The 211,643-nt window shown below is 41.6% G+C and overlaps 8 protein-coding genes across 23 annotated transcripts; 4 read left to right on the top strand and 4 right to left on the bottom strand.

Moving 5' to 3' along the window:
* Positions 1 to 17,804: 17,804 nt before the first annotated feature.
* Positions 17,805 to 19,488, bottom strand: LOC147311273 (uncharacterized). Its single transcript, XM_086265635.1, has 3 exons — positions 19,399 to 19,488; positions 18,226 to 18,985; positions 17,805 to 17,899 (listed from the first exon to the last, which is right to left on the bottom strand). The coding sequence occupies exons 1-3, from the start codon at positions 19,486 to 19,488 to the stop codon at positions 17,805 to 17,807; spliced, it is 945 nt and encodes a 314-aa protein (XP_086121761.1).
* Positions 19,489 to 29,471: 9,983 nt separating this feature from the next.
* klf5b (Kruppel like factor 5b) lies at positions 29,472 to 33,930 on the top strand. Its single transcript, XM_086267304.1, has 4 exons — positions 29,472 to 29,806; positions 30,629 to 31,559; positions 31,676 to 31,735; positions 32,086 to 33,930. Exons 1-4 carry the CDS (start codon positions 29,627 to 29,629, stop codon positions 32,262 to 32,264), a joined length of 1,350 nt encoding a protein of 449 aa, XP_086123430.1. The 5' UTR covers positions 29,472 to 29,626; the 3' UTR covers positions 32,265 to 33,930.
* Positions 33,931 to 35,177: 1,247 nt separating this feature from the next.
* klf12b (Kruppel like factor 12b) lies at positions 35,178 to 74,704 on the bottom strand. Of its 3 annotated transcripts, none has more exons than XM_086266574.1 (6): positions 74,553 to 74,704; positions 58,205 to 58,287; positions 51,706 to 52,243; positions 47,413 to 47,548; positions 41,045 to 41,202; positions 35,178 to 39,461 (listed from the first exon to the last, which is right to left on the bottom strand). In XM_086266574.1, the coding sequence occupies exons 2-6, from the start codon at positions 58,268 to 58,270 to the stop codon at positions 39,280 to 39,282; spliced, it is 1,080 nt and encodes a 359-aa protein (XP_086122700.1). In that variant the 5' UTR covers positions 58,271 to 58,287; positions 74,553 to 74,704; the 3' UTR covers positions 35,178 to 39,279. The 3 variants fall into 3 exon arrangements, with proteins under 3 accessions (XP_086122700.1, XP_086122698.1, XP_086122699.1); XM_086266572.1 differs by lacking the exon at positions 74,553 to 74,704 and adding an exon at positions 68,132 to 68,151; XM_086266573.1 differs by lacking the exon at positions 74,553 to 74,704 and adding an exon at positions 74,273 to 74,542 and having other exon boundaries at positions 35,179 to 39,461.
* Positions 74,705 to 103,411: 28,707 nt separating this feature from the next.
* On the bottom strand, positions 103,412 to 131,562 carry tbc1d4 (TBC1 domain family, member 4). 3 transcript variants are annotated; one of them, XM_086267946.1, is made up of 23 exons: positions 130,198 to 131,562; positions 123,797 to 123,925; positions 123,475 to 123,706; positions 122,169 to 122,413; positions 121,019 to 121,108; positions 120,605 to 120,709; positions 120,370 to 120,502; positions 120,153 to 120,244; positions 119,951 to 120,061; positions 119,100 to 119,222; positions 118,521 to 118,580; positions 115,642 to 115,856; positions 115,013 to 115,174; positions 113,340 to 113,497; positions 112,429 to 112,635; positions 110,878 to 111,039; positions 110,569 to 110,727; positions 109,420 to 109,520; positions 109,159 to 109,302; positions 108,109 to 108,268; positions 107,784 to 107,953; positions 107,159 to 107,335; positions 103,412 to 106,527 (listed from the first exon to the last, which is right to left on the bottom strand). In XM_086267946.1, the coding sequence occupies exons 1-23, from the start codon at positions 130,582 to 130,584 to the stop codon at positions 106,297 to 106,299; spliced, it is 3,753 nt and encodes a 1,250-aa protein (XP_086124072.1). In that variant the 5' UTR covers positions 130,585 to 131,562; the 3' UTR covers positions 103,412 to 106,296. The 3 variants fall into 3 exon arrangements, with proteins under 3 accessions (XP_086124072.1, XP_086124071.1, XP_086124073.1); XM_086267945.1 differs by having other exon boundaries at positions 115,642 to 115,859; positions 130,198 to 131,561; XM_086267947.1 differs by lacking the exon at positions 115,013 to 115,174 and having other exon boundaries at positions 115,642 to 115,859; positions 130,198 to 131,555.
* Positions 131,563 to 134,020: 2,458 nt separating this feature from the next.
* On the bottom strand, positions 134,021 to 136,755 carry commd6 (COMM domain containing 6). Its single transcript, XM_086267581.1, has 7 exons — positions 136,487 to 136,755; positions 135,795 to 135,853; positions 135,273 to 135,338; positions 135,083 to 135,159; positions 134,733 to 134,901; positions 134,468 to 134,620; positions 134,021 to 134,377 (listed from the first exon to the last, which is right to left on the bottom strand). Exons 1-7 carry the CDS (start codon positions 136,509 to 136,511, stop codon positions 134,327 to 134,329), a joined length of 600 nt encoding a protein of 199 aa, XP_086123707.1. The 5' UTR covers positions 136,512 to 136,755; the 3' UTR covers positions 134,021 to 134,326.
* A 2,575-nt stretch (positions 136,756 to 139,330) lies between these two features.
* On the top strand, positions 139,331 to 145,136 carry uchl3 (ubiquitin carboxyl-terminal esterase L3 (ubiquitin thiolesterase)). 2 transcript variants are annotated; one of them, XM_086267228.1, is made up of 9 exons: positions 139,331 to 139,477; positions 139,657 to 139,668; positions 140,863 to 140,991; positions 141,096 to 141,249; positions 143,478 to 143,563; positions 143,845 to 143,892; positions 143,992 to 144,067; positions 144,227 to 144,285; positions 144,371 to 145,136. In XM_086267228.1, the coding sequence occupies exons 1-9, from the start codon at positions 139,436 to 139,438 to the stop codon at positions 144,458 to 144,460; spliced, it is 696 nt and encodes a 231-aa protein (XP_086123354.1). In that variant the 5' UTR covers positions 139,331 to 139,435; the 3' UTR covers positions 144,461 to 145,136. The 2 variants fall into 2 exon arrangements, with proteins under 2 accessions (XP_086123354.1, XP_086123355.1); XM_086267229.1 differs by lacking the exon at positions 139,657 to 139,668.
* Positions 145,137 to 146,254: 1,118 nt separating this feature from the next.
* lmo7a (LIM domain 7a) lies at positions 146,255 to 196,392 on the top strand. 11 transcript variants are annotated; one of them, XM_086265522.1, is made up of 32 exons: positions 146,257 to 146,673; positions 146,802 to 146,977; positions 155,949 to 156,019; positions 158,237 to 158,306; positions 164,126 to 164,232; positions 171,730 to 171,760; positions 172,678 to 172,791; positions 173,703 to 173,922; positions 174,495 to 174,744; positions 179,007 to 179,030; positions 179,692 to 179,806; positions 180,656 to 180,795; positions 181,261 to 181,942; positions 182,358 to 182,609; positions 182,969 to 183,083; positions 184,123 to 184,284; positions 185,079 to 185,263; positions 185,379 to 185,442; positions 186,707 to 186,763; positions 187,027 to 187,068; positions 187,840 to 187,868; positions 188,368 to 188,472; positions 190,151 to 190,237; positions 190,693 to 191,018; positions 191,236 to 191,292; positions 192,866 to 192,921; positions 193,061 to 193,219; positions 193,641 to 193,824; positions 193,992 to 194,327; positions 194,999 to 195,107; positions 195,519 to 195,621; positions 195,711 to 196,392. In XM_086265522.1, the coding sequence occupies exons 2-32, from the start codon at positions 146,906 to 146,908 to the stop codon at positions 195,731 to 195,733; spliced, it is 4,347 nt and encodes a 1,448-aa protein (XP_086121648.1). In that variant the 5' UTR covers positions 146,257 to 146,673; positions 146,802 to 146,905; the 3' UTR covers positions 195,734 to 196,392. The 11 variants fall into 11 exon arrangements, with proteins under 11 accessions (XP_086121651.1, XP_086121659.1, XP_086121649.1 ...); XM_086265528.1 differs by having other exon boundaries at positions 185,163 to 185,263; XM_086265525.1 differs by lacking the exon at positions 194,999 to 195,107 and having other exon boundaries at positions 146,255 to 146,673.
* Positions 175,338 to 178,996, top strand: LOC147311280 (LIM domain only protein 7-like). Its single transcript, XM_086265534.1, has 3 exons — positions 175,338 to 176,059; positions 176,311 to 176,457; positions 176,944 to 178,996. Exons 1-3 carry the CDS (start codon positions 175,761 to 175,763, stop codon positions 177,737 to 177,739), a joined length of 1,242 nt encoding a protein of 413 aa, XP_086121660.1. The 5' UTR covers positions 175,338 to 175,760; the 3' UTR covers positions 177,740 to 178,996.
* Positions 196,393 to 211,643: the final 15,251 nt, after the last annotated feature.

The following is a 211,643-nucleotide window of genomic DNA, read 5'->3' on the forward strand; positions in this document are numbered from 1 at the left end:
AGTGGAGGCTTCATGAAGGAAGGTGCTACTACTGCTGGTAGTATCCCAGTCTGACACAAAGACACCACACAACAGTGACCTCTACAGGAATAGAAGAAATCAAGTGAATTCCAGTTCATGCTTACTTGTACTACTGTAACATTAGCCCCAAAATGATCACATTAAACATTGCACTCACCTGATTGTGTTCTACAAAAGCACAATCTTTGTTTCTAATAGAGTACAGAATTATATTTGTTTTATTACAAATACCAACAACTAAGAGCAATAGTAGTTTCTAGAAATTTGCATTTATGGCACAACTAAGAAGTTAGATTATTGTTGCTTATTGGCCACTGGATCCCTGTGGATGAGCCAGGACCAAGGCAAGTAAGAGTAAAGGTGTAACGCAAACAGGTGAGTTTACTGCATATTAACAATTAATGGCCTCCCGAATTCCAATCCCTCTTCTTTTAGCCCAAAACAAAGAACGGTGCCGATCAGTGTCTTTGGTAGCGTAGAGGAAGAACGGGTGGGTGCCAAGCCACACAGACCTCAGCCAAGTGCAGGATCACAGAGGAGGAATGAATGATGCTCAGATAAGGGGCAAAGTAAAGAGGGCAGACCAAACAGGAAAACTAAGACGGGAGAATGTGTGGGGCGTTGCCTGCCTGAGCAGGGAAATGTGTTGATATGAATACATGGCATTCCTTTTTTGATTCTTGGTGTATTGTATAATCTGGTGTTTTTTGGGGGGGTTTACTGCAGTAATGACTGGAAATATTCCAATTTAGCATGTATCACCAGGGTGTAAACGGTATAATAAGGCGTCATTATATGACAAAAGTGCAACCCTCTAACTCTAACTTAGCAGAAATATGTAACTTATTTAGTAGAAGCTCTTTTAGTGCAATAATTCCTTTTGCAGAGTTGCTTAGCAGAAGCGCATACTCTGATTAGAAAGAAATGAACTATCACTAAGGAACAACACATCTGAGAAAAAAAAAACGGTCCGTGGGGGTTAAATATGCAGCTCTTGAGCTAAAGTACTCATGGCACAATTGGAGACCTAAAAAATGCTAAATTAGTAGTTGAGACCAGGCAGAGAATGGAAAAAAGAAACACATAGGCTAATCTGCCTCTTTTCCCACACAAGGGACCGGGAGAACACAGGCTATGTTGTACCTCCCTTTTCTTCTTACCCGAGTTCTCCTTTATGTATTCAAATTCACTTCAGCAGCATAAAATTCTCCCAAGAGACAGCATTGTCCTCCTGTTTGTCCCTTGGGCTTCCCATCTCTTAGTAACATCTCTTCACTCCTTACAATTTATCCCTACATCTATCAGACAGACTTTTTTTCACAGTACCCTCTTTTTAAATAGTTCAATGCAATTTAAGGAAAATTAATCAAAATGCCTTTAAAAAAAAGGCATTTTTAAATACTTAATACAAATTATTCTAGTTTTTTTCCTTCTTTCTTTATTAGTAGGACAGTCAGAAACAAGAGCTCTGAATCAGCCTTTCACTGGGTTTAACCCCTGAATAATAATCTCGGTTGTGTTATTATGTGTGAAAACAAAGGGTACACACATTTTCCCTCTCTCTGTGTCTCGCTGCATTCAGGAAACTTAGAATGGCAAATTTTACACTGATGGCTGAGTTGCAATTGCAGTTACAAATGTATGAACACTAAACTTTCATAATAACGCGGTCCAAATGTTTCAAAAGGCACGTAGGTCTGCTCTAGTGAACTTGAATGTGTGGTCCTTGGTGCATAAAGTAAGCATAAGGCCAGCTCTATAGCAATGAGGCTTTACTGAATGAAAAAAAAGAGGGGGGGGGAAGCCAGAGGCGTCAGAGTTAATACATTAACGAAGGGGACGACGAACAGACAAGAAATACAAAGAAGTGAAAGGACGACTGATTAGCGTGGAAGTGAAATAATGCTTATTATGGCTTATATTTTCCGCACTCAAGCGATGATCCAAATATAAGTTGGTGAATCTGGAGCCTCGGCGTGGAAGAATATCACGAGCAGTTGCGCCAGGGGCTTTTACTCCGAGAATAAAATCATCACACTTTAGTGGGAGTGTTTCTATCACATTCTAAGTATCACAATATTGTGATATCTATTCACTGCTGGCATGATGCAAATGGGCTCAATGACATGCTTGCCTCTACAAAACTCTCCCACAGGGTTCTAATAAAACAGTACAATTTCCCACTCTCCACTCTCCCTCAGAAATGTAGCAGTCTGCAGCCCTGTGATCTGCCACAGACAAAATGAGACGCAGCAGCTACAACAGAACTGAGACGCAGCCAGAGTATTCCCTGCGCTCCTTGAATAGATAATGCTTTCCTTCACATTCCTTTATTCTTTCAAAAAGAATGCATCAGAGGCCAAATATTAATTCTTCTCGTCATATGGAGGAGCTACACAAGTAGCATACTAGGATGGGCTTTTGAATGATTAAGGGAACACATAAAGGGTTTCTTGTGGCGCTTTGAACTTTCTGCAGAGTTCTGAGCACTCGCAACTTATTCCCCACTCTGCAGGAGACTTGATGTTAAAAGACAACATTAATGAAAGCTCTGTAACAGGTAGAGACAGAGGGATTAATGCAATCTAAACACAGCAAGCCTCTCAGAACTGGCTCTGGCTAGCAGGTGAACGAGGAAACACTTTTCCTCACTTTCCCCCTTTCCTCTCACCATGAATCTCCTTTAAAGAAATGCCAATAGATCTGATTGCCTAATTCACTATTCCCTCCCTTCCTCCCCAGGCCCATAAAGATGCACGTGTGGGGGAATCACTTCAAGGAATGACATTGACTGGGGAAGTGCTGACTTGCACCGCTGTTTGTCTTTTGATGTGAGAGATCAAATCAATGTACACGCCTGTCTCCGAGCAATGTGCAGGCAGATTAGCATTAGCCCGAAGGTGCCTGCTTACACTCAATCATTAGCGTTTACGTGCAACTCTCTAAATAATCAGGATGTACTCAGTGACGTTGTAGGTGCAAAAATAGAAAGAGAAGAAAACATTTGAAGACATTTGAGATGAAGGGTAGTGTGAGGCTGTCATAATGACACCTACCTAAGCCACAGACTCTGCTTGACACTGGCATTTATTATTGGTGTGAGCTGTGTTATTTGTCACTGGTCTGGTGTGCAATGGTGCTTTCACATGGAAAATGCCACAATGAGATCTCCTGAGTGCTTAAGTCAGATGGATTGAATGCTCTTGAGCGCTGATAAAGGTTGATTTTAGGTTCTGCCAACATTATTGTGGGCACACTAATGCAGAATAATTATCATATTTTTTGCTGTCAAAAGCCAGGACGACGACATATTTAATGCTCTAAAGTGTGCCTTCGCGTCACAGGCGAGAAATGAATTCAGATTTGAGTACGCTCAGGTTCATGTGTTTGTATACTTTCTCAAAAATGCTAATCCTAAATGTCCTGTCACCGTTAAAGCCTCGGTCCTCAAACAATCACTGTGGAGGGGAAAAAAACTATTAAGGGGTGCAACTTTGAGATTAAAAAAGGCACGAAGATCTTGGCAGTGCGTTTCTGCCACATTTGAATTCATAATGTTTGCCTGTAACTTCATGCTAATGATCAAAGTTGGGGGTGGGGGGGTGGGATTCTCCTGAGTGCAAGTTATGAAGATGAGATGAGGAGAGAGAGGGGGAAAGGGAGAGGGAGAGAGAAACTGCTTTGCTGCCCTGCTTTGAACACTTTTACACTTTCCAACAAGCTTTGTTTTTTAATTGGCTGAAATTAATCTTAGGGATGTAGATGCCTGATTTGCATTCATTAAAACCCAACCAAAAGAAGTCATGCTTAATTCCAATCAAATTTGCTTAATTATGCATGGCGAGATATTCCCAAATGAGCTGTGGATTTTTGTTAGACCCTTTTTTTGGTTTCCTATAGCAAATAAAATGTAATGAAGCTGTCTTTTTGTGTTTTACTGAATGTTGAGGAGCGTGTGAGGAGCACCTTGAGCCCGAGCTAGAAAACAATATTACTGCTAAAGTAATTATAAGAATCTGCATTTTTCATTGTTAATTGTGGATGTCAGCGTCATTAATTTTAATTTACGACAGGCAATAAAATTAAGAATACTTTGTGCTGATGTTTTAAATCATGCCTATGAAAGGGACACATAATGCAACTTAAATCTCAAGTAGATATTGATTGGGGTGGATGGTCTTTTCTATGAATCTTAAATAGGCAGATGCTGGGAATCTGCTTGAGACTTCACTTTTACGAGTTAACTCCGGCACCAGATAGCAGGAGTGCAATACAATTAAAGTGTCAGTTTAGGCACACACACTTGTGCGCACATTCACACACACTTAATCAGCTAACCGCCTGTCGAACCCTCATAAAGGAGTGAATGTAACAACGCGGTCTTAACATGAACTTCTCGAAATAGAACTCCACCGCGCTACCTTTTCTTTAATCCAGCAGTCGTATTAATGCAGCTGTTGGACGATCTCTGACTGTTTGTACAGACGGATTGAAAGCAGGGAGAAGGAGTTCGAGGTGTGGTACTATAGCGGGGTCTATGGGGGATGACATTATGTGTTTCTGCTCCAACACTTGATTTATAGCTTCATTTGGGCCGTGCTTGTACGAAAAACATCCTGCTGCTGCAGGAGCTTTAGTGCATTGTAGTCTGAAAACAAAGGAAGAATAAAATTGATCTTTCTGGACACACACAAAATCAATGAATGGCTATTTCCTGTTCCGTGGCATGTTAGTCCAACTGACTTGCTCAATCCTTGAACTTTCCTTGTGTCCTCATCGCGGGAGAGGAAAGGTCTTCAGAGTTCAGTGGAAACATAAGATGATGTCATTTCAGATTGGCCTTGGATTGGAGGGTTTTTTGTTTTTACCTCTCTACAGCCGCCCTAAAGAGAAAATATCGAAAGCTTATCGTATCTTTTAAAGTTCAAGGTAGACAGAGTTTTTGGTTTTTAAAGAGTTAAATAACACTCATGTTGCCATCACGACCACAAAGGAAAAACATAATAAAAATCTTGAAATGTGTGGGCTCTTTTTTCTTTTTTTTAAATTCCACATGTTTACCTATTGTTCTAGAGGATGTGTTTGTACCTGTTGCACAATGCTTTCTGTTCTCCAACAAGGTGATTGTGTTTCCAACACAAAAAGACTCTACAGTGATGTTCAATTGTTCTCTTTGGGGCTGGCTGTTAGCCAGCAGCTCCTTCATGACACATGGAGTTGGTACTATCAGCTCCCCTCTCCTCTTCCTGCCTGCTTTCCTGCCGGTGACTGAGGCAAGTCACTCTAATGCAACAATGATGGTGATTTCACTCTGCTTATCGAAGCGAGTAAGTACTTAAGCAGCTGCTTGTACTTTGATCCAATTTACTTCCTGAATGTGTGCTTCCTCATGCACAGTAAACAGGCCTGCCTAAGTTGTCATTAGTTCAAAGTCAAGGTAAATAGTTCACATGATTATTGTTTGCTCTTTTTTGCTCTCCTTTGTACAGTAACTCTGTTAACAGAAGTGAGCTAACGTGAGCCCTCTAAATATGGGGGATATTTCAGGTATCGGTTTTTATCTTGCAGCATTGCCTCTAATTCAATACTGCTGGCGGAACTCTGGAGGTTGAATGGGAAAGCCATAAGCTGAATACCGCAACCTTTAACATCATTGTGTGCTTGAATCATCCCCAAGGACAGGACAGATAAAAGATGATCAGTAAGAAAATTGATAGCACTGATTTAATAAACATCCTCAAAATGATCTCTGTGACCTGCAGGGAGTGCGGCAGTCACTCGTACTTCGCCTGGGTTAAAGAATCAAGTGCGATGATTCATTTGAGTGACTGAGGTAGTTGAGTTTGATGGATCATTCCTAAAAGCATCATTGCTAATCTTCAGCTCCTCTTTTTTAGGTTATTCACAGATCAGTGAGTTTTCCGGCTAATCCTGGACCTGACGCTGCTCTTGTCTGTGTACATGGTATTCATCATACTCTGACAGGGAGAGTCCTTCAGACGACAAATAACCTTCAGAGAGAGGAGGCAGGCAAGCAGTAGGTGTGCAGTTATTTTGGATACATTTCACAGTGGAGTAGGAAAGCTGCATGGGGAGATGTATGGTGTCCTTGTTGGGCGCGAAGAGATGGACCCCTCTCCGTTTCCTAGCATAATCATTCTGAGCCTCAGCCATGCCTTCGACAACTCAATCAGACAGCCCTCTACCTGTAAAGTGGCTGGGTTGATTTGATTGCCATTTTTATTGGATCCTGGTCACATAAATCAAACCAATGGGGACGGCTGTACAGACGTGACCACTCGTCATTCGCTAGTAGCCTTGGAAACATTGTTTCGGGGACCGCGTGGCTGTCATCGGAGGTAAATCAGGGTTCTGAAGTTTCTTTCCTCCAACACAGGAGCATGGAGTTAAATCATCTTGAAAATTGATGTCACTGTGCCCAAGTGTTTTCACCTATCCCTTAGATAGAGTCCCATCAAGTGGTGACAATGTCAGCACTTTCACCTTTCTCGCACAAAAAAAAAAAAAAGGATGTTTCCTGTCCTCGGGCCTACGGGCATGCTGTGGCTGATAAGAACCCTTAAAGTTTTCACCGTTTTAATCATAGGTCTTCATCCGTTTATTAAAGACGTAGCTTTAAAACAAAGACGAGCAATCAGACCAGCTACATCACTCTATTTGTAATGTATCCTGTGTTATATGAAGTAGGCCGCTGTTTCAGGAGGTAAACTCAGAGACCTTGTCTTTAAAAGTTAATACATTGTTCATCGCTAAGCACTGTCTGGTGAGCATTTTGATTCAGTGCGAAATGATTAAGTCTAACATGTCCACCAGCGCTTACAGTGGGAACATATTAGATTAAATACAGGTAGCTAATTTCCTCCTCTGCATGGGTGAGTGGGAGTATGAATGAAAGTGATGTAAAATTAATTTAGACCTCTAAAATTTTGATCACGCCGCGGCTATTTTGGTTCTCATGATGACAAGTAATAGGACGTTGTTGCTTTCTAACCTCACAATATTACCATGTTTGCCTATAGGGCTTTCAGGATCAATTTCATTCAGCATAAATATCACTTGATCTGTAAAACAAATTAGAAATAATAAAAGCCATAAAAATGCACCCAAGCTCTATTGAGATGTCCCTCCTAGCCATGTGTCAAGACTGAAGACATTAATGATACACGGAGGAGAGAAAATTACCATCTAGGATACGTCCAAACCAGTAAACTGGTAAACAAGCTGGCCGTTAGGAGTGGGGATGATTTGAATCAACAAGGGTGAACAGATATGGATACTCGGCGCATTAGTGTTAATAGGAATAGATTATGGAGGGATTTCGTGGAGTGACCTTCAGTGCACTAATTGAAATAGTATTCCGAGTCAGCAGTGGAGTAATCAACTTAAACACAGAATCATAAATCATCATGAATAGCGCTGTCACAACCAAGCCATTAGCCTCATGTTTTTTCCCCAGCAACCTCATGAAAATATCTGCCACACCGATCCGTAGGTTAATAGGAACAGAAATGGCATTTAGAGTCTATTTGGATCAAATGTACTGAGAGCTTGAAAGTAGAACTTTGCTAATTTGCAGGTAATGTGAATTGATGTAGTAAGGCTTGAAGATAGTTCAGACGACGAGTCAACACGATAACAACGTAAGGGGAAAACTCGTCTGCGGAAAAAAACGCAAGAACTCGATAAAGCCTTTTTCCCAACTCTAGTCCTCTCCGTACGTGACCGAGGGAGCCAGCGGTGACTAGATATGTTATCAGGCGGGGGTTAGGTAATCGTGCTGGCTGTGTGTGACCTTTGTCTTCTCGTATTAATTATGTCTGACTGAAACACAATAAATTGCAGGACCTTGCAGCTACACTTGCTCTCTCGAAGGATCTGCAGAGAGCGACCTGGGCAATCATTGCGCAATTCACAGCAAAACAAAATGACTGAGTGTAACGCTGCAAGTTTTTCAGAAGCTACTCTTTGATCTAATCCATATTATTGTAGTTTATTAATATTATCGCTTAATGCCATATTTCAAGTATTGATACACAGTGCTTTGTCAAAGTTTACAACATCTATATTAACATCAACAAGTGTTCTCGCAGTAAATAGCTTTTTAATTGCAACTAAAGTGAACGAATTAGATACTAAACAGTCGCTTAGCGTCAGTAAAACGTCTTTCACACAACAATACCCAGCAAACTTGTCAGAAATGCTGATAAGAGGGCCGATCCTGAGCGCTTACACTGCATTAATCAAATAGCAGGTCTAATTAAAAGCGCTTTAAACAAAGCTTTTTTTCTAAATGTTGCTCAGGTATGGCAATAATTTTTGATCAGCCAAGCCTGGAAGACAAATAATTAGAACTGCCACAGCGGCCTGATGAGTGATGTCAGCATCTCCGAGTGACCTTCCCCTGCTAATTAATTTTCATTCCAGGGAAAAAAGACCCCGTTGTTGCACATTATTAATTGAGTTCATGAAAAGATGCACCTGATTAATTTTTGTTGATAATACTTGTCATTCTGGCCGCCGTTCGTAATCATTTTATGGGTTTTCATCTTAGTGTTTTTCAAAGTTGATCTAAGTCATCTTTACTGGAGATTAATTTGTCCAAAGTAGAGCTGCCCTGTCCCAAAAGACAGCAGGGCCTCAGTGCGTCTCACTTAGATGCCCAGCAAGCACATGCATTTGTTTATTTTTAATTCCCTATACTAAAAATCATTGTAAAAGTAAAAACAGCTAATCTTATTTTTCTGTATTTACTGTATTAAATACATCGTCTATGAAGACAGTTATTCACATTTACTGCCCTTAACAAAAACTGCATCTTAACCAGTCTGCACCTTTACAAATGGATGGCTGTCAGCTGAATATTTTATATTATCTACATTTTTTCCATTAAAGATTCTGGGTATTACAGTATTATAAGCCATAAAAATTAACCGGAAGACAACAGATATATTAACCTTTCTTCAAAGCTTCAGGAAAAGATGCACATTTTAACACCTTAACTTGCGAACACGTAAAGTGTGTTTAATGTGGTACTTACAGTGTTGCTTACTATAGGTGAAGTCTTAAAGTATGATTTTGTTTTATCTGATAGAAGTGCTGTATTTTGACATCTCAAAAAATCCTAAACCCTACAAAATCAAAGCATGCTCTCCCTTTTACACATAAATTTATATGTATATGCTGTAAGCTTTGCATTCGCTGTATTTTTACACTAATATATGTAGATTTTTTTTTACATATTCAGATAACAATCACAAGCATGTCCATCCTAGGAAACGGTAAAGACAAAAAGAAGAAAAACAGCAGGGAAAATGGAATGGCTGCATATAAATGAATGACTTTCCGTTAACACATGCAAAGATTGTCCATGATCCAATCTACATTTACATTCAGACCAAATCAGTAGCCACTATGATTAAAGAGCTGGAAGTCCTTAGGTTGTAAATCATTACGGTAGTAAGAACGTGACACGATAATTTGGTTTCTGTCATAATTACAATTCTATAGTAAATTTACCAATACCGTAATAATCTACCGTAGTTGTCCCTTTATCATGCAAGTGCAATGAAAAAACTACCATTAACTGCTCAACAATCATTTTGGCTGTTATCACCGTCTATAACTTTAATGTTCAGAAACCTTCCCTCAGCCCCAAATTCTGATGTTCTGAAGGAGCTGATAGTGTCACTGCTGGCAGTGGAAAAAGAAACATCCAATAAAGCATGATGAGTTACAAGGATGGATTAACAGAACTTTGACACAGTCTCAACAAAAGTGTTATATATTTTAGCAACTCTTAGAGTATATATAACAACTTTATTGTTAGAATGATGTTTCAGCTTTTTGCCCTTATCAAGGTCACTTTGACAGAAAAGTCAAACGAACGTATCTCATGATGGTCAAACCCAGCTCAAGTCAACTATCAGTGAGTGAACAATCCAATGCTTGGTAAACCCAGTGACAGAAAGAACCTACATCATGGGTGACCCTGCCTAAAACTTTAATCATTTTAGATTTATAATATCCAGTAGCTAGGATCAAGTTTGGCAGTCAGTGTTCCAAATCTTCAGATTAGTGAATGTGGTCATAAGCTTCACTTTTATCTAGTATACGTGCAACACGGTAGACAAAGGACGTTTTTTGTCTGCACTGTTTTCCAACAAGGAGTGGTCACTGCAAAACAGGGCTGGGTATTTCTAAAGCTCTCCTCAACCGTTATATGTGGTTGGGTTAAAGGCAACATCAGTGATTTCAGCTAATCACTTTTAATGGTTGAGTAAAATCCAGAGTAAATAAAGAGCACCCCACGCCAAATTTTCCAATTCTTTATGTTGGTTGGTCACATTAGTACCAGCAACTATATCAGATGCCAAAAACTGAGCAACTGGCACCGTAACGTTATTGAAACTGTAGTGCAAATATGCCTTAAATGAATGAACGTGGAACTCACTTGGTCCTTTCTATTGCGAAGTAACATGTTTTTGAAACTTGGAAGTGTGGTGGTAAAAAACCTTAAGTCATTTGTTTGTTGGTGCAGCAGGTGCTCATATTTGAATTAGCCTGTGCTGACGTATTAATAGTTAACCTGGCTACCTAGCAAGGATGTTTAATCCCTTACCAGTCGAAGGCTCATGCCATTTAATTAAACTTTTCCAAATGAACAGAATTTATTCAAGAAATCATATTTGACCATATAGAACATATAAACTGTATTTGCCACCAGAAAGGATTAAAAGACTAGTTTAAGTAACACCTAAATATTTGCATTTGTATTTGCATTATTGCTTTCAGTTTCCTGAGTTTTATACAATATACTATGAGAGGCAGCGCCTTCATCTCATCCTCCAATAGATGCTCCTACTTTACTTTTAAGTTGAGGTTTTTGATAAAGCATATGGGTAGGGCTGGATGAAGAGAACCCAAACCATCCCACAGGTATTCTGCTGAAGGTTTAGGCTGCCAGGGGGAGCTTGCATGATGTACTGAGCACTTCTCCTCGTCGCCCCACTTTTCACTACAGATTTGTTTGTTGCTACTGCTGCATGTCTTTAACTTGACTTATTTTCCCAAAATGTATGTTTTGTTCTGTCGAGGTTCAAGGTTTTTTCCTGTGTTCTCTTCCCCTCACCACCAAAAAGGCTGCCCACCCCGATCCTTGTTCTCTTTGTGCTTTCCTCCTGGTGACTACAGTGGAAATGATATTTAGATCAAGTCTAATAAGTAACAACTGAGCTCCAAACAGATCATTTACAACAGTAAAATAATCTTTATATAGTTATATTTAATGAGTAATAGTAATTTAAATAATCTGTGACCATTCTCCTGTAGTGAGTTGTTTTTTTTAACTTCAGTAACATCTACTGTAATAGATTACTTTGCAGCGTTTTAATATTTTAGTGATTTTTTTTGTGATTTTTTAAAATTATTTAAAATTTTAGTTATTAGAATTGTGTATTCAGTGGGTTTTCCCTGATCAATAAAATCATCATCTTTATAAGTTGTTGGTGCTAAGCTTCTACTGCACCACTGCAGTGTGTCCCCCTGGGCTACGTTTAGCTGTAGTACTGTGGTGCTAACATGAAAAGTAAAAAAGAGGGTCAAGCTGGCCAGTTAGCAGATGGGCTCATTTACTAATGATTCTATGCATGAGGAGAAATAAACGTAATTTGTCATGTTTCTACTTCCTTAAATAAAACGCTGAAATATGCATTGCAGGTTGTTTTTTTGTTTTTTTCTTCAATCTTCTTCTTCTTAATGGAAAAAACCTTTACAGCCACAAAAGCCTGCTATTGTTTGATAAGCTGAAAATGTAGAGTGGTGTCTGAAACTCCATTTAGATTTAATAATACCCAAACCATTCTTGTTAATGAAAAACTGTAATTTATCTGAAGAGGCTCCGAGTCATCTTTGAAATGCAAGATGTCACCGAGCTGAGAGAAATGCAGTTTTTAATGGATACATCGACGCTGCCGCAGTATTGTTCATGACAGTCGAAAATGATGTGAATACAGTTGCACGTCATTGTTGGGAAACTATTAATAGATTTGTAATTACGGTTGGTAAATTGTTGATTATTTTTTTCCTCTGTGGTATTTGATATGCTCAGCACAAAGAAGAGATGAATTAAGACTAATAAACAGGTCTCACGATTCTGTCTCTAATTGGAGGATCATTATATCTCTTCCAGAGAGATGCCCACAGCTAAAGCCTTTAACGGCACTATTTCAAACAGGACACAAAGGCCTTAATGAATACTCCTGTGACTTCACAGTGTCTTTCACAAAGGGACACACATACTGTATGCTGTTTTTATCTTATACAAAGTTTCCTGTAATTGTTGGATTGAGGTGCTAGATCAACCCCGCTTCCCTTGGAAATAACAATAATTACACTGAGGTCATATCTTAGGTTAAAGAGCTAATTGATCCTTTAAAAACATGCGAGAGACTTAAGATAGCAGTGGAATGACACTACATTTTCTTCTGTATGAAACCTGCACCTGCTCGCTCTGTGTGTCTAAATGTGATGGATTCTGGAAAAATATAACCGATATTGTTGTAGTGCAGAGTTAACTGTTTTACATTGTCCTAACATGCATACTTATGCATTACCATTACAATACAATAATGAAAATACATAGAGAAAATGTAATGCATGCTCAGGGAATGTGTTTAAATCTCTGGGTGCCATTTGCTCCCATCAGTGTAGCTGATAGAGTCATTAGAGAGCTGCTGCAGCTCGGCTCTGGGGTCTCTCTCCTGTAAATGGCTCTGTTGGATGGGTGAACAACCTTCACATGGTTCCGTGGCCTCAGAGCACTTCACTAAAGCTAATAGGTCATAGCTGTAGAGATGGGTGACAAAAGCATGAGAGTTAACAACGGATAATGTGAGAATGGATTGCATTTATCTGGCGCTTTTCTCTGTTTCACAATTCAGTGTTTTACATTGCATCGAGCGAGCTTTAAGTGTAAGTCACGTTGTTTTTCCTCTGACTGCAATGACAGCAAGGTTTGGGAGTTTTGACATTACACATATGACCTCCATGCTAATGGAGGAGCTTCTTCTTTATCTATTAGTGACTAACGTGATCACCCTTGGACGGCTGAAAAACCAAAAGTGCTGAAATCGTCTAAATGATGAGCTGAAGGATCTGTGGGTTTTTGCATATCACACCTCCTCTATGGCTTTAAGAAAAAGGGTGAAAGAGGTCAGCTCAATATGCATATAATTTGGGGTTACATTTGAAGTTTAGGTTTTAAGCTTCTTGATGAAAGACAGCTATGAATAAATGTAATCTTTTCTCTCACATTTGGTCATTTGCTGAGAGGTTGGAAAAAAGCCTTTGTGCGCTCTTTGGCTAATAATATTCCTTATTGCCATTCCTTTACATTCATTGTCCTGCTGAAAAACCCTGTTTAAATGAAAATAGTCAAACATGATTAAAATTACTGATCTACGTTATCCAACTAAATAAAAATCAATATTGTTACTGTCACATTTTATGCACTCGGTTTGTCACGGATGGATGAACAGAAAAGTTTAGGCCACACCGAGGAGGAACTTATTTGTTGAGCAAGGGAAAAAACAACAAGACGAGGGCAGACTGTCAAAGGATCGAAAGCCATTCATCTGCTCACCTGTTCAAGGTGTGCTTGGTTGATGTCCTCCTCTTTGGTGGGAAACATATGTCCACAGCAGCTGTGCCACCATGAATAGGCGGTGACTGTGTGCTAGCTAACTGCATTCCTGGGAATCAGGCCAAGTCTGAGTGGAGTAAGCTGTCCCATTTTTGATGCGAACATTCCACCTGATTTACACATCTCTTTTCCTACAAAACTAGCAACCATCTACACAAGCCAGGACAGCACCTGACCAAAAATAGTGAATTGTGTGACATTTCTTCGTGCAAATAGATATAACATTAAGAAATTATGAAAACACCTTCATCAATTTAACGAAACAAGCACACAAGCAGAAAGAGTAACACATTTTTTTAAAAATGGATCTACTACTACAACATCTAGTACTACAACTTTTACTAGACGGTAATGGAAACATTTACATGTGAAAGAAACCCCAGCTGGGATATGGTGTGTTTGGTGACTTAGAAGATGCGCTACCAATATAGGTAAACTTATTTCTGTTGTCACTAGCAGCAAATCCTAGTAACTGATTTCAATGTGTGTATTTAGCAAAGTTTTTGACTGTTTACTTGTGTTGTATTTGAAGGACATTGTCTTTGCATGCTTTTTAAGTTGCAGTACATTCTCAGATGAAAAGCTATTAGAAGTGCTTTGAACATCTGTGTTACTGAATCTTGGCAGTGAAACTGCAATGATACACAATACTGTTTTGATATAGATGGTAGGGGTGCAACAATACTCGTATCGATATTGAACCGTTCGATACAGTGCTTTCGGTTCGGTACGCATATGTATCGAACAATACATTTATTTATTTTATCAACTTTTCTTCTGACGATGCTGTCTGTGTTGAGCGCTCAGTGAATCTGAGTTTGACTACTCCGCCTAGGCTGCACTGTTGACTGCAGATCCACTGAGCGCAGCGCAAGCTAGCGAGACAGAAGCTAAGCTCGTTGCAACATGGCAACTGCCTCAACGCTACCCGAAATTGAACCTCCCCCACCCTCATTCAGATCTGGCGTTTGGAACTATCTTGGTTTTCTTGTGAAGCATGACCCTGATGGTCATGGACAAAAGTAAAACAGTATGTCGGATGTGCCACGCAATGCTCAATTGGTGGGAACTAGTGCGTTAGCGCAGTTAGCTTGATAACGTGTTGATGCCGTCCAGCCCCGCGCACAGGGCGATCTGCGGTAACTCGTTAACGGAGATTTGCCGCGTTATGGGGTTAATGTCATTTTAACGAGATTAACGCTGACAGCACTTGTGGGAACACAACGAATATGACTACACATTTACACCAACATCATCCTAGTGCAAAGACAAGTGGAAGCAGACAAAAACAACAAGCATGCATGCTACAAACTTTACCCGAGTCATTTAGACAGCCGTTAGCACATGATTCTCCTTATGGGGACCTGATATGTTTAATGTGCTGCTGAGAATATAGCCCAGAAGAAGCGTATAGTATAGCTTTTATTTTGGAAAGAGCCATTTCTCTGTAATAAACTCTCTTTTCCAAAGATGAGCGATTCCTCGATCAGATAGATTTTTTTTAATTATTATTATTTTGTTGTTTCAGCAACATTAAATTTTAAAACTGTACTTTTGAGTTAAAATATATATTTATAATTTTAATAAATGACAAATTAAAAAGGCATGAACATTTTTTGTATCAAAAAAATATCGAACCGTGACACCAAAATGTCGAACCGAACCGTGAATTTTGTGTATCGTTAGACCCCTAATAGATGGTGTAGGCTTACCTTGGTTCAGACCTTTGAATCTGTACATCGCGGTATTTGATGGACCTGTATTTTCTCAATTGAAAACTAAAAGGCTCAGTGAAGTCTGTGGCAGGACAACACTTATCAAATCAGAACTACTAGTGAATCTACCACCATCGTAATGCAGTTAAAGATTAAGCAGGCTCTATGCCATTAGCCATTTGTGAAGTCTCCATTTTAAGATTTGCGCAATTATTATGTCATCTTGTAAGTGCTATATTTGGATGATGAGGCAAAAGGCTAAGTTATCCACTAAAGCTAGCAAGTTTGATTAGCAAGGTGCTTTCATAGACTTTGTGGGGGGATTGCAAAAATACAAATACAGAATTCTAATAATGAACTCACCAAATCTTTTGCACAGATTTTTGGACAGGCTCTTTGTACAGTTAATCCATTTTAATTAGCCCGGTTGGCAAGCAATGCAACCTTGTCCCTAATAATATATAACTTTAAGCCTTAATAAAAACTAACATTAGTGAGTTGTGCAGTGGTCTGCATTGTCACCTCACACCAAGAAGATCCTGGGTTCGAATCCACCAGCCAACTGAGGATCTTCTTCATGAAGTTTGTGTGTGTGCAAGGGTTCCCTCTGTGTACTCCGGTTTCCTCCAACTGTCCAAATACAAGCAGTTAGTTGGGTTAGGTTAACTAAATTGGCCATAGGTCTCTGTGTTAGCCCTTCGATATACCGGTGAACTGTCAGGGGTGTACTCATGAGAGCTGACTCCAGCTCCTCCTTCCACTGAATTGGATAAGCTGTCATGGTCCTGGGTCGGTGACCCAGCGCTTTTAGTTATCATTTTCTAGTTTATGATGATGATTATTATTGTTTGAGTTCTGTGTGTTATATTTGGTCTGCCTTTGAGTCTGTGTCTCTGTCTATGGTGTCACCCCATCTGTTTGTGAATCTGTCTGTTTAGTTCAATGTCTTGTCTGGTTCCATGTGTCTGAGTTTCCTGTTTTATTGTGAAGGTCTGTGTCGTATGTGAGTGTGCTCAGTTTACGTTTCCCCTGTCTCGTCAGCTGTGATTTCTCCCAGGTGTGTTCCCCTCCTGTCTCTCATCCCTTGATTACTGCCATCTGTGTATTTAAGCCCTGTGTTTCTCTGTGTCAGTGTCGTGTCGTACCCTCAACTAGCTGTGTGTTCTGCTTCTATGTTCCTAGTGTTTGGTCTCCTGCTCCAGTTTAGTGTTTCTTTCCAGTGTTTCAGTCCTTGGTTCCTCTCTTCTGACTTTTGGTTTTCTTTTGGTGAGTTTAGTTTGTACGAGGTTTTTCCCAGCAATAAAGCTGCGCCTTAAGTTTCACTTCCGTGTCTGAGTTCTGCATTTTGGGTCCACCACTCCTGCTTGCCTGCCACACAGCGATTCAGAACAGAACGACACGACCAGTATGGATCCAGCAGACTCACTGAGGAAGCGCAGCGCAGCCTTTGACGGGACCCGGCTAGCGCTTGGAGGGCCTCCGTGCTGCCGTTCCTCACTAGCTGCTTACCCTTCGGTCCACTCACCTGCTTCTTCCCCCCGGATGCCCCGGTCTCACAGAAAACGCTCCCGCCGGTCCCGGGAGGATTACTATGAGACCGCGAGCAACCAGCTTACACCAGCTCAAGCTTTCTACAAGATGTTAGGGATCATTATAGTGCCACCCGACTCACCCAGCATTTCCACATCACAGCAGGAGCAGCCACAGCCGAGTCATTCCTTGTCACATTCTGCCAGCGCTGCTCCCTCTTCTACTTGGAAGCGGCGAACGTGCCGCCAGCACTCACGGCTCCGGCAGGAGCCTGGGACTCTTCTCGACCAACCGCCTAGGGTGAGTGACAAAGTCCCCCTTCATTCGCCTTCTGTGTCGAGGGATAAACGTACCGTTTCCCCCAAGGCCGCTAACGTCAGCTTCATGAACTCTAGAACTTCTGTTCCTCCTGTTCCAGAAAATGACAGAATTCATTTTGAGAGCGATCGTTTCCACTTTGGTTCAAAAGACTGTGCTTCTGATGCTCCTTTGGACCCAGGAGTTAAGACTGTTTCATCTGGAACTGTTTATTCTGGGGCTATGTCAGCTCAGTTAGCCGCCCGGCCCGAAGCTCGGCTAGCCGCCCGGCCCGAAGCTCGGCTAGCCGCCCGGCCCGAAGCTCAGTCGCCACCTCCACCACATTCAGCCTCGCTTCCCATAGCACAGTCACATCCACAGCCTGACTTACTACAAACCTTATTTCAATCCTTAGCCCAGTCAATAGCTCAGTTGGTAGAGGAATCATCAGCCTTATCGTCAGCTCGGTTTCCAACTTCACAACCATCATTTTCCCGACCTTTTCTTCAGTTGCCCTCAGCTCAGCCACCTATACAGCCATCATCTTCACCTACACCTCCGGTACAGCAAGCTATGTCTATCCAACCCTTACAGAACTGTTCCACAACCTCGAATCCTAATCAGAGAGACAAACCAAACAATATTGTTATCAGTCCTCAAAAGCTGGCCAGTTCTGAGACTGAGATTCACTCCAGGGCCTCCCCAGAGGCTGGGTTTCAGCCCCCAGCAGACTCTGGACCCCTGGCGGTTAAGAAGCCAGCTGAGGACCGCACCCGGCCGTTGCTGCCTGAGCAGACTCAATGCTCTGTGCAGCTGCAGTCTGCCATGTGTTTGCCAGAGGCCCGTGTGCCTGGTTCTGTTCTGTCCCTGCCGGAGGCCCGTGTGCCTGGTTCTGTTTTGTCCCTGCCAGGGGCCCGTGTGCCTGCTGGTTCCGATCTGTGCCTGCCAGAGGCCCGTGTGCCTGGTTCCGATCTGTCCCTGCCAGAGGCCCGTGTGCCTGCTGGTTCCGATCTGTGCCTGCCAGAGGCCCGTGTGCCTGGTTCTGTTCTGTCCCTGCCAGGGGCCCGTGTGCCTGCTGGTTCCGATCTGTGCCTTCCAGGGGCCCCTGTGCCCACTGGTCCTGAGACTGTTTTCGCTGGAGGGCCCGAGGAGCCCGTCCAGCCTCCTGCTTTGCCAGCTGGGGGGCCCGAGGAGCCCGTCCAGCGACCTTCTTCGTCAGCTGGGGGGCCCGAGGAGCCCGTCCAGCCACCAGCTGCTCCACCAGCAGCCTCATCCACACCCGCAGCAGCAGCCGCATCCACAGTTTCATCCACACTGCCTGCTGCAGCGCCTCCGTCTCCGGCTTCCACGCCGCCGCCAGCTGCAGCCTCTGTGTCTCCACCCACGCCAGCTGCAGCCTCTGTGTCTCCACCCACGCCAGCTGCAGCCTCTGTGTCTCCACCCACGCCAGCTGCAGCCTCTGTGTCTCCACCCACGCCAGCGGCAGCCTCTGTGTCTCCACCCACGCCGTCGCCGGGTCCAGCTTTAGGTCCACCCACGCCGTCGCCTGGTCCAGCTTCAGCATCCTCTTCAGCATCTCCTGGTCCAGCCCCCGCATCAGCTCCAGCATCGCCTGCAGTGGCCTCCTCTTCAGCGTCACCAGTTTCGTTTGGCCCAGCCTCGGCCTCGGCCTCTGCCTCGTCTGGTCCACCCTCCGCCTCGCCTGGTGCCGCAGGGATCACGCCACCTTCAGGTCCCAAACTACCGCCTCAACATCATCGAGCGTTTGTCAGGCCTCTTGTTGGGCATCGTCACCACCGTGGCCGCCCTCCGGACTTCTGTTGCCACCCCCGCCTTCTGCGTGGACAACCTCCTACACGCCGCCACTGCCTTCCGTGTGGTCAGCCCCCGGACCTGCACCCGCGCCGCCGTTGCCGTCCGCACGGTCGGCCCCCGGAACTGCACCCGCGCCGCCGTTGCCGTCCGCACGGTCGGCCCCCGGAACTGCACCCGCGCCGCCGTTGCCGTCCGCACGGTCGGCCCCCGGAACTGCACCCGCGCCGCCGTTGCCGTCCGCACGGTCGGCCCCCGGAACTGTTTCCACGCCACTGCCTACTGCGTGGCCGGCCTCCGGACCTGCCCCACTGCCGCTGCCATTCGCATGGTCGGCCTCCGGAACTGAACTGTTTTGGCCTCCTGTGCTGTTGGCCCCCTGAACTTGGCCATCTGGGCCTTTTTGGACTCTGTCCCTCCGTCCTGGGCCCCCTCCGCCTGCCCTGGTCGGGTGCTTTTCTTTTTTGGTTTTGGTCCGTTTTTGTGTTTCTGCTGGGCTGTCTGGAGCCAGCCCTTGAGGGGGGGGTACTGTCATGGTCCTGGGTCGGTGACCCAGCGCTTTTAGTTATCATTTTCTAGTTTATGATGATGATTATTATTGTTTGAGTTCTGTGTGTTATATTTGGTCTGCCTTTGAGTCTGTGTCTCTGTCTATGGTGTCACCCCATCTGTTTGTGAATCTGTCTGTTTAGTTCAATATCTTGTCTGGTTCCATGTGTCTGAGTTTCCTGTTTTATTGTGAAGGTCTGTGTCGTATGTGAGTGTGCTCAGTTTACGTTTCCCCTGTCTCGTCAGCTGTGATTTCTCCCAGGTGTGTTCCCCTCCTGTCTCTCATCCCTTGATTACTGCCATCTGTGTATTTAAGCCCTGTGTTTCTCTGTGTCAGTGTCGTGTCGTACCCTCAACTAGCTGTGTGTTCTGCTTCTATGTTCCTAGTGTTTGGTCTCCTGCTCCAGTTTAGTGTTTCTTTCCAGTGTTTCAGTCCTTGGTTCCTCTCTTCTGACTTTTGGTTTTCTTTTGGTGAGTTTAGTTTGTACGAGGTTTTTCCCAGCAATAAAGCTGCGCCTTAAGTTTCACTTCCGTGTCTGAGTTCTGCATTTTGGGTCCACCACTCCTGCTTGCCTGCCACACAGCGATTCATGACATAAGCAGAAGAAAACATTTGGATGAAGTTATAAAAAAGTCAGTTGTAATTTTTTCTACAGAAACCGTAGCCAGCTTTTCTTCCATGGTGTAAACATCTTTAGAAACAACAACGTACATGTAACATATACACATAGTCAACAACATACTCACAAAGTATACGTTAATGTCAACAACACACATGTAATGTACACCTAAATTCAACAATGTATGTTTATAGTGTTGATCATTATAGTAAGATACATTAATGAAAAAAGAATAGCTAAAATACATACCTCCTGCTCAACAGTTATTAACATTTAGCTCTGCACAACATGCAACATCACCATGCTAAATGCTAACGAATAAATTCATCTTAAATGTTAATTAATGGTTAGCACCATCTTTGTTTCTCATATTAGCATGCTCGCATTTCCTAATTTGCAACATGTATGGTACAGATTTAAAAATGAAAATATATGTTTGATAGTAGTTGAGCATAAATTAAATAGCTGGACAACTTTAAATTGTTAATGCTTTTAGATAATCCTCTGGGGCACTCCAGCGTGTATTCCATATAATAACCGCCCACGCTTAAACAGCTGAATAACAACAGATTTCCATGAAACACATGAAATTGTATTCAAGAAATTAAACAATAAATATGACCCTCAAGTTGGTGTTAACGAAATGTCTCTGGGTGTCGAATAGTTTCTCAGTGAATGTAATCACTATTTTTAAATATGACACTCACTCTACTTACAATAAACTGAAGCACCTGTAATAATTATTTGGAAACTTGCACAAGTAAACAGAGCCTGTGAGGGCAATTTAAATGTAAACATTAAAAGGCTGTTGCTAAATGGAAATGTCGTTTCTGTTTGCCCTGATGTCTGATCAAAAACAAACAATAGACATCTGCAATATTTCGCTGTCCTATCACCAACCTCCATCCTATGAGGAAAAAGGTCAACAGAAGAGCTCCAAATGGGATGGTGATCCCAAAATAACAATCCCAACAAACGCCCCCCCTCCTCTCTTAAACACAATCACACAATCAAAGCCCTACTGCCTTTCCTTCATTGTTTAATTTCTGCTGGCTATCTTAGATATCTCTGCGGCTGTTCTTATCTTTGACCTTCAGCTTGTTGCTTTGTCGTCACCCCCTTACATGCGCACCCTCCACCCACCTACCTGCTCCCACCCCCACGCCAGTGTGCTGCGACCTTCAGAGGGGTGTCATTACTCCCTGACCCATTTGACGATTCCCTCATGTGGAATGTGCATATGCCGAATCGCTGTGGATCTGCACAGTATGGGGTGAGGTGAAGTACTTACAGAAATATGACTTGACACGCTTTATCAAATGGGGAAAGATGAAGACGAAACAGCTGCTGGTGCTGTCGTAAGCAATCTGGCCGTGATTGAATAAAAGTGTCAGGAAAAGGGCTGCTTGATGGTCTTTTGTTCTCCCCCATCCAGCTTGATGTTAGTTTGAGCTGTCAGGAGGGAATCACAGCTGGGTGATTTATCAATACTTGGAGTGACCTTGTAGCCACACTGCTATGTGTGTGTGGGTGTTTGTGCAAAGGCTTGTATCTGTGTGTGGCTCTCCCAGATTAAAAAAGACACAAAGTGGAATATTTTCAAAATAGTTGGCACACATAGACAAAGACTTGGCTTGACTTGGAACAAAATTCTCTCTTCTCTTAAACATAGTAAGTGGATTGTTCTGCCAACACGATAAGGGTATTTTTCTCGACATCAGAGCACTCAAAGCAGCACCGGGAAATGTTTAGGAGAAGTGTGTCTCTTTTAACTAACTTTCACAATTTTTTTTTTCTAAAATCGCTTTACTATTTTTCCCCCTGACCTGTCCACACGAGCTCTTCTCCTCACTACTTTCTTTGAGATGTACTTGGACAGCCTGTTTTCACAGCAGCCACTGACTGTCTCTGTTGTGATTAAGCAGATGTTTTATTGCAGACTGGAACAGTCATTACTGCCATAAACCCATCTGTGGAATTGCTTTTTATGCAAATTTGCAAAGCATCTGCATAAATAAAGTTCTAATTAATACCTTTCTGCAAACCTCTGCGCTCTTTGATTCCTAAGTGTTCTTAATTGTGTACAAGCAGGTAGAAAGTACAAATCAATGCTCACAACATGAGAAGATTTTGTTCTTCATTTACATTATGTGTGTGTGTGTGGGTGGGAGGGTGTGTGTGTGTGTGTGTGTGTGTGTGTGTGTGTGTGGGTGGGAGGGTGGGTGGGTGGGTGGGGGTGATTATTTAATTTATTTATTTAGGTAATTCAGATGATAGAGGTAAGAGCAAATAACTAATGACTGTCGCTATAATTGGCAATAGTTTGCAGACTTATAGATTTTTGAAAACACGCTGCTCAGCTGTTAGTTAAACATAAAGCGTGCATTCATACACAATTATATTTTTGATAACCCAACATAGTTAATTATTGACAAATTGTTAATTAAGAGCGAGCTGTAAGCAATTTCAATCAGGGAAAACATTTATGTAAAGTTGCATTGAGTAGCGTTTTTAGCTCCTGTTGTAGGTTACAAGGGAAATAAAACAAAATCTGCTGCTACCGGTTGATTGGGAACTACTGAAGAGTAAAGTTTCCCTGAGAACATTAAGGCTGCTTTATAGATCCCTTTGTTGTGAGGGTGCCAATGGAAGCTCATTAATTTCCCCAGGTTTTTAATGGGGAGTGTTGAACATGTGGCAAGAGTTGTCTTGGTGGGACTCTTATGGCTTGCACTTATGCTGCTGGAAGGAAGCTATTTGTTAATTGTAACAGTGTCCTTTGCTAAGTAATCGAGCCCATTTTATTGTACAACCCAATTTACTTAAGCTGTGTTGACAATTTGTCATTCAATTCATATCAGTCACTTCTCTTCTTTCATGCCCTGTTTTGCAACTTATTAGCCGTGATTTTATTTGCACCTGCAAACATTACCCTCTCCTTGTCATCTCATCTCTGTCCAGTACATATCACCTTTAAAACTAACCTTGTGCAACTCCACCTTGGGTTTGGGTATGGACGTTCTATAATAATACAGCATAATAAAGCACAGTAAAAGGTACAAAGGCATTTAGATTAAACCCCCCCAGTATCTCTGAAATCACAAGACGAAAGGAAGTGTTGTGGATGAAGAAGGACTTTGTTTAATGATTAAAGGCGGCATCTGAGGCATGAGCGAGAAGGAGGAGGAGCTGTCAGCGAGGTCAGGAGACAAATGACAAATGGTTTTGAAAAAAAAAACATGTTGGGATAGAGGCAAGATCCTCAGCTTCAACTTTAACTTTTATTTTGAAGTGTTTAAAGAACAGCACTGTTTTAAAGCAAAAGGACTTTCCCACTTGCACGTTAAAGTGTGTAAAGTAAAGCCTGTGTGCTAACCTTCAGCCAAATGCATCAAAACTCACTGTATGACATTTCATCATTCAGCCACTGACAATCCTAAACACATGGCCAAAGCAACCAAAGTGCCCCACACAGACAATTTATTGATGAGAATAAATGCTGTGTAACCGTCTAACTATGCTGTGATCCATGTTTGATATTTACTAATGCTAGCACAAACAGTACTAAACATTTGAAATGGGGTATAAATACCAAATTAGAGACTATAGAAGTTGAAGCTTTTGTACAGAAGTCGGTATCATTTACGTAATTAACATGCAGCCTGGGAGCCAGATCAACACGGCCCACTGGGTGGCTTGGCAAAGTTCGAAAATTTGGAACAAAATGCTTCACATCTGTAGTTTTTTCAATAAAATATGTCAGCCCGGTGACGCCTTTATACACAAGAGTGAAAATGTATTGTCAAAAGGGAAATTAAATGTCATCATCGTGACAGCTGGCTTCAAAGTCATAAAGAGTAACATGCTATTGTTGTTTAGGTCCAAGAACTCTGGAGGTGTTGTACTTTTGCAGAGCCGTTGTAAATTATAATCCACATACCATAAGAGACACAGCACCGAAGCACCTCAGTGTGTTCTTCAGTCTGTTTTGTGCAATTAATAAATGTGAACACTTTTAAAATGTGCTTGTTCTTCTTTAAACTTAGATTTAAGTTTAAAATAAGTCCGTGACACACACAAACACAAAAGTGATAGAGGGAAAGCTTTCTTCGACAATGCAGTGCCAGTTTCTTGCACAGCAAAAAATACAAACATACGCGCTGCTACTCTGTTTCTCTCATCAGCTAGTGAGATCTAGCAACTTTTAGCATAATGAATTTAGCAGGGATGCCTTCTCTACACAGCCCATCAGTCCTACCATCTAGGAGATTAAATTATGTCTGTAAGCATTAAAGCTTTGATGCTGTATTTGGGCCGCATGCATGCATCCATTTGCAAAATTCTATATAACAAAATTAAAAACATGGACACCTATGGAAAATGGCTTGGCACTAGCACTTAAACCCAACCACTCCAAACAGTCTGCTGACTAATGCATTTCTAATCATTTCTGTGATCAATGTTAGCTACTGTGCAATAAGATTAATCAGCCATATGCAAAGCTAGGATCACCTTGAACAAGGCACGACGAAAGAGAGGAGAAAAAAAGGAGATAAAAGGGCTGAAAGAAAGTGTCCTGCTGTTATGTATGATAAGCACACCGTACAGAAATAAAGCGCACCTGCATTATTCACGTTTTCCATGGCGTTGGTTGTGTGTGTGTGTGTGTGTGTGTCAGTGTGTGTTTCATCGGCATTACACCATTGTGCTTCCCTCAGCTGTGCTTTGGCATCTGTGCATGGCCATCTCATTGCTGAATAGCTGCCTGATTATTCCAAATCTAAGGGAATATTCAAACAAGGCCGATAATGCATTCTTCCATATGATTCTCCAGAGCTGGGACAGCTGTTCAGCAGCTTTCAGTGCCATGTTCAGAAAGGGACAGATTTCTCTGCTCAATTAATAGGCCCCCATTAAAAATCCAGGAAGAAGTTTGACAAATGAAGCAGAGACTGAGTTTGTCTTAGAAAGATAGCTACAAAATAACTATCTCGCATAACTGATAAATAGCACACACTTTGAGCGAAATGATTGGGAAATTAATGTTTAACTTACAAATCAATGGCTGCGCTGAATCACTGTGGCCAGACGAGGCTGACGGATTGAAATTTGCCTGTGGAAGCACACAAAGCCTGCACTATACGGAGAGGAGTGTCGTTTACATTTCTAGACAATAACTGTCAGTAACTTTGTCACTGTGCAGTCATCGAAATTAAACAGATTACAACCAGGTCAATTTCACGAAGCGGTCGTGATAAAAAGCAACATGATAAAACTTTAATGACAAGAAGTGGTCGGCTGTACCCAGACAGGAGGAATTACTGGAGATCACTGTCTCTTTGTTCACTTCACTTTAGCCACACGGTGATATGAGAACACAGAGCGCTGCTGCTGCTGCTGTGCCGCCGCCACTGCCTCGTAACGTTTCAACTGGCAGATGAATTCTTTCAGTCTGGCTTCGCCCTCTCCCTTTCTCCCTCACTCTCCCAAGAACAACGAGGAGGTTGTCTGTCCAAGGGCACACCTGTAAGGTGCAGACCCTCGACAGGCTTACCTCAGTGGCCTCTCCTGCTGTACTCAAAAGGCAATTATTCCTCTCAGAAGATAGAGCACTGTCAACTTCAAACAGAGGACATTCTTTAGGCAGATTAGGCGAAAATTATGTTTTATTATTTGGGCCCTGAAGAATGAATTGGACTCTATTTGGCCGTCTTTGTGGTGAAATCTAAGACAGTTTAAATGGCAGAGGTATGTTTGGAGTCAAGGTAATACTCTGGTGTCTTTATGAAAGGGCAACAGAGAGGATCAGATTAGAAACTGAACAGCGAGAGTCTTTCAGTGCGGCTGTGCTATCATCTCTGTCTTCTTGTCCGTGCCTGTAGAGAGGTTAAATTAAATGGCTGTAATAAATGTTTTGGTCTTGCTGATGTGGTATGGCTGGCTATCAAACAGAAACACTGTGGAGAAATGGCATGGTGGAAGATCAGAGAGAGGAACAAATGGAGGGTGGGAGAACTATGTCAGCACATTACCAACATTAGAAACGGACTTGTTTTCACTTAAACCTCAATTATAATGGTGGCTCCAGAAACAATTATATTGATGAATGCTTTCTTAGTTACTGTAATTAAATTATTCCATTTAATTAACGAATTTTATTGAATTTCTCCCTAGAGGACGGCATTAGCCTCATCTGCTGTTTTACAAACAGGAGTACTCTAATGTTGTGTGCTATGGAAATGATTACTAATGCCTAATGAAACTGTGTCAGATCAGATAAATGCTGTGCACAGTCAACAAGCCAAGCTTGTAACACAGCCAAACTTGAGACAAAACAATAAAGCCAAAGAAAAAATTATTGATTGTATTTTTTCAAGGGCAGGCTTTGTAAAGCTGACATCAAATGAATTATAATGCAGAGTGCCTGCTTCATGTTTTAAAGACTATATAGAAAGTCAAAGAGAATTTGCATTAAGCAGGTTTTAAAAACATAATTGTCCTTGCACCAGTTCAGTCAAGTCAAGCTTTTAATTTACAATGAAAATAACCAGTGATTTAAAATTAACTTTACGTGTCTAGTTAAAAAACCACCCAGATTTAAAAAAGAAAGAAAGAAAAGGTCTTGCTTTAAAAAATTAGTAGCACTAAATTAAAGTGTGGATTTACTGCATAAAATGTCAACCCACTGCCCATTACACTCGTGTGTGTGTGTGTGTGTGTGTGTGTGGGGTGGGGGGGGGATTATACACTATATAAAACTACGTAGAAAGCACACAAACTCTGATGGTTCTGCAGTACAAAGCTACACTATGTAAATGCACAAATGAGGAAAAAAGATATCCAACTGCAGCTGACCATTGCCCTCTGGTGGGTGTGAAAAGCACCTGCTTGAAGATGACTAAATATAGAGGGTAACTTAGATTTGTTTGTATTTCTTGTGTTGCAAATTTCACAAGAGCTCAGATTATTCAAGACAAGAAACAAGCACAAATAAACACAATTTATACCAGTTACACAAAAACAAACCAGCTAATTTATTTCTTATTAAGCTGTTTCGTTTCAAAGGAATAAAAAGAAAGAAAGCACGAAAACGTTAATCCAACAGTAGTAATGTGATGCATGTGTTTATTGTCCGATCCCATTTTGGCTTGGCCATATTAGTCCATGTGAAAGGAGACAGGAGTTGTGATGCTGTAAGCACATACCGTGCATTCTCTGTCCTCCGCTGTGCAGTTGTTGGGCATATTGTGAGGTTTTAATACGAGGGATATGGCGGAGGGCTCGGCTCACATTCACTGTACAGGAAGAGCCAAGAATGACAGTTGCTCCTCTTGCAGCTGAGACATCCATGGATTTATATTGCACTTTTAAAGGTCAGCACATGACAGGCAATCAGTCAGCTCCCAATTGGATGATCAGCAGTCATTTGAATATGTTTCTAAAAAAACTTTTCTCATTATTAAAAAATCTGAAATTGCAAGCATTTTCTTGGGGGTGACTCATCCTGATGTAGGTAAGAGTTTAAAAGCCACCCTTAATATTATGATCACACCATCTTATAAAATATACATAGAAAAAAATCTTTGATAATGGTTATCTTAAAATGCAAAAGGTAAGATGATTTCTTAAAAGAAAAAAAAAAGACTTTGCTGTAAGTTAAGAGAAAGCCATAAGATGAAAAAGCAGAGGCAATTTAGAAAACCATAAAGATTTTAAAAGAAATCTCTAATAATTGTGAAATAAAGTGCAAGAGTCAATATGACTTTTGTGTAATATTAAATAAAATTGCTGCATACATTAGAAACATGTTTTCCTCGTATATTTTGGCTTTCAAATATGACCATATGTAACCCGAGCGATTCTCATATTTAAAGCATGTTCAGTCAAGCCTGCAATGGGTGTAGTTACAACATTTTAATAAGAGGACTCAAACTGCCTGAAGGTGAAAGTGGATGGGAGTGGCAATAAATGTCACATTAAAAGAAATCCTAACACACACTGAGGTTTCATATATATATATGTGTGTGTGTGTGTGTGTGTGTGTGTGTGTGTGTGTGTGTGTGTGTGTACATATATATATATATGTGTTTGTGCCAAATTGTGGCACACCCTTATTTCCAGTTCAAGCATGCTCCCGTGGAACCATCATAGGTAGCATAATATACACAGTGTATTATGACGGGTGTGTGTGGGGTGGTCGACAAGTCAATTCTGTTTTGTTAAGCTGAGTTATAAAGCTGCTGTCACTGATCTCGAGTGGGCTGAAGGCTGTAATCTCCTTTATTTCTGGGCCAAATCCAAGAAAATACAGTAAAGAACAAAAGCAAGTTCCTCCAGGGTCACATTTCCAAGTCTTTAGAGTGCAAAATGAATACAGGACTGGAAGTTTAGCAGGGATTGCCGCAGGACGAAGTTCAAACACCTGCAGGTTAAAGTACAGTACAGTTAATCGGTGCTAAAACGCACAATGGCGTACGCTGCATTTGATTGAAATGCTGAGCTATTTTGATGGAAACATGCGTAGCCTGTATATGCGCGCAGGCTTCGTCGCTGGCTCAGGAATGTTGGCATCAAGTATGCAGTCCTGACAGACAGCTGCACTGCAGTGGCGTTTTTAACATGCCACACCAGGACACAAGCCTGCAGGATCCTCTGTCTCTGAACAAAATCAGAGAGTGCGTGAAGAAATTAGAGCGAAACTACTGGCGAAGCGAGACGCAGAGAACTCACCAGTTTGACTCTATCTGTGGGGATGTTAGAGTTAAAAAGATTGCTGAATTTCCTTTGAAATTTGAGAGAGAAAAGAAAACCATGTGTATAATAAAATATTTCCCCTCAGAAGTCTGTGTCCAGTTTGAAAAACTTGCAGCTTTTATAAAAGCGTAAGAAGCAAAGCATTCTTTTTAAGTATGACCCTGCGGGGTTCTGCACCGACTCCATCAACGAGTCACTGACTCACTTTACTCTAATGTCTGCGAACTGCGCCTGTAAACCGCTCCTTCATGCTCACAAACACTTGACACCTTATTCTCTCGCAAGTGACTCTTTAATCACTAATCCCCAAGAGTTTTGGCGTTATTTCCACCCTCTGCCATTTCACCCCATCACACAACCACAGTATTCATTACACTAGGTGTATCGCGATCGGCTGGTTGCCCTGTTTATTTTGTACATGTTCAGCCCCGCCCTGCAGACGCGCTGATATCACGCAGTTGCGTAATTTGACAAGCCAGCGCAAAATAGGGAGAATGAGCGTTTGACAGCTGCCGTTTTCCTGCTACAGATTTCTTCGAAACAAAAGAACACTTATGCTGCATTCATTCGCTAAAGATTTCGGATAGTTGCCCAGAATCTCTGCTTGCATGGCCGCTGCCGTGAGGAATAATAATGTTTGGGTTGCTCCGCGGCAGGACGCGCAGTTCCTCCAGAAAACCTCCGCACCATTGACATCCGACGGTCTTAGAGGTGAAGATCATGGACAAGTGCTCTGTAACACGAGGGATGCCATCCCGGGAACTTCCTCCTTCCACGATTACAATTTGGTAGGGGCTCGTATTATTATTATTATTTTCTTTCCCCGTCTGCCTCTCAGCATCACAGGCTTTACTGGTGTCAGCAGGTTTAACGCAGGATTACAGTGTGTTGCTGATCAAAGCAAAAAAAAAAAAAAGAAAGAAAAAAAGGCTGTTTTCATTTAAAGATGTGACCCACGATACTGAAGGAAGGCCCGTGTAATTACAGCTAAATCCTGGGCTTTTAACCTCTGCATCGATGCTGCTATTTACTAACTGTTAAGAGGGGGAATTGCAAACAGGACATGGCTGGGATGTGACGCGTTGCTCCCGCTCCTGAAACAACTCCTGAGGAAGATGCATTGCCGTGCAGAGCAACTGCATGTTCTAATTTCAGCCATGTATTCTGAAACAGCTTAGCCTGGAGTGTTTTAGAAGGGCGTCTGCTGCTTGTAGGGAGGGGGTGGTGGGGGCGTCTTTGATGTGGATGGGTGCACACGAGTAGGCCCCAGCATGCATCCCAGATTAATTTACGTCAGTTACTTTTGTTATTGTCAGACTTCTAGTACCTTAAATGGGCAATAATGGGAAGTTCTGAATGTCTCTGATTTTTCATTAACTCTTGCCCAATTAATATTTCTCCAAGTCCAAAGAAATAATGATATAAACAGATGAGTGCATGATGAGTGCTGACCTTGATAAATCTGAATGAAAAATGTCCTAAAACTAAGCAATTAGTGAGCTTGAATCAATTGCACAACACTTGTATTTCCTATTCTGCTGTCTTTACATCCACAGTAACAATCTTGCTACGACTCACCTGATCATTTTCCTCTGTTTTGCCTCTCCCAGGGTAAATCCGAGATGGACAGCTATTTGTGTTCACAACCACAGGATGTAGTAAATTCCAAAATGATGTGCAGAGACAGCACCCTGGCTCTAGAGCCACCTTTCACTGAGGACTTTGCCTCCCCTTACAGCGTCAGCATGAGTTTGCTCCTTCCCGATGTCACATATCTGCACCCAGGCCTTTGCAGGACTGTCAGACAGATCAAAACCGAGCCAACAAACTCTCTGATGCATCCCGCGTGCCAGGGGAGCGGAGTATCGCCAGCAGTCTCTGAATACCCAGGGTTTTTTTGCGCAGCTGACACTGCAAGTGGTAACTTCGTCATCAAGCAGGAAGTGCCAGATTTCCAGGACGTTCCCCTATTTCAGCTTTTGAACTCTGATCTGGAACAGCTCATTCACAGCTCGCAGGTGAACCCCATCCCCATAGCCCCGTTAAGCATTCCCACTGGGAATGTTCATGCTGGCCCAGTCCCGAATTCTACGAAACCTGCGAGCAGCTTGCAGAACGAATGTTTTTCATTTAATCGACGCGTGGGCCATCAGCCAGGATCAACCTATCTGCCACCTTCTCCGCCAAACTCTGAGCCCTCAAGTCCAGACAGGGGCAAAGGAGTCCTTCACAACCTCTCCCCACCTCCATCCTACGAAGCCAGCATCGCCTCTAAGTTAAATTTTGAGACCCACAATTCCATTGACCTTGGACAGACACCCAGCATAGCTCCAATCCAAAACCAAGATCAAATTTCCACGTCTGGATTCATCCAAAGTTCAGGTTCTGGACCAGTACAGCGTTCAAGCCTGACACCAGTTCAAACAACGTCGGGTATTGGCCCGCTGTCCCCGGTGTTGGCTCAGTCGGCTCCAGTTAAGTACAATCGAAGGAATAATCCTGATCTGGAGAGACGGCGGATTCACCACTGTGACGTCCCAGGTTAAGAATTCTGTTCAGTCTCCATAACAACAATTAATTTGAGTTTAAATTTTGTCAACATTAAAAAAGATATAAAATGCAAGTACTTAATGTGCTCTGTCTGTTTGTTTTTACAGGCTGTCAGAAAGTATACACAAAGTCATCTCACTTAAAGGCTCATCTGCGGACGCACACAGGTAAAATGTTCTGAGTTGCACTTCTTATTTTTGGATGAAATTGGTGACGTTGCCAGGCAGAAAAATTGCACTTGGCTTGCAGATGCATTCTGTCTGCTGACAGACCTGGCCCACATCTCACTGCTGTCAAATCACATAAACCCGCAGCTCTCATAAAGAGAGCAGGGACGACGACAGGACATGGTGTGATTTATGACTCACAGTTGTGGCTTAGTGTGAGTTTGTTTTTTTTAATTGGATGGAGTAGTTTGGTTTTTTTTCTTGCATAACATTAAATATTGAAGGAATTCAAATATATTTAAATATATAATGACTGGCTACCTTTATTCTTCAACTTCTTCCCGATGAAGGTGAGAAGCCGTACCACTGTTCCTGGGAGGGATGTGAGTGGCGCTTCGCCCGCTCTGATGAGCTGACACGCCATTACAGGAAACACACCGGGGCAAAGCCTTTTCAGTGTGGAGTGTGTAACCGCTGTTTCTCCCGCTCTGACCACCTGGCCCTGCACATGAAGAGACACCAGAGCTAGAAACCTCTTCCTATAAAAACATCAATCTTCCTTTCCTGTTTTTTGTTTTGTTTTGTTTTTTTTGGACAAAATACCATCATATGCATATCAGCAAATAAACATGTTAAAAACTGTGAAACTTATTTCACTCACTCCAAAAGGGGCAGATAATCTTAGCAGTGCTGGCCCACAAATACGAATAATAATAATGTAAAAAAGATCAAATATTATGGTTGCCTTATTTTTTTTCCACACAAATGCCTCAGTTTAGGGGATGTTTGCATAGGTATTAGTAAAAAGAACAAAAAAAAAACAACATAATGTAATAACGTAACTATAATGTATCTTTTTTAAGATTTTATTTTAATTCTACACAAAAACATTTTGAAATTTAAATTTTATATTTAGGTGTTTTCATTGTACACATCATATCACTCACGTGTCGTAGGGGCATTTATTTAGTATGCTGCAAACTGCTACACTGTAAGTGCAGATATCTATGTATGCTATTAGCCGGAGGGAGGACGATGTTGTTGCAGCTAGTAGGTCAAAGGGTTGGTTGTGCATTTGTGTAATATAGAAAGTAAAAGCACTTAAGTTAAAGTTGCAGGAAAGCAAGTTGCAGAGTTTTCTGAAGCGGTAGCAGGAAGAATAAACATTGAGGGGGTGATGGGCATTGTTTGTGAGCCATGTGGTGATTGCATTGCTTACAACATGAGGACACTTGGTATGAGATATTAAGCGTTGAATGACCAGCACGCTGAATGATCTTTATCTGTGCTCTGACACTGTAACATACACATGGTCCTTACAGAGAGGGTTGTCTTTTTTTTTTTCTAAGTGCAGCAGATGAATCCAAATGTTGCATCTTGATTTTAGGATTTCTGTGAACACTTTCCACTACTGTGGTGTTTAAATTTCAGCGAGATCTCATTTTATATTAGGAATTCGAAGTGCTGAAACAATTTACAATATCTTTGGGAACATTTATTTTCTCTCTCCTGTTCGTTGTCATCGTGGAGAAATCAAAACATGCGGGTGAGCCTAATTTGACACTTAATGTTTTCAGTGTGAACATCTATGAAAGTTGATGGTTTCTTTGACTTCTCTCCAAATATCAAACACCTTTTTGAAAGTGCCTTTAACTGCTTAGTTGTTGCTGTTTTTTTTGAATGAATGAATGAATGAAAAACGAAGCTGCCCCTGCCTGTTAAAACCATCGACTATGTTCCTCTTAATTTCCACAATGTAACATTAATAGAAATCTCTATTACCTGACCAAATTTGAATATGGCTTAGCAAAAACTAATTTTAAAGTTTCTGTTATTTAAGATGTATATATTTTGTATCTGCTGTTTTAAAATAAAAATAAAAAAGAACCATGTATTTCTTTTGGATTGTATTACAGTTTAAAATTTTCCTTTTTTAAAATAAATTAGGTTTGTTTATTTTTGTTTTACAAAGTACAAAAAGGATTAGATTACGCCGCTACAGTCGACGCTGTTACGAGTTTATCCAGCCAAGAAAGAAGCGCAGCGAATTATTGCAATACTGTTGAATAAATAAATATGCACAAAGGTCAGAGGTTTGTGTCAAAGCTGAAACATTAACATGTAGCCTAAACTGATCAAATGTCCAGTGGAGCTGTGTGTCCCTCACGGTGCAAATAAAGATGTTTTGTGTTGAATATTAACTTTTGAAATGTCTGATAATTTATTCACAACATTTAAAAGGTTTACTCTAGCCATATGTCTCCATGCTAAATCTGGAGAAAACGCTGGCTAATGCTAATCTTTTGTTGCTTGCAGAGCGGGAATATTGCACGTTATTATATAATTTTACACCACAGCTTTTGCTTTCAGTGAACCTTGCTGGTATTGAATAAGAAATAGCACAAAAACAGGCATGGCAATGTTGATCGGTTTTTGCTTTAGAAATTCTGCTTTTTATGCAAAATAGGAGGGAAAAAGATTAAAGGTGGCTCATTGACACCATTATTTTTTAAGTTACAAGCTGAAAATACAGATAGTTTTAGAAGGATAATAAAAAGAACTCATGTAGTACCTTTGTAGTCTGTCTAACTTTCCCAAGGACACTTGCCAGCTGGAGGAGCCAGTTTTTCTGGAATTTGCTAATTAGTCCAGACCACACCCCGATTCATGACTTTCCTTTTTAACAATCTGGTGTAATCAAAACAAAACAAGTCATTTTCTTGGTTTCTCTTGGAAGGTGTCCCTAACATGAGTCATAGCAAAGCTTTTGCAAAAAGTACCAGGAGAACCTGTAAAAGCCACAGAAGGTGTCTGAGCTTGTCCTGGGTGCAGAGGAACTCCTGAACTCTTCTGAGGATTATTTACTAGTGTAAGTCCCCCCCCCCCCCCCCCCCCCAGCCCTCCTCCCAGTGCTTTACATTACTTACGGTACAGTAAAGCCCACATAACTCAGACTCTAGTGAGTGATAAATCATTCAGGTGAGATCCTGCACAGTAAAATGCTTAGTGGAGTGGGAATTGATTGTAATCATCTCAATCCGTTGCTGCCTGACAGAAACATTCATCCAGACCTCGTTATAATAGAGCAGAGGACAGGAAGTACAGGGTGCATTCTTTTAGCTGAAACCTTTTCTCAGAAAAGGCTTGTTTGAGAATACCAGGTCTTAAAATACTACTCTTTGTTGATACTACATAAGAACAACAAAGCATGTGATATTACACCGAGGTACACAATGTTTTAGTTGGACGATTCAAAACGTCTTTTTCCGCTTCCAGTAGCGGTCCGATGAACTTTGCGTACAGACCACTGTACTGTTGTTCAGCTACGTCTTCCCTAATAGCGAGATTAGTTTTCCGAATGCCAGCGAATGGGAGTTCTCGGATGTCTAAGTGACACCGAAACCACATTCCACCCATCTCAGTCATAGATAGCAACTGGCTCCGTCCCAGTCTGTTACATACAAAATGCAACTTTATTAACCTTCATGCCTCCATTCATATTAATATACATGTATATGTTTGAACTTATTTTAATTTCACAGCTCCATCCATATGAAAAATACAGAGAAAAAGGCAAAAACACTGACTGGATACTTAAACAACTCTCGGAGAAAAGGAAACAAAAAAAAGTGTAACAGGAGAAAAAAAAAAGAGTACATCTGTTGTTGAAGTTTTGAAAAATATCAGGATTAAAAATTTCTGTTACAGATGTGGAATTCCATGAGCAGAATCTCCCTTTTTGAAGCGATGTTGAGCAATATCACATTTTTCTTTACGGTAAGAATGAAAAGATCTGAATATATTTACACTACACTCACTTTACATAAATACAGGAACAACGATTACTGTACGTAATATCAGCAAACTTGAAACAAAGGCATTGGCTTCACTACCTAAATTTTCAAAACCAGGAAAATCAAAAGCAGATGTTATACAGAAAGTAAAATATATATTGAACTGACAGAAACTGCAAGATAAGTATTCATTAAGAGAGGTGTGACTGCTGGAATCCCAGTCACAGGATTTTTTTTCCTTTCTTTTTTTTTTTCTTTTTTCCTGTGAGTATGATTCCTCATCATCTTCCATGGAATCACTATGTTGAATTGATGTGTTGAAGCTGAAACACCAAGAGACCTTTGTAACTCGGTTTTGTTACCCTTAGAGGAAGTGACTTATTGCAAGCAAAGTAATAATGTGTGCTATAAACAGCCTGTGAAAGTGTTATGGGAAGATGCTGCATTGTACACAATGGTATAAGGCTCAGTGCGAAAAGAAAGTTCAACATTAGAGGTCCGACTTGCATAATGTTGTCTGTGCTTCTTTTTTTTCCCCCAGAATTCGTGGTTTTCTCGTTTGAAATTTATTAATCCAAGCACGCGTGCTGAAATCGAAGCTCTGCACAGAGCAGCTGATATTACAAGTTTGTGATATGAGGCACTATTCATTATTATTATTGCATAACTTTGACCCTGGTTACCGTAACAAAATTATGCTTTAAAATATGAGGAAAGAGATGCTGAAGGGAAATACAATACACCCTGTCCTATGGAGACACCATCTTCAAGTCAAATTGAGATTTTCAGAAATTGGTGTATTAAGGCATGCAACGTCATATACTGAATACAGGAGTACATGTGTCGCTGATATGTGCTTGATCGGTAGAATTTCTTGTCGGGTATAGCAAAATAGCAACACAGGGAATTGTGTACCTTAATACTGTGTATAAATAATTGGTCGATTCTAGCAAACACTGGTTCAGCCTTGGGAACTGAAAAAAAATGATTTGATCATGAATGTGTTTAACCACAAACCAAAGAGAAAATAAAAAGCAAACTGTTCTATAACATCACATATGATCATTTACATGATGAATACCATTAGCCCCATTTCACTGTATATCAAATTAGATAAATTACAGTCTCTGAAAAAAGACTTTACATGTATAAATGTATTTCCTGCATCTACTAATCAAAAGCCCTATTTTTCCAATGTATGTACAGGCTGTAGAACTTTGTAATAAGTTTTATCTTCACTATCACATATATTACAACATTTCAAAATGTCCTTTGTACAGAAGAGAAAGATTTATATGCAAATGAAGACGTGCCCCTCAATCATAAAAACGCTCTAATACATTATAAGGATGATAAAATACGATGATGATTATTCGCTTATAAATTGACATCTGAAATAAAATCATTTGAATATCATACGAAACAAACAAACAAGGTGCTGATATGGTTTTGCCAAAATGCTAATACAACTGGGCATAATGTCGTGCACAAACAATACAGATAAATAATGACAACATGCGTTCTCCAACAAACCGAGAAGGGCGTCGCACGCTTCCGTGCGGAAATTGCTTCCTGGATTTGGCTGTTTTACTGAAAGTGAGAATGTGGAATCCAAGTTTGTGCATTAGCGTGCAAGTGTATGGATTTCAAGGTACCGTAATCGAAAAGGTTAACATTTTTCTTTTTTACTGGCCTAGGTCCAATAGATGCATTTGGCAGCATTATCGAATAACATTGGTTGGCCTGATATTTTATGTCCGAAGCTTTTACGTAGCATAAAGAGCGCTGGAAATACTTGCAAAAATGTCCGTTATTAGGTCTATAAAAATATATTTTTAATTGAATTTCCTGATTAAGGTTAAGTGATGCTTTCCAATAAATATATCTCTGCCGGAAACTGCTTCTAAAAGGTACTCCTGCTGTGAATACAAACACACACACAGAAAAAAAGAACGGAAAAAAACAGTGTGCATGTATTTGTGTATGCATGTGTGCAATTCCTGCATTTTTCTGCTTTTTACATGACCAAATCTCAGGTAAATCAGACATAAATCATAACTTATATCTGGTCTGAGGCGATTTCAAGTGACTTTGTTTGTGTTTGAGACAAACAACAGGAATAGAAATGATAAATGTGGAGACAATCACCAGCTGGGAGACATCAGATTAGAAACCAGTCAGTAACGGAGGGAGTTGCGGTACAGAGCGTGAGGAGGTGGCCAAGCTGGGAACTTCTCCTCGGATATTGACATCAGCAAACAGAACAAAGAGGAGGTTTAATGTTCCTTCCCATCACTTTGTTCAGAATGTATTGCTCTTCTGTATTGTACACCAGGTGCCACACTATCCCTGTAACACTTCAGCTGGTGTCAGTGTCATTTTATGGACAAGTGCTGCGGTGCTGTGCAAAACCACAACACAAATTCCTTTTTTTTTCTGTTAAACCCAGCTGAAATGACTTTTTCTTTTTAAAAAATGAGAAATGTCAGGACACAATAAAAGTCTGTAAGGTGCCTCTATTTTTTCACATACTGGAAATCTCCTCTGATTGTTCAGTTCACTGTACATGAGGGGTTGTATTTTCTGAGTCAAACATAAGCAATAAGCAGGCATTAAAAAAGAAGCAAAACCCAATAAACAAAACATTTTTATACTGAAGTATATTTATCCTTTAAGATTGCACTTTACTGATTGCTAATCACAGCTCAAAATCCACCAGATTTTTTTTTTCCTTTTTCTAATAAATGCTTTGAAGAGGCTCAACATAAACATAAAGAACAGCACTGATGAGATTTGGAGTTGTCCGGCCATGTGAGTGGATCATCAATGGTGTGTGCTGGTGCGATGATATGCAAGTCCTATTTCCATTTATGAAAACAGGCATTGAATGACTGAAAAAGTGGAGGTGCTGATGAGGTTGATCTTTTCGGGTTGTGGGCATTTGAGTCTATCTTGATTACAGTTTGCAGGCGATGAGAGAGGTGAAAGTCCAACCTTCTTTTAGCTTCTACAAGGGATGCCTCAGATCTAAGAGCAGAAGCCAACAGGAAAATGAAACCACTTATGATTAAATGGTGCCCCCTGCTGGTCATAAATCAGACTCACACAGGGGGGCGTGGTGAAAAAACACTACCTGTAACTTCAACTACCGGTACATCCAAGTCCGTTCCCGTGATCCAGTCGAGGCCAAACTTCTTCCTGCTCACACAGGAAATCCATTCCTTACAACGGGGTCTTTCACATTATGAATGCTGGAAAAGCAGCCGTTTGGAACAATAATGAAAAGAAAGACACCAAAACAAAAAAAGACACAGTTGCAATTGCATTATACTTTTTTTTGTCCAAATAAAGAGTTAATCTTAAAAATCAAAGTGAAACATTTACGAACAGTGCTGTAAAAGACAGTTCCCTATTATACTCCAAGCAAAGACAAAAAAGATCCTGCCGTCTCTTCGTTCCAAACCAAAGAGGATCCAGAAGTGACCCTGTTTTGTGCTCCTCAAGCTCTGTGCACCTTCATCCATCAGTCTTCTCTGTCTCCGTCTTCTCTCCTTATGAAGGATGAGGGCATGTGTGCGTCTGTGTCTGTGCGTGGGTGTGAGTGTGATAGTGTGTGTGTGTGTGTGCGCGTCCAGGCCGGCTGAAAACATTCACAGGGAGATCCCGCTCCCCTGGCTGCCTGTGTATGCATGTGAGTGTGTGTCTTTTCGTTGACCTCTCCATCTCTCTCTTTATCGCGCTCCGTCTGATTCACACCAGCATGTGTCTCCGTCGGTGCAGGGCCAAGTGGTCAGATCTGGAGAAGCTGCGGTCACAGTCTGCACACTTGAAGGGCTTCACCCCTGTGTGTTTCCTGTAATGCCTCGTCAGCTCATCAGAGCGGGCGAACTTCCAGGTGCAACCGTCCCAGGTACACTTGTATGGCTTTTCACCTGGAAAGGAAGTCAGAAAACACAGTCCATGTTCAGTCGCATTTCCGGCAAATTAATTAGGAAAATCTGCACTTGATGAGTGATAATCCATGAATTACTGCTAACCTAATGTCCACTTTGGTAGTGCACGTTTCAAGAATCTATATAACTCACTAAAATGGTATGGATGTCTGATGAGATATTATTGAAAATATTTAAACACAAAAAAATTACAGGAACATATAAGTCACGCATCAGATTTCGACAGGGAAATATTCAATTTGAAAGTCTTCACTGAAAGACTGTGGAAGCACAAAATGATGCAAAAGCCTGGATTCAAAGTCACGGCAAAAAAGAAACATGAATTTGATCAAGTGTTATCTTAATATTCTGAGCAGTCTATACTGTTGGACCTCAAACTGGCTTTAAAGTCTATATGATTTCCAGTGAATAAACAGCAAATTGCTGTATATTGGCTAAACAACTGATATGCTATATTCTATAACAGGCCAGGAGCCGACACCTTTGCTACCCATAAGTCAAAATTTAGGGTTATTATCTGAAAAATTTCAAATCTCAAAAAGTTGCCTTTCTAACTCAAACCTCTGAGAAAAATCACTCAAAATTTAGAAAATAACTTGAAATTTCCAAGTAATTAAATTGAAATTTGGAGAGAATAACCTCAAATTTTGACTTTAGATGGCAAAATGTGTCTTTTTTTTTTCCATAGAAACCTTGTCAAATACAAAAAAGGTCTAATTGTGGACTGAGGTCAGAGACCTTTTACAGGGAAAAGCATTTTCCATTATCCTAACAGCTTAATGTTCACTGCTTGTCAGCTAGTGCGCTGGCTGAAAAGTCAGGCTTTGCAGCAGCCTGAGAGAAATGACTGATTTTATAATGTGAGGTGTCACAATCATCAAAGATCTACACGGTTGGGGTAATGAACGCAACATGCTTATTTCATTTGCATAAATGGTCTCCATATGTGTATATGCACTTAATCATGATATGCCACAGTTCTTTTCTTTTACGACTCTACTGCGAGGCCAATTCTTTAAATAATGCTTGACCATTAAAAAAAGTGTGCAGAGTAGTAACGTTCTTCTCAATGTGTGAACAGAATAATGTATAATTTCTTGTGTGGTGCTATAACGTTGTGCCAGGGAGCCATACAATTTACAATCAGTATACACCTTTTACTTAAAGCAGACTCTGAGGCTTGAAGTGATTTAAGGAAGCTATAACTTCAGTGTCCGTCCACAACAACGGGAGATCGTTTCAGTAGGAACGGCTGTAATTGTTTTAGCACTTTTCATGAAATAAATCATGTTAAGGACAATTCAGCCTTCTCAAAAAGTAATTAAAATGTTCCAAGATGCCGTATGCTGTCTTGTCTTACTGCGTTCATGAGACAGATAAGAATAAGTTTAGCTGCTCAACGCTCTTCTTCTGTGAGTCAAGACTCTAAAGTGGTTTTCAGCAGTAACTTTCTCAAAATGTGAAATGCCACCTCACTTAGACTTAAACAAATAGCATTTAACAGCATCAAAATAAAATAACAGCATTTCACAACAACTGTTCTCACACGTAGATTTACTGACCTGTATGCGTCCTCCGGTGTGCTTTTAAATGCGAGCTTTTGGTGTACACCTTATTGCACCCCTCAAAGTCACATCTGTGGATTCTTCTCTTTTTGGAATCCGGTGACTCCGACCTCCGAGGACGCCGTATGCTGTCGATACTGAACGGGGACATGGAACTGCAAGGAGGACAAAAAGTAGCAACAGATAACATTATTAGAGTCTGATGATGTCTTTGTCTTCTTCCGTGATAAAGAGCAGTTGTTGAAAGTTTTGAAGAATAAGTCAGTCATTTTAATTAAAGTTTGCAGTGCATTTCAATTCAAAACCTGCTGAAGAATATTGCAGTGTTTATTTAACTTGCATTATTGCACCATTTACCATTTCAGTTTCAGTTTTCAGTTTTATTTGTCATATGCAAGTTAGCACAGGGTCAACATTGCAATGAAATGTGTTTGACGAGCAGCAGTCACTCAGCAGCATGGTACAGTAGAAGAAAATATAATAAAATATAATAAAATAAAATAATAAAAAAAATAGAAAAATAGTAAAGAGCAAAATATTAGAGAGACGTGGTAAAAGATAAAAGATGACTAAATATATATGTATCTATAAATATAAATATATGTACACTAGTGATTAAATAAGAAAATCTTGAAAAGAAATATGACGGGAGGGCAGATGGGATATTGCACAGGAATGAGCAGCAGAAAATTACAGTATTGCACTTTTTAAATATAAATATTAATAACAATAAAGTGGCGTGACCAGTGCAGATTAAACAGAGTACTTGTGAAGCTGCAAGGTAGCTTCTGAGTGCGTCCTGTGGAGTGTGTGTGTTTAAGTGTTGTGGTTGAGGTGTCGTATGGCTTGGTGATAAAAACTGTTTTTAAGTCTTGTAGTCCGAGCAGGCAGACTCCTGTAACGTCTGCCAGATGGTAACAAGGAGAACAGCTGATGATGATTTGCAATAAAAGGTTTAAGTTTTTGTTTTATGCAACCAAAAGAACATAAAACATAACCGTCATACCGGCTGTAATGTCACTAGTTATTGTGTTAAGAGAGGAAAAGGTGTGTAGATAAAAGACAGACTGGTATTTACAGAGTGCTTTTGTGTGCTTAGTGAGAGCTCACTACGCATTTACACTGGAAGCACACAGTGCACAAAGACGTTCATACAGCACTTTGCTTTATGCGCTTGATCTAGAGCTCACAGTCACACAATTTGAGGTTCATCTTACCCAAAGACATTTCAACATGTCAGACTCTAGGAGTCAAACCACCAGTCTTCTGATTTGTGGATGATTTTGATGCCCTCAATAAGTACAACCATTTTATCTCTTTCTTGTAAAAAGTAGTGCGTTTCTAAACGGAATCAACATATATGTATTTTTGAAATGCAAAAAAAAAGACAGTATACAGTGAATATTGAAAGATAGACACGTTGAAGGTGGCAGAGCAGCAGCTTTGCCAGCAGGTGGCAGTGCAACTCTACTTAAGTACCTCTGAAAAAGTATGTAAGGTAAGAGGGCTGATATTCGTATGGTTCCAATACTATTGTTAAAGCAAAAGTGGTGAGATGAAGAAGTTTTTATCTTTTTTAAAATCTCTGTGTGAGTGATTTATGTACTCATTGCATTTTGGCATTTCCTCTCCAACAAGCAGTCAGTATCACCATCTACTGTATTTGTCATTGTGAAGCAATGCTGCAAAGTGTGTGCCTGTGTCAGTGAGCATGTGTGTGCGGTTTCACATGCATGTCTGACTTGCCAGTGTTTGTGAGCGCAGTTGCAGAGTACAGTCATCATATCTGTAGTTAATCTGAATGTACTGTCATCTTTGTGTTCTGAAGGCAGCGCTGCACACAAGCACACAACCCAGAGAGAAATCCAGAAGGCAGCAAGAGGCGGTCAGAAGTTCATGCCTCGCCCATGATTGTTGACTGTGCAACAGTGAGCACCTTTTTACACAACACATGACTCGTGCACGCAGCCGGCAAACTGGCGAGAAAAACTGAGATACGATATTGAGCGAAAACAAGAACATCTCTGTTTTGTAAAGAGGGGAGGAGTGATATATTTGGGATATATTTAACAGGGTTCTCTGCTTATGCTGTGAGGCTCGGAAACAGGTAAAAGGGTGAAGTGGGTACAATTAAAGCAGAGTAGCGGGAGGAGGAACTGCTAAAATCATGTCAGAGGAACAGGGGCTGCCAGACAGGCCCTCCAGTGAACTGTCTCCACCGCACACAACCCACTTCCTGTCTCTCTGTCTTACACCAAAGCACAGTCAAATGCAGATACAGTATACACGCACAACAAAGATAAACACATAGCTATACGCAGGCTATATAAATACACTGAAACAGAAGCGCACGAATGCATACAGATCACCTGTTACTCTTGGCTTACTGCCAAACTGAAGCTGTACAGGAAATGAGCACACGGGTCAGATATGAAGTGAACTCCATTTCCCCTCTCATTTCTCTCTCTCTCTCTCTCACTCTCTAAGCTCAGGGAATATCGCACTGTAACGTGATGACAAAACAAATGAAGAATTTAAGACGAAGAGTTAAACTCCTTTTCTCAAAATGATTGATGAGTTTCCCGCATCACATATAATCTAGATGAAAATTTAGAGGGCCGTTTAGAGTCAGAGGTGCTGTAGAACTCTGCGTGTGTGTCTGCCCGGGAAAGTAAAGAGAAGAGCCAGTGGAAACACTCTGAGCTCAGACCATCGAGCAGATGAGGCGGATGTTTACATTCTGACTTCATCCATGAAGTGACTTCATGATTATGATATAATTTAGGAAGGTCTGAGTACAACAGCTTCTAAAACAAAGAACAAGCAACCATCATAAATTATTTCACCGAATACAACGCTGCTGCGTTTCAAGAGCTGAGTGACAGATTGGTGTAATCAGTAGTGGGAGTATTTATAGACGTTTTGTGCATCTGCAAAAAAAAAAAAAAAAAAAAAAATTAAGTGAGAAATGTTCCAGTTCTCAAAGAAGAACGCCCATTGCTCACCACCGCTCACCAGTGACATAAAGGTAAACAGTGGAAAACTTCTAATCCCACTTAAATGACATTTTAATGATTCAAGTGAGGAAATTGGGTCACAACAAAAAAGCCAGTGAGCAGAATTCAGTGCATAATTGAAAAATAGCAATAGAAGTTAAAGGCTTAAAGAGAACTGAATATGAAATACTGTGACAGAGTTATTACTAGACCTACTGATTTAAGCTCCTGCTACACACTCACAATGAATACACGTACAGTCATGCGATTTGCCTGATTATTACTATTATATAATATATGACTATTTTGATAATCTGATAGATGTCAATTAAGAGCATTTAACAAGAAAAAAAGTGGCAGGAATTCGGTGCTTTTCAACGATAGCGTTGTAAACGCACAAGAAGTCTTCACTTTTACTACCTCATTATAGATGCACAAATTAATTTTTCTCATTTTTAAAAATCTAATAATAATCCCAAATGCAAGAAAGCACACAAAATGTATCTCTTTGGATCTTTCATGCTTATAATGTAGTTCTTGTGTGACCGCGAATTGGTTATATTTTCTCATTAGAGCCCAGAGGAAAACTCACTCTGCCTTGAACCCATAATGCTTGTATGAATGTGTCTGTTTGTGTCTCCCGAAGTAGCAGAAAGAAATGGGAAGTACAGCTGAGAATAATTTCAAACAGCGCTAACCTCTGTTTTTGTTCCTTTGTTTCCCCGTTTTTGGTTTTTTTTTTTTCCCATCATCATCCACTGGGCTCTACACATACGACAGAAAGACGGGGAGCATGGGGAATGAGTGTGTGTCACCTGCATTAGGGATTTCCCACAATACAAGCACAATACATATTTCTAACTCCTCACCCGCAGCGGGGTCACAACACCGGCTTGAGCACAGCAACAGCACGACCTGCTTCAAGGCACTGGTGGAATTATCAAGAAAACAGGAAAGGGAGTGCTCAAGTTTGTGTATGTGTGCGCTGGAACACTGCCCACCGGGCATTCCTGTACCTGTCCGAGGATACTACCCCTCACCTCGCCCACATCTCCTCCCTCCACCTGCTCTCTGGCCCCCCAGGTCCTTGGGGACCTGCCAGACTTCAACAGAGACAACCCTCCCAACACAAGCCCCTGCCCCCAGCCTCACACACCTCTCCTCTCTGTCTTCCTCTCTTTCACTCGCACTCTTCCACAATAGCCTATCCTCTGATCCCCAGGGAAACGCATGAATATGGAGGAGGCTGACCAAGTAGCACATGATACACACAAACTCGCTCTCTACCCAACTCTCCTTTCACTCATTTATTTATATATGGATACCTATTGGAGGCTGCAGGCACTCCCGTCCTCCGCCCTTACACCTCACCTCTCTGATGCTCTCTGGGTGACTGTTTGTGTAAATGTGGCTGCCAAATTATGTAAAGCTGCTCTTTCCACAAGCGCGGCATACACATTTAAATGAAAAGAAACGCAATATAGCGACGCAGTGGACTGATATGTTTATAAGTCGGCTTCTGTTGCGGTGCAGATGTCCATCGAGTGCATGTGCTATGTCAACACACAACGCACATTCTTCCTCTCTGCGGCCAAACCGGCGTGTAACTCAAGAAGACTACAGACTGCTTTGTTTTTCACAGACAAACATGCAAGTCTGTGTTCCTGTTGACAATGGATGACCTCCTTCTGGAACCAGCTGTTCTGTCCACTGTGCAGAAAACACGTGCATGCATACAGTACAAAACACGCACACACACACCGGAGGATTAATACTTACAGAAGTGCACACATACTTTTTTTTCACACTAACACACACGCACGCACAGTCACAGTCACATACACAGCGTGCACACAGGAGTTTCCACACAGCACAGTCTGCACTTTGCACACAGAGAAGTGAGTGTGTGGGCAGGCCCTGGCAGGGCAATGCTAACCCTGGCTGGTGATTTATCGCCATAGTGAAAGCTTGGGCTTTGAAAGGTTGTGTCCTGCCAACCTCTGTTCTCCTCTGACCACCCGGTGCCCACGTGTGGCACTCAGGGGCACGCCTGTCCCTTTCAATAACCTGCATCGAAACCTGAGTCCTCTGGTGCGTGTGTGCTTGTGTGTGTCTGAAGCACAGCAACCTATACTTGTACCCCTGAACCACAGCTTTACTATTATGTGCTGTACTTTGGAACTACAATAAAAGATTTAGGTTAATTACAGTAGATGGTCACACAGCCAATGGATGACAAACAAACAATACAACATCTAGTACACAATGTCAAACCTGCCAGCTAGAACATTACAAAACACAGTGAGTGCCAGCAGCCTTGTTAATGTCGCTACGGCATTAGCAGGATTCTCAAGGAGTCCTGGAATACTTTCCTTACAGTTAGTCTAAATAAAAGTCTGATGGGTATTAACTTGAGTCTACCCAGGCTGGCAATTATGACTGTTCTGGGTTTATGAGCAGCAGCGCAACAAGGACAGGGCCGAGCCAAATGCTTCTCTGCATCTGATTTCCTCCCTCTGATAAGAATTCTATACGCTGTCGTCAACTTTTCATTTCAACACAGATGGACTGGCACGGCAGGAGTTGATGTCTGTAGGCCGAACAGGGCATAAAGTATGTCTGAGCCATATGCATACAGGCATATAGATGCACGCCCACGCAGACACATCCAAAGAGTGGAAGAGCGGTTACAAAACCACACGGAAATGCACAATGCTAAGGATTACAATGGATCTGATAATGACGCCCTCCTCCAGGGAGTCACAAAAACATATTAGTACTCTGTGCTCTGTCTATTCAGAAATTCAAGACTGCAACATCACTGGCTTGGATGACTAAAGGGATTTTTTTTTTTCAATTTTACCATATTAAATCCATTGAAGATGATTAAATTTTCAAAATAAAAGCCTCTAATAAATGCGTGCACACATGATAAGATGTTATATTATAAAACATATTTACGTGTATTAAGTTTCATGCATTATTTCTGTGAGCTGTTTTTTTTCCCCTTTATGCAATGCAGAGTGCTACTTATTTTAATAAAGAGCTCTGCTGTGCTGTCATTATTAACTATTTGGCTCAGTAATAAAGCAAAGTAACAGTAGTTCGCATAAATTTGCTTTCCCCAGCACTAACAATAATGCACCAGTGGAACAAACTGAAACTTTCATGTAACCAAATTTAACACCGGTCACTGGTAAAGAACGCAAAAACCAAAGCCACATACTTCTGAGCATCTTGTTGTCATAACTCCGACCCAACTCATGGCAGAGATCCACATTTGATTTATGGCTTTAAAGTTAGCGAAGAAAAAAAAGTCAGCGCCAGGATTTCCGGCGTGTGTTCAAGAAAAAAAATGAATATACTCACTCTTGTACAGCACGGGCTATAGACAGCGCGGTAGAGCCGGTCTCATTAACACTGTCCAAGGTCACGTTTGGCAGGTCATCGTCATCGCTGTCACTTTTGATCTGCCTTGGCGACAGGCCGTTGGGGTCTATGTGTGCTGTGAGGATGGGACACAGACATGGGAGACAGACACATGAAACTGGAGCTGGCGCTGTAAACTTATAAGGCATATCACATTGTGCGTCTTTCTAATTATAATGAAGTAACTCCTTTATATACAATTTCATCCGAATAACCCCAAAAGTATTCTTTTGTGTGCCATTATTTAGCATACTGTATGCAGTAGCTGAGCGTGAGTTGAGATGGCCTCAGTACTTGCCAGTATTTTCTCTCAGGAGCTGTCAATCAAACAAAACATTTAACTGGAGGACAGAACAGTCGACCGTGACTCTGTACCCAGAGGTTGCGTACTTACAGAGTAGCATGCGAAAAGGACACACGTGTGCACATAATCTCTATCTGCCTCCAACCACAAAGATAAGACTACAGGGTGGAGCACTGTTTAGCTGTTGTTGCCTGTGAGCAGCGTGTGAAAACATTCGCGCATTTGTTACTGTTTCCAACTTAAAAGAACATGTGCACGCATGAGAGCAACTGTGAGCATCTGGTCCTCTATACAGTATGCACACCTGAAATAGAATCTTATTCATCATAGCGACGAACCTGTACACAACACCTGAAGAGATCAGCTGCTAATTTCTTCAACCTCGAAAATTAACAAGCAAACTGTATATGTGGGTGCTTGTTTCCTTTTGGACAACATGGACCAAAACCATGAAAAACAAGGAAAAAAAGACCACAATGCTGTTGAACCATGACCCTCTGAGCCAGTGAGCTCAGTGGTTTCTGTCTCTTGAGCTACGCAGTAAGGTTACATCTATTCCACAAGCTGTGAAAACTTGTCCCTTGGACAGCTCATCAGATATGCTGCCAGAGCCTGGAGTCATTCTGTCCATTCTTTCTCTTTCAGCCGACAGATGCGGCGAAAATCCCGGATAACACAATAAATTAATATCAGAAGAAAAAACAAAGACATGCTGTAGATGGAGAATTAGCAGCAGGGCATTCTAATACAGCACTTAAAAAATGTACACTGTTAACGGTTCTGTAAAGGCTATTCTTGCTTAAAATCACCGGAAACACTGAATATACGGAGACATACAGTATTTTCCACTGAGGTCTACAACATCCCCATCTACTGTAAGCCAGGGTGCTTTTATAAGCTATCAGGACTTCACCTTCTCTGCCCTCTCAGCTGAGACTGTGGCCATAATGGCCCATAATAATGGTCTAGAGTTAGGAGCAGACATGGTGTTATTACTGGAGGGGTGGGTTGGACACAGAAATAATGCTGTAACTCAGTTGGAGCTTTTGCTTTTAAAGGTTTCTGCTGTTGTTGTAGACTAAGACATGCAGAGTGGTCACCAGCTCGCCGAACCCTATGGAAAACCTGTAATTAGCTAGAAATACATCGCGTTTTGGAAATGGGGATTGGAGGGTGGGGGTATTTTGAACTAGGGACACAAAGGAGGAGTGGTGGAGAGGTGGGCAGAGCAGCGGATTTCTTCCTTTCTCTCCTGTTGTTTCCAGTCAAGCCCTGTTTCCATGGCAACCTCCTACCGGAGACAGGGAGACAGCAGTGAAAGAAAGGGTACCCGCCTTCTCTGAAAGAGGATGGCCAACCTGTGTATGTATGTGAAAAGCGAGTGAGTGTGCACCTCATATCTACGCTGAGAACTTTAATAATCGCATTAAAGTTTTCTTGGTGGGGGGTGGGAGGGGGGCTGGATTTAGTTCGGGATTTGCCTAATGTCAACAACTTATTTGTTTAACCACCGGCCAGTAGTGACACTTGAAATTCCAGATAAGGCAGGAACAAAAAAACTCTCTCTATATATAGATGGATAGACAGATATAGATATTTTTCCTATTGCTTTAATTCATTTTTGATTTGGCTTTGATGGTGGAATGTTGGATTTTGTAGACATCATATTAAATGCAATAAATAGCCAAATGTTCTGGTTCTCAACCGTTTGCACTCTCATTAAAAGTAACTGCGTCCACCACACCCAGCACTCATTCACCCCGTTTCCTTTGTGCTGGGTGCGTTCAGAGCCGGGCACTGCTGATGTTGCTCTGTGTATGTGTGTGTGGATGCGTCTGCTTGAGTGCCACCCATCTTCAATATCCATCCACACCCTATTATGCAAGTCTTGTTTTTCCCTATCCTTCCTTCTTTTCCTCTCTCCTCTCCCTGGGAACTGACATCTAGCATTTTAAAAAGCAAAAAAAAACAACAACCAAAAAAAAACGGCCATCTCTGAGGACCACCCCACCCAGCCGGCCGAGTGTCTGTTTGAGCACATGCTCTAATTACATATCATTGCTTGTTTGCTTGTACGTACTGTACATGCACGGGTGTGAGCCTTAATGTGTCTATTCCTTCTGCAGGGAGTGAAAAGAAGCAACCTTTTTTTACAACCAACAGTTGCCCTGTGTACAGCTCAGACTTGGACAGAAACACCTACTGTAGGGTCTCATCCAGTGGTTGGCAGTAAAACCACACCCAGAGAGAAAACCAACAACACATCCAAGGCAAGGCCGGAGAGGTCTAACTCTCAGACTACCCCAGACTTCTGCTTCTTGACAGAGGGAAAGCTACCTGCACTGGAGGCTGTTAAACACAAACAAGGCGTTCAAGCTCTAAGCCTTATCTTCCCTCTGAAGGGGCAACATTTTTGCCCGAGAGGCCATTCTGAAAGCATGGACATGACAGTCTGCCTTCTCAGCAATGTGTTGACTAAAGACAGAGCAGAACACCTGCCAGATAACAAACCACACAGCTTATCACTGAGCTTTCCCCCTCTAACATTTCAAAATCCTCAGTGCTAAATGTCAGTTTGTGCCATCCCTTATATCTGACCCAGGTGCAGCCAAAAAAACTTCTGTAATTGTTCCCAGAGAAAGCTGCGAGCGGTTTCTCTATTCATACACCTCTTAGTAAGAATACATTGAAGCTTATTATGATTATAACCTATTTTAAGTGAGTTAACGGATTTAAAAGTAATATTTCTCAAAAGGTAGCGCCTAAGAACAGGTACCAGCACTTTCAAACTCTTAAATGTCCTATTAGAGGTTTCACCCAATCTGGATTAGTATCTAGGTCACATGGTTGAGGTGAGTGGTCATCCTTCAGTCAGGCTGATCAGGAATCATGATGGCCACCAGTGGTGAAACACGCCAACAAGGTGGTAAGCCATTACATTTTTAAATACAATTGTAATTTTCAATAAAACAAAAACGTGATTTCCTAATTAAAACTCACTGGTGTAGAAGAAAAATTGACCTTAAAAAGTACGCAATTCAATTCAGAAACTTTTGAAATATATGTATCCCTGAGATACATTTTAATCTGAAAAACGTGGTAATACTAGCTCCAAACACAGAAATTGCATTATGAAAGTATTGCTTTATCTTTTCCTGCAGGGCATCGCAGGTAGCTCATTTTGTAGGAAAGAAAGAAAGTGATTAGATTGATCCACGCAAGCCTTTCAGACTTTGAGCTCAGTGATAAAGGCGTTGAGAGATAGTTGCAGTGGTTTACACATTTGCCATAGATGTGAAAAGACCCCCAGTTTGAGATCGGGAGGAGTCACAGGCTGGCGTACTCCTAGGGCCGGTTCCAATCACAGATAATCGAGAGGGTTGCGTCAGGAAAGGCGTCTGGTGTAAAATCGGTGCCAATTCAAACAAGTGAATCTATTCGCTGTCGTGACCCCTTGGGAAATAAGGGAGCAGCTCAAAGTCCCCCCCCCCCCTCAAGATATAGCTCTACTGCAGAGGTAGAGGATAGAAGTCCAAAAACCCTCAGTGGATTTAGGTTGTGGTAAGCCTACACAGTATTTGTAATGTAATGGCCAGGAGAAGCTAGAATATGTAACTTCTCTTTATTGAATCTAACATTAAAATGTTTATCATTTTGACTTTGTTACACCATAGGGCAACATTTCCTTATAAGTACGTCTTAGAACATGCAAAATACACCAAAACAAGATGTGGGGCTAGAGTTTCACAGGGGCCCAGGCTGCTCAGTAAATATAAATGTAATAAAAAAGGCAGCAGTTCAAAACCTGAATCATAGTTGAACTTTTTGCAGTGTATCTTATTAAAATAATGACAGAGCTTTAATAGAAATCCCAACAGAACAAAGTTAGCTGTATAAATATAGAGCAAATTCAGCGAGCAGGGTCTCACCTTTGCCCTGGCTTTTGGCCTCATCCAGCAGAGGTAGCATGATGGCATTGTTGAGGCTGGAGGGTGATCGAACGGCAGTGGTGTACATGAGGGGCAGTGACTGTACCACAACTGGGATGCGGTGAACATGGCTGGCGAGCTTCCCGGCTCCCTGCAGGCTCAGAGGGCTGGATGGAGGCGGAGGCACAGAGTGCAGGATGTGCAAATATGGCTGACCTCTCACCCCAGTTCCCGGGGCAACCAGAGGGCCCGATGTGAGCACCGACGAGGCTGAGGTGATAACAGATGGAGAGGAGGAGGAGGAGGATGACGACGATAACGAAGACGGGGAGAAGGCGGATCTGAGGGGGGATGACGATGAAATCGTGGTGGCGGATGAAGAGGAGGGGCGGGGTTTGTTGATGGACAGGTCGACGGGCTCGGTCTGCGTGTGGAAGTGCAGGTCGTGGGCGAGCAGGTCTTCGGGAGGTTCCGGTTTAACTCTGCTGAGGAAAAAGGGGACGCCGTCCATCGCAGTGTAAGGGCGCACTTTGGGTGACTGTGGGCGTAAGAGAGACAGTGATGTTTCAGTTTAATGCCACAAAATACATTAACCTCAAAAGACAGAGTGTTTCTATGGCTGAAATCCAAGTTCTAATAGTTTTTGTGGAAATATTTGTTATGAAACACAAATACAGAGCAAAATATTCATTTAAGAGTTCAACTTCTCCCGTGAAGCTCTTCAACTGGCATGATGTCACGCACAGAAATGCACGAGTAAAGATAACGTCTCTAAAACTCGCCTCCTTTCGCTCCCTCGTTCTCTTCTCCTGCCCTGGGTTGCACTCTCTCTTTTTCTCCTGTTTTCCATGACTCCCACACAAACGCAGCTCTCTTGGCTCCCCTTGTCTCTCTCTTAAATCTCCTTTGTGACGGTGAAAAAACATCATATGGGCTCAATTTCCTGACCGTCTCTCTCCGTCTCTCAGAAATGGGCCTCCTAAGGCCAATGCTGGTGGCTTAGCGTATCCCTCAACACATCTTTCACTTAACACCAAGCAGACTGTAACACAACCTCTCCATCTGTCTGCACACGTTTCAGGAACCTGTTTACTTGGAAAAGATAATAGAGAACACACACGGTAGAAAATGTGACGCTCACCCTGCTACTATTTGCTTCTTAGGGCTCCCAAACTTTGGCCCCTTTACTTGATATCGCGGTCTTTGTTCTAATGTCAGATTAGCCGAGTTGCATGTGATGCGGCTGATCTCGGCTCACTCTGCTCAACGTGGGTGCTGCAAAGTGTGGTAAGCAGTGTTGATCCTCACAGTGGAGCCTTTCAGAGGCTGAGTCACAGTTAGTGCCATCAGGGAGCGAGCACGTCCAGGATTTTTTTTTTTTAAATAATCAAACAGGAAAAGCTCATTAAAATTAAATGGAAAAAAAATCACTCCAATAGCAGCTGCAGGAGAAATGAAAAAATGTTCTCTAATGTGGGTTTTCATGCTCACTTTTGTTTTCAGAGACTCGCATTTCTTTTTCCTTATGTAATGCTGACTGAGAGTCGATCTGCGGTGAATTACGAATTTTTCTGAGTGGTGTGTATGGGTGTTCTTTTATGTAGTAGCTTACTATTTTTACTCCAGACTTGTATACTTGTTTTCAGCCTACAGGAAGTGTTACAACCCCATGAATCAAACAACAACAAAAAAAAACTTCACGCAGCGTAACTCCTCTTCAGTTGGAAAACAAACCATGCCCCATGAAAAATGCTTTCTGATGAACTCTGAACCTCAGTGGGGTTCAGCTCAGAGTCACTGGTGTCGTGTCAAGATCCACAGTAAAATATGGTCTGGGTCATTACCCACCACCGATTTCAGGCATGAGCCTTCACAGCATTTCGTTTGTGTTATTCTTCAGGGGTATTGCTTCAAAAAAAAAAGCTCAATCATGCTGTTTATTAAGAAAATGGAAGACATGATCAGTTCTAGTGTACTGTGATAAAGATAACATCACATCTCCTTCAATTTTGTCAGTACTATTCAAACAGAGACACTTCCCTAAAGGGGCTGACGAATCGTTATAAAGTTCTCCTCTTTTAAAAGTTATTCTCAAAGAACGAGAGCGACCTACAGGCACATATAGAATATTTAGAGATTCTAAAGCAAATATCAGTAAAGGCTTCAGTAGAAGCAACTTAGATCGTTGCGAATCCACAGTGGCATAAGGCTGCCAGCACAGCGACAATGAGAGCGTCATACAGGTTCCCTTCTACCTTTTCTGTTACGATCGAACTTGTGGGCCTCATCGCAAAGAGGAAGATGAAACCAAAGTTTACAAATAAGGTTTTGGTTTTTTGGTTAAAGAATTATGGTGCAGTGATGAAGTGCAAAAAAGAGTAAGAAGATAAGAGAAGCTATGAGAGAGCCACAAACTCTATCAGCAAGAACAGCGATCAGTATCCGGCTGTGCATGTTTGAGACAATAAAGCCCGTGCACCACTGAGAGACTCCGACACTGTGGGGATGTTAGGGCAGCGCACAACAACTTTTTTGATACTATTTGAGTATTCAACTGTTAGATTTGCAGCTAATTAAAGAGCCACTGGTGTGAAAGCATAAACCAAACCAAACGGCTGATGATGTACATGTACAATAACAATAAAGAGATTTTCTATTTTATTCTATTCTAAAACACGTTTTTGGTACTTAGAGGCAAAGAAACGGAATACACTTGTATTCTTAAACATGCTTCAGGCTACATTTATACGCACAGATGGATACATAAACCTATCATTTTTATACAAACAACCTCAAGTGAGACGGATGACGCTTGCATTGCTTTGCTTAATAAAAGTTACACTCTGTTGAGTCTCCATGCTAGCAATGTCTAGATTTAAACAAGCACGTCCCTCCTTTAGGTTATTCAAATTCACATTTTATATTTTTCGTTTGGTTGTTTGATTTTTTTATGGTTGAGTGTCTGCTATCTAGTGGCTATATCAAGAATTTACCAAGACAAAATTATCTAAATAAATTTCACACGGAGTTAAACATTAACCGTCATCTCTACTTTGTCTTGCATCAGTCTGACGTAGCCTTTCTTGGCTGAGCCTCGGGCTACCATCTAGCTGCTTTTGCACATGGTCTCTCTGTGTTTCCATTTTTGTGTATAGAAAGCGAGTGTCACAGTCTGCCCGGAGCTATACCGCCTGTCGGCTTTGAAGCCGTTAGATTCACCGAGGCTAATCTCAGTGTTTTGAAAACAGTGTCTTTCTTAGTAAGTGTGTGTAGCCCACTCCTAAAATCATGTAGTATTAGCAGGTCTTCTTGAAGTATCTCATGTGGTAAAGTGCAGAATGAATAATGTTATGAATAAAACAGATATGCTGCCCCAGTCCTAAATGTTGATTGTTTAGGACAATCAATGAAATGGAATTTTTCTGGCAATATCTTCCCAAGTGCTTTTTTAAAAGAGCAAAGAGTTTTCAACATAGCATTTCTAAACATACTAGTTTTCTTTGGAAAACAGAAATTGTTTCTATTTGTCACAAGAAATATTTCAGAAAAACAAAAGAAATTGGTTTAGACTATTGACGCTCACAAAGTAGAAGACCCATATAAAAAGTTATCACAACATTTCCTGGTGTTAAGAACAGAAATCAAAAGAAATTGAAAGAGTCACAGAGTACAGAAGAAGCCTGGTCGAAGTAAGAAGTTAAAGATTTCAAAGCCTCTGAAAGAAAACTAGTGAGAGTTGGTGTGTAAAGACTCCAGAACGACTACCGAGGCACCAGTGAATGACTTAACCCATTTGGGAGAACAATAACTAGAAGCAGGCACAACAATGGACTGTGCAGGTCTAATGAGATGAAACTAGAGTGCTTTGGCTACTTTCAACATGGCAATGACCCAAAACATACGGTGAAGAGCTACCTCCAGAAGACCAACGTGAGCATTATTGACTGGCCTGTGCAAAACCCTGACTTGAATTCTACTGAAAATCTGTGTGATGAACTGAAGACCAATGTCCATGCCAGAAGATAATCACATAACAGGCTGGGATTGCTCAGGAAACATCAGAGAAGTTTGTTGAAAACGACAACCAACGACTGCAGGCTGTTAACCAGCAAAAAAACAGTACACACGGTTGACTATTGACGTCAGAGGAGCTAATCATTTTGACCGGGTAGTTTGGCATTGCGTTGAATGTAAGCATCCAAAATAGGGCTAGGCTGTTTGGACAAGCTGTGTTAAAAATTCCTTTCTCTGTTTAACAGTACTTTGGAAATACTTCTGAACTAAAACTAAATTTTCATAGGGAGGTCTAATAATTCTGTCTGCATTTGTGTATGTTTGTAATGACAGTGCACTTGGAAAGTGTCCTATAAACAAAGACTAGTTGGCGCTCTAGCAATGACATTTCCTTTTTAAATAAAATACATATACACTGTTTCTTAAAAAAAACTTTACTTATCTGTTAATTTATTTATAAAGTAGTTAAAAGTAACTTAATGTACTAAATGGTAAGTGAGCAAATTGCACTACAATAAATGATCATATGGCACAAACTCAGTTTACAGCAAGACATCAAACATGCCACTTACAGAAAAGTATACTTGCAACACTATTACAAGCCTATAAAAGTAAATCTACTGCTTTTTTTAGTCCATTGGTATTATACCTTTTGTTTCCATTCATTTGTGAGTGCTGCCGTAATGTTGAGAAGTAAGAACTCTATTTAAAATTCTCTCGTCAAAATATTAGAACGGTCTATACATAAACAAAACATGCAGAAACGAAAGTTCTGCCTTTTTTTCTTCTTCAAACACAACTCAACAGAAATGGAAAACTTAAGCCACCCCTACTCTCACTTTGACAGATACAAACCCACACATGCTTACAAACCTGACACACATACAGCAAGAGCCGCTCAACCTGCCTGCCTGCCTCCGTCCTCATGCCATTGTCTTTATTAGGGGATAATGGTTAGCGGGGCAGATTTTCCAGCCCCTTGCAGGCGAATTGTCTAACGAGGCAGACCATTTCCAGCAAGCCCTTGGCCCCACGCCACCCAAATGAAGACCACATTTCTGCAGCAGCCTAAACTGTCTGTCTGCCTCTGCCATCTAAAGGGAAGCTCGGTCTGTTAGGGCAAGATTGGATCTTAGTGCACTTCAAAGCTGTGTGGGCTGCAGTGCTCACATCCTGTCTGTGACTGACATCATTACAAGGAGAATGATTTCAAACCCAAGGTATGAGGTAGCAGCGCAAGAGCCTAGCTCTCAAACCCTTAAGCCGCAGCTGAGGAAAGGACACCCAGAAAGTAACCACCTGCTCCCTCTATGCCAATTCCTTAGATGTGGAGATTCAATTCTTATCAACACAAACCACCTCCACAGCCAAACAATTCTCTGCAAGGCCTCCGAGATAACCTGACGGGTTATCAGCAGCCCGTATTTTTCTCATCCATCACAGGTTAATGCTCCCAGATTCATCTCAACAGAAACTATTCCGTTATCCCACAAAGTGATCTTGGTGATTTATTAGAGAGCTAAAAATGTTATTGATAGGTTATGAATGGAAATCAATAATAAGTGAATTCTAATTCATCACGGTTACAAATATTAAGTGGTCTGCGCCCACTACACACACAGCTATGCCAGCAACACAGAGCCCTTGTAACCTAGCAACAGCTTCACCATAACAAGACCACTTTATTTCTAGGTACGTCAGACCAGAGAGCACTGATACTGTATGTGGGCCATGAAAAGCTTACGCGAGGTGCCTCTGTTATACATAACATGATCAATACATTTAAATGAACTCATGAAAGTAAATTGTTCTATGTAGCCGATCGGGTAAACAAAGTTATTACAGATTTGCTGGTGGAATTTTTAAACTGCGCTCACATGGGCTTGTAGTGACAAGCTCTTACTCTGTGTAGAAACACCACGGAGGTGACATGGAGCTCTGTGAGAGAGCAGAGGCATGCAAAGGATACAACAAAGCAGCAGATGAAGCCGTAATAGTGTGTGCAGAGAAGGAGTGTGGCATGCTGTGTTGTTTGTCTGCCTGTATTAATGTGTGCATGTGTTTTTGTGAGAAACCCCAGAGGGAGGATAAAGGAAAATTGAGAGATGTCAAGAAGCAGGAACAGGCAGAGATAGATAAGATTTAGTTTCCCATGCAACCCTCCTCCTCCTCAGAGTAGTGACGAGGCTACATCTGCACAGGCCTCACCCACCCGTCCAGCCAGCCAGCGTGGACTCCGCTGGCTCCAGTCACCTCCCTAAAAGACCCCCAGTGCATTCCTGCTCCAGCTGTGGCTCTCTTCCTCTTGGTTCTTCTCTTCTCTTTTCTTACTACCATGCTCTCCAACCACTCCTCTAAGCCCCCACTCAGTCACTCACTTGCTTAGGCCTGGGAGTGATTATCAGCCCATTGCCGGGAGGAGGAAAGAAGGAAAGGAAAGCAGGAAAAAAAAAAGGAATTGTCTGGAAAACAACTGCTCTCTTACCCCTTGTTCCGATTCCAGGGGCTCGGCTTTGACTCGGACTGCAGGCATTCCGTCAAGCATTAACATCCTGTTTCTTAGCCTGCCTGTGAAGGAACACAGAGGAGGTGTAAGACGGGTGTTTTAGCATGACTAAGCAGGTCCCACACTCACTTATTCACACATGGACATCTACAATGTTGTCCTCACACCCACTGAGAAATAAACACATTTTAAATAGACATGACTTCATGTTTCAGAATCATCAGAAGCTGACACACAAACACACACACACACAAAAAGACGCACACAAACTGTGAGTCCCTCTTCTTTATAATAAAGATTTTCGAATTGCCTGGTGGGCTGCAGTGGGGCTAATAACACTTAATAATACTGAAAGAAATCCTCTTAAGACTTCAATGGAATACAAACACATGCTTCATATACAGTTAATCAACAGCAAAGGCATGAACACAACCCGTCTTCAGAGTTTTCCTCTTTAGCCACTTATATAGAGAAAACAATGAGCGCCGTTTGAAGTTGTGGCACTTCTAAAGGTGTAATGTAATATTCATTAATTCACATTATTATTTGAAGTATTTCTTAAGATCCACGCATCCCTCTGCCTCTGAGCACGGTGCGTCTGTAAAGTGGGCAGCAGTGCCCGTCTCCTCAGCTCCGCACTGTGGCTTTAAGAGCGATACTCAGATGGAGCCAATGACAACAATGCATGTTCCGTATCCCTCAGCTTGGGCCCGACCTGAGGTAACCCTCCCTCTTATTATTTTAGCAGCAGTACATGGAGGAATGCAAGCAAGGCAAATAGACCCTAAACATCTCTATTACTCTCCACTGCTGGCACCAGCAGCGGGGTTTGCGGCCCAGTCCTCATAGTCAGCAGCACCACGGCAATCATGACCATTCTAATTCTGAGGAATAAAAGCTGAGGCGGTAATGAATGACATACATTATCTCTGTTTACCTTATGTCCTGGCCATCTAACCACACTAAACATATTGCATATCACACAAAATCCCCGTGGCCTGCTCAATTACTAAACGTTTGGGTTTTGTTTTTGTTTTTTACTCACCAAAGTATCCACTCAAGACAGCTATCGGAAAACATTTCTTATGCAAAAATTGTTTCAGCAAAACTGTTTAATGCCAAGTATTGTTCCTCTACCTCTCAGAGTCTCAAGCGAAAGGCTAATCCTGACTGTGTTTGTGAGTTGAGTGTGTGAGGGAGGCAGAGAAAGAGGGAGGATTTACTCCCTCAATCTGCAACCCCCCAGATCTCGCCTCACAGGTCTAAGTCCCTCAGGTACCCTGGCTGTGCTGCTATTGTATTGTTGTCCAGGATGTCCTTCGGCTTCAGGTCTTGGTAGGCCCAGATAGCGTTGCCATGGTAACGACTGGGCGGGTGGAGCTGCAGCCTCGGTCCAGCCTCAAGCCATGTGTTGAGGAGGAAAAGAAGAGAGGAGTGCACTAAGAGAGGCAGAAAGTGAGGTTTTGTTTTCCCCGGGATGACCACCGTTATGGCAAATGCACTTTCTCCTCATTCACGAGAAAAAAAAAGAAAAAAAAAACCCAAACCTCTCCAGACAGAGACACTTAAGATAAAACTTTATTTTCCTGAGGGGTTTGCTATTCTTACATCAAAAAGTTGTTGTTTTTTCCTTTTCTATTCATTTTTCTTCACTGTGCTAAATGCTCACTCTATTGCTGATGGAAAAGCAAAACAATTAGAACTTCTTGAAAGTAGCAATCTTTTCCCCGTGTGCCTAAAGTCCATTTAATCCAGTGGGTTTGTGAGCAGTACCTAATGAACTGGCCTGCAGAGGGATATTCATAGGAAATCAATGGTCTCTGCTTTCCTTTGCTTGTGATGATAATGACCAAAGAGCTAACGGCAGTCGGGGAGCCCTAACACTGAGTAATGAGATAACTGAGGGGTGTTGAGGAGTTCGTGTCGCACTCCTTTGACTGAAGTCAAATGTCAATCGCTTTTGTTCCCACAAAAGAATTGTTTCTAACAGCTAGTGCTTGAAGATCAAAAAAAAAAAATCAAAAAGATTAAAGATAAGAACAAAGACTGAGTTGAAACTGAAAAGAATTTGTTGGTGGTGATAAACCAATGCCTATCCAGTATCACTAAATTTGCTCTGCTGGCAGCAGGCTCAGGCAACTAGCAGTGCACTGTCCATCAGCGGTATGAGGCACTGTGTGTGGGAGATGGAGAGAAGGAGGGGTGGGGGGGTTAGAAGGAAACAGGGTAGATTAAGATCACCTTTCCATTTGCTGCTCTCTGAAATGAAATGGCCATCCCAGGTGTGTGGGGGAGTTGGATGGAGAGAGGAGGGCAGTGGAGTGTTGAGGCATCTCATTTCTCCCTCCTACAAGCCCTCCTGTCCCCACCACAATCCCTCGGTAAAAAAAAAAAGAAGGTAAAGGGAGCAGGTGAAGATTGATGTCAGTTCTAGCAGAAGAAATACTCCAAGTATACCTATTTGTGAATTTTCTGCTGTCTTTGTTTTATTGTTTGAATTTATTTGCGTGCCTGTTAATGCGTTTAACTGAATGAAGTGAAACTCCGACTGCACATCAACATCCATGACCTGAGGTTCACCATCTCCTAGTTCCCTGTTGACGGCTATTGACTGTGTACTCACTGAGGCAACAGCAAGAAGCTTGCGGGCTGCCTTAAAAAAAGTGTTAAAAATTAGAATAGACAAACTTCTCTAGAAGACATCAGACATTGTGAGACCAAATGTTGACCTCATGCGCTCGTTTACATGCACATTTCCTCACTGCATACAGAATCAAAAAAATCAAAAGGAAAGCATATCAAATTAAAAACCACTGTGCCAGAAACAGCTCTGTGGCTTACTCTTGTCTTTTAGCTTTACACCTGTGCTACTAGCACGCTGCCAACACTGTGAATGAAATAATTTTATTTATGAACTGTTCAGTGTTAATTAATGGAGTTTAACAAGGAAGTACTTGACTGGCTAAAAAAAATTATATAAAAAAAAAAGATGCATGTCGGTTGGTGGTGAACAACACTGTGACTTTGTGCAAGTGCTTGATACTGTCTCTGGGTGTTCACTCTAAGAGCACGGAAAAACATTTCTAATTTTTTTGTTGTTCAAGTAAAAGTTGAGGCTTAAACAAGCTAATGAAACCAGATTTAGTATCTAGCTGTGTGCACCATCTTTGCTTCCCTTCTCATCTTTTTCCTCTCATGTGGACATACTAGCACACACACACACACACACACAAATGCCACACACCCTGTAACACACTGCAACAGACGGGCCCCGCCAATGCTTTGTTCCCATGTCGAACGCCCAGAGCAACTGGGTGCATCTGTGTCACAGAGGCTGGACCTGCTGCCACGGGCTGGGATGGAAGAGGGATGGAAAAGGGTGAGAGGAAGGGAAGGGGTAATGAATAATTGGGGGGATTGGGGGGAGGGGATGGGGGGGTTACATGAGGATGGATTCAGGAAGGTGATAGGAAGAGATGGCGGGGGGGGGGGGGGTTGAAGAGCGCAGAGTTACTGGCAAAAGCAGTGGTTAGGAAAGCAATCACGGGGAGTTGAAGGGGTTGGAGGGGGTTGTTTAGCGGGGAGGAGGAAGGGAGGGAATCAGAGAAGGGAGAGAGGGGAGAGAGGGGATATGGACATGAGCCAAGGCCCGGTCGAGCGCAAAGCACACGGTGCAAGAATGCCAACAGACCCCCCCTCCCATCCAGTCCTCTACCAAAGGGAGGAGAGAAAGAAAAAAGGGAGAACAAGAAAGCAAAGCAAGAAATGCATTTAAAAATGTAAACAAATGCTTAACTAGTTCTATGGATAAAAGGGACAGAGCTGTAGTTGATGCGAAATAAGCATTTCCTGTGTTTTGCCCAGGCTGTCTGTTGCTGGCCTCTTCGCTGCAGCTCACTTCCCTGTTCTGTGCCCCTGGACACCCCAATGTGACACATTGGCCTGATAACCAACCTACGACTGTTAGCTCACTTGCACACTGCAGCACTTCCTCTCTTTCAAGTCAGCCAGTGCACAGAGGTTTTTGAAAACTAGTAAAGAAATACTGTAGCAATTTCTCAATAAAGAAGGTGAAATGAGGGGAAAAAACTTGCTTGACAAAGAGCTTTGGATGAGTGATACTTTTGCAGACACTGGGACATAAAGCTACTGATTTTTTTTTGCTAGCAGAGTAGACGGATCAGCCGAATCACAGCTGATTTTCAATCTCAGCCTGCTTCATGTTAAGCTGCATCTGTGCATGACCTCATCTTGTTGAACTAATTCTGGTCTTGAGAGCTACGTGCATAGTTCCTTGCTGAGTTAGTACTCGAAGAGTAACTGCGCCCAGGAAAATTATGGCATTTTATGCGGTCAAGGGCTCAACATTTGAATCTTAAACCCAATCCAGTCAGTGGTGCCCTACAAAGCTAAACACCACATAAATAATGCAATTCAAACAGGACCACTTTAGTCAGAGAACTTCTTATTTTCATTTGCAGATGACTAAGTTATACTTGGCTGCTTGGCTCTGCTCTCAGGCCTCCCCAGCAAAAGCCTTGAAGAGCACACCTCAATCCCATGCTCTTCCACATGCATAGATAGAAAACCCAAGCACTCTCAAAGGAAGAACAGCAGCACAGGCGTCAGTGACACCAGATATGATGCTGAGAAGTCAGATAAATCCATAGAGCTATTTGGGGAATGTATATAAAGAAAATCTTAGCTGTGTTAACTCATATTCATATCTGACAACAAATTGCATGGCTGGTAAAACATACAACTGACATGTCTACTTGGAACCTGGGTTTTCTCCAGGATGTCAAATGATAATTTGTGTGGGAATTAAGTGGAGTTTAAGGGATTCAGACACACAGCATCAGCTTATCCTCCATATTGCCTTCTGTGCCTGCTGGCGACTGTAAAAGACCGTAAAAAAGCACCTGATGCATTGATTTTTGCTGGGAGTGGGGGGCAGTCAACTCATTCCTGCTTGCTACAATATAGCTGTTGATGACCAAAATGACCCTGAAGCCACCGGAAAATGTTCCCGTGCTCCTGATTGGTAGTCTGCCGCTGTTTGTCACAGTGCGCAGCGGTCAAAGTTCAAATTAGTTGAACTCTCAGCGCGCTGCGGGTGAGCCACATCGTTGCTTTGGCCAGCATGCCAACAAGCCATCGGCGCAGTAACAAACCAGTGGTGCGCAGCGCAAACCATTTTAAAGTATGGATTTCACAGCGTCAATGTTCCATCATGTTTGAAAAACCGATTATGTTGATAGATATGAAAAAAACTCCCTTCAGAGCCACAGAAGGGACATAAAGATTACAAACAAATAAGGCAAATAACTGTTTTCAATACGATGAGTTGACGTTTGAAATTAGCAGAGTTCCCCTTTAAGGTCTCTCATGAAAATGAGATTAAGGTACTTCCTATCTAAATAAAATCCCTTCACCAGACAGGAAAAGAGAAACACCGTCAGTGTTGATGGTGTTTGTTGATTGTCCAAGGTATGTATGTGTGTTTAGGGTTCACGCCTGGATGTACTGTTTTGGACATGTTTTTGTTTTTTAAATCATTCCTGGCACTCTGTGAATGGTCTCAGAATTTCCATTTCAGAAGACGTATTTTCCTTGGCAAGAGCAGCAAGTGAAGTCTTTTGGATGCTTCTGGGACATTTTTGAACGGGGCTCAAGAGAGCAGAGAGCTACTACCTCCTTGCTCATAAAAGCGTGGACTTCTCCGACTGCAGACAAGCACAATGGCAATAAACTACAGCTTATACACCCTACCCTGTTTAAAAAAGAGAGAGAGAGGGGGGAAAAAAGTTCCCTTTAGGGTTAAAACCCCCTCAAAGATGCACTCAACTGATGCCTTTTACCTCAAAACACCCCGCCCATTTCCTCTTCGAATAAATCAGTTCCACAGAGGAAAAACACAGCTTGCTTTATGTACACAGTTATTAATAGACAGAACACACTCATCATGTGTTGGATGATTTATTTCTGGCACATATTGTGAAACTTGGGGAACTTATCAGCTCCTTATCAATTTAAAGGAAAAACTCAGAGACAGGATGAATACATAATGATTTTAGAAATAAAAGGTAAATGGGCACATTAAGGTTGTCAGCAGCAACAAAACAGAGCGATTACAGAGGTGTCACCTAATGGCTAATCCTTGTATGATTATTCTTGAAATTAAGAGTAAAAACGATATCACTGAGATGCTGCCTATCAAAAAAAAAATGATGTGTATTAAAAAAAAATTTCATAAAACCGAATACCAAATAAAGCCATGTGACAAATTGGGTCCAGGGTGCACCCTGCCTCTCGCCCCATGGCACCTGGGATAGGGTCCAGCCCCCACAAAACACTGAATTGGATTTTGGATGGTTGGATGCACGGATGTGTGGAAAATCAAATACAGAGTAGCCTGAGACAGCTCCAGAGATAGACACCCAAAGCATCTGAACAGGTTGACTGCGCCTAGCAAAGGATGAGTATTGATTTCATTGATCCAAGTGTCATAATGGTTACACCCAGCTTCAAGAAAAGCTCCAATTTGAAATTCCCCATAAAAGTCGTCGTGTTCCAAATTAAATTTAAAAAGAAAAACCTGCGCTCTGGCGACTTTGTGCGGTGTAAAGTTAAAGAAGCAACAGCAGTACCCGTGATATAAATCATTTGAAGACTTCAAATTAAATTCTTAGAAATCAGTGTAATGACGTCTGAAATTATGGAAACACTGCCATGTGTGAGAGAGAGCCACAGAGCAGTGAACTCATAGTGTTCCTCCCTGAGCCAGGCAGCTCAGCACCTGAGAGGAAACCGGCTCCATTTATAGAGTGGATGCCCATGTAAATACACAAACAACACACAGACACAGAGTCACACACTAGTAAGGCCCACGGAAGTTCCCATATTCTGGTGAATTGCCCTTGGGTCCTTGCTATTTCTGCCAGGGGCAGGGGGATCCTGTGTCAGTAATCCTGTCATGATGAGGGGGATGAGGTCGCCGGATGCAGCTCAAGTACGCTGCCTTCACCAGCACACACGCACACAGGCAGAATAATTTGTAACGACCACGACATACAGCAAGTCAGTTATGAGTGTGGTTACAATAACAAATCTGCGGTTCACAATAAAATTTCCTCAAGGTAATGAGAAGATGTCGCAGACCGGCACTGACACATGCTTTATTTAATCAAGTGAAACTTATCAAATTAAACCAAAGAGTCGACAGACCAAAGCAAGTTGCACAAGTAATAACACTTTAGCCAGATATTTCCCTAGTGCCTCTTGTTTAATGAGTCAAATGGTCAAAATATGGTTACAACAGGGCAAAAGGGAAATCTTTTATCTTTTTTTTTTTCAGTGACTTTTTTCATTGTGAAAGATCCCCACCTCCACCATTACCACCTCCGTCCCTTCTAGGTCTTGTGAAACTGTGGGAAATGAAGAAGCTGTTTATTCTGAGAGGAAACACTCAAAGCGAAAAGAAGAGTCGGTCGCTGTCTGGTTTGTCTGTGTCTCTGTCTGTGTCTCAAATGCACTTCTTATAAAGCTGACTTCCTGAGCCCCTTTTCTGATCTACAATCTGGCTCGCAGACACTCACAAACCTCGTGACCTCTGCCTGCACCCACCGTGAACCATATTTATCTTAGATTCAGAGGCAGACACGCATGCACATAAACTCTGCAGCTCTGCCCATGAAAGAAGAATATGGATGCCCATTCAACACAAACAGCCACCCACACACACCTACAGTGTATGCACACACAAGCCGTGCACAAATACACACACACTCCTCCACATTGCTCCAGAGAGAGGTAAACAGAAGAGTCTGACATCCTCTTGCATCATGTGCCTCAAATGCAGCAGAGAAACAGCTAAACAAGCTGTGACCGTGACAGCGCTAAAGTGAGGTGGCATTACTCAAGCAAGCTCCGACTCCCAAGTCAAAGCAATTTGTGACACCATTCTAGACTATTTATGTCCAATTGAAGGTCATTTTGATGAAATCGTGAGAAAGAATAAGTTAAATGTTCAGTATGAAAGCTGGATCGAGTTTGGTGCTAAGGAAACCACAAATAGACACCACAAAACAGCTCCTGAAGAGATAGTTTACTATGAGGTCTTCTTGCTTCAGCATAATCTGCTGACCTCTCAGAAACACCGTACACATGCATACACACTCACTCACCTCAGTAAATGCAGCACGGTCAGTGGCTGTGCATCTAAAATAGCCTCTGACACAAAAACCTCACTTGTACCAAAGGAGGGGGAGGTGGAGCCAAGCAAACCAGGGTAAACGTGTGGAGCACTTGGCTTAGCCTTTCAGGAAGATACTCTAATATTCTGTGTATGTTTATACCACCATACGGCTAAACTGTACACGAGAGTGAGATACTGTGAGGCTGGTTGACTGCAGTGGATCAATATAAGATGCACTCGGTGCCTCTGTACCAGTCTCTTATTTACTTTCAGTTCACAGGTCCTTGGTTGAGGTGACCACACTGCGGTACTTACTAATCATCTCGAAAAGGCCGAACAGCATCGCGGGCACATTTCTGTACAGCATTCACCGTGAATAAAAAATGAAAAACCGGTGAATATATTTTTATTGATGCTTTACAGTGGGAGGCCGCCATAGAAGGGAAATATAAAGCGTTCTCAGTGTTGTAAAGGTGTTAAGCAAGTGAACCTTGTGGTATTTTGCCATTTCTCAGCGCTCGTGAAGAAGTTATAGCTGCTTTCAACATGTTGAAAATGAGTGTAAGGGTGAAACCCTGCTCTAATTTCCCACACTGAACTAATGGATTAGTTCAGTACCCTCACAAAAAAGCAACAAAAAAAATCCTTTCCATCAACTCTACCACCACTAACCACCCACATGTTTACCACCCCCACCCGCTCTCACCTGCCCGAAGGGATGCCAGCACACTCGACCCTAATGGCGAATTCTTTGTGTAGGCTACTGTCTCTTATCCCCTAGGCTCTGGTAGCGTATGTGTGTGTACTTGTGTTCCAACATGTATGTCTGAATGTGATTCCCCTTCCCCCAACATATGCACTGTGTACATACTGCTCCCAATGGCCTGTCTTCCGAATGCATCACAGCACACGTGCATTCTCAAAAAGATCGACCTAGATGTTGTACAATAACTGTACAATGCAAGCATGCCAAGGCACCAATACAGTGACTCATCTACTACTGTATCTACTGTAAACAACTCATGTAGAAATAATATCATCTCAAACAGTGAAACACACACTCTTATTTTTTTTTCACTTGTCTTCCTTTGCCCTTTTTTCTCACTCGCCATCTCTTACATCCAAACAGCGGCCTGCATGCAGGCATATATGCGAGCGCACGGGCAATTTTCTCGTGGCTTTTTTTTAATAGCCTTTGCAGAGTCCTCCTGATGCAGCTTCACAAAGTGTCGCAACTATCTAACCCTACTTTTTGCTGACACAACCAAATCCACCCCAATGCACAGCACATGGAAATTGACAATAACGGACCAAGCAAAACATTCCAACACACTGACACTTATTACATCAAATGCGCGCAGCTATTTTCGCTCACCGAGTTTTTCCCCTTGGTTTGACCCATTCCAGCTCTCCAATAACACTCAATAAAAGCCAGCAGCTGTGTTTACCTCTATTACTCATCTACTCACGCCTTCACTTCGATTACTGCTCCTCTCTTTTTAAGCCGACGCTGTGCCATGTTGATACCTGGCTGAAGCAGCTAATTGAGTAGAGCTATGGCCTGTAGTAGGAGCCTAAATTCAGCTGTGTAGAAATGCCACAGCCCTCCAAATGGATTCCACATGCTGTTTACATAATTTCGTTTCCTAACAGTTGACCTACAGTACAACTGGAAACAAAGTTCACAGTGATCCACGCAGCATCCTTACACAGGTCTGTAGAAACCATCTGCATGGAGGATAGAGAGAAGCAACTCCCAAAAGATTCTGTGAAGGGGAAAGTCTCAGAAATGATCCAAAACAGACTGAAAATGCTGACTTTGAATACTCTCCCATCCTTCTTTCTTGGCTTCCTTCCTTTTCTTCTCTCCTCCTTTAACCAGCCATATTTGGCTAAAATCAATCGCACGCTAGTTTGAAAGAGGAAACGTCATCGCCTATAGACGGGCCTTCCACTGACATACCTTTCTATCCTAGCCATGGAAACATGTCGAGCGACCTCAAATCAGAGTCTGGGGGCAAGCTCTGCAACATGAGTCACTTCCAGTAAGCAGTGAGTGTGCTGCTCTAGCGATTGTGTCATTACTCAAAAGGAAAAAAGAAAAAAAAAACTTGGATCAATACACCGGTCAGACATCATTTGAAAAAATCTGCCTGTCTTAATACGTTTTTTGCTCTATCAAAATAAAAACTTGGTTCCCCACGATAGCTTTAACAATAGGAGACTCCTTATAAGTATACAACCAGGGATGAGGTTAACAATGCTTAAAATGATCTTGGACAAGCTGGAATCTTTCATGTTAGATTGTAGAGCCTTCTGATTTTTTTTCTTCACTATTTATACTATCAACCTCAGAGTCCCTGGCTGTTGCACAATACTTTCCGTGCTTTCTCTCTCCCTCTCTCTCTCTCACCCCTCTCTTTCTGCTCACTAAACACACATGCTCTTGCACTCTGTGTACACCCTTAACTTAATTTGGTAAACAAACGGGGGCTGGACACTCGGGTCGAAGGTTGAATCCACAAGAGAATGTGCAAAGGGAAAGAACATTTTGTCATTTCTAGGATTATGAAATACCAGTATAGGGACTTCAGCTCACTAACATCACCTACAGATGTTTCTTTTTGTTTTTTAATGTCGCTCACAGTAAGTTCACGACAGCCACCGCTGGATGAACGACGAAGCGACACAACGATTCCTTTCTCTTTCCTTTAATTGAATCAGCTTTTGCGTTTTCTTTTTTGGCTCACATGATAGTTTGATGTAAGAAGGTGCCAACATATCCTGGATTGAGAGCTCGAGAGATGAGAAGCAATTTTCGGAAACTGGATCTGTATGTTATATATTGGGTCCATACTCTAACCTCTCTAATTTTCCTCTCACCCTGGCCTTGGATTACAGTAGAGACCCACATTAATCCAGCCATATAGTGCGCTGCAGTCTATCTGCAATCAGTGCTGATACACTCCATAACACCCACTTGGATCAATGAGCAGTCAGTCAATATGGCAGCAGTTAACCCAGTTTATTAGCCCTAATGCAGGAAATTTCATCTTCTTAAATACAAATTTGAGCCTATGTGTTGTTAGCATGAACAAACCAGAGCAAAGCACATCTTCCTGAAAGATTTGATCTGTCAACAAGCAGCCAATTTGTGCGTCCTGATACGTGGCTGACAGAGGTTGCCTTTAAAGGGGGGAATCCTGCGGAGCAATTAAATATCCTGGGCAGAGCGGTGTTGATGGACAGATAGAGTCTATCCGTTGGTGATTGGCTTTTTAATTGAGTCCCCCCCACCTGTACCGATCCTTATCGTAAGCCTTTGGACCATGTCTTGGGGTGGGGGTTGAGCTACTGAAGGAATCAGATTGGCAGCACCAGCTTTATACAGTTGTGGAGGAAAACAGCAAGACGTGTGAGAGATCAAATCGTTCATGTCAATGTTGGCATAGTCGGTGTGCTCTCAAGATTTGCATTCTATTTGTGACAGCAGCGGTGGGTTTCAGGGGTTGGGTGCGCTCAAAAGCAGGCACAGGTATGCTAAAGAATACCATTTATAAATGCAAATGTTTAACCTGACATGTTGAGCATTTTAATCAGCTGCCTCTCCAGTGTTTCTTTCACCTACCACAATTGGATGGGCTCCAACTGTAGTAGTGACACATGCAGCAGTCTCCAAATACTGCAGGTCTCAGTAAAAGTGGCTCTCCAACTTACAGTGGATCTCCAGATCTCCCCATACCAATATGGGCAGCTGCCATCCAAGATGATGCCCGGGATGAGAGCAAAGCAGCTGAATAATTTTGCCAGCACAGCAGTAAACCAGCAAAGCATGACACAGGAAGGATGGGGCTAGGTGGTTAGTAACAACTGAACCTTTAAAATAAGAGCGAGATGATTGTCCACTTGCACAATAATGATGTATATCGTCCTTTCAGACAGACGATAAGAATCACAAAAATGCTAAAATGAGTCATGAGACATTAAAATATCTGTACAGCCTGCCGATATCTATGTAAAGTCTATTTGTGGGAAAACCTGATGCTTCAAGCAAAAAACTAGAAAATAAAAAAATAAGGAAACACCCCAAAACAAAATAAGTCAATTTTCAGAGCATTCTGCGAGTTGCAAGAGTTATGCTTGCTGTCCTTCAGAAGCAAATGTCAAAGATGAATAAAAAAAAGTACATACAGCGATGGGTGGATGGATGATTAAAGTAAATTTGAACACCGAAGACAAGTGTCAGTTCCCAGTTTTTTAACGGACAGCCACTGCCATCATTGTTCTTGAACTCTTAGTTATTACTATAAACAGGGCATTGAAGAGACACCAATATATCCACTGTAATCATTTTTCCAGCTAGTTTCATGGAGAACCAGGGGGTCTCCAGATCATAGACTGGACAGAATTACAGTCCTTGCTTTTTGCCTGCTGGGGTCTCCAGTCCATCAAAGGTCTAACAAAAAGACCCTAACAGCCTTTCACACTCACGCTCACCTGTACAACCGACTTTGAAATCAACACTTATATCAAGCATCTTTTTGGACTGTGGGAAGATACAGAGCATCTGGAGAAAACCCATGAAGTCACAGACAGAATACGCAAGATCGAGACAGAAAGGACACCGACAGGTTCAAGCCCAAACTTTCTTGCTGTGACGCAAAAGTGCTAAACAGTCATTTTGAACCCAAACCATGACCTTTTACTAACCCACTCATTTTTTCTAGCTAAACATACATCCTCACAGTAAGCCACAAACAGCAACATCCTTTCGATACTGCTGTCAAACCAGCTAGTGCAGGTTGCATGTTGCTTTAGGGTAAACATTAAAAATATATACACTAACTGGTCAACATTTCTTTTTCTTCTTCTTTTTTTGTTACTGCTATCTGAATGTCTGGATTAAGTCACAAGGAACACTGACCTGTTTATCATGTAAAGTGACCTTTACATGATAAACATTCAGACAGGTCATTTAACTCTTCTGTTATCATCCAAATGTACTACAGTTCATTTGAACTGTTCTCAGTTCACCGCATTATTATATGCTACACTGAAGTGAGTAGTGTTGTCAGTGAAGTTAATACTTTAGCAGTCAATGAAGTCATTTTTACAGAAATACAGGCTCTGACTGTGTTTCAGCAAGAAGATGGTCTTGATTAAGACAATATATCACATGCACTGTGCAGGCTTCCCTTACATGCAGGCAGCAGTAGCATGATCAAATACAGAATGTACAAAGGCTTCTAGCATCAGCAGCAAAGTGGGCATGTGATGAAGACTTCGGGACCTGGACTGCAAAGTCTCTGTTTTCCTCAGTCCACACTAAAACACAGTGCTTGAATTTTCTACACTGCTTCATAATCCAGGCGTACTGTGAACGCTGGGTAAAGACACAGCAAAAGTTATGCATTTTAAAATGTTAACCAGTTATTGTGGCCATTGCCTCAGGGATTATCCAGCTTAAAGACTTTCTGTTGAAGACCTGTTCATACATACACTGAACCCCCTAATTATAGCTACATTATCTAGCGCTTACAATGGCACTCTGACCACAGATGTGGTTCAGTGCTACAGTAATTAACCTTAAAGAGTTTATTTTCAAATTTCTTTCCAGATCATAAATACTGTTATCACAAATAAGCCTTCAGATCCGTGACATTCCAGACTTACGTGATTTGGATGATCAAGACGTGCAGATGTTTGTGTGCTGTAAAGAGACACTTTCAGGCATCTAATGTGATTCCTTGCCGTGTACACACAGTGTCGAAAGTCTGCTCTACATGTCTGATATCAGCCTGCTTATTCGTGCACAGGCAGAAGGCCTTATTGTACATGGATTTAAGCGATACTTTAAATGGGCACTAATCTCCCTCGCTCAACACCAAGGAGCTGCAGAGCTGCAGGGGGTCTCATCCTCACACATCCACACACACACATATATATGCCCACACCTTCCCTTCCTCTTTCTTTCAGATATGTATATATATATATATATATATATATATATATATATATATATATATATATATATATATATATATATATATATATATATATATATATATATATATATATATATATATATGTGTGTGTGTGTGTGTGTGGATAGCGTAGTGTGTGTGTGTGTGTGTGTGTGTGTGGATAGCGTAGTGGTTAGACTACACGCCTTTGGAACCCAGGATCGCAAGTTCGATTCCTGCCTTGGGCGTCTGTATCCAGTAAGGGTCCTAAGGCTAGACCCCCTATGCTAAGCGAGCCTACCGCAGACATGAGCGAGACAGATAAATATGAAGGCATGCCGGCTCGGACGTCGCCCGGATCAACAAGGTCCGCGTCAGGTGTTGAGGAACCAGGGCACCCTGACGAAAAGTGGGCTACTGGAACAAGAAGGCATCGGTGGGCAAGAGACGAAAACAGGGCGTTGTTGGAATGCTACTACGCAAGTAACCCCGGCGGCAGGGGCTACATGAATAGGATGCTAGGCGAGTTGCTCCAGCAGATCGGAGATCTCTGTCCAGAAGAGCGCAGTCCTGGGAACAGCTAAGATACTGCGCAAGGACCCTCAAGCTCCCAGGCCTCTGGTAGAGGACCTGAGCTTGAAGGATAAACCGCCCGCAGGGGCGTGCTGGGTGTTTTTTTATGGACAGAGAGAGACCCCGGACGCATAGTTAAAGGCAAGGTAGGGCCTCTCCACATCGCTAGGGTAAAGTCACACAGGTCAGTGCTTAGTTTCCACATCAAACCCAAGAGCAGAGGCCAGAGTCTCTACCACCCCCATCCCCACCACCACCTTTCTCTCTCCTTCCCTCCCACTCTCTCCACACACATACTCCCCCCTCCTCCTCGTCCTCCCCCTCTCTGGATGTACAAATGCCTTTGCTGTCAGCTCTGCCCTGGTCCCCTGTAATTGAAAATAACAGCCAAGGGCCAGCCCCCGGCCACTCTCTCCAGCCTGGTGGCTCTCTGCCCCTGTGACAGCCACCCATCAATACCAATGACTATTACCCTGGAAGTGAGAGCGCTGGCGATGACATCCAAGACACCACCCCTGCAACACTCCCACACACACACACACACACACACACACACACTCATATATACACACACCCGAGTGTCCTTCCTCCGCTATCCAACCCTCCCAATGTTTAACCCATTCCTAACAGCCTCGTTCCTCTGTTTCTAAGCTGCTACAGTAGACAAACAAGCCCGTCTCTCTCTTTCACACACAGACACACACACACACACACACACCATAACGCTGCACACAAATGCACACCCACACGCACACAACTCTCTTAAGACATGCACGAAACTCTGACAAGCAGCAAACTTTTTTTTCCACTGAGAAGTGCCGAGAGTTTTTGCAGCGCAGTCACACTCACATCCCCCACTAAGACATTCAGTCAGTGTTATTCTACAACACTCCTTCACTGATAAGCAGATATGTTTGAAGTTGCATTGGACTTGTGAGAGATAAGAGACTTGAAACACAGGAGGTGCCTGCGCTGCAAAAGTGTGGATGCTGCCCATGTCCCCGGTTGTCCCGAGTATATAAAAATCAGCTCTCTTTTTTTTTTGGCCTCTTTTATGACAGCTTATTAATTGACACTGACAATAAAGAGTTGTCCAGTCAGCTACATGCGGGATCTCTTGTCTCCCCCCCCACTACCTTCTCTACTGTCAAACACCAAACACAATACTATAGGTGATCTGAGTTGTCATTTGCTTTGACAGAGCAATGACAGCTGGACGAAACGCATTGAACACAAGCACAAAGCCCAGCAACGTGACAAATGAAGCACATAGCAGCAGCCAGCAGAGGAACAGGACAAGAAAATTGCACAGACCTTGTCAGAAGCTGCAGAGCCGTGGAGACTAGGAGACTGTTTTCCTTTCTACAGTCCTCTCTGTCTCGTCTCCTCCTCTCCTCTTCTCTCCTCTCACTCTGCGCGTATGTACGTGTGTATGTGTGTGAGTGAGTGTGTGTGCGATAATGTGTGTGAGTGTGAGTGAGTGTATGTGAGTGAGCAGCTCCCTCCCCTTCTGCCTCTCAGCTGCTCGGCTCAGGCAGTTCTCAGGAAATGAATGAGAGCGCACAGAGAACTGTTGTACTTGCAAATGACTTACCCCGAGTCACATGATCCGCTAAATGTAGGGTGGGCCGGTGGGTGGAGGCTTCATAAGCAAAAGGGAAGACAATATACTCTAAGCTTTAACAGCATGCATCGAATTACATGGGGCCCCTCAGGGGAGGTTTCCGACGCGTCCGCTCTAAACCAGTCCAAACTCCCTCCAGTGCACACCTCCCGGAGCGCAGCGGAGAGTCCTGGGCTGGGGTGAGCACCGGAGCACCTCCCCGTTTAAAGGGGACGGAAACGAAGGGGGTAACAGTGCATTAGTTCAACTTGTTTTATTCGCAATGCATCAGTTTGGGTTGTGATAATTAAAAGGACAAAGTTTTTACACGCGCGTCTAGTAATTACACCCACGGATACAGTAATTATAAATACAAATGAACCGATGTGGTCAGTGAACCGATTTGTGAATAGAAAAACGAACTAGTGAACATTTAGTTTAATTTTAAATCTCATCCAAGAGCAAGGAAAAACAGCAAAATCACATGAGAATTTTTCGTTCTTCTCTGATTCAGTGACGATCAGTGTCTCAAGGGAATAACTGGCAGATTAATACATGAACACGAACATTTATTGATGCAAAAATGACTTAAATCCTTAATCTTCATAAATCAGAATTGTGACTGAAAAAATATTGCAGTGTAGAATACTTTGCTTCTCATCATTAAAGCATATGTCCTATTATTTATTTATTTTTATTGTACTTACTACTTATACTTACTGCATTTATTGCACTTATTAGCATAATAAAGCCTAAAAATCTATTTTAAAAAGTCAAATAAATGCATATATATATATATATATATATATATATATATATATATATATATATATATATATATATATATATATGTGTGTGTGTGTGTGTGTGTGTGTGTGTGTGTGTGTGTGTGTGTGTGTGTAGAGAGAGAGATCAGTGCTTTGAATGATCACCGGTATTGATTACTTCCACTATTTATTCATTAACAGTTTAATGTCATGAAATAGTAATTAATGCTTAATTAATGCTACCCTTGTTGTGCATCCATATATATATATATTCGCTTATTAAAATAATCTAAATAAATAAATAAATGAAGTGACCATCCAGATTATTAACGATAATTTTCTTGTTGATTCGAGTATCACTTTATCAAATCAATGTTCCACTTTAACCAACTGAATTCATAAAATCTCTCAAGACATGTGCACGCACAGTGTAAGACTGTTTTAAAGCACCCCTGTTTCCCTCGTCTTTTGGGGATTATACTATCTGCAAGTAAAACACAAAAGGCATTTCTGCCCTCGCTTAAAGTGAAAAGATTTGGATAACATGCAGGAATATAATAAGCAGCTAAGCCACTGTAACCACGTCAGTTTTGCTCTTGGTATAACTGAGCTTAATGAAAGGTATCTCTGTGGTATGAGCGGCTGATGCTCATACCCCTCAGACCCACTCCCCTGAGAGCTCTAATTAAGGTAAAGGAAGCAGACTCATCTGCATGGCTGATGGCGCTCATGCCACTTTACATGGTGCCAGCTTTATCGTGGAGCTGACTGAAAGAGCCAGAGATGATAAAGAACGAGAGAGAGAGCGTTGAAAAAAAGACTCTTTACTTTAGTACAGTGATCCAACTGCAACCCACTTAATATTCATTCTGTTTCACTTCAGATACTGTATGTCCTCTGTTTGCAATCAATGGAGGATAAAATGGCTGGATGGATATGAGAGGATGGAATGAAATGGATGGAGAGAAAGAAAGACTGGACTAATAAGGTTGAGTAGGCTGGATAAAGGGATGGCCTGGGTGTGCTATATGGGTGAATTCTGTGGCTGTCTCCTATTGGAGGGGTTGGTTGAATGAATAAAGAGAGATGGGACGGTGTGGCACTGACGTAAAATGTAGCCGTATATAATCTCAGGCTGCAGACCTGCTCTTCTTAGCTCTGCAATGACTTTTTCCATCAGTTGTACAAGTGCTTTATATGTTCTTATCCAGAGATAATACAGCCTATTGAAATCATGGTTAAACCTGTTGGGGTTGATGCTATTTTTACTTAAAGTACCCTAATGATTATAAGTGACTTACAATGTATTTAGTGTTGTCAAAAAGCATAGCTACATATCAATTATGCAATTCTCTAGTCTAGTTACATACTTTCTGACATTCAAAGTATAAGCATGCGAAAACATGCATGTATGGTGAAAACATTAAGTATTGTGTCTTTTTCTGGATAACAGCAATGACACGCTGTTATCCAGAAACCCAACTGGGAAATTATCAAGTTTAAAGATACGGTTGTATTTAAGGTCAATGCAACAAGTGTTGCAAAACACAACTAAAATCCCTCTAGTGTTAGACTATCTCATTACCTGTCACACATTCAATGACCTTGTGCCATGTTTTACGACAGACTAATGGCTGTTCATCTTCTTGATTACACTGACACATGAGAATGGTCAGCTACAGATTCATGTGACGTTGCCAATCTCAGAGATAAATTTATGTGATGAGCGAGCTGGCTATTAGGTGCTTTGAAGGCCCTCCGTGTGTGATGGAACACTAATGTAACATCAGCCGTAAGGCCCGGCGATGATCCTTATAATGACGTCCCGAGGAGCTATTTCAAATGAAATCCTTGCTCTGTAACTGCTGCCCCAGGAGTCCTGGCATGTGTTGAAGGAAAGACGGCAGAGTGGAGCGCACACAGGCGCTCCGAAGGAAGAGGAAGGAGGTGGAGTGTGGATGGAAGAGAGGAAGAGCAAGGGGAGAGAGGATGATGGGAGATGGTCTGAGGGACGCTTGCGGGGAGGGGGTGGGATGAATCAGGCACGCAAAGGGAGGTGTGCGAAGGGGGCCTGGCGCTTGATTCGGGAATCTCAGTTCCATCGTGGTGCCCCAGCAGAGCTTGTTAAACACCTGAGACGCGAAAAGCTCTCCCAAGGCTACGCCAGCTCTAGACAGGTTGCTAACGTGTCACCCTCGGGTGGGATCAGTTCAAAGAAGGCGTGGGTGTCTGGGGGATCATTTATGCAGCATAATAAGCAGTAAGACATCAAGAAGAACATTATGATTGCACTCCTCTCCCTTGCATCATCTGACCCAATCTCATCAAATTATTGTAACACCATTCATCATTTAGTCACACACTACAAAATGTCTACACTGAGGGGGCGGGCGATCTCAGCGTGCAGAGGAAGCCTGGAAAAAAAAAAATCTGTGCGTGTTGTGAAATGCTACAAGTGAGGGATGTGATGCTCTCCTCCTGTTCTCCCTGGCTAAACTTTAGACTCTGGACTCAAAAGATCAGTCGTGTCAGATGAAGAAATAGGGAGCAAAGAAGCTAAAGTCAACCTGTTACAGCGCAGTAAAGCGGGAAGGAATGGGGAAGGGGATGAGGGTTGCTGAGAGGATAATAATAAATACTACAAAGCCACAAAGACACATTCCTTTCACTTACTTTCGTTTCTTTTCCTTTTGACTCAGAGAACACTGTAAAATATAACTTCTACCCCATTTTAAAATATTTCACCGTGGATTTGAAAAGCATAATGAACACAGGCACAAATAAGAAATATGTGATAAAAAAGAGTAATTGTGAGAAGACTCCGAGTAGAAGAATCAGCTTGAAACCTTGAAACTGGAATGGTCAAAAATACATATTCATGCTGTCAGACAGCCACGGTTTGTAAGTGCTCACCTCTGGAGCCTGTCTTTATCCCCTGCAGACCCACGCTGTTCCCACTGTGAATACTCAACACAAATGGGCTACACAAAATGACAAGCGCTTTCTCTCAGCTTCACGAATCAAGGTTTTCTCTCCTCCAAAATGAAATTGAAGCAGTACATTGGGCCGGCCTATTTGTCTGCTTGCCACAGTACTCGCACAGTGTTGTCAATTTTGACAAAAGTTTGGCGACTGATGCATGTGTGATGAAAAATATTCATATTTGAGTATGGTACTGTTAATCTACATTACACAATAGCTTGTACACATGTTAGAACAGCAGAGAAAATACTGCATTTCACACCTGCACACAACCTTGTTCTCAATTCAACCACAGTAGCATTTCACAGTATGGAGCTGTGCTAACTGCTCCCTTGCTAGATCTGTAAAATAACATGCATTATTGTTTCTTGCAGTATACTGTGAGAATATAGAAACATTAAAACCTTTAACCTAAAATAATACATGTTAGAGTCAGCTGTGTTCAGTAATTGGATTTTTTTTTTTGGTTGTGACAATAGCAATAAAAACATTAATGGATATGTCAATAACATATTTGTCATTTAATGCACAGCAGCTGCTTGTATACATCAAAACATTGATAAATATAGGGATTGTTATCCCTTTGTCACCAATGCATGTGTTTGATGTATTTCATTCATAAGTTTGCATGCTATCTATCACATATGACACATTTATTTATCACACATTCTTAACATTTTATTAGGAAAATGCAAAATAGGTGCATAGGGATTGTTTTAAACATCTGCAAACACAGATGAAAATGTAGTATATGAGGAGAAATTAGGGTTTGTACAGTTCAAGATTTGTTTGTCATACAAGATTTTGTATGACTGCTGTCATTCTTCAACACAGCTTGAACTCGAGCTTTCTTGTTATTTCTTAAAGTAGTCTTCAGGAATAGTTCTCCAGGCTTATTAAAGGACATTCAAAGCACTCCTTTGGATGTTGGCTGCTTTTTTGTTCTGTTCTCTGTCAAGATGATCCCACACTGCTTAAATAATGTCGAGGTCCAGGCTCTGGGGAGCCCAATGCATGACTGATAATGTTCCAGTGTGTGCATTTTCTGTCCAGGTATGCTTTTACTACATTGGCAGCACGTTTGGTATCATTGCTGTGCTGTAAAAATGAAGCCATTGCCAATCAGATATATTCCAGATGGTATTGCATGGTTAATCAAAATCTGACGCTACATTTCTGCTTTCATAATTTTGAAAAGATCTCCATCACCGCTGGCTGAAATGTAGCCCCAAATCATAAAGTGTAGAGACTCACTGTTATACAGTTCCCTTGACTTCCTATTGCCAGTCATTTCAACCCAAAGTTTCAGATTTGCATAAATAACCTGTTGCCACTGATTTTCTGTCCGGTTCATGTGTGAAGAACACAAATGGGTTCTGCTGTAGATTGTTTTAGGCCTCCCATTTCTTCTTTTAGCACCTTTTATCCAGTTTCCTCAACTTTCTGAAGGATACACTGCACACCGTTCTGAAATATGCCAAGTTTTTGGCTAATGGCCTTTTGGGAATTACCTTGTTATTGCAAAAATACTATTTTATGCCTGTCAAATTGTGTTATGTTTGGCATTTTTAATCGATTTAACTTAAGAAATGGGAAAAAATGATGTGTTTTTCTGACAGGCTGCTGGTAATAAAGTGCCCAAAGACACAATTTAAAATAAAAATGATCAGGTACAAGGACTAGACTGAAAATGTCATGCCCAAAACACTTTGAAAGACCTTCAGAAAGCCTGGAGAACAATAAGAAGACAAGAAAATCCAGCTCATTGGAAGAAAATTATAAATATATGAAGGGTGGCTCAAGACTTTAGCACAATATTCTATATGATATAGAATGTTAACCTGTCCCTTTCTGCAACCTGATGCAGTCCCAACAAACCAGACATGTTTGAATTATTGTTATAAAAAAAACAACAACAACCAAAAAAGGCTGTTTGGGGCATTTTTAAGTTGTCTTCTCTGTATTTTAGCTATAAGAGGTTTTTCAAAGCCCCAGTGTAATTTCTCTGACTTGTTTCAAAAGATTGCTGAATTTAAACACAGAAGGATGCCAACTAAGAGGTTAGATATGGGAGTGGATGCAGTGCGTATAACTCGAGAGTATGTACAGTACTGTGCATAAGTGCGTGGCCAAGGTTTATGCCTGCACTGGGAACTCCACCCCCAAGCTCTTAAATGCATTGATCCAGGAGCTTGATTGCAATCACTGATGAAGAGTGTTATAAGGAGTAAATTATCGTGCGTTCATGTGCATCTATTGTTAGCTAGTTAATAAGTTCATTCAAAGCATGTTCAACTGCATGTTCTGGGACAATGGTTTGCTTTTTATTTTGTCAGAAAAGATACACAAGAAACCAGAAATGATTCCAAATAAGGCCCACAACTGGAAAATAATAAGTACCATTCATTTCAGTATTTGCTATTGCAGCAAGTGGAAAGGATCCTGCAAGCATGGTAAAGAAGGTAAGATAGTGTTACAGAAAGGAAGAGTAAGGAGAAAATGAGTACCAGTGACAAACCAAAAACAAAAAGGACAATAAACCAGAAATACAAGGAAAATGACAGTGAAAATGATAAATCCAGAAGAAAGGTAACAGAGAAACAGAGTGTTAGGACATCTGCTTGCTCAAGGGCCTCACTTGGTCTGGGTCTTATGCATGTGTGTGTGTTTTTCCAGGCGACCGTACACCTGCACAGACTGAGTGGGCTGGCTCAGTGGGCTGGCGTGGAGCTCCGTGGATCCCCCTCCAGGCCAGTTCTCTGTCAGGCCCTGCCAAGGTCAGCTGCCTGCCAGTGGGTGGGTGGGGGTGGCAGTGGCAGGGGGCAGGGAGGGGGAAGCTTCATCAGCATGGCCACCGGGGTTTCAGAACACTGTGTCTAATAGCAACCGCAATGCTTGCACACACAAGCACCCCTAGAATGAACTTTAACACCAATACAAGCAGATCCTGAGGAACACACGAGCACGAGTTGATAGGAACACATTCAAGGAAGTAGAAGAGATTTTTTTTACCCTGCAAATAAGATAAAACAAAAGAAACTATAGCTACAAAAACAAGGAAATAGTTTAGATTCGTTGACAAAGTAACTATATCTACTGAACTTAAGAGAATGAAAGGTTTGCTAGGAAAGTAACAAGGAGACCTGTGTGTTTTAAAACAGCAAGCTCTGTATTATGTCCATTCCACAGCTATCACTTACCTGGATCGTCTTACTGGGTGGCTAGAACCAGGGTGGAGTCTGTGATACTCAAGCCATCCTGAATACCTGACTCACTGATGCACAAATAAGAAGTTCAGCAAGTAATATAATGAAAAAATATACACTGTTGAAAACTTACAGCACTAACCCTGGTAAAAAGTTATCAACTAAGTATTGAAAAATATCTTTACATTACTATAAAAATGATTGGACTATATTAGATGATGCATTTTTCAAACAAAGCAATAAAAAGAAAGAAAGAAAGAAACCAGGACTGATTGATTTATTTTGATCATCAGAATCTGTCCCACATGACTTGGGGAAAGCTATTCACAGAGTGCTCATTACACCCACTTGCAATTGACAATCACCTGACAACCAAACCTATGTCTTTAAACTGTGGAAGAAAGCTGCAGTGCCAAGATCAAGGCCACACAGGCAAAAGGGAATCACAGTCATGATAACAGCGTAGACACACAGTCCTAGATACCGCTCTAGCAACACTGGTTGTGAAGAAAAAATGCATATTCCCAGACTCATTGGCAAGTGGTTGGTGACAGTTGCTGGGAAAATGATTATTAAAACCCAGGTCATTGATCAGTCTCTAAGGGTGTAGAGACCTAGAGACTGGTCAATGACCCTGTGGGAAAAATGTTTACTCCCTGACCACTTGGCAAAAAAAACTTATTGCCATTGCTTTTGTTGCTGGCAGATTGCCAGCCTTACTTTGCACTCCAACTTCTCTGCAAACATTCGCCACACTGCTTTTAATATAAGATGGGGAACCAGCTAGGAGAAGTTAATGGTACAACTATAGTCACAATTCAAACTTACTTATTAAACATACTTTTAAAGTAAAAGTTTCACCTTTTAAACTCTGTTGGTTACAGCGCTGAGGCACAATTTTGATTCCCAGTTTGCATTTCACAACTGCTTTGCTAGTACTTAGGGAGTGTTTCCAGAAAAGTCTGGGCCTTGAACGCTAGTTAAATCCAATTCAGTTCAAATGAAATCAAATCACAACAACAGAAAAAAAGTAATGATCCTGTATAATACAGAGAAAACAGAGAAAATCCCAACAACCAGATGACCCCCTATGAGGAAGTGCTTTGGCGACAGTGGGAAAGAAAAACACGAAGAAACCTTCTGCAAAACCAGCCTCAGTGGGTGATTGCCATGTGCAGCGACTGGTTGGGGTTCAGGGGAGAAAGATAGGATAGAGACACACTGTGGAAGAGAGCCAGAGACTAATAATAACTAATGATTCAATGGTGTACAAACACATAGTGAGTGAGAAAGATGAGTGAAGAGGAAACACTCAGTGGATCGTAGGAAGCCCCCAGCAGCCTAGACCTATTGCAGTGTAACTCAGGGAAGATTCAGGGTCACATGATGTGATGTGATGAAAAGGATTTTAAATTCAATTATGGAATTAACAGGGAACCTGTTAAGAGAAGTTAATATGGGAGAATATGGTCACAATTAAAAAGTTATTTTTCCCTTTTTTTTGGACTGATGTACCTTTACACAGGTCACTGCAAATTTTTACAGGAAAAAATGTGGCAATTTGTTACAGTGTAATTAACATCAAATGCATCAGTGGAAGGGTTAAATGCATTACTTCGGCACTTTACTAGACTTGTAAAGTGAGTTTTAAGTAGAAGACAGATGAAAGATTAGCCTCATCATAGAGCAGTGGAGACACCTACGTTGTATGGAAGCACTGAAGCAGTTGTTCACTGCCACTCTTCCACATCCCCCCACTGCTGTCAACCCTGTCATCAACACTGGTGCGTGTGTATGTAACTAGCTGGGGCTGATCAGCCACCAGAGCCCTCAGTATTGCTCTTTTGTTGCTCTTTTTCCAGCCAGCAGCCCTCTGATTTTGACGAGACCTTGTGCTGTTCCCCCTTTGGCAGCTGGACCCCCACTCCACCCCCCCACCACAGACATCCCCCACCTCACCTCCTTACACCCATCACCTCCGTCCCCCCTCACCTTCTTCCCCTCTCCTCCCTCCCAGGGTTTGGATAGAGAGGGAACAGCCAGTGCTCTCCAAACACAAGGACAGAAGCTGCCAGCAGGTAGCCATGGCAACAGTTTCTCTCTCACCCGCCACTTCCCCGCTCGGTAAAAGGGAGTGTGGAGAATCGCAGGGCCCCTCTCTCTCCTCTCTGCGCTCTCTCACAGCCCAAATTAGACGGGTCACAGTGTTTTTCTGGCACCCGTTTAAATAATCATAGAGAAGGATGTGCATAGAGAGAGAGGGTGGAAGAAAGAGAGGTGAGGCGGGGGCACGCCAAGGAAGTAGAATGGGGGTGTTAATCAAAAAGAGGCAGATTGCTGCACAACAAATGATTTCTTTTTTCCAGACATAAGACTGTGGTGGGTGTAGACAAGGATGCTTGAGATATTTGCAAGCCATGGTACAGAACCTACCTTGCTAATGCAAGTGCACGCGAGGAGGCTCGAGTTGTAATAATTTCAATTGCAGCTTCGTGGTGAGAGGATGTAAATGTCAGGGAGACAAATCAGTTCCTCGTTACGAGCTTTATGTTTATGTGATTTCAAAGGTTCATTTCCAGATGCGTCTCTGTAACTTGTAGTTTAGCACCTAAAACATTAGAACAGAGTGCATGAGCAGATTTGATCATACATCCCTCTTGGCAGGTATACTATACTGCAGGTCTTACATATTTTTTATGTAACACCTAGAAGGACATGCATCAAGCTAATATAAAACTCTCGGTGTCCTTCTGAAAGTTTATGTACCTACTAAGAGGTGCTGATATTAAGAACAAGGAATTGTATGATGGAAAAGCCAGAAATGTTTTCCTTTCATGAGCTGCTGCCACGGGTCTGCCCTGGCTTAATAGCATGCTGGCTTTTGAAAATAATTCAACCCTGCTTATTTTCTACTTGATTTACTCTGTGCAAGCCTCCCCTCATCAGGCCATGGTTTTGATATTAAGCCAAAATAAATCAGTTTCCCTTTTCAGCGATATGTTGAGCTTGCACTAACAGCAGAGAGAAGAATTTTTGAATGCAGCCACAGGATTACATCATAGTCAAACAATGTCTATTTTTACCTCAGCTAAGGTTTTTCTTACTTCCAGGAATTTCCAAAACAGGAGAAATCTGAAAGCTCACTGCAAAATTGAATTAAGCTGCAATCATAAAAAGGGGGTCAAAACGGGGAATTAGGCGTACCCTTTAAAGTAAACTCTGGGTTTCAAAGGTGTGTTTTGGGGAATAATACAGTGATGATACATACTAACAACAGCAAGACAATAACCTGAAATTTATCCTGGTCACAGTGGTACTTTGTTTGGTTTACATTACATCATTTCAAAAGTTGCCTAACCAGTGGAAATTATGCTAGTCTAACAACATACGGCCTCCTGCTTAATTTATGTGTCCACACCAGCACTAGTAGAAGAGGTCACTGACATGATGTTCAGGTTCAGCCACGAATCTCTTGTCCATAAAACAAAGTCATGTCTTCTGTGTGTGTGTGGCCGTGAATGTGTGCACATTCATAAGCTTGCTTGACTTCTCCGCATTGACACCAGATGGCCCTTCCCATCATGGCCAATGGAGGAATTCAGCTGGCAAGACCCCTTCTTGTTCATGGTCAGTGTGTGTGTGTGTGTGTGTGTGTGTCCCTGAGCCCCTCCTTTCCTACCGCACACTGACCTATTTGTATTCTGGGCAGAGCAGATGAGGCTCCAGGCCCACTGCCCTGCTCCCCTCTAGCCCGTCCCCTCGGGAGGGCATCTGTGGGTCTGCGCTGGGCAGATAGGGCAAGCCCATCATGGCAGCACTTTAAAGACCACCTCACTGGTCCGCAGAGAGGCAATGTGTTTGGATTTCAGTGTTGGTCCCTCCGTGCTTGAATGCTGAGAAGTATCTCCTTCCATTTCTTTGTCTGAGACGGTCTCGTTTTGCGACCATAGTTCAGATGACAAAAGAAATCTCCCGACTCCACCGCAAAAACTCTGAAAATCCACAGTCAAGTGGTAGCTCACAGTGACAAGTAATTGTATAGAAATGCATCTGTCACAACCTAGATCTTTTCTGCAATGCATTTGAAAAATAAACCAATAATTGAGAGACAGTGAGCGCTGTTAAGACTCTCCATCTCACACTGATTAGTCACTCAAAAGGGGCACATCTCCATCCTCTCTGAGATCATGTGTGGTCAACCCATATGTGTTGTATGAGTGTGTATTTCTGTTTGTGTGTGTGTATTTCAATTCAAACTTAGACGAGCTCATTTAAAATCACCCAAGCGTATCTGACAGACCCCTATTTTTAACCCCCACCTCCTCTCCACATCCATTCACCCTATAAACATTATTTGTTGATTTGCAGCTACGCACATATACTCAGAAGCTCACATGGAAAAAGAGCGTGTGTTTACGTGTGTGTGTGGGAGTGTCTCTGTGAAAACACGCGCGCGCACTCGCACACAGCCATAAAGGAATGCAGAGCGGTATAATCACAGCATCATCAGCTCTGTCCTCTGAGAGAGCGGGCCAATAATGCCCCTCTAATTGAATAACTTATCCACAGCTATTTCCCAGGGGGCCGAGCTGCAAGGCACTGTCGCCGAGAGAGGGGGCAGATGGTGCTGAACGGAGCAAATCAGCATCCTCCAAGTACTACAGTGTAAGGTGGAGTTAGGCAAACGCACATTGTCACTCGGCATAGCGCGACCGCTCTCAGAGGCGGCAACTTTTTTTTGCCCTTTTAATTTTAGATTTCCAGAAAATGAACTGACGTCGACTGCTGCACGAACAACTATTGTATCTGATAATTACCCAAGCTATGAAGCACATAAATTTATTAAAGCACACTGCTATGGCTTTGCTTCCTTTTTTATTCCATTGCTGAATCTTACTGTGTTTGTCGATGAGAACAGGGCTCCCTCTTCTTATGGGATGCTGAAAAGCTCGCTACATCTCCAAGCTTGGGGGTGAGGATAATTCCCCCTAAGACCTCCCAAATTCTGGCTCCTTGTTCAACCACCCTTGGGCTCTCTACAGGGGGTAACTATACATTCTGTTTCCTTTTCTCCCATCAGACGCCATGCCTCCCTGGGAGAGAACACACACACATGCTGCACACAATACTTTCCAAGTAGCATTGTTGCCTCTATCACTGCCCCCCACTCCCAGTGATACTCTGTCACTGTGGGAAGAAAACATATCTTCAGGCTCATGGGAGAGCACTGTTGTTCATACAGTACTAACCTCGTAGTAAGTACAGTAAAAACAATGCCACATGTTAACGCCACAGTTGTGCTCAACTGAAATCTCGCATCGTGATGATTTCATTATTTCTTTTTCTCAGCTCACTTGCTGAAACCCTCTCTGTACCTCATCAGCACGCATGATATCTACCCAGGTCAATACCTTTATACCCACAAGCATAGTTGAAGTCAATGGAATTTTTATTAGGAAACAATAATGGGGGTGGGTGACTTGGTGCGAGGTAGAGAAAGAGAGAAAGCGAGGTGTAGGGAGAGGTAGTACATTGATTTACCCTTCATAGTTCGTTGCACTACATTTACCCAGCAGAGTGCTCAAATTAGTGCCCTCCAGCTCTCTCCCAATTAGTTTCCACAGAGACGAGGTGTAAAGCCAGTCACTGGCCTCATTACCTCTCCTCTCCTCCCCTCGCGCTTCCCCCCCTCTGACTAAACCTTCCTCCAACTCTTTCTGTTTCCCCCTGTCTCTCTCTCTCCACTTCAGCCTCTCTCATCTCCTCCACTTTTTTTTCAGTTTCAGTCCTCGCTCCCCAGCCTTTATTTGTGCGCGCTCTGTCTGTCTCTCCATTTCAACATTTGTGTGTATTTTCCTCTTGTTCAAAGTGTGGAGCAGACTGCGGCGACCGTATTCAATCTCTAGGAACATGGTGTGGGGCTGGCTGAGAGACTCAAATACCTGATGAAGAATAGAGGATGTGTCTCTTTTGTCGCCGTGATTCTGTGAAGCTACCTAGTTCAGCACAGTCAAGGATACTGCATGAATATCCCTGCTAATTCACTGTAGAGATCCTTTCAGCCGCTCTTTTATTTTTATTCAGACCTTTACTGAAACATACACTTAAACATATTAACCATCTGTGGTCAAAAAATAAGCATGCAAATGGTTTTATTGAGTTATGTATTTGCCATTTGTGTCCTCACATCCACTTTATTTTCTTGGCTTTAACAGTTTTTTTTCTCCTTTTCAAAATAACAGCAGAATAATTCAGAATAATTTTTTAAACTTTGACAGTCTGTCTGAGCAGAGTATTTTCTCATCTGTGATGTCTTTACTCTGTTGGATATTTGTGGGTCTCTTCCATAGATGGATTATGTAGAATGGGCAACTAGGGTCAAAGATCTCCACTGGCCCCAAATTCCTTGGGATTTGTGTGTCTAATAATTACATACTGTTATTTGATTTGATACTAGAAGTGTTAATTGAAAGTTATTCCCTGTGTTTTGCAGCTCCTTCATATCTAAATCATTGCTACTTTTGTATGCTAGTTTTTCTGAGGTAGATAAAAGTCACAGACTGGGGGCTTTCTGTGTTTGCATATTGTTTTCATATGCACCAGCATCCTCCCACAGTCCAAAGACATGTATGGTGTTAGGTTAACTGGTCATTCTAAATGGATGTGTTAGTGACCTGTCCAGGATGTACCCCGACTCTCACCCTGTGACATCAGGAAAGTGTCCTGCCCAACTATGACCCTGAATTGCAAATAAGGAAAAGAGGATAGATAGACGGATGGGTTTCCTTTTGAAAGATATCTTGTCTGTGGGGTTTGCAATAGCACTACAACATGTGACATTTGACCCTCAATTATGCAGTCTATTGTGATGGCCTCACCGAGAGGCCTCACTTTATTCAGAGGTTCAAACCTGATTTTATTGTAGGGTCTAGGTTGAAAATTGAAAGCAGTCAGACGTTTTTATATGAAAATTTAGACTGAATCAGTTCTCTCACTAATACAATAGAAGGAGCACTCGTGGTAGATCTTTAGCCTTAGAACAGAAACATTTTTCTTGCAGAAAAGCAAACACCTTTTCTTGTACGATCACACCCCCAGCAATATCTCCTCACCTCCCTGCCTCCTCCTGTGTAGAAACCCAGGGAGAATCTGGGTGAGGTGTCAAGATAGCGTACTCCCTGCAAACAAAGCCACCCTGTCCACCCCAGATCCAGATGTTCCTTATTGATTCCCCTGTGGATTTGGCTGAATGTAACCGCTCTGTAATTTCTCTTTCTCTGCCTCTCTCTCTGTTTCGCTCTCACTTCCACTGTCTGCATATGTGTTACTCTCCGCTAATGTGGTCATGCATGGCAGGTCAAAGGCTGAAGTGTTGTTGCTCCTCTTGAGTTTACACTGCAACAACCAGCAGTGCGGGACTTGTAACGCACACACATCCACACATGTGCAATAACACTAAGTGCAATAATCTTTTCTGGCATCGTTGTATTTTTACTCAGTTGTATATAGCATTCGTATTCTATTTTTATCTTATTGTATATTTTTATTCTATTTTATTCTACTGTATATAGTATATTATTTTATTCTATTCTGTACAGCTGTGTACTGTATTTATTCTTATTGTATTCTAATTTTTGCGTCATAACTTTTGCACTGTCCACTTCCTGCTGTGACAAAACAAATTTCCCACGTGTGGGACTAATAAAGGTTATCTTATCTTATCTTATCTCTCATTCTGTCTCTCCTGCCCGCTATCTGCTCCTCTCCAGCCCCTCTCGGCTGTTTCTGGTTAATAATGCAGCATGCCTCGCTGTCTGATGTTGCATTGGGTTGCTGTGGCACCACGGAGAGGCTGTCTACCTTTCTGGGAGACGCTGCAACTGGTTGCCAAGGAGTTGGTTTCAGGGAGGAGGTGAGCAAGAAGAGGGAGTGTAAAGCAAAGGTCTGGCAGAGAGACAGAGTAAGAGAAAACGGCAAAAACAAAGAGAGTGAGAGGAAACAGACCAGGAGGGTGAGAAGAGAGTTGGGGGTGTGCGGAAAGCAAACCAAGCAAGTCCAGCCATAGCTCGTATGATTTCACGCCGTACAAATCTTCCTCGTAATGATAAAAACAGACAAAGCAGGTGAAATATTACTGAGAGCAGGTTTAGTGTAAGAGACAGCATAGCAGTGGTGTACTGTGGGTTGTGCAGATTTATTGTGTGGATTATACGGATGATATATTTTGTTTTAAACGACTGAAATAAATGCTCCTTGAATCACCAAAGGATGTGTTCAGGTTTACACTTTAACTTTCTTTGTAAATTCCTGTGCTTTCTTGTAAGAAAATAAATACCATAAAGCGATAAGATATGCAGTTTGCGGGTTGCATTGTGGGTGGAACATGTCATTCATGGGCTCCACAGTGATTATTTATGTCATTACATGGCGCAGACGTGGCTCCTGAAGGAACTGATGGATTGAGCTGCTTGTCGGTGTTTCAGTTAAAGGTATTTCCCTGCAACCACCAGGTTTATAGGGATGTGCGCGCACATATTCACATACACAGATCCACCATAACTGCTTAAGATGTAAGTAAAAGCTGACTCTCCGCCTTCAAGCCTCAGCACAATATTTTTTGCGGTACTTAATCTGATTCTGTAGCAAGGGTAACGCAGGCAGGGTTGTGTCAGAGATGTCTCTTTTTACCAGTGAGATGCTCCTACATCAATGGGATTGTCTTTATCTGCCTGCTTGCAGCTTGGGCTCAGATTCTGCCCTCTATATACGGGTGCTGGGTTGTGGGAGGCATGTGGGCGAAGGTGCGTGGCATCCGGCCTAATGCACAGCCTGGAGAGAAATACTAACACTTCATATTCACTGTGACTTCAACACCGCCACAGTTGAGGCTCTCACATTTGGATAGAGATTTTCAGTGAATGAGTCACAGGTTTGAAAGATATTCCATGGGACATGGTCTTCTAATTTAGTTGTGGTGTAAAATGAAAAAGCCGATTGCAGGCATCCATGTTGTGTTGTCAGCCACTCAAATGAATAGTGCGCTTAGTGTCATCTGTCTTAATATAAAAACACAGTTTATAAAAGTCTTGCCACAAAGCGCTCCTCCTCAGACCTCAGGGTTTGCCTTGTGTTTGACTCAGGATATTCCCCGCTGCACCGCATTCCACTGCTGTTCCGTTATTCTGGACAGGGTCCCTGCCTCTTCCTGCCAAAACCCTCCCATAAACACACATCCAACCCTGAAGTCCTCACTCTGCAGGGGGCATTCCAGAAGTGTTAGTTTTCCGAGCCGTCCTCCGTTTTTTGAAGACATACACGTACGTCTGCAGACACACCGTACTGGCACCTTGCCCTAAAAATAGGACAGACAAGACTCACTACTTTAGGACTCCTACCAAACATACAACAGGACTCATTGACTAACTGCAGTTGAGTCCATTTTATACACTTTCCAGCTATATCATTCCAGTAGTAGCTAATGCTAGCTAGTGACCCACATGGGACTCACAGAAGTGACACTTGCTTTCTTGAGTGGAGTTCCATTATCATTATGCCAGTTTTTTTGGCACACTGAAGTCTGACAAAAACTTTGCAAAGTTAAATGGACACCAGCCTCTTTTAAGGCACGAAAAACCAGAAACATATGCTGTGTCTCTTCAGATTGGAAAAACGCTTCCAAACTCCGTGATAACCGAAAGTCTCCTTATTATTCGTAATCTGGTTACAATAATAGCTCCTAAAGAGTGCAGGCATCCCACGTTCAGGATGCATCTTTTTTTTCTTTCTTTTTATAAAATAAAGGGATGCGGTTCTTAAGCAACTAGTGGGGTTGTTTACATGCTGAAATACCCATTTGACTTGCTATGCAAGGAAGGCCAGCTACAATTGAAAAGTCAGTGGACTGCAGCAAAATATTTCCCTTAACATAGCCACGCAATATCTGGGCTTTTTCAAGGCTTTCAGGAAAGTCAGTTAAAATAGGAGTTAGGTCTGTCTCCTTGGAGACATACAAACACACATATACACAGTTTACACTATCTTATTTGATTTTGAGCCCCTGATTTTTTGTTTGTTATTTTGACTTCATTGTCGGTAAAAGCAAAAAGACAAAAGAAAAAAAAAAGTGTATATTGCATCCTGTTTTCTTTCCTAATCACTTTTCCTTAACCTCGTGCCAACGAGGCAAGATGTGAAGGAAAATTTATACAACAGCAGCAGTGGTCAGATGATGTGACCACACCCAGACACAACTACTGAATACTGATGGATTCAAAACAGGTCTGCTGTTGTACTGAAGATGGTCCACAAAACGTGCATCATAGATACATCTTCCTTCTTTAGTCTTACTGTTTTGTTCCATGCAGACTATAAAACCTGTTAAAAGTGTCACTTCATTACAGAGGTTGGAATTTTAAAAGGAATATACGCTGGTGAAACAAAATGGTTGTAATGAGAATAATTGCCTACCCTCCTGTATGACTCATATTTTCTCTTTCTGCTAAAGAGATGATCCCATTTAAGACTTGATTTCATTTAGGCTTTTAGCATCTGAGATTGTAAAGTAAAAATACTTCATGACAATTCACAAAAGCCTTCAATTCAGCAATGTTCAAAATGTGAAAATAGCTGACTCTCAGCTCTGAAGATATCACTTTCACTTGATCATTTTAATATAGCTTGAATCCTTTTGGCTTCTGCACACATTGTAAAATAACATACAGTGATGTGAAAAAGAAAGTACACATCAAGCAGCAATAAGTCAAAGTGATCAGTATGAGGTGTTTATGCTGATATGCTGAGTTTGGTTTTAATTAAATGTGGTGCTGTGTGTTACAGCCAAAGACCCTCACTTTGCTCTCATCTGGCCAAATTTTAGTGGGATTGTTTGTTTCTAATTAAGTTTTGGGGATTTTTTAGATTAAGTTTAACAAACCGAAGCCATGCTGCCATGTTCTTTTTAGAGAGAAGAGACTTTCTGCTGGTAAACCTCCAAACAAGCTACATTTGTTCAGTCTACTTCTAATTGCACTGTTGAAAACTTTAACATTTAACTTGCTAGCTGACCTTGGGATGAATTTGCTGGGTGGTCCACTCCTGGGAAGATTATGGTATTGTTTCAACACACCTGAATGCTCTAGACCAACAAACAGCCAAAACTTCTGCTTTTAAAGCATTTAGGCTGCTTTTAGGTGAGTAGTCACAATGTGGGATTATTCAATATATCTTCTGAGGATAAGAGAAGAACCACTAAATCATGTCTCTGTAGCATTACGTAGGAAATCACTTTAACACTTCATGTCATTTCTCTCAGTTACACACGTTTCTAATCTAAGGATGCCTTGTGTGGTTTTATATTGAGAAAGAGAATTTCAGCACAGTGTTTGTCTTTGGACTGTGATGAACACATGTGATGAAATGTTGAGCTCGCTGTCAAAAATTAAGATGTTCCCCCCCAAAAAAGAAAAAGTCTGTGTGCATTCCATTAACGATGGCAAGGATTCAATTACATCAACATGCGTCTTTAATTCGTATTTTGGTTCCACAAATTTTTGGATGATTTGAAAGATTCCAACATCAGATTTACTGACAGCTGGTGTTTCATCTGTCACTCGACTTCATAAATGAAGCCTCTGTGCAGCTACAATGTACACAACTTCGACTGAGAACACTTGTAAAATAGCTTTTGGTTCTCTTTTTCATCAAAAGATGGAGATGTTGAGTGGAAACATTTCTGCACTTCTTGTTTCTGTCTCATGTTTCTTTGCTAGTTTTACACAGTCAGCTATCATTCCCCATGAGGTAATTGGAGTTATTCCAGCATGTGTTGCTTGGCCTTATCAGTAGCACACATTTAAAATACTTGGTGTCTTTTATCAGTTGACACAGCAAGAATGAATTACTTGTTGTCTATTTCCATTTATAGTCTCTCATGAACTCAGAGCTGATTTGATTTTTACTAATGACAAGAAACAATTTTTTTAAAAGGTGTATAAAGAAGTTAAGAGTAAAAAGTTTTAACTCATACGTCGTCTTAGCACTTTTCCCCTCAAATCTGTACCAGTGCATACACTATGGTGGCTAGTGTGTGTTCACACCAAGTCTTGAGGTGTTCCTATGTGAACTCTGCACATCAATTATTCAGTTCGATCACCTAGCCTACTTACTGTCTCCATCTTACCATTGCTCCATGTTGTAGAAGGACCTTCTTTGCTTGTATAGCCAGTCGGGGGGCGGGGGAAAGGGGGGGCAGCCCTGTAGATAGCCTGACTGGAGCCAGAAGAGGCCTGGAACAGGAGTGTTCATTAAAGTCGCCCCAAGAGCACAGGCAGAGGAGAGGATAACAAGACCCTAGGGTGGCTGGTGTGGGCCCTCACTCCTCAAAACCAATAAATGTATTCCCCTTCATCCAGACAAATCCAAAGTCTACTGTGTCAGCAAAAATATACACACACATCCACCTTTGCTGGACGACTGATTCCTTGTATTTTATATATATAAGTTTTTTTTCCTTTTTTCCCTTTTTTACAATTTGGAATATTTAATATAGAAAAACTTTCCTAGCCATTATTTTTAATGTGGTTACTTTTACAATAACATGTTAATCAGCAACTTGTGTGATGAGAGATGAGAACACTTGTTACTGTATGGCAGATTTTTGCAGGGGAGCCAAAGAAGTGATCAGATGTGCTTTAAAAACAGTGTCTATACTAATCCAAAAGATTGATTTTTCGTTCTGTTTGTTTATACTTGTAAATTTACACTGGAATCCAGGCCTTGTGATGTGATGGCAACTTGTCCAGGTTATCTAGACCTTTGGCTACATGTCAGCTTGGATGGGCTCCAGCCCCAGTGTCTGGATAAAATGGATGGATGGTTGGATAAATGGGAAAATAAAATATAAAATATTTTCTTATAGTTTAATAGAAGTGATCATTCAAGTTTGAATGATAAGTGCACAACTGATGGCTACCAGCTGGAGTCAACAGCAGTATAACTGAGAAACCCATTGGCCAGTCTACTGACTATGTGCTTCTGGGTCCAATTGCTAATTTTATGTGCTTCAGGTGCAGCCAACAGATATCTAGGCCAAGCCTTCCTGTTCAGTCCCCTGGCCAATCTTTAAAATTTAAACCAATCTAATAAAAGTGAAATCATCGTCAGACCATAGCCAGTGGTTCAAGGTTGTATGCTGTCAAAAGCAATTCCTCTATTGACAGTCAACCTGCATGCAACCAAAGTCTGCTGAAAAGTGACGGAAACCAGACAACCTTCCATACTGGAATTGTTTTCCCTTTGGTGCAGACGATGAATTTTCATATGTAGAGATTTGTTAATGGAGATTATGAGCAAGAGTGCCAAATCACTTCTTGGTAAGCACCAGTTGCCAAGCAACCAACAAATACTTCAGAAAGTTACTGGTCCTGTGAAAACTGAGGAGCTGGTTGGTGAATGTGGCTACCTTTGGAAGAGCCATGCCCTTTGTTTCTCCTCTTTTTCCCATCTTTATGCTGACTTATGCTAAATGATGCTCGGGAGCTCTAGCTACATATTTATGTACTGGTGAGAAAGTAGGATATTTGTGAGGATATTTTTCTTTGTAAATAAGTTTTGTTTTCTTTTTAAATTTAAAAAAAAAAGTATTTTGTCAACACTCTTGGTACTGGTCATTGCACCATGTCCAAACACTACAGTATGATGGGTAAAATGTGATAGATGAACTAAGACTGACACTAATGGTGTGTTATTATATGTCCTCAGAACAGACCCAGTTTTCCCCCATTCTAGTTTGCATATATTTGGTGCAAAAACAAGGAAACCAAAATGATCTGATGAGGAGAGATAGCTAAATATGTTTTTCAACCCAGTTGCTGACTGCTGGCTATTGATTAACTCTCACCCTTGTGGGTATTGGCCAGAGGTGGAGAGAAGCATTTAAAAGCGCAGCACACTGAATTTCTCCTGAGGTAGCCTGCTCTGACTGACATTATGTGTCTCTGGAGTCTAACTGCACAGAGCTGTTGTTCTCCCTTGTTTGCCTGGCTGGCCTGTTGGACCCCATACCACGGCTTTCCAGAAAGACCCCCAAGCGATCTTGCATTCAGACAGGCTGAGCAGCAAGCTGAAATTAAAGCTGTTTCGCTGTGGTTAGTTAAATAGTTGGACAGTGAGAGCATTGGGTGGCCCTGAGTCAAGGCTGAGGCTGTCTGGGCTAGTGAGTGGAAATATCAAAAAAGGATAAAGCACTGGGGAAGGGAGAAGGGAACATCCAAACTAAATGAGTAGAGGAAACTATTAAGGCGACCTGTTTAAAAGGATCCTGGGATTTTAGAGTCGGAAAGCTACAAAGTACATGTGGATGTGTTCTGTAACACTGAAAATCTATTACATTTACTGTCACTGTTCAGTGCCTGCCGTTGTTGCTGCACAGTGGTAAGGAATGCATTACATAAGATGATAAGATACTCACTCAGTAAGGCAAACACAAAGAACGTTCAATGGTCATCTAAAAGTGAACAGAGACGAGAGACTGAAAGCAGGAAATATACTTCCAGTCCCATTTTCTACAGTGTGAATATGAAACCAGAATTCATCAGCCAAAACATGTAATTGCAGTTTTTTCCAGTAACTGTGATTAGTTAGTCATAACACAACTTAAAGTGCTGACCATGTTGTAGTCTGGGTGTTAGATGGCTTACAGCTGGACCCTGGCAACAGAGTTGGAGGTGTTTGTTGAATTATGTAACCGTTCAGTATAAATCTAGGCTAAGGAGCAAGGGGCGGATCCACAAGGTTTTTCTACCCCCCATGAACTTCTGGGTTTGACCACAAGTCCAGCCCACATTCTTGAGCCTCTGCTTGCTGCTTTTTGTGAAACATGAAAAAGAGGAGGGAAAAAAAGGATCAAACCACTTCGACCTTGTCAGCAGCGAGTTTCCTGACAGATGATTTTGTCCTCGGGCTCCAGGTCTGTCATCCAGAACACATGCTCAAAGTATCGTGTGTGATCATAATCACAATACTGCTTTGGCCTTTATTTTCTATTTTTATGCTTGTTGGATGACATACAAAAGAAACATTTTTCCTAATGTTTCCAGGCTACGGTGAATCGGCCATATATAATGACTGGAATGGAAGAGAGAAAATTCCTCAGCCAAGTTCCTTTAAATCCACAGGGGTTCATACAGCGTATGGATCAGTCCTCCAAGAGTAGCAGGAGCCAAGACATCTGTGTGACTAGTAGAGACTGATCCCTTCCTACTAGAACACTGGGAATAGGAAAACCAGGGTTATCTGGTCACATTGCATATCATGGGTGTATTATTTGTGCACAATTGCCTCACTGCCATCCAAGTGCTCTGTGTCAAATTCACAATGCAGTATGAATAATGTAACCCAATTAGCATGTACCGATACGTGCACGCGCTGTATTTGGGAGATGGAACTTATTGTGAACTAGCATTTACAATCATATCTGGAACTGTGCAGGAATAGAAGCACATAGTGACAGTGAATCTTTTTGCCTACACTAATCTACTCTGTGTGGAGTTTCTCATTATCCACTCTCCACAGTGTTCCTGTTCAGTGGGGTCTCTGTGCCCAGTCAAGAGTGCCACTCGCCTGAGGGTAAAAGGATGATGATGGGGATGACAAGAGGAGCGGGGTTTTACTGTTTCTCTGCATTATGTTTTACACATGCAATAATGTTGTAAAAGAAGAAGATAATTTCATCATGATCCACCATGCTTGTGGGGTGAGCAAATCAAAGATTTTTGCAGTGGTGGACAGCCGTCTGGAGACACATTATATTCACTGTAAAACGGTGACATCCAGCAGCACTGTGTTACTCTAGTGCGGCTCTTACTTCTGAGTCGCACCAGAGTTTGTGGGCACACGAGGAGGTTTATTTGATATTTTTTGTATTTCAAGTATGTTTTGATGAGTCGGTATGAAGGAGGAGCTGTCTAAAGAGGTGACCATATGCTTGATCAGAGCTGTTATATAGGACTGAAGTCAGGTGTGATCAGTTGTGTTACATTTATCTGCATTAGAAATATGGGTATCTAAATTTAGAATTTAAGAGCTCAGTGTTTGCTCCCAATTGATTCCTAATATATTAAGTTTCAAAAAACAGTAGGAGATTTTATAATTTCCTGTTTAGAGATTTACATTTAAAAAAAAACAGCATCAGTTGGTGCCAGCCTTCCTGCCACCTGTTAAATCTACAACAAACTGCACTACAAGTGGAGTAGAGTAAATATTTAGCATCTACAGTTTAGGCATAAAGTGCATGTATGCATGACCAGCCTGTGTTTGTCCATCCAGGGGCACACAGGAATGAAAGCGTGTGTTCTCACATGTGTGACCTCCTGTGTCCTAGAATGTTGCTTCCACCCAACCACACCCACTCTCTCTCTCCCTCTCACTCACACACACACATGCATGCACGCACGCACACGTACTCCAACCTAGACAGGCCAGGTTGCCAGAGCTACACAAACTCCCACCCATTAGCGGCAGGATTCCAGGATAACCATGGCAACCAGTCTCTCACCCCCGAGGAGACGAGCAGTAGAACTGAAAGGCTCCATTCAATTTCCACATCCCAGTACAGCACACACAAAAGGACACACATGCACTCTTTTTCACACACCAACACACACTCACCGACAGGCACACTCGCACACATTCGCGCAGACACACAGACATGGACACGTCCAACGCAACCCACTTGCTCTAACAGCCTCGCAGTCACTCCAGCCTTCCCTGCCTGCCTCCACTGGGGTGAGTGGGAGCTTGTTAGAGAGACCGCACACTACATCCTCTCACCCACGGTCCTCAACTGCACATACACAGCGCACGAGTGAAACATTAATTACACCTCACTCATGGTGATTAGACACACTGTTAGAGGAAGATGACAGACTTTATTGTATGCACAATGATGATCTTTCTCTACCCCGGAGGCTTAAAACATCTTATCAAGAACTGTACTAGGTTATATCATCTGAGTGCATCCGGCATGTGCGTTCCTGCCCCCACCCTCCTGCCCCATGCTGTTATGTCACACGGCAAAATACAAGGAGGTGAGAATGGTATCGTGTTGAGTAATTTTTGTTGACACCTCTCGGAAACACGTAAAATTAAAGTTATATGAGAGGGGAAAGTGTTATATGATAAGAGACAGAAGTGCTTTCAGTTTACAGGCTAATAAGGATGTAGCCTCCATTCCACTTGAATGAGAGCAGCATGCTCCCCAAGTCTTCTCAAACAGTGCTCCCTGGGTTTAACCCAGAGAAAAGAGAAAAGGTTAATGACACACACTGGGAAATCAACCTCTAAGCATCTCAGATAGCATGAGAGAAAGTGATAGTGAGGTATAGGTGGAAAAGAATTGGTAGAAATCGGCAGTGTGAGATGATAAGCTCCTGAGAGAGAGAGAAAATGAAGACATGAGAAGGCAGAAAGAGACAGTCACAGAAATATAAATGACTGACAAAACAGCTCCAAAACACAGGGTGTTGATTATCTCCTGTTCACATTAGAGCCCACACAGACCATTAGATGTGAGCCCAGCCTGAATCAATTTGAAAATTATCTATTCAAGAAAATCTTGAGTGGCAACCACACAGCACTCAGCCTTTAACCAACACAATGCAGGTTGTTTTCTGTCATCTTCGAGGGAGAAAGCGGGGAGGTGAGGATGTGTGAGAGGGCTGCAGCGTCTTGTTAGGATGGACGGACAGGTGGGAAGACTGGCAGAGATGGGGTTAGGAAATATTCCGAAAGGGTGTGGTGGTGGTGGTGGTGGTGGTGGTGGTGTTGTTTTAGAAACAACGTAGGAGAGAAGGAGAAAGGTCTGGAACAAGGGAGGGAGATGGAGGAAGAGTGAAGCAAGGCTGGCACTAATGACGGGTGCGCCCAGGGCCACACGAGTACAGCTGTCTCCCCTCCCAACTTCAGCGATGTCAGATCGGCATAATAAAAAACCCAGTGTGTGGGTCTGAGCTAGCAGCAACAGCTGGGTGGCTTAGTGTAAGAAAATAACAGCGAGCAAGGGAGAAAAGAACAGCGATAGCAAATCATCTATGTGTTGAACTTGTCGACTTTCTTGAACAATTCCCAGGCAAGCGTAGTTTAGAAAGGCGCTTCTTGTGAACACTTCATTGTTATTGGCAGCCTCTTCTTGGACAACCCTCTCTGCTTTGATTGGGCTTCCAAAGGATGATGTCAGAAAGTGTCCAGAGTGCTCTGAGTCACACATGCGAACACCCTACCCACCACCTCGTCTCTTTGTTTGTGCCCTTTGTGGCCTCGCGAAGAGGATGTTCTTATAAACACAACATGATGTCAGGCACGCTTCTCCATTCCTCGTGTCACACCCAGTCCCTTATCGCTGATGCCGTACGCCCAGGTCTTACAGGGCTTAACCCAGAACACAGGAAGCTCAAGGATCGCCTCTGCAGAACTTGATCCTCGCATATTATCTGCTCTTTTATTTGATGGACCAACATGTAGGAGGATATCTGCCTGTCTGACTCACTCCTTGTCTGTCTGACCACCCCCACCTTCTTGCCTGCCTGCAGTCTCATTGTGTCTCTCGCTGTCTATTTCTCCTCCTCTCTTGCTTGTGTTTGTCTTAATCATTGCTGGGGTGATGTGGGCCAGGCACAGCCACTGGATAATGTGATTAGAAGGGGCTCAGGCACAAAGTCTCTCCTCTGATCATTTCAGTCACCTGGGACTTAAGTCCCATTTGTTGTGTGGAAAAGAGCCCTACTGAAATCTTCAGACGTGTTACTTATGGTACGTGAGCTTCACGTTGTTGTTAGCCTTGTTTTCTAAATGTTTGTGGGTTCAGAGCAACGGCCAAAAGGGAATAAGGGAGTGGGCATGGGCTAGGCCTGCATGTCTGTTGCAGTTTAAAGTGCTCGTATGTGTGTGTGTACATACATATAAATCTGTGATTGCCTTGCGTCCGAGGATGCTGCGTGTGTTTTTCAGGCCTCCAGAGGCTCCACAGATGAATGAACCATTGGATCAGGTAAGCCAGGCGTTATTCCCCCAGCATGTGCTGCAGTTGGCCATAGGGATTTTTTGATAGTGTGTCTACCAGGCCGAGAGAAAGTAAGGAGAGGAAGAGTGGCTCTTGTCAGAAAAAAAGATGAAAAGGGTTTAGATATGACAAGCGTGTCATTAATCGCAAGATTCTCCTGGCAGTATTTGTGTATCTACCTGCACTCAGTGGAAGGAACCAAAGGAATGGAATGGACTAGCCAAGGGAATAAGAGCGTGTGTGTGTGTGTGTGTGTGTGTGTGTGTGTGTGTGTGTGTGTGTGTGTGTGTGTGTGTGTGTGTGTGTGTGTGTTTAGTTCTGTGTTTCTGCTGCAGCTTCATTATTGCCCTATTCACTATTCCGTCTGTCGTTCCTGGCCGGGTACCATCACCCCCTCTGGCAGCTACATCCATGACAGGTACAGAGGGAGAGAAAGCACTCTGTATGAAGCAAATCTGTCACAGTGCTAACTAAAACATGTCATTGTGGTAGTGCTGTGTGTCTAGGTGCACTCATGTGCATGCCTGTACAATGTGGATAGCTGATTGGAATTCAGGTTGTTATATGGAAGGGTTTATTTCATAGCTTTAGAGAAGGAAGGAGCTTTCAAAGAGTCGGAACAGCCGGTGTGTCTGCAAAGTGGGGAAATCGGGGGAAAGATGGGGAGAGGAATCAAGGCACAGCTGAACTATGAAACACTGCGAAATGTGTTCACGTCTGTGAGTCTGTGTGTGTTCCTGTTCTCTAGGGAGCCAACTCCTCTCTCTGGACTTGACTGAGCCCACCTGAGTCTCTCTCCCACCCCTCCAGCTGTTTCTCTCCATACCCCCAAAATCTTCCCCCGTCATTCCCAATCTCTATCCTCCAAATTTACTAGTTCCCAGTCTGTATCAACAATTCCTGTGCCACTCAAGCAAGCTTTTTAACAGCACTCCTGCAGTGTTGTAAAGTTTGTTTGTTTTGTATTTTTTTTTTTTTTTTTTTGCCTGACTGTGATTTGAATGGGATATTGATGTGATTTATGGATAACCATGCAGCAAAGTTAAAGTTGAGCTTCAGCATAGATATTTTATGACTGTTCTACTTTGCACCAATGACTCTTGCTCCATGTTTTCTACAGAAACAGCTCCAGCTTTTAGACTGCGCCACAAGCAGAGCAGTAAATTCCCATATAAGGCAGAAGGACCCTTTCTAACCTCCTTCCTCCACCTCCTCCACTCTCTTATACCCCTTCACTCCTTCAATGCATCTAGCTCATACTGTCTTTTCATTTTCACCCCCTTTTCCTGTGATCGTTTTCTACTGCTATTCGAACGCACACTCAAATGTCTTCTAGAGGGCTAGAACAATAGTTCTGTGTCGTATGGTTGTTTTGTTTCGAGTACCAACCACTTGTGATTTTTTGCATCAGCCGTACATTGCAATAACTACCTGCCTGAGCATCTGCATTGCTGGATATTTTTTCCCATAGGCTCTACAGTACAGCAGAAATTACACCAAAGCTGCAGATCAAGCCTCACAAATCCAATGGGAGGGATGAGGAGAGTGGGAAGCAGAGTGGGAGGTAGAGATGGATTGAAGGATGAAGATAGTGAAGACAGAGAGAGAGAGAAAACACAAATAGAGCTGATAAGACCTTCAGCAGAGGAAGTGTCATTCTGGGCCAATCCCCTGTGGACTCCCAGTATCCCTCTCTTCGCCTGCTGCAGGATGTGTCCTCGTGTGGGAATACACAAGGAATGTGGCCCCTTTTGTTTAGTGTGTGATAGGCTCCTGGTTGGCGGTCATTTGTGTGTCTTATGTGTGACAAGCTCCAGGCTTGGCAGAGGCTGATCAGAGCAACACTCCACAGTCCTTTCTGGGTAAGACCCTCCTAGGAAAACAATGACTGGTCCTTGTGGCTGCTATCTTTCAAAGCCCCTCCTTGGCTCATAGAGCACTTGCTCCCTGTGGGTTTTATTCATAAACTACGCATTAGACAAAGAGCTAAGAAGGCGTCTACATCAGTGGTTACCAGCATTTTATCTGTTACATGAACTCCAGTGTCCCATCGCTCCAGTTCCAAACATGTTTATTGGAAGTGATTTGGAACTAGTCTTTCAGAAACATTTCGGCAAACATTTTTATGCTAGTTACGTAAAAATAAAGTCGGAAAACTTAGTACAGCCCATGATTCAGTAGCTTGGAAAATCACATTAAGCAGCAATAACTTGCAGTGTCTCACATCATCGCGGAGGAATTTTGGACGACTCTTCTTTACAACATTGCGTCAGTTCATTGAGGGTTGCTAGCATTTGTTTACGCCCAGCCCTCTTAGGATCACATCACAACATTGTCAAATCAGTGACTGCACGGTGCACTGGTGCTGTGGCTGCAAAACAAGCTCAAGTCATCGCGACTCCACCACCGTGCTTGAGGAGTTTGTGCTGACATGCTGTTTTGTTTTCACAAAACATGGTGCTGTACATCATGGAAAAACATCTCCACTTTGATCTCATCTGCCCGAACATCGTACCAGAAGCCTTGTGGTTTGTTCAGATGCAACTTTGTAAACCTAAGTTGTACTGCCATGTTCTTTATTTCTAAGAGTAGAAATGTTCAAAAGCATTCCAAACAATTGTAATTGTACCATCATGAACTTTAACATTCAACATCAACTGAGGTTTCGAGAATCTCTGATAAAGCTTTGAGCACTGCACAAGGAAAGCATTTATATTCAACTATATTTATAGACCTTCACATTGCTAATAATCGATAAGGGGTATTGATTATAAGCATCTGGCTATGTCTTTCCCTTTTACTTTGTTTTTCAGTTCCATAAAACTGTATTTCATAACACACAGAGGCTTCCCCGAGGCTAATTAGTACACAGACCCATTTCTCCAATTTAAGCCAACATGTTGTAGAGTTGCTAACCTGTACCTGGTTGGTACTCAGTAATTTAAAATAAATGGGTTTAATCAAACCAGCTTAGTATACAAAACAGATATCTCCAATTCATTCAATGTTCGCCTGCATTAAAAATGTTTCTCATTTCATTCACTACACTATAGCTAATTCAGAAATGCACACTAGGTTGAACGTTTCTTTGCAGGACCACAATTTCAGTGTGGATTGTTCACCCCACTGCAGAACTGTAGTTCTCTTCGCCCAAGGCGTTAACAAAAGAACAACTCCTGAAAGGTCTTTAAATAGATTCTCTAAAACTGTCGAAGCTTACCTTGGCCTTTTACGCAATAATACACACAAAGACATTTGGGCTCCAGGCTACATCCTACACTCGGATTGCTAAAGGAACATGATTTCTTTATGAGAGCTTACTGGGCAAGAAAGAGATTCGGACATGAGTAGACAGAAAAAAAGAAGAAGAAAAAAAAGGCAAGGTGAGGTTTATTGAAGAATTCATGACAGTTTCTTTGCCTCTCGGTAGCCCTCGTGTTGACAGTCTTTTGTTAAAACACAGTGATGCACACATTATTGTAGAAGTCAAGACTCAGCACCTGAATGTGCTTTACATTAGATATCAAAAAGAAGCTTTTATCATAACTCTGAATAAAAGAAACAAAGGCCATCTTTGGCACAAAAAATGAACATGATGGGGAAAAAATGCATCTTTTTTGTGTTTTTAAATTACCAATATTTGGTAACTGTTGGAGTTCTTGTCATAGTAAAAACCAAAAGATTGCAAACAGATGTCACTTCATTTTGATTGAATGAATTTGCTTTTGGAAAACAATCACATCTTTGGTTCGGTGACCTATTTCTAAGATTCACAAATTCTGTAGTTAAGCAAAACACAGGCAAAAAGAGGCAGGGGAGTGGTGAAGAATGGATGTTTAACAATTTGTTGTTTGATATGTTTTCCTTTCTTAACTATTTAGAAAATCCCTGCTGTAAAGATGTGGCCATTTCTCCATAAAGTATGAAACGTTTGGCCTGAATTTGAACAAAATCGCATCAATTACAAGACAAATTCCCACCCTGACCGAGACGATCGGGCTCGATTCGTCAGCCTTGCGTGGAACAGCTGCTGTGCTCTGGGTAAAGGATCCCTAACATCAACACACTGCATTGTCTGCCACAGAACATGCCCACATGTACTGACATTTAAAAATAAAAAGTGAAACAGACAAATGTGTCATCGCAACTTGTCACCAAGGACGGAAAGAGTGATAGACACTGTTAGTGGGTACTTTTCCCCCCTCCCTTTGATAGACATCACCTTGGTTTAAACGGAAGGGCGTTTTCTCAAAGTGAAGTCAAGCCCAAGACTGCTTTGCTTTCAATCAGAACCAGTGATGGTGAGTCAGACACAGGGGTGGGCTAAAACAAAACTGAAAAGGGAGCCAGGGACACTCGCTGAACTCATAAAACTGTCTGTCCTTACAGCCAGGCAGTTCACATCACAGTGTGTGTTTGTGTGTGCCTATATACTGTATATATTACCCTGTATTAGGAGAGACTCCCTACCAGTGAATAGAACACTCAAGTGTCTTCAAGTTTTCTCCTATACTGCTGCTCTGCTCACCTAAACACTTGAGTTTTAACGCAAACATGCTGACGTGTGACAACCAGCAAAGCAACTGCCACTGTGTGTTAGATCTACAGGACTAGCTACCTGCATTCAACTGTTACACACAAAACAAAAGAGAAAAAAAAATCGCATACAGACTTTTTTCTTCTCTGAGAGAACCATGTGATGTACATTCAGATCACTCCTCCACCTTGGTCTGTTGTTCGGCGCCCGGGGAGTGTGAACTCTGTCTCAGTGTCTGATCTTTGTGCTAAAAGAAGGCGACACCGCGGTCAGTCACACAGGAAACTGAAAAGGCAGACAACCACACATCCTGCCTGAGCTTTGGAAGAAACACTTCCTCCTTAAAAGTAGCAAGTGCAAGTACTAAAGCTCTCTCACGTGAAGGCAGTGAGGCGATGCCAAGAGATAAACATGATACTATATACGTATCCGCAGAAGTTTAAAGCCTAATATGGCAGATGTGTGCTCAGATGTCTCTGTAGGTGGGCGAGGTGGGGAACGACACATTTTCACCGTGATCTTTGGAGAGAAATTACATTCACAAAAATTTCAAGTGAATTAAACAGAAGTAACAAAGCAACATCAATAGCCTGAGGCTGCGCGTCCATCGCAGACACAAGTTTGAAGATATCAAAAACAACGCGATCTTCACTCCAAGATCAAAGACACTGGTAATGGCTATAAGTTGACCCTGAGGTCCAAAAGATTATTTGCCAATAGGCACCTTCTGTTCACTACTTTTGTAGTGTTGCTGAGAATGAAGGTAGTGCTCAAAGAACAAAAAAAACATTGCAGGAGCAGATCCGTTTCTCACTCTCACCAAAAAAATCTCAGAAGTGAAGGATGGTGTGCATCTTGATCTCACCTTCAAACTGGCAGTGAAATGGATGAGACGAACAGTGGCTCCAATGCACTATGGGAACGGTCTGTTTGCTAATACAGATGAAACTCTCCTCCCACTACGCTATTATCTTCTGACGAATGTCACATAGATATTTCCCTATACAGTCTGCGCGTCTCCACTTCAGACAAAACACATTTAGAAAGAAAGAAAAAATAGTGTACAGCTCTTGTACAGCATTACAACAATGCGGTGGAACTCAGCAGCTTTCCACAAAACAGTCTTCATTTGTTCATTTTGGTATCTGCCTGTGCGTCTGGCCCACAGCAGCCGGCACCCTGGTTGCCATCAGGGCTTTTTGGCTGCTGTTTTGGCTTTCCCGTTGGGCCCTGTTTTGATCTGGGTCATCTCTACATCTGTCAAGGCGTCAGGAGGAAGGCACGAGCGCATGCGTTCAATGGTTCTCTGGTAAGCTGCCCTCTCCTGCTCCAGAGAGCGAATCATGTGCTTCATTTTGCTCTCCCGAGAAAGGAAGTTCTCCATGCTCGTCTCCAGAGTCTGAATCTTTTGCCGCGCAGCCTGGAGGACACAAACATTGTATGTTAGAGCACACAGAGTACAATGTATAGACTAACATTTAAACAGGAGGTGAAACTAATACAGGTTACAAAATACAGTTACAAAATCTCAGAACTAAACTAAAAGTCTAAAAAGGAAGAATTTGTAACTTGTAGTCACACGATAGCACGTGACCTTTTTAAAAGTGCAAATCAAATATGATTTTATTTCTTACAGAATCACAAGCACTTGTTAAATGTTGTACGAGCAGATTTCCAACACCATAGGTGTGACTCAGACGAGACAGATGGGACAGTAAATAAATATTTCTTTAACGTGTATTTATATGAAGACCATCAGGTGTGACTTTACTGGTTCTACTTTAAACATTAGTGAAGCGATATCTGCAGAGCATGCAGCATTTAGTCCCTTTGTCTTACAAACACTGGTACTGTGTTTTTAACTTGTGTTTTAGTGCCATCTATAGGTAGTTTTAGGTACTACTACTGGCTTCAAAATTGTCTCCACACAGTGACACTGGGTTAAAATGTTTACCTCAATTATATCATAGTCACGTCAAAATTAAGTAACACCCGGCAGGGGAGTGGGTGGGGCTGGGGTCTCATAGAGGTTTGAACCTTCACTTCCTTACCTGAAGTTTTTCCAGCAGCTCCATATTTTGCTTCTTCAACTGCGCATTTGTCTTCTCCAGCTTGTCAAGGCGCTCAGAGTCATCAAGCAGTGGTCCAGATTCTAACATCTCATCTTGTAGAACGTGGTACTCCACTTCGTATGCTTGCAGCTGCTTTGAGATGTCCATCTCCATTACCTGGCCATCAACAGACAGATAGATGCCACTGAAAGACAGCTCGTTATCGTACAACACTCTGGTACCAAAACATTAAGGTCAATGGAAATGCACCTGCATGGAGTGTTCATCAACAAATAGCCACAAAAAGACCAAAGTGATCTTACAAACAGCTTCAAATCACGTGGGCACCTTTCTGAGGTAAAAGCATATTCTGAAGCTTTACTGACACAGGCCAAGAGACTGGTCATCGACCCCCTGGCAATCACAAGTCGCTAGGGAACAAAGTGCATTCTTCGACACCAACCATGAATTTCAGTTATTTAGTGGTTGATGGATGTTGTAAGGATTTGAGCTTTGAGCTTTCACTAGTATCAAATTTGGGCCAGGATGCACTTCCAAGTGTTACTGTTTGTTTAATAATCTGGCACTGTAAAAAAAAAAAAAAAAAAAAGGGCAGTTTGTGTACCTTAGCAATGGTCTGCTCCATCTGTGTGTGGCTGAGGGTGGGGAGTGTCGTTTTCAGATAGTCCACAATGCTCTCAAAGCTGTCACACTCAACTATCTCCCCCTCATGGCTGCCCAGCAGACAGAGGGCCACTTTAAAAATCACCTCAGACCCCTCGACAAACACAAAATCTGAAAAACAGGCAATACATAAACCAGTAGTGATTTACGATGTTTTTCCTCGAGCTGTAGGGCTTAGCAGACAATTCAATTATCATATCCAATTTTGCATGTGAGCAAACAAACCATTAATCTAAAAAGAAAAAGTAAAAAAGATATGTATATACCAAAGATCCGGGACACAAAGCCGAGTGGGAATTGCGAGGCAAAGAGCGTGAGGAACCACGGCGCGGCGTAGAGGCTCGGGCAGATCTCGTGCTCCTCAAAGTGGTTGTACAGCTCACGGTGATAGTCGTGCAACAGCCTGGTGAGCTGGTACATCTGAATCTGCACACACACATAAACACAGAAGCAGGTCAAAACATGCTGCGTCAAACTGGTATGTCAGGACTTGTTAACAGAATGTCACAGAGCAATCCAGGAATCACAAGCTGGCAAGCCAACTTTTATCCAAACACAGAGCCCTTTAAGTATTATTATTTCATAGACTTGCTCAGACATGCGTCACGGCCAGACATTTGATGATCTGTGCTCTTTAACAGCACGTTAGTCAAAAGTACAACCAATAGAAAAAGGAAGCAGAAGTTAGCTCAGGCTAAAATTAGACAGTTATCAAGTTTTACAATTTCCTGACAGTTAAAAAGAAAGCAAGTAATACCTTTAGCTCCCTCAAACTGAGCCACTGTGCAGAGAAAACAGACGAAACTCCTCCTGACTTTAAAAACTTTGGATTAAAAGTGTAAACCCTGCAGGGAAGAGAGACCTGGCTCAGCAGTTACCTGAAGCGGATTAAATATTACCACGCCTGCTGATGCTGTAACTGCAGCGAGGTCAGATGATGTTTAACAGATACAGAGCAGGAGTGGTTTGACTAAGAGGTGGAGACACTTAACTGCTGTTTGCTCTTGGTAGCTAATAAAACCCACACAAGGGTTCATGCAGCAGTAAGTAACAGCTAAAAGTGAATGTTTACAGCATTATAGCAGTTATGCAGTAACAAGCATTTGTTACTGTATAACTGTTTCGAATAGATTGGAATTTGTTTAAACTGAACGCCACCTTTGGCAATGGACATTTGCATGTGTAATTGTGCACAGCATTGTCTTTAAGGTCAGCGGTGGCACTGGAGCTTAACATTTGCAAATATTCCTGCAATACATAATGAACACAAACACTGGACATTGTGACAGAATAAGTTGTTCATTCCACCCACTGACCTGCAGAGAGACCATGTCGGGTCTGTACTGCCGCCTTATGCCGAGGTCATACATGAGAAACTTCAGCATGTCAAAGGCCTGCTCTTCACCCATGTGGAGGAGCAGAACTCCAGCCACAAAGCTGATACCCTGGCAGTAGCCAACCTGTGCAGCACAAGAATTTTTAAAAAAAATGTTTAAAAAGGGGGTTATTGCAAATTTCACAACAATCATTACAGTACAGGCCTTAAAGTGAGCCACTGTGGGGATTACAGTATGTACCTCTGTATCCAGCAGAGAGTAAGCTTTCAGGAGGTTGTAAAGGGAGAGCTGTCCAGCGCCAAGCTGGGCTGAGAAGTACTGGTGGGTGGGGAAGGTCCGGCCTAATCAGAGAGAGATAGTGAGAGTAAATGTGAGAAAAATAACCAGGAATTGTTGTTTTCTGGTTAACACATTAAACTACGAGCAACAATACTGAAGTGACAGCTCTGAAAACAGTCGCCTTTGCTGAAGGACCAGCTGAGGCCATCTTCAGATTTCCGGCCTTCCTCAACATATATAATCATAAACAGATACAGCGTGTGTCATGTGAAAAAGAAAGTTTCTCTGTGAATTCCTGTCGAAAACTAAGCATAACCTTACTGTTCCCATTGGAATTCAGAGGTTCTGTAGCAGCCAGAAGCTAATTAATATATATATCAGATGTTTATATCAGTTTGCTGGTCTGGAGCTTTCAGGTGTGTGTTAACACAATACCACAATCTTCCCAGGAGTGGACGTACCAGCAAATTCACCAAAAGGTCAGACTATATAATGTTCAAAGAAGCTGTAAAACACCTGAGAGCTTAATCTCAAATCTTACAGGCCTCAGTTAGCATGTTAAATGCTCGAGTTCATTACAATCAGAAAAAGAATGAAGTATTGCAGCTTGTTTTGAAAGGTTTCCCAGACTTCTGCAGTCCTTTGTCCTTTGGCCATAATGCACAGCACCACATTTGGCAAAAACCAAACACAGCATATCAGCACAATATGCTGTGAGGGGTGATGATTTGGGATCGTTTTTTAGCCACAGGACCTGGGCACCTTGCAGCCAAACAAAGTATTCTACAGTCAAATGTGAGGTCAAAACTGAGCCATGCAACAGGGCGATGATCACAAGCACACAGTCAAATCTAGATCTTACACCAGATTTTTCATAAACAAATGCCTGAAAACCCCAATGAAGTGAAGCAATGTTGCAAAGAAAAGTAGGCCAAAATACCTCCACCCTAATGTGAAAGACTGACAAACGTATACATGTTAAAGGAGAGTCTACAAACTGAATCATGGGGTGTACTTTCTTTTTCACATAGACACAGAAACCTTTCTACATGCATAGATTGTATCTGTATCTTCGATGAAATTCGTGGGTTTTTGTGGTCCTGTGCACACCTAAATCGACCAGAATGGCATGCTGCTGTGCGGTGAGCTGCTTGAGGAGGTCATGGTAGTGGGTATCCAGGGCTAGCTGACGTGGCGGGAGTCTGTGACGCAGCCGGTGCTGATGGGAAAGAAGCAACCAGACTTCCCCGCGTCTGCTCTTTGGAACTCCTGCACACAAAAAACCACAACAGAAATAAAAGAAACAATGTTAACTTACAATGTTTTTTGTCCTGTGGGGAGTTTCAGATTTATTTATAGCGCTGTTTACATGCCACTGGTGATACGGTTTTCTTTTTTTCTTTTTTTAGTGCCTCTCACCTTGGCAGAGGGCACGATACATTTCTTCCTTGTCTTGTGGGACCGTTGTTCTGCCCGGGGCTGTCAGTTTTCTCTCCCACAAAGCCTGTGCATCTTTGGAGCACTCGCTCACTTCTTGGTAGTTGAGCTTCATCTTGCGGATGTGCAGCTCATCTCGGCTCGCTGCAACAGAATGTATATGAATATATATATAAATATCAGTATAAAAAGCGACCGACTCATATTTAATACATTAAAGTCCATTAAAGACTCAGTTTTCAGAAAGAAACAAAAAATGAGACTAAAGGCCAACAACTTCGAAATAAGCCCCTATAACTTTGGATTTGTAGCAAAGAATAATGACAATTAAAAGATTTCATGTTCCAGAGAAAGCGTGGATACAAAGCATCGCGGCTTCAACCTTTAATCACTGGATAACATGGAAACCCTTTTCACATAAACGCAAGCCACAATGGGCATGGAGAAACTTACAACAGCATAATGGGAGCACAAAAAATAACAGAAATCATAAAGTATGATCACCATGCACGCAAAAAAAAAAGCTGAATCGAATGGTACAATAACCAGCCACCAGACGCATGCAAAAACATCTGCTTTTATTTTTATCCCAAATTCTCCTTTTATGTTGCTTACCTTCTATTAAACAGTTATTCACAGTTAGGTCCTCAGACCAGCATTGATGTCATAGTAGCAAACAAAGGGAAAGAGATGTGTTGGTGTTCAGAATATAAAAGCGACACATAGTACTTCTCCTGTCTGTCACTGGAAGCAACATATTTATTAGGTCCATGGTTTGATCTGGGCATTTACAAAATATTATGATCTTAGGTCTTTTCTTTAGCATTTTAAAGGGTAACTTCATTAATCATTCATTTATAATAAGATAGCTGTTCCCAATCGCCAAAAATAAAGCCCCAAAAGCCCCCAAAATAACCCACTTGATGTCATTTTTTAGCCATTTGTTTCCTTGGGTTTGCAAAGCTGCATCTGGACAATCCACTGTAGCACTACTGGTGCTATTATTTCAGTCTTTTTATAAAGGAAAATTGCAAGACTTCATTGTAAGCTACACTACCGCTTCTACATAAGTTTGTCTATCTGAAAGTGCTGCAAAACCAAAACTAAATGTAGCTTTGCTCAAGTGTCCCAAAACCAGTATGGCGTTACCAGACTTCTGAAAATAAACAAAAAATGAAAGAGCTTAACGAGCTGCTAACCTCAGCTCCTTTATCTCTGTCCATGATCATAAAGCTTCAGTTGGGAATGACAAGACTTTAAAGATTGGAGTACGGGGTAAGGGTTGAGTGTAAAGTTTAGATGACAGGTGAAGTAAAGAGACAGGAGTTTAAATTATTACTGTAATAAATATCTTCCTAGCTTAATATAACTTAACAATGATATCCAAGCTTTCAAGTTATAGATACTAACAGTTACTGAGGGGAAAAAAATACTTATATACACTTTGAAGTCTTTTGCGGTAATATCAATATCAGTCATAGTACCAGGCTCCACTCAAGTTCACTATACTTAGAATTAACTAGTTAGACTCACCTTCAAGTCTCTGATTCTCCTTCTCCATACGCAGCAGGAGGATCTGTTGGTGGATAGCTGTCCTCCAGAGAGCCCGGTAGTCAGCTGCCGTCCTCTTTGACTTCCTCTCTGACCCAGGGTCGCCTGCCTGGGGCAGCAGCTGACCCAAAGGGTCCAGAGATGAGGCACGAGGAGAGAGAGGCAACAGCTCCCTGTTTTCGGAGTCGTCTGAAACACAACATCCAACACATGGTAAATATAGAAAATATATTGTTAAGTCAAAACTTTTGGGACAATGAATGCTAGAAAATAAAGATGGGCTTTCTGCAGTGATAGTTCACAGATTGTTAGCACTCAGCTCTGCAGCTGCACACAGGCATTCAGACTGCTCTAGCTTCTGATCTGCTTTGGTTTTACAGTGTATTAACAGTCTCACTGCTCCCATCAATGCAGCAAAAAACACAGCAGGGAGCTCCAATAAACCCAGACCAATTTTAACTGAACAAAAGGACAAAAAAAAAACAGAATCACTTCTTAGAGACAGATGTTTGACTGTCAACATTGGAGACAAAACTCAAGAAAGCAGTCAAAAAAATGAAACTGTTTTTTCTGGCTTCAGTCAGAAAATATTCTAACTATATATGACTAAATCAGTCGTAAATAAAAATCATGATACAATTTTGCAATGCTGCTTGGTCAAAAACCTTGTTAGAGACTTATTCATGGGGGAAAACAATGGTACAAAGCTACTTGTTCTCCCTTTGCTCTTTTTCAACCCTCAGTCTTTGCATATAAGCCTGGAATTTAAAAATCTGTTTGAGGTACTGTCATTTCTTAGAAGAAGATTCGATCTGCCTTCTAGTAGATCTGTGGATTATACAAAGCTTTTACATTGTGTTTCTTGAACTCTTACAAGGATCGAGTTGCCAGACCTGTGTGCGGCATGGATGCAGATGGCTTGTTCATTGGCGATGCGACTCTAAGAAAGATCTTCTGTCTCCAGGAGACCCTGCGTGGGCTCAGAGGGAGACCCCCGCTGAACGAGTCACTGCTACAGCCAGACAGAGTCCTCTTCCTGCCTTCGCCATTGCTACGAGAGAAAACAGCAGCGTCAGTGACACCTGATAAACGAGTCAGGTGTCAGCTTACACAGACTCTCTTTTCAGCACACTTTTACAAATGCAGACACACAAACATAAGCACACATACACACAATGGTGGTAAAATAATACAAGCTCTCTGGACTGATAAAAAAATAGCCAAGATGAAACTTCAACATACTGCGCCAGCCACTAACTCCTTCCCATTGTAAATGTTAATAAAGTAGCAAAGTCAGCATGTAAAAGAGAAACATCGGCCACAGCTGAGGTGCATGCACGTGTGTTCATCTGCTGAAAAAGAAGTTGGTTTAGTAAGTGGAAATGAAAAATCAGAACTGAAAAACTTCCCCACCTCGTAGCAAATGTTTTCCTTCCAACTCAGGAAATAAATGCCAGTAAAAGCTGACCGTGATGAACATTGTTGCAAGCTTGGCTGGTGCTGCTGAACTGAATACCGAACGTCCCATTTCTCATCCATGTCAACAGAGGTTTTCTACACAAGCGCACAATTACCAGCCTTGCAAGAGCAAAAGTGGGTTGTGAAAATTTAAGCAAATTTTAATTCAGTTCCTTTGAAAGTGCAGATTGCATTCTTTAGTCTGCACAAGAACAGAGCTTTTTCGCTTCTCGCTCAGTGTCGCTTAAACAGCTGGCGAGCTTGTTTAGCACACAAGAGCCCGTCGGATCACGTGGGCAGTGAAAAACAGGAAGTGACCTTGGATTGAAACAAATGGCACTGAGAAAACAATTGTTCTACACATATAACACTGTCTCTTTAACAGATTAAAACTCTTCCCCTGACCTACTACCTCTTGCTATGTTTTCATGCTCGCCAAGTCCCTAAGGGGCAAAGTTGTCATACAGTGCAATCAACAAAGCAAACTAGGCTGCGAGCACGTTGGAGTATTTAGATCAAGTGTCTCCAGTGCTGTGTCATTTAAACTTCTCATTCATCATCATTGTAAGCTGTGCTCAAAAACTTGCTCCTACTGCTGCACCATCAGGTATCAAACACACTATATTTGCTTATTTGTGAAGCTAACCATTAATAGCAACTGCTGAACATAAACGTATCAGGGAATCTTATTAGCATGACGAGTTAGAGTAGCAACTCTTGCACCAGTCAGGAAGGATGAAGGTTAAAGCTGTGAGACACAGTTATTAAAGCAAAAAGCTTGCAATGCACATGCAAATGCAACAAGGGAGGGATGCATCAGCATCCCCTGCTGAGAGAAACAGGAAGAGGATGGCTCCAGCTGCATACATGGTGTGGAAAAAAATGAAAAAGAATTTTATCCTAAGACAAATTTGCTTTGGATATACAGAAAAAGAGATACAGGGCAATAAAGCTGGGTGTTAAAAAGGTGTTGACAGCCAATGGGAATACTGCTACTGCCAGCAAAGAACAGCCTGTCCCTCCCACCCATCTCATTCCTGATGAAGTCCCCGGTATGGGGTGCATTTCAGTCTAAGCAAGGGGGGTTGCCTGAGCACCCCCCTCTCACCTCTTGAGGCTCCCACTGTCTGGAAGGGAGTTCAGGGAACCCAGTGAGCCCTGGTAAAAGCTTTTCAGGAAAGTGGGAGCAGTGAAGGAGGAGGGGAGGCTGAAGGTGGAGGAGGAGGACTCACTCTCTGAAACACTGCGTGTTCTTGAAACAGCCACGGGACTGGGCGGGCCAAACATGAAATGCCCACAAATAAAGAAAAACATTACACAAAACAAAGAGCTTTCGGTCCAAGCACAGAAATGAATAAGGGAAAAAAAAACAAGTGGGGAGCTTATGAGGGATCAAAACAGTGACAGGAAACTTGTGATGCTATTGTTCGAGGACAGCGGGGCAGAAGGTGAAGAGATTATAGACTGATCAAAGTGCTGCAAATAGATTACAATGTCTGTGCACACACACTGTTGACGCGATTAAAAGAAAAGCAACCAGTTCTAATGATTAAGTTAGCATTAGCCATATCTTCAAACAAAACACAAAAGCTCAATCCAGCAAAGGCGGAAAGGGAGGGGATCTGTATAACTGCAAAAAGGAACAAATTATTAACTCCTGCAAATATCACCAAACAGATGCAGAACCCTTCTTTAAAACTGCAGAGGGTGATTAACTGTAAACTAGCTTATATTTACCTGCTTTGCAGCAACTCTGAGTTAACGGATTGCTGCCTGCGAAGCAGAGTCTGTTTGTTCTGTATTGGCAATTGGCCGTCGAAGGAGATGCGTTTTTTCACAGGTGGATGGCTGAAGGTGTGAGCGCGCCGACGAAACTGAAAGCCAGCTTCCGGGTCTTCGTCCGGGAAGGCAGGAGGGGAACCTGGGGGGGAGTGACCAGGAGATTCCTCATCCTGCTGAAGAGGACAGAATGTGTAAGGCGGGAAGCAGTCAGTCATATTTATGACTTCACTGTTTTCCAGTGATGCATATTTAATGACATTTTTTATGAATGGCTTAAATTTCTGTGGATCATACAATCAAACAAAAAGTCAGTGACAGAAGGCAAAAGTCAAAAAGTGAAAAATCAGTCCATGTTTCACTGGAAGTTAAACCACACGACACAGCTCACAGCCAAGTTAAACACTCAATCGCACACTCACCTATTCAACCCACAGCAAGCCTCAGTCCATGGTTCAACTTTATACTCCACGCTATCACTCCGTGCTGCCTCATGTCTGGTGGCACAACTCCCACATCTATTGTATTCTAATGGCCAGTGTCCTGTGACTCACAACATCACACACCATTGGAGGGGAGGACCTCGGTGACACGCAACTGTACACGAAAGCCCTCCTATCTCCTTCCATCATGCTTTTAGAGACCTCCCTATTTAAGATCAGGGTTAGGTCATGCTGCTGCTTTCAATGCGCTCTTTTTTTTTTTAATGTAGCTGATGACATTAAAAAATTGAGGGCTACAACTGATGACATTATAGACTGGAAAGAGGTCTGTTTGCAAATCACGCTAGACGATGATGTCATCTAACAACCTGATGCTGTTGTTAATTTTAGGAAAAACTGATGATAGAATTTTACTCAAATCAGAGACTTTTGCAGTAATCTCTCTTACGTCAGGGTCGAGAAGACAAATCCAGGCCACACGTGGCTCAGCAGATGCGTAACTGGACATCCTGAGTGGGATTTCCTTTTCACGAGCTCATCACATCCTGACAGAATCCCCACGAGACTACTTACTCATTTAATCCCAATCAAAGCAACTTTTTCCGGACTTTTTAAAGACATCTCAATGACAGAAACCTTTACTTGAACCTCATAAATTAAAATGATATATGTCACTCCATGATAAATGATCGCTTACATTTGTTAAAACCTGCAATAGCCAGTGTGGCTAATCATAGATAAAAGAAAGAGAAATAATAGCTTAATAAATTCCCAGACACTTGGAGCTGCCATTTGAAGACTGGTATTAATAATTGTCCTTACTTGGCGGTTAGTATTCTCAATAAATCTGATATGACAGTATTAACACATCCGGTGAAAAAAGTCACACATCTGCTACAAGGAGAGAGTATTTCATACTTTTGCGGCCTCAGTAAAACAAGTAACACTTCTTTTCTGTAGTTTTAACCCTTTAAAGTCTGTTTGCAGGTCTCCAGCAGGTTTGTGACTGTAGAGGCCGTTGTAATAATACCAAATTAAAATCATGATACAACACCAAATATTGCCTTTCAAGCTTATTAGAATTGTACAGTCTCTGTTTTTGCCTTATATGCTGTACTTTCATTGTATGTTTCACTGAATCACTATGGTGATTTCCCATTTTCCTAAAAAAATATGAAAAATGAAGGACGGCTCGAGACATTTGCACAATATTCTACAGCATGTGCTTTATGATGTGTTATATAACAATACAGTGGTTCCTCGTTTATCACGGGAGTTGCGTTCTAAAAATAGCCCGTGATAAGTGAAATCCACAAAGTAGCCAACGTTATTTTTTTTACAATTATTATAGATGTTTTAAGGCTGTAAAACCCCTCACTACACACTTTATACACTTTTCTCAGACAGGCATGAACATTTTCACACTAATCTCTCTTGTTTAAACACTCTCCAAGTTCTAACCTTCGTAGAAAATTAAGTCCAGTATTATAGAATGAAACCAAAGTGCAAAATGTTTTGTCAACATATTTGTGTTTGTTGATCAGAAAACTTACAAACATACAGTGCAGCACTTCAGAGTCACACTGCTAGCGATTGAAGATTTATGTAAATTTGACAAGCTGGACGCATTCTGTACTGTACAGAAGACACGGCACGAGATTGATTGACAATGGTCTATAGCCAATCAGGATGCAGAACACAATGCACGGTAAAAAACAAAAAACAAACAAAACAAAAAAAAACCATGCAAAAAATCCAGCATCCCTGTGCTGCATCGGCATTTTAGTTACAAATGCGTTTGCTGCATTTCAAAGAAACCTCTTTAATTAATTCTAAGTATAGAATTATAAAATAATTGCTACACCAGCCACAACTTTATGTTGGGTTTGGTTTAGCCTAACCTAGCCTTTAGATTGTAAATTGGGTGCCTGGCACTCAATTGGTTAATTTGCTTGTTTACTTGTTCAACGTAGCAGCGTACTGCTAAACCCATCATGACTGATGAGGAGTCAGAGGGACCATATCACGCTCTCACTCCACATTTTGCACAGCAGTAACCACAAGGGAGCCAACAACCTTAAACGGCTCACTAGCATCTCTGTACACACGTTCCCTCTTGTACTGTTCTGCCTTTTTGTCAGTGCAAGCTTGATCACAAAACTATGTGGGGAAAAACGCAGCACAAAATCGTTTCTCCTCATGCGAAGAGGACTGTTGGCAGATCCACCTACTGACACTGATGAAAGTGAAAGTATTCTTATCGACCTGCCCCTTTCCCGAGGACACAGTTGGAATATAGCATGCTTTTAGATGCCACGGGGTAAGAGTGAGAAGTCTCAGAGTCCCCCGACTGAAGCTCTGGGAATTCTCATGTTCATCCTCAAGGACACTTACTCTTTCAAAACTGCTCATGCTTCCCATGCTTCCCAAGCGGCCGCGCATTCGACTGGCGCCCTGGTGACAGAGATGATTGTACAAAAGTTATAAAAACACAAGTGGGTAAATTTTAAAAAATAAATAAATAAATTTTAAAAAAGTAAAAACACTCTTTTTTTTCTTTTACACAATTGTTTCTGACAAAAAGAAACAGCGATTAGATTAAGAGTGAAGCAGAAAGAAACAAAGGGAAAATGTTTCCTTGCTGCCTAACAGCATTATTGTTCAGCTAAGTCTCTAAGATAATAACAGATGGCAGCAGAGTTCTCCTGGACGCCTCTGCTAAGGAATTATTCTGCTGTCTCACTGGCAGATATGGGTCAATCCAAATCCCTGTGATGACAGTGACACAGAAACAGAAACCTAGAAGACTAGTAAGAGGTAAACATCATGGCGGCTCTACTTTCTGTCCGTTGCGGAGACATAAAAGACAGGGATAAACTGGGGGAAATAAGTAAATGGTTATAATAATATAACGGCAGGAAATGGGGAAGATAAGGCAGTGGCAGAAAAGGAAACATGTTTAAAAAGACCCACCCTTGCAAAGATATTCTCCAGAGAGCTAGTGAGGGATGAACGCGCTTTATTCTTAAAAATGTCGAGCTTGAAGCGACTGCCGGTGGCTGTGCCATCTCCTGCTGCTGAGCTGTTTGCTGCATTCTGTTAGACAGCAAAAGAAAAAGATTTAATTAACAAGACTTCAATGAATTTAATTATAAACCAAAACAGGTTCACTGTACGAATACAGTTGCAGATCCTGTGATAAAGCCTGCAAGAAACAGCCAATAGCTGCTAACTGCTTTAAAAGAAGTGGTGCTGCTGCTGGAGACTGCGCTATGATTGATAATATTTAGCATGCAGATCGCTCAGGGTATATCATTCCAAAGCAATTATCCACAATCCTCTCATACTTTAAATGTCGTGTTTCCCCTCTCAGCAACTCACAGAACGTAAACAGCGGTTCATTGTAGGTCTCAGGGAGAGGGACATCTACATCTATACAAAGCAACAAGCTTTACATTTAAGACAGCAGCTAAGGAGTTCTTTTACCATCAATATTTCTACACAATCCCTTTATCAACACAAAGTCCAAAACAAAACCTTAGGATACGGTCTGAGAAATTCAAATTTTATGCCATTTCATGCAAGCGATTTTCAGAACCATCAGGGGTCTGAATTGACGTTTCTCAGATTTCATGTTAAGGACCACTAGAAACATTTTAAGGATCCAGCCTGTCTGTTTGTTTTTGCTTTTCAAAGTGAAATTTAGAGTAAAACCAACAAATCGATCGACAACTGTGATGTCGCCAAGTGTCGATTCTCTATTCAACAGAAACACCACTTTGCTGGAAATTATTTCTGGACCGTAAGCTTTCTCGTGCCCTTACCTTAGGGGCCTCTCCAATGTGGAGGTGGGACTTTTGTTTGGTTTCACAGAGCTGTCTCAGATGAAGAATCACAAGCTCATTCTCCTCCTGGTCTGACGCAGGCTTCAGTCTCTGCAGAAATGAATGCACAAACACTCAAGTGTGAATCAACAGCTGTAAGAAATAATATGTTTGTATCAAAGTGTCACCTCCATTGCCAGACCTGAACTCGCTCAAAAATCTCAGCTTGCTCATTGTCGGTCAGCTGGGAGAGATATTTCTGGATGGATAACTTTGCTCTAGGTGGGTAGAGACCTGGAAACAGAGAAGATGAAATAAGCTGTACTCTTTAACTTGCTTTAACTCTGAGAAAATTCAATATATTCATGAGTCAAAGCCGAGAGAAGTGCCGGATGTCTGATGCAGGTGACATGACCTACCTTCAATCCTCTCGCAGAGCTTGTGCAGGTCATGCATGGGGCAGGCTTCGCATAGCTGGATCTGAGTCTTGTTGCTTTGTAAGGCGGCTGCTGTACTGAAGGCCTGCTTCAGTGTCAGCATCACCTCGTCCACCTGACACGCACAGGCGAATGAACACACACACGCACAAAGAAAGAGATGTTTGCCACATGCACTTAAGAATTTCATTTTATTTACATAATTCCTGTGACTCACCAGGGATTCACTGGCACACTGGAAAATGTAGCACACGTACTGACTGGGACCAGACTCTGAGTGGTGCCGACAGATGAATCCAAAATGGTCAGTATGTTTGATACCCTGGGGATGGGAGCAAAAGACAAACTAGCCTCAGAGGCCTGGGATAGCTGTGGAACTTTATAGCACATCACCATAATGATGATTTAATTATATCATATTTAATTACTAAACAACCAACAAAGGTGAAAAGAAGTGTATTCTTACATTACTGACAAAGATCTGCCACTAAATTAAGGAATAAACACTAAAGGTCTGCTCTTGTGTAAAGATGAGCAAAGGCTCTCTGTGATTAGATTCCAGTTGCTAGGGCTGCAGCAGAGACACAAGAGAGACCTTTTCAGTAAACATTACAAGTAAATATACACCAACCTGACAGCACGATGAGATATCCTTGAAGTTCTTCTCCAGGACCACAGTTTTACTGTCAGGACTTATAAGGTTTACTTCAAAACGTCCAACCTATGAAACACGAGAGACCACGGTCACACAGAGTGAAGTAAAAACATGTAATAGATGCATGAAAAGTTCTCACAAAACAACACGGATGGGAGAGCATGTGTGTAAACACACTGGGATCTCCTGTGATGTTAAGCATTTTATGACTAGGACTATAATTATTCCGGGACCCGATTGGCAATAGAGATAAAAGACGCTCACGTGCGCTTTAAAATCAGGGTCAGCGAGTCTCCGCTAATGATTTTTCCTCATAATTGACTGCTACGTACAGTATCACATCGAGCGTTGTGCTCTAGTTTTTAAAAGTAGCTTCATGACGAAACAGGCATGGTGCGTGAGGAATGGCAGCTGGCTCACAGTGCGGCGCACATGTTTTTCATGAAGCAGCGACCGTGTGTTATCACAGGAGCAGTGGTGAAGTCAGTTTTTATTATTTTTTTTAATACCACAGGAGTTACGGCCTTATTAACTGGAACAGTTACACCAGGCCAAGCTGGTCTACACATTATAGCTGCCAGCCACGTGCACATAAAAATGATTTGCGGTGGTGTGAACCTCAGCAGTGAGAGTCTATGCAAAGGAGGCCTCCGTGACAAACAGCGCTGAGGCCAGCGACCATTTGGTTTTCTGGTGTAACAGATGGAATCAAGTTTTACAACACAAATTATGGTTTGGCATGAGGAGCTTAAAAAAATCCATCCATATTATTGAAAAGGGTATGTTTAGAGTGGAGTAAATCCAAAACAATGCAAAATAAGACACCCGGCCAGCCCAACTGTACACTGCGTGCACATACACGTAAGGTGGACATCCCTTTAAGCTCACTGCAAATTATTTATTAAGATATAAATGATGCCTTCAGGGCCCAGGTCAGTCACTTCTCTCCATACTAGACAAAGATTTTCATGTGAGAACACTGTTATTTTGAGAAGTGTTCTGCATCGAACCGAAGGAAAGAACTTGAACAGTCATTTGGACAAAGAGAAGAGAAGCGCTCTCACTGTGACACCAACACATTAGCAGCAGTACAGCACAGCCCTTTACTCCGTTCAACTTCTCCTACCTGAAAGAGCATAGTGCGGTTTTTGTCTGCATCCGAAGGCTGAACGTGATTTGGTGCGCTAGCGTGACGACGGCGTGTGGAAACCATGACGATGCCTTCTCCCGGCTTCCTCTGCAGACTCCCCACCATGCTGCTGCAGCGTGTCCGAAACTCCTGGGGCTCCTCGAATCCCGAGTCCTCCTGGATGGACTCGGGGAACACTCCTCGTAGGTTGCTCTGACTGCCGCTGCTGAGAATACCTTTACCTGGATCAGACACATCAAACATGAACTCACACCTAAGTTTAGAAAATTACATCACTAGAACCTTTAGTCGCTATTGATCTAATGGATATACTCCAGTGCTGTTCTACCAAGTACACAGGATTACCCAGTTTGACTGAATCATTAAATTAACCTAGATTTTTCTACTGACCTCTTGTTTTTAGTAAATGGTTTACTTGCCTCCTGATGAACATAAAGTGATAATAACAGAGTTATTATAATTGTGTATTTTTTACTTAGTTTTTATTTTAATTTCATTTTCATCTTGTTTGTAATTCAGTTTAGTTTCACTTGATTTTCTTGGTTCAGCTTAGTTTTTGTTAGTTTCAGTTTTAGTTTTAGTCTTTTTAGGAAACTCAGCGACCGCATATATTACCATAAAAACACAGAAATTTTTGAAAGCATACATTTAGAGTTCCAATAAACACATCCATCAATGTCTCAGTTATAATCATGTTTTTACCAAACTAACAGATACTAAACCCAAGGATATTTCCTATAAATATTTTATCTTTATTACAGTTTTTTTAAGTCTAGTTCCTATTTTTGCTTGTATAGCCAGCAACTTGATAATTACATAAATGTGGATGGCTGCCACATTTTGTGAAAAGTAAGCGTGCAACTTGCTGTTTTCCATTTGGAACACTAGCCTGTCAACATAACAGCGAACACAGTGTAATACAAGGAGGTGCACAAACAGAATAATCCACACTGAGTCAAAGTGAGCACTGTAAACCAACCAATAGAAGAAACATTATAATCATTATTTGGCTGAAGCTAAATTATGCAAGCAAATGTTGTCATTTTGGGTGCAGAACAGACACGTCTGTAAAGTCGCTCTTTGTCTCCTTGTGTTTAAACTTGATTTTGAGTTGCAAATCAGCTTTTGTGTCCTTGCAAAACTGACAGTAGCAGCATTTACTTACAACAATGTGGGACATGTGAACCTGACCAGCCTTCAAGTTACTTGTTGCTGTGCACACACACATCATTTCAATAAAACTTTTCCTCATCATAAATTTGTTTGAAGCGTTCGTCCCCACCTGAGGTCACGTCCTCCCCTCCAGGACCTCTGGGGTCTTCCATAGTCTCATTCAGAGCAGAGGAGAGCGGGTCTCCTTCGCCTCCCATGAGAAACTCCACAGGGGGGCTCTCCGTGGATCCTCGTTGACCGTTGAGGAGTCGAACGCGTTTGCGCTCAATCTCGTGCTGGCGAAACTTGTCGATGCAATCATCAACGAGCGTGGATGGAGCCTTCTTGTATCCGACCGTCACCTGGGATTTTTGCAACACCAACAGCATTCATTGAAGCCCTTTTTTATCTTAAAAACACTCCATTCTAAAGGCATATGCACCGATTCCTACCTTGCCACAGTAAAGCACTTCAAACTTCTGGGAGTTGTAGAAGGCCTCGTCGGTTTCCTGTTTGGGTTTGGAATCTTCCTTAAGCGCTGTTTTGGACACTTGGCGAATGTTACTAATCACCTCAGGGACCTGTAAGCGAGGCAAGTGGAATGAAAGGATGTGATGAACAGGAAGACAGGAACAAAGAAAAACCATGACAAAAAGACTAAGGGAGGTCGAGGGGAACACCAGCTTCGCAGACATTGAAAGAGCACGAGTATAACATCACCCTAAAATCTAAGACAACACAATTTCTAACTTTTCGTCAGGTTCTGTAAAATATGAACATGAATAATGCTTCATGTCATTCTCAAAATGACAAATAAAAACTAAGAAGAAGTAAGAAATTAACAGTAAAAAAATTACGTGGAATCATATCAATACTGTTGTTTTGGTTATGCATGTTAAGACATAAATAAAATAAAACCATATTTAGACTTGAAATTTAAATAACTTGAAAAGAGCAAAAGATTTGAACAAAAACTATAACAATAGACGGACCAAAAGCTACAGTGGTGTCAGAGGTAGGCGTGCAGCCATGGGGAACACCCACTCTCTACAGCAATGAACAGAAAACAGAAGGCTGGGGGAAACTCGAGACTTGAAGGTCGATAAGCCTATTGCTGCTACACTGTGGCACTTAAACATTAGCAGGCAGCTAGTGTGTTAGTGTCATCAAAGCTTGATAACAGCTTGCTTTGATAACAAGTCAAAGATTTAAAAATTTAAAAAAAACAGGCAACAGACAAGACAAAAAAAACCCCACCATAATTTAGGCTTTGAATACTTTTACAATGGGGACCGAACAATAGCAGTGGAGTCAGAGAGCAATGAATCACCGCTGCACTAAAATTTTGGCAGCAAACAACTGACTGAAAGCCTCGACGCTAAAGCTCCCTAAAAGAAGCAGAGTGCCTGGAACTAATGCTGCAGCCAAGGTCAGCCAAATACTGTGTTTAAGACAACAGTGAGGGCTAGAACAAACAGCAGCTCCACAGACTGCACACATCAGATCAGATAAGAGGCGGTTGAACAAATATATTTCTAATGTGGACTGGAGAGGGAAGTTGTATAGCAAAGTACATGGCGCTTACTTCAGAGGTGTGACCAGAACAACAGAGCGCAGAGAGGGGAGGGCAGGCAAACAGGAAAAGAAAAGCTGTGAATGAACTCAAACATCCTGACAAAGCCCGTGTCTGATTTTCATAAAAGGCAATGAGATCAAATGCACGTCTGCTACTGGGGCTATTTTAAAGTCCCACTTTCTAAGCGCCTGCTTTCCCACCTCCCCCCTCAAGGCCTTGCGCTTTTCCTGGCTGGTGACAGAGCGTTGCCTTGAGATGAGGAAAAGTGGAAGTGGCTGGGGTGGGGGTGATGCTCAGTCCTAATCCCACACTCCAGAAACTGTGAATGATTTTCAAACTGTTGGCTGACTTATTTCCAGGATAAAATAATATCGCGGTGATCATTTTAAGCTTCAGAAACAAATATCTGCGCTCTCTGTAAACGCGGGTTGCGAATAAATGAAAACGTGCTGTAATAACTTACAAGGGATGAAAAATAAACCACACATGGGATCTTGATGGCTACATTTTGTGTGAAAGTGCATTCTTCATTGGAAAAGACAGTGTTGACACTACGAGGTAGAGGTAAGCAAAAGGTCTTGTTGGCTGAGAACTACAGCTGGCCACCACAACACTTTGTCACAAAGGGAGGGGGAAAAAGAGACAGATTTGTCTAAACATTAAAAGGAGCTGCTTTATTATACATGAGTAAGATGATGCCGAAGCGTGCGATCAATTATTCCTTATCTACCCAATACAGAGTCGGCAAAGGTGCTCGCCTCTTGAAGGGAGACATGCACAGACAGGCAGGCAGAAAAGCTGTTGAGGAACTAAAGGAAAGCCAGCGTCCTCTTCCCACTAAAGCGGTTCTTTAAACTAGCGTAACATTCAGTGATCATAGGCTGGCTTCATTAAACGATATAAGCGACGGCGGTTGTGAAGCAATGCTTCTCTATAAACACCAGTAGCAGAGCAGAGCTTTAGAGCTTAGGTGAAAACAAACACGGGAATAGTGCCCTCTGAGCTGCTAGAGTCCTGAGTACTCTCAGTGCATAGCTCCCATCATGTCCAAGCGCTCTTCAAAAGCCCCTAATAACATCAGATCTTACAGTAGATGGCACATTGCTCTGCTGCTATTATCGGCAGCAATAAGCCAGACCGCTGAGAAGTTGCGGAGTCTCACGTTCGGCCACAATATCTGTGATTAGGCCTAATTAGGCTCTTTTGGAGGTGCACAGGTTATCACTGTGTCAATAAAAAGATAAGAATGGAAACAGAAAGCAAGCGAGAGATGAAACGTAATACCCCACGTCAGACCAGAAGCAATCAAAGATCGCATGCTTTTAACTTAAAAGCATGCGATGCAAGTTCTTAGAAAGTTGCCCAAATTGAATAGAAAGACGGAAAAAACAAACAAACTGTAGCTTATTAACGTCATAACCATAAACTTCGATTTATGGAGTTGCTTTAAGGCCAAATAGCCGTCTTTGTGTGGCTCTGGCTCTGCAAGGATTTGTTCTGATGCCACTTGACATTTAAAGTTTGACCTCACTGTAGCCTGTGCTTTTCCATGTGGCTGAGGACAAATGTAAGTTGAACAAAATTCATATTTGACCACAACAACAAGCAAGCAAACAAACAAAAATTCCTTATGATATCTTTACTGCCACAGTGACAAGATGTCACAACTGGAAATTGTAATGCGTCAGTAAAACGTCTATTTTTTTTTTTTGCCAATACAAGTGTATATGTAAACATAGATCCTGGTAATTAAACAGCTATGGAGAGACTGTTTTTCACTTTGTTAGTGCTCTGATTTTACTGAAACTTAGGAGGGAACTCACAGCCATGTGCAAAAGAAACTTTTCATAGAGTTTTACGCAGCCCTGTGAAAAACTGAGTACACACTATCATTTTCGCAGCAACAACTTGAAGTAATAATTTTCTGTCTTGTATGACTTTATCAGTCTTTTGCATGACTGCAGAGGAATTTTGGCTTGCCATCTAAAACTTTGCTTCAGTTCAATGAGGTTTGCAGGCATTTATTTATGCACAGCTCTCTAAACGTCCATGCCACAGAATTTCAATCAACCTGAGGTCTGGACTTTGACTGGGTCATTGCAACACCTTTATTCTTGCTTTTCAGCTATTCTGTTATAGATTCGCTGCTGTGGTTGGGATCATTGTCTTGTTGCATGACCCAATTTTCAGCCAAGCTTTAGCTGTCAGACAGATGGCCTCACATTTCACTCCATAATACTTTGGTATAGAGAGGAGTTCATTGTGACTGCAAGGCGCCCAGGGCCTTTAGCTGCAAAGCGAGCCCAGATCATCACCCCTCCACCACCATGCGTGACAGTTGGTAAGAGGTGTCCATATTCTTCCAAATCAGCCATACTTGTTCAGTATTTTCTCTAAATACAGTCTCATATGTAGATCTTGGGTTTTTCTGCATTCTCTCTGAGTGTTGCATGGGGTGACCTTGGGGTGAGTTTGGTGGGGTCCCCACTGTGCACCTGGCTGCCTGTCCTGTCAAAACTCACTTTTTCACATGACTGTATTTGATCCGGTGACTTATCTGTCACACCAAATTACCAGACAAGCAGCTTGCTAATAATATACATTTTTATAAAGTTAATCCAAGAACTCAAGTATTCAAAGCTGCTTGCTATGCTTATCTGACATGTAACAACATATCAGTGACTGCAGACAGTTTCCCTTTCATTGTGAACTGTGCACAGAATATCATGATAACCGGTTACAAATATGTGGCCTCAGAAATCTGGTCACATTAACAGACAGACACTGGGCCACTTTTCCTTCTCTGGGCAACAGGTGCACGTAATATAAGAAAAAAAGCTTTTCAATTCCTGTCTTTGGCACAAAAGGGAAAGGCACTTGATATAATAGATGAAAAAACAAGCTCTGCACGGTTTGTAAAGCTGAATGGTAGACAATGACTTTTCCTATTTTAGTTTAACAGTGTGTGCCACTGTGACTGAAAATGAACATCACCCACAGCAGAGACAACAGGTTACCCAGTGAGTGATTCCACAGTGGTACTGTTCCAAGTCAGAGCAGAGGTTAAAAAAAAATGATGCAGGGGTCTGTGGTTTATGCTGTGCAGGCCTTGAGTGTGTGTTGCTGGCTTGATAATAGCACAGTGGTGTTGACTGGAGACTGTGCTGAATGTGTGCCTATCAGTCTCACAGACAAGTCAAGTAAACATCTCCCACTTCAACTGAAAAAAAAAGTTTAACTTGTGTCCAAATCTTCCCTTTGATGCTTTAGCAAAATATTATCCATGGCATGTTAATGTTAGTCTTGTTAACCCTAACAGTGAACGCGTGAGGACCGAGGCTGCATTTCAAGTCCAGGAGGTCAAACCTGATTTTTAGCACGATGACATTTGAAACACATACATGAGAGATGTCACGTTTGTAGGCAAACTGCATATTCAGGGCTATTCCTTTACCGTTTTATTTCTTAAATCCAAAAGGATCTAATAAGTTGCAGTGCTCTTGAAGACATCAAGAGTGTCTTTTCATTATAACCTTTCTCATCATTTTGATAGATGCCAAATCTCCTTACACAAGGAAGGCCTGTCATTTCTACAACTAAAAATAGATGTGAAACCATTCCTGCCAACCAAAAATAAAGCAATATTTTTTGTGTCTTCAAAGTCAGTTTGGAAAAAAGAGAAAACGCACAACGTGGTAGTAAGAATGCTCGCAATAAATGCTGTTTATGTATGGAAAATGGGACAAACAGACTGCTAGCAGTTGCCGCAACAGGGTGTTGTACATGGCAACAGAGTACTGGTAGAATTAGCCATGCATTCCACATGGTCCACCTTGCACACGTTGCTTGGGCTTGCTGGTTGCCAAACCAGTTCTCGTTGCGTAATAGTGATGAATGAGGTACGTCCAAGATACTTTTCTCACTGCTGCACACACATTCGGGCATTAGCAGAGAGGCCAGAGACCTCGAAAGTGTGCACGCCTTAAGCTTGCTGGCGCTTCTGCTCCTCAGTTTTCACTAACACACAAACATTGTGCTCAGCCCCCTGCACAGGAAACACGATACGGCACGGGCACACTTGAGATCAATGCAAAATGTGAGTATAACTAGATATGTGTTTGTGAACATTACTGGTGCACATTTCCTGAGTCAGTGGGAAAACAGGATTAGCATGAGTAGGGATGTTAGACTTCAGAATGGGTTGCATGGAATTAGGAATTGAGGTGGCACCAAGATTAAACTGCGTTTGTTTAAGAATCTTGTATAAATAACATTCTCTACCACCAAATCAGAGAAAAGATAACTCAGATAAACACTAGGGTAGGCTACTGAGTGCAGCAACTTCCTAAAAAAATATGCTATGAACTGCTTTTCAGAAAAGAGCAGAAAGGATTACTACCAATATATATTTAATCACAGACTCCCACGTTCCTGATTTCTGGCTGTTTATTTCAGTTATTACTCAAGAGTGGCATGCTGATCGGCAAGTGAATGTGCTGACTCAATATTGTATTCAGTTGTTGTCACACCACAGACACCAGACACATGTCAGATCTACAGCAGCCCCAAGAGCGCCGAGCGCTGCAACTTCAGGAAACACAGTCCCATCTTCTCCAGTCTGACACATGACGCTGCAAAAGGGATAAACCGACACAAAGACAGAAAATGCCACTCTATAATGGGAGCTTTCAGCTATCATTTTCCCTTCGTGGTGCAAAATTGGTGAAACCATATGTCTTTTCTTAAGCTCTGGTGCACTGAGCTTCAGGGCCACTGTACTTAAGATCAGGGAAAGGCCAGGGATAGATTAACTTTGACCAAAAAAACAACAACAACAACACAGTACTGGGTTTGTCATGCCCACCATCTAGTGGCCTAAATACTTAATCCCAAAACAAACACATTTTGACCAACGACTGATCAAATATTGTGCGAGGTTGAGATTAAATTATACAGCTTTCACCTTGGAGACATTTCACTTCAGGCTTAGTTGGACATCTCATTGTTTTTCAGTTTACAGCTAATGACAGGATCAGTCCACCCTTAAAAAAATAGTTTGCCTCACCATGACATCATATTTAATTTAGTCACATATACTCAAGACGTTTGATTTGGATACTTGCTTCAGGTCTTCTTAGGTGTAAAAAAAATATTATTTAAAGCTTTTTTATAAGTGTGTTCCTAATGGATCACCGCGTTACTTTTTTTGGCCTGAGTTTTGGTCCATTCATGCTCATGGTATTGAAAACTGTGCTGTGCAGAGAGGAGCAGGCCTACCTGGTTGGGGTCGCAGGCCTTAAAGACGTGACAGGACATCTCGGACTCGGGGTTGTCGGGCTGGCCCCGCAGGAGATAGGCAAAATAGGTGAGGTCATTGCTGTTGTGAATGAAGCGAGATATGAGCTGTGCTTTGTGCTCGAATATGAACACTGAGGAGTTGTTGCTGGTGGTGGGGACACATCGGATGAAGGGGGGGCAGAGGACCAGATGAACTTCCCTGGGCTGCATCACAGGGCCGCAGTCGCCTTTCTCGCACCGCCTGCGGATCTCGGCCACCAGCCACGGCAGCATGGGTAGGGTGGTCCGCCTGTCCAGCAGGGACCAGCCGATGTAAGTGAGGGCGAACCTGTTGTCCGACTTCTCCTTCTCGTCGTGACTCTCCATGTTGACCCAGCAGACTTTTCGCCCGAAACTCGATGACAACAACACAGAGCAAATCCTACTTCCAAAAAAACAACAACCCCAAAACAAAAATAAAACACTATCAATATATCTTTCCCTCTTGCCACCGAGGCTAGCTGTAGTTGTGTTTAGTTTGCAACACTTTCCATGTCCACATCCATACACAAAGTTTACACAGCGCTCAAACAAACCTCCAACATGTGCTCGCCCTTTCGATCAGCTGCAACTCTCCATGATGTTCAGTTTTTCCCTCAAGGATTAAAAAAAAGAACTTCGAGTGCTGTCTATTCGCTGTTTTACTCCCTGCTCCGCTCCACCGTTTGCTTAGGCGGAGAACCAAGCGCTAAACACCCCTGTACTATACTGTCCCAACCAAGATAGCTTGCCAAAAACGTGGCTTTGGTTGACTCCCGTGTAAACACAAGTCACCCAGAGAAATCTGATTTCTTTGACGCGTTGGACGTTGTCTCCGAATGCGCACGCAGGGCGGCGCATTTCCAACGTCCCGGTCCTGAAATCCTAGTGCACAAACGCTTCTTTGCCACCGTTGCGATTTCTCTCTGCAGATGAACAATAAAATACAGACACTGATGCTTGTTTATCGTCTTGCGGCGCAGTCTCCCGTCAGTGATCCTTCCTTCCACAACGCCTCGGAGGCGGAGCGGCTGCGCGCCTGTGACGAACCGCCCATCCATCCCATGTGCTGGAGGAGTGGGCAGCGCAGAGCCGCTGTGCGAAACGTGACAGGACGAGGCTCCGCCTTTCTCCACAGTACATTAAGTTTTACCTGGAAATGTTCTTTCTTCGTGGCACCGTGAGATGTGTTTTCAGCCCCCCGTGGCACAAGTGCCCTTGGTTCCAGCTCCCGTTGGTTGTAATTCTACCTGCCAACCGCCTCCATCAGGTTGAACCAGGTTTCGATAACATGTGCAATTTTTTTTCTTGCTAAGCAAAGTGAGTCCCGGCTGTTCACAAGTAGGTTAATCTCAGTCCCACCACTACTCGACATTCATAATCATATGTGGTGCTTTATGCACGGGAAGACTTCCCCTCAACTTAACGCTATAATATCCAAGCAGTCCGCCTATCCCCAAAATAGTACCTTAGCCATATATAAACTCACCAATGAAGCGGTAGCCAGGAGCTCTACAACCAAACAACCCCCGCGCTGATGGTGTGTACCTACTTTAAATGTAGATGCGTGCAGAATAGATACACAGCTGATCCCGGATCCTCACTGAATACCATTGTCAGTTGGTATAAAGTTAAAGTTGTACTTTAATTGGATTCGATTGCAAATAACATTCAGAATCCATAGACTGCAGTGCGTCACAGTTAAATTATCTTGAAATATCTTGAAATCTAAGGACTGCATAATCATTTTATAGTATCTTTGAAGGCCCAGGGATCAAACGTTACTTCTAAAACTACTACTTTACCATAAAAGCATACCAAAATGTAAGTTTTATTTCTTTTTTGTGAGTTCTTGAACCAGTTTGTAGGATTTCATTGTCTACTAATAAGAAGTGTGTAATGGCTCACTTGTAAAAGTTGAAATATTCATTCAAATAACAGTTAATTCTTAACTCCAATTATTACTTACTGCACCACTGCAATGGTGGGTGTTCATACTGACTGAAGCAGCAGTCTAAAATGCTTAATTATTCAAAATAGTTTTTTAAAAATGTAAAAGTTCTCACTCTCTACAAACGTTATCAGAAGCTGTTCGATTGTTTATGCCCACCCATCGGTCCACAAATAGCTGGTCCAGGCTTGGTAGTTGCTAGATATTTTAGTCTAGTGGTTCCCAAAGTAGGGGTCGAACTCCCTCCACAGGGTCACCTGAAGAATCTCATGGGTCATGAGATTATTAGGAGGGATGGAAGATGAAGCTGCTATGCACGTTCACAATTTTCAAGGTACACCTGTTCATCTGCTTGTTAATACAAATATCTAATCAAACAGACGGCAACAAAATAGGCACGTAGACATGGTCAAGATGGCCTGCTGAATTTCAAACTGAGCGTCGGAATGGAGGAAAACAGGGATTTAAGTGACTTTTACTGTGGCATGCTTGTTGGTGCCAGACAGGCTGGTCTGACTGGTCTTTCAGAAATTGCTGATATACAGGGATTTTCCAACACAACTGTTTCTAAGGTTTACAGAGAATGATCTGAAACAGAGAAAACATCTAATGAGCAGCTGTTGTATTTGGGGGGGGGGGGACCAAGCTTGATAGGAAGGCAACAGTTACTTAAATAACAACTCATTACAACCCAGGTATGTAGAAGAAAAACTCTGAGCAGAAGACCACACCAGGTGCCACTCTTGTCAGCTAAGATCAGGAAACTGAGCCTACAATTCACATGGATTTCTGCTTTTACATTGAGATGGTGGGGTCAGAATTTGGGATAAACAACATGAAGGTATGGATTCATCCTACTTTGTATCACGGATTCAAGTTGGTGTTGCAATGATGTGGGTAATATTTTTTTGTATACTTGAGGCCCTTTATTACCAACTGAATATCATTTAAGCACCTTAACCAACCCGAGTATTGTACTGTAACCATGTCCATCCCTTTATGACAACAGTGTATGCCTCTTCTGATGGCTGATTCCAGCAAGATAACGTGACATGTCATTAAGTTCAAACCATCTCAAACTGGTTTCTTGAACATGTCAGTGGGTTCACTGCACTCAAATGGCCTCCACAAGTCACCAGATCACAATCTAATAAAGCACCCTTGGAATGTGGTGGACAGGAAGTTGGCCTCATGGATACACAGCTGGCAAATCTGCAGCAACTGTGTGATGCTAACATGGACCGAAATCACTAGGGAATATTTCCAGCACCTTGTTGAATCCATGCCATGAGGAATGGATTCAACATTCCTAAGGGAAAAGGTGGTCTAACCAGTGGTCTAACCAGTACTAAAAAGGTGTAACTAATAACCAGTAATGATGTGTTCATTTTAAGAGCATCTATTTGATCTTGATTTGCTATGGTTTGCATAAATTTACTTTTGTAAAATGTATTAAATTGTTGTCTTTTGCAGGCTTCCAAAAACAGGTAAAATATTAGTGAGAAAATTAACCACTGAATCTATTTTTAAAAGCCTTGGTTAAAGACATTATTTCCCTTTGAGCTGTAGAGTCAAAGTAAAGTAGTGGCAAAAATGTGTTATGGACTTCTAAGACAACCGCAACAATTAAAAAGTTGGACCACTTTACATCACATGCTCTACAAAAAGACAAATCAATATTACATGTAATATTATTTGAATATATATTAGTATGTAATTTGCTGTATAGTGCGCTACTACAGTCTCCTACCCCTGACAAAAATATAACAGATTAGGTCACTGTATTGTTTTCATTTCTGGGGTGGGGGGGTAGTTTAGTGTAAACATACACACTCACAGGCAAACTGAAATTTATTACAGACTGAATCACATCACACACATTTGGCAACACATATATTAGTCAGATTTTGCTGGCTTAGCATTTTAAATATATAATGCATAACTCTAAGCTAACCCAAGGCTAGACATCCTAAAAGTATTATCAAGTGGGAGGTTGCGCAATCTGTGGAAAAATACAAGCACAAAACTGAGAGTTGGTGTTTTGAGACAACCAGCAAATAAACACTTATGTCAAAGTTTCTTCCGTTAGTTGCACATAAACCTGGTATAACTGTAACAAGCACTTAGGTGTGCTAACAATCATACAGTCTCCATAACAGCTGCCATCTCCTTGAACTGTTTGTAGAAGTTCTGCAGAAAGAAGAAGTAGGAGAGGGATAAAATATCATGAATAAATAACACCAACAACACTACATTCACATGAAAAAAAAAATACAAAACCTGGAACTGTGGGATGGTCATCTCAAAAGACCTCTGACAGATTTGTCCTGAAGGCTCAACAATCTTCAGCAGCAGACACACAAATGGGGAGTTGAGAGATCGACAGGTGTCTGAGCTCACTGCCATGCCAAGCTTCCACTGCATGTCCACCAACTAAGGCAAAACAAAGTTCCATCAGTTTTGAAAGAGAAGAGGAGAAAACGAGAAGTTATATGTTCAGGGGGGGCAGAATATATATACTTTATTTCATTAAACTTGGACAAACCTGACCGATGCTGAGCATGGCCTGGGCCTCTTGTTGAGTGTGGACTGACACACCATGTTCACTCCACAACTTATGCAAGACCTGAAGGGAAGCTTTGGTCCACTTGGTAGAGCCTTCTTCCAGCTTTGACACAAGTTCATCCCCAGAGATGTTGCTCTTTCCAGCTGACCTAGCAAAAAAAAACACTACTATCACAGCCTATAGTAGGACAACATCCTACTTTATGTATAATTTGGCCTTTTTAAGTGTGCTATGTAAGAAACAAATGTATGGAACATGGAAGGCACAGTTATCAAATTCAGAAACTACATACTTTATAAAAAATTTAAAAGAAATGTGGGGGAAAATACCGGAATGTTAGCAAGAGAAATCTGATCATGTCCTGCAGAGCTTCATGATCAAGCCTCACTTCAGCTCTCTGAAATCTCTGCCCACAAAAAAAACAAACAAAAAAAAAAAACACAGAAAAGGTCTCAAAAGAGGAATTTGGGAGGATAGGTTATTATAAGTCAAATGTATTCTAAAGAAAGGGTGACTCACATCAGAAATTTCAGCTGAATCTACTCCTCTCTTCTGCCCTTGAAGATAAGTCAGTACGTGCTGACACTGTGGAGATTATTGAAGATTAGCTATCAGAACTGCAGCATAGCCTCCACAGCTACACCACATCCTATGGTACTTGTGCACAGTGGTTGCTAATAGCCCTGAAATGAGCGCTATTTTGGTCAACAATAACATCCTCCAGTAGCGAGTTATAAAGGCAGTGTTTTGAAGTTGCACAACTGTTTAAGTTATTGGAGTTTCATAATACAGTCTGAGCCTGTGGCAGTGAAACTAATGAAACAGCCCCAAAACAATTTAAATAAAAGACTTATATTTACAAGTAGCTGTACGTGATGCTCAAGTAATGGGAAAGACCCAGAACGGAAATGGGGAGAGTTGCAGAAGGAGGGTTGTCTGCAGCTGTCACTGTAAATACTATTTAAGTCTACTCTGTTTTCCTAGCTGCCACTTTTTTCCACCCGTATAGTAACATACACAACCAAGGACAGATACACTCACCACATCTGCTAACAGATCTGGAGAAATCCTGCATATGTTGTCCACAACTTTGTTGACGCCTTGAATACAGAAGTGAAACAATTTATTTATCACAAGGTTTTCCATACTTCTTTTTAATGCAGTCACAGGCATCATGGGAGTCTGAGTACTTGTGTCTTCTTAATACTTTTTGTGTTCTTTCTTTCCCAAGAGCAGGCAATCACAACTGCAATAGCATGATGATATAAATTATCTAACCCGGAAATAAATATAGTAAATAAGATAGTATATAGTATAGGCCTTACCTGAAGAACCTTGCATAGTGATTTGTCAAATAACAGTGGGTAAACAAGGATAAAAAAAATTATAATAATACATGTAATAACTAATACAAGAGGGCAAGGTTCATTTAGCTTTTAAAACATCTTATTTTGGCTTTATTATTGAGCTGTAAACATTTGTGTATTTCTGCATGTATGTTAAAGTAGCATTCATTAAAAAGGGGTTAAGGGCTTTTAAGCATTAGGAGTCAGATGCTGGAGTCAAATATAAGTGGGGGAAAGACAGCGACAGGAAGTCTCTGTGGTTACAACGGTGTTAAGTTAATGCTATGCAGTGGCTAAATTAGCACATTTCCTGGGTGAAAGCCTAATCTATTCTTCTTAATTGCCATTTAAACAACATTCTACTGAAGTGGAGTAATGCGAACCCACCATATGACTCCTCTGCTGCTGGCATCCTCTCTGTCAGGCTCTGGGTTTGACCACGGTATTAGCGCAGCCAAATTAGCGACTTTCTCGCTAAATTTGACCACCGAACAGATTGCCTTGGAAATTTCAGAAAACGTTTAACGTAATTATTGTATTATTTACAAAAAATAGTAGTTATGAATAAATCGGCTTCTTAGATCAACTAACCATCTATTCTACGTCAATTCTGTTCATTAATGCTCCTTCCTTAAAAAAAAAAAAAAAAGTCTTCTTCTTTGGTTTTATTAGCTTATAGAAAATCACTGTAAACGGTGCATAGCGCCATCTGCTGTAGCAGATATTTATTGTGGCTCATTGACTCTAAATGGTCAGGATTTTATTTGGGGAAATGACCAATCAATATTATTTCTAGTCCTCAATCACTGATTTCAAGAGAACTAGATAAGTGGTAAAAAAAAAATCTGTCAAAGTGGCTGGTCTAATTTAAAGCTCTGCTAGGTTAAATCTCTGATTTATCGTCAATATAGTTGTATATCTGCGACAGATTTCTGTCCTCCTCTCCCCCCCTGCACAATAGCCTATTAAAAACATGTTTGCTCATTTTTTTAACTGAACACCCTAATAAATATCCAGTTGTCTTCAGTACTATTCTACTGAAGTTTATCCATTAAGAATTAATTCATTCATTTGAGTACAAAAGTTAAAATGAACTTATTTCAATGAACTCATGAGAAAAGTCTTTGAAGTTTTGAACAGCTATGCACAATTCTACCACATCTGAAATTCAATATTTGGTATAATCACTTCTGTTACATGCATTTTCTTGTCATTTCTTAAAGTAGTCTGTAGGAATAGTTCTTTAGGCTTTGCATGTTGCCAAGGTGTACCTACACTGCTTCAATAATGTTGAGGTCTGGGCGCTACAGGGGCTAGTCTATGACTGATAGTGGTATTTGTATGTTTTTCTATCCAGGTACACTTTTACTGCAATGGCAGTGTATTCAGGATCATGGTCAAGCTGGTGGCAGTCAGATGCTTTCCAGAGTGTAATGTAAAATCTGATGGTACTTTTCTGTGTTCATAATTTCATCGATTTTGACAATATTCCCATCACCAGTTGATGAAAGGCAGGCCCAAACTATAATGTTTTAACCTCACAGTGTGGGTATTGATGCCTCTCTCTTGACCTCATCCATACATAACGACAAAGATTTGAACACAGCAGTTCAAATTTGGATTCATCACCTTATAAGACCTGTTGCCACTCTGTGCCGTTCTTGTGTAGTTTGGTATCCCTCTGTCTTTTCTCTCTGATTCTCTTTCTTATAAATTGTTTTTGACAGCCACTCTTTCTCTGAGATCATTTCTCATGAGGGATCTGCAAAGAGTAGATGGATCAACTGAAGGGCCAAATGCATCTCCCAGGTCCTATGTCAAGTCTTCTCTGGATTTTTTTCCTATTTATTAAGGACATGACTTTCAGATATTGTTCATCTGGTGGTGGATAGAATAGTGCTTTATTGTCATTGTGTATGTACAACAACAAAAAATGAATCTGTTTAAGTGGCTTAACAAACCATCACTCCTCTGAAAATGGTCAGTGTACAAGGACTGGACTGAAAATAATTCATAAAGCAGCCCATGTCCAAAAAAAGCCTGGAGAACTATGGCTCAAAAGCACTTAAAAATTACACCAAAGTCTGGCTCATTGGAAGCAAAATATGAAAAAGTAAGTGGTGGCTCAAGGCTTTTTTTGCAGAGTATTGTATTTCTTAGTACAATATCAATAAATCAAACTAAAGGGTTGAAAGCTTCAACAAACCAAAGTCTTACACACTCACCAGTTTAATCATGATGTCTTGATGATTTGCTGCCTAGGTCTCTGATTTATTGATCCCCTTAAGTTCAATAAGCCTCTTCAGCACTCTCGAGGTTGATGAACAGCTGTTTTGAATCCCTGCCAAATAGTTCAGATGAGGGACTAGGAGAAAGTATAGGGTCAGAGAAAAACAAAAATACATCATCAGACCACTAAGCTTATAACACACAGTCATTACCATGTAATTACAGTCAGTTAAACACTTTAGCAAAAGATTACTGAATAAAATACTACTAATAAAAACAATAATACAACAATAATATACATTAATAAAAACTTACTACCTACTTAAAAAAAATCTAGAAATACATCCAACAAACAATTGTTTTCCTCACATGATGGTTTCAGTTTTGGCATAATTCACAAAAAATAAGACGATGAAGGTATACCACCAAAGTGTTATGAATCAATATTGAAAGGTATGTTATGAAACCTTGTTGACTAACTATAACCACATAAAGAAAAATATTTTTGTTCTTTCTGTTTTGTTGTCGTTTTCTTTAGCGATTGAATTTATGGCCAACAACGCCCCCTACTGGTAAAAATAACACTTAGATTAATAATTTAAAAATGAAATAATTTAATTGAGTGTGGTTCTTGTTGTTCATTATTTTTATTAATATTATTATGGTGGTTAGATCATTAAGAAAAACAATGACCAGTGTCATATTATGTCAGTTAGATGGTATATCGGGGAATATACTTAAACATCGTCCATCCCTGAGCGCAAAAATGCCTTTATCTAAGCTCCGCCCATAGCCCTGGAATAGTCCACCGAGGCTGAAGATGGTGGGATTACCATACTTTAATGTTCATTTTGTGTATACAGAATCATATTTAAACGATTTATAATAAACATGTTAATGCATCCATATATGTCGCATGCCTTATCGAGTCTTTTGGGCATTTTCTTTGGGTAGTTATGGTTTATTGATAAAGTCAAGTCACCCCCGCGGATCACACAACGTGCGCCCTCCAGACGCGGAAGCGAATCGCAGCTGTCAAACAGATTTGATTGTAAATCGGACTCAGCACTACTCTAACGGGAAAACATCACTTAGCTGTGCTTCACAATGGATTCCCCACGTTGGCTGCCTCTTGAGTCAAACCCAGAAGTATGTTTTCCTGGTTTCCTTCAGAACATGTTGTTTTATCGAAGTTATTCATTCTCAAACATGTGAGAGGCAGCTAACTTGAAGCTATCAGAGAGAACAAAAGCTAAAGCCGTTGTCGCCGCTTTGCTAACCCAACAACATTTTCATTAACGTTTTCCATTTGTGTCTTCTCATTTCAGGTCATGACTAAAGTAAGTGTTTTCTTTTTATATTTTCCGTAAAACACGATAGAGTAGTCAAAGCAAATAACCAAACCGGTTCGGAGAGATGCAAGGCCTACTCAGCAGCGGTGTTGCACCTAATGTTATTGTTAAAAGGTTCATATTACATAATATGATGTAATAATGTCATGTAAACAGACTGACAGGAAACAAGAGTGAAGAAATCTGATAAATTTAAAGTTTTGTCAACTTGCCCTGCTTCTAATTTTAAGACGTTCAGTCATTTTCCTCATACTTTTCATCCAACTTTCCAGCTGTTTCAGTCTGCAGATAGTGCGGTGTGTTTGATGTCATTCGCAGGACGCACACTAGATGATTACGTTACACTTTATTGCACAGGTTCCTACAGCTAAGAGTATTATGTAGCATAAATTAAATGGTGTTTTATTGATACAGATTAATTAATGTCGTTCAAGTGTGTAACTACTCAAAAGTGGGCGTGAATATGAAAATAAATCAAATTTTAGGCGCATAGACGCAGATGATATAGTAATGGATTACCGGTTTGTAGTCGAGATTTTGAGTGAACTCTGATATTGTAGGATACTGTAGTTTGTTTGTTTGTTTGTTTGGGGGGGGTAACCAAAAAACTATTTTTAAATTGTTCTTAACACTTGTTTAATACAAACATCAAACAGAATCGCAACTGCATCCTCCAAGCACGAATCATCATCCTTCTAAATAATTTTTCACCAAATATTAAACATTATACACTTCATGAAGGCAACTCTTTTTTTTATTTATCACTTTTTTAGTTTTTTGCTGATAGACTGATTGACTGTTTTAGCTGCAGAAGGTGTCATTTAGCAATTGAGTGTTTGGTTGAAATAAATAATGAAGGAAATTTGTATTTTCTCCACAAAGTGTCAAAAATACTTTCCTGAAAACGGTGTTACTGTAAAAAGTGCTTCTTATTATGTTGCTATTCTATTAACAGTTTTAGTTTTCAAGTTTAAATTCCTGACATACAATGGCATAATGTTTAATTCTATACCAGTTAAATTACATTGAATTGTCAAAAGTCGAATGTTACAGAAACATATCCTTTTAGGTAGAAATCTAATTTTCAGATGGTAATTAGGAGCCAGCTATTGTATTTATTTTAGATTTAAAATGTCTAAGTTTATTTTGATCTGCATGAATTTGCACTCCGCTTGTGTGTAGTTTGTTAGCTGTCTGGGTATGAAGCCAACCTGGCAGTTTGGGGATGTGTATGGATTGGATCCGGAGCTTCTCAGCATGGTACCAAGACCAGTGTGTGCGGTGCTACTCCTCTTTCCAGTGACAGAGAAGGTACCTGTTATAAGTCACGTATTTTCATTATCCATATGTCAACTTTACATCTGGTTAGGAAACACTGTTAAACTGATTTTCTCTCATCTGTCATGTCTGTCTAGTATGAGGCATTTAAACAAGAAGAGGAGGAGAAGCTCAAAGATCAGCCTCAGGTTTCTCCAGACATCTACTTCATTAAGCAAACTATTGGAAACGCTTGTGGAACAATAGGATTAATTCACGCTGTGGCAAACAACCAGGCACATCTGGAATTTGGTGAGTTTTCATTATATTTTTTTATTGAGGTTACTTTAATGATCATTTAGCTTTATTTAGACAGGTTTTTTTTTCTATAGCCATCTATCTTGTTTGGTTTTTGATGAACTAATGTGCAAGACCCTATGCGTGTATATCAGTGAAGTTGGTGTTGCTAGGTGCCTGTTACATGCATAAGAGCGGCAGAATATTAGAAACACCATCAACACTATCCAGCGTGCCCAAATAATAAACCAAATGACCTTGGTACAAAACCTATAACAACTTGTACACCTGTATGTCAGTGTCAAAATCCATTCAGCAGCTACTTATTAGGTATCTTGCTAGTGCCAGATTGGATCCATTTTGCCTTTGGAAATGACTTAATTCTTTATAGCACAGATTCAAAAAGTTGCTGGAAACATTCCTCAGCTATTTTGATCCACGTTGACGTGATGGCATCAAACAGTTGCTGCACATTTGTCAATGGTATGTCCATTAAACCAGTCTCCTGTTCTAAATGTTCACTATCGGATTGAGACCTGGTGACTGTGATGTCACTGTCATTGATGTCATTTGAGTACAGTTAATTCATTGACATGTTTGATGATTTGAGCCTCGTGACTAGGGCTGCCACAAACGATTATTTTGATAGTCGACTAGTCACCGATTATTTATGCGATTAGTCGACTAATCAGATCATCATCCACTGGACGTAAAACTACAGCTTATTGCACCAGCAGCATCTTGCTCTTATATAACTATCATTAGCTTACAGCTTTAAGCTTTTAAGGTGCTAACTAAAAATAAAGACAAGATGATAGTTTATTCAATTTTAATGAAATTTGCAGATTGTTTCGGTAAAGTTTAATAAACTCCTTGCTATCTAAAATATAACAGGACACCGGAGTATATTCTCCAGCATCTCACACTTCTGATAATCAGCTGTCTGCTTGACGTTTATTCAGCTGTGTAAAAACTATAACTTTAATCTCAGCCAAACCGATTTACTCAGGAACAAATAAAATACTAAAAAAAAGCCAAACAATAACATTTTTAATTTATCTAAGTGACTCATATATATTTAACCTGAGTCCCGAAAGACGGCGGTGGGTTTGAAAACAATTTGCCGGGAGTCCGGTGTTCTCAAGGCGCTAGTGACCTAGCCCCCGGCTCGCTATCGAGCTAGTGGGTAACAGACGTCTCCGAAAACGTCGGAGCGCTTTTGAAAATATGTGGTGTCCTGATAAACTGAGCAGATATTTGAGGTTTACACAGCTACATTCTCGCCTGAAAATATGTTAAACGTTTATTTTGTGACCCAGAAAGAATAATAAGAGTAATATTAAAACTAACTAGCTACCGCCATTGTTGGAAACTAAGCTGGGCCGCGCTATGAATTCTGGGACACAGCTGCTTCTTCTTCTTCGGGGTTTAACGGCAGCTGGCATCCTTGTACATGCTGTGCTGCCATCTTCTGTTTCAGTCCGTTATTACACTCTTAAATCCTGCTATTATTCCTGCGTCTTTTGCGATCTTACAAAGCTTCAAACGACACGTCGACTATTAAATCAGTCGTCGACGATTTTGATAGTCGACGTAATCGTGACTAGTCGACAAATCGTGGCAGCCCTACTCGTGACACGGTCTGTTATCCTGCTGAAAGCAGCAATCAGAAGATGGGCACATTGTAGTCATTAAGGGATGGGCATGGTTAGCAACAATACTCAGGTAGCTGTGGTGTTTAAATGATACATAGTTGGTACAAAGGGGCCCAAAGAGTGCCAAGGTTATATCACCCACACCATTACATCACCAGCTTGGATGGATCCATTCTCTTATGTTGTTTACAACAAATTCTGACCTTACCATGTGATCTCTGTAAACCCTAGAGATGTTTTTCTTTGAAAATCCTAATAGATCAGCAGTCTGTGAAAACCTCAACAGCAGCCATGTCACATTTGTTCTGATGCGTTGTTTGAACTTCAGCAGGTTGTCCTGACCATGTCTGCATGGTTAAATGCACTGAGTTGCTGCTTAAATATTTGTGTTAATGAGCAATTGAACAGCCGTGCGTATCAGAGTGGTTGTTGAGTTTATGGGCATGTTGAAGTTGACTTCTCTCATTATCTCATTTCACTCCATTATACAGGTGTACCTAATAAAGACGTCACTGAGTATAAATCTAATTTTGTGTTTGCTTTAAGTCAGTTTTTTTAGGTTCTATTAAGTGTTTTTCTTTCTTTCAGAACCTGATTCTCCTCTTAAGAAATTTCTTGAACAAACATCTAAAATGACCCCGGAGGAAAGGGCAACCTTCCTGGAAAAAGACGAGGTTGGAAAAGTATCTTTATTAAGAACAGGGTGACAAAGTTTTCATCACGTGTGAAGGACAGTACTAAGAATTGTGTAACCAACTTGTCACAAGAGGGCATTGTCATACTTGTGCTTGCTACCGCTTTTGCAATGTAATAGTACAAAGTCATAAAAAATTATTTCACAAACCAGGAAAAAGGAAACCATAACAAGATCAATGCAAAAATGTGCATCATTCAAATGACCCTGAAATATACAACAGAGGAAACATTCAGCCTGTTTTCCTGTTTTCTCTTCCAGAGTATACGTGTTACACATGAATCCAGTGCGCAGGAAGGACAGACTGAGGTGTCTTTTTGATTTTTAACTCTGTGTTATCTCAAGTTTTTTTTGCATGCTTTGTGTTGAACTTAATGCACTTTAACATTTGCTTCTTGTCTGTTGTAGGCCCCAAGTTTAGACGAGAAAGTGAATCTGCATTTTATAGCTTTTGTGAATGTTGGAGGGCACTTATATGAACTGGGTGAGTTAGCCGCAAAGCAAAAGTGCGCTTATAGAAAATATTTGGTAGAATTTGTCACATTGTTGATGGTCATTACAATCATTACAACATTTAGTACTAGAAGACTGGAAGCACATTTTTGTTAAACCTACATGATTAACTTTTTCTTCCAATACCTAGATGGCCGTAAGCCTTTCCCTATTGCCCATGGAAAAACCTCAGAGGATACTTTCCTTGAGGTGAGACAACCAAATAAAACTGAGATGGTCTTAATAATACTGCCATAAGCTTGCCTACATTCAATCATTGTCTTCCTTTTTCTAGGATGCTATAGAGGTTTGCAAAGTCTTTATGGCTCGCGACCCTCAGGAGGTTCGTTTCACCATCATTGCCCTCTCCAAAGATTCATACTGAGGAAACTACTCTGTTTTTCTCTGACCCTAGAAAACAAAGACAACATTACTGCCAAACATTCTGAAGTGCTGACTTTATTTAATTTTTCTTTCAAAATGCTATAGCAAGTCGATGTGTGAAGAAAATAAAATGTCAGGGATATCCTTGTAAAGTAATTTCCCCTTGTGTTCTACATAGTTGTTAAATTAATTCTAAAGCAAACAGAGTGCTGCTTGTCAATAAAGGTATTTCTCACCGAGATCTGAATTTTCCAGCTCGCCTCTGCTGACATCTCTAAATGTCATACAGGTATTAGCTGTATGGTCTCGACATTGCACTACGGTTTGTTTACTTAATTTTTGGCCTTTTAGTGAAGAAGGAAATGTTAAAAATTTCTACATCACTGAGGAAAGTTAACTTTTTTTACTCAGACTTCAATGACACATACTGTATGTAGTGATTTGTTTTAAATGAGATGTCTAATCACATGCTCAACACAAGCTGAAGAAACACATTTGCAAGCTATTTCATTCATAGCTTTGAGGGGGGAAAATAGGCCTAATGTTGTTGGATGCAGTAATGATGTTGAAGTGAGGCTCACTAAACACGCAGACTATACAGCTGGAAATCTGTGTGGAAGATGCCTAGATTTTTGTAATAAGAAATATGTCAAATAAATGAAAAATTTATTAAGCTCTTCTTTTGTGGATACTTTTTCCTGTTGCAAAACCATTAGCTTTTTACCTTCATCCTGAAAAAAGGAGTTTTTACAGGACTCCATAAAGTCCATTGAAAAGCAAAGTAACCACTTAAAACTTCCATAGGGGTCAAAAGGGTACATAGCAGCCAGGTGCTGCTAATCAAATGCACTTATTCATTTATTATTAGAAAGAGTGAGTGTCTTTATAAATGCAGAAGTTTTGGCAGTTTGCTGGTCTGGAGAATTTAGGTATGTGTTAACACAATACCACAATCTTCCCAGAAGTGGACATCCCAGCAAATTCACCTCAAGGTTAGGCTGTGCAATGCTTAGAGAAAATGCAATAAACCCCCTATATGTTTAACTGTGACAGTATGATTTAAAAAAAGACTGAACAAATATTGGTTGCTTGAAAGGGTTTCCAGGAGATAAGGATGTCTCATATCTCTAAAATGAGCATGGCAGAATGATTTACACCTGAACAAAACACAAGACTTGGAACAGTGTTTTTTGGACATATGAGACCAAAATAACCCGATATTTCTTGAAAACCAAACAGCACATCAGCAGATGCCTCATACAAACTGTCAGCACGGTGATGGAGGACTTGTTTTGCTATAGGACCTGGTATTTTCCAAGTCATTGAATTGACCATGAATTTTCTTTTATACCAAATATTCTACATGGTTGTAAAGGAGAGTGGGGAAAACTCCAATGAATTATACAGAAACTGATCACATCAAATTATTGCTACTAAAGGTGGTTCTACAAGCTACTGACTCATGCTTCATTTTTCACAGAACTGCAGATAATGTTGTAGCACATAGCCTCTTCCCTACAAGTTCCAAAAACAAAAAAGCCCAGTTGATTGAAATGTAATCAGTAAGTTGTTCTAAAAGTTGCAAACCAAATCCCACTCATTTTAATGGATCGGCATGCTGTTGTTTCGCAATGAAGTTTGAAACCCTCGAGTAAAGCATGTGCTCAGGTCTTGGAATACCCCTTAATCACCGCTTGGCGGTGGTGCAGGAAAAGAACGTTATTTTAAAGGTAGCGCCGAACTCCTGCAATTACATAAGTTTTATCCATAGACTCAAAGTTTTTTTTCCCGCAACATTTTTGTGTTTGGAGACCAGACGTCAACCGACCTCACATTTTCTTTCAGGATATTTGTAGTCCGACAGAATTTAATGGCTTACCTCAGTATACACTTACACTAACGTGCATCTGGCCCAAACCAGGAGTCCAAATACCTTTCTTGGGGGGGCTAACAGCGAATTCAACCGTGTGTTTCAACTGGAATCCGCTCAAGGACCTGTGGGTGGTCCCCGGACCCGGGTTTGGAGACACTCCCGCTGCAGACTCTAACTCATGCAGCTCTAAAACTTGAGGTGAAAAACTGTCTTTCGTGTGAGTGCTGCAAGAGGTGAGCTCAGCGCGTCTTCAAACACTCAATCGCTGCGTAAAAAAGGTGGAGTGTGTAAACCCGCTGCCAAAAGGACACAAAGCACAGGTGTGTCGGATGAAAGAAAAGGTAAGCAGTCGCAAGATGATGCACACTGTTACACCTTGCATTCATTTACGAATGAGCAGGTGGGAAAGAACAATAGGAGGCATATTTGATGAATGACTGAGAGTTCACCTGTGTGCACTTTTATGTAGGTTGATCGAGTTTGCTTGCTTCAGCTGGCTCACATTTATGTGGACCTTTTATATGCGGGCTGCTAGGACTTTACCCGCCGGTGAAGCTCGGATAATAAGTTCTTATGATGGAGTGGCGTGAGCAGTCTTCAGTCAGCTGCGAGGAAGCCTACTCGGAGGCGCAGAGATGGATTGAGGTGAGTAAAAAAACACACACACACACACACACACACATATATATATATATATATATATATATATATATATATATATATATATATATATCTCAGAACTTTCTTTACTTCTTTTCTTTGCTGTCCTCAGTAGAATTAACAGGTAAGGCAGTCTATAAGTAAAAGTTAAGGACTGTCAGTTGCTAGTGAAAAAGATCTGTTATTTGTATATCTTTTTAATTTTATAGTTATGTTTTTGGCGGAGTTTGACCTTCCAATACATACATGCTTGAGAAATTCTTTATGACTGTGAACTGCTTTAACCGCCAGCACCCAAGTTCCAAATGATAATAGCCCTGACTCAAAGATCCATACAGGCATGTGTCACCTTTTGACCTCACGTCTCAAGTTACCCAGCCATCAATCTTCTCTTTTGAAAGATGAATCACACAATTCTTAGCACTTATCTCTTTTCTCTTCACAGAACAGGTAGGTGGGTCTGACCCCAGTCATCACTGTTGCTGGCTGATACTTCTGATGTCAGATCTTGCCTAGACCTGTTTTTTTTTTTTTTCTTTCATTTACCTTTGCCTTCGAGGCTTCAGTTGCTGCAGGTAGAGAGGAAAACCCAAAAGAGCAATTAGGAAAATCTTCTATGACTGATCCAAGCTATTATGTAACTGTGGATTAACTCCGATTCATAACAAATGACTGAGATTTTGGGTTTATGGTGCTTACACAAAATTACATGTTAGCAATGAATCCAAGCATTCGTATTTTGTGCTGCATATTATGATTATGACCAATTCTGAAAGTGAGCAATATACAATAGAGGTTTTGACAAGAGGGTTCTTTTCTGAAGCTGAAAAAGTGTTTTACAGTAATTTCCCCCTCTCTTGTGGTAGCCTTCAAATTTTAAAATAGCTGCCAACAGAAAAAAAACTCCAGCTGTTCCATTTCATTCCTAAAATGTCATATTCTCTAAAGTTTCCACTCCAACTCGCGCCAGACTGGCGCTTTTTTTCCCTATTCTCATAACAAGCGGGTGAAATTATGTGTCCTCATCTTGCAAATTCTCTTCCCAGCAGGGCTGCATGAAACTGCTGCATGGCCCTAACTAAACAAATATTGTTCTTATTTCATGAGGGTGAATCTGAATGCTTTCAATGTGACATCAGTGTCTCTCACACTTGCACACTGGCCCATTGTAGTGGCTTTGCTCATGGAGTGAGGTGGGGGCATGATGGTCTGCAGGGAGGGACTTTAGGGAGGGTGAGCAGAAAGCTGAACAAATGGGTGAAGGCAATGGGGGTAATATTTTTGAAAGAATAAGACTAAGAACTATTCTGCAATACAAGAACAATCAGCTACTTAGTACCATCAGAGAGGAAAGGTTTCTCTTCAAAGAGATCCCCCCCTCACTTCTTGGATTCAGCCACTGAATGATTAACAAGCTGCTTGGCTTCACAGCACTTTAAACAGAGGCATGTGTGCGTGGCGAGGTTGGTGGTGTTGTTAAAAACTAGACTAAATGGTCTGGAGCCTGTCACATGGACACATTCCTGCATTAGCTTCCATGGCTGTGAACATAGCCCCCTCGAAGCTGGCAGGCTGTCAGCGCAGGGCGATGCGTCCTACAACCACAGGGCCCAGTGGAATAATGGAGGTCCTCTTTAATTAAATAGAAAGGCTTCAAGTGTGATTGGTGGGACAATTGAGAAGAAGTGGCTGTGTTTATACTTACAGGTCAGAAGATCATGTATATGGCTGGTCCGACAATAAACAATCCGCTATGAATAATAACTTGGCAATTAGTAATATAATAAAATCATTAAGTCTTAGATCTGTGTTTCACTAACGGTGCCGAAGCAAGCAAAGATGTCAGACACATGGCAGCATCTTTTCCGCCACCTCTTTTGTTTACGTTGTCATTAATAAGACTGAATTTTTCAAAGAGCCTGCTCTCAGAACAGTTCTAGGTGGGGTTTCCCAGTAGCTATTGGTCCATGTGAAGCTCATGTTAACATCGCACTCTTTATTCTGTATAACATTTCAACTCTCAATGCTGTGTGTTTGTGTGTGTGTGTGTGGTTAGTATAAAAAATGCTGCATTGTGTTTCTCAAAAAAACAAAGTGGAACAAAGCAAAAGGTCAAAGGTAACATAATACTGCAGATATTGTGAAGTTTTGTTACTTATCTGGTTACAGTTGTGTAATACTGAACCAAAACTAAGCCCTTTATAGTTTCTTGTCCCATCTACCATAGTAACATGTGTAAGCAATGTAACTTAATTCTACTTTTCTGGAGATTTTCCACATGCACTCACTGGCCACTTTGTTAGGTACACCTGTTCAACTGCTTGTTAGTTCAAACCTCTAATCAGCCACATGGCAGCAACTTAGTGCATTGTTTTTCTTGCAGATATGATAAGCATCAGAATGGGGGAGGAAGGTGATTTAAGTGACTTTGAGTGTGGCATGGTTGCTGGTGCCAGAAGGGCTGGAATATTTTAGAAAATGATAATAAACTGGGATCTTCCTGCACAACCATCTCTAGGGTTACAGAGAATGGTCCAAAAGAAAGAAAGGATTCAGGAAGAGGCAGGAGGATATGGCAAGACCGCTTCAAGCTGATAGGAAGCCAACAGGAACTCAAATAGCCAGTTGTTACAACCAGGCGACGCAGAAGTGCACGACACATAGAGCCTTTAAACACACGAGCTGCAACAGCAGCAGATCACACCAGGTGCCACTTCTCTCATTGAAGAACAGAAAGCTGAAGCTACAGTTTACACAGACTCACCAAAATTGGAAGACAAGTGAAGACTGGAAAACCGTTGCCTGGTCTGATGATTCTCAACTTCCTCAGCAACATTTAGTTTGGAGGATCAGAATTTGTTGTAAACAATATGAAAACATAACCCTGCCTCATATCAACAGTTCAAGCTGGTGATGGTGTTAGTATACTGGGAAGCTCATCTTGTAACCGGAAGGTTGCCGGTTCGATCCAAAGCTCTGTCTGTCTCAGTCATTGTGTCCCTGGGCAAGACACTTTACCTACCGCCTACTGGTGATGGCCAGAGGGGCCGATGGCGCAATATGGCAGCCTCGCTTCTGTCAGTCTGCCCCAGGGCAGCTGTGGCTACAACCGTAGCTTGCCTCCACCAGTGTGTGAATGCGAGAGTGAATGAATAGTGGAATTGTAAAGCGCATTGAGGGTCTCGAAAAGCGCTATATAAAAATGCAATCCATTATTATTTTCTTGTCACACCTTGGGCCTTTAGTACCAACTGTGGCCTGCAACCACATTGCAGCAGTTCTGAAGCCAAAGAGGTTCAACCAAGAATTAGCAAGGTGTACCTAGCAGCGTCTGGTGAGTGTAGGAGGGATTTGATTGTTATTTACCTTTTAATCACCTGTTTATTTTCTGTAAATGTTTTTGTTAAGTGCAGCAAAAGTTTGAAAAATCTCTCTTATAGTAGAGCAAGTTGTCCAAGTTGAGGTCATTGGGGTGTGGGTTTTGTTAGCCAGCTAAATATAATATTGCAAAATGTTACAATTATAAATGCAATGGATAAAAAAGGACACATTTTTGGAAAAGAAGTATCTATTCAAATACTTTCCTCAATTATTTCATACAAAGACTGATTTGGAAAGAATTTCACAATTAACAAATCCAGAAAGGAATATTATTAGATATGCTTTTATTCCATGTGGGGTTTGAGACATTTTGCAGCCATCCACATAAAATAAGTAAAATAAGAAGGTTATGAAATGCTATCTGATACCAGCTAATCCACACAACATGCTACGACAGATTTTCCTTGACTTTTTGTGTGCAAACTTTTCCTTATATAAGTGTTATGTAGGGTCATTACCTTTTCTACAAATTTTTTTTTTTCAATGTTGCCAAGTTTGAATGAATCCCCCCTCCCCGTGACCTATGCTGCTGTGTTGTTTTTCATACCAAAAGCTGTGTTGTGCAATTGATGATTAGTCACTTCGCTGTAGCCTCACTCGGGGTTTTGACTGTTTTGACAGAAACCAATTAGAAACGAGGCCGCATGCTTTCAGACGTACTCATGTGAGACCAGCCCTCAAACAAGACAACATTCCCTTGCAGTTACATGTTGATGTACTCCTATTATTCCAGGATGCTGATTGTGTTATTACTAAGTGCTTCCACAGTAGTGTCTTTCCCTTGAGTCCAAACCTTGAAATATTTGGATATGGTCCCAGTTTCCCTCTGATGACCCATACCTCAATGTGCTGCAGAAGAAACAAAGAATTTCAGGAACAATTAGTGGCCAGAGGGGCTGCATCCGCACAAACCTTGAATACAGAGTTGCCTCAGTGCCCTGCATGAATAAACAACAACTGCGGTCATGGATGCAGAGTCTCTGAATATTTGGCCTCTACCACAGATAATGGTTCACTCCAATAATAATAATGAATTTCACAGGACCCTTCCACAGCCCAGAGTAAACTTTGGTCACATTTTGGTGGAAGCTGGAAGGTGAAGGTGGGTGCGCATGAAGGCAAGCTGTTTTTGAAATGCCTGCTCCGGCTTAAACCTCCCTGTTAAATCAGAGCGGCAGTATGTTGGTGCAGATTAGAGTTTTTTATCCCACATGGCAGGTTGGACAGGAGAGGGAGGGCACAGCAGGACTGGATCTAAGTGCAGTTAATACCTCTAATGATGACTGTAGAGGATAGAATTATGCCAATGCTTCCAGCTTTGTGTTAATTCCAGGTCGGCTCCCATTTTTAGCCTTGAAGTTATTATTGGAATCATTTTGTTGGTTGATTAGCCGATAGAACTCTGAAAAGAACGTTTAATGAAAAATAAATAAAGGGACACTTTTAGGAAAGACCCAAATTAGATGGAATCATACTTCCGATAATGTTCCCACATGTAGTGTTTGTTTGCATGCATGCAAATCCCAGCTGTGTGTATAGAACAGTAGGGGTCAGGATTTCATATGCCAACTGCAGCAGCTGGCTGACTGCTCTCTGTCTGCTGCAGGGGTTGTTTGCTCTCCGTGTGATTTTGTGTTTGTGTCTACATGTCTGTAGCTTTGCATATCTGTGTGCTGGTTTCGTGTTCTCAGTGTCTGGTTCTGATTGTATTTTGGTCAATGAAAGAGGAGCAGGCCAAGATCTCAGTGTATTATGTAAACAAAACATGTATTTCCCAAACAGCAGCACAATCACATATGCAGAATGGCTTCCTCCTACTAGTGTGAGAACCTTAATCTTTATTCATCTATTACACCATGGTCTAATACTTTTGGAATGATGGGTATTTGAGGCTTTGGGCATCTCAGCTTACCTAGGGTGTGTTTTGGGGTGTAGCACAATCTGTTGGCAAGGAATAATAGTGGCATCCAGCCAGTCTCTATAATTGTTTCTGTTTCTCCTGTCATCCTAAAAATGTTTGCCTGTACTTAACTATAGTAGTAATTGTCCCAGCTTTTGTTCCTTTCTGTGGGACAAAGGAAGTCAGACAAAAGGCTTGGAACAAGGAACATCTGATCAATCAGTCAGCGAGACTCGTCCAACGTGTTTTTGCTTTCTGTGAGAGTGCGTGCATTTATGTTTTGGCTCATGCCAGCTGCACCCACCAGTATTATTCTTGTAGTTCAATGTGTCAGCTCACCCTCCCTCTTGGTGATTTAAGTTACAGTAATGTGCAAAGGTCTTGAATCAGCCTCCGTTTCTTTATATTTTGCTGGAAAAATGTAAATAGCTGTAGCAATTTATCAAAGCTAGAGATGGACCGATCCGATATTACGTATCGGTATCGGTCCGATACTGACCTAAATTACTGGATCGGATATCGGAGAAAAATAAAAAATGTAATCCGATCCATTAAATATCACGAAAGCACCTCACAAAACTTTCAACACGCCGTAACTCACCTCAGAACGTTAGCATCACGTGATAGAGCGGCTGTGGCATGCGGGACCTGTGGTCTGGATAGCATTTGGAGCTTCGCTAGCAACCCAGCATTTCATCTCCGACAAAGTTATCCCCGAGAGAAGTAAAGCAAGTGTGTAAGTCCATCTCTGAATGTTTGTAAAGCATTCCTGCGTTAAGCTTAACGAGCGACTGCCTCTCGCTCTCCGGCTGCTACTTCAATCGTGAAACTGCTTAAATGATCAGCTGATCGGCTTTTCTGTCGCGAGTCCGTCTTTGTTTTTGGCCCACTTTGCACCAGAAAGAGGAAACCAGCGGCTGAACAACAGCAGCACGTTTAAGCTTGATAAGCTGTTGTTAGAATTTATTTAATATTTCTTTCTACACCAGGATCTTTTTCTACGTAGCTGACGGCTGGTAACTGTGCAGGGGCGGATCTAGCAAAGTTTAGCCAGGGGGGCCGATAGGGCATTAACAGGGAAAAGGGGGCACAAAGACATACTTTTCTTTCTTATTCTCATTTAAAATGTCGAGCTTTTAATAAATAATTATCTGACACCCAAAGTTTTAATTTGATGTAAAATGAATAGAAGTCAATTACTGTATATAGTGACTATTAAGTCTAATATATATACCCTAGTAAGCTATAGTACTTTTTCCTTTGGGAAGGTACCATCTGTGCAGTCTGCAATTTTGTTGAAGAAAGATGTTGAATCTATTTAATATTTCTTGAAAAATAATTGATTTCTGTGCATTTTTTTTCACACTGCATCAAATTAAGGTTGATTACGTCGATTAAGCATCATGAGGTGGAGCGTGAGGGGTGGTTCCCTATTTTTTATTTATTTATTTTTGTTGTTGCTGGGAGTTGGAACCCTATTAGTTAGGTTGCTTAATATTTACGCTAAGTACTCTTTAAAATACCAGAATAGGGAGGATGGTGTAGGTCTAAGTTTATTAGATTGATCAGTATTGCTGAACTATTAAATATTTTTTTTGTACACAGGTATAACAGAATAGCTTTAGTGTAGTTGTTGTTTTAAACTTGAGTATGAACTTGCAGACTTGCAAAATGCAGCAAGATATTTTAAAAAACAGTTTTGTTGATTAAAAAACACTATATCGGATTCATATCGGTATCGGCAGATATCCAAATTTATGATATCGGTATCGGTATCGGACATAAAAAAGTGGTATCGTGCCATCTCTAATCAAAGCACGTCCAAACATACATGGAAATACCGTATATAAGGCAAAAACAGACTTGGTTTAATTCTATTTTACAATTTGGCTTCTTGAACTTTGGCCTTCCATTGAAACCAGTTCTGATGAGGATTCAGTGAAAAGTAGATGGATCATCTGAAGGGTCAGATGTGTTTCTCAGGTTATTTTAGAAAGCCTGGAAACTATTGCTCAAGACCTCTTAAAGTGTTTTACAGTGTGCATGCTCCCACAGTAAAAAAAAAAAATACTATGAGGTTGCCATTGTAGTCATAACCTCTGCCAGAGAGGATAGCACTGCTTTTTGTTTCAACTCTTCAGGGATTGCTTAAAAACTGAGCACAATGTGTTGGAACGTTAGGCCACTGGCAAAGAAACACTTAATTTAAAAAGTCCTTTCTGCTTTGGAAAATAGAGGAGGATATTTTTGTCCAGTTGTTTTTACTTGTCCTGCAGTGCACTTACCACATTGCAAAAGTTCTATGAATACATGTATAATTGTCTAATGTGTTTTGATGTACATGCAAATTAAAAAAAAATAAATTCCACAATCCTGATACCAGAAAGGTTGGGATGCTGTGCAAAAAGTAAATAGAAACAGAAACCTTACAATGGTAAACTGCATACTACATCTATTACAGCAGTATGGCTTCATAGTAGAAGAGTCCAGGTGCTGCACTGGCCTGCCTACAGTGCAGACGTTTCACCAACTGAAAACATTTAGAGCACCAGATCCAGGAAGATCCAGGGCTCTTGAACAGCTAGAATCCTGTGTCAGACAATAATGGGACAACATTCCTCTCCCAAAAGTTCAGCATCTGGTTTCCTCGGTTCCCAGATGTTTACAGACTGTTGATAAAAGAAAAGCGGATGCTACATAGTGGTAAACGTGGCCCTGTCCTAACTTTTTTTTAAGACATGTTGCTGCCATTCAATTTAAAATGAGTTAGTATTTCTCTTAAAATGGTACATCTCCGTTAAAAATATTTGACATGTTGTTGTGAATAAAATGTGATTTTATTAAAATGGCATTCATTGCATTCTGTTTTTATTTACATTTTACACAGCAAATAAACCATGTGGAATTGGGGTTATAACATATTGACTGTAAAGGATTGTGCAGAGCTGCTCTGCTTTCAAAGATAACTGGATACAGGAGCCGGATACAATCACAGGTACTGACTGGTGTGTTAGTCTGACAAACTTAGACTGGTTAGTAACATAAAAAAGCTATTATTGGAAGTTCAGAATGCATTAATGAAAAGCTACAACAAGCAGATACAAAATATAATTAGTGTTATGTTTAAAATCAAGGATGCAAATGTGCATGAGTTTAAATGCATAAGGCTGCACGACATGCGTGCGGTGTGTTTGTCTGCGTAATGGCTCTTGGTGTTCCTGCAGCGGTGGTTTTAGATCATGGGAAAGGCATGAGGCTATAACAAAGTGCTGTGTTCCTCCCGTACTCCAGATGCTGCCATAGCTTTGTGGTTCAGGCAGTCTGACTCCAGCACAGTTTTAGCACAGCTCTCCGGTTTACCAGCAGCTTTTGGCATTAAAGTGAGAAGACATGAGGTACTTGTGAGCTCCTGAGGAATACCTGAAGAACTGTGCACGGCTCTCTCCCCGCAGAGACAGCGTAGGAACTCGAGAGGAAATACCTCTGACTTCCTCTGCTACTGTTCTCAACATCCTACCTTTCTTCTCCAGGCTCTCCACCCTATTTCACACATATAACACCCCACCCCCCCTCACCTCCCGCCTCCTCTCCTCATCCAACCCTGATTGCTCTGTTATGTTTTTTTTTTTGTTTTTTTTTGTATCACTTTTTTTCCTCTTTTTTTTTTTCCCCCAGGCAGTAACGAAGAAAAAATTTGGGAGCAAGGACTTCCGATCTGCGCTGGAGAATGGCGTTCTTCTGTGTGAGTAAGTACTCTGCTTTTCCCAGGCACCTCTCGTAAGCCACTCATTCATAAGGAATCCCTCCGCTCTCCTTCAGGTCTGCGCACCGACGTAAGTGTTACTGATGTTTCCCAGGCAGACCCCCTGCTGGGTCACTGTTTGTTTGTTAGTCACATGAAGTGAGCCTGTGTTTTGAGACAGCACAATAGTGACTATTATGTAGTTATTTGATGTTTTCTTTGTCAGCTCTTTCCCCTGTGGTCTTGTTTGAGAATATGAAATGTGATCTATTTCAATAGGAGCTGTGTTGTGTGTTTGACAGATGTTACAGATCTGTGGATCGGGCAGAGCGCCATCGTTACTTTAATGAGAGCTGTGTGAGAAGCTGTGTAGTGAATGGAAAGAGCTCCAGCTGAAACCGCACTGGAGAATCAGGGCACCCCGCTTTCTCATTAGCATGGGTACATCAACGGGTACATACATTTTTGATGAGTTGGAGGAACAAATTTATCTGTCCGGGACTGGCTTGTGTGTTCATTCACTAACTGCTCTTCTTAGAGTTGTGGGTTTGTGGCTTTTTCTCAGATTAGGGCTCTGTGTGTGAGGGCTAGCCTCATGTCCCTTCATGTGTCTGCTTGTGGGCAGCACTGCTAAATGGGCACATCACTGATGTGATTTGCTCGGATCAGCAGGAAGCCGTAATTACCAGCAGGCCATGCAGAATCTTCCACACTCTATTGGCATTGGTTCAGAGAAGAAGCCGTTCATTCTGCTGATTTGATCCTGACTCGTCTGTTTGCCTGATGTCAGAGAACTACACGGACACTCTCACTCACGGGCTGTCTGTGTTTTCTCAACACAAGGAAGAGGAAGACAGATTAAAATCGCTTTCACCTAGCAACGCTGCCTCCCTTCCCATTGTGTTTTGGTTATCGGAGTTTCTCGCTTGGAAAAGAATGTTTTGCGTGGATCGCAGACATGTTTATATCCTACTTCACTTAAAGTGTGTGTTATCTCGTAACGTTCCATTGTTTCATGCTAAATGAGTAATGTGAACCCAAATGGCCCTTTGCATTCTTTCTTTACATCTATTGTGAGCCCATGCTAAGCCTTATACCAGTCCATCCGCTCCCAGCCCGCAGAGTAAACAAATTATTTTGCCTCATGTTGAGCTTTTAATGTGTTATTTTTCTTTAATCAAGCAGTGGGGGTTGTAGTCACACCTTTTTATTGCTTTGGATTACATTTTATAGGGATTTTTATTAATCAGTCATGCAGAATAATAAAACCAACTGCACAGTATTGCATAGTTTCATGCTTACCCCCACATGGATCATCTGTGGGTGTCTCTTACTCTCTGGCACTGGGATGTTTGCTAATAATTCGAATGAACAGTCAGCTTGGAAGTTTGGAGATCTGGTAAACACCCTTTGCTCTTGGTAGAGGTTCTCAGCAGTTTGTGCAGCATGGTTATAACAGAGCTGGGGGAGACCACTTCCTTTGAGGAGTGCACCTGTCAAAGTAACATCCATATAAATTGCAAGGTTTTCTAGCTGAAAACTGAATTTAAGCTAGATGCTCAGTATTCCTCAGTTGACCTGTCAGTCATGTTAATGTAGCTCCCTGGTATATAAAGCATATGATCTTTATATTAAGTAGTAATGAATATAGGATTTAGTTGCAGTCTGCAGTCCTTGTACTTTGAGTATATTTGATTGCAAAATATTCTAATTTAAACCGTGAAAGGAAGACTTTTTAAACGGGAAGCATGACTTGTAAATACCTCTAACAGAATAATTTTACTGTGTGGTAGTTCTTTTTTTTCCGACCAGATCTCTGAGGCACAATAAACTATGGTCATCTTATGAAGCCTTTAGTCCAGTTGGTCAAGCTGTTTGTTTTTTTTTCTGCCTTGGGTGTTTGGTTAACACCAGAAATTCACCATCTATCTTACTTACTGTTTTCTGAGGCTGATTCAAGGTTTGTTTGGGGTTGTTTCAGTGTTGGAGGGTATATTTTAGGAGCAGTGTGCCTGGTGTGTTTACATCACGGTTGCAGCAGTGGCGATTTGCTAAACTGAAGCCAGGTGGCTACCATTAAACAAAGTCGTAAACACACAACACTAAGACTTTGCAACACATTTTATTCGTTCCCTCGCACTTAAAGCAGGCTAGCCAATAACCAACTCCTTTCACTCACCGTCTCCCTTCCCCTCGTCCTCTCCCTCTCTTTTGCTCACAGACTGATTAACAAGATCAAGCCTGGTGTTGTCAAGAGGGTTAACAGACTGCCTACTCCTATTGCTGGACTGGTAAGTTTTTCCCCCTTATTGTTTAGTCTCAATCTTATTGTATTTAAAAGCTGTACTCAGACATATCCTTTAAATACAATAAGAGCTCATCTTTATTTTGATCATAGTTTTGTCTCTCGTTATTGCATTTTTTGGGGGGGGATAATTTCTATTGTAGAAATAGTAGTGGGTGTCTTAGATTGGGTGGAGCAGTGTGAGGTGTAGCAGGCAGCAGCAGAGTTTTTGCTCAGTGACTTGTCGCTCCACGTATCCTTCCACGCTATTAAGTTCAATGAACGTGAAGCTGGTTGAAATGCCGCCGGTTCATTTGGTTGCATCATAAATACGGGGACGGCCGTGCTGAAGGCTGTGTTCAATCAAAACCATTACAGACAAAAGGTCTTTGTGTTGGCATGATGATTACAGTTTTGATTGAGTGATAGAATGTTAGACGGGGCCAGATTTGGGGTTTAAAACCAAGCGGCAACCTGCAGAGCAGAAAAACTGAACGCTGAAGTTCAAGAAGCTCCTTTAACGGCCATGTGACGCTGGCTCCAAGAGTCAGTCAATCCCCACAAACCCTCAAGTTTAAAGTTGCAACAGAAATAAACATGTCTTTAGAGTGGTGCAAAAACATCTGTTGTCTCTATGGCTAATTTCGTCCCTCGTGACGACACGACAGAGGATACATTTTTAGAAAACTCATCTGTTTCAGTTGCATTAAGATGTAAATTCAATCTTTGCATCAAATTTAGTATTAAGGAGAAATATGGACGTCCCTTAAAAACCAAATTGACATTAGCATTAAGTATTGGCGTTTTGTCCAGATATACCTGCACTATAAAGTAGGATTTGGGCTTATCCAGGTGATTTCAAGGTTCAAAATAGATCATAGGTGTCAAACTCTGGCCCGCGGGCCAGATTTGGCCCGCAGCCTAATTACATTTGGCCCGCGAATTACTATTACTATTAGAGCGGGCCTACTGGTATTATACAGCTAATATATATATTATTTAGTATTAAGCTTTGCTTGTTCCATATTCAGTTTTTCAGCAAAACGTGTTTTAGTCCATAAGAAAAGATTCATTCTTATATCTGGAGGAATAAATATATTTCAATAAATATTAATGTTAGCCCGCGACTTTGTTCCAGTTTTGAATTTTGGCCCACTGTGTATTTGAGTTTGACACCCCTGAAATAGATTGTTAGTAGAATGAAGATGACTGACCTCTTACCGGGGTGCACCAACATCGCAAGTTATCCTTCGGGCCTTACCTGCTCTGCAGCAGGTTATGTTCGAGATCAGAGATCAGCAGGTATAAAATCTCCACCTACTGACCAAAATGACATCACCATTCCTGGAAGAAAGCTCGGAAAGAAGTGTGATCACTTAGCTTCATTGCTGATCTTACGGTAAGTGAGGCCAGATCATGGAAAGATATCCTGGGTTTGTTTAACTTGCTTTGTAGTACAGGGCCCAGGTCCATTTTCAAAGACAAAAACAGTAAGCCAGTGGCTTGTGTCTTTGGTTATACCAATCTTTGGTACAGTCTATGCTAAATACCTGTTTTTGAATCAGTCGGCCTGGTACTGTTGTCACATTTCAGCTGAGATCTTTTGGGCCTGGCTGGTTTAGCTAACATGGATGTTTTGGGAGCGTCTGCAAACAACTTCTAGGGTAGGTTTAAAAACCTACCTTAAACCCATCCCTCAGCATCTCTCTGTTGTGGGAGTAATTGGGACCAGCTGTCTAGTGGAATTATAGAGAATCCCAACCCTAGCTGAAGCAGAGGGAGTTCATGTGTGTCTATGGGCTCTGCTGACAAGACAGTGACAAGTTAGCAGTGAAATAAGCAGTCTGTAAACAACAAACATGCGCCATCATATAGGCATTTTGACGTAAATCAAATTTCCTGCCAGTTTGTTTTGGACTACTACTGACAGAGCTGGCCGGGCACCTGCTGAGGTAATAAGTTTCTCCTCCATCTGAAGCATTTGTGTGGTATTTCCGAGACCTGGACATAAACCTGAAACCACCTGATCATAAATTCTCTCGCAAATGTGAAGGCTTCTGGTTGGCTCGAGGCTATCAGTGACTGCCAACCACATGGAGAAAAGTGGAAAGTTCTCCAGACGAACATTACTCAGTCTCACTGATGCGAGAATATATTTCCTCTCCAAGTACTCTCACTTTTTCCCCCTATCTCGCGTCTCTTTTAATAGCAATAAGTGTGGTCTTTGGTGGTGTTGTTGTTGTTGGTGGTGGTGGAGGGAGGTGGTTTTTTAGTTGGAAGTTTGCTATTTTCTGAACATTTCTGTGTTTGTCCATTCATCTTCTGTTACACAACTTAGAAATATAGATCTGGAAGAAAAGCCAGAAGCAGTGGACAAAGAGCAAGAGTAACACTATTTTTCTTTTGTTTCTTTTTTCATTTTGCAGAGTAGATACAGCATGATTTGAATCATTTTGTTCCTTGCAAACGTGCCTCATTACCACTCAAATATGAGTATTTTCAACTTTTAGACTTATAAGTGGGGTTTGAGATTTGCTATCTGTGGGATTGTCAGTACTCTAAATCAATACCAGCCTCAAGTTTGGGCAGAGCAAAAAAGACCAAAGAAGGAACGAAGGAGAGAGAGAAAAACAGTAAATCTCCAGTTTTGCAGAATATTTAGCAACATTGGCTCCAGTCTCTGGCCTATTCTTTGCTTTCACTTGTGTCCAGGGGAATGTTTCTCATGTCAGCAAACTCCTCTGACTGTTGCTGAGTGAGATGTGGGTTTGGGCCATGGAAGCCCGGTTCAAGCCTGGTTCTGCTTTTACCAGTGCTTAGCAGGAAGGCGGCAGTTGTGTGGTTGGGCAGCGAACTGCACGAATGTGGGCCTGGATCTGAGGCCCACTGGGGCAAAGCCAGAGGGAGGGAGTTAAGGATGACTCCATCTGCCCACTAAAGTGCAGACCATAAATACACCGTAATTGGCATGTCAGTGGCTGCTCCAGCACACACCAACTCCTTGGTGAGTTGAGGTAGTTGGGGGAGGATGGAGAGGATAAACAGTTTCAATGGCCTTTAGGGTGTCTTTACTCATCTAAATGTGTAATTGTCTGTGCAATGAACGGTATTTGACCATGTTTTGTTACTGTGTTTGCGTTGTATGCGTGCATGTTATGACTGGATCCGACTTTTGAGACGTGTGGGCCCTTTATTGAGCCCGTTTGAGGAGAGACGGTATTTCAAGTATTCAATCTCCTCTTGGTTTATTGTCACAGGTTTTGAAACTGTGTAGCCTGATATTTTAATCATAACTTTCCTTGTTCTTTAAAGCACTGGAAGGGGTCAGTTGAGGGGAATTATTGTAGACAAAGAGAGCAGTGAAAGAAATGGCGTGGCCATAATGCGACCAGAAGGGATGAAGAAGCTTTCCGTTTCTTGGAGCGAAGTGCTTAAATCAGGATCCTCGAGTTTGCATGAGAGGATTAGAGGCTGCTGGATGGGTACAGCATATTTAGCAGGATTATATGCAGGCACAAGTCAGCATAAAATTCCTTCAACATCATTATCTCTGCATGTTCTGGGACTGATCTATTGGGGGGGCGGGGGCTTTTAGTTTGTTCATAATGCTCTTTGTAGTTAATTAACATACCAAAAGATATAGAACTAGAATTTTATTTGCCTTAATCCCATTTTCTGGGATTGAGTGGGATATATGTTATGAGATCTGCACGTTAACAGTTTAGCATATAAAGTACTGAATAACATTACCAGTTAACTTATTATAACAAATATAGTCACTATTTAGATAATGGACACAGATTACAAACTCAGTTCCTTCTATAGTTAGTTTTGGATGCCACTTTAGTTAATTAAGGCTAAGTAAAGGGATCATGCTAACAGACTCAGTTATCGCTGAATATTTTCTCTAAAGAGATTTTACATATGAATATGTTCATATATGCAACAAAATTGTTGTTTGCACAAATATTCTGGTTTCCATCTGTAGTCTGTTCGTAGGCTTAGTTTTATTGTCCAGTCACTTTTTAGGAGGCTTTGGATGGGCTGATGGGTTACCAGGTTGTATGATGAATAAAGCTGTGTTTCATAATTCATGCCACTGCAGATATTTGCTGCATTTGAAAAAACACCATGATACTTCTCAAACTTTAACCGAATTAGACATTTTCCTGGGAAACAAATAAAATATTAACAATTCCTCACTTCACTGTTGAAAACATGATCTGGGCTGTGTTACACTTCCTTTAAACCATATTTATTGTCTCGTCTTTAAACATAATTTGTAATGCAAGTTTTTAAAATTCCAATCTAACATTCAGAGTGCCTGTACTTGAAAGCTGTCTTGTTGTTTGCCTCACCCTAGTGAGGCAAATTAAAGCAGCTAAAAGTATGCTTTGTTTTTTCTGAAAGGTACATGTTGTACCAATCAGTAACACAAAATGACATGACATTCAACAAGGCCTGTGCATTTTTTTTCTTCTTGAAAACAGACATTGCTGCAGAGTTTTCAAAAAATAGTTTTTGGCCCTATGAGTGGTCCAAGGCAAGCGCCATCTGATTGCATTATATTCAACAGAAAGACGACATCACAATAGCTTAAATCTCAAGTAGTGATCAACTCACACTTAATCAATCTAGATGGAAGATAAAAAGCACCAAAGGCCCTATCTGTCCCTTTAAGCAGCCAGAATCAGTGTTATCTCCTGAGTTACTCAGTCGTATTCGTCACGATATCTCAGTCTGGGAGATTGTGCTATTCTGTACCTCTTGCATACAGTAGGTGAAGTGCTGATGTATGACTTGTAATGGTTGTAGCCTATAAAGCCCATCAAAGTACTGCAGAGGGACAGGCAAAACTGTTAGCTCACATCCACTGGGAGGCGAACTCTCTTCCTCCATTTGCTAATAAGCATGTTTGCCATTTAAATATAGAACTAGCTACCCCTTAATTATTTCAGCCCATGTTGAAACCATGTATGATTACATGAAAGCCCTCATAAGCAGTGCTGTCCCAATGGGAAGTGCAGCCTTACAAACAGGACAGTTGGGATTACAACTGGAAAAGTCACGAGACCGGAAAAGAATGGTGCTTGTGTGGTTGATTTGCTTGAAATGTCTGAGTTGTGTGTATATGTTTGGAGCAAAATGTATTTTTGCTTTCCTGCATCATGCCCACACACCTGTCCAAATCGTGTACGTACACGCAAACCGTAAAGTGATTGACACAATGTACGGGGGAAACAAAAAAAAAAGCAGTCCTTCCACTCCCATGTCCTCTGAAGAATCGCTTCAGGGAAATATTTATCCGTTTCTGTCACCCGACTTAAGGTTTCATAGCAACCTAATGTCTCAAAAATACACCACCACCCCACAGATTCCACAGGTATTCTCGAATAAAGGGCTTGGCACAGAGGGGAGGGGACAGTTTCAGGGTGTGAGAAAAGAGTGCAACAGGCAGCGTGCTGCCGCGTGCGTCACTTTTGCTCTCCAGCTCCTGGCTGGGTGGGACTTGTGCAAACCTCTGATGTCATTCTTCCTGGTTTGGCTGTTTTCCCTACCCTAACGCAACCCACAGGTGGCTCTGCTGCTGTCACTCAGCTCTTGTCAGGCTGCCTCCTCCCCCCACCCACTGCATGTGTGTTTGTGTCCTGCCATGGGTCACTTCTTATTTGCTACGCACATGCTCCTCCCAATCCACTTCTGCTCTGTGACATGAACTTTGGAAGCAATCACTTGTAGGTTGTGTCCCTGCCACTGAATTCCTGAGTGATTATTCTTTGCCTCTAAAGGTGGACAGACCTCATCCCTGCTTTGTTCTTTACCCAGGACAACCTTAACGTCTTCCTCAAGGCCTGCGGGAAGCTTGGACTAAAGGAAGCGCAGCTCTTTCACCCCGGAGATCTTCAAGACTTGTCCTCAAGAGTCACAGTCAAGTAAGTTTTAAGCTTTCAGAGCATTGGCACAAACACTTTGATGCCTGTACTCATCATTCACAGACCTGTGATGCAATCATGCAAGAGACAAAAGCCGAGACCCACTCGTGTTTTTGCTTCTTCCTTGATTGAATCAACTTAATCTCCCACAGAGAGGCTGAATGATTCATTGTAGCTTTCACAGATACTGTAAGGGACATGGGTTCTCATGTGAGCCACGATTCAAGCTGCTGTTAAAAAAAGGTCAACTCTATTTTCAGTACATATTTTCTCCTGCTGTTATACACCTGCCGAGGTACATGAGTTTCTTTAAAGTGTGGGAGATCCAACTGTTGATAAAAAAAAAACACACAGTAGTAAGAATGTGTAATCTGATTGTAAAGTATCAGGTCAAATTAATTTCCATTCAATACAAATGTCATGATTCCGGTTGCAAAATCCTAGTCGTGACAGTAACTGAGCACTTACTGGTGCAGGGTATAGATTTTAAAGACTCGTCGTTGTGATTGTTAATTAAAGAGAAGCCTCGCGCATTATCAGTACCCTGCTGCTGTGTTTATTAGTTTTTTCACACAGTTGCTTTTGTGTCAGTTGAATGCCCCGCCAGAGAAGCGCGCGGTATGTTGAACAACCTGTTCATCTTTCGCACAGGTGTGCCTTCAGGGGGAAGCGAAGCAGGGCTCGGCGTACTGTCCATCCTCTGTGGCACCCTCTCTGTGCTGCGCAAGCATTTAAAAAAAGTGCTTTAACAGCAATACCTGCAGGTCGTTAAGCTTGACGCAGATAAGCCCTTATTAGCAAATACATCACTTTGGGTGACAAAATAATCCATGGTGAAGGTGTAAAAATGCAGCATGTATATTCAGAGGGGCTTCACCTCTTTGTGTTTCACTTAATGTAAACACAAAGTAGCCCTTAATTTGGGGTGTTCCTTCGAGATGTTGCATTTTTCCCATAATTCACCTAAGCGGTTTTTCGCCACCGCTGACAGCTATTGTCGAAACCACGTAAATCAAAAAGGCATACATGCAGACAGGTGTACTGTAAAGTGGTATATGGGCTTTAAACAAACAAATCTGCCTACCTTTTATGAAGACACACCCTCACCTCTACACCAGAGAACAAGCTGCCTTAAGATATCTTTGCCTGTCACTCTCATAAAGATAATTCTGTGATACGTCTTACACCATGCTCTCAGTCACTTCCTTCTTTACATAACTTTTCCCATGATGCTAGTGGTAAATTTCGTGCGACAGTAACAAGCTGGAGAAACGATACTCATGCAGTGATAGCTGACTAAAAGTCACTCTAGCATATTAGCAGCTGACTCTGTCACGCAGACATATAATAAAAAGTATACTTCTTAGAGTATACTTGAGCTCAGCTCTTTGCCGCCTTGTCCATCTGCGTGCTGGGGTTTTGTAAGACTGTTCTCGCTATCCTATTTTTAGCATCTGGGGTCACTTTGAGAAGCAGGACTGATTGGAATGGTATCAGGACACCAGTAAAGGAGCTTTTTATAGTTTGCAGCCTCCCCTTGCTTGTGGTCTTCATAGTACACCTGCGTGTGTTTGTGTTTGTATATATTCAGTTACACATTCTTGAGTGCACGAGTCATTCCTGCTCTTAAATTCAGCAGGTTTTAATTATGCCCAGAATTCTTTTTATGCAAGAAGGAATAAAATTTGGCCTGCTGGGTAAAAATTTCGCTTGCAGCATTTCTGACTTACAAAGAGAGAGAGCGCGCACCAGGAGTAACATGAGGATATCTTCCCAAACAAGGCTGCATACAAGCAGCCAATGGTTTTATGGTGCTGGTGCTTATCAGAGGCTAAGCAAATGAGGCACTGAGAGCTCACACACACACACAGAGCGAGGGAGAGAAAGTTGTCTCTATCAGCTGTCTTTACCCCTGGTGTTTGTCCAACCTCCACTCCCTTAAACCCAGTCTGACAGGTGCTTCGCTCAGCTTCACTGTTTTTTGCTGTTCAGCAGCAATTAGGTTGTTATTCTGTCTCTTGGTTGCTCTGTGTTGCTTTCACTTGCAGATAAACCGGACGTTTATTTTTAAATTTTTTTGCCATTTAGATTTAAACTTTCCCATTTTGCATTAGTTACCTGAAATGTTTTGCAGCAGAAAGATGAAGCAGAATGAACTGACTGATATATAAAACGAAACTGAAATGACAAATCGAGTTTTCTATTTGTTAGCAGACCAAGAAATTCTCTGCAACGTGTTTTTGCTGATCAGTCGTCTAGGCTGAAATGTCCTCGGCATCCAGTTTGACAAATAGATGTAAGGTGCTTAAAATACAGTTATTAACAAGGCACAGTGACAGTTTGCATGACGCCGCACACAAGGAAGGCTTTATTTAATTCGTGCCCGCCCGCATTACGATCACCATAAAAGCGTATTGGATGTTTGGCCTGACCTTTGAGCTTTGCAATTGTAGTACTGGTTCTAGCACGTTCAGTGCTGTATTGCATTGTGTTATGAAACCTTTTTTATGATAATGACTTTTATCAGTCACAAACACAATGTCAAAAAGTGTTAATAGGCATCACAAACTGTTGTGATACAGATACTGAAAGATAAGAGGGGACAGTGTCCTGCCTCGTATCGTCCACGTGTTAAACCGAAGCCAAGTTACTGTTTCTTAAGCACGTAGTACCAGACTGAATCTGATTCATGATCGCAAACTGTGATTCACATCTATTTATGACCAACTATCAACTGTCCACAGGATGAGGCTGAGGATTAATCATTCCCTCCAAAAGCGCACTATTCAAAATTAGCTACATCCTGTGGACTATTAGATCCGATATAGAAATTCAGCAGCATTGCTACGACGCGGTTGTGTACATGTCCCAAACATAACCAGCAGAAAATAACTTGCTTCAAATATATAAGCTTGGCTTAGAGGGTTTTTTTTCACTCAAAAGTTAGGATTTTTTAAAATAAGAAAAAAGTTGTTTGTTGATTTTTGTTTAAATTGAACTTAAAATGAAAATTTATTTAAATCCGTTTTATAAGGCCCTAAGGATTTAGAGATTGTTCAATGAGTTTCAGCCCGTCCATAAACCATAGTTTTATGATGATGCCTTTGCTAGCCTACATGTATTTAAGTGCTTTCTGAATGCACAACGTTTATAGTGGAATTTGCAAATTGCTCTCGCTGTTGTGATCGCTTTGCTCTGTGACTTCCAGTAACTGACAGAACAAGTCCCCCACAGAGAGGGGTCCAAAGTCTCATTTGTTTTCCACTGTTTGATTAAGCAAATTATTGACTGCTCTGCAACCCAAAAAAAGAGAGAAAACAACTGCACAAGATTGACAGGTGCATTGTCCTCTGAGGAATGTTAATAGCTTCTTCTAAATAATCAATAAGCATTGTGACCTCTGTGTGTATTTTCTTATGCAATGGCATAAGAAACCACATATTTGAAGGAAAGTGTTGTTTCCCAGAGAAATGTGTACAGATTACATAGCTTGTTATCAGAATTTCTTCACCACCAGTGTGTATTGTACCCCATTCTGTGTGTACTGTGGTAGTACTTTGAAGCTCACTGTGAAAATCTGAATGTTTGGAACTCGGGGCAAAGGAGTCAGACGCAGTGCCCGGTGTGTTGTTGTTTCGGGTGTGGTTCAGCGAGCTGGAACTGCACCTTCTGGTTCCATAGTATAATATATGGCAATGCCATCACTGTTTGTCACAGCGTTGCGTGAACCGTGGGCAGATTGGGAAACCAAACGAGCGATGATGCTGAGAGGCCAATAAAGTTTCTACACCACTGACACAGCCCTGGCTGTAAAAGGGCAACACAAGGGTTATATTTGTGCCCTGTAGTTAACTTGGAGAGAGAAATACCAGCCTCACCCTGTTTCCTCGCTCACAAAGGCTGCAGTGTGCCTGATAAGTACGACACAATGATGTCTGACACTGTTTCACCCACAGCTGATTCCTCTATTTTAACTCTCCTTGTGTCTGTCTTTTTTTCTTTTTTGGGGGGGTACTGCTGGGGATTGTCTGGGTCTGTATTTAAATCTCAAAGAACATAGATGAATGCTGTTACATGTGGATTTATGGATTGCGGCTGAGCAAGTAATCTTCATTGCAGAGGTATGCTCTCTGATTGCGCTTTCACACCCACTAATTTAGTTTTGGTGTTTGGTTTGAGAGGTCGAGCTGGTTTGATGTCGTTATTGGCTGTAAACAGACTGATACTAGAGACAGATACAGGTTGGAATACATTTATCTGTAGATTTTATTATTATCTACTTAGTCTATCGTTCTGCCTCTGTTACAACACAGGGAAGTGATTGAATTAGATAATTTCCTTTGCTCTCTCTTAGAAAGTTATTTGTGTAACATTTGAATATTTGTTTGTGTTTCTTCAGTTTATCTGACTTCTTTCTGCCCTTTTGTCTCCTTTTTCTCAATTTTGGCAGCATTTACTATTCGACTCCTTTAGGTCAAATTAAAGTAGCTGATAGTAATAGCTGAAACTGTGCCATGTAAATAAAAACATCTTGTTGGGGAAAAACTAATTTTGATTTGGTTGTAGAGGCTTGTGTTTATCTTTCCAATGGCTGTGTAGTAGACGTTGCTGACTTGCCTACGTGTTGTCTTGGGTACTTGTGTGCGGCGCAAGTTTAAAGAACGCCGTCTGAAGTGATGAGGGATTGGTCGTTACGTGTTCTTTGCCTTGGCCAAAAGTGTGGTGGTGCAAAAGTCTGTGTAAACATGTAGCAAATAACACTTGTGAATGATAAGACTGTCTTATAATTTTGTCAAGCTTGATGGTTTCCTGTCAGAGCTTTGTTTGCTCACTGTATAGCATGTATAGTTTTTCATAGGACCATAAACCAATCCTATATGACTTCCTGAATAACCTCTTTTTACCTCTTTTGACACACAAGAAGACACTTGCATATATTTTAGCAGCCACGATACATATAAAAAAAGAAGCATAAAACACAAATGTTTGTTTTTTTTCCCCCCCTTGAAACCTAATAAATCACAATAAACTGATTATACTACTTTAGAGTATCTTTTTCCTAGCTTGTACTTTCTGTTTAGAACTGGTGTGCATCAGACTCCAGCAGTGTCCGTGCTCAATCATATGAGTACTCAGCTGATTCTAACAAGCTACAGCAAAGTCCCGAGGCTCCAGAGAACTAGAAATAGCCCCATTTTATCTTCTCTGCTCGTGTATAAATGGGCATTACGAGAAATGCTGGTAGTTTTGGTATACAACGCCCACTTTTTTGGACCTGGCTGCCGCTGCTATAATCTTAGACTTTGTGCCCATGTTCCAAGCCACACAAGGGCATTTTTTTTTATCCATCTCTTTTACTGGGGCCATAAATATTTCTCAGTGTTCCAAACTGGTAAATGTCCATTTCAGTTTGCAGTGTTGGCAAATCAGCATTTTGGAAACCCCTGGTGTGAGATGACGCTTGCTAGTGGGAAAGTTGATCAGCTTCCCATCCAGCTGTTTGTGGTGAAAGAAGTGTTAGAGCCTTTAGATAGGTAAAAGTACCGGCGGCAGTGGAAAAATACTCGAGCAGAAGTACAGAAGCATTGTCAGCAACATACTGTTTATCATAATAAATACAGAGTTTTACACCATATGCCATTCCTGACATAAACTAGGGAGTGTGAGGAGTATACCAGCTTGTGACTTCAGGAAACTTTCTCCTCCTAGTCTTGCTCATATGCATGTAAGGCAAGTGGGTTAACTACTGCACTAGCCACAAGCTACAACTCAAGAAGGTAAAGCACGTCATCTACTAATCAGATCATCAGTGGTTTAATTGCTGACACGTGGGAACACTGAAGTGATCCCTATCCATAAACTGGAGTGTGAGTGGGTGCATGAATGTTAGACAAAGTGCATAAAGGGGATTTTTTTTCCTTTCCACTGTTGCCAAATGCTTGCTCATAGGCATCGTGTAATTGTGAGAGTTTCTTTCTAATATTATAGAGTCTAATATTCTAATATTCTAGTCTTTACCTTACAATATAAAGGCGACTATTGATGAGAATTGGTGCTATATAAGTAAAACTGAATTGAATGGAATTAAATAGCCGTTAAATAAAAAGGTGTTTGTAGAGCACAAGCGGAGCTACTTCTTCCACATGCAGTGTGGTACTATAGTTCATGGGTCTCTTTCAGAGGAAGAAATTGAAAGTTTATGATGATGAACTTGACAGAAAGTGGTTTTTTTTTTTAGTAATTTAATAAGTTACTGGGTATGTACTCTTGAACAGTTCATTCAATATATCTGATTCCATGAAAAGGGGGAGGTCACTCAGATGAATATGCAACATCTGACATTGGCTTGTTTGGAAACTACCTGTTTAAGTCCTACATGGTGCTTTTGTTGTAAAAAAAAATGTTTTCAATGTAAAATCTTAAGAATAACCAAATATATTAAATACATTCAGAGTACAATAATAAAAAGTACAGTATTTTCTCTCAGTATCTCTGTACTCTGCAGTGTACTTCAGAACAGCATTTACATGTTTATTTTTAGCTCTTATTTCTCTACTGAGCAATTCAGTTGTTCCTTTCTGTCCTTTGGCCTGAAAAATATGGATTCAAATATCCGTCCTTGCTTTGTTTCCTTTATCTGAACCCAGCAAACCCATAGAAGCCTAAACATTTCTGGTTTTAGGTACTGATGTACAGCATCATCATTGTCTTGGCAGGTTTATTGGTTACATTGCATGCATGGCATGCATGGAAAAAGTCTCGCTGTAACCCAAGTTCTCATTGTTAGACAGAGGTGTGTTTGCCTGTGGTATTACAAAGATGCAGAAATGTGCAACGTGAACAGGAGATGTAAAGCAGACTGTAAATCTTCTCGTGAAATCATTATGGTTACTGTTTATGATGCATTTCTGTTTGCCAACATCTCAAGACAGACATTAAGGTCATGATAGGTGACAAGTACACAGACTACCAAGGGTAATAGGCTGCAGCTTGAGACTGTGAGTTTTGTTTGGTTTCACAGGAGCTTCCAGTTTCCTGGGAAAGTTGGCTTACTGACACAGTTTGACTCTGAATCCCCAGAAATATGAGTGAAATATTAAACAGAGCCTTGTTTGGTGATAAATTAGCAGCTGCTGGGCTTATCTTTATTCCACATCGTGACCAAGAACCCATTTATGTCCCTAAAGTTTAACTAAATGATAGCGCAATTGCTCAGATGTTGCGATTAGCTTGAAATTAGGTGCTCAGATGTGACACGGATTGTTAAGCCTCAACATTTTACTTCATGGCTTTTCCCCCCACAAATATGTGTTTGTTTTTCTCACCGCCTTTTGTGTGAGAGCGAGGCTGGCAATAGTCTGGATTGTGCTCTCAGTTTCCAGCTCTTTCACTACCCGACACATAAACTCAACAACGATGCTCTGTGTTTTTTTTGTTTTGTTTTGTTTTTTACTTTCATCTTCTCTCATACACATGAACCTTCTGTTTTTCTCCCAGGGATCAAGAGACCAGCAGGAGGCTGAAAAATGTGAGTGTTTTTTTTTGTTTGTTTTTTATTTTATTTTATATATTTTATTCATTTTCAGATATTTTACAACTGGCTTATAGAATCCCATAATAGTTTGTCATTATAAATATTTATTCCAATGCAAAGATAATGCCACATAGAGCTTTATTGCTCATATTTTTGGAAGGTTAGACAAAGGAGGAAGAAACTGAGAGACTCGCGTGATAATGCTTCACAGATTCACAATTTGAATGTATTGATTAGACATTTAAAGTCTTAACTCCACAGGTCACAAGAATGCCATAACCTCCTACACTTAACCTCCTTTAATGAGGGTCATGCAAGGAGATAGGTAAACCTCTCCTCCTTATTTTATTTAGGTGCAATGCCGAAAAACAGCTACTGCAATTTATTTGCATCTACAGAATAAATTGAGGAAAAAAATGACAAATGATCACCTCATAACTTTTAAAATTTTAAATTCATTAAGAATGTATACATGTTCACTAGAGGATGTTTGCCCCTTTTTATGTAAAAAAAAAAAAAAAAAAAAAGTCAACACCAACCGTGATAACTTTCTGACATAAAAAACCAAAGCGCTGACACGCCACTTTAAACGGTATCATGTGTAATGGGGTTATAGCTTTGTTGGTTTACTGTTTGCCTTAGTGCACCAGTCTCCTGTCCAGCATATAAATGCACAGACAAACAACAACAGAGTATTCTGGATGAGCCTGGAAATTAGAGCATGGCTCTAGGTGATCTGACCCTCATCAAAGCAGGGCTGCAACTATCATAACAATCGACTGCTTTAGCACTGCACAGCACATTGATCCCTGACATTTGTACAGGTAAAGCTGTAGTGATAACCTGATGTATAGATATAGGTTTCTCATAAAAATAATGAAGGTATAATCTCTTTTGTTTTCTCTTTCCAGGTATTGATCACCATTTACTGGTTAGGTAGAAGAGCTCAGTGTGACTGCTTCTATGATGGACCTTACTTGAACTTCAAGGCATTTGAGGGTTTATTGGGCACAGCACTATACAAGGTAAATTCCCAGAAGTGTGTTCTCTCTATCTCATTCATGAAACACGAGCTGAATTTCCTTGTGGACAGCAGAAATGGCAGGACTAGAAATCCTCTTCTATAGCCGCTGTCTTGTTACTGTATCCTCCCTGGTATGAAGAATATGAGGCAGAAGAATGACAGCAATAGGCCGAGGGGGACGCAGTGTGCTAGCCACGAAAACCAAAGCTACGTAGAGTCATAAAAGACCCGATCCCTTGACTCAACTATTTTAATGTTGTTTACAACATGCTGTTCGCATAGTTTTGCAAGTGAAAATAGCCACGTCTTTTCTTGAAGAAGCCTCGTTTCCGCCCGTGCCTGTGCCAGTGTTGAATTTGGCGCTTTGCTTTCACATAGATTTATAGGTTGGTGTGCAAGACCTCTCCACCGATTTTCAGTAATAGCAGTGGGATGCAGCGTATTTTGTACGTTTAGCCACGATAATCCAAGTTCAGTGGCGCAGGGTTAGGCTGAGTTTGCTTTGCGGACTCGCATTGTCTGGTAGGATTTGGCAGATTACAGATGTGAAAATCATTTTCTCTTTAAAGTGGTTGACAAGTTTTTGCTCGTCTGGGGCTTGCTTATGCGTTTATGTGCGATGACATTCTTTTCACGCAGTAAACACAGCCGTCGAGGGCGTGCGAATCGTGACACTGTTTATTTTGACAAAGATGGGAGAGAAGAGAAAACAGTGAAGTTATCCCATTTAAATGGCACTCCTTTATATATGGTATGGAAGCGTATGCTTATAGTAACTTTGTCTGCGAGAATGAGAGGCCAGACAAAACAGACCACTCACTCTCTACCTGGGAGATCTCACCACACACACAGTGGAGATAAATATTGTAATTGGCACCCTATTATCTGAATGTTTTTGTGTGTGTGTGAAAGGCTCTGCAGGATTCTTCCAGTCAGAAAAGCAGCAACGTCCGAGACAGCGGTTTTGGAGACAATTGGTACTCTGAGCGAGAGGAGCTCTCCCATCTGAGAGGAGGAGGAGGAGGTGGTGGTGGTAGACACAGGAGGGACGACTCCCTGGACAGCTTGGATTCGTTGGGTTCCCGACCCCACAGCATCTCATCTGACACCACTCTTAAAGGCAGCAGCGAGGGTAGGAGACATCATTTCATTTCCATCCACATCTTGGTGACAAATTTCGTCTTTCTTTTTATCTTCCTAAAGCTGATTATTTGTCAGGACACAGCGTGACATTAGAGAGTGGTTCTCACGCTTTTCGCTTGTTTGTTCTCAAATTGTCTCTCTGCTTGAATATTTATAATCCAGCTCATCTGTGTAGAAACTCAAATATTTGTGAACAGGGAAGACACACTGCCTCAGAACCACAGAGTTGACACCCATTTGTGAAAACAAATGCCTATTGCCACCTAGTGGTATGCTTTTGAAAGTGAATACCAACATGTGATGATATTGACTTAAAGAAGGGGAAACTGCTGGCAGATGATCTCAGAGCAGTTCCTCCATGCACAGTGGAGGTCAGTGAGACATTCCACAGCCGTCCACACCGGCCTGTAAATGAGGAGGCCTCTGTCCCCACACCCTGCACCCCTCTGTTACTCATCCAAAGTCACGCCAAAACACACAATATACTCCTCTCGCTCTTTTCTCTGTTCTCCCACTTTCTTCCCTAATCCTTACACCTGTTTTTCCTCTTTCATGGTCCAGGTTGTTGTAGCGATACCGAGGCAGACTCTGTCTTCAAGATGACCGAGAACAAGGACAATCTCAGCTACCGCCGGTCGGCAGTCGTCGCACCGAAAACCACCACGCAGTTTAACCAGTTCCTGCCCACTAAAGACAAAGCTTCTGGCTACGTGCCTGCTCCACTAAGGAAGAAACGGGCCGAACGTAATGAGGACAACCGGCGCAGCTGGGCCAGCAGCAGTTTCGCAGAGGATGAAAGCTCTCTCACCAGGTAGCACAACAATCCATGCACATTGTTCTGTTTGAAGGTGCTCTTTCTCATCTGAGCTGTTTTTTATTCCTCTTACCTTTTGGTTATTATAACAAAAGATATCTTGACTCCATGTTCGTGCTTCAAAGGCTTGAAGTTTACTCGGTAGCTCTTTGTTTCTCCTTTCTCATCGCTGTGTTGTCTATGAATGGCCGACGGTGTTGTCTCTCATTTTTGTTGTGGAATGACTGCCTTGGTGAAATAAGGGTGTCCCCTGGCTGCTACGGAGACAGTCAAGTATCCCAGAGTGCCTTCTCTGACGCGCATCTCCAGTGGGCCCGCGAGTATGAAAGTGGCAGTGACTCGGACACAGACCGACCGGACCCCGATCTCGTTCTGGATGACCTGGCCAGTAGGCGCTTCCACAGCCCCTCCCCTGCTCCTCCCACCAACTTCGCCTTACCCATCAGTCCTCAGGTTGGGGGACGGGTGGCTGGAGGCAGGGGGGACACCTTGCCCAAGGTCACTATAACTCCCACTGTTGTCCCTCAACAAAACGTGGCCTGCCTCAGGTCAGAGAACATGAAGCAACGGCGTGACTTTGATGTGCCTGCTTGATAAAAGCAAACAAGAATGCTTTTCTTACCCTCAGTTTGCATGGTTAGTTGTAACCATGAGCAGTGGCTTTTTGTCATAGTGTGCTGCCTCTAACAATTTTGCAGTCTTCAGTTTGGTGCTTTTGTTCAAAGAGCTTTGCGTTTTTAAAGATATAGCATGCCCTCATTTGCTTCTTTTCAGCTTGGAGGAGTGATTTGAGTTGGCAGGACAAGTCCACAAATCAATTTTTGCCTCCCAGCTTGACGTTGAGCTTGCATTGGTTTGATATTCCTTGCGTCATTTCATTTGCGGTTGTTGTGATGGACAAATATATATATCCTTTTTTTTTTTTTTGGTGTGACCTGTGTGCCAAAAAATAAGGTTTTGACACTTGTGGTTGGCTGTCTCTCTTGAGCAGCAGCAGCATCAGCAGAGGGGAAATGCAACCCCCCCGGCACGGTTCAGTGAGGGTGGACCACCGCCGAGGCGTGTCCACTGACAGCTTGTTCAGGGAGGTATATGACGACTCTGAGGATGAGGATGATGAGGTGGGCTATGCTGACCCTGTCCAAGATGATCTCTATGCCCGTAAGATGGGTATCAAACCTCTGCCTACAAGTAGTGTATCTTATGACAAGTTCTTACCCAAATTCTGGACACCAGAAGAAGACATTCACATTCAGAAGATCAAACTGGGCTCTCAGAGGAGACCCTGGTACAAGAAGATACAAGGCTTCAGGTGTGTGAGGGCATACATTAATACTCATATATATACACAATCCTTTCTTTCTTCCTATCTATAGCTTGATTTTGCTGACCTTAAATAACTGCATGCCAATCTAACCTTTCAGATTAGAAATCTGTGATTCTGTGGTTCACTGTTTTCCAGATTCCAGCCTATATTTCCTTTAACTTTTCCTACCGTTGTTTCTTCTCTAATTTCATCCACCTTTTGTCTTCCTCTGTCCTTTCTTCTTTCGTCGGCTGTAGCCATAAGAAGTCAGGCTCTTCGTCAGATGACTCAGACTGTGACATCAGCCCCTGGCTCTCCTCCGCCCCCTCTCCCTCTGGCCCATCTCCCTCTCATACCCGCACACACGAGGCTTCAGCTCACACCACCCTTGTTGTGGGGAAAAGGTCGATACAGCTGCATGATTGTGATGATGCTGGAATATTTTAAAGCATCCAGATTTTTATAAGAAAATATAACTGACTCCTGTTGGGGCTCTGTTTCTGACGAGCTCCTGGAAAATAATACTAATGATAAAATGTATCCTCAGGCGACGGGAGCAGCCCTAACATGCTTTATAATGTAGTTTGCTTCCTTTGACCTTAGTGGAAATAGGCTGTGTCAATATTAATCTATTTATATTACAGCCTATTCAAGCCTAGACTTTTTCCTTTTTCTTTTTTCCTTTTTTTTTTTGTAGAAAGCAGCATTGCAGTTTGATTTCCTAACAGTGTGACTGTAAAATCCACATTTGATCAACTTCTGTTTGAATCAAATGTCACCACTGTGGCTGCTTGTTGTATCTTTTCCTCCTTTTTTTGCTCTTTGATCCGGTTCACACGCATGCACTCACCACCTCTCTGTCCTTTTCTCTCCTTCTGCCTACTCTGCAGTCCTCATGTTCAACCACACACTCCTCCACAGCATCCCAAGTCCCCTCTCTTAGAGACCCCCCCACTGGTATTTGCCCCTGTGGACCCCACCTCAGGTCCCAGACTGGTGAAAGGGGAGAAGTGGATGCTCCTGGGGCGCCAAGACCCCCGGGAGCCCCCGGACCCCATTGATTATGAAAGTATTTGCCCGGACTTGGAGAATGATGACATGTTTGCCAGGCGAACCCTTGCCTTCCAGTCCAACACAAACTTGGCTAAACTGAAGACTCTGCTGACTTGCAGACATCGCCGCTGCACCTCTGAGCCGCAGCTCAACATTGTCACCCAGAAACCCGTTCGTGGAGGCGCCGAGGAAACTGAGTTCCCAGACATTGAGCAGGACGATGTGGTGTTTCGTAGGGAGAAAACCCAGCAGGCACAGCAACAGCGACCACTCTCAGGAGCACCTGACAACTATGCCCCGATGCCCATCCCAGAGCCTTGGGCACTGCCTCCTGACCTCAAGTCCAGACTCCTCTGCCCCCCATGTCCCCTGACTCATAAAGCAGCAATACCGAACCTGAATGAAGTTGATAAGGAGACCCGTCCTGAAACGGATGACATGCTAATTCGAAAGTTCAGAATCTGTTCTGATCAGAGCCAGAGCTCCGCTTCATCAGCCAGTCAGAAAACCCCTTCAGTGCCTTCTTCCTGTAGCAAAGAGGACCTGCAGAAGTGGCAGGCAATCAGGGAAGCTAGTCAGTTAAGACATAAGAAAAGGCTTTTGGTGGAAAGGCTAGCTGCTCTGAAGCTGTAAAGGAAAAAAAAGATTGACGTAAGAGTGGCTGTAGACTTTTTTCCTGCATGTTTGTCTTGTTGTTTCTGTGCCATTTCAGACTTTCAGTAATTTTTGTTTGATACTGAATTGTTCTGTTCTGGCTGAGATTTGATTTAAAGTCCTTCACAGTCAGCGAGGCGAGTTTTACACAGTTAAATGCTTGTTTCTTGATCAGACATGGGTATTTCAAAGTAAGAGTGAAGAAAATGTGGTGAAATTAACCACAACAGCAGCTTAGAACTTGTTCTAAATGTTTGTTGTTCCCTCAGAGTTGAGTGCTTGATGTGGTCAATTTTACTTCTCAAACTCATGGCGTGTAAAGACTGAGACATTACCTGCACAATAAACCAACCAAGATTGTGTATTTTGAGTTGTGATGCATTGATTTTTTTAAAAACCATAATGATTTGGTGTATCATTTGCGAAACAGCCCTGAAAAGAAATCTGCCTTTCATCTTTTCTTATCTGACAGTTTACCTACATATGGGAATTAAAACATTCATGCTTAATAAAAGGAAAAAGCAACTTGTGAGTAACTGCGCTGATTCTTTTTTTTAAACCCGCGAGTGCTCAAGCAGAGTAGAAAAGTGCAATATGGGAATTTAAAGTCCAACCTGACCTGAGCATAGTGTTGCTTTTACTCAGCACAAGGAACTTTATACAGGTCCGTGAAACTCAGAGAGCAGCAGAAAGGGTGGAAAGGTTGAATGCTGAGAAGTATCCAAACATAACATCCCCAACACTCTAACTGCACCAGTCCAACAAATTAAATATAGTCGTGTCTGTTGCGCCAACAAGAAGCACTATAGAAATTCCTCACAGCTCTGAAAGACGATGTGACTCATGCCCATAGTAACTTGAACACAAATCTTCACTGTACTGTTTGCACATGAGCGGACACACAAAAGCACACACACAGCAACCGTTTAACCTGAATTAAGCCCATTTGGATGGATGGATTTGGGGTCTGCAGAAAGCAGCCTTGTTTAGGGAAAGGTACACGTCTACACGCTTCCTCAGCCTAGTGTAACTTTAATCCTCTTGATATTAACAACAAAAACAAGCAGAGTCATGTCCTAGCTGGCCCTCTATACATTTGAAGCCCTCTTAGCTGTGAACGAGCTGGTGTGTAATAGCTTCTAATTGGTCTCAAGCTCTTGACCAAAGCACTCACTGACTCACTGTCAAACTGCAGTCGGTATAAATGTGACTTTGTTGTCTGTGGCTTTTTTTTCTGGTTTCCTAGAGAGCGCCAAGAGGGTACAGACGGGTGAGTTTCTAAAAACAAAACAAAAAAAGTGGCACGTTTGCATTTGCTCTGCCCTCTTATGGTCGCACGCTGCTGCCTCCTGCTTTTTGTGCTGCTGTTCTCACTCTCTAGCTGCTAAACGCTGACACACAACATTGACTGTTTCACGGCTCAGAGCCAAGTTCAGGGTGAGGTGAGGGGAGGTGGGCTTTGCTCCACAAAGCTCTTTTGACACAGCTTACATATAATAGTAGTGGGTTCATGCCTAAACTGCAGTGTGTCCCAGTGAGAGTTATGACACACTGTATGTAAAACTTTACAGGTAGGTGAAGTTATCTAAGTTATTTCTCCATAAGGTGGGGCTTTAAAGACTTTTGCATGATGGGAAAGACTGTTACTAACCTGAGCTTATATCACCCTCAAGGTTTGGTGGTCAGCTGGTGTGCTGGGTTTGAATACTAACTAGTTACTGCAGATACCAAAAATATTAATGGCAGGTACCCAGTGGAACTGCAGTGTCTTTGTTATGTGTTTGTATTTACAGCTTATTTAACAGGATGGAAATACACAGGACTGTGCATGCATATCTGGAGTGGATTTCCACCTGTCAGCTAAACTTCTGATGCCTTTTGATCTTTGAAAAAAAAAAAAGTCTGCTTGATCTGCTTTTTTCCCCCCGCAGGAGTAAATCAACAAGTGATGTGCACGTCGACCCCGCGGTCATCCGGCAGGTTCGCTACGAAGAGCTGCAGAAGTATCGTGAGAAGGTTAAACAGAGCGAGGATAAGTGGCAGGATGTGAGTACAATGTGCACTGATATTTGAGGATATCTGTCAGCTGCCCACTCTTCTTGCTATATGATTCAAGACATGCCTGCTTGGGCAGAAAGAAGTTTGGTTGCAGTGCAGATGAGGCGAAAGATGAGTCACACAGATCTGTGAGATCCATATGTGCTACTAGGCGAACAGGGGAGCAGGTGCTTTGGTGTGTTGGATAGCTGCAGGGTGGAAAAAAGAACAGTTTGGATTGAAATTGTAGGTGTTCAGATGTTAACTAGAGCAGCACTGCCCTCTGGCTATGGACCTGCATCATTAAAAATTGTCGCAAGAATCACTACATGCACGAAAAAAGTAGAAATAATGTGAAATGAAGGAATGATGTAAGGAAGACTTAGTCGATTAACTCTGAAATTAACTCTCAAGTTACAGTGAAAATGGAAAGTAAGCTCCAAATGGCAGTGCTGCAGTAAATTTAAACACTGCTGATCCATTGTGCATGTTCATTCTTAGCAATAAAAAGTTAATAGTAATAAAAAGTTATACACATATACACTACAGGACTGGGCTAGTGTGGTGTCATAGCAAAATAATGGAGTCTTAAAGCAGCATTTGGGTCACACAGCCCCCAACACACAGGGGAAGTGAGCCGGGAGGAGCCTAAAGCACACAAATAGAACACCTTCAAATCTCCATTTGAAGGTGTTCTCTTTTTTTCACATCTTTTTCTCCCTCCTTCTCAACTTCACTGTCCTCAGTTGTACACTTAGCTCTGCGCACACAATCAGTCTGCTTTATCTGCAGTACTTATAAATTGACTTTTTGAGATATGTTGCATGAGGTGATGAGGGCTTCTTCTTTGCACTGCAGGCCCTGAGCGACTGGAAGAGCCGACGTCGCAGTGTCAACTCTGATATAGTAAAGAAGAAGGAGGAAAGGGAGAAGATAGAGCAGATTACTTACGGCGGTGAGAAAAGGTCTAAGACCTTCAAGGAGATGCAAGAGGAGAGGTGAGGAAAAACACACAGGTCCAACAGACTTACTGCTGTAGTTGTTTTTCTGCTTTTAATTTCTGGTGATTCTGGTTTTCCTCAAAAAGGAACACTCACTACATTTATTCCTCTTTTAAACCCTTTCACCATCAGAGGGGAACCATTTGCTAAGGTAACCACATGAAAAAGTGTCTGTAATTAAGAGAGACTATGTGATTATTTGGGCAAGAGTGAATGAGGAGACCGTAATTGTGCACTGATTCACTGTGAAAGTGTTATTCAATCATGGCTTAGAACGTGCCGGTCATTTTATTTAAGTGCACATCGTTCTTGCCCTCTTATTTCTGCCCGTGCTCCGCTTTCTGCTGTCCTCGTTAACACTCCATGCCCCCACATTCATCGTTAACTTTATTCATCTAGTCCAATTTGTACCTATTTGCCTCTCATGTCCTCCCACCTTCTCTTCGTCTGTTCGCTCCACAGAGAAGGTAAAAGAAAGAGCAGCGTTGGCAGCCGTCTTGGATCTCTCTCTTTTTTAGACGACGACGACGACAACGTATTTGAAAAACCCGTCATTGCCCCACGTACCCGAGCTCTTCCTAGCCGAAGCTACACAATTGACACTTCCCAATTTTCCTATGAACCCCCCAAGCCCTCTGTGAATGACAAAGAACCTCCCATCGCTTCCCCAGCTACCGGCAGGGCTGCTTCCCCTCCCACTTCACTTGAAGTCGTGGACAGTCCCGCACTAAGCAGCTCCATCACGAACACCATCACTCCAAACAACTACAGCTCATTCAACCGCTTCCCGTCTCCAGAAGCTGTACCTTTGCAGAGGAGTACAGACTCAGAGCGCGCCAGCACAGCCAAGAAGCAGGAGGCCCCAACTGTTGTCTCCTCTTCTAGCTCCCTACCAAAGGTGCCTGAGCCAAGCCCTGCATTGTCTGGCACACAGACTGAGGTGAAGCCCCTCTCTTCTGGTCCTTTGCACACACAAGCACAGCCCAGCTCAATGGAACCCAAGCCTCCCGCGGTGTCTCGGGTTTCTTCCTCCCTGCCCAAGACCTACCAGAGATCGGATAGCGCACGTCTAACTTCAGTTGTCACACCAAGGCCCTTTGGGAGCCAGTCCTCACGCATCACATCTCTTCCCCGAGGCTTTACCGTGAGTACTAGATAGTTTTACAAGTAAACTACCAGCACAGCACAAGAACATCAAGAGGGAAGGATGTGTTTGTTTGGAAGTAAGAAATGTTTGGCAGGTAATTTGTTTTCACTACATCAGTATTGCCCAGGAGTCATATCTGATTACAGTGTGAATAATGGATGAAGCTGGTGGTTTTATTATGCTAACTCCACTACCAGAGCTGCTATTTTCAGACTATTCCACATTCATTACTAGTTACTCGTCAGGAAACTGTTTAACACATGTTTTAAAAAATAGCTGGTAACATAATTACCAGCTTTTTTAGAGTAAATTCTATCATTTTCTAATCAGCAGCCCTTTGCTGTTAAAGTTCATTTTACACTTTGTTGTAATTGAGCCTTAACGGCTGTGTTCTTTGCCACTCTACATGCAGCCCGCACAGACAGACGACTCACACAAGCGCGTCAATGGCAACGTCGATGTTTCTAAGAAGTCATCAGTGCCGAGTCGGTACCATCAGTTCATGACCTCTGAGGACGAAGCTCAGTCTAGCTCAGCACACAGCAGTGAAGAGGAGGAGGAAGAGGCGACTACGGGGAATAGCGTCAACTCTGCTCAGAGCGTCACACCTGTACCTCCACAGGTCAAGAGTGAACCTCCTGCTCCAGCCAAAGAAACCAGCCAGGTACTCGAATCTCCTCCTGCTGACAAAGCAGTAAAGCTTTTTTTGTTTTCTGTTGGTTACAATGAAAAAAACTGAACACGTTTCTTTTAGTGAATTTTTTAAATTTTCAGCATTATTAGTGTATCTTTAGCTTTGTGGTAAGTAGTCAGTAAAACTTAATGCATGAGCTCATTAGGAGTAGTGTAGTAGCTAAAGTATAGTAACAGGTTGGCATTTATTCAACAGCCATAAATGACTAATGGAAGGCTTCCCTGCCAAAGCAGGCCAACCCTGACAAGCATCTCCAGAGCAAATGGAAGTCAGCCCACATTTGTACTCTTAAAGTTCACCTCTACTCACCTATGTCGTCTGGTTTCTAGGAGAACTACTGTGAGATGCGGATCAGCCTGAACCAGAAGCCCAACAGCAGCAGAGATTTCGGTTTCCAGGCAGCCTGGGACTCAACAGGAGCTTGTGTCACATCTATCCAGCCAGGTAGCACTTCACAGGAATACTTTTTTTAAGGATTTGTATTACATAAGTAATATGTTTTTTTTCCACCATCCAACATAATGTGTGAAAGTCAGCCAAACTGACAGCATTCGCAGTACATAGGCCCCGAAGACAATAGATCAGACACACAATGCAAGTTTTTCACTCTCACTAGAACTGACTGATCTGTTCACAGATACAGTACAGTGGTAATATTGACAACCAGCGCTCCGCTCTGTTACAGTTATCTGTCAGCCTCGGTCGGTTAGTTGTCAGCAGGTTTTTGAGTCCATTGCAGTGGCGATGCCTGACTCACTGTATGTAGGGCAGCTTCTATCTGGGTCAGATCTGCTGGGTCTGAGCCTCTCCTTCTACTGAGATTCCCCACCTGCACATCACAGCATGCCAAATAAATTAGTAAAGTAATACAAACAGCCCAAAGCAATACACGAATATAGCCTTGTCATACCTGCTTACAGCTTATTTCACTGTATCTGCAGACTCTGTATGGCGTAGCGCTTGATCTTTCATTTTATTCTTATTACCGCTTACACTTGTAAATGTGCCAGTGTTAGCATGCTGACACTGGCATGCTGATAAAGTAAGACGTTTATTAAAAAAATGCAGTTCAAACACTCCATAAAACACTTTTAACTAAAATTTGACATTATGATCTTCATGAAGCTGGAATGTGTCTCCAGGACTTCTACTGAAAATACAGGCATGTTTTATATGGCGTGAAGAGTAAGTATGACTCTGTAGCTTTTATCTGTTAGACAAAATAGATAGTGTGTACCTACATTTACATGTTACATGTTAACTGGGAAGAATAATGCTCATATAACATTGAATTGTTTAACTGTGAGCTTTTTTTGTAGGGGGATAAAACAGGTGGGATGAAATCTTGTCTTCCAAAAGTCAGTTTTAGTGACATTACATTCCCAGTTTTATATAAGAAACACAAGTGGGAATTATGATGGTCAAAACAAGTGTGGAATCAAGTAAAATTTCAGCTTATGACTCTGACCTGTGCCCACTGTAGGCAGCCCGGCTGAGATGTGCCAGCTTCAGACTGGAGACAAGGTGCTGAAGGTGAACGGGCACAAGGTGGCAGACATGAGCTACACCGAGTGGAAGTCCCACATGGATGAGGCTCTGCAGGAGGGCAGTCTGGTCATGGATATAAGGCGTCATGGGCAGAACAGTGAGTAGTCTGAACCCTGCCTGTTTTTGCTTGCGTGACAGCCAGAGAAGGAAAGTGAAAAGTTTTTGAGGGCTGCATTCCCGGACTGGGAGCACTGCTTATGCTGCTTGGGTTGCTAAACAGTTTTGACACTCTAAATTGGTCTGTAGCCTGTTGTGAATTCATCCATAAATGAGCTCATGACAGGCTAAATGATGAAGGACTTGTGAGTTATCTTTGCTCATCTGGTGAAGAAAGACTGTTATTGTTTTGATTTCTGTGGGATTTTTTTTGTTTAATTGCTTCCCTCTTCCCCCCTTATGTAGTTATTTCTTCTTTCTGCTCGCTATTCCACCCCAGTGTTTTTCCTTCTAGAGAACTAACCCAGCTCAGATCTATAGGCCTATAAGTGTGTGGTGTTTTCAGTGTTACTGTTACAGGTTTACTTTATTTTGGACTATCAGTGTCACATTAGTTCACACAGTATTGCTAACTTTAACTAACTCACAATATTAGTTAATTACAGGTGTCCAGTGGTTGTGAGCCTATTAGAAACGGTGTTTGGGTTAATGGGGGCTTTAATGGGCTGCATGGCTGGGGAAGGAGGTTACTCTGTCTCCCCCTGCTGCACTCTATAATAACAACATAACAGCGCGCTTATCCCCTTGCTTTATAGCTTTCTTTATGCAGACGTTGTATATGTTCACATATATAGAAGCCTGGCAACAAGAAAAAAACCAAAAAAACCCGCACAAAACACATGGTTTATGTGCAAACACATCATATTTTTATGCTGTTACATTGTCTGCGCGCAGACTGGGACAGAGTTCAACCTTCCCTGCCATTTAAAAGCCATAAGACCATCAATCTGACCAGTACGGATCATCCAATGCTTGTAGGTTCCCAAGAAAAAAGCACAATCAGCTCCAGCCTGGATTTTACTTCAAACACTCCAGCAGAAACGCTGACGTTCAAAGAGACCCCGGCTCATCCCGTTAGCGTAAGTGACTCAGAATCACCTTGACTGACTCAGACTTGATTAGCCTTTATTTCTGTATTGTTCCCCAGCCTTGTGGCTTTTTAATGAGTGTGCACCCCACGATGTCTCCCTGCAGGAAGTGGCTTCAAACGGAGTTAATGGAGGTTTCCGAGAGGAGCCGGTGACCATGAGGAAAAAAGGTAAAGAGCAGAGCGCACAGTCAGAAAGGTTATGAAATTGATCTTGATTATTTCTGGACTGAATACAAAAATACATCAGTAGGAGTTGCTGGTTTGACTTTGTCTTGTTTTTCACGTTACTTTGTACAGCTCCAAAAGAGTTGACATGCTGTGTAAAATGTGAAAAAACACACTGGAATGAGTTGCTAGTCTCATAAAACCGTATTTTATTCACAGTACAACACAGGAAGTATATCAAATGTTTTAACTGAGAAAATATCCCATTTTAAGAAAAAAGATAGTAGATCTTAAATTTGATGATAACAACACATCTCAGAAGTTTGGAGGGGGAAATGTAAGTGGTACAAAAGAAACAACTTGAGGAAAATTTTTAAGCTAACCCGATTTTACAGCAACAGATTAGTGACCTGACAGGGTATGGAAAGAGGATCTTAGAGAGGCAGAGCTTCTCGGCAGTAAAGATGAAAAACTGTCTACAAATTGTGGAACGATTTCATGTAAGTTTGTTTAAAATTGGCTGATGCAAAGTGGAAAACTTTCCCCTGGTCAGGCAAATCGAACTTTGAAATTCCTGTTGGAAAACAGGGATGCTGTGTCGTTGAGTTTAAAGAGAAGAAGGACCACGTGGCTTGGTATCAGCGCTCAGTTCTGATGGTGTGGGAGTGGATTATTGCTTATGGAACTGGTAGCTTGTACATCTGCCAAAAAGTATATCCAGGTTTTAGAGCAACAGCTTAAGAGTCAGACAATGGATTTTTCAGGGAAAGCCTTGCATAATTCTACAAAAAAGATGCTAACCCACATATTTGCAGCTAGTACAACAGTGTGGTTTTATAGTAGAAGAGTCCGGCCCTCAGCTGGCCTGCAGTTCAGACCTTTCACCACTGAAGACATTTGGAGCATCATGAAAATGAAAAACACAACAACAAAAAGACCCAGGACTGTTGAGCAGCTAGAGAAGTCCAACAACCTGTCTCCTCAGTTCCCAAATATTTATATGGCCGTGTCCTGACTTTTTAAGATGTGTTGCTTCCATCATACTCAAAATGAGCCTTTTTTAAAAGTGTCAATTTTCTTAGTTTAAACATTTTGATATGTTTTCCATTATGAATGCATTCTGTCTTTATTTACATTTTACATAGTGTCCCAACTTTTTTGGTTGTAATAGACTTTATCAGAATGACATGATCAGTATGTGCTGTTAGGTCAGGTTTAACTTATTTCTAATGTTTTTGTTGCATTCTGTTTTCCATCTCTCATGTAGAATCAGAACCCATATCTTTGAAAAACTTAAAGCGGAGGTCAGAGTTCTTTGAACAAGGTAAAAAAACCAAAAAAACAAGGAAGGTTGAGCGAAGAGATGTAGGACAGTTCTTCGTATTTATTATGCTTTCTGTGTAACCTGGTGGCTGGATTCTCTATGCTTTTGTCTCTCTGAATTCCTTAGATTATTCGAGGACTTTTTGCATGTTTTCGTATCAATGGCAGCCTCGTGACTTTGATTTTTCGATGGCTCTGTTGTCTCATGTTCTCTCGTCTGGTGCCAGAGCTTAACCTTTATGCTGTGCCCCCTCCCTCCTTCAGGTGGCTCAGGGTCCAGTGTCAGTGCGCTGGTCTACCTCTGTGGTAAACAGGGCTGTGTGTGCATTGACCTCCTCACATTCACTTGGTACAGCCCGGGACCCTGACATGCTGCTCAAACCCAGAAAGATTGATGTTATTTTTAAGGAGGTTCTACTCAAAGACCTCCTGCAGATGAAATAAAAATAATCTGTGACATGACGCATTTCCCCTTAAGTTTGACAGCATTTCAGACACGGTTCCAGCACACCAACCACAAACACAAACCTTTGAATCCTGCTGTGCTTTGTGGTATTTTGGGATGGTGTCCAGGCTTAACACATGGTTACACTTTTCACTTTGCTGCAAGTTAAAAGCACTCTTGGCATGCATATTTCGAAGCATCTGTTGGCCTTTGAGACAGACCCCTCTCTGCTTGTGTGCATACTGCTGGTTTCTTTGTGTTTCTTTTTTCTGGTTTGATCTTTTTTGTCATCACAATCAGTTTATTGGTTTTCCCATTCAGAACTATTGGGCCTGCATCCAATCCAAATGTTAACAAGTGGGTGAGCTTGAATTGAGAGAATCAATAAGCCTTAGTGGGTGAATGTTGACCGTTGCTGCTGGGGGGCTTTTTCTGAAAACATCAATTGTCATTTGCTTTGATTGACTGCTACCTGACTAAAAGATCAAGTTGAAACTTAAATAAGCCCGTCAACTTGGCGCTGTTGTGTTACATGTCTTGAGGGCTCGCTTGTGTATTTTTACATTATGTTTCACTGCTCTGCCTGTGCCTGCCTGGAGATATCGACTGAATGATTGTCTTTCTTGTTCTAGGAGGAGGATCAGAGCCTGCAGTGCCAGATGTGAGTAGTGTCAGTGCATAAAGGCCGGTTTTTGTCTCTTATGTTTGCTCTTCTAGTATGACAACATCTTTGAAAGCAGATACTGCAGTAATTACAAAGCCCAGAGCCGCTGTTAAGCCTCTCACATTGACTGCATTTGTAGTTCACTTTAGAGCCAGGTTCACACATCTTTTTCAGTCTTTTAGCATTTTAGTGACTCAACAGTGATTATAGGGAACCTTTTTTAGTGTAGCTTTGAAACCAGATAAGAAAATACAATAAATAAAGTACAGATGGTGCAGTGCAAGTGCATATTTGCAGTTTCATCTCACCTTCAGGAGCATGTAGAAATGTTGTGAAACAAGAGCAGATAAGTACTGGGTGTTTAAGAGATTATTATTTAAGTATCATCACATCTATATGGCACAAGCAGGCGGACTTCAAAGCAACAAAGTTCAGCGATAGTTTTGTACAACTGCGAGGTAAATTTGCTATGTGTGGTTTCCTTTTTTGCCTTCAGATACCGGTTCCCGTAATCACTCCCTCCAGTCGCTGGTCTTTTGACCCAGAAGAGGAGCGGAAAAGACAAGAGAAGTGGCAGAAGGAACAAGAGCGCCTCCTACAGGTATGTGAAGGTGTACTCTTGTATATTTAGTAATGTTGAGTTCAAGCACACAACACTGTCAGTTTATTTCTTCAGACTACAACAGCCTAGATCCCCCATAAAGATGACATTTGAAAACCTCCCCTTTACCCTTATTGATGAGTTTTTGCACCTCAGTATGTATCAAAAAAGACTAGTATGTACAGGCAGAAATCACTGTCATTAACTTCTGATTCACAGCCAGTCATTTTGGTCTGGAAGCCAGCCTGACATATCAAAGAAATCACTAATTTCGTAAAAGAGAAAGCAGGGTTACTCCTAGTAGGCGTCCAAAGGTGTAAAAGAGAAACGAATAAGAAAATTTCCCTCACACAGAGCAGTAAAGCATGGGTTACTGCATGAGGTGCAGCAGGAGGTGGAGGAGGAGTTGATGATAAGATTCTCATTGAGAGTGACCAGGAGGGACAGGATTAGAAGTGAGAGGGACAGCTGAGGCTGAGCGGTTTGGTGACAAAATTAGAGCGGCAAGGCTGAGATGATTTGGACATGTGCAGAGGAGGGATAGTGGATATATTGGGCAAAAGATGTTGAATATAGAGCTGCTAGGCAGGAAAGGAAAAAAAGAAGAGGAAGGACACAGAAGTTTTATGGATGCAATGAAGGAGGACATGCAGGTTGGTGTGACAGAGGAGGATGGAGGAGCATGAGCTGCTGTAGCAAACTCTAAAGGGAGCAACTGAAAGAAGATGATGATTTCATATCTTTCTTATCTTGCACTGTGAGAAACAGCACTGCAGTGAAAGTGTTTTTTTTCTTACAGTCTACTCAAATGCACCCCCTAATGGCTAAGGGCTAATTTCAGGACCTCACAGGCACTGATATGTACCTTTTTGATGCCACTCCATTTCTTAATCTGAATAAATAATATTAAAAACATATAAAGTAAGCCAATAAACACCTGCATCATTACATGAAGGTACAAAACTGTCCCCAGATGTTTAAAACTGGCTTCCATAAGGTAAACCCCCCCGTCAGAGGTTACAACCCAAGTGACAAACTATCATGTGTCCACAACACATTACGAGTTGAACTACACTCACTGTAATTACAGATGGGGTGGGGATATCCACTTATCCAGTTGAGGGTTAGTGGGGGGGGGAAGAAACCTTAATTTAAAAAGACAATTAGAAGTTACTGACATGCTAGGAAATCCTCAATTACGTCTGCTCTTAACAGGCTCAGAACAGAAGGAGACAGCACTCGACCTTCTAAGTGTGCGCCGAGTATCCAACTTTAGTGTAGGAGAATCATGTCAAAACATTTTTCTGGGGGCCTATTTCTGGATGGAGATCAAAGGTGGTTATGCAGAGTGCCGTTGCAGCCGGGAAGGATTTTTAATGCTGGCAGGCTTGTTCCCTGTTGGTTAAGCAGCCTGATTTCATGATCTTCCAGCAGGACTTCCTGCTCTGGGCAGGTTTCCCTAGAATGTGTAGAATAGTTAGATAACACGTAAGTGAGCTGAGAAATCATCTGAACAATATAACAGCCACAATACCTAATTATTCTGTTTTAAAATTACATATGGAATCTATAATGAATAGAAGTTTCATGTGTTGTTTTAGAAAGAGCTTTGTATGTCTGACTGGATTAAATGAGATGACCTTTGACCTCACCTTCATTTTTTTTTTTTTTTTTTTAGGAGAAATATAAGCGTGATCAGGAAAAGCTGCAGGAAGAGTGGCTCAAGGCTCAGCAGGCAATTTCTACAAGCACGGTCCCCAAACAGGTAACAAAAGTGTTTTGTTTTGTATTAATTATGAGCTGATAAATCAGCTGGAGAGTATTTAATGGTGGCAGTAAGTTGTGACTCATGGCACTAATTTATCTAAATGTATCCAAAGAGCTTTGATCTAAAATTGCTATAATTATGCATGGAGTATGTGGGCACGCTCTCTTGTATGTGACCCTTTAGAAATGGAAAGGGAGAGCAGAGCAGTGTCTAGTCATGTGAATGCTCACATAGTACATATATTTACTGCAGTGGCTGAAATCTTTCCAACTAATAGGTTTGCAACAAAAACTCCCCTCTACAATATAATTTCTAAAACCTCGCCACCTCGGGGGATGTGAGGAGTTTCTCCATCGTTGTCGCAGTTCCTCCTGGATGCTAATTAAGATTAAATTACTTGGTGCTCAAAAAGCTTCCTCTTCTCGTCCCTTTTCGTCTCTTGTCTCTGGTAGCTTGGGAGCCTGGAGGTGAACAACCACAGCAACAGCAGCACCGGCCCACACTCACCACTATCTCCCGTCAACCAGCCCACATCTCTACTGTGGGAAGAAGAAGAGCGAAAGAGGAAGGAGGAGCAGGAGCGCCAAAGGCAGGCAGAGGAGAAGAGGAAGAGGGAAGAGGAGGAGCGAGAACTGCTGCGTCTCCAGGAGCAGAGGATGAGGAAGGAAAGGCAGGAGCAGGAGGAAAGGAAGAGAAGGGAGGACGAGAGGAGGTTGCTGGAGGCAGAAGAGCTGCAGCGCAGAGAGAAGGAGAGAGCCTTTGAGCAGCAGCAGCAGTGGTCAGTAGAGCCACTCCTAATCCTGTGCTGCCCTGAATACTCAAACTCACATGTCTTTTGTATTCCTTGACTCACCATCATGCTGATAATAACACATTTAACCAGCTTTACTGTCTGTGCATTAACATGTGCAACTAATGTGTTTGCATGTGCTTTATCCCTCCTTTGTGTGGTACTCATCATCCCACCTCTCTGCACACAATGCCTTTCACCAAAGGGCCACTAGCTCCCACGGCTTTCCTTATGCCCAGCCTTCACTCACCTATGCAGACAGGTTAGTACGAGAGAGCGAGAGCAGCTGGACCTCTTCCTGTTTATAACCTGTTAACCATGCTTTCTCTGCAACATGCTTTTGATATCATTGCTCTACAATAACTGCAGTTTGATTTGTTGAATACTTAGTTGACTATCCTTATTTAGCATGCATGAGATGCATACACACATAATTAATTAAGACAGATTATATTGGATTGGATTTAACAACAGTCTGTGGAACTCATGAGCGTAACCCCCCATTATAATTTGGTATACCAAATTATAATGAAACATGCCTATAAATATACAAATAGAATAAACATACAATAAAGTATGTACATATTTATGCAGTTTTATATGCACAAAACAAATGCTTCTTCTTACAACAACAATATAGTTTGATTAGAAACCTTTACAAAGTAGATTATTTACAGTTGTCATTATTGGGTAATTAGCCCCAAATCATTTTCAGCTCTAGATTTTTACATTGTTAGACCAGCAAACATTTTGTCCTTTCCGAAACAGTACGGAAAGATGATATGGAGAAAGTAATCAAACCGCTACATTTATAACAAAATTAAATCCATAAAATTAGAAGAGGTTCAGTCCTTTTAAATGATTGACAGACTTTTAGTGGCTAGTGTTGTGTGATCCTTCTGAGGCCTTTATTTAAAAAAAGAAAATGGGTGCCTTTGAGAGTTTATCTTCAAATTAACCAAACAGTTAAAATATTTTAAAGAAAATATTTACAACTGGTGCTCGTATTAAACTTGTATCAGAGATATGAGAGGAAAAAAACTTTGCTGTGCAGAAAGGAAATTGGTACAAAATTCACAGTTTCCCAGTGAACAGCTAAATGTTGCACTGCAGAGACAAATCAAAGGCAGAGTTGTGTAGCCACAGTCATATTAGAGTGGTTGAAGATAATGTGAGGGCATATGTCCCTAAAACTGAAGCTGAACCTGAGTGGGGACATTCAAACAGGATAGTGATCCTAAGAACAAATGTAAATCCACCAGGATTCTTACCAAGGATGGAATAAACTAGGCATTAAGGACCAGGAATAAAAACAAGCACAGATTTGACCTCGTGGGGGATTTGAAGTCAAGCAGTGCATGCAACAAAATCAAACATCTAGCAACTAAAGAAAGAATCTATATAATCTGTAATCTGTGAACTCATTTGTTAAATCATTTGCAATGTGTCTGTTCTGCTTCTCATAAAGCGAGAACTGTAATCCTGCATTCCTGAACGCCCACACAAATGGAACCATTTAATTATTTATACTGTATTTATTATTATAGGATTTGTGGGAAGCGGGAAAGAAGGTCAAAGGGGATACAAGGTAGAGGGGAGGCAGAGAGTGCAGGAGTCGGAGGGAAAAAGGAAAAATACACAAAGTTTTAAGATGAATGCTACATTACCAGCTGACATGCTGTGACACTTATCGCCTTCTATATTATACCATCTGACATATAACTATGATCCATACAAAAAGACATGAATTCCCTCACACTTGTACACAAAAGTGAAACATCTGCTAGAACTGAAAAGTAGTGTTGTTCATGTATGTTTTGAATTTTGTTCGACAGGACAAAATCCAAATCATCCCCTCAGCTCGACGAAGAGGACAGACCTCAGAGAAAAGGTCAGCCTTCTTAATTCATTAGGGGCTTTGTGTGTGTGTGTTGTGGTGGTTGTGGAGGTGGGAGAGGGTGTTTTAAATGACTCCACGTACACATTTTGTTGCACAGATGTATACCTGTGTGGGTTGTACCCTGCTGTAGGTGTGCATGTACCCCCGGGGGGCATGGCTCAGCGGCTGCTGGAAGAGCAGCTGAAGAAGGCACATGACAGAGTTTACCAAAGTCAGAAGGCTGCATCTGAGCTGGAGCTGGAGCGCAGGAACATCCTCCATGCCATGAGATACAGAGAGCCGGAGAGAGGTGGATTTTAGCCCCCTAAAGCGCCGTTTCTCGTCGTTTTAATGTGAAACTCCCGTTACGATCAGCCGATCAGTCAATCGAGACATTTCGTTAACTCTAACTCTAAACCTACAGATGTTTGATTTGCAGCTGACCAGACAAATGACGAACCAATCAGCCACGTGGCCAGAAAATGACATGCAGCAAAAGCAATTTAACTTATTGATTACAGCATGTTTTCTTTCAGATCAATGACTTTTTCATCCATAATTTAGTCATATCTTGTCTCATCAAGCCAGACTGTGGAAAACAGATACTTATATCATCCTCATCTAATTCTGTCTGCCCCACGACTATTCATTTTGTTCCTCCGCCGATCACCAGTCATGATTTTTTTTTTTCCATCGATAATGTTTCCTCTGTCTGTCCTCCCACCTGGCAGTGACCTCAAGCGGAGCCGCTGAGAAGAAGGACCAGCAGCCTGCATCTCAGGCTGAGCTGGAGCGGCAGCAGATCCTCAATGAGATGAAAAAGAAGACGTCATTGCTGACGGACAACAGCTGGATCCGCCAGCGTTCTCCCGACACTTCCACCAACAAGGAGAGGGACCTGCCACCTATGCGCAGGTACAGTAATACCTCATTAACTTTGGTGCGATGGTGGCGGTTGGCTCTTTTCTGTTACTACTGTCCTGTTTTTTTGAGTTGGGTGTAAAAGTTAAGTTGTCAGTCAGAAGGTTCGACTGCTTTTTCTAACTGGCTAACATGGGGTGTGGCTTGGGTTGGCTTTGCAGAGGCGATTCTCTTGACAACTTGGACACCTCATACAACTCCTGGCGTTCGTCATCGAAACCCCGAAGCGGTTCTTTTGCCCAAAACTACTTTCGGCCTCACTCTGCCCTTTCTGGCAGCACATCCTTTTATGGTGGGGGGCCGCGGGCTCAGCGGTATGGTTCCACTTCCACTCTGCCTTCTTCCTATTCCATGGGCTCACTCCGAAGTGGGGCAGGATCCCATTTGGTCCCTTGGTCCAGGCAGTCGCCTTCCCCTTCACCTTCACCCTCTTCTCCTTCACCCATCAACTCTCCAGAACCCACGGCTGAGGCAGACGCTCCTCAGCAGCACAGCAGGTAAAACCAGAAATGAAGCTTTGCTTAATGCTGCCTCTAACAACTCACTGGTACATCTGGGTTGCGGTATTTAAGGCGTTGCTACTCAGCCGTGCAAAAGTGGTGGCAAAGGGTATTTCTCTTTTTCCTTTATGTCACTCCTTTTATGATGTAATGTTTCTTTTGATGTGCTTTTTTATAGATCACACAGTAGCATAATTCACTTTAACTTATGTGTGGAATACAGCAGATGCTAGTTTAAGTTTAGCCATGTTTTTGTGGATTACACGAAAGTTTGTCAGTGATCATGTCCAAACACCTGAGAGACAAAGAAAGTCCAAAGGTTGCCTGAAGGTTATCTTAAAGAAGCTTGTTCACTTCCTAACACCCGAGTTTCCCAACCTTTATGAAAATTCACAAGTGTTTCCCTCGTGTCATTTTTGTTGCCATAAACAGTATTTTGCGTGTGACACTAAATGACACTGTTTTAATGAGCCTTTGTCATTTCAGCAGTGCTGTTTCAACAGGTTAACATTTGCCAGCTTGCCAAAGTGTCCGTCTGTCTAACCCTGGTTTGAACCAGTGTTGGCGTGTGTTTTGTATGTGTGTATGTGCATATATGTGTGCATTCATACATGTGTCATGTATGTGTGCTTGGCTCTGAAATGACAGCTGTGCGTTCTGTAATTCAGGTCAGTGAGTGGAAAGAAAATCTGTACGTTCTGTGAAACCCCGCTGGGAAAGGGAGCAGCCATGATCATCGAGTCCCTTGGGCTCTGTTATCATTTGGGTTGCTTTAAGGTGAGAGCTGGACTCCGGTCAGCCGCGGAGCACATCGGCCGCCGATCCTCAAAAACTAACTTGATCGCCTCAGGCTCTTTAGTTTGTTTTACTAACCTGGTGAATCCTGGTGAATGTCAATCCCCTGATCCCTTTATTGAGAAAAAGAAACTAAATCCTGCAAGATCAACTATTCCCTTTGCTTTTTCTTTTTTTTTTTATCAGCAGTCTAATCTAGTTGTTGTTTCTTCTGGGAGCTGCGGTGACCTTTATCTGAAAGTTAATCCACTGTGTCAGCCTTCATCTCTTGATTCTCATCCTTCTCCTTTAATACACAGAATCACGGTCTAGATTTGTCTGTCCTCATCACTCCTCCTTTGGTCACGTTTACTGATTCATTCCTCAATTCTTCTCCTTCCCAAACTTCCTCAGTGCATCGACTGTAAGTCTGACCTTGGAGGATCAGAAGCCGGGGCTGAAGTCAGAATACGAAACAAGCAGCTCTACTGTAACTCCTGCTACATGCGAGTCAAAAGTGAGTACTTTCTCGAGCTGATCATCAGTGGGTGGTGTTGTTCTCGCCTTCCTCCCATAATCGGTCGCTTTTTTCCCCTCTTCTTTTAGCTGGTCAACCAACATCTATGTGACGTGACTGTACTCCAGCAGATTGATGAAGAGACTACTTCCGACAACAACCCTTGAATTTTAAAGTGAACATTGAAGCCATTGCAATTAACCGGGACACTTGGTTGGGACGTATCGCTGTTTATGATTCTGTTAAAACCCCAGGCGATACCTTGATGAGAATCATATTTGTTTTTACAGTGTGTGATTAAGGGAGGGACGCTTGCAAAGTAGTTATCAGCTTTTGTGTTTATATCCTATTAAGCAGCACAATTGTACAGAGTGTAAGGGTTCTGCATGCGCCGGAGTTTTTAAACGTTTTAGCCACAAAACTAGTCGAGCTATTAACTGTCTACCAGATTCCAGATGAAAGTCCTTTTTGTTTCTAAACTTTGCTTAGATACTGAGAGAAAATCCTGCAGGATCATCCTCCTCATTTTCACGCTTCTTTTCCCACCAACTATTGTGTTATAAAAATCTGTGTCAGCCAAGGTATTGGTATCATGTCTATGTGCCTTTTTATTTGTAATTAAGATTACTAAAATACTGCAAAATGTCATTTGCATTTGTCTCAAGTTTTCAGTGATGGAGTATTGCACACATAAGCAGGTTTCTATGTAAAGAATATACGTCACACTGATTAGGCAAACATAACAATGTAAATAAAAATAACTAAATGCTCCCCACGTGTTACGTCGTTCTTTTTTTTTTTTTTTTTTTTGTTCTCCATCTGTTAAATTGCATAATACTGTGTAATGATATTCCTGGGTACAGTGGGATGCAAGGACTCTTCTGCCTCTATAATCAGAAATCATTATACTCATCTTTCTCTGTCTGTCCCTCTCATTTTCTGTTTCGCTGTAGCTCCACGGTCATAATGAAAGGAATTTCAATGAGCTTTTGTGCTAAGGTTCAGAGGACCTGCCTGCTCTGTGTTCTCCAAAGCCAATTTGTCATGCATATTTTATTCAGTGCATGCATTACATTTGATTATACTTTGATTGTCTATTTTCTCAATGTATTCTGTCATTTTATCTCTACTGCATAAATATACAAGGAATATTCATACAAGAAGGAGCTTCCAAATGTATTTAATCTGCAGGGGAAGAAATTGTCCTCACCCACCCTACACCCCGCCCGCGACCAAATGGAAATAAGCCCAATTCAAGCAATATACTGTATGGAAATAAGCTGGACTGAGCATAAATTGGCTCTGTCTTCTTGAGGTGAAGCACAAACAGCCCCCGGAGGTGCACATCTCAAATTCTTAGATTCCCTTTTTAGATTTTTCTTGGCGCTCTTCTGGGAGAGAGATTTTAATCCTAATGCTTAGAAAACAAACACAGCCTGAATGGCGCCGAGTGCCTGAGAAATCTGAAACCCTGAATAATATGTATCCCCGTCTTTTTCCTCCAAAGCAACAGCCACAACCTGTGGTTTGGGAAGGTTTTGACATGGAGAATCATATAACTGTGTGTGTGCGCGTGTGTTTGTGTGCACGCACTGAGGCTCACAAATAAAAGGAACGCTTGACTGCTCAGAAAAAATGAGGTCTGTAAAGAGACGGAAAGGCCTCTTCTACCTTCCTTTAAAAAGCTATTCCTAACTACAGGAATGGCTTTTTTCAGGATTTTTCAGGATTTCTAGGGAAGAACATGTGATGAATGTTTTTTTCTCTCTCTCTTTTGTTTTCTTTTCCAGCCTTGGTGTCACAACGGGAGAGATTTAGTCATTCTTTCTGATTGGGTGCAATTTGCCCCCTTCAGTACCTGAAGGGGGCACTGTGCTATAAGAGTTTTCACCAAGAAGGACTAAATTCTCTTTCATCTGCAGCTGCTGTTGCTTGCACTGCTGAGTATGATATCCAGAATCAGAGAGGAAGTGATGCTGCCACAATCATTTAAAAGCAGAACTCTATTTGCAATGTGCTTTAAATTTTGGAGCTTCATTTCTAAATAAATGACCCTCAATGTTTTGGTTGACGCTGTGTAAAGACAGCTTTGGCGAGCAGCACCTGTTGCAATTTGCCATTTTAAAGCAAAATGCTTTTCGCACATTTTAGAGAAGCCATCAAGCACTAATTCACCTGCAGCTTGAACTGATGCTATAATTAGTCACGTAATTGCAGACACGGTCTCACCAGACCATGGCTTGCAGGCACCATGTGTAAAGAGCAAAGTGCTGTCACGCTTTCAATTAACCACAGGGATTAAAGAAAATGCACTTCAGGTAAATCTATAAGTTCCCAGCACATCAGTATGGACCCGTGAGGCTGCTCCTCATTCATAATAGCACGGCTTTTTAAGAAGCAGTGGAGAATCTTTAAGCAGAAAAGGTGTAGCAATTTAGTAAATCAGTAAAAAGTCAACAGCGTTTATGCAGGCTGTGATTACGTTATGATTACAGCTCTGCGGGCTACATAAATGATGACTGTGCTGGATTGGTTTAATTGCAGCACATGTCTGTGGTGGTGGAAATGATTAGAAAATGTTACTAGATTAAACTGAATGTGGTGCATGTAACTCTCATTCATAGTAAGTATCTGTAAAGGCCACAGCAGCCGTTGAGACGTGTATAGGTTTCATCCATATACAGTCATCCAAAAAAAGAAATGCATTCTTTTTTCAGTCCTGAGGTTTTATAAATCATCTGGTTTTTATCATGGCCTAACATCACTTAACTACAACGTCAGATGAACAATTACACATACATGATGAAATTATTTAACACAAATGAAACCTAACTGCAGAAGCAGCGTGTGGAAATACTAAGTGCACCCTGTGATTCAGTAGCTTGCCTTTAGCAGCAATAATTTGATTGTTTACTGTATGACTCCGTCTCTCACATGTTGTGGAGGAATTTTGTCCCAGTCTTCTTTAAAACATTGCATCAGTTCATGGAGGTTCAGGAGCAGTTGTTCATTGAGCATTGGCAGTGACCCATTGAAACATCTGGATTCTTATCTTTTTCAGACATTCAGCTGTAGATTTGCTGCTGCGCTGGAGATCACTGTCCTGAAGTAGCTCTGCACATTATGATCAAACATCTTCACTTCTTGTCTGTCATACATCCAAAGACAGAAGTCTGGTTGTTTTGTTCAGACACAATTTTACCAGGCCTAACCCGTGTTGCCATGTTCTTTTTGGAAAGAAGAAGCTTTCTCCTGGTAGTCCTTCCAAACCAGCCATATTTGTTCAGCTTTAATCTAATTGCACTATCATGAATTGTAACAGTCTGAAATGCATCTCTTGGGTTTTTTGCAGTTTCTTTGAGCATTGCATGGTCTCACCATGGGGTGAATTTGCTGGGACCTCCACTCCTGGGAAGATTGGCAGCTATTTTAAATATTTTCCAATTGTAAAAAGTCTTCCACACTGCAGAAAGATGAACATCATATTTGTTTAGAAATGGCCTTTTAAACCTTCCCATATTGATGCACACAACAGTTTCTTCTGTAAGATCAATGCTGATGCACACCTGAATGCTTCAGACCAGCAAACTATCAAAACTCCTACTATAATAGAGACACTCACACTCGCTGCTGATCAGTTAATCAACGTACCCTCTTAAACCAGGTGGAGGCAGTAAGGATCTACTTAGTTTTTCACATTGATTCTGCAATTTGGTGTAATTTTGCTAATTTTTTATGCCCTGATTTGTAGAAGCTTAGAATTTAAAATGGGTGTACTTTCTTTTCCCCAAGTGTACAGTACATGTACACATTATATTCACACATGGCGTTTCCCATTTTTTAATGGGTTTCCAATTACCTTATCTTTCAGTCATTGGACTATTACGAGTGTGTAAAATTGGTACTTTAGCATACACAGTCTGGGAAAGCATGACCAGGTTCAGTAGTTGCAGCCTTGTTAATGTCACCTGCAGTAACTGTGTTAAATAAAAATCTATTGAAGGAGTAACAAACCATACCAGCACTTCCTCTGTTCATTATGCAAAGCACAGCTGGCTGTTTTGTTGACTGACAACAGCTTATCACCTCGCTTCTGCAGACATGAAGTAATTTTTTCAACTAGATCCCTACTCGTCTTCATTGCTCTAATCCCTGACTCACAAAGGGCAATGTTGATTCAAAAGCGACTCAGCTTTATAGGCAAAGGTCTTTTTTCCCTCTCCCCCACCTTTTTATTCAATAAGACAAGATTCCCATGGATGTCTAAAGTAGTGTGAGGTAAATATGACACATTGACCAGAGCAGGTTAGTTTTCTTTATATGATGAACATGACTCACTGTGAGCAGTGCTCTCCCACTCGTATTTAAGGTTTCACAAAGAAGAACGTTTTTCTTCTTTTATTAAAGAGCAGTATCTTTGCTAGGAAAAAGACTACCGACTGAAAAACGTAATTATCCAAGACATGAAAACAATAAAAAGCAAAGTATTTCTTCTCATCTTCCAATCAGGACCACGAACATCCGTGATTTCGCTCGATGTCCTTAAAGAACACTGATTGATTTTTGTTTCCTCTGGATAGTGGATGAGAAAGGAAAGCTACCACTGGTGACAAGATGCATTTGAATTGCTTTTCCAGTTGGCAGGGAAAAGAAAAGGAGTGCAGAAAGTGTTACACGTCTCTAAAATGATAAGACTACATGGTCACAGCTGGGGCACCCTGATATGCTTGAGACCGCAATATGCCGGAGGTGACAAGGGACCAAGTTTTCTGTCCTCATATTAATTCATCATGCCTCTGCCTTAAATCTGAGCGTGAGTTGGAATACAGATTTTCAGTTAAGCATTTTCTACTCTTTATGTGGTGTTTTTGTGTGTATGTTTTGAGCAGCAGCAGAAGAAGAACGGAGGAGCACAGTCATTTGCCAAGACTGAATTTGATCAAATCCACATGCGAGGGGTTATGCTCTACTCACATTTTCTATTTGGAGTCTGCCGGATGCTGCTGCACTATTCATCAAAGTAGCACTACCTCTCGGTCTGCTGTATATGCTCAAGAATTGTCCTGACAGGAGGACAGATGTGTGCAGCAGTACATGTGAGTGCATGTCACCTTTCCATAAATTGCCAAGTCTCTGTTCCCTTCGCTTTGTGCTTACTTGTCGCCCAGGATTGAAGTTAATTAGGATTTTATCAGAAGAAAACTTAAAAGAAAGGATAGCACTCTCTCAGAGCTGCCCTTTTATTTGATGTCAGGAGATTCATTTTCACGTTTGGACTGCACACACTGCTACAGAGGCAGACAGTGTTGCACAGAGATTGTGTTTGCACTGTCCACCCACAGCATCCAGCCCACTGCTACTCTAGCTGAGGCAAAAATGTCTTTTACCACCTAAAGGTCATTACCATTTTGCCTGTTTACACCAGGTACATTTGAAATATCATAAGCGACACAACCTGTAAACATCACCCCTTTTCACCTTCACGCCACTTCTATTCTCCATACCTACAGATACAAAATACTTTCTTTTTACAGTTCTGAAAAGACCTGCTGATAAAATAGATGGATAAATGGATGGATAGAGAAAGTGTCAGTTCCTCAAGTGGCAAGTTGAGGGTGGATCTCAAAAGTGACAGAATCCTTATTGAGGTTTAGCAGTCATGTGACTACTACCATATTGGCTCAAAATGTTACAAGGGAAAAATGTGTATTCTCCAACCAAATGGTGAGCGATTGGCAAAGGCTGATGGCAGAAATCAATTTGCGAATGCCCCAATCAAACAGGCCTAGAGACAGTCAGCAAGCGTCATCCCTCACTAGGAAAAGATGTGCATTCCCTGATTGGTGGGCAATAACCTCTATGTGATTGCTTCGGTTGCTAGCAGATTGCCATGGTTTGCATGGAACATGCTGACTTGTCTGTTGGCCTTCAAAGCAAAAGCTATGTTTTCAATAAATTGTCAGTTACAGCGCTGAGGCAGAGCTTTTACTTTGAAGGTGAATGTTTTCAGTTTTCAGCCTGCATCTGACTTTTTCAACTTTTACTACCGTTGACATTATCCTGCAGCTTTTAGCAAGCTTAGTTTAGAAGCTGCGTTCAGCCTATAATTTTGTTGGCCCAAGCAAGTCTACAATGAAATAACATAATCTAGAGTTGATAAAAGCATGCATGACTGTGTCTGGATTTCTTCTGAATAAGCTTGAACTAATTAGATTTTATGGGATGACTTATATTTTTTTTAAAAAATGCTCTGGATTTATCATGTAAAGAGAGTTTGCTGCTGGATAACTCTGTAGCTCTACCCTTTTCTCCAAATGTGTTCATGCTCTCATTCAAAAACCAGGATCACATACTGAAGGCTTCAGAACAAGTTCGCAAATAATCTTTTTGTGTCTTTGTTTTATACACAAAAGTTCTTCTGACTTTTTATGTTTAATTGTATTAATAGAGCAAAAGAAAAACACAAAACATTTTTGGCTCTAAACCTTTACCCAAGCTTGAAAGGAAATTTGGTTTCTTAATAAACAAACAGACCTTGAGTGAGACCTTGAACTGTGAAAGAAATTACTCAAGAATAACAACAACGCTTCATCCGGAAGAAGAGAGAGCATAATTTATGAACACAGACAAGAGGATGTACAAATCAAATTTTAGAAAAACTGTAGGCAGACGCTGTTTGAGTTCTTCAGTTGTTGCACAAACTATCAGAGTGGAAAGTTACACTTAATGACTTTGTTTAGGTCCAATTTAAGTCATACTACAGATGTAAGTCAAACGTATAGTATTCTTATTAAGATGTGGTTAAAGTGATAGTGAGGCAATATATGCTTATATTGGGCAATGGTTGAAATTTCATATTAGGTCGAAATGAGAGTAGTTTTTATTATATTATATTATATTATATTATATTATATTATATTATATTATATTATATTATATTATATTATATTATATTATATTATATCAAACAGTTATGGCAGTGTGATTCTGCACAGGCCGGAGGGAGTTGAGTAGAGAGTGTTAGTGGATGTGCCTGGTTTCTGCTCATTCACAGCTGGCAATGCCAGCATCCACTTTTGTTCCTCTCTCTCTTTCTCTGAATAGCCATATGGGCAACTCAATAATCCTCTGGATAACCCGAAGCCAACCTTAGGCTGAAACAGCCTGATTAAAGCCACACTGACAAGAAAACATTTGCAGTCTTTGCTTTAAATGATCGTGTAACACACACGAGTGAATCATGACTGTATATGTAATATTTTGCTGTTGTAGACTGCAGTTTCAGTGATTTTAAAAACACAAAAGAAAAGCAGGTGAATGTCTGAATTGGTTTGAACAGCCTCACTCTAATCCTTGCTTTTATTTGGCTTTAAATAAGATCCTTTTGTGGAACTCCAACTACTCTAGACAGATCAGTCTGTGTAGATTATGCAACTCTATGTTGAGCTTGGTATAACAGACAATTTGGCTCCATGGTTTTAACCACCCAGATGCAGGAGGTCATGTTACAGAGGACTGATTACCAAAACCTCCTTATGTAAAATAAAAAAGCTGAATAAAGATGCATAGACAGGATTTGGATTATTTCTTTAAGTCACAATATTTCAAATGTCACTATAAAAATTATGTAAAATGAATTATTAACATATATTTGTTTGTTTATTCATTTGCTGTCATAGCACCATCCTGTGCTGTAGAGGCAGCTGTTTACAGTGAAAAGTACCAACAACCCCCCCCTGCACACTACCTTCTTATCACCAAACAACTGACAGGCGCTGTTGGGTGACACAGTGGAGCATTTAGCATCTAAACAGTCAGATGTTTCCTGACCAAGAATGGAGCTAGAGGAGCAGAACTGCTTTACATTCATCACTCTCCGGGAACAAGACTCCAGAAAAGATGCTAATTATGCTCTGCAGCTGTGCCATGGATAAATAAACAATTGTTTGCAAACTAAATTTAAAGCACAGTAATTTCCATCTTGTGCACACAGTTATTTTCAGCTCTCCCAAAGGCGCCATTCTCTCATAGTAGAAAGTAGAAAGAACAGTCACCTTGAATCTGACAATGTGATTTTGCGCTATATAAATTGAATTGAACTGAAAATTATTTGTTTAGTACCAAAGCACAACAACAGTTGCCTCTAGGCACTTTATATTATATTTATATATATATAGCCTATTTAGACCCGCTTGTGAACCCATGCCTGCAGCTGTGCTCGATGAAAGGTAATCCAGCAGGATGTGTAACTTTGGTTTGCTTTTAAAGCAGGTCAGTCCACATTTCTCCCTTCTTCCGCTCTATAAAGCTCTCCAACAGGAAGAATATAGTTTGGTCAAGTAGCTCCATGTCAGAATCTAAATGCAGCAGGGGGGTTTCAGGTTTCGAGTTAGTGCGGAACATTTCTTTGAATGTGTGCAAAGACCAGACTGGTGACACACCAGTTTGAAGCATATTTTTAACAGCACATCTTTTCAGAGCTGCACACTTCCACAAAACAACACTTTCAGTGCCTGACTGTGACTCTGCTGCCTGACGTGGATGAGCTGTCTGTGTACGCTTTTAGACACCAATATAAATTTGGCTTCTCTACGCTACACTAGGATGCAGCACGCTGTGTCCTGTTCTGCCTTTGGTTGATGTCAGCCTCGTGTTCTCTCCTCTCAGACATTAGTAGCACTTATAGATGTTCTCAGAGTGTATATTATGTCTAAAGATGTGTCATCTTTCTGTTTTCTTGCCCTGTCAAAACAGTTTTTTCTCGCGGTTGTGCTGCGTGTCCTGTAAAAGAATCTAACTTTATCTTTACTGCGTGTTTAGTCATAAAGACCCACTGAGACAGGCTTATGTGCCATGGAGCCACAGTTGTTGAATTTAGGAAAGCTATCACTGTCTGTGTAGATAAAAGCAAAGGTTCTTTCTCATCCATGGTTTAATTCTCCACTAGAAGTTTAGTCTCTTGACTTGACTGAATATACCTGTTGTTGCTCTGACTTTGAAGAAACGCAGGACTGTTGGGTGAATAGATTCCTGAAAAAGAAGCAGGCTAATCGAAATGGGACTTTATTGTTACCGCTGCAGCAAGCGGTCAATATTTCATCTGAAAAGCACCACTAAAACATGAAGCTGTCAGTCCTGTCTTTTGTTTGTGGCCCATTCAGCATCATTATCTCCCTTGCACTGCTGTAATTACTGTATGGTGAATAGCTTTCCAGAACTCATCATTTCCTGCACTGTAAGCTTCTTGTTTTGTTCAGGCTACAGCAGAGGAGCAGAGCTATTGTCAGTATATTGATATTAACAATTTTCATGATGGCAACACAGGAGGAGGGTTTGCGCATATGCTCTGTGTACACAAAGAAAGAAAATGGACATCGAGGAGAAATTGGAGGATGAAATAGCGCCGAGAGTCTCTGAAACATCAAAGAATTGACCTCAGCTGTGCTCTTTGTGAAGAAGAAACCACAGAGGAGCACGATAGCGTGGGGCCTGATGCAGGTATTAACGCTTGATTTGTATGAAAGAACTCCTCTAATTTCTTTACAGTCAGACTTTCAGTAATTTAATTTAGACTTAAAGGTTGCAAATGGGTTAGTTCAACTTTCTAGGCCTTATGTCCCGAAGTCCCAAGCGTACGGGTCGTTGATACGCCAGCTGCTATCTTCTTCATACTTGACTGCAGACCCGTGGGGAATGAGGCTGAAGCTGCGGCGGGAACAGGACGCCCTTTAGGGATTCCTCCAGAGCCGTGGCTCCTAAATCACTGTTTGACAATTTGTTTGTGTTGGATGAACGCTCATCATTCATATTCACATTCTGAAGGCTGTCTGTAGAGATAGGAAATTAAATTCCAATAACGTTCTTTCTCATATCCTTAGATGTTCAGCATAACTACAAAACCTGTGTCATTGCTCCAGTGCACACAAGGCTAAATGAAAGACTTTCCACCTTGGGGGGCAAAGGTAAATCCTGTGCTGTCTTGTGTATTTTATTAGCCGCTCTCACAATTATCTCAATTAAATTCTGACTTTGCATATGAAAACTATACTCCCTGAAGATCATGCTGACATGATTAAATACTGGCGCAGACTTTAATTAATGTAAATATCCCTCTGCTAGGCTCCCTCGGTATGCCTTTTTCTCTGATTGACTACACCACAAATTCCACAGTTGGAAAACAAAGTTTGTGTACTCAGGAAGAGGAGGTTGTATCCTCCTCTTCCTTTATTGTCTGTTTGCAGTTTAGCCATTACCTCTGTTCATCATTAAACCCTGTGAGTGCTCCGGAGTCATACACAAAGCAAAGAGAAAAGCTGAGCTTATTAGAGTGTTTGGCTTGTTAACTTGCTAATGGCCTGGGTGTTTGCTCTAGGTTATCATGAAAACTTCACTTATGTCCATTTATCTCTAAACTCAATTTCATGCTCTCCTGAGCTGATACTTTATGTCCTCAGGAGGAGGAGATATGAGGGTTTGAGCGGAGTGGATCATCCTTGTGCCACGCATGCTACATGTGGATGTAGTGTTTGTAGAAAAACACTTTCAGGAACGACCAAGAAAAGGTAAAGTCTTCAGACCCACAAGAGTGCCGCTGCGTTGCTGAGACTTTTTTTTTTTTAGTTCTTCTACTTGTGTTCTTAATAGTGAGAACTATTTAAAAATGGGAACAACTCAAAGGTATTACAAAGTATTATGATTGTTGCATCCATCCATCCATCCATCCATCCATCCTGCTGTCTTAGAGGCAGGGTACACCCAGGACATTGCAGGATTGTTGTATTTATTAATAATTACTGCAGTGATTATGATAACTACATATGCAATATACTGTATATTATTATGTTATTATGAATTTCCTCTTACTTAGTGGACTGGATGATATGCTTTCCTGCTCATCAGTGTGTATGTACTCTTTAAGACGTCAACCCTCAACACATCATTATAGCCCCCATAGCCTCCTTGTAGTTGCTATGGTTTCCATAGATGAATTGTTTCGGCCTTTGAAGGGCCTTTGATTTTCCATCTATAGTACTATATACAGTTTTCTTTTCTACCTGTGAGATCTCAGCTGTGTGGCAGTCAGCAAGTAGCAACAAAACATCTTCCAGCTACAAGTGAATTCTCTTCCTGTGATATTAGTTTCTGTAGTTCGACAGTTCTGCAGCTCCGTTCATATCATTTTGGAGAATAATCCCTTTACCTAATTAACAACAGCCACGAAGGCGGGCAATTTTTGATAAACAGCCGCTTCTCATTGTGATGCCAGCCACTTGAGGATGTTACACTGAGCATTTTTCTCCAAACTACTGATTGATTTCCAAGGCTTTGGCTCTTTACGGCTTCACATGAATCATACAGGCTATTTCGAGCTCTCGGATCTCAAAGGGAGTGGACATAATTTGAGTTATATATCCATCAAGCACACTTCATTTGTATTTTAAAACACTAAAAGCCTAAACACTTATTTGTAAAAAGCATGAATTTGTCTTCTTTAGTTTAAAGGGATTTGGGTTGCTTTAAAGGATTTAAACAATTAGCCTGGCTAAGCCCTGCCCAAATCGGCATCAATAAAGATAATAAATATACATGCTGTTTCGTGGTAAATCCATAATAAAATATGGTGTAAAAGCATCGATTTATGGCTTTATGGAGTGGTTATGTGCTGGACTGCTTCTTAGTTGTTTCTTAGTTAGTGAAAACATCTTGAAGCCTTGACTTGAGCATTTTGCGCATCACCATTTTGGTGTTTTGAAATTGGAAATGACAGGTGAGAGGTAGATCAGAATTTATGCTCGTGATGTAGGCTGCAAAGCATTCCCTGCATGACTGGCTTTTAGACTGACAAAACAAACTCATCAGAGAAATGTGAGGTCATGTATCAAATGAGTTGAAGGGTTCTTTTCTTACAGACTTCCATATAGTCTGAGACAAGAGGAGTAGCTTTTTGAGTAGAGTAGTGATTTAAGGCACTTAAATCACCACCAATATCGGATTTTTAAGACCAACATTTGTCTAACATTTTTCTTTAGTCTTAGCGCAAAGTTAAAGCGGGCTGCATCCTCACACTAAACTTCTGTGCTATGAGTGGAATGAGTCTTCTTGTCGAGCTCCCAAAAAGAAGGGATTTCCCAAAAATGTTTAACAATTTCATTATATGTTTAAAACTTAAGTGATGTGATTTTAATGATATTAAAAGTAGACCCACATAACCTTTTCTTTATTAAAATGTGTGGATGCTTTGAAGCAGAGACCGAAAACGCTGTTTGTTTGTTGTAGCTCCTCGTTTTTTGTGCTCATTAATCCTCCCGTGCCCTTTAGTAATCTCCACCAACCAGCCTGATTTCCTAACTGAGAAGTGGCAGCTGTTGACCTCTTCTGTAGAGACAGATTTAACTCTAACTGATTTGAGCAGGTTGATTTATTATACTTTTTTCCAATTGTAGATCTTGCCAAAAAAAAAAAAAAAATCAGCTTATTCACCAGCTGGATCGCAGCTGCTGTAGGCTGTATTTCCTACAAAACACCACCCTCTGTCTTCCTGACAAACCCTCTTCAATCTAATATGTAATCAATACCACTAATTTGCTGTCCCATCAGGCTTCATCCTGTCTACTGAATGCGTTGCACCGGGTCAATGGCTACCCAGGTGGGGGAGAGATTAGCCAGCTAAGCGAACAGGATGAAGCAGAAGATTCACCCTGGGTGAAGTTGGTTGCTTACTTCAGTTCTGTAACGGCTGGTGGGAGGCTGATGGGAAAACCTGCTATCCTTGGAGATCAGGGCACAGCTGGGTCGTGAGGGTGCAAACACACCTGCTTTCTGGTAAGAGTGAAAAAGAAGGAACAGCACAGAACAGATAAATAGGCAGTTTTTAAGCCGGCAGATGTTGTTGTTGTTTTATTAGTTTTTCTTGTCTCTTGCATCAATAAAATTTCATCTGTTGAAATCATGTGTAAAGTAGGCAAATCAATATACAGTATTCAATATGTACCAACCTGTTATAAGGCGATGATGAGAGTGTCAATTACTTTACTCATTTCCTGGCATTACCATTAGGCCATTACATAATTTCTTTATTATATAATTGTTCTTGTTCATTAATGGCGTTACGGGAGAGGGAGCCAAGTACCAGTCAGCTGTGATTATACCTGTAACTCTAATAAGCATAAATAGCCCGTCATAAGCCAATGAAAAGGTCGGCTACAAAGCACACCATATCACATAGCACGTTGCTGACAATCATGTCGCTGCACCAAGATTTAGTCGTGGATGAGTCACTGAATTTCAGCCCACCTCTGCATTTCAGCATCATATCTTATACTTATCATCTCACACTTCCTAATCCATATTTCATTGCAGACTGTATGAAGGATTAAGTCTTTCTCCAGTTGAAACAATTCCTTGTTAGAAGACAAGAAGGATTTTTCCTATCTGTTACACAAAGGTTTTTGCACTAGAAATTTGCTGAGTTTCAGAAGATCCCTTTGAAATTCTCTTCCCACTTCATAAGAGGAAAAACCTGGCTGTGAATGTAGCTGCTTTGCTAACAAAATGTGGCTGGTAGAAATCTTTTCAGATGTTCCACGTCAGCAATATGAGCTGAATGTGGTCGACTAAAGAAGAAAAACGGGAAATGAGACAATATGATTGCCTACAACACTCTGAGAGTATTGGAGTAGGAAACCGAGGCCGGTAATTAGGTCTCTGTAAATTCAATTGACTTCCTCACCGATTCGAGCAAGCATTTATTGTGAGGGTTGAACTGTGGTTCAGTCTGTTACAAGTAGATATTCATTTAAGTCAAATCGCCAGCTGTCTCCTTGAATTGAACTGATAAGTTACGCATATTTAAACTCGAGCTTCATACACATACCCCACAGCCGGGCTCTCATTCCCAGGATCCCACCGCCAAGCATGCAACAACAAAGGAGGCTGACCAGTGAGGGCTCAACATCAAAGCAGTTTGGGCTTGGTGCACCCCGCTCCTGCAGCACAAATACAGCGAATCATGCATACAGAGGAAATTCAGTGGATATCATAACTTGATGAAAGTGTACACAAAAAATGATCACATGGAAACACTTTCACGTGTTTCACTGTTTAGCCAATCACACAACCACACACTGACAGAAGTGATTAAAATTTTGTTTGTCACACTCAGAGCTTCAAAAAGAAACATAACAAGAAAACTAGATGCCACCCTGGCATCATGTGACCTTTACACCTCCTGAAAAATCTTCCTCAGCGGTGGTGTTGCTTAAATGTCAGCTGCCTCAGCGCGATCCTTGTTTCAGAGTGAAAAAGAAATGCACTGAGTGCAACTCCTCAGGCCACCTGTCCTACTGCCGTCATCAGCCACAATATGATGCCTCGTTGTACGGCAAATATTTACAGCTTGGCTGCGTCTTCAACAGTCACTTATCATGTTGAACCGCAGTTCTAGTTAATCACTGCGCTGAGCAAAGTAAACAAGCGCATTAATAATTAAAAGAATTTAGCATGGCAGTAGGCGCCCCAGCCTTTAGATAAAGAGTGAAATCCAAGCTGGCAACGTTTTCTCAGTGCTCTTAAATCTTTTTCCTTCCCACCATCTCATCTAATCCGGCACTTGGGTTTGATCCAGTTGAAATGATGAAGGAGACGCTGCCTTATCGCACTCAACCCCCTAAACCCACTTCCATTTCTACTAAGGTATTTTTCTTTGCAGCAATCTCATGTAAGATACCCTACCTGCTCCCACTTTAAACACAGAGGAGAGATTAAAGTTGTGACACTACATCTTCGACTGCTGGTGTAATACAGCGTTGCATTAGTGTTTACTACTGCAGGGTTCAGATCAATGATTATGACAGCACTTTATCATAGTCAGGCAGTTCACTGGTTTTCCCAGCAGCTCTTCGAGTGTCTGACTGAGCCAAGCGTCTTTCCGGGTGCGCTGTGGGAGATCCAACTGAGGGACTGTTGCAAAGAGGAGAAAATACAGTTTTTGAGTCAATACAAAAGTGGCTTTTTGATTGCGGCCTGCTGAGCTCAGTGTGATAATGGCCAAGATTGACACACAATTAAAAGTTTCTCTGTGAGAGTTGGGTCAGTGCCGTAAGAATAATGAGCGCCATGATGTCTCCTGGGTGACTCATAAAACAGTCTGAAATCTTGACTAGCCTTGAATTCTTACAGTAAAAGTGGAACTTTCAATTTAATTATGCTTGAAATATAGTGACTTTCATTAGGTGTAATTACCATCAGTATGGAAAAGGCTCATATCTAAGGAAAAGGCTCATATCAGTGTTATTTAGTGTCCTCTATTACAAAAAATCAAGGGTCCCTTTTTTCTTCATCTATTTATTATTGAAAATTTACAGAGAATACAACTTTTAGGTGACGAATGAAACATCACATTTTTGTCATAAACCTGGAAGCCCACTAAACTAAAGGGCTTTGTTCATATGGCAACAACTTTTCAATACTTTCTGCAAATCTCCTGTTCCACCACATCCCAAAGGTGTTCGACTACATTATGAGCTGGTGACTGTGGAGCTATCGGAGTACAGTGAACTTATTGTCATGTTCAAGAAACCAGTTTGAGAGGATTTTAGCTTTCTGGCATGGTGTTTTATCCTCCTAGAATCAGGAATCAGATGATGGGTACACGGTGAACGAATGATGCTTAAGGGTCCTTAAGTGTGCAAGAAAAAAAATCCCATGATTTTTTTCTTACACCCCATGATATAAAAGCAGGATGGATCCATGCTTTCAAGTTGTTTACAGCAAGTTCTGATCCAACCACCTGGATCAATAATCAGAAATCAAGACTCATCAAACCACACAACATGTTTCCAATCTTGTATTGTCCAATTTAGGTGAGCCTATGAGAACTGTAGTTTCCTGTACTTAAGTGGCAGGAGTGGCATGTGGTGTGGTCTTCTGCTGCTGTAGCCCATCTACCACAAGCTTTGACGTGTTGCTTGGCCACAGATGCTCTTCTGCATAACGAGTGGTTATTATAGTTGCTGTTGCCGTCT

Source organism: Aulonocara sp. 'chitande type north' Nkhata Bay, linkage group LG16, assembly GCF_057382095.1.
Source record: "Aulonocara sp. 'chitande type north' Nkhata Bay isolate Kocher_YH1m ecotype deep benthic linkage group LG16, A_spYH_male_GT1.1, whole genome shotgun sequence".
NCBI classification, from domain to species: Eukaryota; Metazoa; Chordata; class Actinopteri; order Cichliformes; family Cichlidae; genus Aulonocara; species Aulonocara sp. 'chitande type north' Nkhata Bay.

Excerpts from the sequence above, each read along its gene's own strand:
- LOC147311273 (XM_086265635.1), bottom strand. The coding sequence starts at position 19,488 with ATGGCCAAGTTCAGGGGGCCAACAGCACAGGAGGCCAAAACAGTTCAG. Across the intron at positions 18,986-19,398 it reads TGGCAGCGGCAGTGGGGCAG|GCGAGGCGGAGGGTGGACCA; the intron begins GTCCGGAGGCCG and ends CTGCGGCACCAG. Across the intron at positions 17,900-18,225 it reads GGCACACGGGCCTCTGGCAG|GATTCGAGGTTGTGGAACAG; the intron begins GCACAGATCGGA and ends CTCTCTGATTAG.
- klf5b (XM_086267304.1), top strand. The coding sequence starts at position 29,627 with ATGGCCGCTGCCGTGAGGAATAATAATGTTTGGGTTGCTCCGCGGCAG. Across the intron at positions 31,560-31,675 it reads TCACCACTGTGACGTCCCAG|GCTGTCAGAAAGTATACACA; the intron begins GTTAAGAATTCT and ends TTGTTTTTACAG. Across the intron at positions 31,736-32,085 it reads TCATCTGCGGACGCACACAG|GTGAGAAGCCGTACCACTGT; the intron begins GTAAAATGTTCT and ends TTCCCGATGAAG.
- klf12b (XM_086266572.1), bottom strand. Across the intron at positions 52,244-58,204 it reads CCCTGGAATCGGAACAAGGG|TCACCCAAAGTGCGCCCTTA; the intron begins GTAAGAGAGCAG and ends TTACGCCCACAG. Across the intron at positions 47,549-51,705 it reads GGCCAAAAGCCAGGGCAAAG|CACACATAGACCCCAACGGC; the intron begins GTGAGACCCTGC and ends CCATCCTCACAG.
- tbc1d4 (XM_086267945.1), bottom strand. The coding sequence starts at position 130,584 with ATGGAGAGTCACGACGAGAAGGAGAAGTCGGACAACAGGTTCGCCCTC. Across the intron at positions 120,503-120,604 it reads AGTGTGCCAGTGAATCCCTG|GTGGACGAGGTGATGCTGAC; the intron begins GTGAGTCACAGG and ends TGTGCGTGTCAG. Across the intron at positions 120,062-120,152 it reads AGATTTTTGAGCGAGTTCAG|AGACTGAAGCCTGCGTCAGA; the intron begins GTCTGGCAATGG and ends TCATTTCTGCAG.
- commd6 (XM_086267581.1), bottom strand. The coding sequence starts at position 136,511 with ATGCCAGCAGCAGAGGAGTCATATG. Across the intron at positions 135,854-136,486 it reads AGCAGCAGAGGAGTCATATG|GCGTCAACAAAGTTGTGGAC; the intron begins GTGGGTTCGCAT and ends TCTGTATTCAAG. Across the intron at positions 134,902-135,082 it reads TTTCTCTTGCTAACATTCCG|GTCAGCTGGAAAGAGCAACA; the intron begins GTATTTTCCCCC and ends TTTTTTTGCTAG.
- uchl3 (XM_086267228.1), top strand. The coding sequence starts at position 139,436 with ATGGATTCCCCACGTTGGCTGCCTCTTGAGTCAAACCCAGAA. Across the intron at positions 140,992-141,095 it reads TCTTTCCAGTGACAGAGAAG|TATGAGGCATTTAAACAAGA; the intron begins GTACCTGTTATA and ends ATGTCTGTCTAG. Across the intron at positions 143,564-143,844 it reads CCTTCCTGGAAAAAGACGAG|AGTATACGTGTTACACATGA; the intron begins GTTGGAAAAGTA and ends TTTCTCTTCCAG.
- lmo7a (XM_086265522.1), top strand. The coding sequence starts at position 146,906 with ATGATGGAGTGGCGTGAGCAGTCTTCAGTCAGCTGCGAGGAAGCCTAC. Across the intron at positions 181,943-182,357 it reads CTCTTCCCCGAGGCTTTACC|CCCGCACAGACAGACGACTC; the intron begins GTGAGTACTAGA and ends CTCTACATGCAG. Across the intron at positions 194,328-194,998 it reads GCTCCTCAGCAGCACAGCAG|GTCAGTGAGTGGAAAGAAAA; the intron begins GTAAAACCAGAA and ends TCTGTAATTCAG.
- LOC147311280 (XM_086265534.1), top strand. The coding sequence starts at position 175,761 with ATGCAACCCCCCCGGCACGGTTCAGTGAGGGTGGACCACCGCCGAGGC. Across the intron at positions 176,060-176,310 it reads AAGAAGATACAAGGCTTCAG|CCATAAGAAGTCAGGCTCTT; the intron begins GTGTGTGAGGGC and ends CGTCGGCTGTAG. Across the intron at positions 176,458-176,943 it reads ACCCTTGTTGTGGGGAAAAG|TCCTCATGTTCAACCACACA; the intron begins GTCGATACAGCT and ends CCTACTCTGCAG.